Consider the following 288,358-nt stretch of genomic DNA (forward strand, 5'->3'; position numbering starts at 1 on the left):
AATCTGTTTGGACTGGGAGGCATGGCAGATGCCAACGCCTCCCAGTCCAAATGGATTAGACGTCTATATTCAATCGCAGTAAAACATGATTATTCATTGCCAGCTAACCCAACCAAAGTACATTTGATCAATGAGTTAAATGGAACAAAGTAGGAAAAGACAAACTCCCACGTCCAGTTTTTGTAAAATGTAATTGCACGTATGACTTTTTTCGTTACATCTGAAAATTTTCGGGTGACTGACAAATCTGTGTTGCTAAGCAACCACGTTGTTAGGTCATTTCTAGCCTGGCAATATTTACATTTGGAGCTAAATTAGGTAGCTAGCGGAAAGCTACGGCGCTAGCCATACCAAAATGTTTGCATTTCTCGTCAAGTTGTTTATTATTGTTGAATTTACAAACCACGCTAAACGTTTACGGAGCTCTAAAAAGTCATTGTGCGATAAACCGTCGCTATATCATTTCAAATTCAAAGCCCTTATGCCTTTACGTACAGGGAGTGCTTTTATTTGGTATAAATCAACTTCCGGCGCTGCGTTCGCTATCACTTCAACTTGACGCTGCGCCTCTTCAAAAGCCTTTCCCTCTCTCTCTCCTCCTGTGTACGCGCACACGCGCACGCCCTCATTCTCGCTCCCTCGGGCATACACACACACACACATACACGCATTCACTATTACTCACTCCTTTCTCTTTTCAAAAGGCCCTTGTGAGGCAGATTGACAGGCTAGAATGAAAATGAGGCGGACGCTCGCTCACGACTCCAGTGCGTCCGCGTCCTTTTGAGCAGACCTCTAAACTTGGATCGTATCACCATGGGAGCTATTTGGGCTACAAGAGACTTTTGTTTGTTTTTGCTCTTGTTAAATAGTCGCCAAAGCGCTGCGCTTCCAGAGATTCGAGGTGGGACTATGCCGTGCATGTGCGTGCGTGCATGTGTGTGTGCGCGCGCGTGTGTTTGCGACGGCGACTTTACGCACGCTTACAAGAGTGCGCTCTTCCTCTTTGCCCACGTTTACATCATGATTGTGAAGCTACATGTAAAATCTCAGTGTATTTTAGTACTTGATTACTTTGGCAACACTTTCTTTTTGGGGGTGGGGGGTGTATTTGCGCCCAGTGGTTGGCACCCATGTTGACTCCCATGTTGACTGTGCTGTATGGTATTCCCTGCAGACCCATGTGCGGACGGCAGTGATGGCTGTCACATAGATGCGATTTGTCAGACGACCCAGGGCTCATACAAGTGCACATGCAAAGCAGGCTTTAAAGGAGACGGCAAACACTGTGAAGGTAATATAGCAGCATCACGTTTTGTATGATGGGGTCGTCAGGGAAGGAATTCTCAATTAGCTCTCTCACAAAATGAGTGAAACGAGTGTGTAAAAGTGTGTCTGTAGAATGTTGTGTAGTTTTAACTCATTAACTGTCATTGATGGTGATGGAAGTCCAATCCTTTAGAACTGGGAGGGCTGACAACGATCATTCGATGCCATCCTCTCCCAATTCAAATGGATTGGACATCCATCGCTGTCAATGGCAGTCAGTAGTAAAATTGTGTGCGATAATTGTAAGACATTGTGTATGAGTGTTTGTAAAAAGCATTTCAGTCTTTGTGTGTGTGAAAGCGTTTCGGTAGTGTCTATGAAAGCTTTTTTAGTTTGCATGACACTTTCACTTGTGTCCATCAGAGCATTTCAGTTGTGTGTATGGCAGTCTTTTGGTGGCCTGTGTTAAAGCATTTCATGGAACATTAGTGAGAACTTTATAATACTGCTTGTTATTGAGTTTTAGTAATTTGCATAAGAGTCATTCAGTAGTGTGTGACAGTGTTTCAGTAGTTTGTGTACAACTATTTAAGTTGTGTGTATGGAAGAGCTTTAGCAATGTGCGTCAGAGTATTTCCCTAATGTTTATGAAAGCATTCGTAATTAGAATGTGAGTTTTACTACTGTCTGTCAGATATTTCAGTTTTGTGTGACAGTCTTTCAGTGGCTTGTGTGAAAGCATTTTATAGAGTGTTTCATTTCATTTTGTCTATGAAGTTCTGGTACTTTGTATAAGAGTGGTCCAGTACTGTGTGAGAATGTTTCATAAGTTTATGTGACAAGCATTTAAGTTGTGTGCATTCACAACACACGAGTTTTAGTAGTGTGTGTGATAGCATTTCTGTAGTGTCTAAAGCCCCCTTCACATACACTAAAACACAGTCTAAATCCCAGGATTTAAATGGGCACGCCTTGTATGTGAAAGCAATTACCCGAGTCAACTGACACGGAGATTACGCGGAAATTTAACGGGTCGCGTCTTAGTATAATGTCCGGGACTTTCCCGGGACGAGGCGTATGTGAAACCAAGCGTTAAATTCCCGGGTCACAGCACGATGGCTGATGACAAATATCATAGTGGACCGATCGTCACTTCCTCTTTCTTCGCAGAAAGACAAAAAGGGGTAAACAAATATCGCAATTATCAACATAGTAAGCTGGAAATAGCTAAATTAAACTGAAAAAATAACGAAATTAAACTGCTACTGGATCGTAGAGCCGAGGAAGAGAGTCCATTGTCAATTTTTCGAAATGTGTGGTTTATTTTGTTACCGATGTTCGGGTCTGGAACTGCGGAAACAAGGTTGTACCTTAAAGCAGAAAACAAAGGAGTGATACGTTCAAGATTTTATTAAATACAAACAAAAATATACACGATCACGGAAAAGGGGGAATAACACAATGGGTCTGTGACAGTAGGTTGACGTGAATCTATATAACCAAAGCGGTAGGCAGAGAGCCAAAAAGACAACAAAACAAATCCACTCAAATTCCAGCACAACGTAGAGGATTTCAAAACAAGGGCGGCTGACAAACAAGCTAGAAAATGCACAAGATTTGAGAGTACAAGGTGCCAAATGGCGACCAGCAAGTTAATATCTCGGCACCCTTCTTTTGGATCGCCTGGGATTAAATACAGTCTTGATGAGCTTGAATTGCCTGCAGATGAAACTTCAAGAACGCTCCCACAACCGGCTCTGTGACAAAACACAATATGACCAACACTGCGGGTGCGGATTATAAAATCGCGCCAGCAGCCCTCCCTGCACAGAGAGCGCCAGAGGGCAACATGGGACAAGTCTGTGAAAGTGTCCAACCCGTGTCATTCCCGGGATATCTCTACATGCGTGAGAGCAATGACGCGAGTAAAGCCCATGTCACCTTACACGGGAATTTACCGCGGTATGTTTGTGAAAGGGGCTTAAGATAGCATTAGTAATATGCATGAGAGTTTTACTAGTGTCTATCAGATATTTCAGCAGTTTGTGTGACATTCTTTCAGTGCTCTGTGAGCAATATTTATTCAGTGGCTGCATGTAAGAGTGTTCCGGTAATGTGTGTAAAACTCATTTAAATTATATGTATGTAAGTGTTAAATAGTGTGTGTGAAATTTCAGTGGCACCTATGAACCTATGTCTATCGGAGCATTGTAGTTGTGTGTGTGAGACGGTCTTTAAAAGTTATGAGAGCAAAATGTATTCACTAACCCATGTGAAAGCGTTTCAGATAGTTTCATTTAGTATGAGGGTGTTTTAATAGTGTCTGTGATGGAGTTCTAGTACAGTGTTTCAGTAGTGTGTAAAATGCATTAACTGTAAGTTGTGTATGTAAGAGTATCAGTCTTGTCTAGTAGTTTGGAAGAGCATTTCACTAGTCTATCAGAGAAGTTTTTAATTTGTGACAGTTTTTCCATAGTGTGCATTCAAAATGTATTCAGTGGTCTGTGTGAAAGCATTTCAGAAAGTGTTTCATATCGTATGTATGAGAACATGTCAATAGTGTCTACAATGGAGTTTTAGTAGTTTGTATAAGAGTGTCAGTAGTATGTGAGAACATTTCAGTGGAATGTGAAAGCGTTTCAGTAGTTTGTGTGTGTGATAAATTCATTTGCAGTGTATGTGGGAGGCACTCATGGATAATGTCCCCAACGGCCCCCTCATATCACTGGCTAATTAACTCCCTAATGCACTCCTGTTGCTCAACCCTGGAGATTTACACGTTGTTTACTCGGCAGACATTGACGAATGCGACGTGGAGTACAATGGCGGGTGTGTACACGAATGCAACAATATACCAGGAAATTATCGCTGCACTTGCTACGACGGCTTCAACCTGGACCACGATGGTCACAACTGCTTAGGTAAGATCAGACGGGGTGAGGGGGGTCGATGGCACACATCACATTTGTGTTGGCTCTGTGCGAACTTTCTCACACCGACTCGGGAGTTCTTTTCTTGCTTTCAAACTCACACACAGAGAAAATGTAACCCAATACAAATAGTTTTGGTTTTGTTCATGCACTGTCTCAAAAGCTAGATAAATATTTATGTCTGAAATGAAATGAGTGCCGGGGGGGGGGGTTGGGCATGTGGGCTGACTGTACTCATCAACGAAACCATCATGTGATGGATCGTCATTTGCTGATTGAGTTGAAGCAATGACATGCTCTCCTCTGCCCAGATGTGGATGAGTGCAAGTTCAACAATGGAGGCTGCCAACACACTTGTGTCAACACCATGGGCAGCTACGAGTGCCGCTGCAAGGACGGCTTCTTCCTCAGTGACAACCAGCACACTTGCATCCACCGTTCTGTTGGTGAGTGGCTGGATCGTCGCTTGTAATGAGTTTTCGTGCACTCACGTCTCTCCCAACAGTCTTGAGTCAGATATTGGAGTCTCCTTGTGTGTAACAAATTCTCATACAAATTCAAGACTTGATGGGGCACAATGAAGCCTGACAGCTTCAAGCTAGCTTCCATCTCCTTTGCTTTTCATCCACAGTGGCAACACGCTGTGGGAAAAAGGATGTCTGCATCCCCGAGAACAAAACGAGTTAATAAGTGCAACACTCGCCCTTGTGTGCTCTGTGTCACACATCACACTAGAGCGCCTTTGTGCTCTCCACTCCGTCGGGTCCTGACAGGCCTTTTAAATCTCGAGGACCCAGCCACTGAGCTGTGACCCATCTTTACAAATGCACCATAGCTCATGTTTCATTTCGTTATATAAACAAGGTAAAACAAAACTTAGGAATGGGTTTTAATAGCAAAATAATCATGTATTTGGTAAAGCAGACATGTAGTGAGTAGCATGTTAATAATCCTGCAGATGAAGATATTAGTTTTATATGGGCATATTTATGAAAAAACACATTTGTACTAACTATAAAATCACATAATTTGTGAATGCTTCACAAACACATTGTCTTGCTGGTTGAAAAAGGCCGACACAGGTCTGAGCGCCTGCATTGCTGTCATCAATGGTTGTTGTGCCAGTTTAACATTGTTTCCCAGTTTGAAAATCATTGTATAGCAGTATGAACATTGTTTAAATAAAAAAAAAAAACCTTCAAAAAGTCATTTTAATTCAACCTTGGCACTGAATTTTCGGAATCTAATTAAAGAGTAGCGACTAATATTTGTGCTGCAAAGTTGAACTGAGAGAGGATTTGAAATGTCTTATTCTAATTGTAATCATGAATTGCACTACACAAGGAACAAGTCACTCAACAGTGTATTATTGAGTGCGATTTTTCTTCATTAATATAAACATTAAAACATTTTTTTCTTTTGTATTTCTTGAGCTAAAACGATCACACTTGTTGAAGTTTTTGGCTTGTCCCAATGGGTGCGAACAATCAGCCCTCACGCTAATCTCTCAGTATGAGCGCCTTTTGTTTGGAACCGCTCGCTCACTGTAGGAGAGCCTTATTGTGTTCCTCCGTGCATCCCAGAGGGCCTCAACTGTATGAATAAAGAGCATGGCTGCGCCCACATCTGCAGAGAAACACCCAAGGGGGGCGGGGCCTGTGAATGCCGCCCGGGGTTCGAGCTGGCGCATAACCAGAGAGGCTGCATCTGTAAGTGTGAGGCTTTTCCCTCCGCACGCACATTCGAGGGCTCCAAATCGCTGACTGCGCGGCTCATAGCTGTGTGTTGTTGACCCCCGTAGTGACGTGTAACCATGGCAACGGGGGATGCCAACACACCTGTGAGGACACTGATAACGGCCCCATATGCAAGTGTCACGTCAGGTACGCCCTGCAGCCTGACAGGAGGTCGTGTGTTGGTAAGTTTTTCAGTCTTACGTCTGTATTGTGTGTCATGTATTAAAAAACATTAACAAAACATGAAAAAATAACAAAACCATAAAAAAAACCAAATAAATCATCACTCATGACAGTGGAAATCATCTAAATATATTTTGATAAACGGTGTTAAACTCTCACAGTATGCTTACTAACTCATTAGCTGCCATTGACGGCGATAGACGTGCAATCCATTTGAACTGAGAGGGGCTGTCAAAACTAATTTGACGTCTATTGCCGTCAATGGCAGTGAATGGGGCTAACTGAACAGATAATACTGAAGATTGGGGAACAATTAAAAAACATTCTGTTGAGTTTTTATGCTGATCAAAACTTGAATTGGTATGCTGATTCCAAAATTGATTTTTTCCCTTGCACATCTAGTTTTTTCATCCACAGCTTTACAGCTTACTGTTTTATTATCTACTTACACAGAATTATAATTACGATAGTCTTATCCTTTGTGAAAACATAATAGTGTTAAATAAACACTGCAGTTAGGCCTGTTTCTTTTATATTTCTCTTATATTAATATTCGAATAATTTTTCATAAAACAAGCATGTACGTTAAGTAGATTTTTATTTTTCATTTTAACAAAACCGGGTTCCAATAGTCAAAAAACTTCACATGGTAGAGAAAAACTGCAATCATTTTTGGATTTTGCACCCTAATATGAGTTAAAACAGCAGTACAGTCCAAGTTTTGTCCCATTCTCAATAGATTCTTGCAAGAATATAAAACATTCAATATTATTAAAACATGAAATAAAATCCACAACACAGATACCATGTAATTTTCCAAATATAATTATCCTACTTTCACACATTATTATTTTAGTAGCCATATCTTTTGTAAACATAAAAGTGTTAAATAAACATTGCAGTCGTGCCTTTATTTCATTACCTATTGGATGCCAATATTTGTTTTTTTTTAATTACATACTGATTTCAGTACAGTATTTTTCATATTTTTTAAGAAAACTGATATCCTGTAGTTATTTAAAAAAAAAAAACAGAAAAAAAACAAAAAAACAACAACATGACATGATAGAGATTCTGCACCTAAAAAGTATTTAAAAACCGCTGTCAGACCGAACTCAACAACCACTGAGTTACCCTGTGTATTATTTATTTATTTTTTTGTCTTTATTATTAATATCATTTATAAGTTTTGCAACATTCTTATTGCATTCAAGCAAGCACTGGAATCAGTCAATATGAGTAAAACATAAAATAAAATCCACAATATCCTGTATAGACAAGGGCGTAGGTTTGCATAACGACGGTCGGGACATAACACTACCAACTTTTAGGATGCTCAAATTGTCCCTACCAACTTTTAAGCAACCTAATTTGCATGATATAATGACTTCAGTTATATAGGTCATTTAGATTGTCTTCCCATATGTTGTAAGGATAGAATAGACCCTACAGTACTTTTATTATGTGCAGACTTACATTTATCCCTTTTCACTTGGTGAACGTGGCAGTCCATTTTTCCCCCTCAAATACACATTTGGTAGGCTGATGGCTTGACCCCAACACACACAAGCATTCACAGTTCCCACAGAAATACAACATGCCGCCTCTTCTGCCCCCTACGAAGATGAGGGATATTAGAAGTTTTTTTCAGCCAGGAGCCACTGTAAGTAATGTAACAAGACGTCAGTGTTGTGGAGGTGGGGGAAACACCACTCATTTTGCTACTGAAAGTCGAACCTGCATCAAGAGTTAGCATAACATTAAACTTAATATCCTGCAAAACTACTGCAGTCAGGCCAGCCTCCACAAGGAACAAAGAAGTGAAGCTAGCCGTCCCTAATTTGGATCATTGTTTGCATTATGTGCATTACGGTAACGCAAGGCGGTGGCTTCTGAGTGCAAGTCCCTAAGCTTTCCAAGAATGGGTCCGTTTTAGGGGGACACTGACATGAACATGAACTGATATGAAAAAAAATCTGTGAAATGAAATCACACATCAGAATTTCACGAGAGTACTTTTGTTCGAGTCTTTGGGTAGTTTAGTATGCCTCAGATGTAGCCCGGTCGTTGGATATCTCAGATCTTTTTTTCATTATATTTTTTCCCCATATCACTTTTATATTGCAGTACTTTAGTTTGAGTCTAGGGGTGCTCTAGTGTCACCCAGAAGTGGGCTCATTCTTGGATTGCGCTCTGTTTTTTAATAAGGGGACTTGCACTTCAACATGTTTTAGTAGTTTTTGAAAACAAAGGTTTGAATCGAACGTTGTATCACCTGAACCAATACACAGGAAAATTAGTATCAGTCAATACAGATTTATTTTGCATTGATAATTTAGCCTATCAACTGATTGGGTTCATATTTGTGACAAATGTAGCCCTGACCTCCTTTCATCCAATATGTTTGGTCTTATTAATGTCCCGTCCCTAGCAAAAAGTGCACATGCAGGTTGTGCTGTTATATCTTCCTTACCAATGTTGAGACCAAACCTACGCCCCTTGTGTATGGATCAGGTAATTTTTCCAAATATAGTATTGCTTTTTCTAACTTTTATACAAATGAAAACCCACCTAAACGTATTATAACACACTTTTTAAGTACTCTTTATTTTCACTCTCTCGCCATCAAGAACTGGGGGACTTGATTCAAAAGGACTTTGAGAAAAGCAAAAAAGAACTTGCTTGCACAATACAGACTTTAAGCTGTTTATTTCCAACTCCCAGTTGAGGTTTACTGTCAAACTGACAAACAAAACAAAAAGGAAGAAAAAACATCGAGAATGTCCAAGTTGTCGGAGCATTTGCTCGAATCGAATAAATTGTCGTTGTAGTAGGCCAAAAGTAGCTCTAGAAGTCTTAAAACGTTGTTTGTAAGCCACAGTGAAATCATTCTATTTCTGAGGACAAAGAGTGTACTAGTACACGGACCTTAAACTGCATAAATGCTCAAACAGGTTTTCCACAGAAAAGTAAACTTTTGGGGGTTTAAGATTTTCGTTTCCAAGTATTATACTGAATTAAACCTCACAAAGAGCTGGCGGAGCTTCAAAGTTGTAATTGCCAAACAATCCCTAAAGATTAATATGCCATTAAAGCACCCGTTGAAGCTATAAAAAGCACACAGACCTCCTAGTAGGTCAGTCGGTGTGAAATCGTGCTATGCGGAATATGCAGACGCAAACGTGCAGAGTTTCATTGGATATCACGTACAGTCGTTTCCAAAGACACCAAATATGTCAAGATTCATTTTGGGTGAATGTGTATGAAGTTCAACAAAAGGCATTCAGAATATTTCCATTTGGTGGAATGGCACAGCTATAAAAACAGATTTTGTGAGTGGGGCTAAGGATCTTTTCCAACCTCAAACCTACACAGGGGAGAAGGAACAGGGCAAAAGTGCTTGTTAAAATAGTTTTTCAGTGTGTTTTGTCATATTTCCTGTCAAAATAGAACGAAAACTCCACCGCAAACCGACGAGGGCACCGGCCGGCGGCCAGCTAAGTTTCAAACTTTGTTGCTTTAGTCAAGCTGAGCTTATTTTGATGAATGAATGAAAACACGGTAGCGAGGGAAAAGCTCGACGAGCGGACCGTGAAGGATAGGGATCTGGCTTCAGATATCAGGTGATATCTCTGCTACACCATGGCAGATTTTGTAAGCGTGTGGGTATGTGTGGGCGCGTGAGGTCCAGGCGTACTTTATTGGCTCGACCTTGTTCTCAGGTTGTTGTTTTGTGATCTGCTGAGATACCCGCGCACACACGGCCAAAAAATGTAGCTATAAGTGCTGGATGACGAGCATTGACATTGTTGTTATTTTGGATGCCGCAGTAAAAATATTAACACATCCCTAAATGCACAATATGACAGACTGAGCGCAAGAATGGGACAACGCCATTTTTCTCAGATTTGTACAATTTACCTAAAGGCATGAATGTTGGTTGTAATCAAGATTTACTTTCTATTTGAAGCACTTTTTCCTGATTCCTAAGTGCAACACTGAGCCATCTCCCATTTCTCAGAGATGTTAAGAGAAATCTGGCACATTTTTCGCAGCAATCAAACTTGAATTCCCTCCCATGTGAAAAGACAAATTGGATTTAGCCTGCTTTGACTGGCTGTCGACCAATCTAGCGTGTTCTCGCACCCTAACTCTCAGGATGGGCTCCACTTCAGCTTTGAGTGAGGTTATAAAGACGTAAGCCTACTGTACTTCACAGTTATAGTATATACATTATACAGTCACATTACAGCAAAGCACAGCATAGGCAGGTAACATTCTTAGAAATAAAAAACAAAAACAGAATCATTAAATTATTCAAAATGAAGACAAAATCAATTAGTAATGGAAGGAAATGTGGATAAGTTTAATAGTGACGTGATCATTTTCAGGTGGCACCCTTGTTTCTGCATATCTTGTTACTTTACCTTTCTAAACGCAACCTCTTTCAACATATTTTCATTGCTCCGGTGATCTACTCTCTCTGGTTTGGTGTCTGTACAGCAGTTCGGTTATCCATGATTATCTTCTTTCTGAATAGTGACAAGCAGTGTTGTCACAGATATATTGAAAAGTAATTTAATTCCTGATTAAGCCTCAAAAAAGTAATCTAGTTACTTTACCATTTACTTCATTATCAAAGTAGCTAAGTTACTTTAAAAGTAATTTATCAGTTACATTTTACCCATTTTTCTCCTTTTGCAACCTCAAAATAAGAATGACAACAGAAAAATGTCATCGCTTGTAATTGACTTTCCGATAATTGAATTTAAAGGGGAAGATTAGAATTTTTCACATAGGGCTTAATCTTTGAGTTAGCGGAGGTTTAATTAGTCGATAGAGTTGACTTCAACCACCATTGACTCGCACTAGCGAAGCCACTCCAGAGTGCTGAAACTAAAAAAATAACTGAAAAACGGCATGGAATTTGTTGAAGTTAACTCCACCGACAAATAAACTTCGCTAACTCGAAGATTAAGCCTAATGTAAAAAATTCTGAATTTCGGGTAAGGGTTAAAAGCGTATCAGTGCCAATGTAAAACAATGCAAATTGACTCCACAACAATCAACAACACACAAATGAATTGTACAGTGCAATGAACACAGAGGTGGGGGCGGGCGCTGATGCGAGCGCACAACCCGGAAGTATGCCATACACACGCGCGGTCAATTTGGCGACAAAAGGTGGCAGCAACTAAGCACTTTACACTCACAACACACTTACAACACACCCCAAAGATGCTAAATGAACACATCACCTCACGACATAAATGTGCAACACGAATATGATGTAAATAATAGAGGTGGGAATCTTTGAGCACCTAACGATTCAATTAAAATTACGATTCAGAGGCTATGATTCAATTATAAATCGATTATTGAAACAACCCCCTGCCCCCCTCAACCCGATTTTAAGGTTTCGTACATTAGTTCCAAAATTGTTCAAAAATCCTCTCAGGCTAAACCGAACTACATTTCAGTATCGAGTTAACAGTTAAAAACAGTAAATAAAATACTCAAGTCCCCATTCTGTATCAGCAGCTTTAAGCTACATTCAATTAATATAAAGTTGCGAATCAGCCATTAAAGTTGTTAAAATTGCTCCCGTTATTCCATAATTTCCCTTTTTTTAAGTTTTTAAAACTGTTTCATCTTTTAAAGATAGACTCATGTCAAGATTTGGCGATTTAGGAGTATTTTAGATAAGAAGTTTATTAGGTTTGCCACAACAGAGCCTTCCAGTGAAGTCTACTGCTTTAAGATGGCGGCTGTTTACTAACGCCGGCAAGTCTGTCATTTTGCATCTAGTTCTCTATACATGTTCTAACGCCACCATCATTTGTCATTTCGCATCTTGTTCTACATATATGTGATATCTACCTTAGCGTTATGTTGCAGTATGTTTGTAGCAACTAGCAATTGGGCGTTATTTGTAGCGGCAGTCAGGTATTATTGTGTTTTTATCTAGTGGCATCAGTTGAACATGATATTTACTTTCGGCCCGTTCCTCATTGCGTCCCGAAGTCCACAATGTCCCGCGGACAATGTGTTTTAAGTCCGCTATACCTGGTATAATTCAATATTTGGAATTTGGATGTTTGTGAATCGTTCTCGAATCTTCCACGCCCGAATCGCAAAAAATCTAAGAATCAAAAATTTCGCACATCTCCAGTATATAATGCTTGCAGACTTGGAGCGATGACTGCCCATCATTGCAATGGCAAACGTACGAAACGGCCCCGCATGAAGGGGGTCCAACCTAACGCTGCCTGATACCCTCCAGAATGAATGAAAAATACTCACGTTCATTCATGGATGTCGACAGATCAACATTACCTCGCACATCTCAACACTCGGCGCAAATGTGCACCCGCCTAGCCCACGCCTTTCTCATCAGTCCCACAAAAGAAAATTTTCAGCATTTCTTATTAGAAAATGCTCTTCGTACATGCCTACAATCTTCTTAATTCTACATACATTATGAGGCAATAACAAAATAGTAAAGCACAGACACTAAGGAAACCAACTTTAATCAGATTACTTGTTTTGAAAAATGAACACGTTAGATTACTCGTTACTGAAAGAAAGTAATCAGATTACAGTAATGTGCATTACTGACAACACTGGTTACAAGAAAACAAAGATATTTTTACTCTTTCAATATAGAACTCCCCCAAAAGTCTACAACCCCTGTGCAAATGCATGGTTTTTGTGGTCAGCTGACGTCAATATAATTTATTTCACCGTTTTTCACCCTTAATTGTCTATTGTTTAGAACTGTTTATACTGTCATTCCTTTTTCATTTAAAATGAGAGGACTGGCTGTGAATGGTCATGTGTCAGTGCCGTGAATGGCAGCCAATAAGTTAAATGAGTGTCCCAGAAATGCTTAAGTCAATTGTTCATTTTTCCCTCTTTTATCATTTTTTTTAAGCTATATATTTCTTTAATTCAATTGAGTCATGCATGCTTTCTGTTACATTAGTGGAGGAAAAAAAACCTTGCATTTGAACAAGGATGTGTAGACTTTTTACATCGAGAGTCCATGATTGGAATGGCTATTAGTGCTCATCATGACTTGCTTTGTTATGCCCAAGCAGTGTGTGTGAATAGTGACTTTGTGCTCTAAGCTCTAAGCTTTGTGTCGCAGAGCGAGACGAGGCCACCGCCGAGTCGTCGGACCACAACGCCACGTCCTTCGCCGAGGTGGACAAACGTGTCAAGCGGAGGCTTCTGATGGGTAATATAGCAGTCTGAACGTCAGTCCATTGGCTTATGTGATGGCATGCGGAGCTGCCAGGAAGCGCTGGGCGTTGAGGAGGCCAAACGTCTAGTAAACCGGAGCATTCCTCAGCCTTTAGAGCAAACTGTGAAATGACTGCACACTCGCCGTCTCGCCCACTGCTTCTCCCCAGAAAAATATGCACTTGTGACAGTGTGGTACATTTCACATTTTCCTTCCATTTGGGAAGGCAGGAGTGTGAAAGCCTTGTCTCGGCACTTTGGATTTGACAGATTTTCAGGTCACTCCCTGCTTGTTAGTCATAAAATTTTGCTAAGTGTGTGGCAAACACAAGAGCTCTTTCATGTTCACCAGAAACTGTAAATCAAACAGTGGCAACGCTTAATTAAATCCCCCTTAAGTGAGAGGGCATTGCCTAATAATCAGTTAATTAGTAGCTCCAGATCGGCGGTGTTACAGGCCACATTGTAGTTATGGTTCTCTCAGAGGGTTGTTATGACGCCTAATTATAATTACGTAGACATAACAAATTGATGCATGACTTGTTTAAGAAAAACAGAAGTCAAGGTTGCAATAGTTCAGTGTTATTAGAATTAATAATTAGCTGTTTTGCGACGGATTTGAGCAAGCAACAGGATGTAGTTGCACATGATGTGACATGAAATGAGGTGACGGGCGAGTTTGACACTTCTTTATTAAAAATAAAGCAGAACCTTGATTTTGGTGATTGATCCATTCCAGATAGTCTGACGTAAAGCTATTTTTCAAAGACAAAGCAATATTTCTGAAACCCAAAATATGATTAGTTTTCCAATATTATTATTATCTTGCAATCAAAAAATGCCACAAATATAGAACTTGGAATTTTCTGTGCTGTTATTTAAGAAGGGTTGAGGAAAAATCAGGCCATCAAGATGAAAGCACACCTGTATAATAACTTTTATTATAATGGTGTTTTTATGTTGAAGGGTTCACTTTAACAGGAAGTGTTATACAGCCGCATTGTTGTTACTTGTTCAAAAATAACTTACATTCTGTAATATTTATAAAGCATTGTTTCAGTTTTTTTTTTTTTTGTAAGAAACCCAGTGGAAGAGAAAATGTACCAAATATTGAATGGTATATCAATTGTAAATGTGAAAATTTGGGTACCAACGTACAGTGATTTCTCGCTACTTCGTGCCCTCTGTCCATGGTGAATTTTTTTTCAATTAAAAAAAAAAAAAATACAGATGAGCTGTCCCGAGCCGATCATGTAGTCTCACTCACCCTCCCTCCCTCCCTCCCTCTCCCTGCTCTTTGTTGGTCAGGCTGTGCACTGGAGTTGCTTATTAAAGTTAACGATGATTGACAGAGGTTTAATGTTTGATCTTGCCACAGATGCCTGGAAGCCTAGGCTTCAAAGCGCCACATGTGTCAATCATCGTTTAACTTGTTAAACAGTTGCTGTGGCAAGCCATTGTGTGTAAGTGAACAGCTGGAGCAGATTGGAGTGGACTCACTCAATGAAGCATTTAATAAAAACCAAGCATTTTTCCACTTTATTTTTGTTTAAAAATAATCCTGTGGGACAGTAACATGTTTAAAACTTATCATATTTATTACATTTGAATATGTTTTTTTTAATTTTATTTTTTTAATTATACTTTTAGGGAAAATAAAGTGAAAAACATGCCATCAATGTAACTCTTTCCAATGCTGAATCTAAATAAATACATTGAACACACAAAAAAATAAATAAATAAATTGGGGGGGGGGGGACGCTACTTCGCAGTTTTCACTTATTGCTGTGCGTTCTGGTTTCTTAACTGCGAAAAACGGGGGATCACTATATATAATATTCATCTTTGATTCATGAGCAGCAATTGTTGCTTTATAGTGGTTGAGTAGCTCAGTCAATTTAAAACTTCACCTAATTCGAGTAGTGATTTTCAAAGTACAGTATCACATGGAATGATTGAATAATTGATATATTATGCTTAATGTTGAAGTGCTTATGTTAATGTTACATAAACAGCATCATAAACTCTTCGAGAATGTTTGGATGGATTTAGTTGTCTTTGTGAAAGAGGACCTGGTTTTCATATGGCTCATTGAAACTTATTTGAGCTTAAAGGTGTGCCTAATATTGTGTCCACTGAATAAAATGTGTTCATTGCGAGGTCTACATCAAGTGGTTCCAAAGATCGTTGACACTTACTGTGTACCATGACCTGGTCACAGTGTTGTTTAACCATAGCTTCAGTTTGAGCTTTTTATTCCATTTCTTTGATTTGCAGCTTAACTCATTGGCTTCCATTAATGGTGATAGTCCAACCACACCTGCTATAAAAAAGGAACTTTTTTTTAAAAAAAAATGTGTAAACAGTGTAAATTTAGCACATTAGCACTTACAACATTGAAACTAAGGAAACAAATCAGCAACCTTCGTAGCATTGTAACTGCTTTTGACGTCATTAAAAAAAAAATAACTACCTGCTATTGACAGTGATAGACGTCCAATCCATTTTGACCAGGAGGCCCCTTCTAAAACATGACCAATCAATACCAGTCATCTCACTTCAAATGGATTTAACATCCATCGGGGTCAAATGAGTTAAGGTCTGTGTACTAGTAAACTCTTTTTCCTCCTATTAAGATAATTGCTGGGATAAAGAAATGCAAGCTGTTTGAGCGTTTAATAGCCACATCCTTGTTTTTCATCTTAAGGTCAATATGTGAACACAGGATCACTACTTCACAACATTAAAATGTAGCTGTCCTATTCGTGTGCCGAAGTTGTGCTATTTTTATGCAGAAATGTCACAATAGTGAAAGGCATGGTAAAAAAACTACTTGTTTGACCACTGTGCCATTTTTTCTCACTAGTGACGACAAAGAGTATTCTAGTACATAGACCTTTAGTTGGATATCAAGGATGTCAAATAAATGCTCAAACATCATTCCTTACATAACAACACCAAACAAAATACAGAAAATTAAGTATTAATTATTATGTAAACATTACAATTTTAAAAAATGAGCAGGAAGATGGAGGCTCTGTTCATGACTGTGGATAGAAAGATAACTTTCTAACATGGTTTTAGACACTGACATCTTTTGTCCTGAATTGACTCATTGAGTACTTTCATTTCATTTTTACCTTTGCTGTTTGCTTTGTGCGCTGCCCTCGCAGAGACCTGCGCGGTCAACAACGGAGGGTGCGACTGTACTTGTAAAGACACATCAACAGGCGTGCGCTGCACCTGCCCTGTCGGCTTCACACTGCAGCCCGATGCCAAAACGTGCAAAGGTGCGTCTGATGCTTGTCCAATGTACAAATATAATTTCAGAATTGGTGGACATCTTGGCTTCAAAACTCTTGAAAATCAAGCCTGTACATCTCAGGTTTTCATCATCATTTACATAGTAGTAGATGTCATATAAGCCTACTATCAGAAGCTAGATTTGGTTAGTTTACAGATCAATGGTAAACTGGCATAATTACAGTAACAGGGTTCCAAATTTGTAGCTACTAATGATAGCTTTTTTCTTCAGGTTTAGGAGCTAGCTATTCCTGATGATAAAAACTTACAAAATAAGTAAACTTAGTACCGTATTTTTCGGACTATAAGTCACAGTTTTTTTTTTCATATTTTGGCTGGGGGTGCGACTTATACTCTGGAGCGACTTATGTGTGAAATTATTGACACATTATTATATAATTTCACATGTTATTTTGGTGTTTTTGAGTGACACTGATGGTTCGGTAAACTTGTTAGCATGTTCTTTATGCTAAAGTTATCTGAATAACTCTTAATAGCTATGTTACGTGAACATAGCGGCCACGTTTGCATTTTGTTATTCATGCATCATGTAACATTGTCATACTGTCCACTTATTCAGCATGTTGTTCTCTATTGTATTTTTATTTTAAATTGCCTTTCAATATGACATCTGTTCTATGTGTTGGATTTTATCAAGTAAATTCCCCCCCAAAATGCGACATATACTCCGGTGCCACTTATATGTTTTTTTCCTCTTCATTGGGCATTTTATGGCCGGTGTGACTTATACTCAGGTGCGACTTATAGTGCAAAAAATTTGGTAAATACTAAGTAAGTAAGTTATTAAGTTTAAAAAAAAAAGTCTTATTCTGATCATATGCTAACATTTTAGTGTGAGGTACTGTCAGACATTCAATCAAATCTAACTATTGTATAAAATTATGAAACAGAAGCAAGGACGTATTTTTTTTTTCGCTATTCTTTTGGAAAACTGTCAGCCCATGTCAAGTCTAGTGTTTCATATTATTCCCTGCTTCTTCTACAACGCAAAAACGCTGACGTTAACAGGTTTGCAGGCATGTCTTCCACAAATAGTAATTCATTATGGAAATATAATAATTTGCCAAGAATTATAATTTGTGTGAAATGTTATACTGTATATTCATCAAAACCCACAGTGACAAGATAGAGGAATGAAACAAAAAATTACCCGCAAAAGTTTGAATTTACTTGAACTGTTTTGGGATTCAATTTGGTCAGTGTGGACAAGAGAAAAATGGGATTTTATGTTTTTCTACTCAAGACTTTGGTATTTAAAAATATATATTCAAGCAGCCATTTCTCTTATTTTTTTAAGATTTGGATTCAGAGAGTAGATTTACTCAGAAACTGCATGTTTCAGTATTTTGCATCTGGATTATTTAAAAAAAAAAAAATCCCCTCAACATTTTTTTGCTTTTAATCTGTGCTTTAGGCAACTTTAAATTGTATTTCTTGTACAGTGTCGAGTATTCTGAAATGCGCTTTGAAATAAGATGTATCATTATAATTGTCAGTGGTGGGTCATTCCTGAAACGAAGGGCTCCATTTTATACACCACACTTTAAATTTTAGATAATCCACATACACAATACTGAAACATGCAGTTTCTAAGTGAAGTTACTACATTAGACATTCTTTGTTTTTACCAGTTGGATATACGAGCAGCCACTACTGCTACTGGTGCCACAACTGACTTTCCGGCTTTTATCTTCTCTTACCCGCAGACATTGATGAATGCGAGCTTCAAAACGGCGGCTGCGATCACTTCTGCAGGAACACCATCGGCAGCTTCGAGTGCAACTGCAGGAAAGGCTTCAAGCTGCTAACCGATGAACGCTCCTGTCAAGGTACAACCTGCATGAAAACTATTTCATAAATTCGGCAGCCAAACCTTTTACATCTGGGCACGTATACTAAATCTAATGCGAAACTGATAGCTACTTCACAAGTTCTCAGTGACTTGCATCTCCCTTGTAATCATTGTCAAAGCCAGAGCCATCTATGTGGATCAAATGCACCTGTTGGTCTGTGGATGGGAAATTCCTGCTCATGAAGAATTCCTTGCTTTTATGTCAAGTAATGGCTTTTGATTACAGATATAGACGAGTGCTACTTTGAGCGGACGTGTGATCACACGTGTGTCAACTCCCCCGGTAGCTTTCAGTGTCTGTGCAACAAAGGCTACACCATGTACGGACTGGCCCACTGTGGAGGTGAGAGCGGGCTGGGTGGAGGAGGAAGAAGTGCAGAACACATAGATAAATACACAAAATGTTGGGGATAATCTAGGTGAAATTTCAGGACAAACCTTAACCTGTTATCGGGTGCTCATTGGCTTGGAAAGGCTGGCAGTGAATGATTGTTTACAATCCTCCCAGTAAAAATAGACTGGATGTCTATGAGGCCAATGAGTTATATGACTGCCCAATTAAGGGTTAAAGGGAACCACAGACAGAAAGACTTGTAGTTATTAAAAGATAAATGTTAGTATGAGTTATAATAATTTGATATTCAACCCCATCTTAATGTTTTAGTTTTTGTAAAATTTGAAAAAATTGTTTAACTAGTAGGTCGCCATTGTTGTTGACGACGCAATGCACTTTGGGCGGTGACGTCACTCGGCAGCGATGCTGTAATTCCACAGTGTCACTTGTTAGCTACATAAACATGTCGTCAGTTCTGCTCTTCCAATTTGAACCTGAGCGGAAAAGTGATAATCAGGACAGCACTGTCGATATTTAACAAAATGAGTAGCAAAAGCAATTAAATGAAAGTCTCCAGTGGAATTCGAACCCACGTTTCCCATGAGACAGACAAGCTCGTAGACCACAGGACTATACTTCCGCGTGACGTTGTGAGTCATTATTTTCCCTATAAAGCAATCGCAACCCACGTGTGTTATCTGTCTATGCGGTAAAACCTGAAAGGGAAACGCAACTGAAAAGAAAGTGCGGCTGGCTTGACCACGGAATTAAAAAACACAGCTCACTTCAGACAGCAAGCAGACAAAAATAACAAAGGGATTGGGTAGAAGGATTTATTGAACACACAAAAAAAACACGTGATCGCGAAAAGGGAGACACAAAAGGGGTCGTGAAAGTAGGTCAGGAAAAAAAAAAACGAGTGAAAACCGTGATGAGAGGCAGACAAATAAAAAAAACAAGGCAATGATGCAACGAACAGCGAAGGGATAAACAATCTGTTAAATGGCAGCAAGTCAATACAAGCCGCCTAGGATCGGTTTAAAGATGTTGCTGATGAGCTGGAATCGGATGCAGGTATGACGTTGGGAACTCATCCCACATCTCTGTAACAAAACAATCTGAACAGCAGCAGAATGTGACAAAATCATGCCAGTCGCCATACTAGCTTCGCTTTCTAATTAGCACAGCTATTCACCCAGTCCAGGCCAACCGCATCATCACCCCCAGTGTGCATTGCGCGGGCAAAACACTGCGCCCTCCGTAGGTCAAAACATGTACTAAATATTATAGATTTTTAAATCAGTGGCAATATTATGCATGTGTTTCTAATAACATATTTTAGTAAAAGAGAACGATTATGGCTTATTAGAGCCTACTAATCTTTAAGTCCGAGGATCCCTTTAAGAATATGTTTTGTTTGTTACGTCTTTCAAATCTACTTTTTCTTCTTAGATATAAATGAATGCAGCGTAAACAATGGCGGTTGTGAGCAGGGTTGTGAGAACACCCAGGGTGGGTTTGAGTGCTCCTGCAACCCTGGCTACAAGCTCCACTGGAACAAAAAGGACTGTATTGGTAAGTCAATGCCTCCTCTGCACGATAAGACACCAGTTGAAACAAAAATGGAAGTATGTATGACATTTTTGGATGTCAGAGGGAGTGTGGGACAAAAACAGGAGATACTTTGAATTCTATTCTCTTTTCTCTTGTATTCTCACTCACTCAGTTTCACGCGTGCGGCCATAAAACAATCAAAGCTGTGCCGTCGTGGCTGTCCAAATAGCGGGTTCCTCTTTCTCCTTGCTCCTGTCCAACGCGTTCCTCTTTTACCTTGGAGTTTTATTGTGGTTTCTATCTAGAGGCAGAGGGTTCACCACCTGTGAAAGCCGCTTCCAAGCCAACGTTGAACTGTAGCAAGCAGGAGGGGGGCGACCGCTGCTTCCTGACCTGCCAGTCCCAAGTTCATATCAGCAGTGGTGAGTTGGAGCCAATGTACAGTATCTACCAATTCAGGTTCAATGTTACACTTTTCAGGAGATTTTTTTTTTTTTTGTGTGCCGCATATTTGACTGGAAATTAGGGCTGCCACAATTAATTAACTTATTATGAACAATAGTTCATTAGTCAAATTAGTCAAAAACTATTTTGATAGCCGATTAATCGTTCAGAGACATTTTTGACCTCAAAAATTGTCCAAATCCTCCTTTTTGAGCCTCTTAACTCATTGGCTGTCATTGTCGATAGACGTCCAATCCATGTGGACTGGGAGGGGTTGGCACCAAATTGCAGCGATTTGATTTGGATGCCTATCGCACCCTTGGCAGTGAATAAGTTAAAAACAAAAAAGGAATATAACGGAATTGTTAACATTAAAAAAAAAAAAAAAAGTTTTTTCTTACATGTGTAGATTTTGTTTACATTTCTTAAAAAATAAAAAAAAAAGTAACAATCAGTGAGCATTTAACACAAACTTTGAAAACATTTTTAAATTTTATTTCAAAATACATATTTCAAATTTATAAATAGTGTACGAATTGATTAGTCGTACAAATTCATTAGTCGGCTAAATGTGAAAATAATTGGTGATTCTACAATTAAAATGATTGTTTTATGGCAGCCCAGTGGGAAATGTCCACTAAACTGTGACCAATTTCTTACAACATAAACCACGTCTGCTCTTAAATGTCAGTCCTCGACTTGGGTGCCGCCCTTGACGTTTGTAGCCACGCAACACTTCCTGCATCTGTTTCATATTGTACGTCGTTCAAAAGGATTTGCTGCCGCCTTTAATGATGCCGCAGTTTTAAGATCACACACACAAATCCACATCCTTTGCTTATGACTGAGTCATTCAAGTTAACTCAAAGGCTAAGCTGCTCTCTAGAAAAACATTCACGCGCACTATCTGGACAAAGGAAGCGGGACACCTGGCATGTGCAAGAGGTGGGAAAGCTCCACCTGTAACCACAACTTTCTATAAGACGATGGAGTGTTGTGGCAACCCGTCTGAGCATTTAGTACGCTGAATTAGGGTCATTCACTTTTCAATCACAACCGGTCTATGGTGATATGGTGATAGGGACTGTGAGTTCATTATTTTATTTTATTTCATTTCATTTCATTTCATTTCATTCATTTTCTTTCATTTGTTTATTTCAAGCCATGATTTTCCTTGTCAAGACAGCAAGTATATACAGCTCATATAAACATATAACAAAAAGAGCAGCAAAACTAAGTAACATAGCAACATCAACTACATGCCTAAAAAGGAGTGGGAAGAAGAAAATTTATTCAATCCCACCCCTATTCTCATCTAATTAGGAGCAAAAAAATCTTGCTACCTTCCAAAAATATAGGCAACCAAAAATCAGTTCAAACAGTTATGTACAATTACATTTTTGTAACAAATGTTGTCCCTTGACATGATAACATTTGACTTTTGTCTAAGAAACATAACGACATTAGCATATACTGTACGTGAGAACACAGGAAGGGGAACCTGCTGGGTCACTGTCAGTTTTTACTTTTAGCGCCCCAATTTTTTTAGACTGAAAAGGAAAAACAAGACAGCGGATTTGGAAGAAAAAAACAACTCCCACACTCTGCTCTTATGGGTAGGGCAACAGTATAAAACACTACACCACAATTCAGAGGGGATTTGGTGGGCACATAGACACAGGGGTGCACATGAATGAAAACGAGGGTGCTTTTTTACTTCACTTGCAAAGCAGGCAATTCAGCTCACTTGTAGAGTGTGACTACAAGATTTTAATAGTTTTTTCTGCTTCTCTATGAGCAGAGGAGTTAAGCCACATTGTCATAAAGTGTTATGTACTCGTGCAAGGGCATCAAACTTAATGCCCGGGGGCCAGATCTGTCCCAGTACATCATTGTGTCTGGCCCATGGAAGGAAATAATTTGATTCTTTGTTTCTCACAACAGAAATCGTAGAATATGTAGTTGTTGTTTTTTTACACAAATTTGAAAAATAAAACGCTAATATTTGCCTGATGTCATTTTTGTTGTTGTATTAATTAAAAAGAAATTAAGACAATATCCACTGTTTTCCCCTATTTTGTTCTTTCTATCTTTTCTTTTTTTCAATACTGTAAATCAATAAAACAAAATATACAATGTTAAAAAGAGAGAACATTTCCTTTTTTCCATTTAAAAAAAAAACATTTTATTTTTTAATAATCATTAGTTTTTTTGGAATGGGCTGTTTGGTTCCTATACGACGGGTGTCAGAGTCTGGTCCGCATTACCGGAAGTAATTTGGATTCATTCCCAGTGAGGGTTGGACTCCACTAAGGTTGGCCTTTGTCACCAATTCTGTTCATAACAGAATTTCTAGGCTCAGCCGAAGCGTTGAGGGGGTCCGGTTTGGTAGCCTCAGCATTGAATCTCTGCTTTTTGCAGATTATGATGTGCTGTTGGCTTCATCAAGCCGTGACCTCCAACACATACTGGTGGGATGCAGATACGCCCCTCCAAATCCAAGACCGTGGTCTTCAGTTGGAATAGGGTGGCGTGCCCTCTCCAGGATGATGTCCTGCCCCAAGTGGAGGAGTTCAAGTGTCTTGGGGTCTTGTTCACGAGTGAGGGAAGGAGGGAGCGGGAGATCGACAGGCAGATCGGTGCAGCGTCTGCAGTGATCACCTTGTCAAGAGTCAAGAAACTGCATTGGACAAGGTGTCAAGAGTCAAGAATCTGCATTGGACAAGGTGATGATGCTGGAACTTTTGTTTGGTGCTGTTCCAGTGAGATTTACAAAGATGACTGCCTGAAGAAGACATCAAAATTCCCTCAGTCCTTGATGATATGGGGCTGCATGTCAGGCAAAGGCACTGGGAAGATGGCTGTGGTTAAATCTTCAATAAATAAGTTTACATTGAAATTTTAGACAGCTTTCTTATCCCTTCAATTGAAAATATGTTTGTCATTTTCCAAGATGACAATGCATCATGCCACAGAGCCAAAACTGTTTACATTTCTTGGAGAAAGACTCATCCGGTCAATGTAATGGCCTGCAAATAGCCCAGATCTCAACCCCATTGATAACCTGTGGTGGAAATGGAAAGAAATGGTCCACAGCAAGGCTCTGACCTGCAAGGATGATCTGGCAACTGCGAACAAATTTCTTTGTTTCTCATGATTCCGTATTTTTTTTCCTCAGAATGGAGTGATTCCTTATATATTTCCCTGCATTTGCTGTATAAAACTAACATTTACTGACCACCACAATGTTTTTTATTCAATTCTTTTAGTGTTTCTGAATGCTAAAGAGTTGCACTTTTGAACTAATTCATTATTTTTTCAAACTTTTTATCTGAGTTTGTTCTACATGATAAAATGTCTGAGTGAGTGCTCGTCCAAGACTAGTGATTCCATACTTTTTGCTAGGGGTTGTAGTAAGAACAAATTGTGTACTAGTATCATTCACGACTTTCATGACAGCGAATGAGTTAATCCCCATTTTAATGAGACGTTGGTGCAGTCAAGATTGTGAACAATACCTCAATGGTGCAGTGTTGAGATAAAACCCACTCAATTAAAACATCAACCCGCTAAGGGACGAGCTGTGCAAATAGTCGTCAACATCCTTCCGCCGACAGACGCGTCGTGTCCCTACATGCTGCCAGTTCACCTTTGCGGCCCTAACTTTTCTCCGCCGCGGCCTCTTGTGTGTGCTTTCAGGTACGGAAGATTCCTACACTGTGACCTGTGGAATGCCCCTGCCCTGCTTGGCTGACGCACAAAAGAACAACAGCGGCTCGCAATGCTTCGGCAAGTACAAAACACACGCGATTTTTAACCCAGATTGCTGCCGCTGAGCCTTTGAATGTTTGCTCTGATGTTTACTTTGATCAAGATGACAAGATTTTCTTGTTTCCTCCTCCCCGTTTAGCTCCGGAGACGTCCGGCGTGCCTCGCATTAAGACCACTGCCACGTTCAAGTCGGGCACGACCAAGTGCAATTTAAAAAAAAGCCAGGAGCGGCTCAGGGATAGTTTGAACTCAGCACGTTCAGGTACACAAATTGCAACAATACAACACAAGTGTTCTCGACCCTAATGGGCTCTTCAAAAGGAGGTACTTCCATAGGGGGGAAGTCATCCTAGTCAAGTAGTGCAGAAAAACTGATCATAATAGCACATATAATGCTGTGTAAAAGTCTAAGGCTGTGACCTTAAGTGTAGTTTTAATGACCCCTTTATAGAAGACGTAATTAGTAGTTTTGGAAATGACAATGTAGTCACTGTAAAGCTTGCGAGTATACTGCAGCCTATTCTGAAAAATAATATCTAGAATCCAATCCCGAGTGAAAACATTAACATTTTGTAGTTGTAGTTGTTAACAAAGCTTCATGGAACTGTTGTTACAAATACATCCGGTTGTACCAAGAAGTGAAAACATTTGTGAGCCACCATCTAAAGAAGATCAATCATACTCCATGGGAGCTTCAAAACAAAGCCAAAAAGCAGATGTAAATGTGAAAGAAATTTGCGGGCCGCTTGATGTGGTTCGGTTTGTCTCAACGGTTTCAGGGCAACGCTTTGTTTGCCAGTAACAAGCGAGGGTGGACTTAGTCCGACTTTTTTTACGGGCTGCTTTGGGCCCTGGCTGTAATTCACCACGATTTGGTTAAAGGGCTTCTGTGCACCACTGAATCTATGACAGCGTTATGAAATAATGGTGACGATAACATCCTGCACTATCTCTATTTGCGTCCCTCGGCAATGGCGCTTATTGATGTTCTGATGATTGGTGATGCTCTCCCGCCATCCACAGACAGCAGGTTTCCCTTCACCGAGAACGTCCAGTTCAGCTACGTCAGCCTGCGCTGCACCTCGTCTGCGCAGCGGGGCCGCAGCCGCCACGGCAGGAAGGCGGCCGATGAGGACGGCTCATCTATCGCTGCAGAGTTCGAACTGGATGTGAACCTAGAGGAGGTAACAGGTTGGTCTCCGCCTGCCTACCTGCGGCCTTCGCTTCCTCGTCTCCTCGTTTCGCTGGCTGTCTGTTAAAGTATCTCCTGTTTTGACTGTGCGCCGATGGTGGAGGGCTGTCGTTTTGGGGACTCGAAGATCTCATGTTGAGGTTTCAATGCCATGACTTTGTCTGCATCTTGGGTATTTGTCTCTTCGCATGTCCACATTTGCATGCCAGCCTACTAGGAAATACACGGGTGATATCTTTCCTCCAATCCTGGAGACAGTTGTGGTATTTAGCTCTTCTCTTAGCAGGGGGCTGTGACCTGAACTGCGTAAGACGACGCTCCGAGAAGAGGCTGAGGAAGACCATCCGCACCCTGAGGAAGTCCATCAACCGGGAGCAGTTCCACCTCCACTTTGCTGGGTCCGACTACGAGCTAGCCAAGAACCTGGCGCAGCCGGCGGAAGCGCCTGGGCGATGTGTGGCGGGACAGGTGCTGGTGGGCAGGAGGTGTGGTGAGTTACATTTGGACTTGATTTTCCCCCTTGAGCTTAGTTTATATTGTTTCCATCAAAATGGTGGAAGGGTGACCCCTGTAGAATGTCTGTTAACAATAACCACCGTGTCACCAATCATGTACAGATTACCCCCCCCCCCCCCCTCCAAAACTAGGGCAGCCATTTTGTGACATTAGTTGTACCCAGGCACATACAAACTGATATACTTGTACACAGGTGCATATAATAATGAGTATTAATGCCATCATGAGGAAGGGAGAAAAGTATAGAGTACTCAAACTTCAAATAATATAAAATACAATAGTACCGTCCGTCCGTCTGTCCATCCATCCATCATCTCTAGCTTAATGCGGGGTTGGTTCGCGGGACCAGCAGCTTTAGCAAGGAAGCCCAGACTTCTCTCTCCCCAGTCACTTCAACCAGCTCTTCCAGCAGGATCCCAGGCCAGCCGAGCGACGTAGTCTCTCCAGGATGTCCTGGAGGCATGCGAACAAGATGCCCGAGCCATTTCAACTGGCTCCTCTCAACACGGACGAGTAGCGGTTCGACACAGAGTCCCTCCCGGATGACCGAGGTTCTCACCCTATTTCTAAGGGAGAGCCCGGACACCCTGCAGAGGAAACCCATTTCGGCAGCTTGTATCCGTGATCTTGTTATTTCGGTCACAATCCACAGCTCGTGACCATAGGTGAATCGAGAGCTTCACCTTTTGGCTCAGCTCCTTCTTTACCACTACGGATCGGTGCAGAGTCCACATCACTGCTGACGCTGCACCGATCTGCCTGTCGATCTCCCGCTCCCTCCTACCCTCACTCGTGAACAAGACCCCGAGATACTTGAACTCCTCCACTTGGGGCAGGATCTCATCTCCGATTCGGAGTGGGCACGCCACCCTTTTCCGACTGAGGACCATGGTCGCTGATTTGGAGGTGCTGATCTTCATCCCACCACTTCACACTCGGTTGTGAGTTGGAAGGTTGGAGGTCACGGCTTAATGAAGCCAACAGCACTACATTATATGCAAAAATCAGAGATGCAATGCTGAGGCCACCAAACCGGACACCCTCAACGCATATGCTAGGCTTAGAAATTCTGTCCATAAAAGTTGAACAGAATGAAAAGACTCAGTGACAAAGGGCGACCTTGGTGGAGTCCAACCCTCACTGGGAACGAATCCGACTTACTGCCGGCAATGTGGACCAAACTCCGACACTGGTCGTAAAGGGACCGAACAGCCCTTACCAAGGGGCTCGGGACCCCGTTCTCCTGAAACACCACCCACAGGACTCCCCGAGAGATACGGTCAAACGCCTTCTCTAAATCCACAAAACACATGTAAACTGGTTGGGCGAACGCCCATGCACCACTGGTCCACTGTTCCACGGCCGGGACGAAAACCACGCTCCTCCTCCTGAATCTGAGATTGGACTTCCAGGCGGACCCTCCTTTCCAGCACCCCTGAATAGACTTTACTGGGGAGGCTGAGGAGTGCGATCCTGCTCTGCCAATCCAGAGGCACTGTCCCCGATGTCCACGCATGTTGTAGAGGCGTGTCAGCAACGAAAGCCCCACAACATTCAGAGCCTTTAGGAACTCCGGGTGGATCTTATCCACCCTGTGGCCTTCCATTGCCACCAAGGAGTTTTCCAACCACCTCAGTGAGTTCAGCCCCCAGAGATAGGAGAGCCCACCTCGGAGTCCCCAGACGCTGCTTCCTGAAAGGAAGTCGTGACCGTGGAATTGAGGAGGTCTTCGAAGTATTCGCCCCACCGAGTCACGACGTCCTGAGTCAAGGTCAATAAAATACGGTACAATAATACCGGCCTTGATAAATTGTATGCCCCCATGTTGGGCAGCCACTTACTGGAAATACTGGCTTTTAGTTTGTTTGTTTTTCTCCACTATCATATACTAGAATATTGAAATTGTGTGCTTTCTCAATTTATTCAGTAAGCTTCTTTCCGATGAAATGCACATGATAAAGATGTTGTTTGTCCATTTAATATGACCCTTTCAGGTACAGTTATCACTACAGTTGAAAGCTAGTAAGTAAGTTAGCAAGTGACTATTTCTTTATTACAAAAAATATATATATATACTGTATGTATATATGTATTATAAATATATATATATATTATCAAACATTAATCACTATTGTATTCATTCATATTATTTTTATATATTTATAAATATATTTATGAATTAATACAATATTTAATAAAAGCTGAATTACTGAAATGGATTTTAAAAAATGCTATTGTCCCAAGTAACACTCTAAAGTTGGATTTTAAGTATTTCTAAAGTAGATTTTTCTTTTTATAGTATTTAACTCATTGCATGCCATTGACAGCAATGGACGTCCAATTCATTTAAACTGGCAGGACTGGCCATGAATGCTCATCTTACAGTGCCATTGATGGCGCTAGGCTAGGCGTCCAGTCCATTTTGACTCGCGAATTGCCCCTCTCAGTCAAAATGGACTGGGCGCCTAGTGCTGTCAAATACAGCCAATGAATTCATGTGTGCCCTGTAACTGTAAAAAAAAAAGAAAAAGTCAAAATTCATGCAATTGATCTATTGTTACTGGTAATAGTGGTAAAGGTTAAAAAAACAAACAAACAAACAAAAAAAAGAAGAAAATTAATCTCAAAGTCTGCATTTGAATGGAGGGGTGGAGGGTTAAACTTTTAATATTCACTCTACTCGGGGCTTGAAGTTATGTAAGGATGGATAGAATGTTAATAATCTACATTTTTCATCATATGTGCCTTCTTTCAAATAAACGGCTTTTAATCAATGCAGCTGTGTAAACAAACACCCCCTGCCAATCTGGGAGGAAATACTAGTATCACTTGCATATCAGTATACTGTATCTTAGAACGGTGGTTCTCAAACAATATTATTGTAAGCCACTGGAACATTATGGGCCGTTTCAACATTAACGCTCTGCTTGAAGATTCCTTTATATGGCATTCGTTCGAATACTATCGTACAAAAAAAAAAAAAAAAACTTTAGGGGGGTTATTGGAGCCATAACCAATTTATCTGTTGTTATTTCATTGTCTGTTTTATGGTATTTGTATTAATTTAAATTTAAAAAATAAATAAATCTATTTACTTATATACAATGAAATACAGTAATAATTTATAATCAAAATTAAAAATAATATAATAATTATTAATATTATTATTGAGATGTTGAGAAAGGAATAGAAGATATTTGAAGCAAATTTATAACGGGACAAAAGAAAATTTTAAAATAAAATTATAATCAAATAGTGATTCAATTGAAATGTATTGCACAAGTCGAATAAAATTGTAGTTTTTGACAACAAACATTTATGAAAGATTTCTTTGCACAATGTATTTATTGTACTTTAAGATGCTATAGGTGGCTGAGCTACTTGCAAGAGCCTCCTTATTGCTCATGAGTGTGTGCAGGTCACGCAGTGAACGCAGAAGAGCGAGGAAAGGGGAAATTTGTAGCTTGTGGCTGTCTTGCAGTACTTTGAGTTAACGGTTAATCTATTAAGGCCACACAGAAAAACACTATAACATACCTTCTCTTCAAGAAAAATTGATACTTGTAACTTTTTATTGGACGTCACTGATTTGTGCTGTTCCCTAGAAGTGTGTTGATGAAAACATTAAGATTTTTAACCCTTTATAGGGCACTCTTTTTGGCTGCCTTTGACGGCACGAGACGTCCAATCCATTTAAACTGAGAGGCCCGAGTGACCGTGGGATGTGTCGGACCGTTAATGGCACTGAAACATGAGAATTCACAGCCAGTCCTTTTTTAAATTTTAAATCAATTGGGTGTCTTATCATCGTCAGTGACAGGCAATGAGTTAAATCAAGGCAAGGCAAGGCAAATTTATTTATATAGCACAATTCAACACAAGGCAATTCAAAGTGCTTTACATCACATGACGATCATAAAAATCACATTTAAATCAATACAACGTAAAAACCAAGACAAAAGATCGCATTTAATCACAAATAGAATAAAAATAAATAAATAAAAACAAAACAGAAATAAAAAGAAAACAAAAACTACTACTACTAATAATAATTGAAATCAGCAATGGAGATAAGCACAAGAGGAATAGAAAGCAGGTAGATTGAAATATATAGCCAGTTATGGATATGCAGTGCTAAACAAAAGCGTTTTTAGCCCTAATTTAAAAGAGCTAACGGTTTGAGCATACTTCAGACGTTCAGGTAACTTGTTCCAGAGGTGAGGAGCATAATAACTAAATGCTGCCTCACCCTGCTTGGTTCTTGTTCTTGGAACATGCAGAAGACCGGTTCCAGACGACCTTAGGGGTCTAGATGTCTCATAGGAATCTAACAAGTCAAGCATGTATTTTGGTCCAAGGCCATTAAGTGTTTTCTAGACGAGCAGTAGTATTTTATAGTCTATCCTTTGACTCACTGGAAGCAGGTGTAGCGATTTCAAAACCGGTGTAATGTGGTCCAGCTTCCTTGTATTTGTGAGGACTCTGGCTGCAGCATTCTGTACTAGCTGTAGCTTCCTGACTGATTTTTTATCAAGACCTGTAAATATACCGTTGCAATAGTCCAATCTGCTGAAAATGAATGCATGCATAAGTTTTTCCATGTCTTGTTGAGTCAGAAGCCCCTTAATTCTGGTTATATTTTTTAGGTGGTAATAAGCGGATTTAGTGACGGACTTTTGATGGCTATCAAATTTTAGGTCTGAGTCAATAATTACGCCAAGGTTTCTGACTTGATTTGTAGCTGTAAGTGACATTGTGCTAAGTTGCCTGCTTATCTTTGACCTTTCCTTTTTTGACCCAAAAATGATCACCTCTGTCTTCTCCACATTTAACTGGAGAAATTCTGGCACATCCATTCATTGAATGCATTTACTCAGGGAGACTAAGGGACGATAATCATGTGGGGACACAGAAATGTACAGTTGTGTGTCATCTGCATAGGCGTGATTGGAGATGTCATACTGTTCCATTATCTGAGCTAACGGAAGCATATAGATGTTAAATAAGAGTGGTCCAAGAATTGACCCTTGAGGGATTCCACACGTGAATTTGGTTCGTTCTGACTGATAGTTTCCGATTGACACAAAGAAATCCCTATGTGAACCACTGAAGAATAGTGTCAGTAAGCCCTACCCACTGTTCCAATCTGCTGAGTAGTATGTTGTGATCAACCGTGTCAAATGCGGCGCTGAGATCCAATAGTAACAGAACAGATGATTTGCCTGCATCGGTATTCCGACGAATATCTTTAGGACTTTGATAAGCACGGTCTCGGAGCTGTGTTGCGGCCGAAATCCAGACTGAAATGAGTTAAAAAGATTGTTATGCATCATAAAAGTCTGGATCTGTTCGAACACAACCCTTCAAGGGTCTCCAAAGCGATTTTAGTGACGCCGGTGGACAAAAGCAATAGTTTTTTGCCTTAAGGAAGACTGCGTTTCCCATGAGGATCAGCGCTTAGTTTCCTATGAGGACCGGCACACACCCGCAGAGTGTCGAAAAATCATTAATCAATCGAAAATCAATCTCCAGGTCGCCAGCAGATGGATTAAACAATATTTCTGTTTCCAGCGACTGTGTGAAGGATGAATAGTAATAAGGTAATGAATCTAGTTGTGACAAAACAATAGCAAATGACGGTTAGCAACTGTGTGGCTTAGTGTGGCTAATCCCCCCACCCCACATGAACTCGTCAGCACTGACGAGTGAAAGCCGGGCCAATTCTGTATTCTGTATATCCTGGTTGCCTCCCTTATTCCCTCCTCAGATAAAACTTTTTGTCCCTTTTGTTGCGCTGCCATCTTTGCAGAATTCGCACAAAAGCGTTCGCATTGACTTTACAATATATGGGGAAAGAAGGGTTGGGCATCGTTTGAAATTGAACGATTCCGGTTCCGATTCCGATTGCACGTTTCGATTCTGGTTCTGAATGATTCTCGATTCCGATTCTTTTAAGAGGCAGGGTAAAAAAAAAAATGCAGGGTCAAAAAAATTACATAGTTTATATTAAAGTCTTCTCTGTGATTTTTTTTTTTTAATTAAATGAACTTCTCACAGGGTTAATTTTAACTTGTATATAAATATCAGTCTTTGAACTCGAGCAATTTTTTTCCACTCGGCAGTCAGGGCATTGAAACAAGGAATTGAAATTTAAAAATTCGAACGATTCCGGCAGCATCGGAGTGTTAGAACCGGTTCCCATCGATGCTCGATGCCCAACCCCAGGGGAAAGGGGGAAGTGACATATGCCGTAAAGCAGTCAGCACGTTTGTATTTTTTTTGTGTGTGGCAGGGTTCCTGCTACCCGCCTCAAAGTTAATTAGCTCCGATGAAACCGACATAGACCCCCTCAAGATATAAAAAAGGTGTCATTCAAGTAGTTGTCACAAATGTTATGAAAATATTTTATAAAGGTTGAAAAGTTACCTAGTGTTGCTTTAAATGTATTATTTTTATATTATAATTTTACTTAATTAAATTTTTTTCAAATTATAAAAATATATTTAAAATAAAAATTAAATAATTATTTTTCGTTAAAAAAGAATATAATTACAATTGAGACCGAGCGTCCACATACGTATGTAGACATGAAATTTTGTAGGCCACACTTATATACCAAATGTTAATATATTCACACAAAATGTGATGTCCACATTTGCGGACACCAGGTCTTCATGAGGTCAATTTATATTTATATTTTTTAAATCAGAAAGAATATTCAACTGCCCTATAAAGGGATAAATCGCATTAATGATTCATCAGCAAAATTTAGGCCTTGATATGTAATAACGTTTTCTTAATTGGGGTGAGTAACGTAGGTCCTTCAGTGATGTGTTTTCAGGTCAACGGGAAGGAGTCTATTGGCTGTGGCAGGGGTGGACATGTAATTTAGGAGAAAAGAGGTAGTGGAGGTGGAGTGGGGGCCGAGTGAAAGGCATTCTTAACCTCCAGCTCTTTAAAGGAGCCATATTTTCCCCTCCTCCTCTTCCTCCTCCAGCTCCGGCTTAGCTCTGCAGTTTGCTGGCCTTTCATTGAAAAGCGACGAGGTGCGCTTTCTGTGGCGTGCTCGCCTTCATTTGTATTCATGGGCCGCCGCTATCTTTTGAGCCGCTTCACTCGGGATCACTGCCACGTCATCAGAAACCTTCAGGTTAACTTTTAATATAAAAAGTGAGTCAAAGGAAGTGCACCTCCCAGTGTTTGTTTTAAGTTGTTTAGGAAGTACTGTTGATTGAAGCTGGCAGTTTGAGTGTCGCCCCGTCGTCCCCCGCTCTCCTCCCGCATCCAAAGCGCCCCCCAGCTGGGGCCACTTTGCATGACCCCCAGCCACTAAACTGTTGAAGAGAATTGACTTCAGCCACACCATGGGAATCAATTAGCATCAGCTGTTCGGGTCCCGGCCCGACAGGCGCGAGCAGCGATTGGGCCGAGCAGAATGGGGGATTCAGAAAGCTGACCCCTTTTATTGGGTTCAGCTTCTTACCACTGTGATACCCGAGTGTTTTCCTATGTCATCAAGTAGGCAAAGACTGAGGGCTTGAATAGAGGTGAAAGGTCTTTTAAAGCTCTTTGGGGCCATCAATTGGAGGACTCTATGGAAGAGCTCTTTGCATTTGAAAGGCTTCAAGGTTTTTTTCTTTCTTTCCCTCTCACTCTGTCTCTTCTCTCACTGCTTTCCTCTGTCAAATAAAAGCTGTTAGGACAATACGACGATGGCTCCTCATGCTCTTTCACCGTCAACAAAGGGCCTCCAAAAAATTGAAGCATTCTCCAGAGAATGATATTTTCCCCATTTGATGGAGAGAAAAATTGAACAAATTGCTGAGTGCACATCATTGACCCTTTCATGCGCATTTTTCTAAAATTAAATGTTTTCATTACATTCGTACAGGACAGGCGTGTCAAAATTGCGGCCCGGGGACCAATAGTGACCCGTGGGACAATATTTTGCGGCCCACATTTGAAATCCAATTGTAGTATTAGTGTTGTCTGCACATATTTTACATATTTTGCGAAAATGTTTACATAACTTCAAATAAAATCCAATTAAATAAAATGAATTTTTCAAAAGATACATTTTTGAAATAAACAAATAGTAGTTAAAGAATTTGATAGTTTTTTGAAAAACAAATACTAACTAGGCCTGCAAGCAGGACAGAACGGGCCCTCGCAATCTAGCGCAACTCGGACGTCACGCAACTCGGACAGTGTGCAGGTGAGGGTGGTGGCAGATCGTCCTCTCTAATCATCTCATTAGAACCTAACATGCTTGAAAGTCGCCTCTTTACATTCACACACCTAAGAGATAAAAACCCCTATTGGAGAGAGTACTACAAAAAAGGAGCGAATAAAGGGTCGTCACGGCAACAGACAGAGACATGTGGACATGGGCCGTAAAATAAGTATTTCAAAAGGTCTTGAAACTACAATGATCAACCTGAAAAGACCTGGACATATATTAGAAAAATGAGTGACTTTCTATTGCCACTAGTTGGCGCTGTAGGGTTGATGCAAATGACCCCTACAGGACCCTTCAGAGTATGACTCAACAAGCACGAGATGTTTGGCGCAGATATGTTGTAGAAGTTATGACCGTTCAAAACTTGTGGTGAGATGAAATGGCTTTTCATTTTCACTTCTCCTGTTGGACTCTTCTGCTTCAACCAAACCTCAGTATTTTTCATCAGGCACCTGAACACATGTCTTATGGCTCCCCTGATGCAGGTTTCAGGTGAATATATTTTTTTCCTTGGAGGAGGAGCCTGTTTAGTAAAAAAAGGTATTTCCTGTTCCCACTAGGGGGCGCTAGGCCTAATGGGTAATGTTTCAATGCACTCATGTTAAGGGCGGGATCCAGCACATACATGCCAGATATGAAAAGGATTGAACGTTGGGTCAAGGAGCTATTAGTCTTTTACTGAATTTGTCATTTTGCCGAAAAATGGCCGACTTTGGCACCACGCCCAGGTCAGACCCATGAATGAAAACGCACCATTTTGAAAATTGTAGATCTCCTATGTCTCCTGAATAGTCTCACCAATTTTGAAGATGATCCAACTAACTCCCTCTGTGACAAGGTCTCAAATGTGCACCCTGTTAATTGATAAAAATTTCACATTCGATCCAAAATACCCGATTTCCTGTTGGGTTTGGAATATGGGTTCAAGAGACTTTTTGGAGCAGTTTTGCACAAGGTATCAACTCCCCAAATTTCATTGCTCTACGTTAAAAAAACCTAATAGGAAACGCCGTTTTGAAAAATTAAAGGGGGCGCCACTGAGCCATTTTGTTAAATTTTTTTGTAACGTCGCCAGATTATCAAAATCCACGCAAAGCCACATGTATGTGCAAAATTTGGTGAGTTTTCGTGAATGTTCAGGCCTCCAAATGTAAACTATACTACAAATGGATAAAAATTTCACATTCGATCCAAAATACCGATTTTCTGTAGGATTTGGAAAGTGGGTGCAAGAGACTTTTTGGAACAGTTTTGCATAAGGTATAGACTCCCCAAATTTCATTGCTCTACGTTGAAAAAACACAATAGGAAAGGCCTGTTTTAAAACTCCTTTCTGTCGCCACTAGTTGGCACTGTAGAGTTGATGCAAATGACCCTTAAAAGACCCTTCAGGGTATGACTCTCAACAAGCACGGGAAGTTTGGCGCAGATATGTTGTATATCTGCTGAGTTATGATTGTTCAAAGTTTTTTGCGAGACAAATTGTTGATGGTCATTTTCACTTTCCTGTTTGGACCCCTCCGCTTCAACAAAACCTCAATATTTTTCATCAGGCACCTGATCACAGGTCTTAAGGCTCCCCTGACGCAGGTTTGAGGTCAACAGATTTTTTTCCCTTGGAGGAGGAACCTGTCTCGTAAAAAAAGGCATTTCGTGTTCTCACTAGGGGGCGCTAGGCCTAATGGGTAATATTTCAATGCACTCGTGTTAAGGGTGGGATACCGCACATACACGGCAGATATGAAAATGATTGAATGTTGTGTCAAGGAACTATTGTCATTTACTGAATTTGTCATTTTGCCGAAAAAATGGCCGACTTTGGCAGCACGCCCAGTTCAGACCCGTGAATGAAAACGCACCATTTTAAAAACTTAAGATCTCATATGTCTCCTGAACAGTCTCACCAATTTTGAAGATGATCCAACTAACTTCCTCGGCAAAAAGGTCTCAAATGTGCACCCTGTAAGTCGATAAAAATTTCATATTCGATCCAAAATAACCGATTTCCTGTTGGGTTTGGAATATGGGTGCCAATGCTTTTTTGGAGCGGTTTTGGACAAGGTATAGACTCCCCAAATTTCATCGCTCTACGCTGACAGACCCAAATGTTATAGGCCAATTTTAAAATTTCAAGGGGGCGCCACTTAGCCATTTGTTACATTTTTTTGCAACGTTGCAAAAATATCGAAATTTACAATTTTCCGCACGTATTTGCAAATTTTGGTGACTTTTCGTGCATGTTTAGGCCTCCAAATTGGCCGTTTTCATTTGCCCTGGGAAAAAAAAAAAAAAAATCCTTTGCAAAACAATAGGGCCTTCGCACGCTTAGTGCTCGGGCCCTAATTAAAAAAAAAACAAAACAAAAAACGCATTAGTAATAGCAAAAAAAGTCATATATCTCTTGTGACCTCACATAGCTTAACTTTTCAGCTGCCATTGACAGGAATAGAATGGAATCCATTTTAACTGGGAGGGGCTGAAAGCAATTGATCGTTTCCGGCCCCTCCCAGTTGAAATGGATTGGACGTCTGTTACTGTCAATAGAGCCCTTTTCACACACATATCCAAGGAAATTCCCACGTAAGGTGACGCGGGATTTACTCGCGTCATTGCTCTCACGCATGTAAAGATCACCCGAGAATGACGCGGGTTGGACACTTTCACACACTTGTCCCATGTTACCCACTGCCGCTATCTGTGCGGGGAGGGCTGCTGCCGCGATTTTATAACCCGGACATTACGTCATTTTTGGTTGGCATCGGCTGTCACAATGTTGGTCAAATCGTGTTTTGTTCCGGAGGGAGCGTTCCCGACGTCGTAACTGCTGCCAATTCAAGCTCATCAAGACTGTATTTAAGCCCAGGCGATCCAAGAGAAAGGTGGGAGGAAGAATCCCGCTGGCTTAGAAAAGAAGAATCCCGCTGGCTTTGTTTTGTTGTTTTATCGGCTCGCTGCCTACCGCTTAGGTTAGTATTGTATTGATCCCTGTCGACCTACTGTCAGGGGCCCATTGCGTTTTCCCCCTTTTCAGCCAGCCATTGCGTGTATTTTTGTATTTAATAAACCATTGAACGCATCCCTCCGTTGTTTTGTGCTTTGAAGTAACGTGTTGGCCCGAATATAAGATGGTGTTTTTTGCATTGAAATAAGACTCAAAAAGTGGAAGTCGTCTTATATTCGGGGTCTAGACATTATACCCATTCACGACGCTAGATGGCGCCAGATATCATTGAAGCGAATGCTGAACTTGAGGAGTAATGTTCTGTCATGATAGATCTCAGCTACTCTCAAGTTTAACCAGTTTGCATTATTTTATTGCAATGTTTTTCCTTATTCAGATTTGTTTCAAGACTACAGTTACAGTTAGACCTCACTTTGATGGTTAATGCAGTTATTGCAATTTTTTTTTAATCACAATAGATTGGTTTATTTACATTTAAAAAACACTAGAAGCCATTCATTTACAAATGTGATTACACTTTAGTTTACCTACTTAAATGTTCAGATATTAAGATTTGGATGAGGCAAAATAACATGCTTTTTCTCTCAAATATATTGTTATAGTAATTTGTTTCAGATGTACTGTAATTATTTTCTGTATAAAATTAATTTGGTGGTCAAAAGGTCTTTTTTCAAACTTGAGTCTTGAAAAAGATGGGGTCGTCTCATAATCAGGGCCTTTTTATATTCGGGCCAATACGGTACAAGCCTGTTTCCGCAGTAGCGAAAGTAGAGTAGTAGAGAAAGTGACGATCGGCTTGCCATGATATTTACGTCATCAGCCATCGTGCTGTGACCCGGGAATTTAACGCCTGCTTTTACGCGCACCGCTTCCCGGGAAAGTCCTGGACATGAGACTAAGACGTGACCCGTGAAATGTCCACGTAATTTCTGTGTCAGTCGACCCGGGAAATTGTTTTCACATACAACAGCTGCACGGTTAAATCCCACGATATTCCCGGTGTTTTGGAGTGTGTGAAAGGGGCTTAGGGTTTTCAATATCAATTTCCGTCTTTACTAGCCACCTCTTGCCTGGGCTTTTGAATAGATGTCCACTGTAGTGGCCAGTCCTTGAAAGAGTTAATGAATGCCTTTCTTGATTTATCCTCCCCAGTCAGGTTCTGAGGAATATCAGACGCTGGTTACCAAATTAATTACAGGCTTCCATCTGAATGGGTGGAACCCGGCTTGGGCAAAGGGTCCCTTTAATTAAACATTTAGGAGATAAGAGGGGAAATGCGCTCTTTTGATTTGTGTGTGTGTTTGTGGTGGTATTGAAATTCATTTGGAGACTGGCAGCAGCCGTGCTCCATCAAGGAGGAGGAGGCAGCTTTTGTCTCTGGGCTTTTTACACAAACACATTAGGCAGCAGGTTTGCTTAGGCTCTTAGCGGCTCGCCAGCGCTCTTTTGTACATTTTTATGTGGCCCTGATTCTTGTTTACTGCATGCGCTCAAGTTTCTCACATCACTCGTTGCCAAATATGAGGGTGGGCATGCATAACGTCACTTGTGTGTATGTGGAGGCTCGTGCAGGTGGCATTCCGAGTTTAGTCAATGTTGCTTTAGTAAATTAAATCTGGTAGGTGTCAAATGCTCGCTGTGACTTAGTATTTTCTTGTACTGCATGTGAACGCAAGTATAACACAATATTTGTGGGTTTATAATTGTGTAAACCTGCATCTACTCGAGTAACTCATGGCATAAATTCTACTTCTCAGAGTGATTTTAAAGTATTTTATCTCTCACTTGAGTGTTGTTCATTCTTTGGCTGCCACTGACGGCGATAGACGTCTAAAGGCATTTGCGGTACTGATCCGCCAAGCTCTGTGTTGACAGCGCAGTACGTCAAAAATAGGACAAACTGTACCGGCTGTGCACAACTTCGGTCCAGGAGCTCCGTCCCATCGTGAGCTCTCGCGTGATTGCGCACGATAATGTGGCATTAAAAACAAAGAAAAACACACGGAGCCTGTACTCAACAGAGAAGCAGAGAGAGAGAGATGGACTTGATTTGACTGAACATTTTTTCCTGAATTTTTTTTTTGCTTTTACCATGGCTTTGTGACACCCCGACCACGTCAACAACCTGTTCTCTATTATTTAATTACTGTTTTAAATTACCTAACTTGCATAACTCAGCGTCCATCCTCATAGCCCCTGCTACAGCGTTCTGTGCAGATTCTTGTCAGGCTCTCCCAAGCAAAATGGATATGACATCTTTTGCCATTAATGGGTGTCTTTTTTTTCTGTTATTATTATTATTATTTTTTTTTTTAATAAATCGTACTAACTAGTACAGCACATATTCTGTAAAACTATAGATATACATGAGTTGGCACTGAATGAGTTAAGAAGAAACTTCTTTGTGCTCACTACTTCTACTGATGTTTGTTAAAGACAATTTCCTTGCAGCTGAATTTGCCACAAAATGTTATTTAAAATTCATTTATTTTATTTGAGCATCTTGTTGCACAGCAGCACAAGTAAACAGAAACGTAAATAGGCATTTATTAATATTATTGTGAACAGAGATGATGTCCTGTACGTATACATACACATATACATAGCATATACTGTATATATTTGTTTTAATTGTAGAAAATATCAACATTTTCACATTTCGTTTTTTTTATTGTCTATTTTATTTTCATGCTGATTTGAAAAAAAAATGAAGTTACTCTCCAGATACTTTTAAAAAAATATATATAAAAATTATTTACACTAACTCTAAACCAGTGGTTCTTAACCTTGCTAAAGGTACCGAACCCTACGAGTTTCACAGTTGCTTCCACCGAACACTTCGGAATTAGATTCCAAATTCAATACTGCTATATATAAGCTAGCAAGCTAATATCTAAAGCAAATTCCTGTTCAAATTTCTTCACATTTTGACATCTTTTTTGAAACAGATCAAAATTTGAGTCCACGCTGCCCATTGGTCTGTTATACGTCTACCTTACGCTGAGCAAACGAGTTTCTGCTACAGTCAGATCGAAAACTGGCAATTGAAAGAAATGGAATTAAGCAAGGGTGTCAAACTCATTTTGTTTTGCAGGTCACATTTTGGCATTTAGAGCTCATGTGGGCTGGGCCAGTGTATTTTGGACCAATCAAGTTAACTCACTGGATGTCATTGCCGGTACTAGATATCCACTATCCGAATGATTCGCCACTCCCAGTCAAAATGGATTGAACGTTTCGTGCCATTTCTGGGACTAGAATATGAGCATTCATAGCCAGGCTTTCCTGTTGAAGTGAATTGGACGTCTAAAGTTATTTACTATTTATCGTTACTTTTCGGGATACTTATTGATCAATTCCTGTACATTTTGGGGCATTTCCAGGTTATTTCCTGTTGATTTTAGGTAATTTCCTGTTGGTTTTGGTGCATGTTTGGGTCACTTCCTTGTTACCACATTAGCAGCCACTGACTGGCAGGGAGCGAGTGAACGTATGTAACTGCAGACACAAAAGTTACCCAAGTACAGTAATGCATTCGATCATTAAAAAAATTACAAATCTCCAGTTTTACAGTGCAAGTGTCAAAATAAAAGCATGTGATTCACTATGTGAGCCGTACGTTTAACACGAATAGAATAAATGTAAATTGGGGGCAAACCTGTTCAAAATTTGGTCTAAAATGTCAGTTTGAATAGATTTAGTCAGTGTATTAAAATGGGGTCCTGCGGGTCTTACTTGGGGAAGACCTTTGTCACCGAAACCCTGGGGTTCAATCGAACCCAGGTTAAGAACAATTGTTCTAAGCCAGACACGTCCAAAGTCCGGCCCGGGGGCCAAATGCGGCCCGTGGTCAAATTTCATCTGGCCCCCAGCCTCTGTCATAAAATCAATAACGTCTGGCCCGCACACAGACTAAATAAATTGATCAGCAGTACTGCTACCAGCATATGAAGTAGTTTACACACTAAATGCTGCTCCTCATTTACCCACTAAAAGGCAGCAGCACTCTAAGCAACATCAATATACCCCGTGTGACCCTACCCTCCCAATTTTCTAAAATGGCGACAATCAGCAAAAAAAATAAAGTTGACTGCGACGGCCGACGCTTCAAGGATAGGTGGAAATTGGACTATTTCTTCACTAAAATACTCAACAACTGTGCCTCATTTGCAAAGAGACCGTCGCTGTTTTTAAAGAGTTCAGTGTGAGGCGATATTACCAAACAACAAGACACGCTGACATGTACGACAAGATTGAATTGAAGCAACTTGAAGGTAGTTTAATTTTACAGCAGCAGTATTTCACAAGAGCCCGAGAGTCGAAAGAAAACGCCACAAAGGCTAATTGTGAGATTGTTGGAATTATTAATTTAAAAAAATAATAATTAAGCAAATGTGACACACAGAGTGGCTTGCTAAAATATATTGTTATACGTAAAGGAAGTCAGCCAAGGTTGGCCCCCCACATTTTTACCACACCAAATCTGGCCCCCTTTGCAAAAAGTTTGGACACCCCTGCTCTAAACTCAATCACTTATTTGTATAGGACAACATTGACAGTAGTAGTCACAACTCACAATACACTAAAGTAATTTTACTTCTGTACATTTTTGGCTATGGGACCCACCTCCAGTTTCACTCAAAGTTGTTTTTTGTTGTTTTTAATGTTGATAAATAAAAAAAAATGTTCTTACTATCAGCCTAGGTTGTTTGCCCAATAAGATAATTGCCCATGTCATTTTCAACTTCACAGTATAAATAAAACATACCAGATGCATGCTTAAAAAACATTTTCTTTCTCGCAGCTATTCCATTAGGCTGATGTATCTATTATTCTTTTATTCAAATTTGAAGAGAATCTCTACTTTAATTTGCTCACATTAAATAAAGCGACAGGTTTCAAGAAAAATCACTTCACCAAGTTATACACAATGTACTTGTTGCGAGGGTAAAAAGAGGTTGTGAACGCTTTTAATTAAACTGCACTTATCATACCGTACGTTCTTTTTGTCAAGATGTGAAATGTGAAAATCTGTTGGGAATTAGAGTGTGATTTTAAAACAGCAGGCTTTGTCACCTGTGCGTCAGGTCCCGTTTAAGGCAGCTTCTGTGCTGATGAAGTCTGGCTCGCTTTCATTTTATGTTCTTTTTACACACTTGAAGTGCTGTGTTTATGGTGTAAATCTGCAGTGTTGTCAGGCCCATTTGATTTGTGTGGCCGCAGGGCAAACGGGTTTATTTGTTGTCTGGCTTCCCTTCTCATGGCTTTTGCGGTGGGGGCGCTCTAATGACACGCCACATACTGATCTGTCTTTTAAATGGATGTTAATTACTAGTGCAGACACTATTTAGCCTCAGCTCCTCTAATTCTTTGTTTTTGCTTTGCAATGACACAGACTCGGTTACATACTGTATAAGCACTGAGATGCCACATGACAGGGCTATTTTTCTTCAGTGCTTGAGTCATTACCCCCACACGAGACAAAACATTCACCTTTGTCCAATAAACACAAGCATAGCAAAGCAAGTTGTATTTTTTTAGCAAGGTTTTTCCACTTATGTGTTACATACCATACCAACCTGTCTAATAGTGAGCTGCGGTGTTGGCACATACTACGACAGTGACCAGGGGAGGTGCGCGACGTGTCCAGCTGGTACCTATCAGGACGAGGAGGGCCAGATGTCCTGCGAGGTGTGCCCCGCACCTGAAGGAAGGGATGTGGCCAAAGTGGCCGGAGCGCGAAACGTCTCAGAGTGTGGAGGTAAAACAGTAGGCGTTTTACATTGACCATCATGAACCAGTCTTTTCAAAATAGGAATAATTCGCTGCCAATGACGCAGATGGATGTCCAATCCATTTGAAGACTTCATACAGATTGGACGTCGTCATATATTGCACCTAAAAGTTAAAAACTAGGCTTAAATCAATGTTTAAAAACAACCAGTTAGGGTCAAACAACGTCTTGTATAAATTGCCCTAATGTGAAAAATGGTTGCTCAAAGTATTTTAAGGACACATACCGTATTTTTCGGACTATAAGTCGCAGTTTTTTTCATAGTTTGACTGGGGGTGTGACTTATACTCTGGAGCGACTTATGTGTGAAATTATTGACACATTATTATATCATTTTACATGTTATTTTGGTGTTTGGAGTGACACTGATGTTTGGTAAACTTGTTAGCATGTTCTTTATGCTATAGTTATCTGAATAACTCTTAATAGCTATGTTACGTTAACATACCGGCCATGTACACATTTCGTTGTTCATGCATCATGTAACATTATCATACTGTACACTTATTCAGCATGTTGTTCTCTATTGTATTTTTATTTTAAATTGCCTTTCAAGATGACATATCTGTTCTATGTGTTGGAATTTATCAAGTAAATTTCCCCCCAAAATGCGACTTGTACTCCGGTGGGACTTATATATGTTTTTTTTCCTCTTCGTTGGGCATTTTATGGCTGGTGTGACTTATACTCAGGTATAGTCCGAAAAATACGGTACATCTTTTTAACACAAGTATTTTTTCTGCCAGATGATGTCTGTCCCTTTAAAAGTTAAATACAACAGAACTGCATTTTAGTTGTCATTATTCTAAATCCAGCAAGGAGTGTGCCGTCTGTTTACATTTTAAAGGTAAAATCTGACCCATCACATCATTTTCAGCAGAAAATCTGTTCTGAATCTTTTTGGAAAGACTTTAGTTATAGAAGAAGAATGTTATAAAGGGATTGTAAATAGTGAAAAATTAGCAAATAGAGGTGTTCTACAAAAAGACAAAGAAAAATACTTAAACATAAAAAAAACACACAGACACTTTGGTTTAATGTGAATAAAAAGAACACCGCAAAAAAAACGCAAATCAGCATTTTATTGTTTTTTCCCCTGAGAGTCTACAAAATACCAGGCAATAGGTGAATTTACAATTGTGACCTGGGTGACCAAGGTAATCTTGTAATTTATATGCTTTTCTGTCATAACCATAACTATGTCCAAAAAAAGAGTTTGACACCATTTGTAGAACCCTTGCACTCTTTAAATCATTGTATCGTGTGTACAAAAGTCACAATCTTGGAAACTAACAGCTATTTAATATTATGAGAAATTTCAATTTGCTATAAAGCAGGGGTCTTCAAACCGGTCCTCAAAGCCACTCTGGGTCCTGGTTTTTGTTCCTACCGATCAAGCACAGACAATTTAACCAATAATGTTTCTGCTAAAACAAGTAGCACCTGATTGTAACCAACTGATTACACTTGTAAGACACCAGATTGGTGAAAAGGTTTCGTCCTGTTTTTGTTGGAATGAAATCCTGCACCCACTGCGGCCCTTTGTGATCTAGTTTGGAGACCCTCGCAGTTTAAAGCCTTCATGATGACCCTCGCAAGGCACCAAACATGATCCTATAAGAATGCTTGCCTGGAGGTGGTTTCAAGATCGTTACAATTTGATAATGTGAATAAATGGAAGTTTACGGTAAAAAGATAAAACTGGACAATACAAAAGCCAGCTTGTATCTCCCTTATTCACGATGAGCAGCCACACAAGATGAGATGTTACTGGGATAAGGAAGCTCTGGCAGAAGCGCTCTGCTTTGTGTGAGACTGACGAGGCCCAGCTTTGGAGGCGAACGCTGAGGGAGAGCCACCATGTTTTGGTCTCCCCGCCTGTCGTTATCGCGCTCAGCGTGTGGCGTGATGCCATAGCTTAACTCTTCATCTCGCCTGACAGACTAAACAAGAAGATTTATCTGCACACTCCCACAGGCGCCTACTTTGTATTAGTCATCCAGCAGCTACTATGTGTGATGTGATTGGAGATTTAAAAAAAACATTATTATTCCATCCAACATCTGTGCACTTGTCTGCATGGAAGCAGTTGTAATATCTTAGTCCAAACAGGAATCTTACTTTCTAACCCTATGACATGTGTGTACGTGTGCTTGTTTAGGTCAGTGCCCGCCGGGTCATTACTCTCACGACGGCTTCACCCCATGCCAGCCGTGTCCGCTGGGTTCGTACCAGCCAGAGGTGGGACGTACCACCTGCTTTCCATGTGGCGGTAACCTGGTCACCAAGCGCAATGGGGCTGTCACCTTTCAAGAGTGTGAGACCAAAGGTGTGCTTTTTTTGTTATTTCGTGCTTGTAATGTATTATCCAAAGTCATTCATTGCCATTAAAAGGTTACAGGGAGGGAGTTGGGAGTGTAGATATCATATATAAGGCAAGATGTCTCAAGGCTGAGTCGGCACTGTAACTAACCAGCGGCCGAACAGGAAACTTCCCTTGTAAGCTCTATTGTAGTGGATGTAAGGTTAGTGATTTACGCCACTAAAGTACTTCTAACTTGCTGAATGCTAATATCCTAATATGAATCCTAATTTACTTTGTTTGATTTATAAGAATCCGTATTAACCCTTTCAGGGACAGTAGTCACTACAGTGTACAGCTATTACAAAAGTGTCACTCGGGACCTTTAACCCTTGAAAATAGCTTTTCAGTATTTGTATTTTTTAAATTATTATTATGAGTTATTTTTATTTTTTTTGGTGGGGGGGGTCACATAAGATCAGTAGCCCTTAGTTTTGACCTATAAAAAATATATTAGCAATTTGTTTCAAAACTATTAATCAGTGCTGTATTTTTCATGTTATATATATTTTATATCATTTTAAGTAAATTTATAAATCAATTTTAAGTAAATTTATAAATCAATGCAATGTTAATTAAAATGGAATTAATTCAATTAAATTAAAATGAATTAAACTACAAATACACACTGGTTAGAGTCAGATTTTTTTTCCAATTAAAAAAAAAAAAAAATACAGATGCGCTGTCCTGAGCCGATTGCGTAGTCTCACTCTCGCTCTCTTTCCTTCCTCCCTCTCCCTGCTCTCTCTTGGTCAGGCAGTGAGGGCACTGGAGTTGCTTATTAAAGTTAACGATGCATGACGGACGTTTAATGTTTGATCTCGCCAGAAAAGCGAACTTCAAAGTACCACATGCATCAATCATCGTTTAACTTGTTAAACAGTTGCTGTGGCAACTAATTGTGTGTAAGTGAGTAGCTGGCGTGGACTCACTCAACGAAGCATTTAATAAAGACAAGCATTTTTCTGCTTAAAAAGTGCTTAAAAACATTTATTAAAATATATATGTACATGAAAGTTTTTTAAAATTATACTTGTACTAAAAGTGAAAAAAACATGTCATATATATGTATATATATATATATATATATATATATATCTTTATCTTTCCAATGCTAAATCTGAATAAATACACTGAACACACACACACACACAAAAATATTTTTTCTACTGCTACTACTACCGCTAGTTCGCGGTTTTTCACTTATCGCGGCGGGATCTGGTCCTCGTTAACCGCGAAAAATGAGGGATAACTGTATTACACATATTAATGTGTGAAAGATCCAATCGAGACCTGTTTCATGGGGGGAACCTTCTAAAAAATATACGGCTGCTGATTGGACGATGGCTGTTCTCGTCACACTCGCGAAAAATTGTTCCTCGTCAAAAAAGCTTTAAGTGAAATCTTTGCTCATCTTTTAAAGAAGAAATAGGACAAAACTTGGGAAATTGACCTATTATATTCAAGGTTCCTGGTGATGTCTGAATCTTCCATCTTTGTCCCCTGATTGGCTCGCCACCAGAAGGCGATCAATTCACATTAAGCCACAGTATGATGTAATGGTTCGTGGAAGAGCAAAAACATTGTTTCCCTTCAAAAAAAGCTTTTCGTGACGTTCTTTTAATGAGGAAATTAAGTGCATTTCCGAAAAAAAAAACTTCAGAAATTGACTTATCTACTAGAACCGCTTTGCACTCCAGCATTGCATTCAAGCAAATTGTTGCTTCCTGGTTACGACTGCAGCTCCTGCCTCTTTCTCCTGATTGACTCGAAAATCAGATAACCGGGGAAGTGGTTGGACAGTTGACGTTTGCAAGACGGTACTGCATGATGAATCAATGAATCGGGAAGTACCATCTTGCTTGCAAGTCTACCATTGATAGCTATAGATGGCCGATTCATTTAAACTGGGAAGACAGGCTGTGAGTGTGAATGATCAGGTTTCAGTGCTATTGACGATGCTAGAACATTCATTTTCCCCTCCTAATCAAAATGGATTGGACGTCTCGTGACGTCAGTAGTAGCCAATAAGTTAAATGAGGGCTCTGTAAGGGTTAAAACAAACAAACAAACAAAAAACAAGAAAAAAAATCTTTATTTGTGCATGGAAGAGTTAGCGTGGCGATGATTCAAACCGGTGTTCTGTCAAAATTTGCACCCTAATAAAATTTTGCTCCCAAAGCTTTTGTGTTGGTGAAAAAAGCCCTCTTTTATATTCAGTTGGACTCTCAATGTTATTCAACGGTGCTACAAAAAAAATGATTTACATCATAAACATAGATGTGCAACACGAAAATGGCGTAAATTAATGCTTAATGACATGGCAAAGTTGTTGAGTGAGACAGCTGCGTGCAGTTGTTGTGTGCAGCTAACATGGCAAACGTAAGTTAATATTCCTTTCTCTAACCCTTAAAGACCTGCAACATGAAGCAATTATCAGAGAATCCCAAAATTTGAAAAATAAGGTCGTAATGAAACCTTTTTTTCAAATTTGTAAAAATGTCAAAATGAATATGTGTAATAATAATTATAGCTAAATCCTGTTTTTTTTCCCTCATGGAACCTGCAGATGTGTTGACTTGCATCCATCATTTTTTTTCCCAAAAAGAAATGTCAAAATTCTGAATTATTTTCAAAATCATGAAATTTTAGGTGTATCAAATGTGATACATTTGAGAATAAAGGGTTAAAGAAAGTTTGTAGTGCGTACTTTGGAATCGCTGCTTTCGCGGTCATTTTTAATGTTGCGCCCATGCCAAATTTGTCAGAACACCGGCAATGTGTGGCAGAAAAATACAGCAAATATAAAATAACATTTGTTTTTAATCCCGTCTTTTTAAGTGCAGGGAAAATACAACTCACCCGCTTAATCAGTGGGAGGCCTGAGCTTGTTTCGTTGAGACGAGATGGTCCCGAGATAGGAGAGTGAGAGAAGCCCGCTTCACAAAGATACGATGTTGGAAATTGTAGCACACTTTTCAGTGCCCTCCTAGCGATGTCGAGATATTCCGAAATGACATGTATGTTTAAGGTCGCTGTGATTTGCGATCTCTATAAGCTGATATTCCTGTTGCACACTCGGTTTATTCACATATGGGTCACGAATCCACTCCTTCGCAGTGTGTGGGTCTTTAGTGATTGGGAAGTAGCATAGATTTTGTTTTCTTCGAGGTTGTAGGCTCATCTTCTGGCTCGTCAGATGCCCTTTTCCCCGTAAAAAATCTGTCCAAAGACGTCTGTTTTTCAGTCATTCTAGTGTGGGGGCTAATTATTTCCGGGATCAAATATGATGCGCCCGCGCTACGTCATACATCATTATTGAGGACAAGCGCACATAGATATACAAAACAAGATTTGAAGACTCCTAGCAGTCCAATCAATGGATTTCTATGACGACATTCTATCCTGTAGTATTAAATCTATAGTGGACAGGGATATTGGTGTGTTAAGAGGCACACACCAAAGTTAATTTGGCCAGAATGCAGTCATTAATAAGTTATTTCTGTGCGGCACGGTAGCAAATGTGCCACGGACCGATACCACTCTGCGGCCCAGTGGTTGGGGACCCCTGATTTAGAGTATTCTATCAGCCGCATGTTTTTGGGATGTCGGAGGAAACAATTTAAAACAATTGGACCTCCTCAAGACCTGGCATCCACATATGCGGACATCACATTTTAGGTCACATAGGCCACAATATTATCATTTAGTATACAACTGTGGCCTACATGTGATGTCCATGTAGGTGGATGAATTTGAACTCATTGACTGACGTTGATGCCGATGAATGGCCAATCTATTTGAACCATGAGTGGCTGTCAGCTACTCCCAGTTCAAATGAATTGGACATCCATCGCAGTCAACTGCACTTAAACATGATCGTTCTCTTGCTGGACTAACATTTGCGTTGTGTTTCTTTAGTTCAATGTTCTCCAGGCCATTATTACAACACAACAACACACCGCTGCATCCGCTGCCCCACCGGCACATTCCAGGTGGAGTTCGGCCAGAACTACTGCACCGCCTGCCCCGGAAACACCTCCACCGATTTTGATGGTTCCACTAGCATTATGCAGTGCAAAAGTAAGCAAATAAAGCATTTCGATGGTTTGAAGTATTCAAAACAGTTGACTAAACAGTTTCGTTGCACAGACAGACAGTGCGGGGGCGAGCTGGGAGACTATACCGGCTATATCGAGTCGCCCAACTATCCCGGGAATTATCCGGCCAACGTGGAGTGCACGTGGACCATCAACCCGCCGCCCAAACGCAGGATTCTTATCGTGGTGCCGGAAATATTTCTTCCTATTGAGGACGAGTGTGGAGACTACTTAGTCATGAGGAAAAGCGGTAAATCTAACCTGGTCTCATGAGGAAACATTTTCAAAAGCAAGTTGTATTTTTTGGGGTTAGGTTTAATGTTGTTTTATATGGTTGAATCTGCAGCTCTGTTAAACTCTGTGACCACCTACGAAACGTGTCAGACATACGAGCGTCCCATCGCCTTCACCTCTCGCTCCAAGAGACTCTGGATTCAATTCCGATCCAACGAAGGGAACAGCGGGAAAGGCTTCCAGGTCCCGTATGTTACATATGACGGTAAGAGAAGAAAAATTGTTCCGTTAAGTCTACATGCAAATTTTTCTCATTACATTAAGATGTTATGACTTTATTGATGGACTTTTATTTTAGAGGACTACCAAGAATTGATAGAGGACATCGTAAGGGATGGAAGGTTATATGCGTCGGAGAATCATCAAGAGATTCTCAAGGTATATATATTATATATGTACAGTATGTCTTTTTTTTTTTTTTTTTTTTTACACATAACATTTGATGAGTACAACACAATCATTCAACTACTGTACAGTTGTATTTAACTTTCAAGTGCAACACATGAACATTTTCATGAAGTGGTTGTTTTTATTAATTTATTTTATTTAAGGGTTATTCCAGAACTGGACGATGTTTGGAGTTTAAAATTATTCTGATAGAAACGCTCACTTTTCTGATTGTCGACTCAAGGCTTAATTAGTGCAGCTTACAGATCAATGGTCAAATTTTTATGACATGATTTTTTATATATTTAAAATATTGAGCATAATAGCAATAACAGGGTTGCTGGTCACGGTTTACAAATCTGTTCTAGTGTTTCTGCTGATCAAGAGGGCAAACTTTCTTATGTAAATAGATAAGGCGGGAAACACTCAGGTGACTTGAAGTTCAGCTCTGAGACCCCCAATTTGGTCAAATTTCAAAATTGTCCGATATGCATGTGTGATACATCATTGGAAAGCTTAAAATCTCAATTTTCCGGGGGAAGAAAAATTTTGAACAGGAGGGCATTTAAAAAAAAAAAGGAAAATTTTTAACACCTAAACCCTAACTCGAGGTGAAAGCATTAGAGAGCATTATTAAAGACACTATGGTTTTTAACGAGACATTATTGCGTACTTACCTTTTTTCGATCCAAAAACTCCATGCAGCATGTCTCACCGAGTGTTATGACACAGCTGTGAATGGCCACAGCCGGACTTTTTGGGGATTTTATGGGTGAAACACGATAATATTAAAAGGGTCGCAATGCAGAAATCGCACACATGAAGGAGTGGTGGAGATTTTTGTTTTCAAACATTTGAATTTTTCAATGTTTTTTTTGTTTTTTTTCAATTTTTCTTTCTTTGGAACGATTATTTATCATCTAAAATATCGGGGGAAATGAGACGGTAACAAAAAAAAAAAAATACAATTAAGCAATGATTATGAGGTAAATATTTGTGACCTATTTAACAGACACTATTTTTTTTCCATTTTGACGTACGGTAATTTGTTTCAAAGTTTGAAACATGCGAGTGAATAATTTTTCAAATAGTTTTTTTTTTTAAACGAAATACTAGACATCAAGGATTCCAAGCTAAAAATAGACATTTCGAATAATAAATATAACTACGTACCTTCTTTTTATGGCTGGGTTGAAACAAAAGTGGTTGTGCTGTGTCTGTAAACGGGGGTCTGCCGGGTAAAATGGACGGATTAAAAATAATTCGGGGGCTTAATGTGCCATGAAACTGCTATGGCAGCATATTGACATATTATTCAATCAAACACAACAGTTCTTTTGGCTTAAAATACAGCAGTTTTTTTTAAAGAGGGGTGCAAGAGCAGAAACTAATTTTTCAGCCTTGTCTTTGTTTTCCACCATAAATAAATGTATCTGATCATATGTAGAACATGGTTAAATGAGGTAAAGTGAGATATGCTATTAAGGCAAATATTTTCAAGCATCTTTTATCTTATTTATTTTGTAAGATTCGGTCTCATGACAGGTAAATCTACTCAGAAACGGCAAGTTTTTGCATTTTGTAAGAGGAATATTAGTGGGACGTACAATGTCCTTCAATTCTGGAATGACCCTTACATTTAATATACACTGCATCTGATTGACTCAGGATCATGTTTGAAAATGCACATGTTACAAAAATATACTAGTCCTTCTAAAAAAATAGCATTTTGTGATAAAGTTCATTATTTTCTGTAATGTACTGATAAACATTACATTTTCATATATTTTAGATTCATTACACACAACTGGGGTAGTTCAAGCCTTTTATTGTTTTAATATTGATGATTTTGGCAAAAAAAAGTCCAGAAAAAACAAAAATCCCTATCTAAAAAAATTATCACATTTCATCCAACCAATACAAAAAAGTGTTTTTTACTAATAAAAAAGTCAACCTTCAATTAATTATATCAGCTATGCACTCAATACTTGGTCGGGAATCCTTTTGCAGAAATGACTGCTTCAATGCGGCATGGCATGGAGGCAATCAGCCTGTGGCACTGGTGTTATGGAGGCCCAGGATTCTTCGATAGCGGCCTTAACCTCATCCACAGTGTTGGGTCTGGTGTCTCTCAACTTCCTATTCACAATATCCCACAGATTCTCTATGGGGTTCAGCTCAATGGCCTGCCAACTCAGAGTTGGCAGGCCATTTGAGCACAGTAATGCCATAGTCAGTAAACCATTTACCAGTGGTTTTTGCACTGTGAGCAGGTGTCAGGTCGTGCTGAAAAATGAAATCTTCATCTCCATAAAGCTTTTCAGCAGATGAAAGCATGAAGTGCGACACAATCTGCTGATAGCTAGCTGCATTGACCCTGCCCTTGATAAAACACAGTAGACCAACACCAGCAGCTGACATGGCACCCCAGACCATCACTGACTGTGGGTACTTGACAACTGACTTCAGGCATTTTGGCATTTCCTTCTGTCCAGTCTTCCTCCAAACTCTGGCACCTGGATTTCCGAATGACATGCAAATTTTGCTTTCATCTGAAAAAAGTACTTTTGACCACTGAGCAACAGTCCGGTGCTGCTTCTCTGTAGCCCAGGTCAGGCGCTTCTGCCGCTGTTTCAGGTTCAAAAGTGGCTTGACCTGGGGAATGGGGCACCCGTAGCCCATTTCCAGCACACGCCTGTGCACGGTGGCTCTGGATGTTTCTACTCCAGACTCAGTGCACTGTTTCTGCAGGTCCCCCAAGGTCTGGAATCGGCCCTTCTCCACAATCTATCTCAGGGTGCGTTCACCTCTTCTGGTTGTGCAGCGTTTCCTGCCACACTTTTTCCTTTCCACAGACTTCCCACTGAGGTGCCTTGATACAGCACTCTGGGAACAGCCTATTCGCTCAGAAATTTCTTTCTGTGTCTTAGCCTCTTGCTTGAGGGTGTCAATGATGGCCTTCTGGACAGCAGTCAGGTCGACAGTCTTACCCGTGATTGCGCTTTCGAGTTATGAAACAGGCTGGGAGTTTTTAAAAGCCTCAGGAATCTTTCACAGGGGTTTTGAGGTAATTTGTTGACTGAGATGATTAGGTTAGTAGCTTCTTTAGTTTACCTTTTCATGATATGCTAATTTTTTGGGATACGGATTTTTGGGTTTTCTAGACTTTTTTTTCCCCCCGCCAAAATCATCAATTTTAAAACAATAAAAGGCTTGAACTACTTCAGTTGTGTGTAATGAATCTAAAATATATTAAAGTCTAATGTTTATCAGTACATTACAGAAAATAATGAACTTTATCACAATATGCTAAATTTTTTAGAAGGACCAGTACAGTACTCTTTAGGTGATTATTTTCATTGCATGTCATTTTGTGTTTTGTTTGTACAAGTGTGCACTGTCCTCTCTTGGCTAAAGGGTGGAACTACAAGTAGCATCTGCGTATAAATCGTTATGTTTTGTTAGTTATGTAAGTTTTTACATTTATGGGTTAGCGCCAAAAACAACTATAAAGTCATGTTTTTGTATGGCTTTTACAATTGTTGAGCTGTTGGTTCTCATGAGGATGAAGACATTCATGCAAATGGTAGCTGTCCGGGCGTACAAGCCACAAGAACAAATATGTTTGGGTTTGGAGCAGCACCGGACCGCCAGCTTCCCCTGAGGCCCACCACAAATTCAAGATGAACTAGCCTCTTGTTCTCCCACCAAGCTGAAATATTACCTTGGCCTGTAACCTTAAGAACATGTGATGACTTAAAAAATATAAGGTTTCCTTGAGAGCTTTTTTTTTTTTTTAAATTCCAGTTACTTTGCATCTTATTGTATGTGTTTCCCCAATTTTCTGCAGGACAAGAAGCTCATGAAGGCCTTGTTCGATGTTCTGGCTCACCCCCAAAACTTCTTCAACTACACGGCCCAAGAATCCCGAGAAATGTTCCCCAAATCTTTCATCCGCTTCCTGCGTTCCAAAGTCCTAAGATTCCTCCGTCCGTAAGCTGATGAATAGTTCCAGCAGACTGATTCAGTGTTTTCTCTTAGTTATATGCTTAGTAATGAAGCTGATCCCAAAAAAAGAAAAAAAAAAAACCTGACGCGGGCAAACGTGAGGAGCAATGAAAGGACTCACTTGAGCATCAGGATCACTTCTCCCACTTTATGTTGGTATTAAAAAACAGAGCAACTACATTAACTGTATAACCTCATTTAGATGTATACGTCTCAGTATGTTCATCTTATCTGTATTCATCGCATTGAATATCGCTCCAACTTCTCATTATAACACTAGGAGACTTTTTGCTGGTGAGTAGCAAACTCATCATATACTGAAACTCAGTGATATTGTATATAGAGTGTGTATGTAGTTTTAACATAGGCTACTTTTACAAATGATACACAATGAGAGAAACAATGATAGCACAAATGTTGTTCTTGGGAACTAAAGCACTACGAAGAAAGTAGTGGATCCACAAAAGCAATTATCCCGATGAATGTTTTGTATATGATGTAAAAAGTTTAGTGAAATGTATGGTAGCAATGATGTGTTTGTCTAAGTATAGTATGGCAACTCTTATTTTAGAGGTTGCCATTTGGAAAAATCACTTTTAAAAAAACTACGGTAAATTCCAAAAAGATGAAACTAGGGCACCTCGCCTACTCCATTAAACGACATCCATTGCTCGTTATTTTATTGTTTTATTGTGCACCAACAACCAAAGACAGCTGACAATTGAGGGCATGTACTGGATGACATGTTTCTGAGTAACAAATGCGGTAAATGAAAAGTCTTGTAAAATAGAAGTGAGCAACTCACCTGTACTAGACAATTTGCGCGTGTGTGTGTGTATATTTTTATGATTTTGTACATCAACTATGCTGTAAATAAAGATAGAAACATTACATTAGTTTTGATTTGTTAATTGTATTCTTCTTTGTTTGAAATACATTATAGAGGATTTTTCGCCAAATAACCATTTACAAGACCTAGGTAACCTAACCCTAGGTAATATACATTAATGATTAATTTATTGTAATTTTCCACTGTAACAGTATGTGCTACTTGCACTTTTTTAAAAACCTGCCCCTTATTATTTACAGAAAAACTCACCTATTCACAGTTTGATGTATCGTCTTATCTAACATAAAAGTATAGAACTTGAAATAACTGACATAATTTGTTCAATTTAGGCTCCAAGTTTACCATTTTGACCAGCAGTTTATGTATCATATCAAACAATACTATATAACACATTTTAAAGCGTTTGTGATGCAGTACTGATGTCGCGCGGGCTTCATCCTGGAGTACACGATAGAATTTACCCGTATGTGTGGTTCAAAGCTTTAATTATGGTTTCTTTTTAAATATTTATGAAATAATCATTTATTCAGCTTTTATGTGCAATGCATTTTGAATAATTAAGGGGTTTTTTTTGTGTGTAGTGATGATGAAACTGCATAATGTTGCAGTGTCTCACGATCAAATGTGGGTAGAGGAGCCAAAAATTTTACTCGAGTAGCATTACTTCTAAATAATATTACTTGAATATTAACATTGTAACTGCTTACAATGTCTGTTTTTTTTAAGGTATATATATATTTTTCTCAGCACAACTTCATCCATGTGAACTGTTATTATTATACTGTACAATAGCCCAGTGGTATGGGCCTTTTTTTTCACGGACTGGCAATGTGTGGCAGAATATTACAGTAAATATACTGTAAAATAACACGACGGGGCCAAAAACGAACATCAAGTGCAGGGAAAATGTAACTCACCATATGCTATGCACTGAATCAACTATTTATTTATTTTTTTTCGTAACCAGCGGCGTCTCCTAAAACGACGGTAAATATCCTTGGCTTTAGCAATTATGTTCCCAAAGAGGTATCATGCTCTCAGTGCATTCACTTTTATTGCCTCGTTTGCCGGCTTTTAGCCACATATTATGCAGAATGGACTTGGTTGTAGGCTCCTCTTCTGGCTCAAGACGTCGCCGCACACAGCTAACAGCAGATAACTTTACTGTTTACACTGAATGACCATAGGTGTGCAAACACCACAGTAATGGCGGCCAACTACTAGAGGGCGACGTACGCAAATCTCCACTGCGGTTAGTTAAAAGGCACAGACCAGATTGCGGTCGTTAACAAATTATTTATTATTTCTCTGCGGCCCAGTAGCAAATGCGCCACGGACTGGTACCGGTCCCCGGCCCGGTGGTTGGGGATCCCTGCCGAGTTGCTGAGCCTTTTACATGACCGTATTACGCCAAAAAGAAAGAAACAAATATCATCACATTCAGACCAGAACACTATGACCCATTAGCTGTCCAAAGAGCATGAGTGCCCTCTAGTGGGGGAAAAAAAACATTGTTACCTTGTCATGTGTTTATTGTTGTGCCATCTCATTGGTGAAACTGGCAGTGAAATTTATGGTAAAAATAAAATCAATACGTAAAATAAAGAGAAAAATGTAACGACTCTCGTGTAACCATAAGTAACAGAGTAAGAGTAGTGTTTCATCTTCACAAATCTACTCAGGTAAAAGTAAAAAGTATTTTGTGGTTAAACTACTCTAAGAATTTTTCTCAAGAAGTTACTCAAGTAAACATAGTGGAGTAAATGTAACGCCTTACTACCCACCTCTTACGATATAAAATATGCTTTGTAGCAACAATGTTCATGATGTTGGTAAGTTTGAGGTGGGTAGACCTACTTTGTGTAATATTTTCTGAAATAACTTGTGATATCTTGGAAAACAAAATAATAATGGAATGCATTAAAATTGACTAAAATATAAAGAAAAAGTACAGCATTGTTCAGCAAGGGCGATTTCAAAGAGATCGCATATATCGAACAAGATGCGAAATGTTGGTGTTCAGTGAGTGAAAGGGTTAACGTTATTTACAGTGGGAGTTGAAAGAAATGTGTAGTATATTTTCTTAAAGTCGACAGTTAATTTACTGAATCTCTGAAGTTTATGAAAAACCAAGCCGTTTGAAAATCGGTTGAACATTTCAAAGCATACGCTCCATTAACTATAATAGGGAATGGGACGTACTACGTCATTGTTTGGACGCGCCTCCATGCTGATAATATGCTTTACTTCCGGTCCGCCAAACTCAACGGGGATTGTAACGTGTGGTAGTGCTAAACTAATTCCTTCGGTGTATTAGAAAGAAATTATGGGTGTGTATTGTTGTGTTACCGGGTGCAACAGCTTCTCCTACGACAAAAAAAAAAAGGGGGAGGAAAACTGGACTCACTTTTCACCGTTTTCCTGCATGGAGGACCAAATATCATCATGAAGGCACGACGGATGGCTGGGGCGCAGCGGTTCGTCGGAAAAGCATTTCTCTTGATCATTTTTCTGCTGGAATGAGAGTGTGTTCCCGTCATCTCTACTCTTGTAAATTGAACGATTTATCCGTTTTGGTTTCAATACGTTTTTTTTTACCATTGTGTAAATCTGCCTCGGTAGCAATGCTACTACTCCTCCTCACCTACCTGTTGTGTTCCTAGGAAAACCTGCATATGAAATGCTGACAACACATCCCGATTGGTCACCATATCTCTTCTTGGGTTATTCTGAGGTCAAGTGCACCACATCGGAGCGTTATGAGAGGTTGGAAAGGCGAAGAGTGCACGCTGAAACTTCTGTTTGCTGTGCTCTTACAAACACGAGCCCAAGTGTTGTTGTGAAAAGTCAATAAAATATGAATACCTTAACTTAATTTTGTTATTCTATTTGGAATATGCATTGACAATTTTTGGACAGTGTTGTAGACAAGAACTGGGACTGATAAGTTGCAAGAGATTTGTTTCAAGTAATGCAATTTCTCCAATACGATATTTGAATTGACAGTTTAAAATCTTTAAATTAGTGCAAACAAGGCCCACCCTCTGACGGGGGCAGCAAATATTATATAATAAATTATAAGTAATACACAAATACAAGATTACAATAAACGTGTCTTTGTCAAAGCAGTTTAAAACACTATTTACTGGCCTTGGGTAAATTGCCAAACAGAATAAATATGTGCTTTAAAGTTCTTGCATTTCCATTTTAAGTATTGCAAGTACTAGTCTCCAACACAGTATTTGAACTGACAGTTTGAAATCCTTTTAGTACAAAATGGCCCACACTCTGGCAGGGGGCAGCAAATATTATAATACATAATACATTATACATTATAAAAAGCTATATACTATATAAATACAAGATCACAACAAAACCTATATTTTTCAAAGCAGTTAAAAAACATCCAGTGGCCTTAGGTAAATAAAGGTGTATAAATATGTACTTTACAGTTCTTGCATTTCTATTTTAGGTATTGCAACTTTTCCAACACTATATGAATTGGCAGTCTAAAGTCTACATTAGTGCAAACAAGATTATAAATTAAAAATAATAATAGAATATATAAATTCAACATTACAATAAAACGTGTCTTTGTCAAAGTGGTTAAAAAAAAAACACTTCACTGGCCTTAGTTAAATAGCCAGGCAGAATAAATATGTGCATTAAAGTTCTTGCATTTTCGCAGGTTAAAAGCCTGCAGTTTATCGACAAGAAGGGCAGACCCAGATGGCGTCTGCTGCAGGGGCTTGTTTGAGTCTGACACAGGACAAATGGAACCACTCCATTGAACAAATTTTCTTTGTCAAATGATCCAAGAAGAGAGATGGTGACCAATAGGGATGTGTTGTCAGCAGGTTGACCTAGGAACACAACAGGTACGTGAGTCGTAGTAGGCGAGCATTGCTACCGAGGCAGATTTACACAACGGTGTAAAAAAACAAAAACGTATTGAAACCAAAAGTGGATAAATCGTTCAACTTACAAGAGTAGAGATGACAGGAACACACTCTCATTCCAGCAGAAATATGATCAAGAGAAATGCTTTTCCGACGAACCGCTGCAATCCAGCCATCCGTCGTACCTTCGTGATCTGATATTTGGTCCTCCATGCAGGAAAACGGTGAAAAGTGAGTCCAGTTTTCCTCGCCCTTTTTTTTTTGTCGTAGGAGAAGCTGTTGCACCCGGTAACACAACAATACACACCCATAATTTCTTTCTAATACACCGAAGGAATTAGCTTAGCACTGCCACACGTTACAATCCCTGTTGAGTTCATCCCCCTCTCGTTGAGTTTGGCGGACCGGAAGTAAAGCATATTATCAGCATGGAGGCGCGTCCAAACAATGACGTAGTACGTCCCATTCCCTATAGCAGGGGTGTCCAAACTTTTTGCAAAGGGGGCCAGATTTGGTTTGGTAAAAATGTGGAGGGCCGACCTTGGCTGATGTCCTTCACGTGGAACAATATATTTAAGAAAATTTTAGCAAGCCATTCTGTGTGTCACATTTGCTTTATTATTATTTTTTAAATTAATTTAGGGCTGTCAAAATTATCGCGTTAACGGGCGGTAATTAATTTTTTAAATTAATCACGTTAAAATATTTGACGCAATTAACGCACATGCCTCGCTCAAACAGATTAAAATGACAGCACAGTGTCATGTCCACTTGTTACTTGTGTTTTTTGGTGTTTTGTCGCCCTCTGCTGGCGCTTGGGTGCGACTGATTTTATGGGTTTCAACACCATGAGCATTGTGTAATTATTGACATCAACAATGGCGAGCTACTAGTTTAATTTTTTGATTGAAAATTTTACAAATGTTATTAATACGAAAACATTAAGAGGGGTTTTAATATAAAATTTCTATAACTTGTACTAACATTTATCTTTTAAGAACCACAAGTCTTTCTATCCATGGATCGCTTGAACAGAATGTTAATGTTAATGCCATCTTGTTGATTTATTGTAATAATAAACAAACACAGTACTTATGTACAGTATGTTGAATGTATATATCCGTCTTGCGTCTTATCTTTCCATTCTAACAATAATTTACAGAAAAATATGGCATATTTTATAGATGGTTTGAATTGCGATTAATTCCGATTAATTAATTTTACTGCTGTGATTAACTCGATAAAAAATTTTAATCGTTTGACAGCCCTAAATTATTTCATCAATCTCGCAACTAGCCTTTGTGGCGTTCTCTTTCGACTCTCGGGCTCTTGCGAAATACTGCTGCTGTAAAATTAAACTAGCTTCAAGTTGCTTCAATTTCTTGCTACGTATCTTCCCTGTAATCTTGTCATACATGTCAGCGTGTCTTGTTTGGTAATATCGCCTCACAACTCTTTCAAAAAGGGCGACTGTCTCCTTGCAAATGACGCAGACACAGTTGTTGCGTATTTTAGAGAAGAAATAGTCCAATTTCCACCTATCCATTTTTTTTTTGTTGATTGTCGCCATTTTAGAAATGGGGAATAAAGGGTAACACGGGGTAATGTTGCTTAGAGTGCTGCTTCCTTTTAGTGGGTAAATGAGGAGCAGCATTTAGTGTGTAAGCTACTTCATATGCTGGTAGCAGTAGTGCTGACCAATTTATTAAGTCTGTGTGCGGGCCAGACGTTATTGATTTTATGACAGAGGCTGGGGGCCGGACGAAATTCGACCACGGGCCGCATTTGGCCCCCGGGCCAGACTTTGGACATGTCTGCCCTATAGCAAATGGCTCTGACACAAAATGGCCAACAACTTATAACGGCCGTCCCGCTTGACTCACAGCGCAAATTTCGCATCTAGTTCTCTATAAATGTGATATTTATGTTTTAGCCACCTGATGTTCACCTTGACAACAAATGACTTCAGTTTTACATTACGAATCAAGAAAAGAGGATTTTAACGCCACCTGTCCATACTCATAAAAGAAATTTAAAAAAAAAATAAGTGTGAGAAACTACTTTTCTATCAATATTTACCAAGGTGATTTGTTGCCTTGTTGAAAAAAAAAAAAATGCTGTCCTTTTTAGAAATATCGAAGCACTACCGACCGCCAACGTAGTTTTAAATTGAGCGGTAGGGCGGATATCCGCAAAAAAAAAAAAAAAAAAAAAAAGGGGCGGAAGTCCGCCGCCATCTTCCGGAAGTCGTAGGTCAGCTGCCGAAACGAAAGCTGTTTATATTAGCTATGTGGTCACACCATGGCTAACCAAGTCGTTCATTAGGAGATATCCAATTTCCCGTTTTGCTTCTTTGGAAACCGTTCACCTCCTCGTCTTGTGCACTGCGCACGTTTTAAAAATGAAGGCCGTGGTTTTCCTCCACACTTTTTTCTGTTGGAGTTTTTTGCTTTTAGACCAAGTGACAGCGAAGGTAAAGCTAACTCTAGCTCGCCTTTTAAATGGTGATGGAAAATATGACGTATATTTAAATGACGAAATTTCTATTGATGTATGAAATGATAGTTGTGTTTTGGATCAATAATGCATAATGCCAGCCAATCGTCCATCATAGTTCGAAAACCGAATATTGAGCATTTTATTGGATATTTTGATTGGCTATGCAAAGTTGCATTAAATGTGCTAATGTTTTCTTCTCAGTAGTTTGACAAATGTGCCTGTCAGTGACAACTATAGACGGCTCTAGACGTCCATTTAATATTTTTTCAGATAGAGTTGGCCGCAATCAATCGCTGCTACTCTCTCCAGGTTAAATTGGATTAATCGTCTCGTGCCGTTGCTGTGCCGAAAAAAGTACCCCCCGCGTGAAATGTGACTTTGTATATTGTGACTAAATATTGCCATCTAGTGTATTTGTTGAGCTTTCAGTAAATAATACTGTAGACATTTAACTATTCTGCCCAAATGCATGATGGGAAGTGCAACCATGACTGTGCATATTGTTACCAATTGCTATATCTTCTCTGCGTTGTGAAATAACACAGGGTGTTAAGAAAAAGATCAATTACTACCATTCTTCCCCACATTGCTTTCCACGATATTTCTAATTGTATGGAGAGGGTTTGTGTGGCTTTAGCCAATTAAAAAAAGGCTCCAAAGGCTGCCAAAATTCACTGTACACATTTTACACAGTCTTTTAGCTCTATATATAGGTAAAACGGCGCCTTTACAGATTGAATGCGACAATGCGTGAGTGGGTCGTGCAGCGCATGCGTTATTTGCGTTAAAAATTTAACGTGATAAATTTTTTAAAAAATTAATTACGGCCGTTAACGGGATAAATTTGATAACCTTACCTTAAGCCCAAACTGAAGACTCTGGATGAGTGTAACATATTATGTCTGTAACGTTAAATACAATTAGAAAACGATTTAATAAAAAAAATATATATATATATATAAAAAGGCATGTCCGATATTTTTTTGCCGATTCCGATACTTTGAAAATGACGTGATCGGACCCGGACATCTCTACTTTTAAATAAGTAAATTACACAAAATACTAGTAATTAGAGCTGGGAATCTTTGGGCACCTAACGATTCGATTACGATTCAGAGGCTCCGATTCGATTATAAAACGATTATTGATGCACCCACCTCCTTTTTTTTTCTTTTTTTTTTTTTTTTTTAAATGTTTTTTACAGTAGTTCCAAAATTGTTCAAAAATCCTCTCAGGCTAAACCAAACTACTATTTCAGTATCAAGTTAACATATAACAGTAAACAAATATACAAAAATAACAGTAAATAAAATATTCCAGTCCCCATTCTGTATCAGCAGCTTTAAACTACATTCAATTAATTTAATGTTGTGAATCAACCGTTGCAGTTGTTAAAATTGCTCCCGTTATTCCATAATTTGCCTTCTGTCTACTTTTGACATGTCAAAGTTTTAAAACTGTTTCATCATTTAAAGATGGATTCAAGACAAGATTTTGCCGATTTAGGAGTATTTTAGATAAAAAGTTAATTAGATTCGCTACAACAGAGCCTTATAGAGAAGTCTACTGCTTTAGGATGGCGGCTGTTTACTAACGCCGGCAAGTCCGTCATTTCGCATCTCTGTTCAATAATACATGTTCTAACACCGCCGTCGTCTGTCATTTTGCATCTAGTTCTACATATATATGATATCTACTGTAGCCGTTTGTTTGTAGCAACTAGCAACCGGGCGTTGTTTGTAGCGGCTGTCGGCCGCAGTCAGGTATGATTGTTTTTTTTTTATCTAGCGGCATGAGTTGAACATGATATTTACTCTTGGTCCGTTCCTTATTGCGTCCCAAAGACCGCGCTGACTGTGTTTTACTTCCGCTTTACCTGGTATAATTCAATAATCGGAGTTTGTGAATCGTTCTCGAATCTTCTACGGCCGAATCGCGAATAATCTAAGAATCGGAAATTTCGCACGCCTCTACTAATACTATGTATTTTGGTAACAAATCGTGGACTGGGCCACATAACCATCTTTGAACAGAAATGTATTAGTCTACAGGTTATCACAACCATATCCCGATGACAATCACACAGGTATGACATTTATTAGTTCAAGCAGAGCAAAAATAATACATATTCACAGTACGAGATTCATTAGTTCAAGCAGAGTAAAATAATACATATTCACAATACAATATTTATTAGTTCAAGCAGAGTAAAATAATATATATTCACGGTAAAAGAAAGTCGTTTCCGTGTCCATCGTTTGGTAAGAAAAAGCTGTTTGTACGAGTGACGTGTGGGCGCTTCCGTCAGTGGGGACATTTCACGCGGGGCGGCTATTTTTCGGCACAACACCGTCAATGGCAGGCAATGAGTTAAGGAATGGTGTGAAATCGAAATCTCTTACAGAATTCCGAAGACATCCGTTGCAAATGTATCTGTCCGCCATACAGAGATATCCAGGGACAGATTTACAAGCAGAACGTGTCCCTCAAAGACTGGTATGCTCAGTGTTTTCCCCCACCCCGGATTTCCCTTCCTGATGTTGATGATTTTTAAAAAATGTTTTTCCAGTAACTGTCTGCATGTTGTGGAACCAATGCCAGTGGATGGAAATGACGTGGAGGCTTACTGTTTACGTTGTGAGTGTAAATATGAGGAGAGAAGCTCAGGCACTATTAAGGTAAGTTGGACACAAATTGGAATACTATACTAGTATGTACGTTTGAGACACTGTAAGATAGTGATGTCCTAATCCGATACTCTGTATCTGTTTCGGCGCCCGATACGGCTATTTTTGCAAGTGTCGGATGTAGTCAAAAGATCGGCTCCAATCCAGCAGTCGTGTGTGCTTTTAGTACCATAGTGTTTTTTGGCTGCTGTAAATCAAACCACTAGTCTGAGGGTCAGCAACCCGCGGCTCTAGTGCTGCATGCGGCTCCTTGGTGCTGCCCTAGTGGCTCAGTGGAACTTTTTCAAAAATGTTTGAAAATGGAAAAAGATGGGGTGGGAGGATATATTTTTATTTTAATATGGTTTCTGTAGGAGGACAAACATGACACAAACATTCTAAATCATTAATATTGTAATGAAGCTAAACTTGAGACTGCCTCGTACAATAAAGTAGTCACCTGGTGCGTCATTCTCTATAGGATGCGCTGCAGGGAAAGTAAACATTTAATAATATAGGCTCATGATGTATTTGTAGCCAACTTGTCATTTTGAGTGTAGGCTAATATAGCTAATATAGATTTTCAAAAAATATATAAATGTTTTAATTAAATCAGACACTGTTTTTACATCTGTGTGATTTTGACAAAGATCAGATCACATTTGATTGTGATTTTATGCAGAAATGTGAGAAATTCCAAAAGATTAAGATACTTTTTCATACCACTGTATCCATGATATACAATATATATATAATATAGCATATATTGAAAAAGCCACAGTATTGAATTAGTTTTAACAAGCAAACAAAAGTATAAATATAATAGCCTATAATTGTAAAAGAAAAGTGTACAAAAGATGTGAATTCAAAGAGCCTAAAAACATTACTTGTAATAATAAATACATTTATGTTCAGGGCGTGCACAGAAAAGCTTTCGCAAGTGTATTCCTTTACACTGAAATGACTTTTATGACCAATGAGTAACTGTTTTTCAACATTACGTGTGCCAACGCTAACTGTGCTCTTCATATTAGCAACATTCTTAATTCCGGTGCAGCACAGCAAAGAGAGGACTTTGCCCCAGCAATGATTTAGGCATTAGGTTGTGTTAAAAAATGTAGGACTCTTTTAAAAATATAGAACAAACTGGCTCGATTAGCGATCACGTGATCGGATTGGGGACATCCTTATTCAAGTGGTCTGCATTTTATATTTTATGTGTGCACGTGTACCACTTTTGTGCACCTCTAGATATATGGAAAACAAAAACATATTCTTTCAAAGATTTTTTGAATTGCTTATTGCATCTCAAGTATTTGATTTGATTCCTTCTATACTCTTCTTCCCCATGTAAGGTCACCATCATAATTTACCTGTCCATTTTGGGCCTGCTGCTTCTTTACATGGTCTACCTGACGCTATTGGAGCCCATCTTAAAGAGACGCCTGTTTGGACACTCGCAACTCATCCAAAGTGACGATGATGTCGGGGTAAGTGATATGACCTCTTTAAAAGTTCACAGTCAAGAAGAAATTAATCCCGCACTAACTCTCCCCAACTTGTGGTTGACTCAAGGGAATACTGTGTTTATATTTTTCAAATGTAAACAATGACTGAACTCATAAATGTCTAACCGTGAGGCCTTGAGTGTCTATTTTTAAGAACACTATGCATCACACTTCTTGATCTATTTGACAAAATTGCAAGACTGTCAGCCATCCCAGTGAAAATGGATTGGACGTCTAGTGCCATGAAAGGCACTGAAACATGAGTATTCACAGCCAGTCCTTGTACACCCAAGGTGAAAAGGTTTGAGACACTTCACCATTCATTAGAGTAGGAAAGTGTCTCAAAACATTCGACCACAGGTGTAGTTTAAATGTAACCCCAATTCCAATCAAGTTGGAACATTGTGTTAAACATAAATAAAAACAATTCAATGATTTGTGATTTATGCACTTTTCTTTGACTACGTCAATTTATAATCCAGAGCGATTTACAGTCCGTAAAACACAGTAGATTGAAGGCGTTTTGCTGATCGTATTATGTTTTTTTTATTTTTTATTTTTCATTATTATCATAACACAATGTCTCAACCGTCTTGGAATTTGGGTTGCAAATTTGAAGTCAATTGTTGTTAAAGGGTATGACAACACCTGGGGAAATGCTAATATTCCATCATTTATCCATCAACGCATGCCTTTTGAATTCATATCATGCCACTTCGTGTAATTACACACATCGCAACACCAAGAAAATGATAGTAATTAGGTCGATTGTCAAGCTAAAAGGACCCGCCCCCGAGATGCCGGAAATCTAGCATATTGTGTGCGTGACGTCACTTTCGGGAAACAGCCGGCTCAGTGCTTAGTACTGAATGGCGGCGATGATGGCGGACAATTTTGTTTCTATTTGCAGCGCCGAATCCGACGTAACGAACATTCTTCTAATGGTGACGAGGAGAGTTATGAACCTTTCTTTGGTGTTTTGGGTTATCAATTTGAGACCAAACGAAAGCCAATGCAGCCTAATGAAAGGATCATTGAGGGGAGCAATCACACTGATGAAACACCGGCGGCAACAGAATCACCGAATGGTTTGTTTTGCAATTCTTTTTGTGAAGCTGATACACCGTGACCGCAAAATAAAGTAATGTATAGAATAATTATCATTTAATATGCTATCATCGGTTTCGCTCTGCCAACCGACACAAATATGAATGGGATTAGAGGATTTGTTCTATATATTTTACGAGCGATAATTTATACATGTGTCCAGTCCTATATCCAATGCGTGATATGTTTTTTATTATAAAAGAGTACTCACTCTGGCCATTTCCCTCCTTTGCTTTGCCTGGGGTGGTGAGGTGGTCTCATCAGAACCAGTCATCGTCCTCTTTCACCGGGCACCGCATCTGCTTTCAGCAGCAATTTTTTAGCAAAACCTGATTTCATTTGCCCATAGTTCGTATAGCTTTCAGGTGTAAAATGCGCACCACACAAAACCCTGCAGGAGGCTGGGTCTGCAAAATTAGCCCTCTTAGCACTGACGAACTTTACTCATTGTCTGCGTAGTCCAGCTCTTTTTCTCGCGTTCGGGAACTCATGGGTACTACATTGCCACAAATGGCTATTTGTAAACCACATAGCAGGACAGGTTTGAACCATTTTAGCGATTTTTTGATAAAACACGAACGCAACTCTCTCGTCGATAAACAACGGTGGCACCTGCCTCAACCTTTTGTTTCCTTGTTATGACGTCTCCGCCCCATTCGGCTGTTTCCGTAACACTTTCGGAAATGTTCGTCATTTTCGATCTATTTTCGATAATTGCTCATTAATGTGATTGATTTTTTTGTTAACTTTATCAATATTTGTTATCTTGGCACGTAACGGTTCTATTGATGTCTCACACCCCCTTGGCGTTTTCATACCCTTTAAAGTAGAAATACAAGTAGATTTTGTAGCATTTTTTTCTATCACAAAAATGTTACCAATGGTGCCATCAGGCTGAATGAGTGGGAGAGCTGACTGGAGGATCTATTTGAAAGTATAATCGCATGCACTCTTCCTGAGAGTTGTAGTCCTCTTTGCCTCATGACATTCATTATTTAGAGAAAGATTGTCAATATTCATAGAAAATCAGTCAAAAAGAATGTTGTGGAACTTTTGTGGAACTGAATGGAAAAAGAAGGCTTGAACATCATACTCAAAGGCCCACATACAGTGCTGGCCAAAAGTATTGGCCACCCAGCAATTCTGTCCGATAATGCTCAAATGCTCCCAGAAAATGCTTGCAATTACAAATGCTTTGGTAGTAATAGCTTCATATATTTTGCTTGCAATGAAAAAACACAAAAGAGAATAGATAAAACAAAAACAAAAAAATCATGATCATTTTATACAAAACTCCAATAATGGATGGATAAAAGTATTGGCACCCTCAGCCTAATACTTGGTAGCACAACCTTTAGAAAAAAATAACTACGAACAACGGCTTCCGGTATCCATCAATTAGTTTATTACAGTGCTCTGCTGGAATTTTAGACCATTTTTCTTTGGCCAACTGCTCCAGGTCTAAGATTTGAAGGGTGCCTTCTCCAAACTGCCATTTTCAGATCCTCCACAGGTGTTCCATGGGATTCAGGTCTGGACTCATTGCTGGCCACTTTGGAAGTCTCCAGTGCTTTCTCTCAAACAATTTTCTAGTGCTTTTTGAAGTGCGTTTTAGTTCATTGTCCTGCTGGAAGACCCATGACCTCTGAGGGAGACGCAGCTTTCTCACACTGGGCCCTACGTTATGCTGCAAAATTTGTTGGTAGTCTTTAGACTTCATAATGCCATGCTCATGGTCAAGCAGTCTAGTGCCAGAGTTAGCAAAGCAACCCCAAAACATCAGGGAACCTCCGCCATGTTTGACTGCGGGGACTGTGTTCTTTTCTTTGAAGGCCTCGTTTTTTCCCTGTAAACTCTATGTTGATACATTTTCCCATAAAGCTCTACTTTTGTCTCATCTGACCAGAGAACATTCTGCCAAAACGTTTTTGGCTTTCTCAGGTAGGTTTTGGGAAACTCCAGCCTGGCTTTTTTATGTCTCTGGTTCAGAAGTGGGGTCTTCCTGGGTATCTTACCTTAGAATCCATTTTCACTCAGACGCTGTCGGATAGTACTGATTGACACTGTTGTACCCTCGGACTCCGGGACAGCTTGAACTTGTTTAGATGTTAGTCGAGGTTCTTCATCCACCATCTGCACAATCTTTCGTTGAAATCTCTCGTCAATTTTTCTTTTCCGTCCACCTCTAGGGAGGTTAGCCACAGTGCCATGGGCTTTACACTCATTGATGACATTGCGCACGGTAGACACAAGAACATTCAGGTCTCTGGAGATGGACTTGTAGCCTTGAGATTGCCCATGCTTCCTCACAATTTTGCTTCTGAAGTCCTCAGACATTTCTTTGGTCTTCTTTCTTTTCTCCATGCTCAATGTGGTACACACAAGGACACAGGACAGAATTTGAGTCAACTTTAATCCATTTTAACTGGCTGCGAGTGTGCTTTAGTCATTGCCACCACCTGTTATGTGCCACAGGTAAGTAACAGTTGCTGTTAATTACACAAATTAGAGAAGCATCACGTGATTTTTCAAAGTGTCTGCTAAGCCTGAACGATATATCGTTTAAACATCGCCATCGCAATGTGCGTGATAGTCCCATCGCAAGCACGTGCGATAGTTTTTCTTTTTTTTTGATCCACATACGCCTCACTTTCTGGTCTGCGCACAGCCTCCTACCCTCCCTCTCCCAGCCTTTTGATCCTCTCAGTCACTGCGGCACAACGATGGCTTTGATCTGGCCAAAGAAGCAGACTTCACACGGGCATCTGTCAATCATCGTTTAACTTGTTAAACAGTTGCAAGGAAGATGCACTGGAATGAATGTGTGTACTGTGGGGACGTTGGAGACATTTAAATGCCAGAAGTGATCATGAGGAGTTTGAAATTTCTACATGTTACTTCAACGGTCACAGCTAAAGTAGATAAACAGAAGCATTTAATAAAGCCAAGCATTTATCTGCTACAGTACTTTATTCTTGTTCAAAAATGATTTGGTTGGACAGTTATGTTTAAAACTTATCATAATTATGACATTTGAAGTGCTTAAAAACCATTTATTTATATACATTTTTTAAATCACTTTGGGGGGGGGGAAACATGTCTTATATGTGTCTCTTTCCAATGCTAAATCTGAATTAATACATTGGGCACAAAAAACACACACACAAAAAAAAAAGGGGGGGGGGGTTGCACTACTTCGCGGTTTTTCACTTATCGCGGCGGGTTCTGGTCCCCATTAACCGCGAAAAACAAGGGATGACTGTACACTGTGGTGATGGTGAGTCATCTAAAGTCTTTCCAAACAGCTATTTAAGTCATCTTGGGAAAATTTCTTGAAAAAAAATATATATACATTTTTTTTTTAATATCGCAATATAATATCGCAATACATTGCAAACCCCAAAAAAATCGCAGCAATAGTTTTTTCCAATAGTGTTCAGGCCTAGTGTCTGCTCCATTTTTGGAGTTTTGTGTAAAATGATAATCATTTTTTTTCATTCTCTTTTCTGTTTTTTCATTGCAAGCAAAATAAATAATGATATTACTACCAAAGCATTTGTAATTGCAATCATTTTCTGGGAGAAATTGAGGATTATCTGACAGAATTGCAGGTCTGTCAATACTTTTGGCCAGCACTGTATGTCCTTTAAAGAAGAAATGTGACTGATAGAGCCTCAAACTTGTGCATGAATACAAACTGTCCTCTGGAGTTTTTGACCCTGGAGGAATTTGCAAATTAGCAATGTGGAAAAAATGCTGACAGTAAACACGGAGCAAGCTAATCTTTGACCTCAACTTCCTTTTCTAATTTGGTTTTAATGTCCTTTTGAAAGTGACATTAAGTTTACACCCCCCTATTCATATGCTTGTTTTTGTGACATAAAAAGAATGACATCAAGATGAATCAACAGTCTGCCAATCATGTGACCTATACTTCTATAACTGAAATGTTCAAGTTGAGTTCATGGAATTTCCAGTAACTCGGGTGATTTTTTCTTTCTTTCTTGTTTTCTAAAAATGATTTAGGCAATCATGCCATTAACTCATTTACTGCCGAAAACGGTTTCATACATCTTTTAGAATTCAAATGTTTCTTACCGAAGACATGTTTTTTATATTTAGAACAGATCTACTGTGAATTTCAAGTTGCTAGCCAAGGGCAATGACAAAACAATCACAGTCATAGGACAGCGATACACCATTTGTGATTTACATCAAATAATTGTTGTCCCGCGACACATTAACATCAATAAAGAGACGGTGGAACACCCACGGTAGAAGCTGAAGAATCTTAAAACATAAGCAGATAACATATTTCTATATTTTTTTGGTGGTTATGTGTTGTGCAAGTTAGCTTAGCGATTAAGCCATTAGACTTAACGATTGTGAACTGCTCATTATTTATTGCATTAGAACAGAATAGTTGACATTGACGAACCTCATAAATTTTGGTGGAATATCAGACATCCTTCCAAATAATACATCGGAATTTTTCTTCCCTTTTTTCAGGACCAGCAACCTTTTGCGAACGCTCACAACGTCCTGTCGCGCTCACACTCGCGTCCCAACATGCTGAACAAAGTGGAGCACGCCCAGCAGCGCTGGCGGAGGCAGGTCCAGGAACAGAGAAAGTCTGTGTTCGACCGCCATGTTGTCCTCAGTTAAAGGTGGAGATGACAAAAACGCAAAAACCACAACAACGACACACTGTGACAAAGTCCGTGACTTGTATCTCTTCCCTTTTCTCATTTTGTGGTTTATATGTCCGTATGTGTCGAGCTCAAGTACAAAATAGATCAAAAGTGACAGCACAAGAGATTGCATACATTTTTCCCGGTGTTATTATTGTTGCACTATGTTGAGCACAGACTCGCCATGTCCCTGGGGAATATATCATGAAAATGTGACCAATAAATGCCAGATAAAAACCTTACAAGACAATGATTTGTTATATCTGCTGGCCCTGTGCCACATTGGATCAAAGCTGGTTCACCCTCATATATTCAACACACTAAACTGCCTCTTGTAATACAATATTCAGTCTTTGCTCGTCTTCAAATGAAGGCGTTTACTTGTTGATCGATCTTAACAGTCGTGTAATATATTTGGCAATTTCATTGAACTTAGTTGCTGGTGCAGGTGATCTCTGACAGAAAGTGTGCTTTTTATCTGTAAATCTATTTTTACTGTTTGGACCTCAAGTGGATTCTACATTGGAGCAGGAAGTCGATCTCTGACGCCAAATGTGAACTTAATGACAGAGACGGAAAAGAGATGTATAAGCGTTTTTTGGATTGAGTTCCTTTTACCGAGCTCCTAAATACCATGTGTAGTTGGACGGCGGCCACTGAAGCGTCACACTGGAGTTATTGTAGTAACTGATCCTGGGAGGCCTCAGAAAGTGTTCTTAACCATTGTACGTGTGTTACCTTTTAACTTTGAAATAAATTGATGTGAATATTTGTGATTCTTGCAAGTGTGTCGTTGCCATTTTGTGAATTGCCGCCACAAAATTTCCCTCCAGGTGCACTCAGTACACAAGTCAATGTGTCTAGTCACATCTGTTAGTGATCTCTAAAAGACACACTCAGGCTATTTTGAGAATTTTCCTCTGGGCCACCACAATAGATTGGAAACCAAATCGTATGCTTTTGATTGAAGTGGAGATCAGAATTTAAAGCCACGTTTCCATGTGCAACTTTGTGAATCAAATGTTAGTTATTCACAGATTTTTTTTTAAGTCAGAGCCCGACGGACGTCACCAAATGCTGCGTGGCCTCCCTCCTGGTGCGCCGCCAGACCTCGACTGCAATTTTGTGGGACTCATTTGGGTTGAGGTCAGGTGACTTGCTTGGCCAAGAATATTCCATTTGTTTGCCTTGAAAAAAATGTTAGTTTTCTTCGGCTGTTTGTTTTGTTTTGGGGCATTCTACTTCCTGTGCTGTGAAACACTGTTTGTCCCTCCCTGTCAAAATGAATTGGACATCTATCGCCATCAATGGGAGTTAAACATGGAAAAGTCTTCATTCTTTGGCTACCATTGAATGTGCTAGATGTCCAATCCATTTTGACTGGGAGGTTTAGCAGCGATTTTTCGGGGCTTGCCCTTCGAGTCAAAATTGATTGGCCAGCTAGAGGCGTCAGTGCCATCTGATGACTGAAAATTTGGTATAAAGCATTGGCGGAGATTTGGGGGGGGGGCACTGCCCTCCCGGTGGCTGTAAAATGTCATTGCATATATTGAATTTCCTATTAGTTAATTTAAAGAAGTTCAGATTTTTTTACATAAGGCTTAATATTCGAGTTAACCAGTCTGGGGAGTTGATTTCAACAAATCCCGTGCAGTTTCTTAGTTATTTGTTAGGTTCAGGGCTCCAGAGTATCTAAGCTAGCGTGAGTCAATGGTGCCTTGACCATTAGGTTTCATAATTTTTGACATTAATGAATGGCATTTAACATTAATTAATGACATTTCATAATGGATCAAAATTATTTTTGAACAGATCGTGTGACTAGCACCTAAAAGCTGGTCCTTTGCTTAGCCAAAACTACACGAGGAGGCAAGGTAGATATTCGGAAGTTCTTTACACCTAATCTTTCAAAAGCTACAGCAACTGAGCTTGATATGAGGATTGAACACGAACAGTGTCAAGATGTGTGTGTACAGGTCCTTCTAAAAAAATTTGCATATTGTGATAAAGTTTATTACTTTCAGTAATGTACAGATAAACATTAGATTTTCATATATTTTAGATTCGTTACACACAACTGAAGTAGTTCAAGCCTTTTATTGTTGATGATTTTAGGAAAAATGTCAACAACAAAAAAAAATCCCTATCAAAAAATTAGCATATCATGAAAAGGTACTCTAAAGAAGCTACTAACCTAATCATCTAAATCAACGAATTAACTCAAAACACCTGCGAAAGATTCCAGAGGCTTTTGAAAACTCCCAGCCTGGTTCATTACTCAAAAGCGCAATCATGGGCAAGACTGCTGACCTGACTGCTGTCCAGAAGGCAATCATTGACACCCTCAGGCAACAGGCTAAGACACAGAAATTTTTTTCTGAGCGAATAGGCTGTTCCCAGATTGCTGTATCAAGGCACCTCAGTGGGAAGGGAAAAAGTGTGGCAGGAAACGCTGCACAACCAGAAGAGTTGACCGGACCCTGAGAAAGATTGTGGAGAAGGGCAAATTCCAGACCTTGGGGGACCTGCAGAAACAGTGGACTAAATCTGGAGTAGAAACATCCAGAGCCACCGTGCACAGGCGTGTGCTGGAAATGGGCTACGGGTGCCGCATTCCCCAGGTAAAGCCACTTTTGAACCTGAAACAGCGGCAGAAGCGCCTGACCTGGGCTACAGAGAAGCAGCACTGGACTGTTGCTCAGTGGTCAAAAGTACTTTTTTCAGATGAAAGCAAATTTTACATGTCATTCGGAATTTTCGGAAATCAAGGTGCCAGAGTTTGGCGGAAGACTGGGGAGAAGGAAATGCCAAAATACCTAAAGTCATGTGTCAAGTACCCACAGTCAGTGATGGTCTGGGGTGCCATGTCAGCTGCTGGTTTTGGTCTACTGTGTTTTCTCAAGGGCAGGGCCAATGCAGCTAGCTATCATGAGATTTTGGAACACTTCATGCTGCTGAAAAGCTTTATGGAGATGAAGATTTCATTTTTCAGCATGACCTGGCACCTGCTCACAGTGCCAAAACCACTGGTAAATAGTTTACTGACCATGGCATTACTGTGCTCAATTGGCCTGCCAAGTCTCCTGACCTGAACTCCATAGAGAATCTGGGATATTTTGAAGAGGAAGTTGAGAGACACCAGACCCAACACTGTGGATGAGCTTAAGGCCACTATCGAAGCATCCTGGGCCTCCATAACACCTCAGCAGTTCCACAGGCTGATTGCCTCCATGCCATGCCACATTGAAGCAGTCATTTCTGCAAAAAGATTCCCAATAGCAGAATAGCTGATATAATTGAAGGTTGACTTTTTTTGTATTAAAAACACTTTTTTTGTATTGGTCGGATGAAATATGCAAATTTTTTTAGATGGGGATTTTTGGGTTTTCTTGACTTTTTTGCCAAAATCATCAATATTAAAACAATAAAAGGCTTGAACTACTTCAGTTGTGTGTAATGAATCTAAAATATATGAAAGTATAATGTTTATCAGTACATTACAGAAATTAATTAACTTTATCACAGTATGGTATTTTTTTTTAGAAGGACCTGTATATATATATATATATATATATATATATATATATATATATATATTGTAAGTTAATTTTATTGCTGACACTGCGTTTCGGGGTCATCAACATATTTAGCCTCCCAAACCCCCCCCCCTCCCGAAAAGTAAAATCCGCCTATGGTATAAAGTAGTGGATTTTGATTAATAATAACACTATTCATTTGCACATGTCGCCACAACTCATTTGGCTTTGACTTCCAGGAAAACCTCGCTAAAATTTCATGTGCATATTGACTTATGCATATGCACCAAAATATAATCAAAGCCTTCTAGTTGCAAGAAAGTTAACCCTTTATATGCCAAGTGACTGTTTTTGGTAATTAAAAAAAAAAGGCCCATTATGACTATTATGTGGACACTGCATCCTGGTTCGTGTAGGCAACAATATCAGCATTTGATATAGTACGCGCAAGTCTGTGGTACATGTGTGGCCTAAAATGTGATGTGCACGCATTTTAATGAATAAATAACATGAGAAATTAACAAAATGTTAACGGAAACAATAATTTTTTTTTTTTATTTAATTTTTTAAAAGGAATAAAGAAGAAGAAACAAAGTTTAACTATGTTAGAAATAAGACTATATGTACCATTAAAGCAACACTTGGTAACTTTTCAGTTTTGGTTGATTTTAGCGACGCCGGTGGACAAAAGCTTCCCATGAGGACCAGCGCACAGCCGCAGAGTGTCGTTAAATCATCAATCAATCAATCAAAAATCGATCTCCTGGTCCCCTGCAAATTGATTAAACAGCATTTCTGTTACCAGCGGCTGTGTGAAGGATGAATAGTAATAAATTAATGAATTCAGTTGTGGCTAAAAAAAAAAAAGCATATGACGGTTAGCAACCGTGTGGCTGAGTGTGGCTGTGGCTATCCCCCCAACCCCCCCCCCAACTTGTCAGCGCTGAAGAGCTCAGTTGGGGGGGGGGGGGGCCGTGGCGTCATGCCAGCGAGTGAAAGCCGGGCCATTGTTTATTCTGCGTATCCTGGTAGCCTCGCTTTTTTTCCTCCTCAGACAAAACTTTTTGTCTCTTTTGTTGCTCTGCCATCTTTGAAGAATTCGCGCATAAGCGTTCGCATCGACATCTGTCTTTATAATGAATGGGGAAAAGGGGGAAGTGACGTACAATGGGGCAAATAAGTATTTAGTCAACCACCAATTGTGCAAGTTCTCCTACTTGAAAAGATTAGAGAGGCCTGTAAACTCAACATGGGTAAACCTCAACCATGAGAGACAGAATGTGGGGGAAAAAAAAAACAGAACATCAGATTGTTTGATTTTTAAAGAATTTATTTCCAAATTAGAGTGGAAAATAAGTATTAGGTCACCTACAAACAAGCAAGATTTCTGGCTGTCAAAGAGGTCAAACGTCTTCTAACGAGGTCTTACAAGGTCTAACGAGGCTCCACTCGTTACCTGTATTAATGGCACCTGTTTTAACTCATTGTCGGTATAAAAGACACCTGTCCACAACTTCAGTCAGTCACATTCCAAACTTCACTATGGCCAAGACCAAAGAGTCGTATAAGGACACCAGAGACAAAATTGTAGACCTGCACCAGGCTTGGAAGACTGAATCTGCAATAGGTAAAACGCTTGGTGTAAAGAAATCAACTGTGGGAGCAATTATTAGAAAATGGAAAACATATAAGACCACTGATAATCTCCCTCGATCTGGGGCTCCATGCAAGAGCTCATCCCGTGGCGTCAAAATGATAAGAACAGTGAGCAAAAATCCCAGAACCACACAAGGGGACCTAGTGAATGAACTACAGAGAGCTGGGATCACAGTAACACAATGCGCCGACAGGGACTCAAATCCTGCACTGCCAGACTTGTCCCCCTGCTGAAGAAAGTACACGTCCAGGCCCGTCTGCGGTTTGCTAGAGAGCATTTGGATGATCCAGAAGAGGACTGGGAGAATGTGTTATGATCAGATGAAACCAAAATAGAACTTTTTGGTAGAAACACAGGTTCTCGTGTTTGGAGGAGAAACAATACTGAATTGCATCTGAAGAACACCATAACCACTGTGAAGCATGGGGGTGGAAACATCATGCTTTGGGGCTGTTTTTCTGCAAAGGGACCAGGACGACTCATCTGTGTAAAGGAAAGAATGAATGGGGCCTTGTATCGAGAGATTTTGAGTGAAAATCTCCTTCCATTAGCAAGGGCATTGAAGATGAGACGTGGCTGGGTCTTTCAGCATGACAATGATCCCAAACACACAGCCAGGGCAACAAAGGAGTGGCTTCGTAAGAAGCATTTCAAGGTCCTGGAGTGGCCTAACCAGTCTCCAGATCTCAACCCCATGGAAAATCTGTGAAGGGAGTTGAAAGTCTGTGTTGCCCAATGACAGCCCCAAAACGTCACTGCTCTAGAGGAGATCTGCATGGAGGAATGGGCCAAAATACCAGTAACAGTGTGTGAAAAACTTGTGAAGAGTTACAGAAAACGTTTGGCCTCCGTCATTGCCAACAAAGGGTACATAACAAAGTACTGAGATGAGCTTTTGGTATTGACCAAATACTTATTTTCCACCATGATTTGCAAATAAATTCTTTAAAAATCAAACAATGTGATTTTCTGCCCCCCCCCCCCGACACACACACATTCTGTCTCTCATGGTTGAGGTTTACCAATGTTGACAATTACAGGCATCTCTAATATTTTCAAGTTTGAGAACTTGCACAATTAGTGGTTGACTAAATACTTATTTGCCCCACTGTATGCCGTAAAGCAGTCAGCACTTTTTTGTGTGTGGCAGTGTTCCTGCCTGCCACCCTTCTCAAAGTTAATTAGTGTCGATGAAAGCGATACAGACCCCCTCAAGATATAAAAGAAGTGTCATTGAACTAATTGTCAATCGACATATTATCACAAGTTTTAAAAAAGTTAAGGTTGCTTTAACTCATTGCCTAACTGCCACTGACAACGACAGACGTCCAATTCAATAAAGTTGTGAAGGTTCATGTTCCATCTTGACTGAGCGCTCATTCGCTGCCAGCCTCTCCCAGTCAAAATGGATCGGACGTCTACCGCCGTCAATGGCAATCAATTAGTTAAATGCGTCCCCTGTTAGGATTAGTTAAGTCAACAATAATGAAAAAAGAATCTCAAGTAGGCGAAAGTCCAATTATCTTATCCTTGAGTAAATGTGTAATCACCAGTCGCATCTCTTCATCCAGAGAAATGATCCACACAAAGTTGCGTCACCGTTTCCCGTCCATTTCACTTTTTTTTTCTCACACGTCTTTGCAGTTCCACGGAGGAGACGGATTTTTTTTTTCCAGAGGAGGGAAAAAAAGTTGGAGCTGCACATTCGAAGAAGAAGGACAGTGTGCTGGAGAATGGAACTCTGAGTAAACACGTCAACCGCGCAAACAAGCAGGTAGGTCTTTTTAATTCCTTCACTTGATGCTGTAAATGTCAACACCAACCGGAAAAAGGCGACACATTCCCCCCCTAACTTTGTTAGCCATCCGTAATTGCAGTTTTGAAAGCAAAGGACGTTCAGTTGCCCGTATTCATGCAATATTTGTCATGAGTAAAATAATTAAAGTTTTAGCTTTAAATACTATCAACGCATTTGCAGGGTTTGCTGAAAAGCCACATTTAACGCAAAAGGAAAACTTTCAGACGATGGCTGCATTTACAATGAGTCGCCTACAGGTGGCGCCTCAGTCTATGGAATGGCTCAATCCAAACCATACTTGTTATTACTTTTCGCTTTTCCGATTTCACACTCCATGTTGACTGTTGCTTTACATTTGTTGACACGAATAATCGCTGCCAGACCTTCTAGTCAAAATTGATTGGACGTACATCACCATCAATGGCAGAAATTAATAAGTGACATTGACAGAAATGAATGTTTTGCTCAGCTCCTTTGAGTGATACATACACTATTTCGTCAAATGTAATTACAATATATATATAAGCAATATATATATAAGCCTATGCTTTTACAGGTTTTTATGCCAGTACAATGAGCTAACCAGGAGAAGTATGTATGTATGTATGTATGTATGTATGTATGTATGTATGTATGTATGTACGTACGTAATATGTGTGTGTATATATATATACTAGTATATATAATATATATTTGTTTATATATATGTGTATATATATGTATATGTATATCTGTATGTATGTATGTATGTATGTATATACAGTATATGTGTGTGTGTGTGTATAGCTTATAATACAACATTTCTTACCAAAATATAATTTTGCTAAAATACGAACTTTAATTGAATATAATTTTGAGTATCATCATATGTACATATTATTCAAAGGTACCAAATGATACATCAATTCACTTCGAATCAGTTCACTTTATTTATCTGTTATTTATCTGTAACTTCTTTTGCAGAGAGAATCACAGTAACCTAAGACAAGGCCAATCCTACATGATTCAGCATAGCAGACAATTAATTGGTAAATAAATGGATTAAAAAAACAATAAAACAAGACAATAGGGCAACTATATTCAATCGAAGCTACAGTCTGCAGCAGCACTCAGCCATGTTGAAGGTGGATTTTTAAGGTTAATAATATGGTCCATACAACAGTGGTCCTCAACCTTTTTTTGCACCATGGACCGGTGTAATGTGGGCCTTTCTTTTCACGGACCAGCATTTACAGTAAATATAACACGATGAAGCTAAAAACGAATGTTAAGTGCAGGGAAAATGTAACTCACCATACGCTGAATAGACCTTTTTTAACAGCGGCGTCTCCTAAAACTTGACGGCAAATATCCTTGGCCACAGGCATCATGACTTCTTATCTAATCATGAAAGGTTTCTTTGCTTTAGCAATACAGTTCGCTAAGAGGTATGATGCTCTCAGTGCGTTCGCTTTTGTTGCCTCGCTTGCTATTTTAGCAACATATTATGCAGAATGGACTTGGTTGTAGACTGTTCTGTCTCAGCAGGTGGCCTTTTCCCGGTAAAATAGCTGTTCAAAGACGTCGCCACCTGCAGCACACAGCCAACAGCAGCTAACGTTACAGTTTACATTGACCGACGCTGGGCTGCTATAGGTGTGCAAACACCCCATTAATGCCGGCCAACCACTAGATGGTGACGTACACAAATCTCTACTCGGATTGGTCAATATAGTAGACGGGCATATTAATGTCTAAAAAGGCACAAACCAGATTGCGGTCATTAACAAATGATTTATTATTTTTTCTGCGGCCCGGTAGCAAATGCGCCAGGGACCGGTATCGGTCCCTGGCCCAGTGGTTGGGGATCACTGGTCTAGAACAGTGTTTCTCCAACTTTTTACGCCACCTAAAAAATACTTGGCTCTCCAAATATCAGCATTATGGCCAGCAATGAAATTCAGTGACATAAAAGGTTTAAATGTTAATCCAAAATTAAGGAACGTAACAGTAATAGTAAAACATGAGGCAGATTTTTAATTTTATATTATTGTTCTTAAATATGGTAACAGATTCATTCATTACACATAAACGTTAAATAGAAATTGTAACAAGGTAAATGTTTGATGAAACACCGATCTAGTAGTAAATCTCAGCAGTACTAAAGAAATGCACAAAAATGAAGTTCAGGTAGTTTGAAAATGCAATTGATTCTTTGACATGCCACGAAATGTAGCCCTCATACCACCAGTAAGTAGTACACGTACCACAATTTCAGGATCAGTTATGAATGAAACATCATACTTTTACTGTTTTACAATAGAACAGTTTTGTATTTGAGCTGTAATGAATTTGTAACATCTTATCGTGTCCAACGAATCCATATAGTATCTTATCGACTTGAAATTGGTGATTTTAACCCCTAATTTGTATGCGGACAAGAGCAAGATAAATGGAATGCTTCTCTTTCATCACAAGAAAATCTAGAATTCAAATCCATGACTCTTAAAATTTTGCACATGAAAAATGGGTTGGATAAAACCAATTTTCTCCCAGTTAATATCGCCTACTTTGAAAGACTATCTCAATTTTTGGAAGATGACTTGTATTGCATTTGTGACATGCAGTGTATCATAAAAGTAAACCTCTCACATTTTCTGCAGATATTTAAGTACTAGGATATCTTTTCATGGGACAACGCTGACAAAATGACACTTTGTCACAATGAAAAGTAGTCTGTGTGCAGCTTATATAATAGAATTAATTTATTCTCCCCTCAAAATAACTCAAAATATAGCCATTAATATCTAAATCCTTGGCAACAAAAGTGAGTACACCCCTTAGAAACGACATCCCTAAATGTCCAAATTGAGTACTGCTTGTCATTTTCCCTCCAAAATGTCATGTGACTCGTTAGTGTTACTAGGTCCAGGTGTGCATAGGGAACAGGTGTGTTCAAATTTGTAATGCAGCTCTCACACTCACCCATACTGGTTACTGAAAGTTCCAACATGGCACCACATGGCAAAGAACTCTCTGAGGATCTTAAAATATGTATTGTTGCACTACATGAAGATGGCCAAGGCTACAAGAAGATTACCAACACTCTAAAACTGAGCTGCAGCACAGTGGCTAAGATCATCCAGCGTTTTAAAAGAGCAGGGTCCATTCAGAATAGGCCTCCGCTTGGTCGTCCAAAGAAGCTGAGCGCACGTGCTGAACGTCACATCCAAATGCTTTCTTTGAGAGATCGAAGAGGTGGGGGATCAGCCTGTTAGTGCACAGACCATATGCCACACTCTACATCAAATTGGTGTGCGTGGCCTCTTCTGAAGACGGTACATAAGAAGGCCCGCAAACAGTTTGCTGAAGACATGTCAACAAAGCACATGGACTACTGGAACCATGTCCCATGGTCTGATGAGACAAAGATTAATTTCTTTGGTTCCGATGGTCTCAAGCATGTGTGGCGGCGACCAGGTGAGGAGTACAAAGATAGGTGTGTCATGCCTGCAGTCAAGCATGGTGGTGGGAATGTCATGGTCTGGGGCTGCATGAGTGCTGCAGGTGTTGGAGAGTTACATTCCATTGAGGGAAACATGAACTCCAACATGCACTGGAAAATACTGCAGCAGAGCATGATCCCCTCCCTCCAGAAACTGGGTGGCAGGGCAGTGTTCCAGCATGACAATGACCCCAAACACACCTCCAAGATGACCACTGCTTTACTGAAGAGGCTGAGGGTAAAGGTGATGGACTGGCCAATCATGTCTCCAGACTTGAACTCAATAGAACATCTTTGGGGGATCCTCAAGTGGAAGGTGGAGATGCGCAAAGTCTCAAATATCTGGCAGCTCCACAACGTCATCATGGAGGAGTGGAAGAGCATTCCAGTGGCAACCTGTGAAGCTCTGGTCAACTCCATGCCCAGGAGAGGAAAGGCAGTTATGGATAATAGTGGTGGCCACACAAAATATTGACAGTTGACATGTTGTATGTTAATATTGACAACTTTCACTAAGGGGTGTACTCACTTTTGTTGCCAATATAGATATTAATGGCTATATTTTGAGTTATTTTGAGGGGAAAATAAATTAACTCTATTATATAAGCTATACACATACTACTTGTCATTGTGTCTAAGTGTCATTTTGTCAGTGTTGTCCCATGCAAAGGTATACTTAAATATCTGCAGAAATGCGAGGGGTGTGCTCACTTTTGTGATACACTGTATAAGATTGTCGCCTTCCCCCTAAACTAGCAATGCTTCCACATTTTCGAGACAATATGAGACTAATTTTTGGAGTGTATGTGGCAAAAGCCTCGCAGGCGTGTGGAATAATCCCTCCTCAGAAGTTTGAGGATTTAGGCTTCGTGCTGAATCCTAAGCAAACACACCTAGAGCTCAGCGGTTTTATTTGACATAATAAATGTGATGTCGGTTCCAGCAGGTGTGCTAGCAAGCGCTGTCTGTTAACTTAGCTCGCTTTTGGAAATCGAGTATGTTAAGTTTGGAATTTTACCGAGTTGCACGTGTTAAAGTTGAAAGTTTTGCTTGGGTTGGATCGTGAGATACTCCTGTATTATGCTCAGCTCACAAGGGAAGTTTGGGGGAGGGAGACTGATCAAGTTCAATTGAGTTCTTAGGTGAAAAGCAGCTGCCGTTTATCCTTTATATCCATCTTAAGATCCCTGTACTGGTACATATACTGTATTTTATAATAGGACTAGTAGCATGCGCACAGTTTTGCATCACCTGTCCTCTATTTGTGCCATGTTTCTCCTAATACACAATTATAAGTTACTTGTAAACCTAAAAAAATGTCAATCTATTCATTCTACTAGTGCATCAAATTGTTGTAAGTGTAAGGACAGGGGTTGTACTAGGACATTGGGCCTTGAACTGGCATTTAAGGATACTGAATATATGCTGAAACAGCTTCCCACGGCAGTGTCTCCGTCTTTTTTGTAGCAACATTCCGAGGTTTTGGTATTCTCATTTGTTACGAGAGCAAACTGTGAGGTTTCCTGCTGACTTGCCATGTCACGTAGTGCTGTGACGGATGTCTGTCACTTCCTCTCCTCCCGACAACGTCGTGATAAAAACTCCATTTATGGGTGAGCAGTGCTACAACAGATGAGGCAAATCAGAATACTACAAGAAAGTTGGATTTATTATCAACAGGAACTCTTCTACGTGACATTTGGAGTGCGGTCATGTAGGCCTACTTCATCGTCGCCTTTGAGCCAACGTGATGTCCAGTCTCACTACAGTTAAAAAAAAAAAAATCCAACAAGAGTTGTGTAGGAGCTGTCATCTCTCTTACTAGTAACCCACAGTCTTACGAGTGAGGACAAAGATCAGACTAGCACATAGATCTTAACTCATTCACTCCCATTGATGAATAGAATACGTATACTCGTCATTTTCGTAACCATTTTTCATGGCTATGGGTTAGAGGGTTTGACGTAAAGCTGTCATCAGTTGGCAACAATTTATAGTTATAGCTTAGAATTAATTCTTATTTATGATTGATCGATATCAGGTTGAAAGTTCAATAATATTGCGGCAAAGAGTATTTATATACAGTATAGTATTCGCAGAGTATGTGTTGTGGTTAGGGAGCTGATCCACATTTCTTCATTTCCGATGCGATCTCGATACCTAAATCAGGATATCCCAGAAATCGTTTTTCTTTAGTGTTATGTAGGCCTTGCTGTTTAAAAAATCCAGGAGAGCCATCGGCAACTCTCCTGAATATGGACAACCTGGACATATTCCTAAATTGTTTTTCCGCCTATAAAACTTTTGTTTGAAGGGGGGCACGAAATGTATTGAAATATCATTGAAAAGGGCCTATATAAATCGATTTTTTGTGGTATTTAAGGGCATTTTTGAAAGAAAATTCTTTTCGGGACATACCTTTGTACTGCTCTTGTGGGTGCCGAGGTCGCCCTAATTTGGGCTTAGCACCAAGTGTTGATGTCAAATCATGGTTCTATGTTCAAGCTAACTTTTTGAGCCAAAAATGCCCCCAAATGGAAGGCTCAACCCTGTTTTGAACTGAAAGTTGTGATGGACTTGTAAAAAATCTAAATGGGCGTCGCTCACAAAAGTGGACCCGAAATCAAATACCGTAATTTTTGGACTATAAGGCGCACCAGACAATAAGCCGCAACCCACCAAATTTGACCCGAAAACAGCATTTGTTCATAGATAAGCCACACTGGACTATAAGCCACAGCTGTCCTCACTGTATTATGGGATATTTACACCAAAAGATATTAAACGGTAACACTTTATTTGACAGCAGCATCATAATACTGTCATAAGACAACCACCATGAAGCTTGGAACCAATTGGTTGTAAAGCTTCATTGCTTCAAGAAGCTTCATTTGTACATCACTGCTCCCTTGGGGGAGACAGACAACCTCTGCTGCCACCTGCTGTCAACATTGTTGTCATCCAAACTTTCTCCTGGCATGCATTGTAGCACTACAGATGTCAATAACAATCAAAATTGATGTTCTGTGCTAATTATTTCTTCAGTTACTGTTCTAATTGTTTTATTAATTGCTAGTTATGGTATTTGGTAACACTTTATTTGACAGTGGTACCGTAAGAGTGTCATTATACAATCATGACTATGACATGACACTTTCATGAGCATTTATGAATGCTTATAACAGATGTCATTTAGTGTCATCCTGTAAAAGATCTCACTTCCGAATGGATGTAAAAATCCGAGCTGGACATTAATGGAGTTAGTGCCATAATTTGCCGGATGACACTTAATGACATCTATCATAAGCATTCAGTAATGCTCAGCATAGTGTCATGTCATAATTATGACATTCTTATAACGCCGCTGTCAAATAAAGTCTTACCTATTAAGCCAAATAGATAAAAAAATAAGCCGCACTGGACTATAAGCCGCAGGAGTCAAAATGAAGGAAAAAAGTAGCGGCTTGTAGTCCAAAAATTACGGTATTATCATTGTACAAGTTCAAGTACAACCGATGTCTTTGATATATCTGAATTGTGTTTGTCAGAGTGAGTGCAAATTGCATAATAGTAGTGTTTCATCAATACAATCTTCTGGTGTAGTACCGGCTAATGCTGATACTGCACCGTTACCACGTTTAAAAAAATATATATATATACAATATTTTTTCCTTTTAAATGCTAAATGAATTCATACTAGGTGGACAGAAAAGCTATCATGGATCGGTCATACACTGCTTTACTAATTGTCTGCCATTGACGGCGCTAGATTTCAAATTCATTTGAAGTGAAGGGTGGCAACAAATTCGCTGCCACACTCTAGCTTCAAATGGATTGGACGTCTACTGATAATAAACTAATTAGTGGGAGGGTGCATCTTGGCCAAAGCAAGAAACACATTTTATTTTTGAACTTATTGGCTGCCATTAACGCCACTGTATGTCCACGTTCATTCTCTGCCACCCTCCCTCTTCAAATGGATTGTACGTCAGTTAGTGATAAACTCATTGAAATTCACAGTTGGAGGATGGATGCCATCATATTGTCATCAAGTGATCCTTTTTTTATGGTGATGTGTGAAACTAGTGGCCATTTTGGGTAGGTCGACTGCAAAGTAGATCTCAAAAAGTACATTAGCTTCGGCACTTCATTTCTTAGTACATACTCCCCGACAATGTTTTAGTGCCGTATCAGTACCGATATGCAACATTACTAAATACATGATATTCTCATCAAAAGTCATAGTTGTGTCATAAGCAGTTAAAATGCTCTCTAGGCATAGGCAGAGTTTGACTTTTGGGGCAGGGAGGGCACAACGTGTTGATGACCCCGAAACGCAGTGTCAGCAATAAAATTAACTTACAAGACTATTTATAATGATAAGTTGAAAATGAGCGTTGTTTTGTTTCCCATCATTCTTGAGGGATATCTAAATCAGGCTTATGTCAGGACAGCTATACTTTTCACCAAGATCATCATCCATTGAATATGGTACGCCTGCTGGTGTCGTGCCAATGTAGTTACCTCAGTTAAAAATTGTATCCCATGGGCGGACCCATATGGAGGTAGATTTGTGTCTTCATTATTCGATCAAAAAAAAAGTTGCTTCAATCAAAAAAAAAGTTGCTACAATCAAAATATACTGTATATTTTCAATAAAAAAAGTCACTTCAATCAAAAAAATGTGTTTAAATTTGAAAACTCAAAAAATGCATTTGGAAGCTATTTTTATTTTTTTATTTTTTTTTTTGATTGAAGTATTTTTTATTTTTTTTTGATTGAGGCAAATTTTTTTGATTGCAGTAATGTTGTTTTGTGTTTGGGCCACATTTTGGCTAGGACATTTGTGTCTTTATTATTCAACCAAAAATTAATTTGCTTCATACAAAAAAAAAAAAAAATTTTTTTTCTGTTTTTATTATTCAACCAAAAATTAATTTGCTTCATACAAAAAAATATATATTTTCCCTTGTGTCTTTATTATTTAACCAAAATTAATTTGCTTCATACAAAAAATTATATATTTTCCAAAGAAAAATCACTTCAATCAAAAAAAAAAAAAAGAAAAAATGTAATCACAGAAAAAATGATAGATTGCGAAAAAATATTTGAGACTCAATAATGCGCATTTGAACACTTAATTTTTAATTTAAAAAGTTTTCTTTGATTTAAGCAATCCTTTTTAAGTTTGGGCCATATTATGGGTAGGATGTTTGTGTCTAAATCATTCAATCCCCCAAAATGTTGCTTCAATCAAAAAAAAAAATTTTTTTTTTCAATTAAAAAAAAAAAACACTTGAAAAATAAAGTTGCCCTCCCCTATTTTTTTTTAATAATATGCAAAGCAAATGGCCATCTAAAGTGCTAGTCACATGATCTGTTCGAAAAATAATATTGACCCAATATAAAGATATATTTTTTTGTTCATTTGATTAGTTTTTGTTGTTTGTTGTCTTGCTTTACAACTTTTATGTATATAAGAAAGTCAGTTACATGCAATGACACTTTTTGGCCACCAAGGGGGGCTTGCCCCCCCCTAAACTCCGCTTATGTCTCTAGGGTTGACTGAGTTTAAAAAGTTGGTAGTGAATGAGTTAAATGTAAAAATTATTAAAATCCTCAGCTGTATGTGTGTATACTAGTATGTAGAGACTTGTTTGTGAGTGGACGTGGAGAAGCCAATGTGACATTTTCTCAGCGGAGCCGTCCACTCGGTGAATATTCATCCCAAATCTGCCATTCATCCACCGTGACAATAAACAAGGCGAGAGAGCGAATGTGAATGCCTGGAGGAGGAAGAGGAGGAGGAAGACGCCGGCCGGGGCCAAATCACGACAAAAAGTGGGGGCAAACAGCCCGTTTCCATGGTAACAAGTCCAGCCTTCCAAAGAAGAGGTTGGAGAGCTTCATTCCTCGTTCTCCTTTTTTCTTTTTTTTTTCCCTGTCGGTTTTGCTCCGAAAGACATGATTGGGACATTATTGCGAAGGACAGGTATCCGACCAACTTGAATGGAATAACATCTAAAAATGTCAGCAGCCATGTGCTCGAGGAGCCACTCGGAGGTAAAAACAAAAACAACAAAAACAAAACGTGCAGACTTTTTAAAGCCGAAGTTCTAATGGACCCGCGAGGCAGGCTAAACGTTAGCGAATAACATGTTTTAGCGGCATCAAAACGGAGTATCATTCGAGTAGAGTTGTGAGAAGTTTCAAGGTGACTTTGTGAAAAGTGGTCTTCACGTGACCATATTTGGTCATTGTCCTGTTTAACGATGGAGTGGAGCTTAATGTCTAAACACCGCATCTCTCTGCTCATTAGAAGTGAATGAGTATTTAAGTTTGAAAAAGTCCTCTGTGACTTTAAGCAACTTTCACTTTATGGGAATCTCATTTTGCAATGTTTGTTTTTCCCTAAACCTTCAATGCAAGATAGAGTGGAGTCAAGATCACTGTTATGTCTGCAGTGATCAGAGTTCATTGAGATTGTCATTTGCTTATTTTCCTTTGACTACCCCTTATGAATGTTTTAAATGTAAAAAAATAAAGTTGTGGCGCTTTTGTGAGTTTAGTGTGGTGACTTCTTGTGGGGAAATGATTAATTTATTGTTTTAATAGTGCAGATTATTCACTCTTGTGTTCTTACACCATTGATTTAGGAAATTCTTTCCTGGTCACTTGTTAGTCATTGAGAGGAAAACTGAGCCTTTACTCCCATTTTACACTGAAGGAATTCTTGTTCATTCAGAATCACAGTAACAGATCTCTTTTCAATAAAGCAGTTTGACGTTAGACTAGGTGATTACCACATGTTTGAATTCGCTTCCGCTCAATAAAAGAAACCGTATATAGGTCATTATCAATACAAGATGCCTTTGAGGATTCCCAACCCTCCCCCCACCCCAAATTGTGATTTTCCATCTAACGTCACATTTTTCACTATTAAGTAGCTGTTAAACTGTTAGGCATATTGGTCAAGCATGTCAGCTCTGTCATGGACAAATTTAAAGCAAAATAAATACATTGTAAATACATAGTGATTATTTGGATAGTAATTAAATTAGGCGAAATTATTTGATCAAAATCGGACAAAAATTTTACTTTATGTTCTTAATAAAATCTGACAACAAAGATATATGATACTATAAGGCCCTTACTTGTTCATGTAGAAATCACACAAAGAATTTGCTAACCCTTGAAAATAAAATGTTTATTTTCTTAGAATATGAAAATAACAGAGTGGACACTGGACAGTAACCTGACAGGGTGGACCTATAGCACGACAGAGTGGACAAATTGTGAAGGATCGTTAAATGAAATTACATTAATATACTGTATATATATAAGAATTATATATGATGCTTTTCTGCTGGGTTGAAGTACCTTTTATTTTTAACACAATCAGTTCCGGGTTGCTGGTAATCCCCAGCATGTGATTTATAGATGATGGAAAACTGAAATAGTCACTATTGGGGATTGTGACCTACAAGAGATCTTAATTGGTATTTTGACGATGATACAATGGAATATTGATTCCTTTGGATAAATATGCGACGTTTGTGGATATTAAAAAGAAAAAAAAAAACTATCAGCACAATATTTTGCATACGATTTACATAAATTTCACCTAAACCAATTAAAATACAGAGCAATTTTATAATTTTTAACCATTTCGTTCCTGAAACATTTCAGACATTTGAATGAAAACCATTCTGGTTAACAAAACGGCATATGTCTAAAAGATGACGATGTTGTTGTTTGGTGTTTTAATCTACTCGATTCAATAGTTGCTTAACCAATGTCCATTCAGATCGATATATCGTCACACCCCTATATGTACATGATGGGGTAAATTGTATACTTTTTGACAGTGTTTGTCAATGATATAACTATTGTGTGCTAAAATTCAGAGTCTGATCATGCAAATAAACTGCGGTATTGGTTAATATCAGCCAAGACTAATAAGGGTTAACTTTCCGTAACAAGGTGAGAATGTAGTTTCCAGTACAGTAGCTACTGTATTCATACATGATTGAAATAGTTGATGAGCTTGTGAAATTTGTGGTTGCTTGTTGATGGAAGATTTTAGGTGAGTGTTTGAATGTTTGTAATTTTTTATATTGTAATTGGCTTCTGTGGTAATGAGTTGAATACAGTATTGTTTTGAGAAGATATAAGAACATCTTTTGTTTTGGGTGTCAAAGATTCTCTCATTTTTTGGTTGGCCAAACGCAAACATGTCAACAACTAGGGACAGCTAAATATGACATTTTATGCTAAAAAATATTGTCCTGAAAGATAGCCCTTTGAATTTTTCACAGGCACTAGTTGCCATCGGTGGCTTTTGAGGGGAAGCTTTGGAAGGAAGACTATGGCTTCTGGCACAAGTCTATTCTTCATGTTCACAGGGATGGCAAAGGATCGTGAATTCCACATTCCATTTACTGCGCAAACGGCAAGTCTGAAACACGAGTGTAATGGCATTAAAGCCGAAAAGCAAAAGTAAAGGAAGAAAGTGGTGAATATTTTGATCCCGGCTGAACATTTTTGGAATGCTCCGCTTGCCGCTCTAACCGAGAAGGTTAACTTTGTTAATGTTATAACATTAGCACCGTGTAAGAAGGCATCCCAATGAGGTGCCCAAACCACCCTCGGTAATCCTTTGGATGGAAACACAAGTAGCTAGTCTCCAATCCTGCCTCCAGATGTCTAAACGCAAGCCCACCCACCTCACGGAGGAAACTCCTGTCAGCTGCTTGGATCCACAATCTCATTTTTTTGGTCACTTCCCAAAGGTTTTGACCACAGGTGAGATTAGAACCCATAATGACTGGTGTGAGTGTTGCAGTATAGCGCCGCTTCTAGTGAAATGCCCACATTAATGCCAAAGAAACATCCTCTTAGAGACAAAACATTCTCCAATGTGTCACTTTAAAAATGACAGAAAAAGGTAAAAAAGACAGTTAATCATTTGAGCGTCTGAATTGAGGAAACCCCTCACCCAAGTTTTTGGTTTACAGCTCTGTGACTTCTGAGATACTGAAATATTGGAACTTTTCTAGTCCAAGATCTAAGGCTGGTAATAGACAGAAAAGCCTTGATGCGGCAGATAAGTCAGGGCATGGCACCAAACCCGTCTTCTAGTCAAATTGCTTTGATGTCATTATTCACTTACTTTAGACTGCCTATTTATTTGCATGGCGTCCAGGGTCTGTGATGCTAGTCTTTGATGCCTTGTAGTCTTTAGTTAATTTGTTTATTTGTTTAGCCTGATTGTATAATTTTTAACATTCTTTCTGATCTTCTCACACATTCTTATAATCAGATATTATAACCTCTTGAGGCAATGTGTGTATTTTACCTAACTAAAAGGAAACATAGCTCATATGTTTTAATGAACTCTTACTTTAGAAACTTTTACTTTATTAACTACATCCTTAACTTGTGTTCAAGTGAGCTTTTGTAAGCAGACCCATTCAAAGCTTTGAGAAAATTTCAAAAAAATACCTCATACTAACACTGTTTGGTGCTTTTTAAACGGAGCAGAGTTATTTTTCTCAAATAGCCCGCTTCGTTTCGTAAACGTGAACGCGCATCCAAACTCTAGTTCAGATCAATCAAACAAACTCTTGTCCGCTCAAAAATCGTTGGTCCATTACCACGCTGTGACGCTCCACGCTCCTTTTCCTCCCAGGAGGGAGAAATGTCCTCTTTCTAAATATGTCCAATCATTGAGTACGCCTTTTGTCCACATGATGCTACTCGGTAAGTTCGGTTGGCGCAGTGTGAATACTGAACTTTTTCAATAAGTCATTTGCAAGGGGTGTTGCGAGGTAGCTCTCCAACCAGACCCTGGTCCTCATGGTTTAATGTGAAAGTGTCCAAAATTTTTGAGAAGCTTTCATTACATTACAGATATCAGCTGCAAAATGCAATTTCTGGGTGAGGGGGCCAATTTTCCATTAATAACCAAAATGAGGCTTAGAAGAGCTTTGTTTGAATAAAGAATATGTACAAAGGAATTTTGAAAATCAAGCCTGATGACTTCTTCGACCATTTTTTCATATTGTATGATTTTGAATTCTTTCAAATTCGAAGGAGAAAAAATGCAAGTACTTGGCCAGCTGTTCATGGATTTCAGATATATTTGTAGTTTTGGAAAGCTCAGAAAAATGGAGGTCAAACCTGTAAGTTTTCTATTTATAACGTCAGTGTGTGGTTTCGGTGGAAGGGCTCACTACTTCTTCAGAAAACAACAACCCCGCCCCCATCCTGCAACAAATTCTTTGAACAAAATGAGCCTGTTTGTCTTGATTCATAGTTCACGATTAAAATGACTTAAATGAGTGACAACAACTGTTGACTAAAGAAAAAAAATAGTATTTTGCAAGCATACTGATTTACAGTGACCCCTTGCTACTTTGCGCTTCAGAATTCACGCCCTCAGTCCATCGCATTTTTTTTTCCAATTAAAAGATAAATTAATAAATACAGATGAGCTGTCACGATCCAATCACGTAGTCTCACTCTCCCTCCTGCTCCATTTCTTGGTTAGGCAGTGCACTGGAGTTGCTTATTGAAATTAACGATGATTGACAGACGTTAAAGTTTATTCTTGCCAGAGATGCCTGGAAGCCAAAACTTCAAAGCGCCGCATTCGTCAGTCATCGTTTAACTTGTTAAAAAGTTGCTGTGGCAACTCATTGTGTTTAAGTGTACAGCTGGAGCGAATTTGAGTGGATTCACTCAATGAAGCATTTAATAAAGACATGCATTTTTTACTTTATTTTTGTTTAAAAATAATTCAGTGGGACAGTACCATGCTTACAATTTGTCATAACTATTACTTTTGAAGTGCTTAAAAACTATTATATATGACTTAAATGACATATATGTTTTTAATTGTTTTAATGAATTATTATTATTTTTTTAAATTAATTATGTCTCGTATGTACAGTATCCCTTTACAATGCTGAATCTGAAAAAATACATTGAACACACACAACAACAAAAAACTTCACGGTTTTTCACTTAACGCGGCGGGTTCTGGTTCCCATTAACCACGAAAAATGAGGAATCACTGTATTTTATTAATAATTTTGAAATAAGTCAAAAATGATGTGTTGATAGGTTGACAATGAATTATTCTAGAGCAGTAATAGCTCTCTTGGCCCCAAAGAAGTTAATTGATTTAACCCATAATAATGGCAAACAAAACAGGCCATTGACATAAATCTTACTGTTGTAAGAACATCTGCAGTTTTATGATAGTGTGCATATGTATGGAAAAATGTCAGCCACAAAACCTTTTCAGTTGATCAGATGATATTAGCTTCCAGACAGCAAGAAAATTCATCTTATCCACTTAATGTCCTTGGAAAAGTCAAAAACTGTGTTTCCGAGGTCAGATGACACACAGTCTTTGACCCCCCCTGCAGCACAGATGGATAAAAACCCGTTTTCCACATGCCTGCCTCTGCAGCTGTGCATGCTCATATCTAGGTTACTTCGAGGGTTTTTCCCTCCCTGTCTCAATTACAAAAATATACCATGACTACACGGTTAAGGCTAAAATGGAGATAAAAGGGGAAGCATATGTTTGACGTGCGTAATTACAGTACATAGGTATTATTATATGCAACCGCGGTTGTTTTCCCTTTGACATGTAGGCAGTATAGTAGCTGTTAGAGCTTTAAAATGCCCTGTTGAGACAGTGGCTATGTACAGAATAACCCTTTTGTCATAAGTCTGTCATGCCAAATTGAGGCATATGGTAAATGCTTTAACACCATTTCTGGTAGGTGTTCAACTAATGACCCTGCATTTACACTGTCAAGTACCGCTACCGTTTCCTATTTAATTATGAAATCATTCATTGCTCTATGGGTTTAAAATACTCCATACTTATTAGTGTTGCCTATCACATCCATTTCGGTGTTAAAGGGAAAACATTAGAATGAAATATCACTGTAAATAGTCCAAATTAGGCAATTCTTGTTTATTTTTAAGGTACTTTGAACACTCAGATTGAGGTGCTGATGGCTGGCCAATATATGGTTATGTCTGAGAATAGCTGAAGATTTTTATTCTTCCTTTCCCCACTGACTCTTGGCCTCATTCACACAGCAATGTGGTGGTTTTTAAAAAGCTTGAGGACAGGTTACTGATCAGCAGGAAGTAAGGACCAGATTAGTCTGAAGCGTTGAATAGCAAGTGAGGGGAGTTTTAAGGTATTTTAAGCCTTTTAGTGGGCTGTTTTGTCCGTGTGTTTGCCTTTCAAGACGGAAATAAAAATCTTTGATTAATGAAATGTTGACGTATCATATCGTTATAAGATTGTTGAAAAGTCGTACCGCCTTTTCATGGAGTTTGTTTGTGCAGTTGATAATGTTTTCATCCCTCTCATTTCTTCCTGTCTATGAAAACAGCCTTTGATACAGACCAGTAAAGCAGCAGCAGCCTGATGGATTGGGCAAATATTAGTACATTCTTGCATGTTGGGCGGTGAACTGCATATCAGATGATCTGTCAAACATGACAGGGTCAAGGACGCGTCACCCTCTTTTGAAAGTCATTCAACTTAATTAAGGCTCGGTCTTATACACGCTTATATACGCACATAAGCTAAGCTGATAAGACATTTTTTCCCAACCATGCCTCCCTTTCAAAGACATAAACTTTGAACACAAAGGGCTCTTCTATGCAATATCTGTTTGTTTCATAAAGACACCCTTGTTCTCTTCTTTCCCAAATAAGGTAGTTGCTGAGGGAAAACTCATTAGCTTCTCCAGCACTTGTAGACATGAGTGTGGCAAGACCTGGGAAAAAACCTGGAATGGTTTTGCTAGGTCATTGTGTTGATCACTGGGGGATTTTTCTAAGATGTCCAATGAGACATTTTGTTTTTCTCAAGACTGAAATGTTTCCCATTGCTGTTCCATGCGCATGCAATTTTGCTCTCAGGATTTTTACTGATAGTAGGCGTGTTGTGTTTGACGTTTTTGATGACATCGGGCTCATATTTAGAGGCTACTGGATAGCCAGTACAGTGATCCCTAGATAAGTAAAAAACCTTAAAGTAGCGCCCCCCCCAAAAAAACCCATTTTATTTGTATTATTTGTACAATATATTTATTCAGATCTATCATTGGAAAGAGATAAATAAAAGACATTATTTTTTCCTTCGTTTTTCCCCAAAGTAGTATAATTAAAAAAAAAAAAAACTATATTGTACGAGCATATAAATGTATATATGTATTTTAATGTTTTTTAAAGCACTTTAAATGTAAAAATTATGTTAAGTTCTAAACACGTTACTGTCCCACATAATTACTTTTAAACAAGAAAAAAAGTAGACCCCCAATCCATTTAAAAAAAGTAAAAAAAAAAAAAATGTCTTTATTAAATGCTTCATTGAGCATCCACTCAAATCCGCTCCAGCTGCTCACTTACGCACAATGAGTTGCCACAGAAACTGTTTCACAAGTTAAACGATGAGTGACGCATGCGGCGCTTTGAAGTTCGAGTCTCTGGCAAGATCAAAGCTTTACCGTCTGTCAATCATTGTTTACTTTAACAAGCAACTCCAGTTCACTCTCTGACGAACAAAGAGCATGCAGAGGGAGGGAACGTGAGACTGCGCAATCGGCTTGGGACAGCTCATCTGTATTTATTTATTTATTTTTAAATTGAAAAAAAATCAGCGATGGACTGAGGGCGCGAAATTTGAAGCCCGAAGTAGCGAGGGATCACTGTATATGCTACAGTCACATTTGAAGAGGTCTGACACCAAGTTCTGTCAAAGCAGTTGCCAAGCACGCCTTTGTCTATTGTCTGTAAGTGACATAAGTTTAGAAAGAAAATGGAAGTGAAAAAAAATTGAATTAAATGAAGACGGTTCCTCCCTCTGAAATCTTACATATATAACGTAAAATTCATTGTAGTGGCTACTGGACTTTTTTGGGAAGGAGAACACTGGGGAGACGGCACTCATAGATGGCAGTGTCAACTCAGGGGATCTGTATTACCAGTCAAGTAAGAAAGTGAGTGTGACTTAGTTAAGGTGATGTCTGGTTATTAAGTACGAGAACTTTACACCTTACGAACAATACGCATGCTTTACGCACCACGAACAGGCCAATATAACGCATGACGCAAAAGTTTAGTTTTAGGAAAAAAGATGTGAGGTGGCTGGACAGGTTGATAATTTACAGTCAGCCCTCCCAGTCAAAATGGATTGTATGTCTATTTAATTTGATAATAATTATTAACAATATAACAATTAGGCATGTGCCGGTATGAGATTCTAACAGTATGATAACCTTAAACCAAAATACCACGGCTTCATGGTATCACGGAATTGCAATTACAGCTCTAAAATGTGTTACTTTAAGATATCTGGGTTAAAAATAAATAGGAAAAATAAAAACTTTTTTCCATCGAACAGGATTTTTATTTTCCAAAACATTGACAAAGTGGAACATAAGTATAATGTTCAGTTAAATAAAAAAATAACAAAAAATAACAAATATTCTTAATAAAATTAAAATAAATGCAGTCCTTTAGGTGAGCCTAAACCCACAGCCACAGCTCAACATTATTACCATCAGAACAAAAATAATTGAATTATTTTCCATAAAAAAACGTGTGTATGACTCGTATCATGTTTACATTATACACACACTCTTTCTCAACACAGACAGTTGTCAGAGCGAAAAAAGCACCATGCTTTACCACCACTAGTCACACTAAACACGCTGGAGTTAACTCTTGTAGCTGGTAGGAAACGTTTATGACGGTGTTTACTAACGTTTAATTTTGTATAAATGCGAAATGGAGGTATTGCCTCCTCGGCAGCCACCCTCCGCAAACATGTTTTGCATGTTGGTTGGCCCTCCTCCTCTAAGCCACGGCTGTCTTAAACTTTTCTGTAGCAGAACTATTCCCATACCAGCGATTTTGTTTTCTTCAATGGGGGAAAAAGTTCAGGAGTTTCATCTCCTCCAGCCATCGTGTAGCACAGCTGACTCACTGACACTGAGCAAAAAACGGTGGGGGAGGGTTGAGCCTTGCAGCTGCAAGTGAGGGATTTATCCTTGTATTTTTAGGGTATAAAAATGCCAATACCAAATACCAAATTTTTTTGCGGTTTTGAAACCATGATATTTTCATACCACAGTATACCTTGAAACCGGTAATCGGCACATGTCTAATAACAATGTAGCAATGATTTGAGTTAATTAGCTCCTATAGAAATATAAACAATAAGGTTAATATTCAAATAATATATCAGCTCTTTGGTGGTATATCAGAGGTTTGTTGTTGACTCACTAGGAGTTTTCGAGGGGAGATCCTATCAGAGCTCAGGAAGTCAGTCAGCTAACGCCTTGTTGTTTACTCTCAAAGGTCCATCCTGGGCCCCTGTGACCCACTGATTGTAGCTTTTTGTGTGTGTAAAATAACAAAGTCATTTAAACAATGTTCGAAGCTTTAAATAACAAAGATGTAAGAGCTCCCATAATTGAAATGATTACAGACTTATTGGAACTCTATGCATTTTGCCATCCTAAAGTATTTGTTCAAATAAGTAAATTCAAGCCCCGTTTCAGGACATTAATAATACATTTTTAAATTTCTTGTTCCTGATAGCACCGACATCTATGGATCCATTGTACAATATTATACTTGCCTGTGTCAAACTTGTTTGTCTCACGCAACTAATCATGATGCATGCGCCGTCTATGCAGCACGGTCCGCAGTCACAGGAAGTAGCTGATGGCAGGAATGCCCCCCATCTGTGTCTTTTGGACTCAGCCGCACTTCTGCTTGGCTGGCTTCTTCATACAACAACTTCCTGTAAACATGATACGCTACCAAGTGCCTTCCCATCCTACAGCTCTGATCTCTAAGGATCTCCGTTTGACCTCATTGTGTTGGACAGCAATTGCTATGAGTTTTTTGTCTGGGGTCTCTTGTTCATTAAGAAATATGATTTTATACAAGCAAGGAAAAAAAATTAATTGGCTTTTAACTCATTATTGTCTTATTTGAAAACTGATCATGTATTAGGTATTAATATTTTATTATAATCAAGATGCTGAACATACTTGTATTTGTGCACTAGGTGAGTGGGAGCTTTGCGGGCAAGCATGACTGCCAACAAAAGTCCAAAGGCTGTGCCTCATGCAGGAGGGGGTAAAGCTCCACGGAACCCCCCTGACAGGTGGGTAACCCTCTTACAGTCTTGGCTCATGATTTCCAAACTGTGTAATTTCTTCTTGAGATTTAGTGGGAATTTGTTTTTATTCCTGGGAAACAGCATTTGTCACTCATGAGAAAGACTTCTAAAACCTTTGCTAGTACTGTTCGTGCCTGGATCCGGGGCCAGAGCCCCATCCAACTATTAAGAGTAGCGAGCTGCAGCTTGTGGTAGCATGTTGCAAGCTGACAAGCTCCAGGAATGATATGGGATATCTCGCTTCGCTTGTCCGTCACTCTGTCATACATTTTTTCTCTGCTATGAAAATTTCAAACGGAAAGATAAAGTTACCGCAGTGGCTGAAACTGTTATATGGAATATGTCAACAATCACATCAAAATGAGCACTGGCTGAGTTTTGGTATGCAAAAAACAGTGGTGGTACTAGACTTGACAGTGTGAGCAGTTGGTCTATGTTGTGGCTATTAATGCCCGTAGCTGTAACTCACACTTGATTGGTTGGCATTGACAGTGATAGACGTCTAAAACATTTTTCACTGAGGAGGTCAGAGGATCTCTCCATAGCCCACACCTGTATAATATACAGTAGGGCTGTCCTAAACGACTATTTTTCTCACGATTAGTCAGTCATATATATGTATTTATTTTTACTAATCTAGAAATTACATTTTTGTTGACACTTATTACCGTATTGGCCCGAATATTAGACTGTGTTTTTTGCATTGAAATAAGACTGAAAAAGTGGGGGTCGTTCTATATTTGCGGTCTAGATGTTATACCCATTCACGACGCTAGATGGCGCCAGATATCATTGAAGCGATGTTTTGTCATGACTAAGGTGTAACGGTACATGTATTTGTATTGAACCGTTTCGGTACGTGGTGCTCGGTTCGGAACGGAGGCGTACCGAATGAGTTTCTGACGTAATGTAACCCTTACATTTCGAGGCTGTGAGTCGATCGGGTTACAGTTTCTTTGTGTAGATTATATTTACTCCGTCTTCTCTACTATAATGAGGACCAACACGGTAGGAGAGTATAACCCAGAAACGTCAACGGTGCGACAATGTGGCCGCCGCGAGAACGCAGTGAAACGTGGGCGTTAAAGTCAATCAGCCATTGCACACTAGTCGCAGTGCGTGTTAGACGCGTCCCAGAAGCGGCTCAGCACGACGCACGCGAAAAGAACGGCAGAGTTTATTATTTGACGCGACCCTCCTGCATCAATACTACTACCGGTAGCTAGGATCGAGCAGACCGGAAGTCACTCGTGTAAAAATACGGTGGATCCGGTCGATTTTCAAACTAATATGCAATCGTAACCCACTTTTTGAGTCCATCAGATCTCTTGAGTGGTAGATCGGGGCACAGTTTACTTGTCTTTGTAGATTTACTGCTGTCTCTTCAGCTAAGTGTCCTTGAGCAAGATACTGAACCCCACGTTGCTCCTGGTGCTGCGTCACCAGTAGGTAGATGGCGAGATAGTGTAAAGCTCTTTGAGCGCCTTGAAAGGTGGAAAAGCGCTATATAAGTATAACACCATTTACCATTTACCATATAATAATAACCAACACGGCCCCGTGTTCAATACAAAACCCTGCTACCACAACAAAACAAGTAGGAACTAATATTCACATAGGAACTAAAGTTATACAACATAAAATATACAATATAAATGAATACTACATTCCTTTTGTAAAATATAAACACATAATAAAATAAATAATAGCCCATTTAAATAAAATAAATTGAAATAAGCTAAAACACCTGTAATTAAATAATAAGAATAATACACAGATCCTGCTTACACAATTAAATTTATTAATTTCTGTTTGGCGCTTTAACTTGAGAAAATCCACCAACAAAGCTTTTGAAAACCGTTCATAAGAAAAAAAAAAGATTCATTGAGGCATTTCATTTGTAAAATACATGTTAAAATCTTTGTCATTGGGATTGCTTTTCTCTTTAGCACAGTACTTCTTTTTTCTTCCTTCAGAAAGAAAACTGACCAATACGTGGGGTCTGAAAGGCAAATTGTTGTTGGATTATTTTTAAATACCCGCTACTTTTTGAGCAGAATTCTAGCTTTGTATAGGCTAATGTTCCTTTTTTTGAAAGCACAAAGGTGTGTAATAAACAACTAGCACATTTATATTTTGCATTTAATTTTCTTACTGTACCGAAAATGAACCGAACCGTGACCTCAAAACCGAGGTACGTACCGAACCGAGATTTTTGTGTACCGTTACACCCCTAGTCATGACAGATCTCAGCTACTCTCAAGTTTAACCAGTTTTCATTATTTTATTGCAATGTTTTTCCTTATTCAGATTTGTATCAAGACTACAATTACAGTTAGACTTCACTTTGATGGTTAATGCAGTTATTGCAATTTTGTTATTTTATCACAATACAGTGGTGTATTTACATTTCATAAACCAGAAGCCATTCATTTACGAATGTGATTGCACTTTAGTTTACATATTTAAATGTTCAGATATTAAAGATTTGAATCAGGCAAAATAACATGCTTTTTCTCTCAAATATGTTGTTATAATCACTTGTTTCAGATGTATTGTAATTATTTTCTGTATAAAAATAATTTGGTGTTCAAAAAGTCTGTTTTCAAACTTGAGTCTTGAAAAAGAGGGGGTCGTCTTAAAATCAGGGCTGTCTTATATTCGGGCCAATACGGTAATTCACAAAAACATTTTGGAACACTTAAATTCTTTATTAATGTACAAATAAATACGTAAATAACAATAATAAATCACAAATAAACAATGAGGTCAAATGCTGATAGCATTAACTAGTGCAAAAGAATTGAATGTAAACAGATTCAGAACACTGACTTTGCCTTTCCAACATTCTTCAAAAAAAAAAATCTGCCATTAATATTATAATATACTACTATATATAATTGTATTATAATAATTATAATAGTTATTCATTGTCAAACAGCTTTTTCATAAAGGGTGTCATTTTAAAGCTATTCTTAGTGTCGAATCTGAATTCTGAATTATATGAGAATAACTCCAGAAATCGTTATTTATATGTTGAACATGACATGATTTTATTTTGAAATCTTCACCGGAAGTACCTTCGCTAAACCGCTAACCATAAGCTTTACACTCCGCAAAAAAGTGCACTTTCGTCATTGCATGTGGTATCAGTAATAGATTTTTTTTTTTTTTTTCTCATTTGCAAATGCTGTTAACCAGTGACTTTTTATGTTTGAAGTGTCACCTTTTCACCACAAGTTTGCATTTTGGAGAGACTGCCATTGTTGTATAAAGTTGTTAGTGGGTTGTCTTTGGCATGTTGATGACCAATAAACATCTGTGAAAGGAACTGGAGTCTCATATGCCATCAACACGCATATGTACATGTATGCACAAATGTATGCACGCCAAAAGCGGTGATAAAACGCAGCCGTGAAAATTACCACCCTCATTTTTATTTACCGTGCAATAAATGGACTTATTGCATATCACGACAGGCTTAGTCGAGACTTCAATAAAAAATATCGTTAGTTAGTTAGTTGGATGGACTCACGATCTGCCAGCTTGATGTGTCCTGTCGTCTTCCAAAATTACAACTGGGTGACGGCGCTTTAGGTGTTCATTCCCGGCCAACGTGCAGCCTGGTATGCAAGCTTGGCATTGAAGAGACAGGACACAACAATGTATCTATCCTCCTTTGTTTTGTTGAAATAAGTTTGTTTTGGCTACTCTGGTGCGCTTTTTTGGCTATATGCTGCTTTCCCTGCTTGCATACCAAGCGTCCACCATTCTCAACTTTCCATGCATATATTTTTTTAACCCTTTATTAACCGTTGATGGGATGTTGTGCTCATCGAGGCATTTACGACATTGATGACGGCGACTACAGTATACAGTATGTACTGATTATACATACTGTATATAATTGCTTTTTTGAAAACAAATGTGCGTAGAATTGAACTTTTTATTCATGGTTATTTGTGTTATAGTGATGTTTATTGGAACCTCTCACATGATGTTATGAATTACATAGTATTTTTGCATCTTCCAAGGCATCTGTTTCCTAAGGATTTATGGTTTGGTATGACCTCACTTGACCTGAGAGTTTCCACTGTGCATGCATTATAAATTTGGCCCACTTGAGCTGGCAAACCACACTCAATGTAATTATGTGAGACTGTATAGGATGTGGTTGGTTAATGTTTACGTAGTATTATTTCGCTGAGTCATGTTAGATTTTAGGTTTACTTTGCAACGTTGGACTTCAGCAATATGATTTGCAAGGGCATATAGACTATATGCTCCAGAAAGCACATTAGGTGCAAATCTCATGATCAAAATTTTAAATTTATTTACACATTAGTCGCAGTGCCCTATTCAACTATTCAATTCAGCTAATGTGTTAGTGTTTTTCCTCATACGCAATAAGTAGTTTGTGTCTTGAATTATGTCGAAGTGAATTATACTAAGCAATACGTTAGCCATTTTAAGGGATATAAGGATCATGGAAAACATGAACATATATTTTGATTTTATTAACTTACTGGCTGCAATTGGTAGCGATGGGCATCCATTTTGAATGATGACTGATCGCAATTGTCCCCTTTCCTGATAGGTAAACTTATATAAAAATTAGAGATGTGACCGAAAATTCGGCTCCGAAAACTTTCGCCCGAAAATAGCTAAAAGGGCATTTTCGGTATTCGGTTAAAAGGCTAAAAGTTACCACCGAATAGCGTGAAGAACCGTAGTCCTCTTGTGATGATGTGATCAAAACACGGCGAAACACTACTGGCTCATAGCCAACATGTCCGCGGTTTGAAAGTATTATAGTAGTATAAGGTATCAAAGAAATATATAAATTAGTTCATGAAGGAAAATAAAATAAATTTGCTTCATCGCGGCTACACGGACGTTCTGAAGTTGCTTTCCGTTGATGTCCTGCATCGCATCGAGTACAGTGCATTTGAGCCCGTGCGTGATTAGTTTGGAGTTTAGTCAAACAAATAAAATACAAATAATGCATACATGTGCACACAAGCGTATAACGAGATCTCATTTATCTTAACAACTGGAGGCGTGATACATTTTCCGAGAGTCCTAAACTTCCAAGAAAGCGCATTTATCAAAGTTTCATCGGCCGTCATGTGTGTTGCTATGACGACGCCAGCACTGTTCAGAGTTTGTCACAAAATGCTCACTGCCACCGGGAACTCACCCTACCACGGGGTTTCAGAACCGGCACCTTTCAAATTAAATGTCTCGAGCCTCTGGGGTTGTAGAACCAATGCCAAGGAAAAGGAAATTTAACAGAAAATAATAAAATAAAAAAAAGAATAAAAATGAAATTAAAAAATGAATTATATGCATGTGTATTTTTCTGGCTTTCAGTTTTTCGGCCAAGTATTTTCAATATTCGGTTATCGGTTTGGTGAAGAATTTTGCTTTCGGTACATCCCTAATAAATATCTCAAACTATAACAACTGAAAGGTTTAATTTTGATTAAGTTAATAATTAACATTACAGATGTTATTGAGTGGCCATATCTCGTTACTTCTTAAACATTCCCATTAATATTTAGCCTCACTGTTGTTTCCCATGGTAGCCACATTATTTGCTCGTTTGGTTTGGAACCTATCCAGGAACTCTGTCCTACTTACTTAAGAATACATACTTTTATCCCCCCCTTTGACTCTAATGCAACATGTCTTCTTTTAGTGGTCTTCATCAAATGGATTCATCATACATATTTTTTACCACGATAATAAACAATCAAGATAAGGCTAAATTGTAGATTTGAGATGAATATGGTCTGACAAGGCATGTTCAGATATTTATTGTGACAACTAATTTCTTAAAGGGCTCATTCTAGCAGCAAGCAGGTTTCAATGTGTCGGAAAAGTCTCCCACCCTGGAGCATGAGGATCGAAACCAGGGTAGGGCAGACAGGTGTGTAGAGAGATTTGTCCCAACCTGCATTGTTGGATCGCAGTCCCCCAGCTCCCAGCTTCCTCCTCCCATGTTGCCTGTTATTCTAACCAAAGCTGTGACATCAGATCTCATAACGCTTGTTTTGCAACACTAACCCAGCTCCCAAGCCATTGTAAGTTTACTCAACATGTATGAGTTATAAGGTGCGTGAGGTAAGACTTTTGTCTACAGGGAAAGTTTGTCTCTCTGACAAAACCTGTGAGGAACTAACTGGTCCAGGCAGCATTGGGATTAGCATATAGTCTTACTTAACAGCAAAGATCACACACAGCTTCGCACAGGAGAGGATTTAAGACACTCAAGGTAAAACACATCATGCAGCTGATTAAATCTTTACATTGTTTGCGATGTGAGGTCTATTGAGATATTGAGAGCTGGTTAAATCACTCCTGGCATTGTATTGCAGGCTAGGTTTATTTTGGCCAGAACTGCTCTCTCATGATGCCGGATACTGACTAATTTCCTGTGATTAGTTTAAAAACTTTGCTAATAATATTGGAAAAGAAAATAACCTGAAAATATTACTTTCACTGATTTTGTAGATCAACGTCTATGTCTGTGCTTCATTACCTGCCTCCTTTTGCATGGATTGCTGTTACCAGCATAGCTCAAACTACAAAACCGATTCACAAAACACTCTGGGGGGGTGTGGCATTGGTTATGGGGGAAGCCATTAAATTTGGTTGTGATTGACGATAACAGTAGTAGTTTCAGGTAGTTTTATGCGTCACTAGCTCCCCCCATTTGCCATTCTGCCTACGCAATTGTGGAAACACAACTGAAAACTGTGTCATCCCTAAACGGAAGGATCCAATTTGGAAGATATTCCGATATTGTGAATCCACCAAAAACAAACAAACAAACTTTACCGATAATCCTCATGAGGTTTGCAAGAGTGATGGATCCTACTCAAACTTTAAACCTCTTGACTGTTGAAATGTTTTGTGTAATTGTGTAAAGGTCTATCGATGACATTAGCACTCTACTGATATCTCTTGTGAACAAATATTTAAATATTTGAATTGCTCATTATGTCTTTTAGGTGCCAGTCTGCATCTCCTTGTCCGGTTCTGTCTGGTGGCCAGGGTCCCAGCGCACCACCACTCCTTGGTGACGGAAATAACTATCAAAGACAAAGCAGGTACCTCAGGACAGACGGACGGTTTTTGGTACGTGCTGGCTGGAACAGCAAGACCGCAAGCTTTGTCAGTGGATCATCCCTCACAAACGATATTGAGTCACAATGCCGTCTCACAAAGTCTAAAAGCATCAGCTGTCTGGACAACCGTCTTTCGATCTATAAGCCTCAAACCAAGGAGTATAGCGAAGGTGAGGACGCCCAGGACCAAAAGGAGAATCAAGGGAGTGTTCCTCCAGCGGAGGGACTTAATGGTAGACCCCTGAGTTGGAGTACACTTTCACTTGGGTCTCTCTCGAACCAAAGTCACAAGCGGACCCTTGCTATCAACAGGCCAGTAACTGGTGTTTTTCCTAGCACAGTTCGCAAAAAGATCTCAGAATGGGAGTGCAGGAGGGTCTCTCTGCCTAGGATGAGCTTGTGTCTGGATAAAAGGCCAGGACGAGAGCGCATCGGAGGCAGTGAGGGCTGCCCGAGCTTGCTCTCTTCCCCTTGTAGCGAGAAGACATTTGACTTCAAGGGGATTCGCAGGATGAGCACAGCTTTCTCAGAATGCTCCTACACCGAGACGGAGGAAGAGGAAGGAGCTTCCGAGAAAGATGGCTTAGGCCGCTTCCAAAAACGGATAAGCAAGACCGAGTCATCTGGCGCATTTGTACGCTCTCTCTCTGCTCGTAAGGAGACCTCGGCGGTCCTCAACAGGATACAAAAGATAGAGCAGGCCTTAAAGGAGAATCCTAGCCCACCTTCTTCACGTTATCTGAATAACTGCTATGCTTCAGACAAGACGAGACAAAAATCTTTTGTGATTGGTGACGACTTTGACAACACATGCACCAGCAAGCGCAGCAGTGTTTGCTCTGTGGCCACGGAACCAGACACTCTTTTAATGCCTGATAAGTTGGCAAAACATAGGCAAAGGTTCAGTGTGGCTTCAGTCAGATCTGTGAGTCCGGATCCGGCCAGCCAACAAACATCTGCCGGACCTCCTATCAACCCCTTACCTAAACCCAGGCGAACTTTTGAATATGAGGCCAAACGGGAGCAGAAGGTCACATTGTCAGTGAATGGACTACCTCTTGCATGTGATTCTCCCCCACCCTTGCCCTCGACCCCTGCGCCCATCAAAATGCGGACGGTGAAGCTGGTGGGCAGCACCTCCAACCCAGCACAGGACAGGTGAGATGAGTTTTAGTATTTGCTAATTGTTTCCTACCTATTTAAATGTGACTCTTGTGGACAATATACCCTAATTTTCGGACTATAAGGCGCACCTGAGTATAAGCCGCCACCCACCAAATTTGGCACGTAAACGGTATTTATTCATAGATAAGCCGCACTTGACTATAATCCGCAGCTGTCCACATTGTATTATGGGATATTCACGATAAGAGATAAATATTATAAATATAAATAAATACATAAATAAATATATAAATCTAAATATAAAAAGATAATTATGACACTTTATTTGACAGCGGCATCACACGACTGTCATGAGACTAAATGAACCACTATGAAGCTTTGAAACAATTGGCTGCGAAGCTTCATTGCTTCAAAAAGCTTCATTGGTCATCACTGCTACCTTGGGGGAGACAGTTAACATCTGCTGCAAAACTCATGTTCTGTGCTAAATATTTCTTCAGTTACTGTTCCATTTGTTTCATTAATTGCCAGTATTTGGTAACACTTTGTCAGTGGCGCCATAAGACTGTCATTAGACAATCATAATTATGACATGACACTGTCATGAGCATTAATGAAGGCTTGTAACAGATGTCATTTAGTGTTATCCGGCAAATTATCTCACTTTTGAATGGATGTCAAAGATTCAAGCTGATCATACAGTAAACGGAGTTAGTGACATAATTTGCCGGATGACACTTAATGACATAAGGATTCAGTACTGCCTATGATAATACGTCATAATTATGATAATAAAGTGTTACCCATTAATCCAAATCAACAAATAAGCCGCAATGGACTAAAAGCCACAGGTATTAAAATGAAGGAAAAAAGTAGCGGCTTATAGTGCGAAAATTACCTTATGTTTTTTTCCCCAAGAATGTGTTGATGTGCGGCCACCAGTGTTGTTAATCTTACTGAAAAAAAGTAATTAATTATAGTTACAAATTACTTCTCCCAAAAAGTAATTGCGTTACTAACTCAATTACCTGAATGTAAGAGTAATTAGTTACTTGGCAAAGTAATTGGTGATAATTACTTTTTTTTTTTTTTTCCTCAAAAAAAAAAAAAAAAAAAAAAAAAACATTGGCCATACTATGTGAAGTTTTTTGTGGAGGTTTTTGGTACAATTGGCCCGAGCCCAATTCTTTACCCTAATTTACCCTTTACCCTGAATCAACTGTTAAAAGTTGTTAAAATTGCTCCCATTATTGCATTAGTTCCCTTCTCTCTACTTTCGACATATGAAAGTTTTAAAACTGTTTCATCATTTAAAGATAGATTCAAATCAAGATTTTGCCGATTTAGAAGTCTTTTAGATAAAAAGTTACTTAGGTTCGCGAGGAAGGTTCTCTACATCAGAGCCGTCCTAAAAAGCCTACTGCTTTAAGATGGCGGCTGTCATTTTGCATCTAGTTATATCTATATACAGTACATGTGATATCTACCATGTCTACCATATCTACCATAAGATGCGGGCGTAGTTTGTCGGCTATCGGCTACAACAAACATGAATTATTGGAGCTACCTAGCATCGCGTTTGCTCGGCGTCACAACTTTCTTGCCTCCTCCCCGCTCCTGCTCTGCTCTTTCGTCTCGGTGAGTCCGTCTCCCTCAGACTTTTCGACCAATATAGTAACGCATAGTAACGCATGCCTTTCCGTCCTCAGTAACGGTAACGGCGTTGCCAAGATGAGAAAAGTAATTAATTAGATTACCCACTACTGAAAAAAATAACGCCGTTAGTAACGCCGTTATATTGTAACGCCGTTATTAACAACACTGGCGGCCACAGGTCAAAACATTTGTGGACTATTGCGGCGGGATCGTTGACGCGACGTTCACGTTTCTGGTGTGTTACCGGGGTAACAATGAGCTACAATTTTTTTTGTTTTATACCGTCCTCTGCTGTCACAACAGCTGTAAAGCTGAGGCATGACTTGTCAGGTTTAGCTTTACTGTGCATCTGTGACGACAAGCATAATTTATGTGTTGAAGACATGATGGTTTGACAGTTTTGACATTGTACAAAAAGTGTTTTTCTTTTCTGGAACTGCAAACTCGTTGACACTTGAGCTCTCTCCACCACAAAAATGTTATGCCATTCATTTTTACTTTGCTTTTTGGCATGGGTGACAGACTTTTTGGCCATATCCAGTAATATAGAGCTTACCTTTGGTAACTTGTGGTTTTGTCTGGAATTTGCAGACTGTTTGGATTGGTTCCTTCAATACAAGTTGTTAATTGCACTTTTCTCACTTACACTGTATTTTAAAATTGCAAACATTTGTTTGGTTAATTAAAACATGCACGGCAGTTTGTCGAGGAAAAACCTATGAAATCTGACACTGGACTTTTGTGATTTTTTCCCCCCTTTTCTTTTACCTCCAACAACAGATTTCCTCATTTAAAAGGGTGTGGCTTTTTCAAATTGTCCCTAATTCAAATAACGATGAAAATTGTTCAACCCTTGGACTATGTTTAACATTCCAGTGGTTTGAGCAATTTCAGACCAAGCTTAAAAGCCACCAGCTTTGAGCAGTGCCAATATGTTCTGTCGATCCTCGCGTTAATGCACCAAACACATAGCCAGGGTGTATGAGCCTAATGCTTATCAATGTGCAATTTAAAAATATCCACATGACACCAATGAAGGATTTCGAGTGGCATCTTTGTCTCATATTTTTATTAGTGTTTGCTGGTTACTGTATGTCTTTGTAGGAGTTTGGAAGCACTAAAGAAAAGCAGCCTTTGTATGTCTTTTTTGTGATCACTCTTAACTGTTTTTCTTCTACTGTATATGCATTCATACAAAATACAGCCTTGTAATCAATCTAATTGTACTGTCCTCTTCTTTAGAGAGCCAAGTGAATCGGAGGATGCTACAAGTCTGCTGTCGTCACACCCCTCTTCGCCCGCAGAGAATGGCACACTAACCACAGAGATGCAGAGCCAACCCAATTCCAAATGCACTTTAGAGGAAAATGCCTATGAGGATATTATAGGTAAGCATGTTTGAATGGGGAAAGCAGCCATTTCTTATCAAAAAGCAAAGGCGTAGGTTTGCATAGGGATGGAAGGGACATAACACTACCAACTTTTCAGGATGCTTGTCCCCACCAACTTTTAAGCAACCTTATTTGCATTACATAATGAGTTCAGATAAGGTCATTTATATTGTCTTCCCATATGTTGTAGGGATAGAATTGGCCCTACTGTTATTAGGTGAATTATTTTCATTATGCTCAGACTTACATTTACCCCCTTTCACTTTCTGAATGTACTGGTCCAATTTTTTTCCCTCAAACGGACGTTTGATTGGCTGATGATTTGCCCCCCCAACACACACGCAGGCTGCCCCGACACAGAAATACAACATGTCGAAAACATGCCGCCTGCTCCGCTCCCTTTGAAGAGGGGGGGATATTAGAAGTTTGTTTTCGGCCAGCTGCATCCACTATAAGTAATGTAAAATGACGTCAATGTTGTGGAGGTGGGAAACACATCACTAATTTTCCTACTGAAAGTCTGACCTGCATCAGAGTTAGCATTACATTAAACTGTGTGAACTTGTGAACCTGCAAAACTCGAGTAGGAAGCTACTTACAGACAAGTGTCCTCTTGTATGTGTTTATGACTGTTAACGCTAATTAAACTATGAGAAATGTAGTGAATCTGCCGGAAACTATAGAACCAGAAAAACGTGAGCAAGAAGATGCTTAGACAGTCTGTGTTTCATAGGAAAGTGTTGACAGTCACAAAAAAAAAAAAAACACATGCTAATGCTTTTCTTCTTGTAAACAGCCTGGATTAGAAGGAAAGAAGATTAGTGCATGTTGTGACTTTACTCTTTTGAAACTAAATATGTATTAGTGCATTTCATTTAGTAATTGAAATTTATGCATTTACTTCTAAATTATTTATTTAAAATTATTTTTATTTGCAGCCAATGCAAACATTTTGCAGATAATTATACACTGAACATAATCGAGGTAAAAAGTTTAATTCATCGCGATTTAGATTTTTTCCATAATTACTCAACCCACTGATGCACTTTAGAGATGCTTATAGACAAAAGCAGTCGTGTTTCACCTGAAGGAAGGCTCCATTTTTATTTGTTTTTGCTAATCCCTGACTTTTTCAGTTATATTTGATATATTTATTTAGACAGACAATGTTGAGTGGTCTTAAGACAAATATTTATTTCTTTGCATTCCTGAATAGTTAATAGATTATTAACAAGTTTGTATTTATTGTGTATTTAATATAATTGGTATTATGTTCAAATATTGCAATTTAAATTTGCTAAAATCCAGACATTTATTCTGGAGGTTTTAAAAATGTTTCTTGAATACTTTTTGAAAACAAAGGCTGGAAAAGAACGGTTTATCACTTGAACCAGTACACATGAAAGATCCCAGTTCACCCAATCTGTTTGGTCTTATTAATGCCCCCTCTCCAGCATAAAGTGTGCATGCAGGTTATGCTGTTATATCGTCCCTACCAATGTTGAGACCAAACCTTCGCCTTTGCCAGAAAGTGTTCTGTGAAGCTCTCTAAGATGAACAGTTCAAGCAATTTTGGCTACTGGACAAAATTATTTGATTTTATTTTCTTTGAAAACCAAGCTAGAACTGTACAGCACTTTGCAATCAGTAATCTTGATTTTCCCCTTGCCTAGAAAAACAGAAGCAAAAATGAAAGAGCTCTTGCATGGATCTTGTAGTTTACAGTAAATTGCATTGAGTCATTACTTGTGAGATCATGTGTGCATGAAATGCTGGACATGTTGAAGCCAAATTCCTTTCCACAAGCAAATGCCCCCAGGCTTGCTGCCCATTCCCATTGTCAGCTCCCATAGGCATACTTAATGTGCTGGAAATGAGTGTCAGCGTGAGTAAAGCTTGGCGTGGAATAGCATAAATACTGTGTCTCATGATGAAACTGTAATGTGAGGTGCACTGTAAAAAATTTGCTCGCATGATAAATTCACATTAAAAATCTAAATAGGAATGAAATCTTTCCACACGCTAATTGTATCACGTGATTATTTGGTCACGTTGTTTTGGAATTACTGATCAGTCCTGTGCTCATCTGCAGTTCACTCAGGCTGAGAATGGTTTGTAATCTTCTATAGAAGGGGTCTCAAACTTGCAGCTGGCAGCCAACTGAAGCCCACAGGACTATATTTTGCAGCCCCTATTTGACGTCAATATGTAGTATTAGCAGGGGTGAAAGTGGTTAAAATTTCTTGCCGGACCTTCCCGACCTGAAGGTCGCCACGGGACCTGAAATTTTATTTTATTTTATTTTATTTTATTCTATTTTATTTTATTTTGGGAGGGGGGGGGGGGGGGGTCAAACCTACTGAAATACAAAGAAAACTGTTTTGGTCAATCATTTCTATAACACACACAAAAACTGATTTTCATTCAAAATTGTTTTTTTTTTTCAATGATTTGCAAAATAAAACATAACAAATACAGCAATAACCCCAAACTCCATCTCCTAATTTTTATTTCCCTCATTTATTCACATACTTAATGCCAAATTTTAATTACTTAAGAACATAAGATGTATATTAAAATTGAAGTTTATGTAAACATTTACTTTTTGTTGTGTTTTTTTAAATAATAAAGATATAAGTAACATAAATTAAAAAATATAAGTACAAATGACTTATTATGCAGAGTGAAATGGAATAATATATTTTGAAAATCGCATAAACATTGACTTTTTTAAATCATAAGGAAATGAATAACTTGCCTAACATAAATGAACAAATATAAATCCAAAGTGCACAATGACAGCTAAGATGTTCTGAACCTCCCCATTAGAGCAAATAAAACTAAATATGATAAATAAGCCTCCTTACCTCTTGCCTTGCTCTTAAAAATTTGATCAATTTTCTTTTTTATGCCCTTTTTTATTGCATCAATTCAACAAACTTTTTTTTGTTGCTGTTTCAGAAAACATTCACATTTAAACCAATCAGACCTAACTATCTCTGGTGATCACATTTCAGTATGTCAGTCAATTGAACGGATAAATGAGTCCAGGCGTTTTGCTTTGCTGTGTGCATTCACACATTGACGTGACTCATCATCGACATACTCAGATAACTGCAGCAGCTGGCGAAATGCTGTCCGTGGAATAAAATAAATAATAAATATCGGTAGAAACGAATTACGCTACACAAGTCCTTTATTATGCTTGTTGTGAACACTTGTCGGATGTTGGTAGATTGTTTTCTTCTTGGAGATAAAATGCATGTGTGGCAGCTTTGTATTATCATTTTTTTTTTTTATATAGCGTTTTGACAATTGCCGTCATATTTTCGGAATCAAAGCACCGTATTCCGGAACAGCGTTCCGTCCCGGAATCTTATACCGGAACTGTGTTCCAGTCCGGAATTTTATACCGGAACTGCGTTCCTGACTGTTCTGGCCCACTTTCACCCCTGAGTATTAGTGTGGCCAGCATTTATTTTGCTATGGGCAATTTCAAGAAAAAATTTAGATAAAAAGATTATAATTGATTTTAAAATGAAACAAATTGTAATAAATAGCATAAAAATACAGAAATTAAAAAAAAAAAGTGTGGCATGTTTTTTTTCCTTCTCAGCATTCTTTATATGTTTGTCAAGAAGTCAGTGAAACACCAACATTTGCCCCTTATTTGGGGGATTCCTTTATGCAGCCCAGTCTCAACCAGAGTGTTTCCGATAAATTGAATTTGAGACCCCTGTTCGAGTTCAAATCCTAAGAAAGCGCCTTTTGTTTTTCAATGTTGCGGCACAATGTGGACATTTGCTAATGTCTCTTTTCCGCCAAATAACAAAAATGGACCACATATGATTTTAATGATCCATCTTTGAAGCACCTCTTTCTTAGAGACACCAGAGAGAAAAGTGTGTAAACAACTCTTTAAACGTGAATGATGAAATTTGAAGATTGAAACCACTATCCGATTTTAGGGACTTACCAGACAATAATGGCCTTTGTCTACCCTTGATGTATATTGAAAGCCAGTTTTTCAGCTTTGTTACAGTTGCATCTCTGAGATGAAAGAGCCAGACAAGTGTAACAGATTAAGGATGTGTCAATAAAGGAATCATTGAAGCACAGGATGAATCACAAATTTTACAAGACCAGTGCTATGATTCAGCCGTCTGTGTTGTTGAGTTCAGTGACACTCTAATGCGTTACCGTCATTGATGTATTTTCCGCTTAAATTCTTGTAAATACGTCTGGCTGAAGAGTTCTGAATGCATGGAATTGGGTTGCGTGAGCATTATTGAGCAAAATGTTGTAACCTTTTCGAAGCTATTGTCTGTTACTCACTGTGGTTTGTCTGAGATTCCAGGCAGAATGGTTTCAGGAAGGACAAACTAAATAATGCGCATGCTACTGCCAAATATGCTATTTTATGATGCACAATTGGGCTTCTATACTGTTGCGTGTCCATTTCATGGGGTAAGCTGATACAGACATCCCATTTTGTTCAGTGCCTTACAATGGCTGGAGATTCCATTGTGTACACAGAGATGTTCAATCACAGAGTGAAGTTGAGGTGTGTCCACCCTCTGCATTATACTGCGTGTTGGAGTCGAGTAAGTAGTACTCTGCAGTACATTAGCTGCCTCACAGATGTATAATTTTCCCAGCAGGCTCTCATTACAGCACTGCTTCAGTTTAATGGAATTGCTCCACAGCATGGGGTCATTCAAGTATTTCTCATTCTCTTCAACTGTGATGAAAAAAACAATAAGTCATGCATGGAAGCGAATTTTTGGTGTCACATTGTATTTTGTCTCTGCCCTCAACCTTAAGGTTCAAAAATTAACTTTAAAATAACAGAACAAAGATCTGGTGGCAGGTTAATGGTAAACACACTTGACACAAACTCATAGTTGACATCCTGTCTTTGTATTTGGTGTATCTAATGCAGGGCACCGCTATACATTCTTGTTGCTGCTGTTGTTTTTGTATATATTTACATGTTGTTCTGTTGACTGTGACCTGCTGCTAAAAAATAGCTCTATAATGGATATCTAATAAAGTGAAATGAACTGATCCTTAGAATATGTGTTTCCCCGGAGGAACAAACTAAAACATATATTTAATAGCTGAATCACTTGCTTTTCCGTTGTTAACCTCGCGCTTTTTTCTTTTTACCAATCTTGTTTTGCTGCGTCATCACCCAAAATTCCACGACTAAGAAAAAAACTTTCTCCCAAACTGCTAAATAGATAATCAACTAAAGCAGTACTTCTCAAAATGTGGTATGCGTATGCGCACCAGTGGTACGCCGGCTCCCTCTAGTAGTACGAGGACATTGAATTAAATATTCAAACGACCTTTTTTTGATCCACTACATTACTACTACACTGCATTCATCAAGTACAGTTCCGTTAGAATCAGTTTAAACTACAAAAAAATCACATTTAATGTTCAAAAAAAGTTTCTTTTCAAATATTTAGGATCAACTTCTAGGTGTAATAGTATTGATTACTCAATAGTTAAGTACATTACCATTTCATTCATTTTTTCTAAAATCTAAATGCAGTGTTAGTGCTCAAACTGTCACTTATAAAAATAAAATCTCTGCCTTTTTAAAAAACATTGTAGCTTGCTACACCAACATATTTTATTTAGTTAGACGTCTAAACCATTTCAACTGGGAGGGCTGCAAGGGATTTGTTGGCGCTATGATTCGCTGTCAGTCCTCACAGTCAAAATGGACTAGAATAGAATATAGAAACTTTATTGTCTGCAACTTTTAAGCTGATTTTGCTTTGATAGCTGTTCCAAGTCAGCTGATGTGTCTGAACTGACCTACATGAAAAAAGACAACTGCTTATGTTTTCAGAGTAATGTTGCATTGTAAAACATACGTATCACATTTAGGACCACATGTTGAAGCATTCCAAATTTGATCTGGAAAAGATGGGATTCTTGCCACACTGCCAAGAAAAATGTCGCGCATGACACAACTTAAAAAAACAAGCTTGTCAATTTTAACCACTGTATCGGTAACTCCTTTTTTTTGGGTGAAATAGTATTAGTATCATGCTTCTCTATATCTTGTGGAGCGTGAAGTACAGGCTCTAACTTATTTTAACTCCTGCTGTAACCCATAATGTTTGATTGGACTCTTACTTTCTCACAGTTGTCAGAGCCAGCCAAAAGCCTATTCTCAGAGTAGCTATCTCAGTTGCTTTGGACTCATGACAAATGCTCCCTTTATTTAAGTTGGCCCTCAGTCAGGCTGCATTTCTCTATAATGTGCATATTATTTCCAGTTTTATTATTTATTTTCTGAGAACTATGCAAAGAGTATACATTACCACATTATTAGTTGCAATCCAGTGCAATGTTCCACATGTTAGTCAGAAATCTGCACTTTTTGGTCACTTGAGGTCACAGACACAAGCTGACATTTTGAAGTCAACCTGGGAATTCACTGGCTCCTGGCAGAGTATAAGAGGTGTAACAGGCAGAAAGCCAGAGCATGAGGTTTAACACCCAAGACTGATGATCTGTCGTAGCACTTTTTATGTGAAGGCATTGGAGCAACCAACATTGACTATATCCAGTTCTGTCTAAAAGGCACGGGCGACAAAATCCAGGCTGCTGTCTGATCGTTCATATTTACTCATCTTCACATGTTTTACCTCAACCCCTAAGAGAAATAGCTACTCTATAACTGTGTCATGTTATGAATTTGGTGTTAGAAGGCAGGGGTGAAAGTGGGCCAGAACGGTCAGGAACGCAGTTCCAGTATAAGATTCAGGGCCGGAACGCAGTGCCGGTATAAGATTCAGGGCCAGAACGCTGTTCCGGTATACGGTGCTTTGATTCCGAAAATATGACGTCAACTGTCAAAACGCTATGTAAAAAAAAAATAAAAAAAAAATACAAAGCTGCCACACATGCATTTCATCTCCAAGAAGAAAACAGTCTACCAACATCCGATTTACATACACAAGTGTTAACAACAAGCATAATAAATGGCTTGTGTAGCGTAATCCATTTCCACCGATATTTATTATTTATTTAATTCCACGGACAGCATGGAGGTTTCCCCAGCTGCTGCAGTTATCTGAGTCTGACGATGACGAGTCACGTCAATGTGTGAATGCACACAGCAGAGCAAAACGCTTGGACTCATTTATCCGTTCAATTGACTTACATACTGACATGTGATCACCAGAGATAGTTAGCTCTGATTGGTTGAAATGTGCATGTTTAAAAAAAAAAAAAAAAGTTTGTTAATTTAATGCGACAAAAAAAGGGCAATGCAACAGAAAATGGATCAAATTTTTAAGAGCAAGGCAAGAGTTAAGGAGGCATATTTATCATATTTAGTTTTATCTGCTCTGATGGGGAGGTTCAGAACATCTTAGCTGTCAATGTGCACTTTGGACTTATATATGTTCATTTATGTTAGGCTACTTATTCATTTCCTTATGATTTAAAAAAGTCAATGTTTGCGCGATCTTCAAAATATATTCCATTTCACGCTTCATAATGTATGTAATTTGTACTTATTTTTCTGAATTTATGTTACTTATATCTTTATTATTAAAAAAACACAACAAAAAGTAAATGTTTACATTAACTTCAAGTAGTATGTATGTGAGGAAATGAGGGAAAAAATTAGGAGATGGAGGTTGGCGTTATTGCTGTTTTTGTTAACTTTTATTATGCAAATCATTTAAAAAATACAATTTTGAATGAAAATCAGTTTTTGTACGTGTTATAGAAATAACTGACCAAAACGTTTTTCTTTGATTTCAGTAGTTTTCCCTCCCCCCCAAAAAAGAGAAAAATAAATTAAAAAAATAAAATTTCTGGCTCCGTGGCGACCTTCACGTCGGGGAGTTCCGGCAAGAAATTCTAACCACTTTCACCCCTGTTAGAAGGTAATGTACACTGAGGTTTTAATGTTGTCCTTTTCCTCTAAAAAGATCTGCCTGCTGAAGCCACATTGAGCGCAATGAGTGTAAACCCAAACAATAGCAGTTGCGGCTTGGTAAAATAAACAATGAGCATAAACGGCTAAAATAGAACTGTACAATACTAAACATCCCGTGCAGTGAAAATGCAATTATTGTCACTGTGTACATGTCCTCGTGTGCAATTTCTTCAATTGCACTTGTAACATTATATTGTGTAGAAGCTTGTTTCATCTTTTGTATAATGAATATTGGAGGATTTACTATCTGACAAGAAAGGGAATTACTTATCCATAAGTTTTATCTAACAAAGAAATCTCGAAGATGAGTCTCCTCTTCCTTAGAGGAGCAGACAGCTTGCATGCCTGGACAGTGACTCATGAGCTTCAGCTCAGCTCACTGGGTTCTGTGGGGCCCAGTGCCAACAGCAACTGTTTTGAAAAAGCGAGATCCAGCTGAGAATGACCTTTGACTTACCGTTCCTAACTCCATGCCTTTCACAAAAACCAGAATAAAATTGTCTGGCGCTCCAGACAACCTTTGCTTCTCTACATCCCTATGTATATTGCTTGTAATTTAAGATATGTGAACATCCCGTCCACAGAGAAGGAGAACCCATATGAGGATGTTGACCTGAAGAGGAGGAGTTTGGTTCGGAAAACTTGTCATTTGGAGAGCAGCAGATCTTGGACTGCCATAGACCGGAAAGAAAATTCTCCACCTCAGGTAAACCAAATGCTTTATGGGATTGTAAATGCATTTAATGCATATTTCCATGCTCTGTGTTTAGTTGCCGTCCAAACCCAGCAGTCAGTCCCTTCGCCTCATGAGCACCAACGACCGGAACAGTCACCGGGTGTCACAGTTGTCCAAACGCCACAGTCATGATGAAACTCTGTTCCTGCCCCAAATGGGTGTATCAACTTCCTCTTGTGGCCTGCTGGATGATAGCCTTTGCGGCACTGGCGATAACCTGACCTCACACAGGCACTGGCGGATCCCCAAGGTACACATGGCCGGAGCCAACACCAACATCTCCGCTGAGCCCTTGCGGAGCTCTACTTGTGTTCTCCTTCCAGGCTTTTCTAGGATTCTAGTGCTGCTTTGCTTTAGAGCAGCGGTTTCCAAAGCGTGACCTCAGGGGAAAGCACAGCAACATGACAAAAATGAAAACCAAATACTAAAGATGACTCATTCACTTCCATTGATAGAAAAACGTCAAAAACTCATTGATAGACGTCTTATCTACAGTTGTATGAAAAATTATCCGAACCTTTTGGAATTTCTCATATTTCTGCATAAAATCACCATCAAATTTGATCTGATCTTTGTCAAAATCACACAGATGTAAAAACTGTGTCTGCTTTAACTAACCCACCCTAACATTGAGGTTTTCATATTTTAATGAGGCTAGCATGCAAACAATGTCAGAAGGGGGAAAAATAAGTAAGTGAACCCTCTGCCTAAGGAGACTTAAAGTGCAATTGAAACCAATTTTTACCAAACAATTTAAGTCAGGTGTGTCCTCAATCACTGATGAGTTGTTTAAAGCTGCCCTGCCCACTATAAAACACACACCTGGTAAGAATCGTCTTGATGAGGAGCATTGTCTGATGTGCATCATGGCTCGGTCAAAAGAGCTGTCTGAAGACCTGCAAACAAGGATTGTTGATTTTTATAAATCTGGGAAAGGATACGAAACTATCTCTAAAGGTCTGGATGTTCATCAATTGACAGTCAGAGAAGTTACCTACAAATGGAAAGAGTTTGGCACTGTTGCTTCTCTCCCAAGGAGTGGCCGTCCACCAAAGATGACCCCGAGAGTTCAGCGCAGAATACTCAGAGAGTTAAAAAAGAACAGTAGAGTGTCTGCTAAAGACTTACAGAAATCACTCACACAGTCCAATATCTCTGTGCACACATCAAATACATGTAAAACTATGGCCAAGAATGGTCTTCATGGGAGGACTCCACGGTGTAAGCCACTGCTGTAAAAAAAAAACCCATTGTTGCTTGTTTAATATTCGCAAAAGTGCACTTGGACACTCCGCAGAAGTTTTGGCAAAATATTGTGTGGACTGATGAAACCAAAGTTGAATTATTTGGGAGTAACACACAAAGTCATGTGTTGAGGAAAAATGGAACAGCTCACCAACATCAACACCTCATCCCCACCGTGAAGCATGGTGGAGGGAGCATCATGATTTAAGGCTGTTTTGCTGCATCAGGGCCTGGACTTGCAATCATTAATGGAAGAATTAATTCAAAAGTTTATCAGGATGTTTTGCAGGAAAACCTGATGCTGTCTGTCAGATAGTTGAAGCTAAAAAAAGATGGATGCTGCAACAAGACAATGATCCAAAACACAGAAGTAAAGTTCAGAACGGTTTCGTTTTGGAAGAACAAAATACATGTTCTAGAGTGGTCAAGTCACAGTCCAGACTTGAACCCCATTGAGATGCTGTGGCATGTGCTAAAGACAGCGATTCATGCCAGTCGTCCCAGGAATCTGAATGAACTACTGCAGTTTTATAGAGAAGAATGGACCAAGATTAGTCCTGATCGATGTGCCAGACTGATCTGCAGCTACAGGAAGCGTCTAGTTGAAGCTATTGCTGTCAAAGGGGTGGGGGGCACCAAATATTAAATGTGATGGTTCACTTGTTTATTTTCTCCCTTCTGTCATTGTTTTTGGATACTATCCTCATTAAAATATGAAAACCTATAAATGTTTAGGTGGTTTTAGTTAAAGCAGACACTGTTTTTTCATCCGTGTGATTTTGACAAAGATCTGATCAAATTTGATCGTGATTTTATGCAGAAATGCGAAAAATTCCAAAAGGTTCAGATACTTTTTCATACCACTATATTTTGACTTGGAGAGGCTGGAAACGAATGACGTCCAATCTAAAGAATTAAGATTTGTTCAATTTCCGGAAAGACTGCAGTGTTATTAAATCAAAAGTAAAACAGATATGTTGAGCTATTTCTTCTTAGTAGGCTATCTTTTTTGGGATTTGCTGCGATGAAACCACAGATACTGGGTTCTGTTTACAGTTGGTCCAGAGAATCAACTCCATCTACTGCAGTAAACGTGGAAAGAAGAGACTTAAAAAGCTGTCCATGACCAATCTTGACGCCTCATCTTTGAGAGGTAGGCGCTGCTGTGAGAATTTTTGCCTCCAAACTACTTCAAATAGAACAGAGTCCTTCCCAATGCCCAAACACATGTTTCTGAAATTGCCCTTTGCTCATTTGAAAAGCTTCTTGTCTGTCACATGTCTGCCCCATATAGATGACAACAGCGAGAGTGAGAGCGACTCTGATGACAGGTTCAAAGGTGAGTGACCGCATTGCCAGTTTCCAGGGCTGAGGTGCTGTACTTGTGTGCGAGTGGAACAATTTCCCATGTCAGTTCTGTTTTTATCATGTCAGTTCTGTTTTTATGTGGTGACGTGTCTTTACCTAACAAATTCTGACTGCAATTTTGGCTAAATGCATGTGATGTTAGCTCTTAATGAAACTTTGATAGCAAATATATCTGGATGTTTACAGTATGTAAGCGACAATAAAAGTACATTTGAAAAGAGATTGCACCTATTACATGATCTGAGATTCAATTTTGGAAATTCTCTCTTTAGCTCACACTCAGAGGTTGTTGAAACTGCAATCCATCCTTCGACGGGCCCCCAGTTACCGCACGCTGGAGCTGCAGCTAATTGAATGGCAGGAGAGAGAACTTTTTGAGTATTTCGTCGTTGTGTCTTTGAAAAAGAAACAGAGCAAGAACTCCTACTCACCGGAGGTCACTTACCAGTTCCCCAAGGTGAGAGCATCATCATTTCCCCATCATAACTTAAAAACCTGCTGTCAGTTCTTGTATTTTACACAAGGAATGACTGCGCCTTATGACTGGCTCCAAGTCAGCCCTCAAACTCAAGGCCCAGGGCAAGATCCAGCCCGCCACATCATTTTTTGAGGGCCGCGAAAGTAAATTATGTGCGCCACATCCTCATATTGATTTTTTTCCCTTTAAAACAACAATGAAAAAAGATGAGAAACATGTTTTAAATGTAGAAAAAAAAAGGGACAGTATTTACTGTAATTTATAAATAAAGAAAAATATTAACTGTTTTCCACTAGTTTTTTCAAATTAAAAAATAAGTATTAAAAATGACATACATATGACTAAATAAAAAGGGAACATTCACAAACAACATCAACAAAATAAAGAATATTTCTGTTTTTCGCTTTTTTTATATTGAATCAAAATATATAACTTAATAAAAAAAATACAAGAGAATACTTGCTATCAATAGTAACAAAAAGAGGATTTGGATACTTTTTAGGTCTACAATATCTCTAAACTATTAACTCATTTGCTCCCAAAAACGTATGAATACTTTCTATTTTTAATTGCTACAGTATCCCAAAAACGTATTTATACGTCTTTTGCGTTTACATTTTTTAAAATTTTTTATAAAAGGCATCTATAGGTTCCGAGGCATCTAAGATACAATGCACAAAGCTCAAAACCCATTTTAAAGCAATAAAACTAGCCACTGGAGGTCAGTAGCACATTTGGTAAGAACTCCTCTCGGGCCAAGAAAGAAAGTGAATAAAATAAGTCAGGAAACGGAAGTTGGAGGGATCTTGTGAAGACGCGTGAGAATTTGAGAAAAATGTGGATAACGATCGGGAAAAAAAAGGCAAACGACACTGGAGGAGTGTTTTGAAAAGAAAACAAAACCAATGCCAAAGAAGGATTAAAAAATAATCTATCTTGATGAGACAGACGGTGACGTCCACAACAGCATCAGGTTCCACACGTGTTCTGCGGCGCTCACGTTTCGTTACTCCTAAGCACGAGGTTGAAACCAACGATGAAGATGATGAAAAAAGTGAGACCGACCTTGATCCGGACTCATCAGATTACCATACTGGGAGCCACCTCATTCAACCGGGAGCAGCCAGGAGCCTTCCCCGTTGTTATGTGTGCAAACAGTTCAATAGTTTAGTTATGTGTAAATAAATTGTTACTTTGCTATCAAAAGCTCCATTTGTCTTGTTGTTTGTTATTTTGTAAAACGAAAACATTATTCAGATGTTTGGGATGTCACATAAGTGAAAAATAGCTGTGTTAAAGTCAAAGTTATGTTTAAAATGTATGCTTTCACAAAAGCTCAATTTCTCTGTTTTTTCATCAGAAATTAGAAAATTGCTCAAACTAAGCTATTTTCTAATGCTGAGTTCTAAAGAATGGAAAAAGATATGAACTAACTTTTTAGTCTGCTGAAAGAAGAGAGTCTAATCTTTCTTTTGGGTGGTTCCATGTTTATATAGGAATAGAACAGAAATTTCAGTGGGCCTTGATAAATCGGTCAAAATCCAGTAAAACAGCCGGGAGGGAAGGGCCTTGCTCCGGTGAAAATGGCTGGGAGAGAATGAGTTAATTAACGATCAAAATAGGTGTCAATTCATTTGCTAATCCATTAGTTGTTGATTAGTCTTTTAAAAGTGGAAGCCCATGTTGGCAGACATAATGGCCTTACAAATGAAACCATAACTACGATGTGGCCCACGACAAAGATGAGTTTGACACCCCTGCCTTAGATCCTTTAGAAACTTCAGTATTGCATTGCTGACTAGGCAATATGTTGCAATAATTTTTGTTTCTAGGATTTAAAAAATGTTAACACGAGTGGAAAACTTCTCCCAGCCGCTAACCTGGCACCACTTTTCAGACACACTGAATTCAGCCAAAGAAATTCTTCTTAGGTTTGATAAATCACTGTTTGTACGGTAACTTAGCGCATTTGGCAGATGCAATATTTAACATGCAAACCATTTAGTAGATAAAGCATCCATATCTGTTTGTGTGAACAGTTCCAAACCAACAAGCAGTGCCTTGCTAGTCAACGGGATATAGCTTTATCACAATAGCGCTACGTGGTATTATTAAAAGAAGATGTCACACTTCGATCTTTGGAGACAGAATTATCTGAATGACTTTTCCTACTTGTCCTGTAGCTGGAGAGGCTCACCAAGCAGATGCGAGAAGCAGAACAGAGGCTCAAAGCTATTCCTCAGTTCTGTTTCCCCGATGCAAAAGACTGGAATCCTGTGTCGGAGTATTCCAGGTATGAACATCCTAGCTTTAGATGTTTAAACCTGTTCTAAGGAATTTTGATGTGATACATAATGCTATGATTGACTTTTTTATGAAACCCTTTTACATTCTTTGCCATGTGTCAACTGTTATTCTATGCAACAGTGAGACCTTCTCCTTCATGTTGACCGGAGAAGATGGCAGCAGGAGGTTCGGCTACTGCAGACGCTTGCTGGTCAGTTACCGTTCACCTCCCTAGTCTCTCTTGGCTACTGTGCACACCCTGCTGAGCCTTCATTGTTGTGACAGACCTTTTCATTTGCGCCTGAGATAAGGTTTTCCAGTGACACCATCATGGATGTTGAGAAAAGAAAACAAACAGCACTGTTTTATCATATGTTGGTCGGTATTTGCGGAGGGATTCACATTTGTGATCAGTCACTGCCATTTTTTGGAGTTCAAATGGATTTTTACATTTTTAGGCCTCAATGACAGCAAATTAATAAACGAATCTGCTGTTTTTTAGAGGACACTTGTTGCTTGACACATTACAGGGGTGACACATATTGGTGTCAACACATATTATTCCTGGTGAAACGGTACAACACTCAATACCTTTCATGTTGTTATTGCCTTTGACAGTCACTCACTTCCTCTGGATCTGTGGCAGAACTGTCTTCTTTCCCTCCAACTCTTGATTGTTTCCTGAAACTTAACACTGGCTTTTATTTACATGATACAAGCCGTATTCAATGCCATCACACTAGAAATGTTCAATAGATACTCAAATGGCTTTGATGATAACTTAATGGTAGTGAGGCAAAACTGTGGACTAGTTAACTATTGTGTTGGATTCTACGAATAAACATCTACCGTCACATTAGTAGTGTGCAGAGGTAAACTACAACGCAGTCTCTTGTAAGGTAGTTGTCCTACAGGTGTACAGAAATGTGTTTGCGACAAAGCAAGAAAATTGTTATACGGAAATCCCATAAAAGATGCCTTAAAGTACCACCAAAATTTCAATCATAGATGCATTTCCACTTATGATATAAAAAAAAAATCCGAAACACGCATCGTATTATTTTTCAATAATTTATTTGTAATTTACTGAGGTTCATAAGTATTTGTACCCCTGAGAAAATCAGTGCTAATATTTAGTGCAGAAGCCTTTGTTTGCAATTACAGAGGTCAGACACTTTCTGTAGTTCTTCACCAGGTTTTCACATGTAGAAACAGGGATTTTGACCCATTCCGCCACACAATTCTTCTCTAGATCTGTCAGGATTTTGGGCTGTCATTGAGAAAAACAAAGTTTCAGGTCCATTCAAAGATTTTCTATTGGACTGAGGTCTGGAGACTGGCTAGGCCACACCAGAACCTTGATATGCTTTTTACGCAGCCAATCCTTGATCAGCTTGGCTGTGTGCTTCGGATCATTGTCATGTTGTAAGCTCTAGCCACGACTCATCTTCAATCTGACGATACATTTCACAATTAATCCTCTGCTCTATACAGTACAGTCGTCCTGTCCCCTTTGCCAAAAAGCAGCCCCAAAGCATGAGGTTTCCACCCCCATACTTCACAGTGGGGATGGTGTTCTTGGGATTGCACTCATTTTTCTTTTTGCACCAAAAAGTTCTACTTAGGTCTCATCTGACCACAAGACTTTCTCCCATGACCCCTCTGCATCATTCAGATGGTCCCTGGCAAACTTCAGACGGGTGGGTTGCTACTCATGGGGTAAGGGTGGACTTTTTTGAACGTAGACTGACAATTCTTTGTCATAATTATTGCTGATTCCCAGGGGTACAAATACTTATGAATCTCAGTAAATTACAAATAAGTTATTTTAAAAAACCATACAACGTGGGTTACAGATTTTTAAAAATAGATTATATATCCATAAGTGGATATGTATATATGATTGAAATTTCAGACTTCTACCTATTTTCTAAGTGGGTGAACTTGCAAAATCATAAGGGGTGCAAATACCTCTGCTCCATATGTATGTGTGTATATATATATATACAGTATATATATATGTGTGTGTATGTATATATATATATATGTTTGTGTATGTATATATATATATTAAAGATACACGATAATATCGGTCACCGATAATTATCGGCCGATAATGGCAATTATGACGTCACACAGATAATCCAGATAATAAAAAAATTCAACCGATAATGCAATCCGATAATTATATACTTGATTTTGCCTCCAAATCTGCTCAACCGAAGAATTCAGCACGCCGCCTCCTCAACCCCTCCCCTCTCTGAAGCCCCTGAGGGAGGAGGGGTTGAGGAGGCGGAGTTACAAGACAAGAAGTAGTTGAATATTATGGCGGCTGTTACTAAAAAAACGACGCTCTCGCCATCTGCGAAACATGTACCGTACAAGTTCCACGAGGCAGAAAGAACGCGTCCTCATTCAAAACCACTAACCCAGCAGCCATTTAAAACTGCATCACAAAGAATTTTGGAACATATACCAGGCTGCTGCTAGCAGGAATGCTAAAGCTATTGTAAACACTAAGCTAAACTACAGGGCTTGTGACGATACAGAGTCGGGCTGTTTGGGAATGCAGCCCAAGGCGGGTGGTAAATTCCGATGGAGCCCGCCGCTTTGGCCAGTCCGGCAGGCCGCCGCCGCCTCGCCATAGGCGGGGCGGGCCGAGCCCGGTTCCCCGGCCTCTGGACCTCCGGCGAACACCCCGGTTTCTCGAGCGTTCCCCCACGGCGTGCGAGCTGAGCCAGGACCCGAATACGCCGCGGCGAACCGGCCGGGGTGGGCGGGCGGATTATCCGGTACGAATGTAGCTGCCGCCGAGACGAGACAGTTTTTTTTTTACCTTAATGACACGAGAACCAAAGCCCTGGATAAAAGAAATAATGCAGTTTATACGACCACCATTCTTCATGAAAAAGTGATGTCCGGTAAGCAAGCTTATCATGACGGCACAGTGGTTATAAGATAATTTAAACATGGAGAAAACGAAGTCAGCCAGTCAATAATGCATTCAGAATGTGAAATGACGAGCGGTCAGATGACTTTGTAACGCTGCCTTTATTTTCGGCTTAATAAAACTCAGGCACAAAACAACACGCACACGGATGTGAGCGCCAACTCCGTCCAAATAGTACTGCCGTGTAGCAGTTTAGCTGCTGTAACGCAAATGTCGAGAAAGCCGCAAATCTAAACAAAGCGCTGCAGAATGGGTACATGACATCTCGCTCTTTTGAGGTAATCATTTTCACAGTGTGCAACAAAGCATATAACATTAGCAATCACTTTTCAAATTATTTAACTTATTTCTTTGCTCAATTACAGTCACGGTAGATAATCAAATTCTTAAATCAATATTCTGTAGCCACAAATATTATTCAAAATCTTTCCTTCTTCAAGTTTTTTTTTTTTTTTTTAGGATTAAGTATAATAATGTATTGCTTAAAACAAGGCTGTTAAGATTATTTTCAGCTAGCTATTTTTCTTCCAAGAAATCTGAGAGAAATACACTTGAAGCGATGGCAGATAATTTCACTTATTGCCAATAGATTTACACTTAAAACTGACTAGTTTTAAGGAGGTGTGTTTTGCAGCGGATTAATGTTATATATGTTAGGAATGGCTTACTTTTAAACGCATTTTTGTGCAACTTAGGTATTTACTCTGTAAGTAATTGTTGCCAAAGGTTTACCATTACACAATGTCAGACAATCTGTCATTATTTAGATGTTTGAATTTACGACTTGTTCATACATTGTGTTGAAAAAAAGAGCAATAAATTATATTTTTGCACAGTAATATTTTCTTTTGTGTATACTTCAAAATTTTACATAAATCTTTTAATAGAATTATCGGCTTGACATTATCGGTTATCGGTTGGAATGAGGAGGAAATTATCGGTTATCGGTATCGGTTGAAAAATGCATTATCGTGCATCACAAATATATATATATATATATATATATATATATATATATATATATATATATATATATATATATATATATATATATATATATTAGGGCTGTCAAACGATTAAAAATTTTAATCAGTTAATTACAGCTTAAAAATTAATCAATCGTAATTAATCGCAATTAATCGCAATTCAAACCATCTATAAAATATGCCATATTTTTCTGTAAATTATTGTTGCAATGGAAAGATAAGACAAGATGGATATATACATTCAACATACGGTACATAAGGACTGTATTTGTCTATTATAACAATAAATCAACAAGATGGCATTAACATTATTAACATTCTGTTAAAGTGATCCATGGATAGAAAGACTTGTAGTTCTTAAAAGATGAATATTAGTACAAGTTATAGAAATGTTATATTAAAACGCCTCTTAATGTTTTCGTTTTAATAAAATTTGTAAAATTTTCAATCAAAAAATAAACTAGTATCCCTATTCTGTCCTCAATGTGTGTGAGTACACAAATTGACAGATAGCGAACATAAGTTCCAAAAAGAAATCAGACGGTGTGGCAAAGTTGCATGGGCTTTACTGAAGTCATCTCTTTTTGACAGGAGCACGTTTCTTGTATTTTTGTAAAACTGAAAATAACAAGGCAATGTGTCAATAACTTGCATAAATCACAAAATAACATAAAATGTACACACACGTGTCCATTTGAGCAGTAGCACTAGCCAATTAGCTCACAAGCATCTAACAATGTAACTGCATTTCACCATATATGTGAACAAATTCAAATACACATCATCAATAACTATCTAATTCTCATGAATATAAACAAAGGAGGAATATAACTCACAAGCAATGCATGTATTAGACACAAACAGTGTGATGGGGCTATGAGAACTGCCACTGAATACTGGATGCGGACGTTAGCTGGTCTGAATAGCACTGTCTATTAGTGTGAGTTCGCGTCGACATATAATCACGTCAGAAAAGCGCGCCGAAACCCAAATAATCAGCTGCACTGAATCGCCAGCAGAGGACGACATTAAGCCACATAACTTATGCAAGTCACACCCAAGCGCCAGCAGAGGGCGGAAAAACTCCATAAAACACAATTAACAAGTTGGCCTTTCACTGTACTGACATTTAAATCTGTCTGAGCGGGCCTAGTGCGTTAATTGCGTCAAATATTTTAACATGATTCATTTAAAAAATTAATTAACGCCCTTTAACGCGATAATTTTGACAGCCCTAATATATATATGTATATATATATGTATATATATATATATATATATATATGTATATATATGTATATATATATATGTATGTATATATATATATATATATATATATATATATATATATATATATATATATATATATATATATATATATATATATATATATATATAGATTAGGGTTGTTCCGATCATGTTTTTTTGCTTCCGATCCCGATCGTTTTAGTTTGAGTATCTGCCGATCCCGATATTTCCCGATCCGATTGCTTTTTTTTGCTCTCGATTCTATTCCAATCATTCCCGATAATTTCTCCTGATCATATACATTTTGGCAATGCATTAAGAAAAAAATGAATTAAACTCGGACGAATATATACATTACAGTACATAAGTACTGTATTTGTTTATTGTGACAATAAATCCTCAAGATGGCATTTACATTATTAACATTCTTTCTGTGAGAGGGATCCACGGATAGAAAGACTTGTGACTTTGTACATTGTGACTAAATATTGCCATCTAGTGTATTTGTTGAGCTCTCAGTAAATGATACTGTAGCCATGCCCAAATGCATGATGGGAAGTGGAACCATGACTGTGCGTAGTGCTACCACTTGATATATCTTCTCTGCGTTGGGAAATAACATAAGGTGTTAAGAAAAGGTGCCTTGCTTCCCCACATTCCCTACATTGCTTCCCATGATATTTCTAATCATAGGGAGAGAGATTGTAAGGCTTTAGCCAATTAAAAAAAGGCTCCAAAGGCTGCCGAAAGTCACTCTACTCATTTTACGCTGCCTTTTATCTCTCTATACAGGTAAAACGCCATTACAGATTGAGCGTGACAATGCGCGGGTGGGTCGTGCAACGCATGCATTAGTTGCGTTAAATATTTTAAGTTAACGTGATACATTTAAAAAAAAATTTATTACCGCCGTTATCGGGATAACTTTGATAACCCCTACCTTAAGCCTAAACTAAAGACTCTGGATGAGTATAACATATTATGTCTGTAACGTTAAATACAATTATAAAACGATTTAATTAAAAAAATTATATAGATTAAAAAAAGGCATGTCCGATATTTTTTTGCAGATTCTGACGTGATCGGACCCGATCGATATATATATATATATATATATATATATATATATATATATATATATACAGTGGGGAGAACAAATATTTGATACATAAAAAAATATAGTACACAGTACTGTGCAAAAGTTCTAGGCAGGACACCTGCCTAAAACTTTTGCACAGTACTGTATATATATATATATATATATATATATATATATATATATATATATATATATATATATATATATATACACATACACATACACAGTAAATTGATTTATAATTTTAATGTAATTTCATTATTATTATTTAATTGTCACCCATTGACAACGATAGACGTCCGATTTATTTAAACTGAAAGGACTGGCTGTGAATCATTTGCTCCAAGCCTCTCCATGTCAAAATGAATTGGACATCTTGCACTGTCCACGGCAGCCTTTAAGTTAAACCTTGTTTTCTGTAGAAATCTGCCCACATTTTTGCTAGTGGATTAAATTTGGTCTGTGATATAATTTAGCCACTAAACCTTTGTATTACTTTGTTTTCAGCTCAAGACTGACCCGTTTTCAAGTTTGGATATGTAAAAAGTACTATGGATTTTTGCATACACAAACTTGAAAACAAATCAATTTTACCCCCCAAAAATTAAAGGGGTAAATGAGTGCTCTATAAAGGGTTAAAGACATGTTTGGACAGACTGTGTATATACGGTCTCCTTCTTCATCAAAGTGTTTGAAACAAATATAAATAATGAATTAGCAATACTGTAGTAGCATTTGTCAAATAGCCAAGTGGAAGGTGCTGCTCAAATTGGCCTTTGGTTCACCCGTCTGATCCTGTCTGCAGCTTCTTAATGCTTCAGTTTGCTTGTTGATGCATTACTTGCTCACACTCATGACATATTTGCTGAGTCTTTTATACTCATGAGCATAGAAGGGGCAAAGGCACAACCAAAACAAACCATGAAAAATTTCAACATTGTGATTTTCGTTCATTTCCTATTTATAACGAGGCCACAAAGATCTTTGAACTTTGTGTATTGAGCCGCTCAGTTTTTATTGTTAATTGTGGGTACCGAACTTATGTGAGATGTTTGTATACATATTTCAAAAGGTCTCCAGGACGGCCAATGTAGTGAACCCCTCCATTCTGATTATTGACTGAACACTTAAATGAAGGTAAAACCAGAGGTGAACCACTCTTGGCTTTTTCTTCCTCCCTGCTGTTGGTCCAGCATATTGGCAGCAAGCAAGCATTCCTGAGCCCTTGAATCAAGCTCCACACAGTTGATTTAATCATCCATTTAGAAAGGCGAAGGAGAAACAAGAGAAAATGGTATACCTAATATGGACAATAGGTTTGGCCTTGGTGAGTTTTGAGGAACAACTCATTCCGCAAGTGTACGCTAAGAAAGCAGATAGCATCAGCAAAAAGAGATTAAAAAAAAAAAAAAAAGCACCTGCGTTTAGGAAGTGAATAGATTTGAGATTTCAGCAACAATCTATAAACAGCATGATCAGTCAGGATTCTATTTTTAGAGTTACACACCTTTTAACCATAGGCTTCTCCTGTTTCCTTTCGGGTCATACAACCACGTGCAGCATTTAAAGCCGATAAGTCTGACACCACCGGTGCTCATTTTAATCTTTTCTCTTTCAGCCGAGTGGGAAAGGGCCTCGCCTTCCTGAAGTCTACTGTGTCATCAGCAGGCTCGGCTGTTTTGACTTGTTCTCTACTGTGAGTTCATGCACATACACTGAAGCGCATGTATCCTAGATAAGCAGTGAGTGTATGTTGTTCTGGCTAAATTGTGTCCTTGAACAGTACATCTGTATATTAAAACTTGTGTTTGTATTGTTGTTGGTTCCTAAGTTCAACATTTTTTGCAGTTGATCAGAACACTTAAAAGTTCAGCTGAGCAAAAGTAATTCAGCCCTTTTTGCTGCAAAATGTAGAATATGAATGGTAAACCGTATTGTGCTGGGAATGAGGCTCACTGTATAGTAAGATTACAAAAACAATGTAAAAAAAAAAAAAAAAAGCATATTTTAATGTGTTGTTCAAAATACAGTAGGCCTAAAGTATTATTTAGGAAAAACACATCTTAGTATTTGATTTTATTTGATTTCTTTTCCTTACTGTTGTCTAGATCTTGGATGAGGTTGAGCGGCGGCGAGGTGTATCAGCAGCGCTGGTCTATCCCTTCATGAGGAGCCTGATGGAGTCACCCTTTCCTGCACCCGGAAAGCTAATTAAAGTCAAGACCTTTCTGCCTGGCGCAGGAAATGAGGTCAGAGAAGAACCCATTAGCCGTTAGGGCTTTCATCACTGCAATTACATGCTCTTAACTTTTCATTTGAAAGGAAATGTTTTCAATGCCTTTTCTAGCCTCTTGTGTGATGTTGACGGGATCCACAATTTCATTTTTAACCCTATGGTCATTCAGGTCATTGAGCTGAGGCGGCCCACCGACTCCAGACTGGAGCATGTGGACTTTGATAGTCTGTTTGGGTGCCTCGGTGTTCGCCAGGTTATTCGGGTCTTTGCCTCATTGCTGCTGGAGCGCAGGGTCATCTTTGTGGCTGATAAACTCAGGTGAGAATCTCCATTGTAGTTCACAAACACAAAAAAACAATTTCTGAGACACAATACACATAAAAGCCTAATTTGACTACAAGCCGCAGGTGTCCACGTTTACACAGTAAGTTTTTATTGATCAAAAATGTTTTTATTAACCAAGTTAACATCATCAACACGCCAAGTTGCATCATCGCTATTCATACGCAGTTGTCTCTCAGGCCAGCCAAACAGTGCCCCACTGGTTTGTTTACAGCTAATCTGAAACCATGACATTTAAAAATCAGGGTGCTAGAATATTGAAGAGCAAAAATTAAAATACACTTTACCTTTACTTTTTAGATTGCAGCAGACATTTTCATCTTAAAACTCTTTTGATGAACCTGAGCGCTATAGGCTGTCAACAGTAGGCCAGGCAAGGCATTTTTTGTATAGCACAATTCGATACAAGGTAATTCAATGTACTTTACATCACATTAAAATCTCCAAGAAACAATGGGGAAAAAATTAAGACATGGAAATGAAGACAGGAATAAAAGGGCATATGAAAGTGATATTCAAATCAGCAACAGTAAAAAACAAAAGTACCTGTAATTAAAATGAAAAACAACACAAGTCATACATTGCAGATTTGAACAGTAAGGACAGTTAGGGATGTGCTGTTGTAAACAATAGTGTATTTTACCCTTGATATAAAGGAACTAACCCTTTGAGAACAACTCATATCTTCAGGTAATTTGTTCCACAGTGCATAATAACTAAGGGCACTTTCACATTAGACCAAGACGACCAAGGTCCGATCGGTGAGATACCTTGCAAAAACACTTGCAAATTACTTGTTAAAAAGCTTCAGTACTCACACTGTGCCAACCGGACCAACCTACTCTCCATTCGTGCTGGAACAAGGAAAAAAAAAAAAAACGGAAAATGGAGCTTATGGTGTAGGCATTTGTTTCATTAATACTGAAACAACAACAACAAGGCTTTGTCAGGTTTTTAAACCTTTATTTTAGAAGTTGTGCAAAACAACACAACACAGATACTGTCAGCCGTAAGCGACGCTAAGAACAACAAAATGTAGAAAGTGAAAGTGTCCCGCCCCACTCTTCCACATCTCACACATGGTGTGTTCAGGAACAGCATGCAAAAGCACAACCGCCACATTGGAACCTGATTCTGTGTATCAAATGCAACTGCTTAGCGCAGCACAAACACATTTGAGAATGGTTAATCATCTGTCCTCTTGCCATTGATGATTTTGATTAGCTTGTGCACTGCACTTCCCCTTCCAAGGATGCACTGCGTGTAGCGTCACAGCCTCGAGCGTCACAGTAGAGTAAAGCAGCAAAAGCGCACCCTGCTCCGGTTGCATTCACCAGCAAAGCAGGGTGCGCTTAAAGCGGAACGAGACCCACGATTTTTGAGTGGACCAGAGTTCGTTTGTTTGGTCGGAACTAGAGTTCGGATGCACGTTCAGATTCACAAAACGAAGTGGACTATCTGAGAAAGAGAACTGTGGTCCATTTAAAACGGACCAAACAGTGCTAGTGTGAAAGTGCCCTAAATGCATAGGCTTTTGACTTTTGGGGCAGGGGGGGCACAATATGTTGATGACCCCAAAACTCAGTGTCAGCAATAAAATTAACTTACAAGAATATTTATAATAATAAGTAGAAAATGAGCGTTTTTTTGTTTCCCATCATTCTTGAAGGGGAATTCTAAAATCAGGCTGCTTAGGTTATACTTTTCGCCAAGATCGTCATCCATTGAATATGGTACGCCCACCAGTGTCGTGCCAATGTAGTTACCATTGTCTGGGTGGAGCCACAGCACTGCACTGATTTGCTTTATTTCTGTTTTTTGGTGATGTAGTTATCGACGAGGTTTTAAAACATGGCACATCTATCAAAAAAAAACAACAACCTTTTTTTTCTGTAGTATACCGTAACATACGTACTGAACGTTAAAAAAGGCAATGTTTCACTGTTTTACTCGTAGGATGACCAATGACTGTTCTTACTGTAATTCAAGTCGTGTATGGAGTTTCTCCAGGTTAGTAAATCCAAAATATATGACTGTGGTTCTTTTCTAGCTTCAATTAATTGTTTAAGTCGACAACCCTCATAACTAATGTGTGTGTGCGCGCTCCCGCGACCAGGAGAAACAATTTTTGACGGTGGTAACTACATTGGCAAGACACTGGTGGTGGCTTTGTTGTACAGTTAGCGTCTTTAGTGGGGCAAATTGATACTCCGCTCACCATTTTGAGGTTGGTCACTTGTGTTTCATGGTCCACATTTTCAATCCATGGTTCTTGCTCAGTAGTAAAATTACGTATGGATATATCCATCTTACCTTTTCGGTCCTCGGGTGGTTTGGCGAAGCAAAGCAAATGAACTTCTAAGGTGCTAGTCACATAATCTGTTCGAAAAATAATTTTGACCCGATATAAAAACAGTAACAACAAACAACAAACTTTTTTTGTTCATTTCATTCATATTTGTTTTTTGTTTCATTGCATTACAAGTTTTATAGACAATGTTTTACCAGAAAATTCTAATTCTAAATTTTAAAATCATATACTGTATAGGAAAGTCAATTACATGCAATGACAATTTTAGGCCACCAGGGCCCCCCTGAAAATCCGCTTATGCCTAAATGTTGCCTCACGCAGCTTGGTTCTCTTTCTTGGAACACAAAACAAACCAGTTCCAGATGATCTAAGGTGTCTCTGTCTGGATGTTAGCTAAGAGCTAGAGTCTCACTCATAGAGGACGCATATAGGTTTTGAATAGAAGTGGTCCAAGAACAGACCATTGACAAAACCTACATGTGATTCTGGTTCGTTCAGACGTACGGTTTCCAATTGACACAAACAAATCTCTATCTTGGAAATAAGATTTCAACCATTGAAGGACAGTTTCAGTGAGCCCTACACACTGTTCCATTCTGCTGAGTATTAAGTTATGATCAACCATGTCAACTGTGGCACTGAGATCTAGTAAGACAATGACAGATGATTTGCCTGTGTCATTCTTCGGACAAATATTATTTAAGACTTTGATAAGCAATGTCAAAGTGCCATGTTGTGACTGAAATGAGTTGTAAAAATTGCTTTGCATCATAAAAGCTTTGTTCTAACACAGAGTGCATGTCCGTTCTTTTTAAATCAGGCAAACCATTCATGGCTAGCCTTAACATGGCTCTTTTGAAATAGCACCAAGTGTTGGACGGAGCCTTCTTTGGCAATAAAATCCTTATAGTGCCTTATGAACTCAGCGAGCAGCATGCTAGCATAACAGCTTCGTCGTTGCAAACTGTGGTTATCATTTTCTTTTTTAGTGTTAGCACTTTTATTGATTTTAGTTTTTTTAAAAAATGCTGTAAAACGAGTAAAACAGTCGGACTTAATTTCTTTCTCAATGAATCTCCTCTATCTCTCTAATTGCCTACCTAGTTTCATTCATAAATAGCCTATGCACGAATGCCAGCAAGCTTGAACTTCTGATCATTTCTCTAAGTCTATGCATCAAAATTAAATAGTTCAGAAAAACATATCTGATTGTTACAAAACTTTCTCGAGGGCTTTCCATTGGCCAGGGAAAAGACCATTATACCTACAATAGATGGAAATCAGGATGACACAGTGTATTCTGTGTGCGTCATAATGACATGACCACAGTATTCAAATCCATTTAGACGTCCTACGTCATCCTCCAAGATCAAGGAAGGAGTCTGCCAACTAACAAATACATGGCCCAAGATAAATACGTCAACCGTATTCTCTAAGCAGTTAAGCACAATGAGTCACCAGGGACCCGTTGTGTCGACTTGTCGCCGGCATTTTGATAACGCCAGGGGCAAGGGCGGGGCTAGGGTTTCCAACAGTACCGGGTTGCGCGGCACCTCCTGGAATTTATGAAGTCTGGGACCTGATTGGTACTGATGGCGGCCGGTGGCAGTACCAGTCAGAACTTCCTGAATTCCGGGTTGTCCCGTGCAATCCGGGACTGTTGGCAAACCTGGGCGGGGCGGGAGGAGATTTGAGTCCCCATGCGAAAGAGGCCAGTTTAAACAAACATCGGTGAGGGCAGTGACTGCGCAGAGGACGGAATGCACTTCCTGTGTGCTGCTCCGCCGTCACTATTTGTCTTCTGATGGCGTGCCCAGCATCCCGCATGCACTAGTGTTGAAAAGAAAACACAAAGCCAAACAGCCGTGATCCGAAGAGATAACATGTTTAGTCACCCAACATGTTTCGTACAATTACAGGCTGTCTCTTAGTTGTGAAATCTACTAGTTTTAACGTTACAGTCAGTTGAATTGCAGAATAATAGGTCTCTGTTTGGATTACTAAGTGTGCTTAAGTTCAGAGCTTTTATTTTCTCTCCATCAATGCTGTTATAAGGTTTGCCATGATAAAGGGGCTGCTCCCTCTGGAGTTGTACGTTTTTCATTCCCAAAAAAGCTCCTCAGAACGTGATGTATGCATCTTGCCCTAGAAGTTTACATCACCAGAAAAAAAAAGAAAAACTGTAAGAGGAAAAGCTGTTAGACAATACTTCTTTGTTTTGTAGCCACTCTGTCTGCATGTAACGATTGTGCCAGAATTCTATGTACTCTGCAGGACATTGCTATCCTACATTCTTTTAAGGGCAATTTCTTTTCAACAGATCGTTTGTTCTTACATGTCCAATGTTTAATCGGATGACATCACCATTAGTTATGCCACCTTCGACCCGCTAAACTCAATCAACCTGCAGATGCTGGTTGCTTATTGTTGGACGTTATATAAGCTAAGTCGAGCGGTTGTCAGGTTTTGAGAATGCTGACCAAATATAGCGGAGGCAGCAGCTTTAGCAGGGATGCCCAGACTTCCCTTTCCCCAGCTTCTCCGGTGGGATCCCAAGGCGTTACCAGGCCAGCCGAGAGACATAGTCTCTCCAGTGTGTCCTGGATCGTCCCCGGGGCCTTCCGCTGTTGGGACATGCCCGGAACACCTCTGCAGGGACGCGCCCAGGAGGCATCTGAACCAAATGCCTGTGCCACCTCAACTGGCACCTCTCAACGCGGAGGAACAGCGGCTCGACACCGAGTCCCTCCCGGATAACCGAGCTTCTCACCCTATCTCTAAGCGAGAGCCTTGACACCCTGCGGAGGAAAGTCATTTCAGCCACAGCTCCTATCGGCCACCTTAACAATGGAGGTGGGAAACATGGCCTACTCGGACTCAATGTCTCCCACCTGCCCCAGGACAGGGGAGAAGTTCAGGGGATTATGCCAGAGGTTCCCAGCAGACCATCGCAATACGTGTGGATCTGCCAGACCTAGCCAGCATTTCCCCCCGCTATCGGAGCCAACACACCACCAGGTGGTGATCATTTGACAGCTACGCCCCTCTCATCACCGGAGTGTCCAAAACATGCGGCCACAAATCCAATGACACGACTACAAAGTCGATCATCGAATTGCGGTCCAGGGTGCCCTGGTGCCAAGTGCACATATGGACACCCCTATGTTCGGACATGGTGTTCGTTACAGACAAACCGTGACGAGCACAGAAGTCCAATAGCAGAACACCGCTCGGGTTCTGATCGGGGGGCCGTTCCTCCCAATCACGCCCCTCCAAGTCATACTATCTTATTCTATCATATTACTTTATATGGTACACATCAGCTACTACATCTTTCTGTTAAAATTGTCTGAAAATATCTGTTAGAACAGCTGAACATTGTTTTGGGTCAATTTAAATGGTGGCAGTTTTGCAGTGATTCACATTTTACATTCATTTCATTGTGATGAGTTAATTTCGAAGACACAGCTACCTTTTAGGGTATTCACACATGTGCAACAACCGTATTGTTTAAACTGTTTTTTCCCTCCATCCTTTCATTAATTAATTAATTTTTTTTTCAAATTGAGCTCTACCGTTTGATTAACGTTTTTTCTTTATTAGAGAAACCTAGCATTTGAATGGGATTGTGTAGAGCCTTACAGGCACGTAAATCAAGAAAAATTTGTAGAGGTATACTTGACTTTGTGTTTATGAGTAAGTACTAGGGCTGTCAAACGGTTAAAATTTTTAATCGAGTTAATTACAGCTTAAAAATTAATTAATCGTAATTAATCGCAATTCAAACCATCTATAAAATATGCCATATTTTTCTGTAAATTATGGTTGGACTGGAAAGATAAGACACAAGATGGATATGTACATTCAACATACGGTACATTAGTACTGTATTTGTTTATTAAAACAATAAATCAACAAGATGGCATTAACAATATTAACATTCTGTTAAAGCGATCCATGGATAGAAAGACTTGTAGTTCTTAAAAGATAAATGTTAGTACAAGTTATAGAAATTATATATTAAAACCCCTCTTAATGTTTTCGTTTTAATAAAATTTGTAAAATTTTCAATCAAAAAATAAACTAGTAGCTTGCCATTGTTGATGTGAATAATTACACAGTGCTCATGTGGTGCTGAAACCCATAAAATCAGTCGCACCCAAGCGCAAGCAGAGGGTGACAAAACACAAGTAACAAGTGTACATTACACTGTGCTGTCATTTTAATCTGTTTGAGCGGGGCATGTGCGTTAAATGCGTCAAATATTTTAACGTGATTAATTTAAAAAATTAATTACCGCCCGTTAACGCGCTAATTTTGACAGCCCTAGTAAGTACAAATTTAAATCGCTCTTTTCTAAAAATACATTTGTTTAGCCATATCTCACATTTGACAAACATTCACTTTATTATTTTTAAAACAAATCAATGGCTCAATTTTAACACGTTAAATAAAAGGCAACATTGTGAAAGGATTAAGGACCAGTAATTTTTCGATTATGTCTTTTATTTATGTACCAAAAAATAAAAACACTGTTTACCATTATAATGCCAATGGAGTTGCAAGGCTTTGTCATAAAATTACTACACAGGTGTCAAACTCATGCCCTGCCACGTCATTATGTGTGGCCCGCCAATCTAACTCATAGTCATCAACATAATGTTTCTCACTAATGTTTAATTTGTATGAAACAATGTAGTATGCGACAAAGTTGAGTGTGACGCCTCTGCATTGCTGCTTGGTTTGCTGAGCTTTTGAACTTCAGCAGTAAGCAGATGTGTTGCAGTAGCAAAACAGAACAGTAAAAACAAGGATCGTTGGTATGTTATTAAGCTGACATGTCTTCTTTTTTCTTGGTGTAAAGTGCCAGCGCATTAACACAGATGGCAAGAAAAGGAAATATGATGAAGGGAAATGAGAGGAGGAAGAGCAAAAAGGAGGAGGGTGGAGAGGTAAAGTAAACAGTGGCTTTCTCATGGCCATGCTGAACTCATCAAGAATTGGACATCTTTAGTTTCTCCATCTTTTTTGCCAATAATAAAAAAACACAGTAGCAGATCACTTTAGTGATAGTGAGTCATCTGGTGTTTTGCATACTGAGTGTGATCACTGCTGCTGGGTTGTTTCAGTGAAATGTTGTCAAAAGACAAACACAGAAAAAGGACGAGGAGGTGGACCAGCTGATTTAACTCAGTAGTGCCCATCACAATTGATGCCCCCACACTTAGCCTATTCCACCCCTTTGCATATTCATTACCCACTCATAGAATCCTCCATCATTCCCTTATTGTTTTCATATAGGTGCGCACTGGGAAGCATATTGAATGTACTGTAAATAAAGGATTTAGATGTGAGAGAAACATGAAAACTAAAAGGCCAACTCTCAACTCATTGACAATAATTGGCGGGAAAAGACATCCAATCCACTTCAACCCTTTTATGGGCATGTGACTTTTTTTGCTTATTAATTCAAAAAAATACCCCACAAACTCCTGGTGTCATATGAACATCACATTTTGAGTCATGTAGGCCACAATATTAACATTTGGTATACAAGTGTGGCACACATGACTCAAAATGTGATGTCCACATTTCTGGACACCAGGTCTGAATTCTAATTATTAAAGACACATCGATCAATTGGTTGGCCAATCAATCGACATCCATTTCATACATTTTCGGGGACAGGTCGATCACTAAAAATAAACCTGATCTTGTCTATCAATCCTGTCAAGAGTCAAGCAGCCACATTAGCCCTCGAGCATTTGGTCGCAGACATTTGCACTAGTTGGTTATTTTTACTCTTTCAAGACCTCAACATAATGTTTACGATTGTAAGGTCTGTTTCACTTTGCTACCTTAATGTAGCAAGGAATAATAATTGTATTGGCATTCCATATAGTAACTATGTGGTAATTGTTTTGCGACCGCTAGATGGGCTCACTATACAGTCAGATAATACCTGTTTTGTGAAAGCCCACATTTGGATCATATTCAAACTGTTCCAGCATTAAAAGGTATTAAGATGCGAAAAAAAGAGCTGCTGTAATTTGTAGTTTCACCAATTCATTTAACCTTATTATTATTTTCTTTCTGTAAGGCAAAATACTGCTGCATTCTAATCTTTAGTGAAGGAAATTAGAATGTAGTTGTTTTAGAAAACTTTTAAACGTTTAAATTTTGTTTTTTAGAGAACTACTGCTCGAGTGGAATTGTAAACGTGTATGCTGTTGTTTATTTATATATATATATTAGGGCTGTCAAAATTATCGCGTTAACGGGCGTTAATTATTTTTTTAAATTAATCACGTTAAAATATTTGACGCAATTAACGCACTAGGCCCGCTCAGACAAATTTAAATGTCAGTACAGTGAAAGGCCAACTTGTTAATTGTGTTTTATGGAGTTTTTCCGCCCTCTGCTGGCGCTTGGGTGTGACTTGCATATGTTATGTGGCGTAATGTCGCCCTCTGCTGGCGATTCAGTGCAGCTGATTATTTGGGTTTCGGCGCGCTTTTCTGACGTGATTATATGTCGACGCGAACTCACACTAATAGACAGTGCTATAGACCCTACCCACGTGATGTCACAACTCTGCTCTCCTGACTGGTGCCGCCCATTTGTCCGTCAACACATCGTGTTGACCTGTTACGGCTACGTACATTCCTCCTATTTACGGCGTGTTTTTCTGCTCGTTAACATTAATAATCAAAATGGTGAAGGCGTGTGTGGCGGTCGGTTGCAATAACAGAGAAGATAGACGGAGAGACTTGAAGTTCTACCGGATTCCGAGAGACACGGAGAGGAGAGAGCGAGATGGGCTGCTGCAATTCGACGAGAAAACTGGGCTCCAAACGATTACCACAGATTATGTAGTAGTCATTTTATATCTGGTAAGATGCATTTAATATATATTTAGAGGGTTTTGGGCTGACAACCACAATTAAGATCATTGCTAGGCTAATCGCCGACAACATACACGTATGTATGTAGTGAGAGTGCTATCGCTAATCCATATAAACATTAAAAGCCCTAGCTCCATTGACAAATGACATGAAATACATTAGACTTGACAGTGGATGTTAGCAAGAACAAAAGATTTTGAATTGAAAAATTCGTAACTCACCTTCCGAGCACAAGATTCCTGCTGAATTTTCGTGTACGAGGACCTGTTTCACCCAACCAGCAACGTAGCATTTATAAGCCTCCAAGCTCTTAAAGTTTTTCAAACTTTCGTGAGAATAGGCTGATTTTGTGTGGACAAGATAGTTGTACAGTTCAGGGTCTGGCAGAGACAGCGAAGGCAGCCGGTCAAAAATCATCGATTTAGGCATCAAATATGGATCTGGCGACTGTATAGAACGAAGCTTTTCCACATAACGCCTTTGATGCAACACATCCAGTGAGTTTACGGCATCAGAAAGCACCGGGTCTTCCATGAAATGCATTTTAAATTCCTCGATCAATTGAAACCAATGCTAATACAGAGACAAAATGACGGACAAGTGGGCGGAACCATACAGCGAGCACGTGGTTTTGTGACGTCGGTGGGTAGGGTATATTCAGACCAGCTAACGTCCGCATCCAGTATTCAGTGGCAGTTCTCATAGCCCCATCACACTGTTTGTGTCTAATACATGCATCGCTTGTGAGTTATATTCCTCCTTTGTTTATATTCATGAGCATTAGATAGTTATTGATGATGTGTATTTGAGTTTGTTCACATATATGGTGAAATGCAGTTACATTGTTAGATGCTTGTGAGCTAATTGGCTAGTGCTACTGCTCAAATGGACACGTGTGTGTACATTTTATGTTATTTTGTGATTTATGCAAGTTATTGACACATTGCCTTGTTATTTTCAGTTTTACAAAAATACAAGAAACGTGCTCCTGTCAAAAAGAGATGACTTCAGTAAAGCCCATGCAACTTTGCCACACCGTCTAATTTCTTTTTGGAACTTATGTTCGCTATCTGTCAATTTGTGTACTCACACACATTGAGGACAGAATAGGTCTAGTTTATTTTTTGATTGAAAATTTTACAAATTTTATTAAAACGAAAACATTAAGAGGCGTTTTAATATAACATTTCTATAAGTCCTCATGTACCGTATGTTGAATGTATATATCCATCTTGTCTTATCTTTCCATTCCAACAATAATTTACAGAAAAATATGGCATATTTTATAGATGGTTTGAATTGCGATTAATTGCGATTAATTACGATTAATTTTTAAGCTGTAATTAACTCGATTAAAAATTTTAATCGTTTGACAGCCCTAATATATATATATATATATATATATATATATATATATATATATATATATATATATATATATATATATATATATATATATATATGTATGTGTGTGTGTGTGTGTGTCTGTACGTGTGTGTGTATATATACTGGACTGTCTCAGGAAATTAGAATACACAATATTCTAATTTTTTGAGACAGTCCTGTGTATATATACAGGACTGTCTCAGGAAATTAGAATACACAATATTCTAATTTCCTGACTCAGGAAATTAGAATATTGTGTATTCTAATTTCCTGAGACAGTCCTGTATATATACACAGGACTGTCTCAAAAAATTAGAATATTGTGTATTCTAATTTCCTGAGACAGTCCAGTATATGTGTATATGTGTACAGGATCGGCAGAAATTGAGATTGTCAGGTCAGGCTTTTCAAGAATCAGTGATTGGGCAAAAGAATTGTGATCGGTTCACCCCTGCTAATTATATACTGTGTGTATATACTGTATATAATTATAGTTATTATTAATCATTATAATATTTATTCGATTTTTATGCATACTGTAAATACAAATATAAACTATTAAAGTATTGATAAAACAAATTAAAATGAATAGAAACACTCTAAAGTTGATTTATTTTTATTTTTTATTTTAGCAGCATTTAGCTAATTGCCTGCCATTGAATGGAATCCAGTAAATTCATAAAGGCGTGCCCTATAAAGGGTTAAAAATGAATGATCACTGCAAGCCCCTCACACATAAAATGCACTGCATCCATTTTGCTGTCGATAGCACTGAAACATTCACTGTGAGAGCAACTTTTGTTTATTTGTTGATGATATTGAGCAAAAAAAAAAAAATCTCATTAAAAGTGTATCTCAAGTGGAGTGTGTTTGCATACCATGTTTGATCCAGGGTCTTGTTCTTGATCCATACTGATTTGTTGGTGCTGTTCTACGTGCCTGCGTGAGTGTGTGTGAGTGATCGGGCCCGCAGTTTATTTTCACTCTCTTGTGAAACACAGACTGAACGGTATGTAGCGGACGGGAGGAGGGGGGTAAGGAGTGTGTGTGTGGAGGGGGGTCAGCCACTGTCAACAAGTGACGGATCGTGAGAAAGACAGGCTGCTATTTGGGATCTGGATGTTATACCACAGCTGTCAAAGGGGAACAGAACTGCTGCATTTTTGGGGCTATTTGCGTCAACAGAGCACTGATTTAACTGATGCAACATGTCCACTGGTTGGGACTCAATAATTCATCTTGCTTACTACTCTGTAGCTATGTTTTTGACATGGATACACACACAAAATGTGTATAGAAGTCAATACATGGATCAAGTGGGTTGCAATATGTGTGGTGTGTTTTAGAAAAAGTCCAAATGTTAACATACTTTTTAGTCATAGACCAATCATAGGGGCCAATATTTGCACTGATTCTTTAATCTGTCAGCCCGATATCAAGAAATCTGTTTAAAACTGGGCTATTTCAAATGCAGGTGTTCGTCTTCCTTTTTCTGCTGCCACTTTGATCTCCAGTCATTCAGTTATTGTCAGTTGTTTACCATTTTCACTGTGAAAAATTTCAGGGTGCTTTCGCCGTAATTTCCAGACTGTAAGCCGCTAATTTTTTCTCTCATTTTGAATCCTGTGGTTTATAGTCCAGTGCGGCTTATTTGTTGATTTATTCGGGTTAATAGGTAACACTTTATTTGACTGTGGCATCATAAGACTTTCATAAGACCATCATAATTATGACATGACACAGTCATGCGCATTAATGAATGCTTATGACCGATGTCATTTAGTGTCATCTGGCAAATTATCTCACTTTTGATTGGAGTTAGTGACATAATTTGCCAGATGATACTTAATGACATCGGTTGAGTTGCTGCTGATCTTGTTAACTCATACATCATACATGTTTTGTTGTCTTTAAACTAAAGCCAGTTTTTTTTTTTTTTTTTTTTTAAATTAAATCAGTTTTTGTATTTTATTTTGAATTAATCATCTGTTTGGATAAGTGTATTATTTTATGTTTTTACCACAATTTTTTAACTTTTACTTCCAATTAATATTGCTTCCAGTTATTGGTCATCAGCCTCCTGAACCATTAATAATCAGTATTAGTCCTGAAAAACCCATATTGGTCGATCTATAACACTTTTTTTTCTAATCAAAGTTTGGTAAAAATTGTTGAAAAAGTCATATTCAAATATGTAGAAAAAAATATTTGTCTTAAAAATAATTATGGTACTGTATATCAAAAAATGTGCGAAAAATGACAATGTATCATGAAAATTTTTCCAAAATTCACTCAAAACTACCACTTTCTTTTTCTGGCTGTCCCAATTTTATTCATCACAAAGCCTTTCTAAGGAACAAAACATCATCAATATCGCAAAATCTTCATTATTGTTTTGTTTGTTGCATTGATGAAATGGATTGTTTGTTTTCCGCCTTCAGTATGCTGTCCAGCTGCATGCATGCCGTGGTCGCACTGCTCTACCCTTTCTCCTGGCAACACACCTTCATCCCTGTGCTGCCTGGGTCCATGCTGGACATTGTCTGCTGTCCCACTCCCTTCCTGGTGGGGCTGCTGTCTAGTTCCTTGCCAAAGCTCAAAGAGTTGCCTGTAGAAGAAGTAAGTATAATGAGTTTGACAATGACATCCTTAAAACCATAAAAATGTTATCTTTTACAAAGCAGCACCGCGGTCAATTTTATTGAAAGTGGTGATCAAGAGCTACTTTCGAAAAAAAAAAAAAAAAGTCAGAGGTGGGTAGGGTGGCCAAAACTTTACTCAAATAAGAGTGGTGTTACTTCAAAATAATATTACTCAAGTGGAAGTAAAAATAGTCATCCAAAAAATGTACTCAAGTACAGGTAAAAAAGTATTTGGTGAAAAGAATACTCAAGTAATGTATGAATTTGTGAGTAACTGCTTATGATGTGTTGATTTTGTATTTAAACACTGGTATTTTTTTCTCAGCACCAAGTTATCTATGTCAACTATTATTATTATACTGTATATATATGTGTTATATATGTGTATATAACCTATTACGTAACCACATTAAGCCAAAGAAATACAAGAAAAAAATCATTGGATTCTGGGGAGAAAGAAAAATCTTCAGAAATGAAGCATAATTCGTCCAAAGAGCAGGAGTGCCCCCTAGTGGAGAAAATAGTTCCTAGTTTGAATAGTTGAATATTGAATAGTTCTGTTCCTAGTTCTGAAATTAAAAAAAAAAAAATCTCCGGTTTTCCGTGGTCAATCGGTGCCAAATAAAAACTGCGAGAGAGATTAGAATCCCTGCTTTTGAGTCATGTTGAGGGCATCGCTCTATGTCAAATAATTTTTTTTTAATGGTGCTTTAAAGACGCCACGTGATTGAACAGGTCGGAGTGATCGTAGAACGGCAAGCTTAAGTCTGATTGGTGTAATTGTGTCATCATTGGTGAAACTGGTAGCGCTACTGTTAGCACCACTTGCAAAAAGAAAAAATAAAATTTAATATGTAGAATAAGAAGAAAAATGTAACAACTAGTGTTGTAACAGTGGAGTAAGAGTAGCATTTCCTCTTCACAAATCTACTCGAGTAAAAGTAAAAAGTATGGCTTAGTAAAACTACTCTTAGAAGTACATTTTTCTCAAAAAGTTACTCAAGTAAATGTAACGGATATATACCGGTATATACGTATATATTTAAAGTGTACTGGCCAAAATGATGCATTTCCTTGTGCACTGCCCAACAGCCAGGTAACATTGAATGTTCTCCAATAAAACACTAGGCTTGGCCTTTTCCTGTTTTTATAGGAAGTAATTCATTTAAGTTTGTGAAACTGTTACAAAGAAACATGCATGCATTCAACACAACTGCACAATACACGCTGGTATACAAATACCATACACACCACACTTCACTTGAGCTACAAGCTATAGGTATAGGTTAGCTTCCATACAGCAGGGCTTATTAACAAATTTTGTTCATATAGTTTTCCACATAAACACACTTGTACTGCATATTAACAAGTTGACATAGATGTAAAATACATAGTTTCCAAGGCAGAGAAACGTAACAGAAAGCACTCAACAGCGTCAATGCGACCGACAGGCTGTGTATGAGCCTGTATACCAAACTGCGTCACACGATGGATGCAATTAATTATTATAACCACAAAGTGGCAGTAAGGTACTGTCAACTGGCTCTTAACACTGGTGACTCTAGCTAGCACAATAAGTTTCTTTTAATTTAAAAACCCAATCCTTTTTACCTGATTCCGATCCTCAAAAAAATTGCCCGATAAGCCCGATTTCCGATCGCGTGATCGGATAAGGGACATCCTTAATTGGAACTCTTACATTACAGTCTAATTTTAGGTTGTGACAAAAAAATCTTTGCAGTGGCGATTTGAAATGAAACTTGACCCCAAGCTAAAATGGATTTACGTGACTGTAAAGTAACTCAGTTCAGGGACTTGAAACATTCTACTCACTGTGTTTCAAGTATATGTACAGTGGGGCAAATAAGAATTTGGTCAACCACTAATTGTGCAAGTTCTCCCACTTGAAAATATTAGAGAGGCCTGTAATTGTCAACATGGGTAAACCTCAACCATGAGAGACAGAATGTAGAAAAAAAACAGAAAATGACATTGTTTGATTTTTAAAGAATTTATTTGCAAATCATGGTGGAGAATAAGTATTTGGTCAATACCAAAAGATCATCTCAATACTTTGTTATGTACCCTTTGTTGGCAATAACAGAGGCCAAACGTTTTCTGTAACTCTTCACAAGCTTTTCACACACTGTTGCTGGTATTTTGGCCCATTCCTACATGCAGATCTCCTCTAGAGCAGTGAAGTTTTGGGGCTGTTGTTGGGCAACACGGACTTTCAACTCCCTCCACAGATTTTCTATGGGTTTGAGATCTGGAGACTGGCTAAGCCACTCCAGGACCTTGAAATGCTTCTTACGAAGCCACTCCTATGTTGCCCTGGCTGTGTGTTTGGGATCATTGTCATGCTGAAAGACCCAGCCACGTCTCATCTTCAATGCCCTTGCTGATGGAAGGAGATTTTCACTCAAAATCTCTCAATACATGGCCCCATTAGTTCTTTCCTTTGCACAGATCAGTCGTCCGGGTCCCTTTGCAGAAAAATAGCCTCAAAACATGATGTTTCCACCCCCATGCTTCACAGTGGGTATGGTGTTCTTCGGATGCAATTCAGTATTCTTTCTCCTCCAAACACGAGAACCTGTGTTTCTACCAAAAAGTTCTATTTTGGTTTCATCTGACCATAACACATTTTCCCAGTCCTCTTCTGGATCATCCAAATTCTCTCTAGCGAACCGCAGACAGGCCTGGATGTGTACTTTCTTCAGCAGTGGGACACGTCTGGCAGTGCAGGATTTGAGTCCCTGGTGGCGCATTGTGTTACTGATAGTAGCCTTTGTTACTGTGGTCCAAGCTCTCTGTAGGTCATTCCCTAGGTCCCCCCGTGTGGTTCTGGGATTTTTGCTCACCGTTCTTGTTATCATTTTGACGCCACGGGGTGAAATCTTGCATGGAGCCCCAGATCGAGGGAGATTATCAGTGGTCTTACAGGGTGACCCAAAAAAAGTTTACACTGCCATAATACAACTTAAATGCCATTGTACTGTCCTCGCCAGGACGCTAGGCTCGGTCCTGGCTATTACAGCGAGCTAAACTCTTAAATGACGATGCTAGGCGTCCGTGTGATTTGTTGACTTTATTTGGCCGTCTTTATAACACCATCACTTGAAGAGTGAAACTAAAAAATAGAAATAATACAATCAACTTCGTCCCCAATAACAAACATGCCCGCATCATAATAATAAATGATAATTAGCTTCCAATACAACAATAACACAAATAGTTAGCATGCGTCCGCTAGCATTAGCATCCTTCAAACAACTGCACAACTGTCCGACTGCGAGTGGAAAATACATAACAACAACAGAAAAAATTATACATACAGGCGTTGCTTCTGTGGAGGTATTTTACAAGCACCAACAATGAACGTAGGTTCACGGCTGTATTTTCCTCTTTCTCTAACTTGCCCACTCGCTGGTTGCTTCGCAGCAGTCTGTCTTCTTCTGGCGTGAGCGCTCTTCTTCATGTGCAAGCGCCCTTCTTGGCGTAAACAAGCACGAGTGCGCCCCCACTTGGCCGCGAAAGCGCCATCAACTAAAAGGCATGCATTTCAATACAAAATGTCAATAATAGAATATAACACAGATCGCAAAAGGCAGAACACTCCCCGCCTGACCTTATCAGGTCACTAATCAACATCTTAACCCCAACTAATCAACAGGCAAAAGAAGAACAGTTTCAGAAATGGGTCTTTGAAAAGTCTTAGAAGAACCTTGTGATGACACTTTGAGTTGAACCTCTCGAACTCTGCCATCCCTTCCTGGGAAGACAGCTGTCACCATCGCCATAGGCCATTCGTTCCGAGCAGTTTGAGAGTCCTTCAGGATCACGATGTCTCCTACTTTTGCATCTCTTTTTTTCTCAGTCCATCTCCTCCGACTCTGCAAGGTAGGAAGGTAGTCCTGGCGCCAACATCGCCAGAATTGGTTCGCGAGCGACTGGACTTGTCTCCACTGTTTGAGGTAGAGGTCTTTGTCCGTAAATTCTCCTGGCGGTGCAGGAACTCCTACTTTTTGTGTAAGAATCATGGCGGGGGAGAGAATGAAAGGTGACTCGGAATCATTGGAGACTGGAACAAGCGGTCGAGCGTTAATGATAGCAGTCACTTCCATCAATAAAGTCCACAGAACATCGTGTGTGAGTTGAATGTTGTTTTTGAGCAGAATGGCGTTCAAGATGCGTCTTGAGAGTCCAATTAGTCGCTCCCATGACCCTCCTCTGTGTGAGGCATGAGGTGGATTGAACACCCAAGCACAATTTTGGTCGGTCAAGAATTTTTGCACTGTTGCATCTGGATTTTTGGAATTCAGTCCGAGTTCTTTAGCAGCTGCCACGAAATTTGTGCCACAGTCTGAACGGATCTGCTTTGCGGGTCCTCTTATCGCGAAGAATCTTCTCAATGCATTGATACAGCTGGATGTATCTAATGAGGCAATGATTTCAATATGCACAGCCCTTGAACTCATGCAGCAAAAAAGCATAGCCCATCGTTTGCTTTGAGCTTCGCCACCTCTTGTGCGCTTGGAGATAACCGGCCAGGGACCAAACACGTCTACACCAACGTACGTGAAAGGTGGAGAAGTCTGCAGACGTTCTGGGGGCAGGTCTGCCATCAGCTGTCCTTCCACTTTGCGACGTAACTGGCGGCACATGACGCACTTGTGGATAACTGATGCAATAAGCTGTTTCCCACCTATCAGCCAATAGCCTGCTGCTCTCAGGGCTCCTTCAGTAAAATGGCGGCCTTGGTGTTGCACCTTGTCATGATATTGTCTCACGAGCAGTAAAGAAACATGACTTTTCTTCGGCAGGATGATCGGGTGCTTTTCTGTAGTGTTTATGTTTGCATGTTTTAATCTGCCACCCACGCAGATCAAACCGTCTTTTAAGGTGGGGTTAAGCTTTTGAAGTGCACTGTTTTTCGGCACTGACTGTGTGCGTTCAAGTGCAGCAATGTCACTTGAGAAATGTTCTTCCTGAGTTGCTTTTATGATGACAAATACAGCTTGTGACAATTCTTCTGGGCTACTTGGAATTTTGCAAAAGTGCCATCCTTTGCACCCGTTAGACGTATTTTGTTTATACGACCTGACGATGTGCATCAATCTTGCAATTGCTCTGGTCAATGAGCGCATGGATGAAAAACGTTGGAATCGTGTGGCAGAGAGACCTTTGCTCCCAACAAGCGTCAGATAGCTAGCAATTTCAGAATGTATCTCAGTGTCCGTTTCAGGGCTTACAAGTTCATACTTTTCTTGTATATTGTCATGACCATGGTTGAGCTTGTACAAAAAGGCTGGCCCAGTGAACCATGTTGTCTGTGTGAGTTTGGATGCAAGGACTGACCTGGATGCATGGTCCGCTGGGTTGTCGTCCGTGCTGATGTAGAACCACTGTTCTGGTGTCGTTGACTGAAGAATGCGACGAACTCTGTTGTGGACGTAGATGTGAAAACGTTTGGTCTGATTGTGGATATATCCCAGCACAACTTTACTGTCGCAGTAGAATTTAATTGAGTCCAGTTTTAAATCTAGCTCATCTTGAATGAGGTCCGCGACTTGTACTGCTAGCACTGCACCACACAACTCTAGTCGAGGAATAGTAGGCTGAGAGAGTGGAGCCAATTTAGCTTTTCCAAGGACAAATCCTATATTCACTTCACCGTCCATTTGAATGGTCCTGAGATATGCCACCACTCCAATGGCTTTTTTGGACGCATCGGAAAACAAGCATAACTCACTGTGTTTAGCGTTGGTGAGCGCGTTCGGACTGTATGCACGTGGAATGTGCAGCTTGTTCAGTTCATCCAAGGATTCTCTCCATGTCTCCCATTCTTTCAATTTTGCTTCTGGCAAAGGATCGTCCCAATCACATTTATCCACACAGAATTCTCTCAACAAGCTTTTACCTTCAATGGTGACCGGAGCGAGGATGCCCAGAGGATCGAAGATGCTGTTGACTGTAGAGAGAACACCTCTGCGTGTGAATTCTTTTTTGTTGTCCGCAACTTTGAACGTGAAGGTGTCCGTAGTGGTTACCCACAGCATGCCCAAACTACGTTGAACAGGCATAGTTTCCCCGCTTAAGTCCAAGTCTTTCAGGACTGCACGATCTTCTGGTGCGAACGCTTGCAAGACATTGTCAGAATTTGAAGCGAATTTGTGCAATCTCAAATTAGACTCACCGAGGGATGCTTGGGTTCTTTGTAGCAGACTAATAGCTTCATTGTCTGTGGGAACACTGATCAGGCCATCGTCAACATAAAAATGACGTTCAACATACCTGACTGTGTCAGCTCCATATTTGTGCGCATTCTCCTGTATGGCTCTCCTGAGCCCGTAGATGGCTACAGATGGAGAAGGACTATTGCCGAAGACGTGCACTCTCATTCTGTAGTCGATGATTTCTTTTGAGGTGTCATTGTCCTTATGCCATAAAAATCGGAGATAATTCCTATGGTCTGCACGAACAAGAAAGCAGTGGAACATCTGCTGAATATCGGCAAGCACAGCGACTTGTTCCTTTCGAAAGCGGATCAACACTCCTACAAGGGAGTTGTTGAGATCGGGGCCTTTGAGGAGTGTGTCGTTGAGTGACGTTCCTAAATGTTTTGCGCTGGAGTCGAACACGACGCGTATGTTTTCGGGCTTCTGTGGATGAAAAACACCAAAGGTGGGCAGATACCAACACTCTTCGTTTTCTGTCAATGGTGGGGCCACTTCTGCATGCTTGTTTTGAAAGATTTTGTTCATGAATTCAACAAATTGATCTCTCACCTTTGGCTTTCTCTTTAAAGTCTTTTGCAGCGAGTTGAGACGAGACAATGCATACTCACGGTTGTTGGAGAGCAGTTTACGTTGCAGCTTGAATGGCAGGGGTGCAACCCAGTGATTCGACTTATCTTTGAACATTTCTTTTTCCATCAGCTCCAAGAAGATTGTGTCTTCCATGGAAGGGCCGGTTCTGTTGTCGACGCTCGTTTCATTGAAGACGTTGTGTCGAAGACCTTCTAATGCTTGTTGCTCCCCGCCTTGACATGCATTCTCTTTCAGCCTCAGAGAACTGTTGCAGGGTGTGCAGATTGATGGACGACCATTTTCCAACACATTTGTTTTGTATGCGTTTACAGCGGGTTTGTGTGCATTTCCCAGACATACATCCCCAATTAGAACCCATCCCAAATCTAATTTCTGCGCAAAAGGTGCGTTGTGCGGTCCATTAATTTGCTGGCGGACTTTGTGAACTCTAAGTATGTCTCTGCCCAGTAACATTAGAATTTCTGCATTGTGGTCAAGCTCTGGGATGTATCGGGCGATCTTTGTGAGATGAGGCTGGGCTCGTGCTGCGTTCGGAGTGGGGATTTCGGAGCGGTCGTTCAATATATCGTCGCACTCGATGAGAGGTGGAAGTGAGAGGACAATCTTTTCATCAAGGGATTCCATTTGGAAACCCTCAGCTTTGCGGCCAGATGTTTCGACGGGCCCGGCACAAGTTCTCAATCGATATGGAAAACGTTGGCTCTTTATTTGAAACAATTCAAAAAAGTCTGAACGGACTAGTGAGCGATTACTTTGGTCGTCGAGAATCGCGTACATTCTTGCTGCTTTATCGCGCTGACCTTGATGGTAGACTCGGACTAGACAGATTTTAGAGCAGGATCTGCCTGTCTGCGCTGCGCCACACACTTGGGTGCATTGTGAGCTAACCGCGTCGTCAGTAGTGGTTTCTTCCTCCTCCCCGCCGTCGTTTGCTGGGGGAGCAGGCCTAGTGTAAGTGGTGACCTGAGGCGGTCCAAGGTGCATCGCAGTATCATGTCGGTCGCTGTCACACTCGATACATTTTACTTTAGCTTTACAGTCTTTTGCAAGATGGCTGCTTGGGGTGACACATTTGAAGCAGAATCCATTTTCTTTCAAGATGGTTCTCCTCTCTTCAATGGTTTTTGCTCTGAACGCTCTGCACTTCTTTAAAGGGTGCGCTTTGTTGTGAATTGGGCAATTCTTCTCTGAAATGTCAATTTTCTTTTCTGTGTGGGTTGTGCGTGAATTCGTCGGCATTTTTATTTCTGTTGCTACTTCTGTTTTGTGAACGGATATTTTTGCTTTGTAATTCCTTGTAGGTGGCTCATAATTAAGCATGAAACTTGGGTCGTTTCGCCTGCGTGCCTCGGTAACAATGAAGTGGGTGAAAAAATCAAATGGAGGAAAGAGCCCTTCATTTTCTTCTTTGAATTTTGAGCCGACTGAGAGCCATTTGTCTTGCAGCCCATAAGGCAGTTTTTCTATTATAGGCCCAATGCCTCTCGCTGTGTCGAGATACGACAAGCCTGTCAAATAGCCCTCTTCTTTAGCACCTTCAAGCTCCATGAGTAAGTCACCCAAGTCTCTCAGTTTTGCGTGATCTTTTGCGGCTATTTTAGGAAAATCATCAAGTCTTTTGAATAGTGACCTCTCTGTCACTTCAGGTGCAGCATAACATTCTTGTAGGCGTGTCCAAGCCTTTTCTAAAGCAACATTGGGATAACTAGCATGTACTGAGCGTATTCTTAAAACGTGCTTTTTGGATTCTGGCCCGAGCCACTTCACCAATAAATCTAGCATTTCAGTAGCAGTTAGTCCAATGTTTGAAGTAGCGTTGTCAAATGATGACCTCCAGGCTCTATAACTTTCGGGCTTATCATCAAATTGATAGAGACTCGTACTCACCAATTCGCGGCGAGCTAGGTAGCGAGCAAAATATTCTGTTTCTTGGGCAGCGTTATTGGGCGTGGCAGGTACTTGAGGAACAAACGATTGTGCTGAGGCATTCAAAAATCTTTGCGATGGGGCCTGCCATGTTACAAAACTCTCATTTGGTAATTTCGGATCAGGTGCTGTAGTATTTACTGCTTCTTGTCGCAAACTTTGTGGAGATTTAAGCTCCGCTTGAGTTTGTACATAGTTTTCAGTTCTTTTTGCAACATCCTGTTGGAATATTCCTTGAGTGGTTGCGTCCGTCCGTCTTGCTTGCAGCTCCTCAGCGGCCTCCAACGCTTCAGCTTCGGCGGTGGCTGCAGCAGCTTCTCTTTGAAATGCTAAGGCTTCTAGTTTAGCCTCCAACTTAGCTTTCCCCAATTCAAGCTCTGCACTTTCGACTTTAAGCTTTGCTTCGGTTTCGGCGAACGATGCTCTGGCCTTCGCTGCTTCCGCTGCAGCACGAGCTCGGATTGCTGCGCTGGACGTGGATGAGCAAGAGCTTCTTGTTGTAGTTCTTGAGTGCACTGATGCGTTGTCAGGTGTTCCCATTTTCTTTTAGCTCTGCGTGCGCTTGTAGAACTCCAGATAATTCCCGCCTTTTCACTGTACTGTCCTCGCCAGGACGCTAGGCTCGGTCCTGGCTATTACAGCGAGCTAAACTCTTAAATGACGATGCTAGGCGTCCGTGTGATTTGTTGACTTTATTTGGCCGTCTTTATAACACCATCACTTGAAGAGTGAAACTAAAAAATAGAAATAATACAATCAACTTCGTCCCCAATAACAAACATGCCCGCATCATAATAATAAATGATAATTAGCTTCCAATACAACAATAACACAAATAGTTAGCATGCGTCCGCTAGCATTAGCATCCTTCAAACAACTGCACAACTGTCCGACTGCGAGTGGAAAATACATAACAACAACAGAAAAAATTATACATACAGGCGTTGCTTCTGTGGAGGTATTTTACAAGCACCAACAATGAACGTAGGTTCACGGCTGTATTTTCCTCTTTCTCTAACTTGCCCACTCGCTGGTTGCTTCGCAGCAGTCTGTCTTCTTCTGGCGTGAGCGCTCTTCTTCATGTGCAAGCGCCCTTCTTGGCGTAAACAAGCACGAGTGCGCCCCCACTTGGCCGCGAAAGCGCCATCAACTAAAAGGCATGCATTTCAATACAAAATGTCAATAATAGAATATAACACAGATCGCAAAAGGCAGAACAGCCATGTTTATTCATCTTAGAATTAGAATTGAATCACAAATTATACATTATTGTAAAGAACATGTACAGTACACTCTATTTTTCAATGTGTCCTCCCTTAAGTGTCACAACAGCCTCCAGGCGCCTGCGGATTGCTTGACAGGTCTTCTTTATGTAGGATGCTGTCATCTTTTCCCAAGATCTAACAATGGACCTCTCCAAGGCTGCCACAGTTTGTGGCTTCTTACAGGCACTGTCCTCCACAGTTGCCCATATGCTATAATCCAGGGGATTGAGATCTGGACTCTGGGTGGCCACATATCACCTTGTCAATCAAGTTTTTGGTCCCCACAGATCGGGCACTTCCAGACCCAGGTTTTCATGAGGCTGTTTCAGTATCTTTCAGCTTCTTTTTAACTTTGTAGATTGCACATCTGGATATTCTCAGATTTGCTGCAATCTCAGTAGGTGTCAGACCGGCACGCAGCAATTCAGGTACAGCTAAAATTTTCTTCATTTTCAGCAGAAGCACAGGAATTGTAGAGACGAGAGATTACCAGCTGCATTGAGTGACCTTAATGAATCACTTAAGCATGACAACCTATTTAGATATGTTTCAATGGCTTTTAAAAAAGCAGTCAACTGTGTGTAAACTTTTTTTGGGTCACCCTGTATATGTCTTCAATTTTCTAATAATTGCTCCCACAGTTGATTTCTTTACACCAAGCATTTTACCTATTGCAGATCAGTCTTCCCAGCCTGGTGCAGGTCTACAACTTTGTCTCTGGTGTCCTTCGACAGCTCTTTGGTCTTGGCCATAGTGAAGTCTGGAGTGTGACTGATTGAGGTTGTGGACAGGTGTCTTTTTTACTGATAATGAGTTAAAACAGGTGCCATTAATGCAGGTAACGAGTGGAGCCTCGTTAGACCTCGTTAGAAGAAGTTAGACCTCTTTGACAGCCAGAAATCTTGCTTGTTTGTAGTTGACCAAATACTTATTTTCCACTCTAATGGGGAAATAAATTATTTAAAAATCAAACAATGTGATTTTCTGTATTTTTTCCACATTCTGTCTCTCATGGTTGAGGTTTACCCATGTTGACAATTACAGACCTCTCTAATCTTTTCAAGTAGGAGAACTTGCACAATTGGTGGTTGACTAAAAACTTATTTGCTCCGCTGTATAAACAGGTGGTGCGTGTTAAAGTGTTGGCTGCCACTTTCTGACTGTGTAGGTTTGTCTGTTAATGTCAGCAGCATCTGGTAAACATCTACGTTGCTCCACATCACCATTGACATTTTGAAAAGAGCTCCACATCACCATTGACATTTTGAAAAGAAAGATATTTGAAAACACTGAGGAGACTGACTGTTTTCTTCTCGTCAGGCGTTAATGGTGGACCTCGGAACTGACCGTTTCATCAGACAGGTTCGTCTTTTAATGTGCTTAAATGAAAGACTTTAACAAGGCTTTAAAACACATTGAAAGTCATCCTGTAAAATGTTGTTTATCTCCAGTGATTGTGGTGTTTGTCTTTTTATACGTTTGTTTATAGATGGATGACGAGGCCTCGCTGTTGCCGCGGAAACTTCAAGCGGCTCTGGAACAAGCGTTGGAACAGAGGAATGACATCATCAATCAAGACTCAGACAGCGAGTCGGATGAAGGTAAATACGTGACAAAACATCTAACAGTGAAAAGGCTGACACATTCTTTGATAAGTGGAACACCTACACGATGACAGGACGAATAGTTAAAAGAAAATAATGGAGTGATAGTATACTGTAGCCTCTGGAGAACAAAGTTTGACCATCTGCGTGGTAATGTGAGCTTTATGAAAAACATCAGGTCTCAAGCATACATCATCCATTAATTAAGATCATTTGTTCATTAATTTCAGGCTCAGTGAACAGCGACTTTACGAGCTCTGTCCCTGAGTCTGTACTTTGCTGTCAAGAGCAGCGTGTGCATTTTATTGCCCACTTCAGCCAAACTTCTGTTTCTCCTTAAAAAGAAGCTACTCTCAAACTTCTAAAAGACTCATTCTTTCCTTTCAAACGTGTCAACCTGCCGGCCAAAGTTATTTTCCCCTTTTGTGTGTTTGCAGAGTATAACTCTTTAAACAGTTTGGTGTCAGAGGCCTTTATTCGCTTCTTCTTGGAAACCATCGGCCACTACTCGCTGTTCATCACCCAAAACGAACGTGGCGAGCGCCTCTTTCAAAGGGAAGCTTTCCGCAAGTCGGTGGCGTCCAAGAGTATTCGACGCTTCCTGGGAGTTTTTATGGAGTCGCAGATGTTTGCGGGCTTCGTTCAAGATCGAGAGCTGAGGAAGACCCGTGCCAAAGGTAGGCTCAGTTTGTCTCACATGGAAAGCCGTTTAAGCTGTTATTCTATATCCTTGCTATGCAGTTTAAGGTCGATGTATTAGTATGATCCTTGTACTTATTTTTTAGGTAGCTCATTTAACTCACTGGCTGTATTGACGGTGCTAGACATCCAATTTATTTTGACTGGGAGGGCTGGCGGTGAATGATCGCCACCAACCCTCCCAGTGAAAATGGATTGGATGTCTAGTGCCATTAGTAGCACTGAAAGATGTACATTCATAGCCTCTCCTCCCAGTTTGAATGAATTGGACATCTATCGTTGTCAATGGCAGGCAATGAGTTAAATACTTTGAAATTGGGGGGGGGGGGGTAAGAAAATCAAATCTAGATTGATGGTTATTTCTGGTTTTGATATTTTATTCATTTATAAATATAATTATCAAAGGTTTAAGAGTGGTTAAAATTTTACTAAAAGCCAGTATTTCTAGGAAGTGGCCACTCAACATGTGGGTAGACATTATACCAATGGTAGCACTATTTTAGCTAATCAAATCTGAGTATCCCAGATTGCCCGCCCTTCTTGGTGACCTCATTAATACCCATGCACCTGTACTAATCTATCAGCGTGTATGTGTGTGTATAACTGACGTATAAGGTATCGTAAGCAGTGTCTTTTTTTTTTTTTTTTTTTTTTTTTACATTTTCTCTATTATTAAAGGTCTAAGAAATTCACAATTTGCATAATGTAATACTTTGAGCAACCGTATTTCACATGAAGGTCATTTGGACTAGGTGTTGTCTGTCCCTTTAAGTTCACAAACAGATCATGACTATAAAAAAATATTTTGAATATATATTTCTTCACTAATGGTATTAGTTGCACACATAAGTCAACTAGTGCACTGGTTTGACTCATTGTTAATATTTTGTTGCCCTAATGGTGTCAACAAATGTCAAATAGTTGTGGAAAAATACCCTTGTGTGACTGTCATTCTACCAGCGCACCCCAGTCCGACTCCTTTCATAGTGTGACCTCATGTGTGTGCAATGCTTAGCTCTGTACATGTACTGACCTCTAGTGGCTGTTCCGATAACTTTGGCAGGTCTGTTTGAGCAGAGGGTGGAACAGTATCTGGAAGAGTTGCCAGACACGGAGCAGAGTGGCGTTAACAAGTTCCTCAAAGGCCTTGGTGAGATGTCTGAAGGGCTTTTTAAAACAATTACTTCTAAAACCATGTTAAATAATAATCAGCAAATTACTATGATTTGTTTGAACATTTCTAGGAAGCAAAATGAAGTTTCTCCACAAGAAGAACTGAGCTGACATTTTCCTGATGTCCTGCATCTTCATCTTCGTTATTTTGTGTGGACTTGTAAATATTTCACTGTGAGCTGGTCTTGATCCTGGCCACTCTATGAACTATAGCCACGGCAGGATGATACACAGCAGGTTGTCCTCTTAAAAGCCACTGGTGTTCTTGTGTAGAGTGCACGAGACATGACAAGGGCATAAAATGTACAGTTTGTATGCTTCCGTGCCTCCTCAGTTCAAGAGTTGGAATCTATTCTCAAGTGTACATGCGTCAAGATGGTGAACTGTAAACACATTTTGCAATCTTTCAATAAATAAATAACAAAAACAAACCATCATTAAATGTTTTCAGAAATGCATCCTATGCACATTTAAATTCAATTTCTTCTCCAAGTCATCATTCACATGTCACAAAGGAAGAGAAGCAAGTTACACTTAGCATCCACTAAGGACACTGGAGAGATCCCGTAAGGCCTGGTAAGTCTAACAACAGCTACGTTAACCTAATTATGTCTGCTCTCATAACTGTTGGCTGTCACTGCCATGCTCCCATTATTTCCCCATTGACTCAAGTTGACATGTTTCTTTTTCTGCGCTTGTCTGCAATTAACTCTAAGCACATGCACCGTGTAATCACTGTGTGCTACTACAGTTGAATTACCATCAAACCACCACCAATTGACTTTACCGTCAAGCAAACATCCAAAGACTTTTGGTTACCCCAAAATTCTCATAAGAACTCATACATTACAGTTTTCTTTGATTTAAGGCTTCAGTTTCAGTCTTAATTTTAATCTTAATCAAAACCCTGGCTAAAATGTTTCAACCATTTACATTATGATATTGACACAAGTGTGGACATATCAAAGCGGTCGAAAAGGTCAAATGTTTTTCGAAATTCAATTCAACACACAAAATTTGGTTTAGGAGATTTTAGAAGAATATTTTACAAATACTGCAATTGGCTGGCAACCAGTTCAGGGTGTAACCTGCCTTCTGCCTGTTGTTGGCTGTGATAGGCTACAATACCCCCGCGACCCTCTTGAAAATAGGTGATTTAGAAAATGAATGAACAATAGACAGTTATCAAAACAATAATATGACATACCTGTCAAGTTGTACAGTTTCGATGTAATTTGTACAAGTGAGCTTTGATTTTTAAATGTGTACGCTGTACGTTCAAAATCTGTATGTTTTTCGTGCATTACGTTGTTTTCTCCATTCGGATTTTGTCACCGTTTCGGCAACGAGACAATGTGCATTACTATGCGTTACTACGTTGGTTGAATGACGCGAGAAAAGTCAGAGACACGGAGCGAGAAGAGTGTTGTGACGCTGTAGAAAACGCAATGCTAGGCTAGGTGGCTCCAATATTTCCTGACTGTAGCTGACAGCCTACAATCTACGCCTAGATATCACATGCATATAGAACTACATGCGAAATGACAGACTCGGCGGCTTTTGTAAACAGCCGCCATTTTAAAGCAGTAGACTTCTCAGAAAGGCTCTGTTGTAGTGAACCTTCCTAGCGAACCTAAGTAACTTTTTATCTAAAATACTCCTAAATCGGCAAAATCTTCACTTGAATCTATCTATAAATGATGAAATGGTTTTAAAACTTTCACATGTCGAAACTAGACAGAAAGGAACTAATGCAAAAACGGGAGTAATTTTAACAACTTCAACAGTTGATTCACAACATTAAATGCCTTCCAAACATAGCAAAGGCTAAAAAAAAAAGTAACACCAGTTACTTTGCCATGTAACTAATTACTCTTACATTCAGGTAACTGAATTACTAACTCAATTACTTTTTGGGAGAAGCAATTTGTAACTGTAATTAATTACTTTTTGAAAGTAAGATTAACAACACTGGTCATAAAGATGAAGTCTGCAGAATGAAAATTGACGAAAGCGAAGATTTCATTCTGCTAATTTGTTGCCGAACACAATTTGCCCGCAACTATAGCTGATCACTTCTCAGAATTAGCAAAAGAAATGTTCCCTGACTCAAAGATTGCATCGGTAAGTTAATTTTATCAATTGACCTTTTTAATTTATAATTGGACACACTAACGAACTACCTTCAAGTCAAATTGAATTGCGAGCTGAAGTGCCATGAAGTGCAGCCATCAAGACATGATAGAAATTGCCAAAAGTGCTACATACAATTATAACAAAAGTCACTGTTAAATTTTAGTAATCATGATGTAGCTGATTGTTCTTTGATTGCACCAGGTTATATTTTACAATATGACCAATAAATTCATATTATTTTAAAAATTGAGTTTTATTTTTGTTTCATATTGCACGCTATATACATCGTTGTAAGATTAGTCACCAATTTGTATCGGCATACGTCACTATTTGTAAGATTGCCAACGGCCTCGGGTTGACAGGTATGCAGTTTAACATGTAAAAAAGGATATACGCATTTTAACCATAGGCTTAAGGGTAAAAAACATTATATATTATCATCAATTTACCACTCCCCCCCCCCCTTTTTAATTATTGATAATTAGTTTGATTGTTTTTAGTGTATAATCTAGTATTTCTGATTGAAAAAAAATGTGTATGATTGAAAGATTTGTTTAAAATTACATGATAAAAGACAAATATGAACAATCAACAATACAAACCAAAATCAAAACAAAACAAACACAAGTATGCTAGGGTGTACAAACATTCCAAACATTGCCCCTCAGAGAGAGAAAAAAAAGAATAATGCTGTCATTCAATTATTCACAAAAACGTTTTTTTATACAAACATTGAGTGTTTTATTCCGCTTTCATTCTTTTGATTTTTAATTTTTTTTATTTTTTATTTTTTTTAACGGATTTATTTAGCACAGTCTCGTTATGAAAGTGATTAAAAAAAAAAAAGGTAACAGCTTGCTAAATTTACATTTGTGGAGGTAGAATTTCGATAACAAAATGAGTAGTAGTATTAGTTTGTTTTTTTTTTTTTAAGAAACAAAAAAAAAAAAAAGAAGAAGAAGACATTTTAATGATTTAAAGATTTTTTTTGTCTTTGTTTTTTGATGATTTAAAAAATTGCCATACTTTTAGGCAAGGGCAAGACGTCAGAAGTAATCAACGAGAACTGCTGAATCTCGCGCTAAAATGCGAGACTAAAGCTCCCGAATTTGGTGGGCCAAAGAGCGACATCCCATGGTGATAGCGGACACTCGGGACCAAGGTGCACCTTCACTGGTACTCATTCGGATTATTTGTGACAACACTACTTTTGTCATTTTAAATGATTAACTCAGGTTTTGTGTTCGTGTAATGTTGTTTTTTGGACTGCGTCATGCTGCCATGATAGGTGCGTCATCTCCCAAAATATACTCCGATGCTATGATTGACAGGCTAGATGTTGGTTTAGAGACATTTTTGTGAACAGGTCAGGAACTTTAACGAGACGAGATCACAATGTATTTCTTGTGATTTATTTCATTTGTCATTTGAGCATTTAGCCACCACCCTTCATGACAAACTCTGTGCTAACTAGTAAGACTACTAACTAGTTGTTTTAGTTGTCCTATTAGTATGCCAAAGTTATTAGTGAAGACAAATAGCGTACAATATAGGCATCAAATATATGGAACACATGTTCAAATTGCTTTCCAAATAGCTGTTTGAGCATTAATTCAATATTTTCTATTTTAACTCTTTGGCTGTCACTGATGCCAATAGACGTCCAATTCATTTAGATTTTTTTTTTTTTTTTTTTAACCATTTTAATCTAAATATCTTGGACGTCTATTGTCGTTAATGAGTGTTTCTAATGTTCTTTTACTAACTACCACAGCACATACGATGTAATTATACACGGGTCAACAGGGAATTAATTCAGATCGTATGTGCGTACTAATATTATGGCTTCTGTCCTCATTACAAGACAGTTCAGGCCACCAGTAAAACAACTGTTTTATTTGGAAGACCCCCCCCCCGCTTATTTGATATTTCTGCTGACACTGTAAAGCCTAACCTTATAACTTAGTCCAGAAAAAATAAATAAACAGAAAAAAATATTAATTAATGATTAATATTAAATATTTCCTCATTATTAAATCAAACCTGGCTCAAAATTATGTTTCCGATCATAGTAGCTCAGTTGTGATGAGTACAAATCAAAATTTTTGAATGGATTTGAGTAGGTCTACTAATTATTAGTTTTGAATAACTTACTCTAAATGATTTTTCACATTTTAGATTGAATTCTATGTAGAGTTGTGCATCGGTTGAATTAGAATGATTCAAGTTTCGATTCAGATTCCGAACGATTCTCAATTCCGATTCTTGTCATTGTCATAAGTCAGCTTTAGTCTCATCTTCTTCATATCAGGTCCTACAAGAAAACGAAATTGTGTTTCTCTCTCTATCCTTATGAAAGATATCTAACCAAAAGCGTAGGTTTGGTCTCAACGTTAGTAGGGACGATATAACAGCATAACCTGCTTGTTAACTTTTTGCTGGGGACGGAACATTTATAAGACAAAACAGACTGGTTGAACGGGGGTCAGCGCTACATTTCTCACCAATATGAACCTAATTAATTGATAGGCTAAATAATCATTGCAAAATAAATCTGTAATGACTTATACTAACTTTGAAGTATTGGTTCAGGTGATACAACGTTGGATTCAAACCTTTGTTTTCAAAAACTACTAAAGAAACATTTTGAAAACTTCAAGAATAAAAGTCTGGATTCTTTAGCAAATTTAAATTGCAATATTTGAACACAAATCATATTATTGTACACAACAAATACAAACTTGTTAATCATCAATTACCAAATTGGCCCGAATATAAGACGGCCCTGATTATAAGATGACCCCCTCTTTTTCAAGACTCAAGTTTGAAAAAAGACTTTTTGAACACCAAATTATTTTTTATACAGAAAATAATTACAGTACATCTGTAACAAATGATTATAACAATATATTTGAAAGAAAAAGCATGTTATTTTGCCTCATTCAAATCTTAATATTTGAACATATAAATATGTAAACTAAAGTGCAATCACATTCGTAAATGAATGGCTTCTAGTTTTTGAAATGTAAATAAACCATTCATTGTGATAAAACAACAAAATTGTAATAACTGCATTAACCATCAAAGTGAGGTCTAACTGTAACTGTAGTCTTGAAACAAATCTGAATAAGGAAAATCATTGTAATAAAATAATGCAAACTGGTTAAACTTGAGAGTAGCTGAGATCTGTCATGACAGAACATTACTCCTCAAGTTCAGCATTCGCTTCAATGATATCTGGCGCCATCTAGCGTCGTGAATGGGTATAATGTCTAGACCCCGAATATAAGACGACTCCCACTTTTTCAGTCTTATTTCAATGCAAAAAAACACCGTCTTATATTCGGGCCAATACGGTAACTACCAAAAAAGGAGTGATCCTTAGTTCACTACATTTCTTAGTTTCATTAATGTTAACAGTAGAAAACATACAGGAGGATGTTTCTGTCAACGCAGCTTCCTCCTCGAGTTTGAGAAATTCACACAGATTAATGTTATGCTAACTCTGATGCAATTCAGACTTTCAGTAGCAAAATTGGTGGTGTGTTCCCCACTTCCACAACATTGATGTCTTTTTACATTACTTACAGTGGCTGCTGATGGTGGAAAAAAATTCTACTATCCCATGTCTTCGTAGGGGGCGGAGGAGGCAGCATTTTGTTTTTCTGTCGGGCTGTGAATGCGTGTGTGTGTGTTGGGGGGTCGAGTCATCAGCCAATCAAATGTGCGTTTGAGGGGAAAAAAATGGACTGGCACATTCAGCAAGTGAAAAGAGATCAATGTAAGTGTGAACATAATGAAAGTACTGTAATTCACTCAATAATGGTCAGGTCAATTCTATCCTTACAAAATATGGGAAGACAATGTAAATGAGCTATATAACTGAAGTCATCATATATTGCACATAACGTTGATTAAAAGTTGGTGGGGACAGTTTCAGCATCCTGAATAGTTAGTAGTGATATGTCCCTACTGTCCCAATGCAAACCTACGCCCTTGCATATAACACACGACTAACGTAAATTGCATAGTTTACATTGTCTTAACTTCTCGATGATTTTTCTAAATTATATGAACTTTCAATCAACTTTGTTATAGATTCTCAAAGGGCTATTTTTAACTTGTATATAAAGTCAGTCTTTGAACTCTTCTTTCCACTGGAGTGCACTTTCACAAAGATGTTTATTTTTCAAAAGCTCACGAAGAAAACATTTACACCTATTCTTTTGCCTATGTTTTATTGTGTCTTATGCTGCAGGCACTTTTACATGTTCTTGAGCCCCCACTAATGGGCTAACCTGTTACAGAATATCAGACAAACAAAAAACAACTTGTAAAACCCAGACCAGTTTAGGAACGGGTACAGTATAAAACCAGAAACAGTTTTTGTTGAGGAAAATGATCATATCTGCCTTCTCAGGCAGTATGCATGACCGTTCTGGACAGATAGTGTCTCCTGCGGTCGAGAACATACGTTCTGGGAGAATCGGAGTGCTAGTCCCAGATTCCATCGATGCTCGATGCCCAACGCTAATTCTATGACATGTGGATATTGTTTGAGCTACTGAATTAAACTTTCCTCATCATTTAAATTCAACTAATTTACCAGGTTTTGGGCATGGAATTTAATATTTTACATTTTTTTCCAATGACTATTACTTTCAATTTTGCACAGATTACAGTTTCCTGCCACATTTCCCTCAAGTCATCTCTCTCAAGTAGTCAGTCGCTCATTTGAGGCTTAGTGATTATTCATTGACAGCCCTCCTAGTGAAAATGGATTGGACGACTATCCCTGTCAGTGGCAGCCAATTGGTTAAAAGCATCGGAATGACGAGCGACTAATTGTATTATCAAATTAGGTCTACGTGTGCACTGCGGGGAACAGGATTGCTCTGAGCCCCCCACCGAAGCATCTGAGGATGTGAAATTTGCCACATTTGTAGGTCAGGTTGTCGTCAGGCAGACTAATAACACCTTCAGAGGGCAAGTCATATTTTTTCCAGTCTAAATTGGTGACTAAATTGGGTCTTCATCTCTCCTTCAGTCTGCGAGAGAATCTTAATTGATTTAATAATTTTAGCAGGGGTTACATGCGTGTAATCTGGTCCCATCTGGGCTTTATCTGAGGTTGACCTGCTTTTGAGGAGCCATAATGGCTCCTGTGGGCAACTCGCATTGGTGCTGACACAGGACTGCGCAAGAAGGCCACATCTCATCCCAAACTTCCTTCTCCTGGACTAACCTGCCTGCTGGGAAACAAATGTTCCTCCTCCGTTGCTTGGGTTACACACAAAAAAGCTTGCGGGGATATTTTGCCCTATAAAAAAAATAATTATCTCGGCTCCCTAATTCCCAATTATTATGCACGGGATTATTGAGAAGATAAAAAAAGATTTTCCAAATTTGCACGGTGCAAGCAGCGGATGAATTTGAGTGTGACACTCTCTCGCTGTTTCTCTCTCCTCCGCCGCAGCGAGGAGGGGGGGTCCTCCACTCGGATGAGGTGGGAAGCGTGCCCGTGAGGCTGACATGTAAGCGGTCTCCTCCGGGGTACGGCGACTCCCGCCTCAGGTTGAAGCGTTGCCAGTGTTCCCGCTGCCAGGCGGCACACGCTCCTCTCTGCCGAAGCGACACCGCCACTCTGCAAAGGCACAAAAATGGAGAAGGTAAGCTTGTTCATGGCGTTGATGATTTGTTTTGCTGTGGTAGGGCACATTCAGGCTTTTCTCGTGTGTATGTGACAACATAGTGCATGAATTTGCATAATTTGTTTCAGGTCCGATATTAAGGTCAGCTAAGACAAAACTATTTTGAATGATAACGACTGTGAGTGGGGAAATTTTTGGAATAAGCACTGCCCTGCCATTTATTGACGAATGAATAAACAGTAATGATTATGGCCCATCCTGAGTGCTGTGATATACAACATATTTGAGTGTGAGCCAAATATAAACCTGTAAGTAGAGGATGATCAGCAATCTATAATAGAGTGACAAAATGATCACAGCTTTTTGTTTTGTTCTGGTCTATCCGCTGAATGTGTTCTTTTTTTTTTTTTTGTCTTCTTGATCAGAGTTGCTCAGAATGCTCAGAGACGACGCATGCACAGAGCTTGTGCACACTCTGCAACAAGTGGTTGTGTTACCAGTGCACAGATGTGCATCAGCATCCGAGAGCCACAATGTCATCTCATTACACGGACGTAAATGATCAGAGAAGCTCCGGATCCCTTCCTGATAATGGACCGGGTAAGCATGCTTTTTTTGAGTCTTTAATTTGCTGGCTACTTTGTAGTCGAAATTGAAAAGACTACGGATTAGAAATTAATAAATTATGGATTTCTGTTTTCAAATGTAGGGTATGAAAGTAAAAGGGAAAAAAATAGAAATGTCAAAATCAACCTCAAGAGTACTGTTAGCTTACAAAATTGTAACTCGAGAAAAAGTAAAAAGTAGTATCCCAAATAAGTGTACCTGAGTACAAAAGCGATTGACTGAATTGAAACTGTTCAAATCAATGTATTTCCGTGATTAAAATAAAATATTTAAAAAGTGCGGTTCAATTGTACTCAGGGGTGAAGGTGGTTAGAATTTCTTGCTGGAACTTCCTGACATAAAGGTTGCCGCGGAGCCAGAATTTTTTTTGGGGGTGGGGTTATACAGTAAATCCTCCTAAAATCACCGAAATGCAAAGAAAACTTTGGCCTAGTTATATCTATAGCTCACATTACAACACAACAGGTCTTACACTTGCGTTAGGCTACTGCATTACACTTAATGTAAGGCATACATAAGAAACTGATTTTTATCCATAATTGTATTTTTTCAATGATGTGCAAAATAACAGTTGACAAAAATAACAGTAACCCCAACCCTCATCTCCTAATGTTGTTTTCTTTCATTTCCTCACATCTTAAATGCAAACCTTAATTTTAACTACTTTAAAAGTTAACTTAAGAACATAAGAGGTACTTTAAATTGAAGATAATAAAGATATAAATACGTAACATAAATTTACAAAAATAAGTCCAAATGACACATTGAAATGAAATAATTTTGAAAATATATTTAATTTATTAGGTACGCAAATGTTGACTTTTTTAAATTATAAGAAAATAAATGAGTACCGTATTTTTCGGACAACAAGGCACACTTGACTATAAGCCGTCACCCACCTAATTTGACACAAAAACAGCATTTGCTCATAGATAAGCCGCACCGGACTATAAACCGCAGCTGCCCTCACTGTATTATGGGATATTTTCACCAAAAGACATTAACTGGTAACACTTTGTTTGAGAGCGGTGTCAAAAGACTACCATAAGACTGTCATAATTATGACATGACACTGTCATGAGCATTAATGAATGCTTATGACAGATGTCATTTAGTGTCATCTGGCATGATCTCACTTTTAAATGGATATAAAAGATCCAAGCCGGGCATAAAAGGAGTTAGTGACAAAATTGGCCGTTCTTTTCCAACATTTAAGAAAATTCGGACTTTGAAATGCAATACAATTCAATTGAATCCATAATAAAGTACAGTTTTTGTTTAACTCTTTGAAGGGCAAGCGTTTATTTTAGGTAATTATAAAAAACCTAGCCCTATAAAGTCCTGGTATCCACATATACATATACTTACGTATACATCCACGTACATATGTGACACATACATATGACATCACATTTTCGGTCATGTAGGCCCCACTTGAACATCACTGTAGGTAGGTTTCAAAAACTTGCTTCCTTTGTTGTTGTTCTTATTCCTCTGTGTGAAAACACTTACTAAATTGCACTCTTTCGTTATCAGTTGACGAATCAGAATGAAATTTGTTAGGTTTATTCTAGGGATGTATACACACTGATCCTCGGAGCCCAACTTTTATTGTTTTGTCTCCGGGCTGATTAATTACTTTAATTTATTGTATATTTATTGTTGGCAGTAAGTTAGCCAGTATAAGGCATGCGCCCTCTTCAGTTGTAGTTATCATGTCTCTGATCTAATTAAACATTTCGGGAGTGAGCCTGGAGGTCGTTGTACATTTTAAAGTTGTTTTTAATTCTAATCAATATTTTTATATAATTTTTTAAAATGAAAAAATAAAATAAAATGGAACAAAAAAATAAATAAAATAAAAAAAAATAAACAAAAAACAGAAAATCCATCCATCCATCCATCCATCCATCCATCCATCCATCCATCCATCCATCCATCCATCCATCCATCCATCCATCCATCCATTATCTTCCGCTTAGTCCGGGGTCGGGTCGCGGGGGCAGCAGCTTTAGCAGGGAAGCCCAGACTTCCCTCTCCCCAGCCACTTCAGCCAGCTCCTCCGGCGGGATTCCAAGGTGTTCCCAGGCCAGCCGAGCGACATAGTCTCTCCAGCGTGTCCTGGGTCAACCCCGGGGCCTCCCGCCGGTGGGACATGCCTCTCCAGGGAGGCGTCCAGGAGGCATTCGAACCAGATGCCCGAGCCACCTCAACTGGCTCCTCTCAACGCGGAGGAGTAGCGGCTCGACACCAAGCCCCTCCCGGATGACCAAGCTTCTCACCCTCTCTCTAAGGGAGAGCCCGGACACCCTGCGGAGGAAACTCATTTCGGCCGCTTGTCTTGTCTTGATCTTGTTCTTTCGGTCACGACCCACAGCTCGTGACCATAGGGGAGGGTAGGAACGTAGATCGACCGGTAAATCGAGAGCTTCGTCTTTTGGCTCAGCTCCTTCTTCACCACAACGGACCGGTGCAGAGTCCGCATCACTGCAGACGCTGCACCGATCCACCTGTCAATCTCCTGCTCCCTCCTACCGTCACTCGTGAACAAGACCCCAAGATACTTGAACTCCTCCACTTGGGGCAGGATCTCCTCCCCGACCCGGAGAGGGCATGCCACCCTTTTCCGGCTGAGGACCATTGTCTCGGATATGGAGGTGCTGATCTTCATCCCAACTGCTTCACACTCGGCTGCGAACTGCCCCAATGAGAGTTGGAGGTCATGGCTTGATGAAGCCAACAGCACCACATCATCTGCAAAAAGCAGAGATGAAATGCTGAGGCCACCAAACCAGACACCCTCAACGCTTCGGCTGCGCCTAGAAATTCTGTCCATAAAAATTATGAACAGAATCGGTGACAAAGGGCAGCCTTGGCAGAGTCCAATCCTCACTGGGAACGAATTCGACTTACTGCCGGCAATGCCGACCAGACTGTGACACCGGTCGTACAGGGACCGAACAGTCCTTACTAAGGGGTTCGGTACCCCGTACTCCCGGAGCACCCTCCACAGGACTCCCCTAGGCACTCGGTCGATGCACGGCCATGCACCCTCAAGGACCCTGCCGAAGGTGTAGAGCTGGTCCACTGTTCCACGGCCGGGACGAAAACCACACTGCTCCTCCTGAATCCGAGATTCGACTTCCCGACGGACCCTCCTCTCCAGCACCCCTGAATAGACTTTACCGGGGAGGCTGAGGAGTGTGATCCCTCTATAATTGGAACACACCCTCCGGTCCCCCTTTTTGAAAAGAGGGACCACCACCCCGGTCTGCCAATCCAGAGGCACTGTCCCCGATGTCCACGCGATGTTGTAGAGGCGTGTCAGCCCTGACAGCCCTACAACATCCAGAGCCTTTAGGAACTCCGGGCGGATCTCATCTACCCCCGGGGCCTTGCCACCGAGGAGCTTACCAACAGCCTCAGTGACTTCAACCCCAGAGATCGAAGAGCCCACCTCAGAGTCCCCAGACCCTGCTTCCTCAAAGGAAGGTGTGTCGGTGGAATTGAGGAGGGCTTCGAAGTATTCTCCCCACCGACTCACGACGTCCTGAGTCGAGGTCAGCAGTACACCATCTTCACTATACACAGTGTTAATGGTGCACTGCTTTCCTCTCCTCAGACGCCGGATGGTGGACCAGAATTTCCTCGAAGCCGTCCGGAAGTCGTTTTCCATGGCCTCGCCGAACTCCTCCCATGTCCGAGTTTTTGCCTCAGTGACCGCCGAAGCTGCAGTCCGCTTGGCCAGCCGGTACCTGTCAGCTGCCTCCGGACTCCCACAGGCCAAAAAGGCCTGATAGTTTCCCTTGCCCGGACGCGGGTTACCGGGGCCCCCCTCTGGAGCCAGGCCTGGAGGTGGGGCTCGAAGGCAAGCGTCTGGTGGCCGGGCCTGTCCCCATGGGGCCCGGCCGGGCACAGCCCGAAAAGGCAACATGGGTTCCCCTTCCCATGGCCTCACCACCTGTGGGAGGGGCCAAAGGGGTCGGGTGCGCAGAGAGTTGGGCGGCAGCCAAAGGCGGGGGCCTTGGCGGTCCAACCCCCAGCTGCAGAAGCTAACTCTTGGGACATGGAATGTCACCTCTCTGTCAGGGAAGGAGCCTGAGCTGGTGGGTGAGGCAGAGAAATTCCGACTAGATATAGTCGGACTCTCCTCCACACACAGCTTGGGTTCTGGTACCAATCCTCTCGAGAGGGGTTGGACTCTCTTCCACTCTGGAGTTGCCCATGGTGAGAGATACGGATGGGAATCGAAATCCGATTCCAATTCGGAACCGGTTCCGAGTGTTTCGAGGCCTCGACATCACAATGAAAAAGCCTTAACGATCCCTTTAACGATTCCTAAAGACGCGTATTGCGTCGTGAGGTGTCTTGTTGTCCAGACGCATCAAACTAGCATGGCGCCAAGAACCACTCGCTCCAAAGTTTGACTACACTTCACCAGGAAAGAGTGTGAAAATGAAAGGTTACGACAGGTAAGCACGAGCATTGCAGCCATAAACATAACAATGACAGCACGTAGGTTCAAACGCTCGAAAGTGTGTCTTCACTTCACGAGGAAAAATTACAACAAAGCGACTTGCAGTCATTGTAAGGTGGAGGTAACTGCATCGGGAGGGAATACGACTGCGCTGTCCTCACAGAGAGGCTAAAGCTCAGTTCTGGCTATACAGCTAGCTAAACTCCCAAATGACGATGTAGAAGACGTTGGTATAATTTGCTGACTTTATTCAAACATCACTTGAAGAGTGAAACTAAGAATAGAAATGAAACAAATCAATTTCGTCCCCAATAACAAACAGGTTTGCATCAACGTAAATCAGCGATGATTAGCTGCTAATAACAGTATGGTTAGCATTCGTTCGCTAGCATTAGCACATCGTTCAAACCACTACACAACTGGATTTAAGTGTCCGATCGCGAGTGGAAACACAACAACAACAACACAAAAGATGATACATACAGGCGTTGCCTCTGTAGATATTAACATTAACAAAGAACGTAGGCTCGTAGAAGTGTTTCTCTCTCTCACTTCGCTCGCTCACTCGCTTGGATGCGGCATTTCTTCGGGTGCCCAAACTGCGGCCCGCGGCCCAAATACGGCCCGCCTCCACATTTGGTCCGGCCATTTTGATTTTTTTTTTTTTTTCTCAATCGTGTTATTTATTTCCTGGCCTTTTTCCTTGAAGAATTCAGAGAGGGTTATTTGGTTATTATCTATTTAATTAATAGTGTTTTTATTATTAATTATTATTATTATTATATTATTATTTTTATTTTATTTACTTTCATTCCGTGAAGAATCCAGAAAGGGTTATTTGATTGTGGCTTTCTGAAAAACAATAATTTTTTACATTTATGCATTTCTGCAATCGTCACACTTTTTCTGTTACAAACTGACCCCGGCCCCTCATCAGAGAAGGGAAAAGTTATGTGGCCCTCACAGGAAAAAGTTTGGGGACCCCTGCTTTAACACATATTGCCAAAGGCAGAACAACAACCTATCTGCCAATATATACCAATATTTTTTATTTCTATTAGATAAATGTTTCAGTAAAATGTTACACATTCTTGTGTATTTGCCACTTATTGCCACAGTTAACATTGAGGCTTTGGGCCTCTTTTGATTTCGTTGTGAGTTTGTAAGGTTGTGAGTTCTGATTAAACAAACTCGATGCCAATCAAAACGTGTTCTTTTTCCCCAAATAAGAATCGATAAGAGAATCGATAAAGAATCGAATCGTTAAGCAATATCGATAATGGAATCGGAATCGTAAAAATCCTATCAATTCCCATCCCTAGTGAGAGGCGCCTAGCAGGTGTGGGCATACTTATTGCCCCCCGGCTTGGTGCCTGTACGTTGGGGTTTACCCCGGTAGACGAGAGGGTAGCCTCCCTCCGCCTTCGGGTGGGGGGACGGGTTTTGATTGTTGTTTGCGCTTATGCACCGAACAGCAGCTCAGAATACCCACCCTTTTTGGAGTCCTGGGAGGGTGTGCTGGAGAGCGCCCCCTTTGGGGACTCCCTCGTTCTACTGGGGGACTTCAACGCTCACGTGGGCAATGACAGTGAGACCTGGAGGGGCGTGATTGGGAGGAACGGCCCCCCCGATCAGAACCCGAGTGGTGTTCTGTTATTGGACTTCTGTGCTCGTCACGGTTTGTCCATAACGAACACCATGTTCAAACATAGGGGTGTCCATATGTGCACTTGGCACCAGGACACCCTAGGCCGCAGTTCAATGATCGACTTTGTAATCGTGTCATCGGACTTGCGGCCACATGTTTTGGACACTCGGGCGAAGAGAGGGGCGGAGCTGTCAACTGATCATCACCTGGTGGTGTGTTGGCTCCGATGGCGGGGGAAGTTGCTGGCCAGACCTGGCAGGCCCAAACGTATTGTGAGGGTCTGCTGGGAACGTCTGGCAGAATCCCCTGTCAGAAAGAGTTTCAACACCCACCTCCGGCAGAACTTCTCCCTTGTCCAGGGGGAGGTGGGGGACATTGAGTCCGAGAGGGCCATGTTCCGCACCTCCATTGTTGAGGCGGCCGAGCAGAGCTGTGGCCGTAAGGTGGTTGGTGCCTGTCGTGGCGGCAATCCCCGAACCCGCTGGTGGACACCAGCGGTAAGGGATGCCGTCAAGCTGAAGAAAACAGAAAATGCTCTCCGTTTATAGCCCTCCCAAAACACTCTAATTTGCCATAATTTTCGGACTATAAGCCGCTAGTTTTTTCCTTCATTTTGAATCCTTGGGCTTATAGTCCAATGCTGCTTATTTGTTGATTTATTTGGGTTAATATGTAACACTATATTTCACAGCAGCGTCATAAGACTGTCATAAAACCATCATAAATATGACATGACACTGTCATGGTCATTACTGATTGCTTATGACAGATGTCATTAAGTGTCATCTGGCAAATTATGTCACTAAGTCCATTTATGTCCAGCTCGGATCTTTCACAGGCATTCCAAAGTGACATAATTTGCCGAATAACACTAAATGACATCTGTCATAAGCATTCATTAATACTCATGACAATGACATGTCATAATTGTCTAATGACAGTCTTTTGGCACCACTTTCAAGTAAAGTGTTACCAAATACCATAACTAGCAATTAATGAAACAACTGGAACAGTAATTGAAGAAATAACTAGCAGAAAATATGAATTTTGATTGCTATTTACATCTGTAGCGCTGCAATGCATGCTAGGAGGCATGTTGGATAACAACAGTATTGACAGCAGGTGGCAGCAGAGGTTGTCTCCCCCAAGGGAGCAGGTATGGCCAAATGAAGTTTCTTGAAGCGATTTTGTTTTGCAGCCAATTGGTTCAAAGCTTCATGGAGGGTAATTTTGTCTTATGACAGACTTTTATAATACAGTGAGGACAGCTGAGGCTTATAGTCCAGAGCGGCTTATCTATGAAAAAATGCCATTTTCGTGTCAAATTTGGTGGGTGGCGGCTTATTGTCAGGTGCGCCTTATAGTGCGAAAATTATGGTTTTTATTTTTTAAATGTCATAGTATTTAATTGCCTGCCTTTGTCAACGATAAACCTCCAATTAACTTAAACTAGGAGGATAGGCTGTAAATGCTGTTTCAGTCCCACTGACAATGTTAGGAAAAATAAGTTGGGTGGTAAAATAAGTTTGGTTTGGTGTCACCGTGCATTTTGCATTTAACTTTTCGGACTGTATATTAAACATATTGGACTATAGAGTGTTCGCTCACAGACACGTCAGAATTTAATTTATTTTTTACTTATTATATCTCTAGTTTTGTCTTAGCGTTCTATGTCTGTTTTAAGTAAAACAGAAATTGTCCTTTGGTCACAGCTGTAAATGAGGGTTAAAAAAATGTGACAAAGTGCTACATTTTGGCATTGCAACTGTGTAATGGAAATTGATCCTCTTTTTCACTAGGTTTTAAGTGTATGCAGTCGAATTAATATTAGCATAGCAATAAATAGCTTGCAGTTATACAAACATGAAATTGAAAACAATCAATACATTTTTTTTCAGTGTTGGTTACGAGTTGATGAAGAACAGTGAAACACTTGGAACTAAACAAACCCAACTTAATTTATTGCAAAACCTCCGGCACCTGACTTTGCAGGCGCACGTGGCCAAATCAAACTTTTTTTACGCGATAACGGTGCCAGACGTCCAATCCATTTTGACAGGGATCGTTGCAACCTGTCCCAGTCTAAATGAGTGCCCTGTAAAGGAGTAATGAACATAAAATTGTCTCCACCACAATCATTTGTAGGAATAAAGCCTTCTCACAAATGAATTACTTCAAACACACTATTTAAGGAAATATGGTATCCCGTTTAGTAATAGTTTGCTATTTTAATCCAACTTTTATTTAAAGAAGTGTCCTAGATTTCTAAAGAGGCTGTAAGGTTCAATTATTTTCTAATATTAGTGTGTCGCTATTTAAAGAGCCTCAAGTAGAGTTGAAGCTTTTATAGATTGCCACTTCAGCCTCCATGCTTAACTACTTGACTGTTAGTTCGTGCAGACAAGCATATGCTCAGTCACATTGAGTTCGTGAATCATTATTCTGTAATGCACTTTATTTACAAAAAAAAAAAAAAAAATCTGTTTTCATGGACAGTCCATCTATCTATACTAGGAGAAGACAGTTGATATCAGAAAAATCGAATCCATAAGCTGTAGTTTCATTATTTTTGACACATCCTATAATGTGACTCAATAATGTCTGTAGTCAGTTAGTTTTGGTCCATGTATATTGTGTAATCTGCTAATTCTACTAGCTAAGACTGATTACCTCGCTGACGTCGGTATGACATGATCATCGTTTTCTGGCAGGATTTCATGACAGTGTATTTCACTGATGCATGACAGCAATTGTTTGCTATGTTAAGCTGGCTCCAAGATAAGTGGTAGAAAATGGATGGATATCATGTTCAATTAGTTGTTGATCACATGTGCTGGTCATAAAATTAAGTAGACCTGCACTAGCTCGTCAATGACAGTTATGGCCAGTGTTGTTAATCTTCCTTTAAAAAAGTAATTAGTTAAAGATACAAATTAGGGTTACAGCTATCAAATATTTTAGTAATCGATTAATCGATGGACTAGTTAGTTCGAATAATCAAGTAATCGGATAAGAAACATGAAAAATTAAAATACCTGAGCTGAGCCTCAAACGGTAGAATTTTTTTTTTTTTTTTGAATTTACAACACAAGAAAAATTGGCTAACTTACATAGAAAAAGTCTGCTTGCTTAAACGCTATAAAATGCTAAAAATTTATTAACAATGCTCTTAACAAATGGTTCAGACAGATACTCCCACAAAAATTGGCTAAATATACCTATAAACTAAATTATGAATGCATTAAAAAACATAAGCTTAAACAAAAACTTAGCTTACAGGGAGCAGCTGGATTCAGCCATGTGAAAAGAGGTGGACCAGAGGGCAGAGTATCCACCCTAATCAATAAAACTAAATGCAAACACTTTAAAAATAAACCATTACAACGCCACTTTAAGTAAATGAATACTCGAAGCAATTAATTTAATTTGAATATTTTTTTCTAATCGAATACTCGAGTTAATCGATTAATCGTTGCAGCACTAATACAAATTACTGCTTCCAAAAAGTAATTGAGTTAGTAACTCAGTTACCTCAATGTAAGAGTAATTTGTTACTTGGCAAAGAAACTGGTTTTACTTTTCATGTTTTACACGTTATTACATGATCCATTCTATAACATCTTTCTCATCAAATATGTTTATATTAATTTAATTTTTTTTTCCCATTCCTAAACATAATTCGTACAATGTGCAGTTCGTTGTGAATCAACTGTTTAAGTTGTTAAAATTGCTCCCGTTATTGCATTAGGTCCCTTCTGTCTACTTTCGACATGTGAAAGTTTTACAACTGTTTCGTATTTTAAAGATAGATTCAAGTTAAGATTTTGCCGAATTAGGAGTATTTTAGATAAAAAGTTACTTAGGTTCGCTAGGAAGATTCACTACAACACAGCCTTCCTGAGAAGTCTACTGCTTTAAGATGGCGGCTGTTTACTAACGCCGCCGAGTCAGTCATTTCACTTCTAGTTCTATATACATGTGATATCTACCGTAGCATCATATGGGCGTAGTTTATAGGCTGTCGGTGTCGGCTGCAGTCAGGTATTATGGGAGCCACCTAGCATCGCGTTTGCAACGACGTCACAACTCCCTTTCCTCCTTCCCACTCCTCCTCTGCTTTCTCCTTGTCTCTCAGACATTTCTCGCGTCATTCAACCAAAGTAGTAAAGCATAGTAACGCAAGCCTTTACATCCCCTTTAACGGGAATGGCGTTGCAAAGATGAGAAAAGTAATTAATTAGATTAGTCACTACTGAAAAAAATAACGCCATTAGTAACCCCGTTATACACTTACGCCGTTATTAACAACACTGGTAATGCCATATAAAAAATAATGGCTCATGTATTAACCCTCTATAGGGCACTCATTGGATGCCACTGACAGCACTAGACGTCCAATCCGTTTTGATCCCAGTCGAAATGGATCGAACGTCTACCACCGTCAAGGTCACTGAAAGCTGAACATTCACAGCCAGTCCTCCCTGTTTAAATGAACATGGTATCTATTTTTGTCATGACAGTTAAATATTGTGAAAGTAAAAAAAAAGAAAAATGACTGTTTAGTGTTGTTGGGGCCCATAACCAGTGTGTATTTCTGTTTTTGTTCTTTTACATTTTTTATACGAACATTGAATTAATTTATTATTTAATTTGTTAAGGGTTAAGAACAGAGTACTCCTCCATCAATATTACCAGTCTAATAGTATAGTTGCCAAAATCAGCTAGTCAGGGTCATCCACACCTGTTGCTCGTTGCACGTTTTTGCTAATTGTCGCCTTCTTCATTCCTCGTTCTTCCTCGTACTGCCTGTTTTTCCTTTTTTTAGGTACAGGGTCATATCCTTGTCCCCTCCTCATGTGCCACTCTCATAGACAGCAGCCCCTGGAGCTGCTTTGTGAGACATGTGACCTCCTGTGCTGCAGCAGCTGTCACCTGTCCTCCCACAAAAGCCACAGGTGATTGCTCTCACACCTACAAGGACACGGTAAAGAACGTCTGAGCACAAATTATAAAGTTTTTAACTTTTAGGATTAGTATCTGCATAAGCACTACCCTTGGCGCCCCTCATATCTATTCAGTACACATCGGCTTTTGTTTTGGTGATGTTACAGCTCTAAGGTCACCCGCATCCCGGGAGAAACACATTTCCTTCTGGCGTTGTTTATTCATGAACTTCCGCTGTGGTGACTGCTGTGAATGCAACACCTAATATGTGCAGGGTGGCGCAGATTGGGAAGGCTCTCCAGGATCAGCGCTGGCTCTTTGAAAGTTTGATGGTACAGGTGGAAGAGAGGAGGTCTGCGGTGGAAAACAACGCAAAGCAGATAGAGGACAGGTTGGTGAGAGGCAAAAAAAATCAGGGATGTGAAAGTGGAAAATGTTTGGAAATTTATTTAACTTGGTGTCATGTATGTACATCATGCAACCTGGCATTTAAACAGGTGTGTGTAGACTTTTTAAAATCCACTTTATGCTGAATATTATGCCCTGTTAATTTATCTTACGATCTCATGCAAGTGGGATTTTTTTCCCTTCTGCGAGATGAGATTTATTTCCTATTTTCTGTCTTTTTGTAGAGTTCACGGAGTCAAGATTGCGCACAGGAAGGCTGAGAACCAGATTAAGATGGCAAAAATGATTATGATGAATGAGCTTAACAAACGAGCTAACCTATTAATAGAGCAACTGGAGGTAATTACTTTCTCCTTTTCTTTACTTATCTCTGAGCCAGTTAGAAAATGTACGTGTAAAGAATTAGTTATCAGTCCTAGAAGAAAGCCATCGAAAGCCCCAAGTGATCAATCAAAGCAGCTTTAGACAACATGTATGGAAATACAGTGGATGAGCTATTGATTGGCGATTGCTTTCTTTGCAGAAAATCTCCGAGGACTTTCAGCAGCATCTGGAGGACCAACTGCAGGGGGCAATAGAAAGGTGTGCACAGCTGGACCAAGTGCAGAAGTTCATCAGTTGGGCAACAACACACCATTGCCGTGGCCCGGTTCTCTTCAGCAGAAGAATGGTACACCAACAGAATTATTTACTGACATTCAATGGAAGTGGAGAAATGTGGAAGGGAAAATGCTAAATTAAAATAAAAAGTCAAATCCATTTTTGCTGAGAGGAGCGGCAGTTAATGAGCCACAGAGGAAAGCATACAGTACTTGAAAGTAAGAATCCTCCATCAGTACAAGGTGAAACAGGTGCACATTGACTATGACATGCAGCCAACAGGAAACTCTATTCTGATTGGAGTTGTTGAAAAGTGGATAATTTCCAGTCCATTTCCTACTTCTGGAAAATTCCCATCAGACCTCAAAGCTGGGTAATTATGGTATTATTCCAAATTGTATATTTTCAACATGTCAGTGACAGGAAGGTAACATACTCAACCATAAAACATCAAAAAATGTTCCACCATAAGAAGACTTTACCTTCACTCCCTTGCTCACATTGCAAAGAAAATAGCTTGTAACTTTTTAATCTCCTGGTACTAATACCGTAAATCAATGTATTAATGCAGGTGTATCCGGCCCGCCTCCACATTTGGTCCGGCCCCCTGAACAATTATTATTATTATTATTTTTTTCAATAGTGTTATTTATTTCCCGGCTTTTTTCTGAACCCAGAGAGGGTTATTTGGTTATTATGTATTTGATTAATAGTGTAATTATTATATTATATTATATTATATTATATTATATTATATTATATTTTGGGCTGTCAAACGATTAAAATTTTGAATCAAATTAATCACAGCTTAAAAATTAATTAAGAAATAATTAATCGTAATTAATCGCAATTCAAACCATCCATAAAATATGCCATATTTTTCTGTAAATTATTGTTGGAATGGAAAGATAAGACACATGACGGATATATACATTCAACATACGGTACATAAGTACTGTATTTGTTTATTATAACAATGAATCAACAAGATGCCATAACATTATTAACATTCTGTTAAAGCGAACCATGGATAGAAAGACTTTTAGTTCTTAAAAGATAAATGTTAGTACAAATTATAGAAATTTTGTATTAAAACCCCTCTTAATGTTTTCGTTTTAATACAATTTGTAACATTTTCAATCAAAAAATAAACTTAAAAATAATTACACAAACCCATAAAAGCAGTCGCACCCAAGCGCCAGCAGAGGGCGACAAAACACCAAAAAACACAAGTAACAAATGGACATGACACTGGGCTGTCATTTTAATCTGTTTGAGCGGGGCATGTGCGTTAAATGCATCAAATATTTTAACGTGAATAATTTAAAAAAATAACTACCGCCAGTTAACGCGATAATTTTGACAGCCCTAATTATATTATATTATTATTTTTTTTATTTTATTTACTTTTGTTCCGAGAAGAATCCAGAAAGGGTTATTTGATTGTGGCTTTCTGAAAAACAATACATTTTTACATTTAGGCACTCCTGCAATCGTCACACTTTTTCTGTTACAAACTGACCCGGCCCCTCATCAGAGAAGAGAAAAGTTATGTGGCCCTCACAGGAAAAAGTTTGGGGACCCCTGTATTAATGTATTACTACATTGGATAAAAATCTGCATGTAAAGTGGTTGGTGCCTGTCGTAGCTGCAATCCCCAAACATTCTGGTGTACACCATAGATAAGGAATCCCGTCAACCTGAAGACGGAGTCCTTCACAAGCTTTCAAGGTCTGTGGGACTCTGGAGTTATCTGATAGATACGGGCTGGCCAAGTGGAACGCAGCTATGTTGAGGGTGCGTCGGGATGTCGAACCTCAGATTCGGGAGAAACTTTGTGGTTTTCTTCCTAGCTGTAGAAGAGTGAACCAGCTCTACACCCTCAGCAGTGTAGTTGAAGGGACAAGGGAGTTTGCCCAACCAGTCTACATATGTTTTGTGGACTCAGAGAAGGCGTTCGAGAGGATGGGGTAGCATATCCCCTTATACAGGTGGTTTTATTTCTTTATGACCATTGTCATAATTTGGTCTGCATTGCTGGCAGCAGTTCCTTTTCAGTGAGGGTGAGGCTGCCCTTTGTCACCGATTCTGTTCATAACTTTATGGACACCTCCAAGGGGAGGTTGTCCGGGCACTTGCCACTGGGAAGAGTCTCCGGGATCAGAACACCCTGGGGAGACTATGTTTTACGGCTGGCCTGGGAACATTTTAAAGGAGAAGGATGAAGTTGCTGGGGAGAGGGAAGTCTTGCCTTTCCTTTCCTTTCCTTCTGAAGTCGCTGCCCCCGTGACCCAACCCCGGATAAGCGTGGGAAGATGGATGGATCAAAACCTGGATTGTTCCATTTTTTCCATTTTATACCTAGCTGGTGTTGGTTGGATTAACGTTATTCTGATTGATTCCCACAGAAAGTTTTCCAATTTGGAAGATTCCAAGAATTATGCAATTTTAAGTAAGGAAACAACACCAAGTCAATTCATAGCTCAACAACAGTTAATCACATGTTTGCATTTTGTACCCAAGCTTCTATTACAGGTGGAATATTTCTTTTACCAAGAAGGAAACGATGAACACAGGTGTACCACGTTATTTGTTTACAAAGTGATGTGAAGTTACCTAAATCATATTTATCCTTCTTTTAGATTTCTCAGCAAATCCAACAATTGCTTGACTCATCTCTGCGGTCTGAAACTTGGAGTCCTGTGAAAATCAAGTTCAATTGGGATGCAAGCTACTGGACCAAACAGATGGCCTCTTTAGGTAAGAAAAATAAATGCGAACAAGATATTAATGATATTTCCTGATGATACCAATTCCTCATCAACATATATGATAACACTTCATTAATAATTTGCATGTATACATTAAGTCTTTCTGTCACTGTGTGATATGCAGGCCAATTGACTGTGGAAGGTGGAAACTGCCCCTTCCCTCAGGGCTTGGCCTGCACCAGCGTTCTAAGGCCTCAACCAATCACATGCTTGGCTTTGCCGCCCGTTTGTCACCGAGAGTCAGCCTGCGGGTACCAGATGTGTTATGAGCCCCAGGTGTGTTGCCTGCATGGCATCCCTTCTCAGTCAGATCTGGACAAGAGCCAGCTGGGAGGCCCGCTCTACAACCAGAGCTACGTTCCAACTAGTCTCGGATCTCGGGTGCAGAGCCAGCAGCTGCTGAGGTGCTGTGACCCGAGCGACTCGTCTGACTTGCAAACGTCTTCCCGATGCCCTTTGCCTCCATCACATGTCCCTGCTGGGGGACCCAGCCAAATTAATTGCACTCGTGTACTTACATCCCAAAAGCAAACCTCTGAGCCCCAGTCCTTGCCCGAATCTCATCCACATCACCATCAGGAAATAGGGTCCCTTTCAGTAAGTAACATTCAGCAAAGCGCAAACCAACATCGGTTGCATCAACGCCACGTTCCGTGTGAGGAAGCACTCAGCGATACGTTTGAGGACCAAGACGTCAACACTGAGCGATGCAGGGTGGAGGAGATTCATGAAAAAACTGTCACAGCAGAACACGAGGAACCGCAGACAGACACAACCGAGCAGAGTCCTGTCCAACAACAACAACAACAGTTTCAGGTTTCTACAACAGCAGAAAAGCAGAGGAAAGACCAGCAGAGAAACAGTCCTGCAGTAATGCAGATCTGTAATGGAAATCAAACAAATGGCCGGGTGAGACCAAAGCTTTTCCAACTATCAAATACTTTTCTTTTAAATTTTGCAGGCGATGCCTGTTGTAAATTTACAGTATATAAACCATTACGGGTACATGCTGAGCATTTAAACATTTGCTGGCACAAAGGAAATGCTATCACGCTAATACCTCTATAATAAAATAAATATAATGATAGTAGCCAAGTGTTCAATAATATACTTGGCTGACATAAGAGCAAGATTATTCTATTTTAATTAAAATCTGCAAAGTCCTTTAACTAAAAACACACTGTTTAATTTATTGCCAGAATGATCACTTCCCGCAGCTGACAGCTTGCCTGAAGAACAGATGGTACAACAAAATGTAGCATCCGCTTTAATGAAGAAAGGATGATGGGCAAACAGTTTCATATTTCACACCAAAGCATCCAAGAATCTAGGAGAAAACACAATGGTGTTCCAGACAGTGGTTTTAGGAACCGTGTAATTATCCCTCTAAAATTCCTGAGGATGCTTGATCACAAACACAGACATGCATTGTTTCTGCGTCACAGCCTGTGAATATGACATTAAACCACTTAAGCGTAATCATTTATGTACTTAACTTGCCATTAATGAGCCACTCAGGGAATAGTGGGAAGTATCATTTCAGCTTTGGTTAGCACGTAGACTTACATTCCTAAAATGTGCCACCGTTTCTGACAGAAGGACGCGGTCAGAATCCTTTATGTTTCCTCAAGAGATACAGATCAGGTAAGTGTTTGAATCTCATGATACTCAGGAGTGTATGCTCTTTGTGGCCCAATGGCCTCATTATGGAAAGGAGGACATATATAAAAAGAAGATGATTTTTCAAGCTTCCTGCTCACCACAGTTGAAGACACAGCTCAATTTTGAATTCTTAGTATTTACAATTGTCAGGTTTATTATACCATGTACAACAACGAAAACCCAATATGATAATAATGAGACAAGGATGCATTGAAATAGTTTTCCTTTTAAACAAGTATTGAAAAAACTACAACCCTCAAAACCTAGTATGCTTGGCTTTTATGTACTTTAATGCAAGGAGCAGACACTTCTCTACGAAATTTACATCTGGTAATTGATGCTGTAACCAATCCTTTCATTGCGTAAACAATCAGAGTAATATATGCAGTTGCGTTTCTGAAGAACCACTTGCTTTGAATTACCGCCAGAATAGGCTTAGAGTAATGTTTTTGGTTGTATGCAAATCCAGCCGTCTTCTGTTTGTAACACAAACAGGTGCACCACCACATGGGGCACAGCTTGAAACACTGTTCAGTTACGCTGGTTTGTGTTTTGCACAGAGATCTATGTCCCTAGAGGTGTCGCTGGCAGCCAACAACTGCAGCTCTGATGCACAGCAGTGCAGAATCAACCCAGGTTTGGGATCCACTACTGGGAGGAGATGTACCCAAAGTATCCCTGTCGCGCTAGCATCCACATCTGGTGACTCTTATTCTGAAAGGCCAATGGGATCTACTCACAGCCCTGATGCGGGAACTGCAAATATAGCAACAGGGAAGGTAAGAATAGAAAAATAGATACAACCTGTAGTTTGGTTGGATTACTGCTCAGTGCAACAACATGGGACATAGGAAGAAAACAGTCCATTATTAAAACTTAAGGGCACTCACATGGTTTGTTGTACAGATTCCAGTTGAAGTGTCTATAGAACTCTTGAAACTCTCTTTGAAATGGTCATTGCTTTGGGTTTAGTATGCCAGTGCAGACTCCAGACAGAGGAGAGCTTCAGATGGTGTTCTTTGCAATGTCAAAGAATCCTCAGCCAACATAATCCTCACCAGAAGCCGACGGACTCCACTACTCTCCAGTAAAGCTGGGCCAGGTGATATGAAAGTGGCAAAGTTTTGTGAATATTGTCTCCAATGAATAAGCTTATACGACATATTTCTGTCTTCCTGACAGATCAGTCTACCTTAAATGATGAGGTTTGTCATGTTGCCAAAGAAAAGTGCAGTGCATCAAGAAATGGTCACAACAGGTGTGTACAATCAAGCATGGTGTATTTGTAAAATTAGCGGTTTTCATTTTTTACAATTTTCTGTTCACCTTTATTTGAAGCAGCAGAGATTCTGAAAGAGACTCTGGAAGAACTGGAAGAGTTCCAGTGGTTTGCCTCGAGCGCCTGAAAATTCTTATCTCTCAACTTCCTCCACATGGACGAAGGCAGAGTGACCCTTTACCTGTGAGTGCGGTAGAGAATGATAGAACTTTGCTTCAGCCGAAAACCTGTCTGAATGTAACACAAAAGGTATGTATAGGCTCAATCCCTGCTCAATGCTCCAAAATGCATCAGGCATAAACAACAATATTCACAACAAACATGTTAATTGTAGGAGGTGTCTGGAGTCCCTGCGATGAAAAAGACCCAATCAGTCAGTGTGACTCGGTCTCCAGACAAACGTCAGTGGCTCACAGTTAACACTGAGTGGAATACCTGCCCAAAGGCCAGCTTTCCCAAAGCATCTGAATTGCCACCTGATGACCCGCAGGATAGTATCTCTGCACTTGATTTCGACTCTGTCTCTGACCCAAAGTCAGTCCCAGAAGAGGCGATCATCTCTCAAGCTGACTCGCAACTTGACTCGGATACATTGCCACCGTTTCTATCCGAGGCGGATCCGGAAGATTGTGGCAAGGACAATGAAGTTCAAAAGATGTGCAACATAAATGGATCAATGGATGATTCTGATGGAAGCGTCGAATGTGACCCGGACACAGCTTCAGGAGCAGGATCCGATGATGGACAAGCAGAATTTGATGCTTACTCAGGTGCTGCAGAAACAGAGTCAGATGTTCAACCAGAAACTGATGCTGTGCTCCAGACAGAAACCGATTCTGACCATTTGTTTGATCAGCATTCGGATTCTCAGGGGTCTGTAGAGTCGGAACTCGATGTTGAATCTGAGCAGGAAAGAACAGATGACCCGCAGCCTCTTCGTTCTGATCTAGAAGAAGACTACCCAATTGGACCTAGTCAGAGACCACTTCTAATTGCAAACCCTGGCGTTTTGAGGAGGACAGAAATCCAGGAGGACAATGCGGAAATTGAAAGTGAGGATTTTTGTGCAGTATGTCTGATCGGCGGGGACCTTTTATGCTGCGATCACTGTCCTAAAGTTTACCATTTGTCGTGTCACGTCCCGCCTCTTCTAAACTTCCCTTCGTAAGTCTCCAGTTGTCCTGATCGGAATACATTTTGCAAATGATTGAACGATGTGAATGCTAACCTATTGTTGATTTGTCACCTTTAGAGGTGACTGGCTGTGCAGTCTGTGCCGAGATTTTGTGCGGCCAGAAGTTAAGTACGACTGTGAAAATAGAAGATCTTCTGAGGAACGCACATCTGGACATGGCTTGTCCCCGTCTGATCAGAGAGTAAGCCGGAAATATTTTAACAAACTGTCACAGATGTTGCATGTTCTCACTTTCTAAGTCTTTTGTTGCATTTCTAACTTTTTCAGAAATGCGAGCGGTTGACTCTTCTGATCCTCAATAACATCCTAAGTGCTCCCTTTCACGAGCCCGTCAGTCCACTTGTCAGTGCTTTTACTACTTTCCCTTGCAATAAACTAAATATTTTTCCTGTGTTGTATGTAACCCTAACTAAGTTAGTGACTGGACTATTTGGAGATTTTAAATACTTAATACTTTCAATACTTAACATTTGGTTGGTAACTGTAGCTTAGTGCTTGTGATGACATTTTGTTGAATGGTTGTGTAGGCTCGTCATTACTATCAGATCATTAAGCGACCCATTGACCTGTCTGTGATCCGTGCAAGACTGAACAAGAGGAGCAAACAACATTACAACTCACCTGAGCACTTTGTGGCTGACGTCTATCTCATGTTCCACAACTGTGCAAAGTTCAACTATGTAAGCCAAGACTTACTGCACTATGAACCTCTGTATTTTTTCATTTTATGATAATATTAAATGACTGTTTAACTGTCTGAACCTAGCCCGATTCAGAGGTGGCGCAAGCGGGCCGCAGCCTGGAGGCCTTTTTCACCACCAAATTGGAAGAAGTCTTCCCGGGCAGAGTTTTCCCACCGACCGAGGTGGACAGCGACAGTGACGAGTACGACGAGGCCTTCCGGGTGAGTGAGGGGGGGTTCCCCTGGCCAGAGCGGAGGGAGCAGTGTCACAGGAAGAGGAAGAGGAGACAATCGCTTAAGTCAAAGAGACATTACATGTAAACAGGAATGCACTACTTTTGGGGGACTCTGGTATTTTTCTTCAAGCAGCTGACGGAATGTTTGTGAAATGAGATTAAATGATTATGAGTCAGTCTGGAGTGTTAGTTTCCCAGTAATAAAAAATTGATCGATGTAACAAGAGCACTCTGAGAGCAGTGAAGGCGAAAACATTTGACAGCAGTGAAACTACGATGTGGCTTTGAGTGTTGTATTGTTTTGTTTCTTTAGAGGTAGAAGGAATTCTGGATCCAGGTCCAACTATCTAAAAAAAAATCCTATTTTAGGTACAGTACACAAAATCAGAACCGGATTCGATTTATAACCAACAACTTTGTCTTTATGTGACACTGACAAGTCGAGAAGAATTTAGAAACAGGGTTTATAGGTTGATTTTTGGAACCTAGTTTGCACAGAATTATAATGATGAAATCAAACAGTATTTTGCTCATAATCTGCCCTTGATGCACTAACAATTATATATGATATCATTTGAATTATGATGTAATATACAACGAGATTGCTGCTGTCGTATAAATGGCGATTGTGCTTTTGGAGAGTAAGCAGCTCTACAATTACCGGTAGTTCATAACAGCACTTTGATATATTGTAATTACTGCCTGAGGAAATGTCCTGTGTACATGTAAAACTATATACAACTTTGTTCCATTCAGATTTCACAATAGGTTCTAAAGCATTGTATGCAATTTCTGTACATACAGTAATATTTATTAATAGCGGTGTCTGTCTGACTTTCTGATTAAAATTTAGCATATTATGTGGTCTATTCACAGGGCACTCATTGTCAATAATACCATATTTCATGTCATAGCATCTGCTCTGCTTTATGTACTCTCTGTAACTGAGTAACTTGCACCTCTGGACACTACAGTATGTAAAAATGCAGTGGGTTTTAATCAGATCAAGATCAAATGAAAATTGCCACTTGACTTACATTATCAATTTAACTGCTGCATGTCAGTACAATGGAATCATTAGGTTTCTGCCTCTATATGAATGTTTTCCTTTGAAAGAGTTATTGAAAGTGGTTTACCCTTAACCAAAAGTATCTCAGACCCAATAATAAACAATAATCAATAGTTCAGTCTTGATAACTACAACTTTTATTATGTCATGCCAAACCAATTTCTAATTGTAGCAATTTCCTTAATTTTTTTTTTTTTTTTTTTTTTTTTATAATACAGCTTAATTTACTACCGTCTGCTATGACTTTTATATGTATGCACTAGTACAGCACTTTGTTACTTGTTTTGAAAAGTGCTGAATAAAGTTATATTGGCAGTGTGTTACTAATAGCCTGATTGTATTCCTCTTCTCAACCATTCCAACTTCAAACTGTTTTGCTTGTTTTGCCCCTCATGAAAAAAAATGGGGAGAATTCCACTCAAAAAAATTTGCATTAGATCCATTGGAGTAATTTGACTCCATGATTGGACCAACAAAAAACTCCTCATTGGTTTCAATTTACAGTGAACTTCAACCCCCAAAAGAAATCCAGTGACTGCTGTATTTGTCAGTTCCAATGACAGACATATTGTCAGGTTTGCAGGTAGGCAGGTCGTGTGTGGACCCAAATGCAAGGAACGGGAGGCAAGGCAGATAGACGGTGCAGAAATGATTTAATTAAGGCAAGCAAAAAACAAAGTACCAACAAATAATGTGGAGATCCCAAAAACACCACAGCAAACAAAAACACAGGTTGCTAACAAAAGGCTGGGTATAAAAAACTTACTGAGGGGAACTCGAGGGATTTGGAGAAAACTGACGAGAACAGGTTCGGACGTGCACATGAAGCTTGACAATGACGCAACAACGAGTGAAAAGAAACTGGGAGCTTATATACACACGCAGACAAGGGGTAACGAGGAACAGATGGGTGACACAGGAGGACGCTTGCCTGATATACCAGACTCACCGCTGTTCCAGCGATTGAGTCTGGCGACCGTCCAGCGGATCAAATTCCGAGGGCGGGGCAAGCCACAGCAAACAGACAGCGGAGTGGACCAATCAGCGACGGGCAGACATGACGTTGTTAAAGCGACAAGTAATTCGCGTGAGCGGAGAATGGAGAAGTTTATTCAACATGGCTAGCGCGAGCCATGTTGACTGTTGTCAATGACTTGTTTCGATGTGTTTTGGTCATGTAAAACTAGTTTTACCGCGGATTGGAACATATTCTTGGCTCTCCCGTTGCTCATCTGTGTTGTTGTAGACACGACTTTCGGCGCGCATAAGTGACGTTACTCGTTAAGAACACGTCATGCAAATAAACGAATCTGATTGGACGATTGAGTTTGTACCTTGTTCGAGAGGTCGTTAATGGGCTGGGTCCCAGACTATTTCTCACAGTGTTTGAAAAATACAGGGAGAATAGTCTGGCTGTGCCAGGCAAGGAGGACCCAGGTTGGAGGATACATTAGGAGCAGGTACAACAGGTGAAATCAATGGGCAATCACAGGGACACACTAGGAGGGAACCAACACAAAACCTAACACATGTCTTTCAATTCCAAACAAGGATGTCTGTTAATTCCAGTGGCGGCTAAATCAAGTAATTCCAATCATGGCAATATCAGTTTTGAAGTAAGTTACTAAGTTAGTGACTTGACTATTTGGAAATTCCCTACATTAAAGATTTCATGCAACATATATTAAAAATTAGTTGGTAACTGTAGCTTCATTGAAATTGACGGATAGGCTATAGCCCTTTTTTTTAGAATTGACGAATATCACCATCTTTAAATTGACTGATATGGCCATCAAATTCCAAAGAGGGCTATATCAGTCAATTCCAAAGATAGATATATCAGACAATTCCAGTGGGAATTGGGAACAAGTTACTGACCAGAAGAGTAAAACATCCCAAAACTTTCTCCAAAAATGGCATTTTCAAGGATTGAACTGTTTCTTTGACAAAGGGAACCATATCTTGACATTTAAATAATAATGATGTTGCAAAATTGTGATTTTTGGAAGGTGAAATAAAAGGTTTGCACGTCTATTTCCAGGCATGTATAAATATTTGATACTATCGCTTCCTTTTGAACTTTTATGTTAAAGGACTCACATCCTGTTACTCTGCTCTTGGAGTAAATTTGATGTGTTAGCACACTCATAATGAGTCTGTTAGCCTACCGGAAAAGAAAAGATTTAAGACTATTTATCTTCTTGCAAGCACTCTAGGCAGACAATGAGTTTTCACTGTTATTCCTTCTAAGAAAAATTTGGCGGTCTTGAAGTCGAGCCTTTGCTATAATCAGCAGCATGCAATTTAAAGTTTCCTTGTCCAACAAGGTTAGTGCCCTTTCAATCAGTAGGGCCAAATACTACAGAATGGTAATTAGACATAGACCTTTGGTAAACAATGAAAAGGACAGACACAAAGCCACTAAGAGAGAAAAATGATTACTGGCAAGTGCAGCAGTCTGTGAAATTTGGTTTTGGAAGCTGCAATGTTGTATGTCAGCGTTTATTCTAATCAATTTGCTGACCTTATTGTGCTATTAGTTCAGCTGGCCTGTTAACCTTTTAATTCATGACCTAGGGCGAGTGTGCCAGTATCTGTATTGACACAAAACAACCTTTTTGGCGTTTTTATGATAGCAAACCACTGACACAAAATGAAAATATGTACTCTAAAAATAAAATTAACTCTAAAATTTTTAACTACTTCAATGTTTATTTGGCATGTCATATCTACAGAATTCCAATAGCACAAAACATTCATACTAGAGATGTGACCGAAAATTTGGCGACGAAACTATCAGCGGAAAATAGCGCAAAATGCATTATCAGTTTTCGGTTTTGAAGACCGAAAGTTTAGCACCGAATAGTGTGAAGAACTTTAGTCTTCTTGCAATGACGTAATCAAAACACGGCGGGAAGCAATACGCTGGCTAACGCTGTCTTGTTAACACTACTGGCTCACAGCCAACATGTCCACAGTTTGGAAGTATTTTGAGGTATCTTAGAAATATATAAATGAATAAATGAAGGAAGATAAAATCATTTTCTTCATAGCTGCACACGCTCGACCTGAAGTTGCTTTCCATTGATGTCCCGCATCACATCGAGAACAGTGCATTTGAGCCTGTGCGTGAGTAGCTTGGAGTTGAATCAAGCGAACAGTATAAAAAAAAGTATTTAAATGCATACATGTACATTTGCTGTGGTTGAGTACAATACTTTTATGGCACAACCACTTCTTGTTTTTCCCCGTGACTTACACACTACCTTTGTCAGTTGCTAATTAATCTGGCTGAGAGCAACTTTGCACGGCTTCGTCGCGCGCTACGACCCGGCCCACCCGCCTGACTCTCAATCGATTACACTTGTTGTACATGAAAACAGTTTTATTTTAAGGAGTAGGGGAGATTGTACTAGTGAAAGTGTGGAACAAACAGTATTAAGGTAAAGGGATAATACTTGTAAATCACCACCCATTGGAATTTTCTTTATTCTTGTTGTATGTACAATAGCGTACCGCAAGTAACACATCACCTTGTAAAACACAACCCATTGGAATTTTCTTTATTCTTGTTGTATGTACAATAGCGTACCGCAAGTAACGCGTCACATTTGCTCGTAAATATTTATGACGTTAGCAACTGTTGCTAGGGGGTCAAACTTGCGTTTGTCCCTCATGCTATATTCATATAAATAGTGTACAAACGAGATGTTTACTGAGCTAAACCTACCAATTCTGTCTGAAAATGATGTCCTTGGTGCCAAATTCACTGGTAAAGATGTGGAAATACATACAAAATGTTCAGTTAAAGAGATGGCTTGAGTGTCGAGGGCTGAAAAAAAAACAGGAAAAAGAGCCGACCTGATCCAGTGGTAGCTTTTTTATTGACACCTTTTTCTTGTGTGCATTGCCTTACGCCACTGACTCCTATCTCCGTCAAAGCTGACTGTGTGGAAACACAAAGCCCTTTTTCCGTTGTAAATTCTTGTGAATAAATGATTAAATCCCTGAATTCTTTATAGATATGGACGTGAAACAATCTCGATTCTTGGTTAAAGCAAAAAAAAACAAAAAACGTGCAGTTAGCATTTATTTTACGTACTGTAAATATTGCGAACTATGAGGCTAGTCAGTAAGGAAATTAGCGGCCGCTTTATGTAAGCAAAGAGCTTTTTCCGTTGAAAATTCTTGTGAATAAATGCTTAAATCCCTGAATTCTTTATAGATATGGACGTAAGACAGTCTCGGTTCTTGGCTAAAAGCAAAAAAAAAAAGGGGAAGGTAGCATTTGTTTTACGTAAATATTGCGAATTATGGGGATAGTCAGTAAGAAAATTAGCTGCCGCCATGTGTAAACAAAGAGCTTTTTCCATTGAAAATTCATGTGAATAAATGCCTGGTTAAAACCAAAAAAAAAAAAAAAAACGTGCAGGTAGCATTTATTTAGGAAACATTGTGAAGTATAATGCCAATGCTGTACCAGCAAATTTCTCCCATTGATTTTTTTCACGTTTCCAAATGCATGCATGGTACGAAAAATATAACTACCACCTTGAATCCTCAAACAAATCAATCCTGAGACAATCCTTCCTGTTTGTGTGCAGTACAGCTTTCGTACATTTTCAACCTAAATCCTGCGTTAGATCGCAGCATGTGACTGACTGCTAATAAATGAAGCCGAGTGTTGGACGGCCCCCTTCAGGAAGGAGTGATGCAGTGAAAGGGGAATGTGTCATGTCAATACATTATGAAGTCTATGACCAAGCATTGTGTTTTATTAGAGGACATTCAATGTTTGCTGACTCTCGGGAAGTGCACAAGGAAGCGCACTGTTTTGGGCTGTATATGTATATATATATATATATATATATATATATATATATATATATATATATATATAAGGCTAAAAAGACAAACAAAATAATCCAGAAATACAATGGCCTTGCAAAAAGAAACAAAAAATACATAACTTTTACAGTCCGTAACACTCCAGGAAAAAGAGGAAGTACTGTGAACAGTACAGTAGTGTAAAATGTTTGGAACTTTTGTTAAAAAAAATAGTGACTCAGTATCAGCAGATTCTCAAAATCAGGGGACTCTTACGCACTTGATTGCAAAAATATGCGATTGCTAAATCTAAAAATTTTATTTATGTATTTTTCTTCCTTTCGGTTAGGTTTTCGGTTTCGGCCAAGAATTTTACTTTGGTTTCATCCCTAATTCATACCTACAGACATGTGTTTGGTAGCATAATGCCAAGGATAGCCATATTTATGTGACTCTAATACATTTTTTGTAAAATAATGGCAAAGTAGGTGATGGCTAACTTTCTTCACCTGTGCCTGTTAAAAGTACCTTCATGCTGTACCTTGTGAACCTTAATAGGCATGTACTTGATAACAAAACATCTAAAATTTTCCTTATATTTGTATTAATTACTATATATTGCCGAATATCAATACCTTTGGTGTTATAAAAGAGAAAAAGAACATTTTAGTTTTGTTTGTGTATTGTAGGGCCACCATCCTGATATTTTGTACAGCATGCAGAATTTTTGGAAAAAACAATCGTCTCCATGGAAGCGCTCTAAAATGCAGTTGAAGTACATTTTAAAGAAGTTTCAATGAGTGACTAATTACTTAACTACTGTATTGGCCTGAATATAAGATGGTGTTTTTTTGCATTTAAATTAGACTGACAAAGAGGGGGTCGTCTTATAATCGCGGTCTAGACGTTATCCCCATTCATGACACTAGATGGCGCCAGATATCATTAAAGCGATGTTCTGTCACGACAGATCTCAGCTACTCTCAAGTTGAACTAGTTTGCATTATTTTATTGCAATGTTTTTCCTTATTCAGATTTATTCCAAGACTACAGTTACAGTTAGACTTCACTTTGATGGTTAATGCAGTTAATGCAATTTTGTTGTTTTATCACAATAGATTGGTTTATTTACATTTCAAAAACCAGAAGACTTTCATTTACGAATGTGATTGCACTTTAGTTTACATATTTAAATGTTCTGATATTAAGATTTAAATGAGGCAAAATAACATGCTTTTTCTCTCAAATATATTGTTATAATCATTTGTTTCGGATGTACTGTAATTATTTTCTGTATAAAAAATAATTTGGTGTTCAAAAAGTCTTCTTTCAAACTTGAGTCTTGAAAAAGAGGGGGTCGTCTTATAATCAGGGCCGTCTTCTATTTGGGCCAAGACGGTAATATTGTCTCAATGGAATTTGATTCAAATGGCGTAAAAGTACATATAACAAATCAAGGCTTGAATAACGGTTGACCTTGAAATTCAACTGCATTTCAAGTCAATGTTGCAATTCTGTCTCAAGGAAAAGTAACTCTAAACTGAAGTGAACATGTGCAGTCAAGTTTTTGCTTTTTCATCTCATCTTTTGAATCGTTTTTTGCCACACTTATTTTCTTTGTCGTAGCTTTCTCTGGCCTTTTCATTTGTGTATGTTAGTAGCGTGTCCTCTGCTGTTTCTTGAAAGTTTCCCATTTTGGCGGGAGAGCTCCCCTCATTGGCTTTTTTGGTGCTGTGAGCGTGATGGCCGCTCATTGTCATGTGGGACAGGTCGCCCTGTAGTCTTAAATTGCCATCCACGTCATCGTGCAACCTTTTCTTTGTTGCGCTCGGGGCCGGGTCTTGTTCGTCGTTATCCAAGTCGGTGCTGCCGTCGGAGCTGTTGTCAAACTCGTGCCACCAGCGAAAATATTTGCTGCTGCTCCTCATTTCGTCCTCGTCCTCATCGCCTTCTCCACACCTGTTCTTCGACGGTCCCGGCAGAGGGTCTTCCTCGACCCCTGACTCGGCCTCGGACTGGACGACGACATCAGACTCCTCTTGGCAGTCGGCGATATCGTCAGCGTTGCTTTCCCTCTCATAGTTTTCGTTGTCGTTTTTGGGTGGTGGTAGTTGCGCTCTCGGGTTAACGAAGAATTTCATGTAATGATTGACAAACAAATGCATGAGGAAAACAGATTCAATGTCCTCTTCCTCATCGCCGACGTCGTCCCGGCCGTCGTCATCCTCGTCTACATCCTCATCACTATCATCAGTCGGTGGAAGATCTCCGACTGGGATGGACGTACGGTAGCCTGCAAGAAAATTATTCAGACAGGATTGTCTTTATCTCACTTTCAAAACCCAAAATACTGATAAACACTAAAGAATGCTCATTTAACCCTTTCAGGGACAGATATTCAAGAAATGACACGTAAGACCTTTAACCCTTTATAGAGCAAATGACTATTTTTGGTCATTCAGAAAAAAAAAAAAAAATACAGTATTAGCAATAATTATTATGAATATATTTTTGAAAATATTAAACAATATAGTTTGTAAAAAATAATTCTAGATCAATTTACAAATTAATTCAATATTAATAAAAACTAATGAAATTAAAATTGATAAACCAAATACACACCTATTTAAGAATATAAATATAAAGGTTTCTTTAAAATTTCAAGAATAAATTGTATAATATTTCATCTAAACATTTTTTTTCTTAATTTAGTATTTTAATTGTAATTTTAAATGCTTTTTATTATTGTTTTTTTTACATGTTTTTTTACAAACGTATACAGTGCAGGCCAAAAGGTTGGACACGCCTCATTCAATGCACCAGAAATAAAGGTCCCAACCCCATTGATAAAGCAATAAATTTCACTAATCAACCCTGAAAAGGCATACCTGTGAAGTCAAAAACAATTTTAGGTGACTCCTTCTTGAATCTCATCGAGAGAATGGCAAGAGCGTGTAAAAAAGTAATCAGAGCAAAGGCTGGCTACTTTAAAGATACTAGAATATTATACATATTTTTAGTTATTTCCAGAGTTGGGTAGTAACGAGTTACATTTACTCCATTACATTTACTTGAGTAACGTTTTGAGAAACTTTTACTTCTAAGAGTAGTTTTACTAAGCCAGACTTTTTACTTTTACATTTGTAGGTTTGTGAAGAATAAACACTACTCTTACTCCGCTACTTTGGGCTACACTAGTCGTTACAATTTTCCTCTTCATTCTACATATAACAGTTAATTTTTTTTAGGCCTGTCAAAATTATCGCGTTAACGGGCGGTAATTAATTTTTAAAATTAATCACGTTAAAATATTTGACGCATTTCACGCACATGCCCTGCTCAAACAGATTAAAATGACAGCACAGTGTCATGTTTTTTGGTGTTTTGTCGCCCTCTGCTGGCGCTTGGGTGCGACTGATTTTATGGGTTTCAGCACCATGAGCATTGTGTAAATATTGACATCAACAATGGCGAGCTACTAGTTTATTTTTTGTTGAAAATGTTACAAATTTTATTAATACGAAAACATTAAGAGGGGTTTTAATATAAAATTTCAGTAACTTGTACTAACATTTATCTTTTAAGCACTACAAGTCTTTCTATCCATGGATCGCTTATACAGAAAGTTAATAATGTTAATGCCATGTTGTTGATTTATTGTTATAATAAACAAATACAGTACTTATGTACAGAATGTTGAATGTATACCGCATTTTTGGACTATAAGTTGCACCTGAGTATAAATCGCACCAGCCATAAAATGCCCAAGGAATAAGAAAAAACATATATAGGTCGCACCGGCGTATAAGTCGCATTTTTGGGGGAAATTTACTTGATAAAATCCAACACATAGAACAGATATATCACCTTGAAAGGCAATTTAAAATAAAAATACAATAGAGAACAACATGCTGAATAAGTGTACAGTATGATAATGTCACATGATGCGTTAACAACGAAATGGGAATGTGGCCAGTATGATAACATAACATTGGTATTAAAAGTTATTAAGATAACTATAGCATAAAGAATATGCTAACAAGTTTACCAAACCATCAGTGTCACTCAATAACACCAAAATAACATGTGAAATGATATCATAATGTGTTAATAATTTCACACATAAGTCGCTCCTGAGATAAGTCGCACCCCCAACCAAACTATGAAAAAAACTGTGACTTATAGTCCGAAAAATACGGTATATCCGTCTTGTGTCTTATCTTTCCATTGCAACAATAATTTACAGAAAAATATAGAATATTTTATAGATGGTTTGAATTGCGTTTAATTACGATTAATAATTTTTAAGCTGTGATTAACTCGATTAAAAATTTTAATCGTTTGACAGCCCTACTTTTTTTTTTTTTTTTTACCAGTGACGTCACCAGTAGCGTTACCAGTTCCACAATGAGGCAACAAAAATCACATGACTCCATTATACCAATCAGACTCAAGCTTTCTGTTCTATGATCACACCAGTTTGTTCTATCAGGAGGCGTCTTTAAAGCATCTCCAAAAATTAAGTATTTGACATACAGCTCTTCCCTTAACAACACTCGAAAGCGCGGCGTTTGAACTCCCTCCTAATTTTTAATTGGTACAGATTGACCACGGAAAACCGGAGATATATATATGATCCTTTTAATTTCAAAATAGGACCTATAAAGGAACTATTAATTACTATTCAATTTTTAAAACTAGGAACCATTTTCTCCACTACAGGGCACTCATGTTCTTTGGAAGAATGATGCTTAAGTTCTGTTGATTCGTTTTTTCTCTCAACGGAATTTATTTATTTATTTTTGTATTTCTTTGGTTTAATGTGGTTATTTATATAGTTCATATAAAAAACATGGTGCTACGAAAAAAAATATCATTGTTTAAGAAAAATTCAAAACATTGTAAACAGTTACTCAAAATGTTACTCATTACTTGAGTATTTTTTTCACCAAATACTTTTTTACTCTTACTTGAGTACATTTTTTTGGATGATTACTGTTACTTGAGTAATATTATTTTGAAGTAACGCTACTCTTTATTGAGTACCATTTTTGGCTACTCTACCCACCTCTGGTTACTTCATCTTTTTTGCTAACTACATAATTCCACACCTGTTCATTCATAGTTTTATTACATTCAGTGAGAATTTACAATGTAAATAGTCATGAAAATAAAGAAAACGCATTAATGAGAAGGTGTCCAAACTTTTGGCCTGTACCCGAGATATGATTTTTTTTCAATGTACTTGTGCATTCCCCGAAAGCTTTTTAATGTATATTTGTTGAATGTAAATTCAGGCATCAAGGTGTTAAACAAGTAAGACTGACTGTGATTACTCATGTTTCATTGCCTTTGACAGCGCTAGATGCCCAAAGCATTTTGACTGGGAGAGGTGACTCAAAATAGATTGGATGGCAGCCAGTGAGTTAAATGAGTTCCCTGTTAGGGTTAAAAAAAAAATCGTGCATCAAAGAAATAAAGCACTTACGGTTTGGACCGTTGTGGTCTCCGTCACCTTGGCCATCCATTTTATCTAAAGGAAACAAATATGTAGCTCGCTAACAAATCAGTGTTGGGAAGATTGGCTTGAAATATCACCTGCATTAATGGCCATGATTTAGACAGGGTAACAACATCTAATTTTCTTTTTAGGTGGCACTTGGAGATCATATTTAACTAATTGGCTGCCATTGACAGCGATATCTGGGAATGACCCATTTGATCAGGGAATGACCCAGTTCAAATGGACTGGACGTCTATCGCCGTCAATGGAAGTGAATATTTATTTATTTAGCCCCCCCCCCCCCCCCCCCCCCCCCCCCCATATAGACCTTACCTAACAACTTGGGAAACTTCTTTATCAAATGACTTCACAATCTGCAGTCAGGTAAAATGGCGAATTTCCAGATTCTGACATTTTAACAAAAAACATTTTTAACTAGCGCCCACACACTCAACCAATACATGTGACAGTATATCCTAATACAGTGGAGACATAAATGCTCAGTGACATCATGCAATCTTTGTCAATATAATCAAAATGCTTTGATTAAAGCAATTTTGGACCACCCACATGATGTCATCATTATGATATTACATTCAAATGTTTTTATGCAAGAGATGTCCAGTTGCCAACTTGCTGTGCTGCTCACAGAGGATGCTGTAGCCTACCCTAGCTGACTATGGACAGGAAATGGACAATCGCAGGGCATATTAGACAAGCAACATTTCACACTCAAAGTCACACCTACGAACAGTTTGTAGTGTTCAATCAACCTACCTTAAGTGTTTTTGGTACGCGGAAGGAAACCACAGTACAGCGTTTATTTTAATGATAGAATATAAATTAATCCAAAAGTTGTACGTATTATTTCTAATGTGCTCCATGGGTCATAATTTGCTCTCTTGAGTCTTAAGTTTTAGTTGGACCTAATGAATTATTTTTGAAATGTGGATTATTTTATTTCATACATAAAACTTCTGACAAACAGAATTATGATCAATGAGATGTAATACTTTTTAAAAAAGTCTCGTTGAAGGTCAACATTACAACAACGTAATTTGAATATTTTCTTTTCCATAGAAAAATAAAACTTCGATGTGGGGATTTTTTTTTCATATCCTTCATACTTTTATTGAGAATTGTTCAACCCAAGCCAATTCATTGTTATGGCGTGAAACTAAAGATGACATAAATCCTCTTAAAGCTTTTGCCTCATACTTATTCATGTAGACCTAGTAAAATATGGATTTACCTGTTTTAATCGTGTTCTCAGACTTAGGAAAATACATATTCACACATTTTGCAATAATATACGAACAAACTAATTGGTAAACGTTACTCAGAGCAGTGTATGTTTAAAATCCATGAGTGACAGAACAATCCTATTCAACCAAGGAATGTTGTGTTAAAATTAGACTGTGATTGTAATCTTTAAATACAATATTTGTTTTTATTTATTTATTTAAAGCACATATACTACCCAGCTAAAAATCCAGCATGTTTGTTTTTGTGCTAGAAAGATTACCGTAGTACCAAAAGACAACAAATCCAGTAAGGTTCTGCTGTATTTTTGGTACTGGCCTTGCTAGAACAGAAACCAGCGAAAAATGTAACCCCATAAAGACCTGGAATCCACATACTTAGACATCTAATTTTGAGCGGAATAGGCTACACTATTAACATTTCTTATACAATTGCAACCTAAATGACCCATAAATGTCCTCCTTTCCTTCATATGTCCATATGTGTGGATGCCAGGTCTTAATTATAATTACATATTTTTTGTACTAATCATTATTGGACTGTATTGTATTTAATTACAGTATATATATTTATACTTATTTCCCTCTGTTAAAAGGCCTTTTCACACAGGCGTTAGCCCAGTGTGAAGAGCGATCAATGGCAAGCGCAAAATGGGAGGAGCTACGCAGGTTGACGTAGATGCTGTCAGGAAGTGAAAAGCAGCAAGCATATTTACTATAGTCCCAAGCACCAATGCGTTTATTTTTAATTGTTGCACAAGAAAACAGCAACTTTTCATATTTCAGGCAGGGAGCATTTTAATAGCCATGTAAAGGGTTTTACTAGTTTCGGTGAGAAGGTAAAGTTTTTATTGTTGCTGGTGAACTACATTTCCACACAGACACACATCGAGGTACCGTGTAGCTAAGCAAGGAGAGGTATGAGAGTCATATTTCGGGTGTCCCAGCCTCGCGTAACTTTACAAAAGCGCATTTATCAAGGTTTCATCGGCTGTGGTTTGCGTATATCCATCCATTCAAACAGCCTGATAGAACAGATATAAGTACGCCTGCCTTTCTGTTATTAGATGCGTTGTTGACGTTAGCGTGAACTGTATGAACATAGAGTGGTGCAAATAAGTATTTAGTCAACCACTAATTGTGCAAGTTCTCCCACTTGAAAATATTAGAGAGGCCTGTAATTGTCAACATGGGTAAACCTCAACCATGAGAGACAGAATGTGGGGGGGAAAAAAAACAGAAAATTACATTGTTTGATTTTTAAAGAATTTATTTGCAAATCGTGGTGGAAAATAAGTATTTGGTCAATACCAAAAGTTCATCTCAATACTTTGTCATGCCCTCCACAGATTTTATATGGGGTTGAGATCTGGAGACTGGAGAGGGTTTGAGTGGGTATTTTCATTTAATTCCATTTAATTCCATTCTTGGTGAATGTGGGTCCACAACACAAATGCATCATATGCAGGACACATTTTTGATGTTGCAAAAAACAGCACTTGGCCATCTCTTGGTATTTCCGAGACTGGTGTAGGTGGCAGTCAGTTCGTCCAGGTTGTCTACTCCTTTTTTTGTTTTTATTGTAGTCAAATGTGAATTTGGGTGTTCCAACATCTTGATGACACAGCTGCGCCTCTATGATGAGTGGACATCAGTATGGCATTTCGGCGTTTTTTGGGACAATATGAAGCAGCAAAAGCGTAGCTGTAAAAACAAACTTTGAGCTGTTCTTTACCTGCAACAATTTACTGAGCCCACCTTGGTAAGTTTCCTTCTGAGTAGTAATTGTGCAAATTCATAACAAAATAAAAAATGGTAGAAGTGATAGTTTGACTAGGAGTGGGAACCTCTTGTTACCTCACGATACGATACGCGATACGAAGCTCACGATAAGGATTTGACGATATGGCGATACAACGATTATCGATACGTTGGTCAGGAAATCATTCTAGGATATTCTACAAACATCTAATAAACAGAAAAACAAGCTGCTGTGAATTGGAATGACTTTATCACTAGTAGACGTCCAATCCATTTGAACTGGGAGAGAACATTTGTTCATTCGCTGCCAATCCTCCCACTTCAAACGGAATGAACGTCTGGCCATTCGTGGCAGCCAATGACAGGCAATTAGGTAATTTTGGGCCATTTAAGGTCATTTATCTATTGATTTTCAGTTACTTCCTGTTGATTTTGGGGTATTTCATGGGTCACTTCCTGTTTATTTTGAGTTACAGAACAGGAATTGACCTGGGAATCATCCAAATGAATGGGCAGTGACTGAAACTCAACAGGAAATGACATGTAAATGCCCTAAAATGAAACGCAAGTGACCTGTAAATGCCCTGAAAATCGGACAGAATGACTGAATGCTTTGGTTTCGAATGAACAAACATTCCCAGTCTAAATGGATTGGGCGTCTAGCTCCTACGATGCAGCCTTAGAGTTAATTGAGACACTATTATGGTGGAAGATTTTGGTAGCAACTTCTTGGTTCCTTTTTTTTCTCTTTTAAAGATTGACACCTTTTTAAAATGATATCTCGATTCTTGGCAGGAGGATATCGATAACCTTATGGGATACAAAGTATCACGATATTTCACCATTTCGATATTTTGCCACACCCCTAGTTTTGACGTCATATCAAGAACAACGTATTTTCCTTGTTTTTTTGTTTTTGTTTGTTTGTTAATTATTTAATGGAGAATGCCATTAGCAGATTTGACAGTGTAAATCTGAAGATTCCAGGCGTAGCTAGTTTTTGTGTCACCGGCTGCCCATATTTTGATGCCATATTTTCCTGTCTTACTGGGCATGTATTGCCAGAAGGGGCATCTTCTTTGGGAAGGGAGAAATTGTTCATTTACCTTCACCTCTGGCCCTGGGTCAGGGGCGGACTGGGACTATAAGCAGCCCTGGACTTTGACTCAGCCCAGCCCACAAGAATCGCTGTACAATGGGAAACATAGACCCAGTAAAGGGGTCGGGGGGGCATGCCCCCCCGGGAGAATTTTTGTTTACATTTTATTGTAAAATGCATCAATTTCGTGCACTTTGACAGAAAAATGAAGCGGCTCTGAAGAACTACACATTGCAGTTTTATACATTTTAACCTGCTTTTACAGATAAATATTTTTTCCTCGGAGAGGGATAGTAGGACTATCATTACTATCATTAGGGTTGTTCCGATCATGTTTTTTTGCTCCCGATCCGATCCTGATCGTTTTAGTTTGAGTATCTGCCGATCCCGATATTTCCTGATCCGATTGCTTTTTTTGCTCCCGATTCAATTCCAGTCATTCCCGATAATTTTTCCCGATCATATACATTTTGGCAATGCATTAAGAAAAAAATGAATGAAACTCGGACGAATATATACATTCAACATACAGTACATAAGTACTGTATTTCTTTATTATGACAATAAATCCTCAAGATAGCATTTACATTATTAACATTCTTTCTGTGAGAGGGATCCACGGCTAGAAAGACTTGTGACTTTGTATATTTAGACTAAATATTGCCATCTAGTGTATTTGTTGAGCTTTCAGTAAATGATACCGTGGCCATCCCAAATGCATGATGGGAAGTGGAACCATGACTGTGCAACGTGCTACCAATTGCTATATCTTCTCTGCGTTGGGAAATAACATAAGGTGTTAAGACAATCATCAATTGCCACCTTGCTTCCCCACATTGCTTCCCATGATATTTCTAATCATAGGGATAGGGATTGCAAAGCTATAGCCAATTAATAAAAAGCTCAAAGGGCTGCCAAAGTTCACTCTACTCATTTTGCACTGCCTTTTATATCTCTGTATAGGTAAAATGGCGTCATTACAGATCGAGCACGACAATGAGTGAGAGGGCCATGCAGCGCATGCATTAATTGCATTAAATATTTTCATGTGACACCTTTTAAAAAAAATTAATTGCCGCCTATCAGGATAAATTTGATAACCCTACCTTAACCCTAAATTAAACACTCTGGATGAGTGTAACATATTATGTCTGTGACGTTAAATACAATTAGAAAACGATTTAATTTAAAGAAATATATATATATTAAAAAAAGGCATGGCCGATATTTTTTTGCCGTTTCCGATACTTTGAAAATGACGTGATCAGACCCGATCGATGCCGATCGATCGGGACATCTCTAACTATCGTTACTATCATAAGTTACATAGTGTAACTTGACACGATTGCAAACGGGGACATGGACTAGCTGGCACTAACCCTTTAATTGCCATTTATTTCATTTAAAATGTAGCTACCTGGTGGATAACAATTGCCAATATACCTAGCAAGTAACCCTCTTCATCCCTACTTACTTGCCCTGCGCTTGTCTGGGGAACTTCTACCAGCTCATCATTACCCTCTCCCTCGTGTGTTACCCTCTCCCTGCACCGGCTGCATGTGAGAGCGGCTGCCGCTCCTACTCTCACCACCATCGGGGGCTGGGCTGTTGCTAGTCGGCGTGGCCGTTGCAGCCAGACTGCTGCTTGCGGTCATGTGTGTCAACTTGTGACATTTTGATGTTTCGCTCTCGAGTTTCTTTAATTTTTTTCTCTCTAACCTTCTCCGAGCCACCCTTCTCTCTTCTTTTTTTTTTTTTTGCCACAACCATCCATATTGTTTATCCACGCTTGTCACTATTTTGCTACCACAAGGAGTAATGCTTTACCAAAGTAGGCTACTCTGTGCTTTCCTCATTCTTCTCCTATCAGATTGGCGGTTAACAGACAGTCGCATTGCTTTCAACTGCCGGATTGGATGTGAACTGTAGATAATCATAGAGGATAGGAGGGATAAAAACAGTGATGTACTGTATGTATGGCTTCCGCTGGCCGTCCAGAGCCATTCTGTGATCCTCCAGAAGCTACAGATTACCACTCTGCCCCTGCCATGGGTTCAGCATCAGGAAGGAGTTTTACCCATCTCTACCGGACATCCTAAACAGTCAGTAGGAACAGAGCTCCGACAGATATTGCCACTTTTGGATTTATATGTTTGAGCAGGTGCAGCACCTCATGAGTGACTTCCTCCTCAGATGATATGTCTGTGTCTTCCGATTGATACTCCACAATGTCTACCTCCTCAGAACTCTCGCTTTCTGTATCCCACTGCTGGTCTGGGTCCCCAGCTTCATCATTAACAAAGATGTGATCATAAGCTTGGCTTGCAGTGAAAGTTCGCCTCATTGTTGCGCTATGTAATCTGAAGTGCTTACTCTGTTAATCACAAACTCCAAACTGACCTTGCCTGACATGCCCAGTAGGGATGGGCGGATCGATACCAAAATATCGATATTTCGATCCAGCGTGTTAAGTTTTAGGTATCGATCCCCGAGCAAAAATATCGATATTTTTTTGGGTATATTTTTGTGCTCACTTTTTGTACTACTTTCCCCTTTCGCGTTCTACACGCACGTAAGCAGTGCACCGGCACCTGCTCCCGCCCCCATTTACGCCCCTATCCTGTGTCGATCAGCATGCTCTTCCTCCGCCCCTCTCACGAGGCACCAACACAGTCACAACAAACAAACATTTGGAAGCATATTGTTTTTTGTTACAAACAACTAAATGCTTGATTTCTTATGTTTTGTTGCTATTTATTTTTATTTTGTTAAAGGTCTGTTTCAATTATTTCAAAATCTGTTTGAAAATTGTGTTACTAAAATAAAATTAAAGAACGGCAAGTGACTATTGTTTATTGGATTTGTTCTTAATGATCTACCATTAGAGGGCGGTAACATGCTACTATTAATTCGTTCTTTAATTAGATAAAAAATATTTAACTTAGGTAGATTAAAATTTGTTCAAATACAACGTGTAGCTGGGAAATGTTCTGTGCATCTTAATTTAAGGGTCATGGTTAAAGAGTGAGACTGACTAATCAGATTTTGTTGTTGATGAATTATATACAACGTGGATATATCTATATATGTATATATAATATTTTCGGTATCGATATCGGATCGGGATCGCATTTTTTTGGCCTTGGTATTACTTGGTATCGGATCGAATCCAAAATCACTGGTATCGCCCATCCATAATGCCTAGGGAAGTATTGAAAAAGTTCTAGTTGTTGGGGTAGATGTTTCTTGTGGATCGTTAGCTCAAGTGTAGCACATATTATGGGTTTTTTAGTCTTACATTTTAACCGGGTCAAAACTGACCCTAACACCACAAATGTCATAATTTTCACCAGATCATTTTAAAAAGGAAAAAAAAAATGAATTCCAAAATTTAAAAAAATTAACTGATGTCCCTGATAAAGTCATTGAGTCTCAATGTGTTACCCCAAAATTCTGTAGTGCTCACAATTATTTATAACTGCAAACGGGTCGGTACCGACCACAACACAAGACAAAGGTTAAGCGGCAAAGAAAAAAGTAGAACGTCATAATACTACTTGCAGTACAATTAATTCCGCGAGATGGCGACTAGTGACCAGTACAAAATTGAAGATTTTTTGCTCGTCGTTACAATGAATGACACTTGTAGTACACTGACTCGCCATTTGAGAACGCTGTAGGACAGCCTTTAGAGGCCCGCTTGACATGACGACTTTTTGTCCCTCTTGCCTTTCCGTCGCCACTCACTTTCGCATTTGAAGTCTTTCAAAGATGAAAAATTTCACAAGGTAAGTCACGTTTATAACATTCTATAAAACAAGTTCTGTCGACTTTGGCACGTTTGGCAGTGGTATTTGTGGACAAATGAGCATTCTTTTCAACTTGATACCACCCGGAACATGCAATTGTTCTGCTTCGGGACTCGTTGCCATGACGACGTGCCCCAGCGAAAGCACCCGTTAGTATCTTGAACTGAGTTCCAAAGGGGGATATTATGTTATATATTCTCTGTAGGTTGACTTAAAATGTGAAAGAACATGTATGCTAACTGGTTTATTAAAGTGTTTGACAGATTGAGGCTCAACAATTTAAATGATTTAAAATAACAAACTGCTGCTGCGGATTGACTTGATACAAATGTGCTGACTTCTTTAGTTTGTCACTGCAACAGTATTGGACTTGTTTCTGACACTGCCCACATTCCTCCAGACGTCTGCCCTCGTCGCGTCCCAAAGGCTGAGGGCACAGATTGGCTTTAACCGGGATTAAACCAATGAGAAAAAAAAGAAGAATTTGAATTTGTTGGCCCTTATCTCCCAGCAACATGTGGAGGGCTCAGAGCAAATGGCACAAGTTGATCTTTCGCTTCCCTTTTGGCAAAAGCATGTTTTCATGCCAGATGACACTTAGCAAACATGGCCACTAGAACAGGGAGTTCTTTAAGTGAGTGAGTTTGAATCAGGGAGCTTCAATTCATTTTTTAAAGCACTGTAGTGTGTAAAAGTCAAGTAAAAAAACAATCAGGGTTCAAGACTCACTCACTGAGGTTCGAGGTTAATTACTCTGTTTTGATTTACATCCAAGCTTTACAGTTTTTATGACACCTGAAATTAAATCTTAAACAGCATTCTTATTGGAATTAAAATCATATTTTGAGGCAATTCAACTACATAAAAAAATTGGGCACAACGCAGATGATGATAAGTCTGCTGTTTAGCCCCACCTGTCATCATAACGCTCCGGCGCCTCCATCTTGGTCAGTGGCGTCCAAACTATTCCACATAGGGCCGCAGTGGGTGCTGGATTTCATTCCAATCTGGTGTCTCACAAATGTAATCGGTTGATTGCAGTCAGGTGCTGTTTGTTTTAGCACAAACTTCATTGGTTAAACTGTCTGTGCTCGATTGGTAAGAACAAAAACCAGGACCCACAGCGGCCCTTGAGGACAGGTTTGGACACCCATGATCTTGTTGATGATGTCACTGGAGTAACTCAGTGGATTTAACATTAAGCTAGCACAATGGAGGAGGAAGTGTTTTTAAGTGATTCTGGTTCAAGTGTTGATCTTTCGAACGATATTGTCGATCGAAAATCCACAGAGCTTCAACCAAAACAAATGTAACTGCTAGATGAAGCGGGATGTGCACACTATGGCAACAGCAGTGTGACATAAATGTTACATCTCCTCCCCCTTTACCTAACATGTCCCAGAAATAAACACAAAAATACCTCCTGTTTTCCCCATCTTACTTATTACCGTATTGGCCTGAATATAAGATGGCCCTGATTATAAGACGACCCCCTCTTTTTCAAGACTCAAGTTTGAAAAAAGACTTTTTGAACACCAAATTAATTTTTATACAGAAAATATTTTCAGTACATCTGATTATAACAATGTATTTGAGAGAAAAAGCATGTTATTTTGCCTCATTCAAATCTTAATATCTGAACATTTAAATATGTAAACTAAAGTGCAATCACATTTGTAAATGAATGGCTTCTGGTTTTTTAAATGTAAATAAACCAATCTATTGTGATAAAACAACAAAATTGCAATAACTGCATTAACCATCAAAATGAAGTCTAACTGTAACTGTAGTCTTGAAACAAATCTGAATAAGGAAAAACACTGCAATAAAATAATGCAAACTGGTTAAACTTGAGAGTAGCTGAGATCTGTCATGACGGAACACAGCTTCAATGATATCTGGCGCCATCTAGCGTCATAAATGTGTATAATGTCTAGACCGCGAATATATGACAACCCCCACTTTTTCAGTCTTATTTCAATGCAAAAAACACCATGTTATATTCGGGCCAAGACGGTACTTACAGTATAAATCCAATCTAGCAAGCGGTCGCCTGTCCCGTGCAGGATAACGACGTTCAACAGTCACTTCAGATTTTCCGCTTGTGGAAACAGGTTCCGATACCGTTTCAGGTTCTGTTTGTTTATTGGTTGAATTAGACACAATTACAGCAGGATTGTTTGGGTTTGACAAATCCGGTAAGCTAGACATTTCTTGTATTTTTGGCACATCCGGTAAGATAGACATTCCTGGTATAATTGCACTGCTAGCATCATCACAATCAATAGACAGTTCTGGAGTAGTGTCTGCTGTTCCCAACAATTGATCCACATGGCGACGCCAAACACCATCAGCTGTCTGAACTGTGTAGGAAACAGGCCCAGTTTGAGCAATGATGGTGGCAGGGGCCCATTTTTCCTAACTCTGATAACTCCGGGCCATAACAGAGTCACCAGGTGCAAAAACTCGGTTCTTGGAATGCAGGTCTCTGTACTTGACTTGTTTCCGTTGATCCATTTGAACAATGTTTCTCAGGGTTGGTGGTTTCAGCAGGTCTATTCCAGTACGTAGCTCCCGAGAAAACATTAGGCTCGCTGGCGATACCTTGGTAGTTGCATGCACAGATGTTCGGTATTTGAGGAGAAATTCGTGTAGTCTCTTATGGAGTGTACTTTGCCCTTGTGATGCTTTGAGAGCATGTTTGAGGGTCTGCACAAACCTCTCTGTCAAGCCGTTGGTTGCCGGGTGATAGGGAGCCGACTTGATGTGTTGAAAGTTGAAATCCATTGGCTTGCAGGTATTCAACCATTTCTTTTGATACAAATTGGGGCATGACACGAGTTGTGCAGGGGCTCGAAGAGACTAAACATCTCTCCTAACTTCTCAATTGTCTTTTCCGATGTGGTTGATTTCATGATAGCTACCTCTGGCCACTTACTATCGGCATTGATAGCAACCAGAAACATTCGATTTTTGAAAGGGCCTGCAAAGTCAATATAAACGCGGTGCCAAGGGTCCTGAGGAAAATCCCAAGGATGAAGTGGGGCTGCAGGGGGATTGTTGCCAATCTTCTGGCATGATGAACAATTTTTTACCGTCTCTTCGATCTGTTTATCTAATCCTGGCCACCAAAAAATAACTTCTCACCATTTCTTTCATTTTAACAATACCACTGTGACCTGCATGCAATTGCGCAAGCATTTTAGCACGCAGTGGCTGTGGCACAATCACTCTCCTTCCCCACAGCAAACACATAAATACTGCATGTAATATGAAATAAAAATGATTTTTCATGTCTTTTACCCTTTAAGTCATTGGTTCCCATTGATTGTGATAGATAATCATTTTTTTATTCATCGTGGGGATGCTTTGCAAAGCAAACCAACGCATCACCATAATTATGTTAAATGGCAGCTTCGTGCTATTTAAACTTCCATCAGAGTGGAGGGATTTATGAACATTGCCAATTAGAATTGGATAGAATACAGTACAATACTTTATTTTTCGTTGTAACAAAGACAATAAAATTAAAATGCAAAACTGTCATTGAATGAGGAATAAAAGTAAAGTAACAAATAAATAAATCGCACAGTTTTACCCTTCGTGTAATATGTGTAATTAACTGAACGATAAAGATGTTCACCTCATAGAATGTGTACATCCAAACCAACAAGTTTTTTTTTTAAACTGGTGCGACGAATCCAATTGAAAATCATGGGACATTTAAGAAAGGTTGACTGATATATCTGGCCGATATATGGACTTTTGAAAGCTGCAAAATATAGCCGATATAAAATAAGGATTATATGTTCACTGATCGGGTGATGATCTTTCACAATATATCGGACCGATACATGGATTTTTCAAGATCGATTCAAGATCGGCTATATCATCCGATATAAAGGGTAACTGTTCTGTAACGGTAACTAACGATAACTATAACCTAACGGGAACTGTGTTCACTGTTATGTACCATCTGACAAAATCGGCTTTAGACATCGACAGTCAGCTGAATTTTGTTTTAAAAATCACATCGGCCTTTGAAAATCCCATATCAGTCGAACTCTAGCATTTAGAGTACCTTTTTAAGACACAGTTTATGAAAATGTCTGCCAAGTCAAGATGACTACCCAAAAACTGAAAGGTTGCACCTAGCTCTATGCACATTTGCCCTGGTTTTATTTCTGTTGTTTTGTATTGTAATAGAGCGCTGTACCTAATGAAGTGCCCACTGCATTTTCCACAGTGACGCATCTAGCGCTTGGGCGTTCCGTCCTCTCCGTATCAGATTTAGCCGAGGAGCTTTGATAATCTACCCGTGTGATATTAGGTTTCACCTCATCACTCGGTGACGAAGATGAGTGCTATATTTGCATTCTAAACATGCAATTTCTTGCCTCATCAGGTAATGTAATTCCACGCTTCATTAGGACTGTGAAGTTTATCATTTGTCATCAAAGCCGAGCTGTCAATAAATGATTAAGTTCCACATTTGGAAAATGTAACTTTTGGACGCCAGGAAAATTGATTGAGCTTACACGTTAATTGCAGCTAGGACTTTGTTTGATGTCGCTGCTGTATTTTAGTGGCTGCTGCTTCACAGCCCAAGTGCCGCTCGAACCAAATGCGTTCAACTATTAAAGAAAACAAACCTCAAGAGAGTCTGTACAATAATTAAAGTGTTAGCTCGATAATGTGACTGAGATTGAAATGCAGTTGCTGTGGCTGGTTTAAGATTACACTTTCATTTCCATATGCCAGATGGGATCAGTGCTGAATTTTGGTATGGCAAGATTGATCAATTACAGTGAGGATAAAAAGTTACCCCCCCCCCCCCCCCCCCCATTAATGAAATACCAGGTTTTTGTAATCAACAAAATGAATCATTTAAAATCTTTTCCCAGCATAATTCCAAAATAAATAATTACAACAAACATTACACTGCTCATCACAAATGAACTTTTAGGTATTTCATTGTATGTGTAAATGGTATTTTTTCCACTATGATGTGCCTAGCAACATTCTGAATCATAGTCAAAAAGTAAATATGAATAATCTGGAGTTGATGGGGACAGAAAGTCAGACAATCAAGGCTAACCTTTGTAAATTCACGGTCTATTGTTCCAAAGTGACACTGTGTGCTCTGACAATAATGTCCCGCGCTCACCAACCGTAACCCAGCACAACGCTTTTTTCCAAACTGCTTCTAGTGTAAATAAGCAGACTTTGCTGTTTGACGGGATGATGGAGAGAGTATGGACTCGACTTGAATGAAGCATTGGCTCTAATTACTTCCTGCCGGAACTGGAGATGAGACAGCACTCAGTTGGAGTTGTCTTGGCAAGCCACAAATTCTTCACTGTTTTTATTTTTTTATTCTTCACTGTTTTTATTTTTTTATTTTTTACCCCACCAGGGAACCCATACCATTAGTAGACACATTTTTTTCATCTTGAGCTACTTGTATCCCCAATTTCTTTTTCATTTGAAAGTAATAGCATTTAGCTGGATGTAAAAATTAGCCTAAACAGATTTGGACACAAATGTGACCTAGCATAGCAAAATGAGTTGGAAGCTGTGCAGAGTCGGTTCACCATAGAGGTCGACCAAAACCAAGTCTGATGCTGGTACTTTTTTTTTTTTTTTAATTCAGCTGATTGCCAATGTCTCAAGCAAATTTTATAAACTGATATTTGAGGCCTATAACCAATTCAGGGTGTACCCTGCCTACTGACCATAATTAGCTAGGATAGGCTCCAGCACTCCAGCGACCCACAAATAACATGAAATACAATCGAAAACACTCATTACATGAATGTATATACACTCACCGGCCACTTTATTAGTTACACCATGTTAGTAACGGGTTGGACCCCCTCTTGCCTTCAGAACTGCCTCAATTCTTCGAGGCATAGATTCAACAAGGTGCTGGAAGCATTCCTCAGAGAGTTTGGTCCATATTGACATGATGGCATCACACAGTTGGTGCAGATTTGTCGGCTGCACATCCATGATGCTAATCTCCTGTTCCACCACATCCCAAAGATGCTCTATTGGATTGAGATCTGGTGACTATGGAGGCCATTTGAGTACAGTGAACTCATTGTCATGTTCAAGAAACCAGTCTGAGATGATTCCAGCTTTATGACATGGCACATTATTCTGCTGAAAGTAGCCATCAGAAGTTGGGTACATTGTGGTCATAAAGGGATGGACATGGTCAGCAACAATACTCAGGTAGGCTGTGGCGTTCAAACGATGCTCAATTGGTACCAAGGGGCCCAAAGAGTACCAAGAAAATATTCCCCACACGATTACACCACTAGCCTGAACCGGTGATACAAGGCAGGATGGATCGATGGTTTCATGTTGTTGAGGCCAAATTCTGACCATACCATCCGAATGTCGCAGCAGAAATCGAGACTCATCAGACCAGTCAACGTTTTTCCAATCTTCTATTGTCCAATTTTGATGAGCTTGTGCAAATTATAGCCTCTGTTTCCTGTTCTTAGCTGAAAGGAGTGGCACCCTGCGTGGTCTTCTACTGCTGTAGCCCATCTCCCTCAAAGTTCGACGTACTGTGCGTTCAGAGATGCTCTTCTGCCTACCTTGGTGGTAACAGGTGGTCATTTGAGTCACTGTTGCCTTTCTATCAGCTCGAACCAGTCTGGCCATTCTCCTCTGACCTCTGGCCTCCACAAGGCATTCCCGCCCTCAGAACTGCCGCTCACTGGATATTTTTTCTTTTTCGTACCATTCTCTGTAAACCCTAGAGATGGTTGTGTGTGAAAATCCCAGTAGATCAGCAGTTTCTGAAATACTAAGACCAGCCCTTCTGGCACCAACAACCATGCCACGTTCAAAGTCACTCAAATCACCTTTCTTCCCCATACTGATGCTCGGTTTGAACTGCAGGAGATTGTCTTAAACCATGTCTACATGCCTAAATGCACTGAGTTGCTGCCGTGTGATTGGCTGATTAGAAATTAAGTGTTAACGAGCAGTTGGACAAGTGTACCTAATAAAGTGGCCTGTGAGTGTATATAGACAAGTTTCAGAGGTACTTCCGCTTTACTTCCGCATTTCTGTTTGACACTTTTTATAACCAAAATAACAGTGGAGCTGGAGTGGCATTACTCATCAAAATCCCTCTTAAAAGACAATTTAGAAATGCCACATCCATCTGCCATCATCACGACATGGGAGGACAAGATGAAGAAATGGCTAAGAGTCGTCACAACCAAAATAGTTTTGTATTTTATTGATTTAATGTCAGAGGATGGAAACGCAATCAGGGACCTGAAAAGCTCCGAAGCATCCAGTTGAATGTGTCCTAATGCATGAATATGGGAATTTTGTGTTAATGAAGGCAGATGTGGAACCAAGACAGTGCCACCACAAAGCTATAACAGGTACAATTATGTTCAATTTGACAACAATTCTGTGTTGCGTCATTGAGACATCATTAGCTTTGCATTAGCGTCAACGAATGGAAGAATAGAGAACACTCATCTACTACAAGTCATACACTGGCTTTTTACCCTAAATGCATAAATTCAAGTGTTACACGTTTTTTGTTCGGTTGTTTACTGGTGAAAGATGCTGTTAGGCAAGGGAAGACACCTTGATGTGCCTCACAACAACACTTGTACGAGACTACATGCATCCTACCTTGATGATGGAAGGCTCGATTTATGCTCCACCTTTGTTAATATTTTTCTAATAATTTTATAAACTGTGATTTATCGAACTGTCTTGCACATGCGCCAATTGCTTTAAAAAAAAAAAAAGAAAGAAATGGAATCATGTTGTCCAAAAGTTTTATTGCGATCAATATCTGCAATAAAGAAAGAATGACATACTATTTGTGTTTATATGTATATTTGCGATGAGCTCATAATACCATGACTATAACCTAACTCGATGAAAATTACAAAATCCGTGTCCGCCCTTCTGCATTCAGCAAGTGCAATATTTGTAATTTCTCCTCATTTTGGTCACTCAAGTGGCCGGCGTATAAATCTGCACCTAGAATTTTGTCCACGAACGATCAACGAAGTGATAAGATCACACGTGCAATCTTTTAGGTGGACCGTTTAGGGTTACCGCTGCGAGCCAAATCCTTAATCTGCTGCTGGTTTCGATTTAATGCGTATGGCGAGTTAGATCCACACTAGCGCTTTGAAGCTGGACGCTGTTCATAACATTCCACTTCCAAGCATATATATTGGTGATTCCAAGAGTTCACACAACCAAGCACAGCACAGAAAGTCGCGGAGTCTCATCTACGTCGTGCTGAATCCATTTTTGGAGATTCGGTGGGTTCCTCTGGTTTGATTTGATTTTTAAAAACGTTGTCTACCTCAGCCGCAATTCATGGTGTTCTGTCTAAACCGGAAGTCCGCAGCAGAAAATGACAAAAATGGTGCCGCTAATGTTTCGCTCAGGAAACTTGTCTATTAGAAGTAAAAACTTTTCTTCTGCTACTTCGTTTTGTAACACTGGCCACTCAGTGGTGTAAAGTCAAAATTAACAAAGATCCTCGCCCAAACAGTGAAGATAAAAGTTATCCTAATATATCAGCTATATTTTGGCCGAGCTGGAAAAAGTCCATATTTTGGCCCGATATATCGGTTGGCCAATATATCATCCGATCTTGAAAAAAGACCATGTAACGGCTCAATATATTAGCCGGCCGATATATTGGTTGAACTTAACAAGAAAGACCCTCACCCAAACAGTGAACATCAGCGTTAGCGTTATATTTTTAGTTATATTGGTTATATGTCGGCTGATGCCCGATCAAGAAAAAAGTATATCGGCCTGATGTATCACCCAGCAGATATATCGGTTGACCTTTAGTTCACTAGGTCAAAATTTTCCAAATTAACATTCCTTCCTTAACTCATTGGCTACCATTGACGGTGCTAGAGGTCCAACCCATTTTGACTAGGTGGGGTCAAATGAAAGAATGTTCAGGCCAACAAACCTCTGCAAGTAGTAGATCATCTGCTTTGTTTTTCTGTATGGAAACGTCATTGTGGTTTAAAATTTTCAGTAGGTTCGCGGTGCGGAAATTTGATGCATTTGGGCACCGTACGGATAGGTATGGTTGCTGAAACTATGCTTCAGAGTCTTTAGGTGGATACTGACAAAATTTGACCTAACCCTAACCCATTTGATCTGATCAGCGCACAAGACAGTAGGAAAAACAACCAGTATGAACTAAGAAATGACCTGCATGTTTAAGAAGATGCACAAGACACATTATTGGCCAAATCTGTCCGTCAAAATCCATTAGCCTATCATTAAACAAACAATTCAGGAGAAATTTTCAGTGGGAAATTCTGAATGATTATAGCCGACTTCCTTCTGATGGCGGATCTGGGTTATGAGGGCCCTCCCATCATCGGAAGTACCCAGAACCTACCTGCTCTCGACTTCACCTCCCCACTGATACACTCGTCACACGCATCTACCTTCCGCAAATGAGATATGATTGTGGTGATTGGAATTTCCAGAGGCTGTCACAATCATTTTGATGTGAAAATAGACAGGAGATAATGGGAAAGACAAGCCTGTTATTAGAGCCCTGTCAGGGCCAAAATGATGCACCAGAGTGAAGAGGTTAAAGACACAGCTTCCTTGTTAATAATTAATTGCTGTGCGTGTGGCGGATCCACTTCATTGCGCCTAGTCATCACTTGATAATTGCTTTACATTTAATTTGGCTACAGAGACTGTTTTTCAAGGTGGTTAAATTGCGCTTCAAGTTAATACGGGCTCGACCGGAGACAGCAGTTCGGTCATAGACGAGTGATTAAAAAATGACAAGCTACACCAAAGGTATGGAGTCTGCGATTGAGTCAGACGTACCCATTTAATTAACACGGCTATCTCAAGAATGCTGCATGGGTCGATTATTAAAAATAATCTATAGAAGTTGACCTACATTATAATGTACAGTGTTAACTCCTTGGCCGCCACTGACTGTGGTGAATCCATTTCAACTGCTGTGATTATTCACTGCCAGCCCTCCCAGTGCACATATATTTAAACTAGAGCTGGGCTCAGGGGCGCTGGAAGTCACTCACAGCAGGGAGTGGTGAGGATCTTATTTTGTTTTTCTCCATACAAGACGTGTACAATGGCAGTACACGTGCATGCTGGATAGTTTATGTACTACTACTAGGCTACTAAAAAGACAGCTTTCTATTTCACCTACAGTCTGTGTTGGAGTTTTTTTTTTTATTGGAAATAAAAACGTCCGTGTATTAAAATGAAAATCCCCACAGCTAGACAATGCAATGACACACAAACACATTTGGAAACTAAAGGTACAATAAGCCTCGGTTTAACACCCACTTTTCACAACACTCAAATAAATTGCACACAAACAATCATATGGCTACAATGCAAGCTATTTGAAGTTCTCCACTGTCTAAATCTACAGCTAACTCATTATTATAAGCTATCATAATCGTCTTCATTTTCGACCTTGATTTGAATTTTAGAAAATGTTGCTGTTTTTGTAAAAAAAAAAAAAAATTAAAAATCACAAAATCACTATTTCGTTTTTGTCAGGTGGTGACAATATTAGTAACAAAAAAAACTTTTTCAATATACAGTGGGGCAAATAAGTATTTAGTCAATCACCAATTGTGCAAGTTCTCCTACTTGAAAAGATTAGACAGGCCTGTAATTGTCAACATGGGTAAACCTCAAACATGAGAGACAGAATGTGAAAAAAAAACAGACAATCACATTGTTTGATTTTTAAAGAATTTATTTCCAAATTAGAGTGGAAAATAAGTATTAGGTCACCTACAAACAAGCAAGATTTCTGGCTGTCAAATAGGCCTAACTTCTTCTAACGAGGCTACACTTGTTACCTGTATTATTGGCACCTGTTTTAACTCATTATCGGTATAAAAGACACCTGTCCACAACCTCAGTCAGTCACACTCCAAACTCCACAATGGCCAAGACCAAAGAGCTGCCGAAGGACACCAGAGACAAAATTGTACACCTGCACCAGGCTGGGAAGACTGAATCTCAATAGGTAAAACGATTGGTGTAAAGAAATCAACTGTGGGAGCAATTATTAGAAAATGGAAGACATACAAGACCACTGATAATCTCCCTCGATCTGGGGCTCCATGCAAGATCTCACCCCGTGGCGTCAAAATGATAACAGGAACGCTGAGCAAAAATCCCAGAACCACACGGGGGGACGTAGTGAATGACCTACAGATAGCTGGGACCACAGTAACGAAGGCTACTATCAGTAACACAATGCCCCGCCAGGGACTCAAATCCTGCACTGCCAGACATGTCCCCCTGCTGAAGCCAGTACACGTCCAGGCCCGTCTGCGGTTCGCTAGAGAGCATTTGGATGATTCAGAAGAGGACTGGGAGAATGAGTTATGGTCAGATGAAACCAAAATAGAACTTTTTGGTAGAAACACAGGTTCTCGTGTTTGGAGGAGAAAGAATACTGAATTCTCTCCTAAGAATTCAATTCAATTCAATTTTATTTGTATAGCCCTAGATCACAACAACGTTGTCTCAAAGGGCTTTGCAGAGGCAATATGATACACAATCAGAGACAGCAAATGGAGCAACAAAGATGAATAAATAAATTCAAGTCCTGGGTTTCCCCCATCCTTAGACCCTCCATGTCGGCAAGGAAAAACTCCAAAAACTCCAGTCTTCGGGAGAAAAATGAGAAACCTTGGGGAGTACCACAGTCAGGAGAGATCCACTCCCAGGACGGATAGACAGGAAGCCCCAGGACCGCTAATAGGAATTAGCAGGCGAAGTTACAGTCCGTAAAGATGCAGTGGAGTAAAGGAAGAAGAAGCGGTCCATCTAGCCAGATGAGACGGGGGGTAGTAACGAGGACGTCCATCCAGCGTGGGGTCCGTAAAGTCAGGAGGCTGCAGCTGAAAAATAGCCCCTCCCCAATGGGGAAGAACACCATACCCACTTTGAAGCATGGGGGTGGAAACATAATGCTTTGGGGCTGTTTTTCTGGATAGGGACCAGGACGACTGATCTGTGAAAAGGAAAGAATGAATGGGGAATATCGAGAGATTTTGAGTGAAAATCTCCTTCCATTAGCAAGGGCATTGAGGATGAGACGTGGCTGGGTCTTTCAGCATGACAATGATCCCAAACACACAGCCAGGGCAACAAAGGAGTGGCTTTGTAAGAAGCATTTCAAGGTTCTGGAGTGGCCTAGCCAGTCTCCAGATCTCAACCCCATAGAAAATCTGTGGAGGGAGTTGAAAGTCCGTGTTTCCCAACGATAGCCCCAAAACATCACTGCTCTAGAGATCTGCATGTAGGAATAGGCCAAAATACCAGCAACAGTGTGTGAAAAGCTTGTGAAGAGTTACAGAAAAAGTTTTGCCTACGTTATTGCCAACAAAGGGTACATAACAAAGTATTGAGATGAACTTTTGGTATTGACCAAATACTTATTTTCCACCATGATTTGCAAATAAATTTTTTAAAAAATCAAACAATGTGATTTTCTGTTTTTTTTTCTGTTTCCCCACATTCTGTCTCTCATGGTTGAGGTTTACCCATGTTGACAAGTACAGGCCTCTGTAATATTTTCAAGTGGGAGAACTTGCACAGTTAGTGGTTTACTAAATACTTATTTGCCCCACTGTATATATTTGATTTATAGTTAAATACGCTATTGTTTCAATATGTTTTGTTGATTTATTTACAACATAAAAAAATCTACCAAAACACTTTTTTCCCCTCCCCAACACCAGGGGGTGCAGCAGCACTCTAAGCACCCCACTTCCCGCGCCACTGGCTGGGCTCCAATTACAAATTCTAATTGCAGTTAATTGCAATAAATCTTTGCAATTAATCGTAAATAAACAAAATGTTATACCCAAAATCCAATAAAACATTCAAACGTGTTTAAAAGCATAGGTCTAGTTTTATGTACTGTCATGTAAATGAAAATGTGTGATCCTCCCTAAGAAATGTTTTCTTTTATAACAGTTTTACACCTCTGCACTTAGTCAGTTACTAGGATTTACAAGATTATTAGCATTTTTACATGATAAAGAAGCTCTCTTCTTCTGCAAGAGATAAGGACCTTTTGCAGGCCTGCATGTTTGTTCCAGCACTCTGAACTGATGCTGAGTTCTGCTCTGTATTAAGAACACTTCTCATTTGACTAGAATCAGATGGAACAGAGAGCTTTTTTCTTTGTTGGCTCTGTTGCTAATGCACAATTAAAAATAATTATAAGCATTAATTGATTTGTGAGTTAACTTGGAATTAACCCGCTAACCTGCTCAGCCTTAAATTGCCTGTGACACAAAAAAGCATGTTTATTTCATAATACACGGAGTATTTTATGCTCCTGAAGGATTTTGACCGCTTGGATGTGTGTGGAAGCGATCGCTATATTTATCTAGTTTTTTGAATCCCGCACCATGAAAATGAGTGACTTCCAGCAACAGTCTCGAGTTGAGAAAGAGGGCGCTGTGACATGTACGGAGGAAGGAGTCCTCTTCACTATACAGCTGTACTGTTGTATGAGAAGGACTAAGGATTCAGCTGATTTTGCGGAATAATATGTTTATTTTTCGCATCACGCCAGCCAAATGGCTGCAGAAAAATGTTGCTGGAGGAGGGAGAGGCATGTGCGCCTTTTTGGGGGTTTCAAAAGGTTCCCATTCACCGGTGGATATTGGCCAAAACAAGCGCTACTACTGTGGGACCATGGGACTTACGAGGAAGTGAGTAAACATCGTGTTTTGTATTATATCAAATACTGGGATCATTTTAATACGGCGGTGGCTTGCATTTTGTGGCTGACATGCCCTTGGTCGACAACCGGTGGCTTGTTGCACATCCCCCCCGCCGGGCAAGCACTATACTCCGCTTTTGCACTCTTGGTGTGCCCGGTGTTCTGTCAAATTTTCCACCGGATCAGAAATTGCAACTTTGTGTTAAAAATAGCCGCGAATGCAGTGATTACAAAGTAAACACTACAAACTTTCTTTAAATAAAGGACTACTTACGTTTGATCATTGATAGGCATGTAAAAAGCTCTCCTCATGCTCATTAACTGCACGTTAGCTGCACAACAACTGCAGCCGCCCTCCTCTGGGGAACGAGCTGTAAATTTCTCTCCGCCGGGCGGTTTGCCGATCGGCGAAGACAATCGACAACCCAGTCGTCATGCCAAATGATCCGGGCTTGTTATGTGTGCTTTTCCGCTTCGAAGACTGAAACATCACTCAGTTCGGGTTAGCATGTCGGCTAGCTGTCACACCTCTTGGTTTGTTTACATTCTCCGAAGCCGGTGAAGGGAAATGACATAAGCCTGATTTAGGTGTCATAAAATATCGTTCAGGAGGTGCGACAGTAAAGGTGAAGTCGACAGTTTTGACCATTATGGAGTAATTTTGCCATGTCGTCCTGAATAAGTGCATTTTTATTATTTCATATTCCATTTAGCACAAGACTGTTATTTGTCATGACCATGCCATTTATTTAGCAATTGGGGAAAAATACTTGGATAAAAAGAATATCCTGTAAAAATATCGAAGTAGGGAAACAGAAACAATGACATTTTGCAGCTCTCTTCGTCGCGTTTTCCTCGTTGTGAATGATTCCCCCTCGACGGGCTCACTGGTCCTTCTCAAGCCATTTATTTAGCTATTGGGGAAAAATACTTGGATAAAAAGAGTATCCTGTAAAAATATTGGAGTAGAGCGACTGAAACAATGACATTTTGCGGCTCTCTTCGTCGCGTTTTCCTCGTTGTGAATCATTCCCCCTGAATGGGCTGCATACTAAATCAGATGAAATCGTGACTCTGCTGACGTCATCCACCTGTTGGGGACGCTAGAGCCCTATAATAGTAGGCGTGGCTAACCGGCAGATTAAAAGACTAATTTTTCGTCATCTGCGCTTTGCTAAATTGTTGTATATAGTTGAATCGTCTCAAAATATGATTCTAATTCACATAATAATCCTATTTAAGACTTTTTTTCTCCTATCGTATGCACTTTAATTGTAATGCATTGTGTTTTGCAACATTTTACATTGTATATTTCATACGCTATGATGATCACTTTTACACCTGTTTATTGCCACATGCCACTATATTCATAATTGCATTCAATCAACACAACAATACAAACTCGACATGGCACTGCATGAAAAAAACAGTCTCACTGTTTTTTACCATTGTTTTTCTCAAGCAAACAGCCATTATCGGTCAATTAAGGCATGACAAATAAAAATAACAGCTCTTTTTTGCTCCCGTCTTTAGATGGCAGAGGCAGCAATCAGTGGCCTAGGAAAAAGCACAGGGGCCAAGAGCACCTCAGAGAGGGATGTGCCTCACATTCGACTGATCGGCGACGGCGACATGGAGGTGACGGAAGATGTCGCACATAAATCTGTCACGCTCACACACTTGTTACACCCGCATTATAAAACTATACGTATGGAAAGTTCATTTTGGTGCTTTGTACAACAGCTCACTTGTATTCGACACACACAAAGTACTTTTGGTTAGCCTTGCATGCACACAGATAATGAGTGAGTTAATTAGACCTGAGATTAAAAGTGACTGCAGACGAAACTCATCGTTTGTAATTTGAATAGCAATGACTGTATTCTCTAGTTCCAGAGATTATAAAAAACGAGATGACACATTCAGAATATGCAAAGCGGTTTCATGATATTCAATTCAGAGTGGCGTGTTTGAGTTAAAACGGACAGAAAGAATCTTTCTTGATAAATTGAAAAACACTCAAAATTAGATTTTTATAACGCATTATGGCGGTGGAAAATTTTAAAACAGTATTTCCTGGAAGTGGTCACCCGACATGGGGACAGACATTTTATCAATGCGGTACTATTTTAGCCAATCCAATCTGAGTAGTATTAATTTCTCACCCTTCCTTGTGATGTCGTTAAAACCCATTATTACATGCACCTACACTGCTGGCCAAAAGTATTGGCACGCCTGCAATTCTGTCAGATAATGCTCTATTTCTCCAAGAAAATGATTGTAATTACAAATGCTTTGGTAGTAATATCTTAATGTATTTTGCTTACAGTGAAAAAACATAAAAAAGAATGAAAAAGAAAAAATAAATCATGATCATGTTACACAAAACTTCAAAAATGGGCCTGACAAAAGTATTGGCACTCTCAGCCTAGTACTTGGTAGCACAACCTTTGGACAAAATAACTGCAACAACCGCTTCCGGTATCCGGTATCAATGAGTTTCTTACAGTGCTCTGCTGGAATTTTAGACCATTCTTCTTTGGCCAACTGCTCCAGGTCTCTGAGATTTGAAGGGTGCCTTCTCCAAACTGCCATTTTCAGATCCTCCACAGGTGTTCATTTAGAAGTCTCCAGTGCTTTCTCTCAAACCATTTTCTAGTGCTTTTTGAAGTGTGTTTTGGGTCATTGTCCTGCTGGAAGGCCCATGATCTCTAAAGGAAGACCCAGCTTTCTCACACTGGGCCCTACATTATGCTGCAAAAATGTTTTGGTTGTCTTCAGACTTCATAATGCCGTGCACACGGTCAAGCAGTCCAGTGCCAGAGGGAGCAAAGCAACCCCAAAACATCAGGGAACCCCAGCCATGTTTGACTGTGGGAACGGTGTTCTTTAGGGCATTTTTTGGAGAAATTGAGCATTATCTTGTAGGATTGCAGGGGTGCCAATACTTTTGGCCAGCAGTGTAGGCTCAAGTCTAACAGTGTTTATATTTCACAAAATGGCTGTGCTCATCAGTGGTGTCATTGAAGGGGCATTTTGCAAACCACACCTCATATTTTCTGGACTATATGTTGCACTTTTTTCATTGTTTTGGTAGGCCTGCGACTTATCCTGAGATGCGACCTTATGTTTTTTTCACTCTGACGGCCCATTATGTTGTGTTGTTTAGGATATACTAGTTACTAGTAGCTACTATTTACTACTAGGGCTGTTAAACGATAAAATTTTTTAATTGAGTTAATCACAGCTTAAAAAATAATTAATCATAATTAATCCCAATTCAAACCATCTATAAAATATGCCATATTTTTCTGTAAATTATTGTTGGAATGGAAAGATAAGACACAAGACGGATATATACATTCAACATACTGTACATAAGTACTGTATTCTTTTATTATAACAATAAATCAACAAGATGGCATTAACATTAACATTCTGTTAAAGCGATCCATGGATAGAAAGACTTGTTGTTCTTAAAAGATAAATGTTATTACAAGTTATAGAAATTTTATATTAAAACCCTTCTTAATGTTTTCGTTTTAATAAAATTTTTAAATTTTCAATCAAAAAATAAACTAGTCGCTCGCCATTGTTGATGTCAACCCATAAAATCAGTCGCACCAAAGCACCAGCAGAGGGGGACAAAAAAACACAAGTAACAAGTGACATGACACTGCTGTCATTTTAATCTGTTTGAGCGGGGCATGTGCGTTAATTGCGTCAAATATTTTAACGTGATTAATTTAAAAAATGAATTAACGCCCGTTAACGCGATAATTTTGACAGCCCTAGTTACTACTAGTGAAAAAGTTAAAGTTACATTAACAGATGTCTAGCCTGTCGTTATGCATTTTACTATTATTATTTTAATGTATGTCCTTGGTTTCTGATAAATTAAACAATTGCTCTGCTAAAATGTGACTTACACTAGTGTGACTTTTTGTTGTTGTTTTTTTCATCTTCATGGTGCATTCTTTGGCTGGTGCGACTTATACTCGGGTGCCAATTAATTGTCCCAAAAAAAAACAGTACGTCTCTTAAAGCCAGTGGAGCTGATACATTTGAATTTTTTTCTCCCTAAAGGACTTCTACATATTTGGAAAGAAGTTGGGCCACGGAAGTTACGGGGTGGTGTATGAAGCCACGCACATTAGAACGCAGACCCAATGGGCCATCAAGACGGTTTGCAAAGCAGAAGTGAGTGTTTGTAATATGATAAAATGGGTTAAACCAATTCAGAAGTTGCTTTTGGATCAAAACTCTAGGAAGATTTCACAGTGACATTACTGTGTGTCTTTTCAGCCGGGGAGTAATAAAATCAAGATGCTGGAGCAAGAAATTAAAATACTCAAACAAGTGGATCACCCACACATTCTGCGTCTGGAGGAGATCTACGAAACAGCTCAGGTAAGCCTAGCCGTTCTGCTTATGTGGTTCATCTCCATTTTTTAGGAGTAAGGTACATCTATGCTCCGTCCTAGATGACATATTTGATCACTGAGCTGTGCGTTGGAGGTGAATTGAAGCAGGTGTTAAAGCAGAAACGCTTCTTTCCAGAAGAGGAGGCGAGACACATCATCGGATGCTTAGCAGACGCCATCACCTACCTTCACAAAAAAAGTAACACATCACTGTCCCATAAGAGTCGTTTACCTCAATGATCCCCCACTATTGTTAATTAAGTCCAGAATGCATGTTGGTATTTAATATTACATTTGTCTGTGTCATAATTTGATTTAAACTAACAGAAATAATGCATCGGGATTTGAAACTCGAAAATATTTTGGTGAAAAATTCTCTTGATGACTACAATGGCAAGCTTGACATTAAGGTAAGGTGACAATTATTTTACAAGTTTTTCTGCAGTTTACGTCTCCTCCTGTGTTGGTGTATGTTTCACCCACCATTCGGACTATATCTAGCGATAACTATATCTCATTAGGACATGCTCCCTTTGGTCTGAAACACCTGTAAAGCAGCAGTATCTTAAAACAAAATGCCAGCTGAGCTCAGCATGCTGTGCATTCATAACAAGCCAGCTATGCAATATGTGTCGTGCAGCTTGAAAGGAAGCTCAGTTACGTTATAGCTAAACATACCAATTTGGGGGGAAAGACTTGTGTTCTCTGTGTACTTCAATTACATGATCTGAGTTGCAAATGCCTTGGTTTTGTTAAGGTAACGTTTTCTTTTATTTTTGTTTGTGTAGGCATTTCTTTTATTTTTATGAAACCTTTTATAAGGCAAGTGACTATTTTAGGTAATTAAAAAAAAAAAAAAAAAAAAAAACATGAATTAACCCCATAAAGATATGGCATCAACACACATGGACATCCCATTTTGCGTTGTGTATGCCTGCCTACATGACCCAAATGGAAAATATGGATGCCAGGCTTAACTTATTATATTTGGCGGAAAACACAGACAAAACTGAAAAAGCAGTTTCTGCTCTTGCACTCCTCTTTAAAAGAAACTGCGGTATTTTAAGCCAAAACAACTGTTGTGTTTGATAGAACAATATGTCTATATGCTGCAATAGCAGATTCATGGCGCATTAAGCCCCCAAACTATTTTCAATTTGTCCGTTTTACCCTTGAAACCCCCTTTTAAAAACGTTGCGCAACCGCTTTTGTTTCAACCCAGCCATTAAACAAAGGTGATTACTTATATTTAGTATTCAAAATGTTTGTCATTTTTAGCTAAGAATCATGAATTCATGTCTAATATTTCACTTAAAAAAAAAAAAGACTTTAAAAAAATTATTCACTCGCATATTTTAAACTTTTAAACAAATTACCTCACAATGAAAAAAATTGTGTCTGTAAAAAAGTCACGGATACCTACCTCATAACTATCGCTTAATTGTATTTTTTTTGTTACTGTCAGTTTTCTCTGATATGTTAGATGATAAATAAACAATCCAAATGAAAAAAAAAAAAAAAAAAAAGTTTAAAAGTGTGAATATATGAAAAAGAACATCTCGACCACTCCTTGATGTCTGTGATTTCTGCATTGCGACCCTTGCTATATTACCATGTTTCACCCATAAAATCCCCAAAAAACCCAGCCATTCACAGCTGTGTCTTGACACTCAGTGATACATGCTACATGGAGTTTTTAAGATCGAAACAAGGTAAGTACGCGATAATATCTCGCTAATGTCATGGCGTCTTTAATTCTGCTCTCGCGTGCTCTCATCTCCAGATAGGGTTTCGCTGTTTACATTTTTTTTTTTTAATGCTCTGCTGTTAAAAAATGTTCTTCCCCCAGAAAATTGAGATTTTAAGCTTTCCAATGATGCATCACACATGCATATCGGACAGTTTTGAAATTGGGCCAAATTGCGGGTCTAAGAGCGGAACTTCAAGTCACCTGAGTGTTTTCCGCCATATATATTTTTAAAATTAATAATAAATGCTGTATTTCTCAATATAATATTTGTATTTTTTTTCCTCTCTGCTTTTTCGGTGGATCGCACAGCCCACATGCTTTGTCCGAATGATGCCATTTTAACTTTACATATATTTTGACAGTCAAGGCCTGTCTCCCTTTGAAAATGCGTGGTGCAATATGAAGTGTAAAATACAACAGAGACCCCTGACGTTTGACCAGCTAAAGCAGTACATCAAGCCAGAATGGGAAAGAATTCCACTTACAAAGCTAAAACAATTAGTGTTCCCAATTCCCAAATGTTTTATTGAATGTTGTGAAACGAAAAGGTGAGATAACACTGTGGTAAACATCACCCTGTTCCAGCCTTTTCTGAATGTGTTGCCGCCATAACATTAATTAATGATTATTTGCTAAAAACAATAAAGTGTACCAGATTAAACATTAAACTCGTCTTTGTAGTGTATTCAATCAAATATAGGTTGAACATGATTTGCAAATCGCTGTTTTATCATAAACAGTGTTGTCACTACTGTAATCTGATTACTTTCTTTCAGTAACGAGTAATCTTATGCATTCATTTTTCCAAACTAGTAATCTGATTAAAGTTAGTTTCCTTAGTGTCTGTGCGTTACTATTTTGTTATTGCCTCATAATGTATGTAGAATGAAGAATATTGTAGTCATGTACGAAGAGCATTTTAAATAGAAAATGTTTGAAAGGTTCCCATTACGTGTTCTTTTCCATGGTAACTGCTCACAGTGACTTCCTGTTTTGGTCTCGAGTCACACGCGCAAAATTTTTTGGGATTGGGCAAGGCGTGTGCCAGCGCGAGTGCACATTCGAGCCGAGTGCAGCCAGCTGTTGAGATATGTGAGGGAATGTTCATCTGTGTGCGTCCATTAATGAACGTGAGGAATTTTCCTTCATTCTGGAGGGTTCCAGCGATAAGGTGGAGCTGCTACACGCGCTGCTGTTCCGTAGCTTTGCCATTACAATGGCACGTAGTCATCGCTCCAAAGTGGCAAGCATTGTTTACATCTTATTTGTGTTGCACATTTATGCCATGAAGTGACGTGTTTGTTTGGCATCTTTGGGATGTGTGGTAAATCGGATTGAGTGGAAAGTGCTAAGTTGCCGCTAAGTTTTGTGGCCAAATTGACAGCGTGTGTGTACGGCGTACTTCCTTTGTGTTTACGTATTGCACGGTGCAATTAATTTCTGTATTGGTAAATGGACTGTACTTATATAGCGCATTTATCTGCATGTTTACCATGCCCAAAGTGCTTTACATTAGCACACATTTACCCGTTCGCGCACACATTCACACACTAATGGGGCTGCTGCCATGCAAGGCGCTGTCAACCCATTGGAGGCAAATCAGGGTTCATAACGTCCCACATTCATTGGAATTGTGATTGTACACTAGTGCCATATAAATGGTTAACTATACCTTATTTGAATGATATTTTAAATCCTTATTGAACAATGAGATGATGTGATTTTCTTTCCTCCAACCAGGTTGCAGACTTTGGTTTATCAGTGAAGACATATGGTGTCGGCAGTGAAAGCATTCTGTCGGACGTTTGCGGGACTCCAATCTATATGGGTATGACAGCAGTATCGTCTCATAGTGATGATGATTGCAAGCGTGGTACCATGCGCAGTGTGGGCGCCTGCTGTCGGCCCTCTTTGATTCCCCCGCTGGGGGGCCTGAAGCTGGGACTTAATTAGCTGGGGTTGTAAATGTGATCTTGTCATTTTAAAAATCATTCCATGTTCCTAATTATAGCTCCTGAAATGATGAGCCAACGTGGTTACACACACTGGTGTGATATGTGGAGCGTAGGCGTCATTATGTATATTTTGTAAGTATACACTGAAAGTTAAGTTTGAGTTCAAATTCCTGTTAAGTGAAAATATTTCTAAATTTAACACACCACAATTGGAATTTAACTCATTTAAATTATTGTCTGCCATTGACTGATGGCATTAGACGTCCAATCCATTTTAACTGTGAGAGTTTGGCTGGCAGATGTCTAACGTCATCAATGATACTGAAACATGAGCATTCACAGCCAGTCCTTCCAGTTTAAATGAATTTGATGCCTCCCATTGACAGACGAGTTAAATACTATGAAAAACAAATCTACTTTAGGGTGTTATATTATTAAAATGTCATTAATTTATAATTTTACTTATTCTTAAAAAACAAAAACAAAAAAAAAATTATTTTACTGTATAAACATACACAGTGGTACCTTGACATACGTTTGCTCCGACACACGATCTTTTCCACATTCAACGTAAAATTTGACTCGCCATTTGTTTCTACATCCGACGACATGCTCGAAATATGACGATTTATAACAGCACTGTAATTTCTGTGTTTACCTGCAAGACGGATGCACGGCGGATTTTCTGGTGAGAGAAATCAACATGGGTTCCATGAATATTAGTGCAGGTGGTGAAAAAGGGGAAAAGTTGAAATGAAATGAAGGCGGAAATGAATACGGCCGTAGAATGTCTACGATCACGACGGTCCTCCTCCGACCTCCGTTCGTCAGTCTTTATAGCTTAAGGTGTCAGTTATTATTATTGAAACATCGCCTAAAAAATAACCCAGCTTCGTCATGTTTTTAATCATTTATTTCAGAACTTGTGCAACACAACATGCCTGCTGTCTGCCGCAGCTGAACATGAAAAGCGAAAGTAAAAATTCCTCTCTCGCTCTCTCATGTCAGCCACGCGCTGCGTTTAGGTACACCACGCAAAACACATCCGCCACATTAGAACCCTATTGGTTATGTTATTATAGGTACTATTATTATTATTACTACTATATTATTATTCAGATTTTTATCCATAATTTATTTCTTTTACTCTGTATAATTGCTATTTGCAATAATACCACCAGTATTTATTAAGGATTTAGTGGGTTTTCGGGGTGTGGAAGGAATTATCATGTATTCTTATGGGAAAATCCTGCTTGACATACGATCATTTCGACTTACAAACAAGGTCCTAAAAAGAATTAACTTTGTATTTAGAGGTACCACCGTATATGTGTATATATAATTATAATTTAGACCTAGCGTCCACATATGCGATCATTACCTTTTGGGTCATGAAGGTCACACCGCTATGCCAAATGTCAATATTGTGGCCTACATGACCCATAATGTGATGTCCTCGTATGTGGATGCCAGGTCTTTATGGGGTTACGTTTTTTTTTCTAAATTAACTAGGGCTGTCAAATTTATGTCGTTAACTGGCGGTAATTAATTTTTTAAATTAATCACGTTAAAATATTTCACTCATTTAATGCACGCGCTTTACGACCCACTCATGTATCCTCGCATACAGACTACAATGGCGCCATTTGAGAGCTAAGAGGCAGAGGAGTGGACATTCATTGGGGCCGTGTTACTTATTGGCATAAGCTTTGGCGTCTCTTCTACAACAATTATAACTATTGTGGGAACGGGGAAGAATGACAGGAGATCTTTTTCTTAACCCCCTGTATTGACTACAACGCAGAGAAGATATACCATTTGCAGCCACCACTGACAGTCATGGTTGCCCAACTTCCCATCATGCATTTGGGCGGAACAGTTAAGCCGCTACAGTATCGTTTACTGAAAGCACAACAAAAATAATATTCCTATCAAAAAAAAAATGTTAACAAAAAGAAAAGCGCTCAATGCAAAGAGAACTGGCATTCCCAATCAAAATAGCTATGCAAAATAAAACTCAGACTTCTGTCAAACTCTATTCAAACATTTCGTTTAGCTCAACAAATACACTAGATGGCAATATTTAGTCACAATATACAAACTATCAGAGGTCTCGTACATTGTGAAGTCAACACTCAAATGAACGTAAGGTACAATGAACCCGGAGGCTACAGCGTCAGTCGAAGGGCAAAACGCACGAGAAAAACTTGGCTAGATCTCTAATTAATTTAAAACTCGCCTTTGACACCTTGTGGTGTCTTTCAATCACTAACTTCCACAATGGCGAGCTATTTATTTTTTGACTGAAAATTTTACAAATTTTATTAAAACAAAAACATACAGAGGGGTTTTAATATAAAATTACTATAACTTGTACTCACATTTATCTTTTAAGAATTACAAGTCTTTCTTTCCATGGATCCCTTTCACAGAAAGAATGTTAATAATAATGCCATCTTGTGGATTTATTGGTATAATAAACAAGTACAGTACTTATGTACAGTATGTTGAATGTATATGTCCGTCTTGTGCCTTATCTTTCCATTCCAACAATAATTACAGAAAAATGTGGCATATTTTAGAGATGGTTTGAATTGCGATTAATTACGATTAATTTTTAAGCTGTGATTAACTCGATTAAAAATTTTAATTGTTTGACAGCCCTAAAATTAACAAAAAGTCTCTTGCCCTCAAGGGTTAAGGTTAAAAATGTAGTTTATCACATTTGGCCTGAGTTTTAAAAATTATAGGCTTTACTGTAACTCGCATACACACAGTTTGTTCTAACATAGACTATGAATACATAATTTCCTTCTGCATCCTCCAACAGGCTGTGTGGGGAGCCTCCGTTTGTGTCCAAATCAAAAGAAAACCGACTTAAGGAGATTAGAACAATAGGAGTTCAATTTTCTTCACCCATCTGGGACACCGTCAGTGATGCAGGTGACAGTTTATATCACATTGCCTTTTCTAAACACCCACAAGTTAAATGTAATGCACCAGGCTTCCAGTAAGAGGAAAGCATTTGCGTCACAGAAAAAAATGCTTGACATGCCTCGAATGACTTGACTTTGTCAACAGCCAAAACGGTAGTGACGTGCCTCCTAAAAGAGAACCCCGCTTACCGCATGTCAGCTAATCAGTTACGGGACAACCCGTGGATTACAGTAAGACACCTGAGCCTTCTCACCACATTCACAAAGCACCCACATAAAAGCCATGAGGAGCGCTTACGGGTGGCTCTGTTTAACAGGGTGATACCAGCACGCCTGCATTGCCTCTCAACGCACTGGAAATGATGCACAACTTCCACCGACAGGAGAAAAGTAAGACCAATCTAATTCAAATCACACTGTGCTTCCCCACCCATAGAAGAATAGTTAGGACTAATTTTTCCCCTTTTCCAACCTTTTTTCTCTATTCCAATGTAAGAATTTGGGGTGCCTCACAGTGACATGTGAGTCTGTTTATTATATTTTTTGGGCAGGTTGAAACCAAGAAATGAATACCATGTGTATTGCCAACATACTTGGCCAGTAGGACTATTCTCATTATCTTCTATCACAATCACATAATCACAAATTATTCTGGTCATGACTGAATACAAACTCATTTATGACCTGTTTTGTTTCCCCACCCCCAATTGAATTTTGTAATCAACCGCTAAAATAAGTAAAAAGTAAGTCTCGGCAAGCACAGTTAAGTATTTTAATCACGTATTAACATCAGTGCCACCAGAAAAACAGTGAGGCTTTTTGTCTGCATTCTGAACAGGTTCAATTGAGACTGTAATGCCTCAATACAAAGCAGAACCCAGCATTTATTCAGAGTGCTGTCCATTAGAGTGGTGGCGTTATTATGGTTTTGACGAACCACTCTCTTTTGATTGACCTGAAAGCAGAAGGCAGTTTAGAGGGATTTTTTTGCAAGGAATTAGTCCTGGTTTTGAGTCCAAACGAAGGGAGTTTGGCCTGCATGGGGGTTGTTGGCCTGCTGCAGGTCAACAAGGAAGGACTGGGAGGAAAGCAGGAGATGAGAAAAAGGACAGCACAAAGGGCATGAGCTCAAAAATAATGTTTCAAAACTACAGATATACTTTGTACATCATATCAATAATATTTATATTGCATAATAAAATTTACATGTATATATTAACAGTGGTATGAAAATGTATCTGAACCTTTTGGAGTTTCTCACATTTATGCATAAAATCACCATCAAATGTGATCTGATCTTTGTCAAAATCACACAGATGTAAAAACAGAGTCTGCTTTAACTCTAACCACCCAAACATTTATAGTTTTTCATATTTTAATGAGGATAGCATGCAAACAATGACAGAAGGGGGAAAATAAGTAAGTGAACTCTCTGCCTAAGGAGACTTAAGAGCAATTGAAACCAATTTTTACCAAACATTTTAAGTCAGGTGTGTGCCCAATCACTGATGAGTGGTTTAAAGCTGCCAGCCCACTATACAACACATACCAGTTAAGAATTGTCTTGATGAGAAGCATTGTCTGATGTGCAACATGGCTCGGTCAAAAGAGCTCTCTGAAGACCTGCGATCAAGGATTTTTGATTTTTATAAAGCTGGGAAAGGATACAAAACCATCTCTAAAAGTCTGGATGTTCATCAAACGACAGTCAGAGAAGTTGTCTACAGCTTGGGCGTCCACCAAAGATGACGCCGACAGTTCAGCGCAGAATACTCAGAGAGGTAAAAAATAACCCTTGAGTGTCTGTTAAAGACTTACAGAAATCAGTGGCACAGTCCAATGTCTCTGTATCTAAAACTATGACCAAGAATGGTGTTTATGGGAGGACTCCACGTAGGAAGCCACTGCTGTCTAAAAAAAACATTGTTGCTCATTTAATGTTTGCAAAAAGGCACTTGGACACTCCACAGAAAGTTTGGCAAAATATTTTGTGGACGGGTGAAACCAAAGTTGAATTGTTTGGGAGTAACACACGACGTCATATATGGAGGAAAAATGGAACAGCTCACCAACATCAACACTTCATCCCCACCGTGAATCATAGTGGAGGGAGCATCATGATTTGGGGCTGTTTTGCTGCCTCAGGGCCTGGACAACTTGCAATCATTAATGGAAGAATGAATTCAAAAGTTTATCAGGATGTTTTGCAGGAAAACCTGAGGGCGTCTGTCAGACAGTTGAAGCTAAAAAGAGGATGGATGCTGCAACAACACAGTGATCCAAAACACAGAAGTAAATCAACTCAAGAATAGTTTCAGGAGTACAAAATACACTTTCTCGAGTGGCCAAGTCAAAGTCCGGACTTGAACCCCATTGAGATGCTGTGGCATGACCTCAAGACAGCGATTCATCCTAGACACCGCATGAATCTGACTGAACTACAGCAGTTTTGTAGAGAAGAATAGGCCAAGATTAGTCCGATCGATGTGCCAGACAGATCTGCAGCTAAGGTGTGTGTGTGGGGGGGGTGTTCTATGAAAACCTTGAAATGTTTGGGTGGTTTTGGTTAAATCACACACTGTTTTTTCATCTGTTTGATTTTGACAAAGATCAGATCACATTTGATGGTGATTTTATGCATACATGTGAGAAATTCCAAAAGGTTGAGACCACTGTATAATATATACAAATATACATTTAATATGTATTTGCTTAATTTAATTTCTGCCCCTGCTGCTGAAAAATACTAGGAGATTTAGGTATGACTGTTACTCAGTGTTTTTAATCTTATTTTAAAAAGTAGTTATATTTACAAATTCCTTCTCCCTAAAAGTGAATGAGTTAGTAACTCAGTCACCTCAATGTAAGAGTAATTAGTTACCCAGCAAAGTAACTGATGTTTTTTTTCCCCGTTACTTTTCATGTTTTACACGTTAATACATTATATATTCTATCACATCTTTCACGTCAGAGATGTTTATATTAACTGACTGAAGAATAAAAACACTAAATACATTATTTTAGAACAGTTGGTATTTATTTGGATCAAATACAGTGCCTTGCAAATGTATTCGGCCCCTTTGAACCTTGCAACCTTTCGCCACATTTCAGGCTTCAAACATAAAGATATAAAATTTTAATGGTTTGTCAAGAATCAACAACAAGTGGGACACAATCGTGAAGTGGAACAAAATTTATTGGATAATGTAAACATTTTTAACAAATAAAAAACTGAAAAGTGGGGCGTGCAATATTATTCGGCCCCCTTGCGTTAATACTTACCTTTTGCTCCAATTACAGCTGCAAGTCGCTTGGGGTATGTTTCTATCAGTTTTGCACATCGAGAGACTGACATTCTTGCCCATTCTTCCTTGCAAAACAGCTCGAGCTCAGTGAGGTTGGATGGAGAGTGTTTGTGAACAGCAGTCTTCAGCTCTTTCCACAGATTCTCGGTTGGATTCAGGTCTGGACTTTGACTTGGCCATTCTAACACCTGGATACGTTTATTTTTGAACCATTCCATTGTAGATTTGGCTTTATGTTTTGGATCATTGTCCTGTTGGAAGAAAAATCTCCGTCCCAGTCTCAGGTCTTGTGCAGATACCAACAGGTTTTCTTCCAGAATGTTCCTGTATTTGGCTGCATCCATCTTCCCGTCAATTTTAACCATCTTCCCTGTCCCTGCTGAAGAAAAGCAGGCCCAAACCATGATGCTGCCACCACCATGTTTGACAGTGGGGATGGTGTGTTCAGGGTGATGAGCTGTGTTGCTTTTACGCCAAACATATCGTTTTGCATTGTGGCCAAAAAGTTCAAATTTGGTTTCATCTGACCAGAGCACCTTCTTCCACATGTTTGGTGTGTCTCCCAGGTGGCTTGTGGCAAACTTTAAACGAGACTTTTTATGGATATCTTTGAGAAATGGCTATTTTCTTCTTGCCACTCTTCCATAAAGGCCAGATTTGTGCAGTGTACGACTGATTGTTGTCCTATGGACAGACTCTCCCACCTCAGCTGTAGATCTCTGCAGTTCATCCAGAGTGATCATGGGCCTCTTGGCTGCATCTCTGATCAGTTTTCTCCTTGTTTGAGAAGAAAGTTTGGAAGGACGGCCGGGTCTTGGTAGATTTGCAGTGGTCTGATGCTCCTTCCATTTCAATATGATGGCTTGCACAGTGCTCCTTGAGATGTTTAAAGCTTGGGAAATCTTTTTGTATCCAAATCCAGCTTTAAACTTCTCCACAACAGTATCTCGGACCTGCCTGGTGTGTTCCTTGGTTTTCATAATGCTCTCTGCACTTTAAACAGAACCCTGAGACTATCACAGAGCAGGTGCATTTATACGGAGACTTGACTACACACAGGTGGATTCTATTTATCATCATCGGTCATTTAGGACAACATTGGATCATTCAGAGATCCTCACTGAACTTCTGGAGTGAGTTTGCTGCACTGAAAGTAAAGGGGCCGAATAATATTGCACGCCCCACTTTTCAGTTTTTTATTTGTTAAAAAAGTTTAAATAATCCAATAAATGTTGTTCCACTTCACGATTGTGTCCCACTTGTTGTTGATTCTTGACAAAAAAATTAAATTTCATATCTTTATGTTTGAAGCCTGAAATGTGGCGAAAGGTTGCAAGATTCAAGGGGGCCGAATACTTTTGCAAGGCACTGTATATTACAGTCTGTTAAGAAAACACACATGTAAACTGACCATTAACCAGTGCAAATCTCTGAATCTGTATGTTTGGCCTACTGCACAATAAGCAGACACTATCCATAAATATCCTGTGAAATAACAATATTAAATATTGAAAATAATTCAAGTTTGAGAACGCTACCTTTGAAATTCCCTGGCTCGTCACCATTATCGCTGTCTTGTTATGTTTGCCAGAGCGTGTAGTGAATCAGGCGTAGGTTTGGTGGTGCGTCCCCTCTTCCCATCCCTGAGGGCCGGTTGATGGGAGCGCGGGTGGCCCGGGGGACCACCCTGGATCCCGGGGGGTGACGTTGGCTCCTCTGCTGGATGGATGGGCTGTACTGCAAGCCCATTACATTAAACAGCAAACAACAAACATTAAAACTGTTCAGACCAACCGGACACTTAAACTTCCATTCTCCGTGTCAAACAGCTGAAACACTGCTGTTACTACTCCTTATAACTTTTGAATTCATTAATGATTTGTGAGACAATACAATGAATCGCAAAAATGTCATGCTACTAATTGTGATTGAATATTTTAGCAATATTTTAATCGTTGCCCAGTCCTACTAAAAAATTAATATTTTTTTGTTCGCAGAGTGAAAATAGGAGGGTAACTCTCTCATTATAGAAAAGAAAACAATGAAAGACACTTAACACACATTGGGAAAGTTATCCTAAACAAAGCAAAGAGTTTCAAGGCCGTGTTATCATGCGTCGATGACAGGTACGCAGGATTCAGGCTTCCCCGAGGACCCTTCCCATGTTTCCTGCGAGTATTTGTCAGCGTCGCCAGAAGTCAAAAGCAACGGCTTGAACCACGACGAGCTCTGCGACTCTTACTGCGCACCGTCCACGTCCAACCAAGCGGTACTTTGCATTTATTCATTTCTTTACTGAGGATCTGTATTGCCCTCATGTAAACATGATATCAAATTTCTATTAAAAAGGGATTTGCGTTTTAGTCGGCAGCGTACACATTTTACATTCTGATGATAAAGGACCCTGTGCTTAGCAGTTCCTATTCGTAAACATAATTTGTCACTTTCCGGCTGGCGACAGGTACATAAGCAGATAAAACGAAAATTTCCTTTCAAAGTGGAAAAACTACACGAGAGGACAAACTTTATGCGGCTGTATTTAAAGCGTGCATTCGTCTGCGCGCAGGATTATACACTAAACTAAACTCATTTTCACAACAGTTTGCGGAGTGCCGAAATTGGATCAATCCGATAAACGTGAAACAGGATTTTTTAAATGAAAATGTTTTGACCTTGACACCACAACAACAATATTAATAGAACATGAAACACCTCTTGATAAAAGTTACACAGCTATATAAGTGCTTTATTTGTACTGTGGAATTATTGATTGCCATTTTGTTGTTTTTGATTCATGTTTTTGCTTAACTTCAGACTAAAGATGACAACGACCAACAACAGGACAAAGGCAAAATCACTTCTGGGGCTCCGGTACAACCCACCACACCACAAGTATGTTGACTACTTCCACTTTATTTATTTATTTATTTATATTCATCATGATTTCACTGATTTTATTTCATTATCTTCTGATTAATGCCCTTTGCCTTGGCATTGGTTCTACAACCAATAAATTTAGTTGGAAATGTGCCGATTCCAAAACCCCGTGGGAGGGTGTGTTCCTGGCAGCATTGGGTGTTTTGTGGCAAACTCTGAACGCGTCATATCCCAGATGTGCTGGCATTGTTATAGCATTCTCTTCGGTGGTCGGTGACACACACGTCACGGCCGATGAAACCTTGATAAATGCGCTTTCCTGGAAGTCTGGGACACTTGAAAAATAGGTCTCACGCCTCCAATTAGTAAGCTAAATGAGATCTGGGTGTACGTTACTGTGGAACTGTAATTCACAACTACAACAAAAAACTATTGCGTCCTCGGCAAAACTAAAGCTTTTTACAAGGCTATTCTAATCTCTCCTACTCCTTGAAATACGACTCGCTGTGCAACAAGTGGAATCGATTGAGAGCCAGGCGAGTGGGTCGAGTCCTAGCAGCGACGAAGCCGAGTGAAGTCGCTCCCAGACGGATTAAATGGCGACTGGAAGCTGGGGGTGTGGAAGTCGCGGAAAAAGGAATTGGTCAACTTTCGGTCTTCAAAACCGAAAACATTTTGAGCTATTTTCGTCCGATAGTTTTCGGTGCCGAATTTTTGGTCAAATCTCTACTTTTTTGTCTTTTTCAGATCACATCAACGCTGCATTATTTAGCGTTTGCTTGATTAGATAGTTTATTTCATCCTACTTTGTGTATAGTGAGTTTGACATTTGACATCTCTAAAGATATGAATGCCTTTGAATGTATTTTTTGGCTCACAATTAAAGGGAAAGACAATAGCTAATATAAATGACGTTCATAAGAAAGATGGTTGCTCAAAGTATTTAAGTATGGTAATGACAAACTTCCTAGCCCTCAGTTAATGGCAAAAATACTGTTTAAACTAAAAATAATAAGTGTTTATGAGTACAGCCATTTTGTGTCGTGAGTTATTCCCACATACATACACACTGAAAGACTCAAGCACAGTTTCATGTGTTAATGGGTGTTAACCATGTCACAAAGGAGGGCGGACAGTCTGGGATGCTCACATTTGATTGGCTGTAATAGAACCAGCATTGATAAAATATTATGACATATACAGGTATGTTATAAATTATTATATGACACGAGGGGTCACTTCCTGAAAATGCAGGCTGTATTTACATTTTCCTCCACTATATACACATCAGAAGGTAAAATTCTGTATATTTTCAATTTATTAGACTCCCTGTCTTGGGATGTACATGATAAAGGTGTTTTCTTTCCACCAATACCTTTCTAGTTAATTATATATCATTTTCTTTTAAAAATAAATCAGAATAAATAAATTATTTATTTAAAAATGAATATGTAAAAATAAATGAAATCCATGTTTTTGAGGTTATTTTAACCAAAAACCCACTTAACTGTAACAATTTATACACATTTGTTGTTGTTTTGGATGAAATTAATCACACTGACACCCACACCCCCTCCATAAGTTCTTGGCTGCAACTGACACCGACAGACGTCCATTCCATTTGAAATGGATTGGACGTCTATCATCGTCAATGGCAGTGAATGGGTTAAGGGCAATTTAGGTTGTCAAAAAATACCTGAACATCTGTGTTTGTACAATGATCAAGTGTACATTGTAACATGTACAACATACCAGACACGTAATCTTTGGGAACACGTTGAAATCTAATAATTTTATTGTGTATTGTGTTTATTGTGTTTTGTGAGACTTAACATGACTCCCAGGAAAAAAGACCCAATTCATACCCATATTGGTGAGTATTGTTTTCACCACTAGATGGTGGCAAAGTAACCTTTCACCGAAGCTGCAAACACATGCCTGTGCTCATTTTTTTATATTAATGAATGTGATTGACAGTTGTGTTATGTAATCTGATTATGATGCCCACAGACTGGCGTGAAACCGCGCTCACAGCCTCTGATCCCGCTCAAGTCCCAGCGCAAGACCTCGGTGAAGAAAGCGGCACCAGTCCCCCATCAAAACGGACAGAGATCTCCTCCGCCTCCTCTCAAAGTATGACTGACTGTAAGAGACTGTGAAAACAGGACTAAAGGCGCAGCTGCGCCTGGTGGGACAAAAAAGAAACTTAAAAAAAAAACATAGATTTAGTGTTTCCTCTATTTAATGATAAATGGTTTAAGCAGGGAAGTGGAAAAAATAGTGCAATATGATAGGAATGAGTAGGGATAAACTGGTGGTGGCCGTGCCAAAAAACAGTACTGTGCTCTTATTGGCCACTTTGTTGGGGTACACCTATACAAATTCTCCGTTCTGAGAGCTATTTAACAATGTACTGTACAATGCAGATGACACATCTGTCTCATACTGAGAGCTGTTTCTAATGTTTTGGTCACAAAATAAATACATTACAGGTGTACCTGTTGCCACACTTGATATCTACTATGTGAATCCAGAATGTCTACTCTCCCATCCTATTTTTGCCAAAGGGCCTTGTCGGTCTGTGCGGGACAGAGCAGAATCGACTACGCAAATGTTGACTTTTCCACCACCAGCCGTTGCCAGGCTGCCCAAACAATACAGACACTCTTTTAGGTATTCAAATACACTTTGCACATACAGAAATTATACAACAACTGTCAGTGGTGGCGTCTAAAAATACACCTCTAAGTGCGCAATCTAACTCTTTTACTTGCCATTGACGGTGATAGACGTCCAATTCATTTCAACATTGAGGGTTGCCAGTGACTGATCCCAAAGTTGACAAGACTTCATATTCTTTGGATTAAGTACAGTAGATGATATACCGTGAAAAAACACATATCGATGAAGCTCCCACACTTTTCCAGTTCATCACTCTAGGAAACGCCCCCAAATTACATAAATCTTAATGAAATAAAAATGTGTCAAGTGAAGTAAAAACATTTTAAGAGGCTTATTATTAAAAATTGTATTATTTTGCTTTATAACAGGGTTTTTGCAAGTTTTAACCACTGAATTTTAACACCCACTTAGAACCAAATTTAATGCCAATTCTGGGCCAAATTTCACAATCAAGCAATGAATCAGGGTTGTAAATCACCAATCTAATGACGATACAATATAGATTCTTTGGACAACGATAGAATATTTGCCAATAATACAGTGCCTGCTGTGGTTCCACTAATGGCCTTTGATCGATCTAATACGATGACATTTTTGACAAATTTGCTGCCAGTAAATTTCATACAGTGCCTTGCAAAAGTATTCGGCCCCCTTGAATCTTGCAACCTTTCGCCACATTTCAGGCTTCAAACATAAAGATATGAAATGTAATTTTTTTGTCAAGAATCAACAACAAGTGGGACACAATCGTGAAGTGGAACAACATTTATTGGATAAATGCCTGGTGCGTTCCTTGGTTTTCATAATGCTCTCTGCACTTTAAACAGAACCCTGAGACTATCACAGAGCAGGTGCATTTATACGGAGACTTGATTACACACAGGTGGATTCTATTTATCATCATCGGTCATTTAGGACAACATTGGATCATTCAGAGATCCTCACTGAACTTCTGGCGTGAGTTTGCTGCACTGAAAGTAAAGGGGCCGAATAATATTGCACGCGCCACTTTTCAGTTTTTTATTTGTTAAAAAAGTTTAAATTATCCAATAAATGTTGTTCCACTTCACGATTGTGTCCCACTTGTTGTTGATTCTTGACAAAAAATTAAAATTTTATATCTTTATGTTTGAAGCCTGAAATATGGCGAAAGGTTGCAAGATTCAAGGGGGCCGAATACTTTTGCAAGGCACTGTATATTTGAATGACAAAACGGTTTATCTGAAAGATGGCAATGTTTATCAATATTTCGCATTTTTATCTATTTTGATTTGATTATGCATAACCAATCGAATTATCGACGCAGATCGATATTTTTAAACAGCTAGTTTTTGTTACATTGACCCTGTATTTTAGCTGGGTGTGCATCTCTGATTAAGGCCATGTCTACACGTAGCAGGGTATTTGGCATGAAGAAGAACTTTTTCTACGGTTTGGCCTATCATCCACACGCACATTTAAACCAGTGTTCTTAAAAACGCTGTCCAAAGAGAAGATGTGCGAATTCTGCGTTTGTGGCGCCATCGTGTGGACACTGACAACTGAAGATTACTGTAGAACGTCACTGACTGCGACAAATTTTGTCCAAACGTCACACCAATGTGTAAATTAGACAGATGCTTTTTTTTCCTTCCATTTATTTACAAGCACTTGCAGTGCTTCATATTGAAGAACACATGCGAAGGATGGGGGTAGTATGGACAATTTTTTTTCGTGCATTGTTATTAATGTACTTGAAAATGAATGAATGCGGTTGGCTGTGGAAGCTTTTTTTCTACAAATGTGCAGGTGTCGACGTAATTATTTTTTCCCGACATATTAGGGCAGGATCCTCGGTTTAAAAAAAAAAAAAAAACCCTGCTATGTGTCGACATGGCCTTAGTTTTAATGCACCACATTGTGTTTCTATTGGGGAGTAGCTTTTTATTTTCAACTTTACTTCTAAACACCTATTTCAAAAAGACCTAGAATACACAACTGCAATCATAAAATATCCCGCTCAAATTAGTCACAGTCTGAAGTTCAATGTCTCAACCTCTACCTATCTTTCAGAGTACGTTTTTGTTCAGCAGGTATCTTTGTGTGCGCGTGTATCTCATAGTAAATCATGATGAACAATTTCACTTTTATGACATGAAAAGACCAAATACTTGGATGTTGAATGAAGACGAGATTCCAAAGACTGCAGCGAGCGATGCTGTGACCTCTCAATTTCAAATCGCCTATAAAGCAGCAGCCGTTCCCGCTCGATGTCAAAACAGAAAGACTGTCACACAGGCTGGTTCTGCTCTGTGTGAATGCAGAGGATTGGGACTGAGGGCACCGCGGCTCTAATCTTGTTTGGAGGCCATTGAAAACAGCTAGAGCTACTTTGAGGGCGCTTCTATTCAAGCACAGGTTTTTTCCACTGTAGAGAGAATAATCCCTCGCATAGATACAACATTAAAGTAGCCAAGCAGAACACACAGAGGCTGAATTTCAAATCCACCCATTTGCATCTTGGAAGTGTGTGAGTGCCAGCAATGGGGCCGTTTTCTCTTGTGTTCAAAAGCAACCGTCTTGTTAAATACTCAGCTAATTTCTCACACAAGGAACTCCGAAATATGCAAAGTTTCTTTTCCTCTCACTAAATTTGAAATGATTCTCATGACAGGTTTTGAGAATGAAAACCATAAAATATTAAGTTTCTCATCATTGCATTCTAATGATAAAGTTAGGGTAACGTTATTGTTTCATGCAAATCTTGTTGACGTTTACAACTTGTGATTTTGTTTGCATTGTACAATTACAACTTGATTGTTCATTAACTCTGATGCTGCACATTGTCTTAAATAAAAATAAAAAAAAGCTTTTGTTGTTGTCTTTGAACTGAATAAATGATCATTAGAAACAATGCAGTAGTTTTGTTTTACTTATTAATACATCCCAATATATTCATTGAAATCCAGTTATAGTGTATATCACTTCTGCACAATGATAATCATGTAACCTCCATATTTTGTGAGTTAATAATCAAATAATCTCTGGAATGGACACTGGCTGTCTCGATTGTGACAGGTGACTGAGATAGTTTGAATTTGGGGACCTCATTACTTCATAACTGCGCTAACAAATGTAAAATTTCTGGGTCGTGGTCATGGTTTGTGTCCGTTTTTGCAGTTGAGTTACTGAGAAATCTATTTTGTTTGATCATTAAGGAGCAAGCTAGGAAGAGAGGTCTTCTGAAATGTGGGAACACTATAATCTAATCGCTCCTGTTACGCTCTGTCTACAAATAAGTAACATAGGAAATGTAATTCGCTAACTGTTGCATAGCAAGCAAAAGTAAAGTTCAGTAGAGATACTTTTAATGCCAGGAGGTTAAAGAATGCCTCAGCAGATGCAACATTGGAGGTTCAGCGATACTTGACTGAACCACTACTGGAAAGAGCAGAAAACCCACTCATTTACTGGCAGAACCATCAAAATGTGTAACCTCATCTTTTCCAGTTAACAAAACATTGTTATGCACACGAGCATCATCTATGCTTTGTGAGCGAGTATTTTCCAAATGTGGAGAAGTTGTGAACAAAAGCAGAAATTGACTCAGTCCAAAAAGTGTTCAAATAATAATGCACGTACCTCAATAAAAACCTTTGAGTATTCCCCATCCCACATAATGGCCGTAGTTGCACAAGCATACCGTCATCCCACGCCTCCACATGGCTTTTATCAGTAGCACAAAACAAACATTTCTAAATTTTTATTTGTAATTTTTTATTCTTTATTTGTAAATAGTCACCCTCTTTAAATATTCGTGTAAGCCAGGGGTGTCCACACTTTTTGCAAAGGGGGCCAGATTTGGTGTGGTAAAACTGTGGAGGGCCGACCTTGGCTGACGTCCTTTACGTAGAACAATATATTTAAGAAAATTTTAGCAAGCTATTCTGTGTGTCACATTTGCTTTATTATTATTTTTTAGTTAATTTAGGGCTGTCAAAATGATCGCGTTAACGGGAGGTAAATAATTTTTAAAAATTAATCACGTTAAAATATTTGACGCAATTAACCCACATGCCCCGCTCAAACAGATTAAAATGACAGCACAGTGTCATGTCCACTTGTTACTTGTTTTTTGGTGTTTTGTCGCTCATTGCTGGCGCATGGGTGCGACTGATTTTATGGGTTTCAGCACCAGTAGCATTGTGTAATTATTGACATCAACAATGGAGAGCTACTAGTTTATTTTTTGATTGAAAATTTTACAAATTTTTAGGGCTGTCAAACGATTAAAATTTTTAATCGAGTTAATTACAGCTTAAAAATTAATTAATCGTAATTAATCGCAATTAATCGCAATTCAAACCATCTATAAAATATGCCATATTTTTCTGTAAATTATTGTTGGAATGGAAAGATAAGACAAGATGGATATATACATTCAACATACGGTACATAAGGACTGTATTTGTTTATTATAACAATAAATCAACAAGATGGCATTAACATTATTAACATTCTGTTAAAGTGATCCATGGATAGAAAGACTTGTAGTTCTTAAAAGATGAATAATAGTACAAGTTATAGAAATGTTATATTAAAACGCCTCTTAAAGTTTTCGTTTTAATAAAATTTGTAAAATTTTCAATCAAAAAATAAACTAGTAGCCCTATTCTGTTCTCAATGTGTGTGAGTACACAAATTGACAGATAGCGAACATAAGTTCCAAAAAGAAATCAGACGGTGTGGCAAAGTTGCATGGGCTTTACTGAAGTCATCCCTTTTTGACAGGAGCACGTTTCTTGTTTTTTTGTAAAACTGAAAATAACAAGGCAATGTGTCAATAACTTGCATATATCACAAAATAACATAAAATGTACACACACGTGTCCATTTGAGCAGTAGCACTAGCCAATTAGCTCATAAGCATCTAACAATGTAACTGCATTTCACCATATATGTGAACAAATTCAAATACACATCATCAATAACTATCTAATGCTCATGAATATAAACAAAGGAGGAATATAACTCACAAGCGATGCATGTATTAGACACAAACAGTGAGATGGGGCTATGAGAACTTCCACTGAATACTGGATGCGGACGTTAGCTGGTCTGAATAGCACTGTCTATTAGTGATGTGCCCTACTGTGCCGAGGCGCCGATGCGTGTGCCGAGTAAACCGGAAAAAAAATCTGCAAAGCGCGCATCGAGGCATGTGTTGATTACGCTTGTGGCCACGCCCAAAGCCTCGGAAGGCACGTTGCTACGTCCGAAGCCTCACGAGACGGGCTTCCTACGTCATCGCCAACACATAGTTTCGCCGGTGATTCGAAATGAAATGGCGCACCGAGACGACAATGAGCTGACAGGTGACACTGACACACCCAACTCGCATCTTCAAACCTAAATTCACTGCGATTTGTTTTGCAATGGACGCACTGTCCAACATCGAAAAAGAAGAGAACATCCCCTGCCTGGGATCATTTTGAGCAGTTCTCTCCTAAAAAGGTACAAGTTATAATAACCAGTGTGAATATATATTGTAAATAATGGTGACAACACCGTGTATCCCTCGTTTTAATGTTTTCTACTTGCTGATTGTATTGTATTGTATTTGTATTGTTATATTATATTATATTATATTATATTTACTTGTGTTCTGTGAAGAATGAAAAGTTATGTGGCCCTCACAGGAAAAAGTTTGGGTACCCCTGCGATTAGATTAATTTGCAATTGCACATAGTATAGGCATTTGACACACTATACACTGATTTATATAATACACACACGCACCCCCCCCCCCCCCCACACACACACACACACACACAAGTTAGTTTTTGTGTTTGCTTGTTTTTGTATCTGTCTGTCTGTTTGTCTGTCGGTTTTTGTATTTGTTAGTTTTTGTGTCTGTCAGTTTTTGTGTTTGTTTGAGGAACTGGCTGAAACCAAATCCTGCTGAGATGATGTTTTTAGATAAAAATGTGTGAAACACCCAGATCCCCATCCCAGTGTCACTAGCATTCTAATAAACACCTACCATCAAGAGTTCCCTATTGCATAAGCATGTCTGTTTTTCATTTAAAAGTAACACAGCTGCTTTTTTTTTTTCCCGTTATTATTATTTATTTTTTTTAATTCATTTGGGGGCAGAACAAAACATATCATTAGGGCCAGGAGTCGAACCCACTTCGGCTTGTTTATCAGGTAAATTTGTGACCACCACGCTACCCACTGGTTTAGAAAATCAAAGGACACTTTGTTTTGTTATATTAAAGTTCAGTATATTTTTGTCCAGCAGATGCCACCACACTGAATAGTGTCAAATGCCTCGTAGCACTGAACCATTTCAACCCTTTGATTGATATTGATTTACTGCTTTAGAAAGCTTCAGTTTCTCCATCACTACTGAAAGTTAAGTTAATTGCTCGGGCCGGGTCGGGCTGGATTTCTTAGGCCCAATCTAGGCTCTACTTGTAGTGATGTGCCCTACTGTGCGGAGGCGCCGATGCGTAATCCGAGTAAACCGGAAAGAAACTCTGCAAAGCGAGCATCGGGGCATGAGTTGATTACGCTTGCGGCCACGCCCGAAGCCTCGGAACGCGTGTGGCTACGTCCGGAGCCTCGCGAGACGGGCTTCCTACGTCATCGCCAACACAAAGTTTCGCGGGTGATTCGAAATAAAATGGCTCACCGAGGCGACAATGAGCTGACAGGTGGCACTGACACACCCAACTGGCATCTCCTTCGGATTCGTTTAGCAATGGACGCGCCGTCAACAACGAAAAAAAAGAGAACATCCCCTGTCTGGGATCATTTTGAGCAGATCTCCCCTAAAAAGGTACAAATTATAATAATCAGTGTGAATATATATTGTAAATTATTGTGACAACACAGTGTATCCCTCGTTTTAATGTATTTCTCCTACTTGCTGATATTTCAAAAGGTGAAGTGTAAACTTTGTTCCAAAGAACTTGGGTATCAAGACAACACATCATCTATGTTGAGGCATTATAGGGCCCTGCATGAAAATAAGGAGACAACTCAAACAGAACCACGCCCAGGTAAACAATTTTAACATGCAATGGAAAAACAGCATAGCCCACTATGTACATTTTAAATGTGACAAATGAAATGAAAGACATCTATTATTAATAGATGTCGTAATAAATAAAATAAATAAAAAAATAAACTAAAATTAATAAAAATACAAATATAAATAAACGTCATAATAAACTCTGTTTCTGTTAAACTGCAGTGGATAAGAAAGCAGTGGAAGAGGCATTGATCAACATGATAATAGTAGATTGCCAGCCCTTCAGTTTTGTGGAGGACACAGGGTTCAGGAAGCTTATCCAAGCTTTTGACCCTACATATGTTCTCCCCACCAGGCAGGTCTGTATGAGAGCACATGAATAATTATTCTCCATTCCCCCATAACTGCTCTTCCAATAGTGTTCTTTCTCCTTTCCTTTAGACTTTGAAAGCCATGGTGGAGGAGAGGTACCAGCAGGCAAAGGAGAAGGCCCAAGAACTTGTGGCAAAGTCCTCTGCAGTGAGCATAACCGCAGATATGTGGACCAGCATCAACACGGATGCATATCTGGCAGTCACTGGTCATTTCATTGATGAGCACACCTCTCTGCACTCAGCTGTGTTAGGTGTGCTCCATTTCCCTGACCGCCATACAGCTGAGAACATGGCTGCCGTTAAATCGGCACTCATGGCACAATGGGGCATTTCCACCAAAGTCACTTGCCTTGTGACAGATGGTGCAGCCAACATGGCTGCATGTGCCAAAGACCTTCATCTGCGCCACACAATTTGTGTGGCACACACATTAAATCTGATAGTGAAGAAGGCTCTGGCGGAAAACACTGAGCTGTCTGAGATCTGTCTTCAGTGTAGGAGGATAGTTGGCTACTTCAAAAGCAGTACCACTGCAAAGGTGAATTCCTTTATTACACAGCAGTATTCAAATCAATGCTGATCACTTGAATAATTTTTTGTTTCCCATTTCGTTTATTATAGACAAGGCTGACTCAGGTGCAGGAGCAAATGAAGCCTACAGAGCATGTGCTGAAGCTCATTCAAGAGGTAAGTTGACATCCATAACTGCTTCCACTCCCCTTTCAAACAACAATGACCTGTTATTTTCAGGTGGAGACACGCTGGAACAGCACCTTCCACATGCTGCAACGCATGTACTACCTCAAGGAAGCCGTAGGAGCAGCCTTAGCAGGCCTACACACTGACATTACCCCACTCACGTCCCACCAGTTGAGGCTCATTTCTGAGAGTCTGCAGGTGCTGTCCCCATTTAATGATGCCACCGTAGAGCTCTCAGAGGAGAAGAGAGTGTCTGGGTCCAAGGTCATTCCACTTTTGGCCATGCTGCACCACACCTTGGAGGATGACATGGGAGCCATACAAATGGAGGAGAGCAAAGCAATGGCTGAGGGTCTTAAAAAACAACTGAGGGACAAGCTCTACAACCTCCAAGCCATGAGCGTCATGTCACTGGCAACACTGCTGGATCCCAGGTTTGTATCAGTTGTCTGTTTTTCCTCATCTGTCTATACCAACAAATGAACAACTGCCTCTTGTTGAACAGTTCACAACTGCAATAAGTCTCATTGTCATTTGCAGGTTCAAGAAGATAGGGTTCTTTAGCCCCAATAAAGCACAAGAGGCTGAGAGGAGGCTCACAGCTGAATGTGCGGCAGTGATCCGGCACAGGGCATCTTCCTCCTTCTCCTCCTCAAACCCATCTTCATCAACACAACCGGACACATCAGAAGGTTCCCAGCCTGTGGAGCAAGGTAATATTGGATACATTCTAATGGTGTTAATTAAGCAAAAGGGAAATGAGCGGCAGTGCATTATTGTGGGATACGGCATTCTTTTGCTCTCATCTCTACGATGGGCAGCCAGAACTGCCTGTTGGCTGTTAGTCTGTTTGTTGTGTCTTAGGTGACAAACTGTGGCGGCGATTAGACCACACAGTCATGCAGAGGAGGACCCAGAGCAGGACCCAGAGTGAGAGCGCAGATGCAACTGTGGAGGTGCACACTTACCTGGGGGAGCCCAACACTAGCAGGAAGTCAAATCCCCTGGACTACTGGGAGCAGCATAAACATATCTACCCAAACCTCTACAAACTGGCAATAACCCTTCTATGTACCCCGGCCTCATCCGTCCCATGTGAAAGAGTATTTTCAAAAGCAGGAGAAATCCTATCAAAAAAAAGGAACCGTCTAAAGCCCAAAACTTTGGAAATGCTAATTTTCCTAAATAAAAATGAATGAAAGGTGTATCTTGTTACTTGTTAATATGTCAATGTCTAAAATAAAGCAATCATGCTTTCAAGTAACGCATGCACATTCATTCACATCACAACTCCCTGCACTTTTGACCCCATCAAATCCATGGTATTATTTTAATCACTCTGTCATACCATTTATTTTCCACATGAAGGCGCAATAGAACAAATGAAGCCTCATGATGCTTTGGCCCAGAAGTGAACCAGTTGGATGGAAAGCCTCATTGCTTCATGATGCTTCAGTTTACCATCACTACTGTCTATTAGTGTGAGTTCACGTCGACATATAATCACGTCAGAAAAGCGCGCCGAAACACAAATAATCAGCTGCACTGAATCGCCAGCAGAGGGCGACATTACGCCACATAACATGTGCAAGTCACACCCAAGCGCCAGCAGAGGGCGGAAAAACTCCATAAAACACAACAAGTTGGCCTTTCACTATACTGACATTTAAATCTGTCTGAGCGGGCCTAGTGCGTTAATTGCATCAAATATTTTAACGTGATTAATTTAAAAAATTAATTAACGCCCGTTAACGCGATAATTTTGACAGCCCTACAAATTTTATTTAAAACGAAAACATGAAGAGGGGTTTTAATATAAAATTCCTAAGAACTACAAGTCTTTCTATGCATGGATCCCTTTAACAGAAAGAATGTTAATAATGTTAATGCCATCTTGTGAATTTATTGTTACAGCACTTATGAACAGTATGTTGAATGTATATATCCATCTTGTATCTTATCTTTCCATTCCAACAATAATTTACAGAAAAATATGGCATATTTTATAGATGGTTTGAATTGTGATTAATTACGATTAATTAATTTTTAAGCTGTGATTAACTTGATTAAAATTTTTAATCTTTTGACAGCCCTAAATTAATTATTTCAACAATCTCACAACTAGCCTTTGTGGCGTTCTCTTTTGACTCTCGGGCTCTTGCGAAATACTGCTGCTGTAAAATTAAACTAGCTTCAGGTTGCTTCAATTTCTCGCTACGTATCTTCCCTGAAATCTTGTCGTACATGTCAGCGTGTCTTGTTTGGTAATATCGCCTCACATTGAACTCTTTGAAAACAGCGACTGTCTTTTTGCAAAAGATGCAAACACAGTTGTTGCGTATTTTAGAGAATAGTCCAATTTCCACCTATACTTTAAGTGTCGGCCGTCGCAGTCAACTTTCTTTTTTTTGTTGATTTTCGCCATTTTAGGATTAGAGAATAAAGGGTAACACGGGGTAATGTTGCTTAGAGTGCTGCTGCCTTTTAGTGGGTAAATGAGGAGCAGCATTTAGTGTGTAAGCGACTTCATATGCTGGTAGCAGTACTGCTGACCAATTTATTAAGTCTGTGTGCGGGCCAGACGTTATTGATTTTATGACAGGGGCTGGGGGCCGGATGAAATTTGACCACGGGCCGCATTTGGCCCCCGGGCTGGACTTTGGACATGTCTGGTGTAAGCCATTTTTTGAAAAAAAAAAAAAAAAGAAAGAAAAAAAAATGCTAATTTCCTCAGGATGCTGGCCACCTCTGCTAAAACTGGCTGCATCCTTAGTTAAATGTCAGTTCTGCCCCTCAAATGAAATTATTAATCACGATAATCAGTGTTTTTACTAACATGTGTTCAACTTGGAGTCTTGTCAGTCGTGTTATCAGTTGGATATTGGGTGTTCTCCTGTGTTCCTCGTGTTAGGATAGACCATCCTGCCATTTGTTGTGGACAGTCCGGGAGAATTGGTTGTGAGACTTGGTGGTGCAGACGTGGGCTTGTCAGTGTCAATCTTGCTCAGTTAGTTGTATGACGCACGCGCTGGGCTTCCGTGATAAGAAGGCGTTATCTCTTATGCCCTATATTCCTATATTCTGCTTGTTTTTATTAAACCTAGGTATAAGTGCTATTCATTTTATATTGGGTGTGTTAGAGTAATACAAACAGTCATACATTAAATACGAGAAACTATACTATTTCCTGATAGATTATATTAAGTGTGTTAGAGTAATGCGAACAGTTAGACGGTGCCTACGAGAAACGGTACTATCTCCTTCACTCAGAACCATGATCCTGCTCTCCTATTGGCCTATAGTTTTGATCACTTGCACTTTTGGACATCGCCTCACTTGAAAGGTAAGTTTTCTACATATTCATTTGTTTCCATTATGTTGTATTATCTACTTCATTACAGGTATTAATGGCTAGGTAAGGGTATATTGAATAATTCATATGTAGTTGCTTCTTAATACATTCTGTATTTACCCTTAATATAAAATTTAATGTGGTGTTGTAGTAGATCTTGAATTAGGTGATTTACATGTCAAATACGATTTATTATACGAAAAAAGCATATTACAAAACCCACTCCAGAACGAATTAATCGCGTATCTTGAGGTACCACAGAATTTAATTCATAGTTTTATTCAGTAGTGCCTGGATTCATGAATTTAATTTCTTCCTTCAACATGCTCATATTTGAAAACATTATTTTCCTATTCAAATGAATAGAAATGTAATCAATTCCAATGTCCCCCACCAAATAACAAGGTTGCAATGTTTAGAAATGAAAAAAAAAAAAGACAACTTTAGGACAATCATGAAACTTTTTTGGGGGTTTACAATAATTTGCACCAAAAAAGGACAATTTTAAGAATACATTTGTACTTAAAGCAACTTATGGAAGTTTAATCGTGAATTTGGAATACTTGAGAATATTTCTTTTTCCCTATGGCAAATGAAAAACTTTGGGGAGAAAGGTATCAAGCGAAACTGCAAGATGTGCACACTTTCATGTGGTGTCCAACCGATGCTTCCGTGTAGTGTTTGGTCAAACAACAAAAGGGTTAGTGTGTGCGACTTTAGGCTACGGCAGCTAGTTTAGGGGTGTGAATTTTGGCTAAAGCGCGGAGGCCAAGAAAATTACAAAATCCGCCGGGATGGAACGAGACTTTCCCCCACCCCCATAGACTGACAGATGGATGTGTGGGTGGGTGGCTTGATGGGCTGTAGGGATTAAAACACCGTGGGCCCCATTTGAGACCCTGAAGACTGTCACTCCTGCCAAGGTGGGGTGCTCTACTACTCAGGCATCAGCCTGTGTGTGTGTGGCGGGTTAATGTCAAAAGAAGCAAGGATGCTTCCCTTCCCTTGAACCCCCCTCTGCTCCATCCACCTTTATCCAATGAGCAGAGCAAGGGGTGGGGAGGGGATCAGCTCGCTAACCTTAATTGAGCTCCTTTTAATTAATCAGCTCATCTGCAGAGGCCCGATACCTGCAGCGGACCCCCGACCCCCTCGTAGGCCGCCTTTATTATGCCCCGTTCCCCCCCTACTCCACTTCCCCAAACACAACATCCCCGCGCAGCTGCTGTGACATTGCGGTAATGAGGTAACACAGCTACAATGTCATGGAAGTGTTGCGGAGACGTTATCTGTATGAGCTCATCACACATGCTGATGATCCCGATCCCCCTTCTGTGTTTGGGTTGCCTTCTGAGCGGAGACCAGCATATTGGCATGCTTGTGTACCCCTTCTGTAAATGATTTGGATGATTTGAAATTTACAACTTTTTAAGGCGATGCACGATGATGGAAAGGGAGGCAGAGTGGTCACGAAAACCTGCAGATTTCCTCGCAGTGTTTCTGAGAATTGTATGATTACCAAGTCATACAAGGAAGAGAAAATGATTTTCTCTGAAATGTGAACTTCAGTAGCATGCGGCCATTGAACCATGAGACTGAAGTGGTGAGTTCAAAACTTGCATCTTTGTTAAAAGAATAAACAGTCATGCATATGTTCTTGTCAAGTTACATTATATATCAGTACAAGAAAAGTAACATGATACCTGACCTTTAATGATAAAGCTTTTAACAATTCAGTGCCTCACAAACATTCATTTATTTCGCATCTTCTATGCCGCCAATCCTCACGAGGGCCGAGGGGGTGCTGGAGCATATCCCAGCCAACTGCTTATAGTAGGCTTGTACACCCAGAATTTCATGCACACTCTCATACCTACCCCAACAGCAGGTGACTGTGTACCGGATCTGGCCTCAGCTCGCCAGATTCACATACCAATCACACTCACTGAACGTCAGCTTAGCAGATGCGCCAAATCATCCATCTGACAGTCCAGATGATAGTTTACGCGCTGTTCCGGGGCGGACCGTGCAGACCGGACGCACTAAAAATCTGTATTTGACAGTCGACGTGTGATGTCACGGCAGCGCACTCTGAAAGCGGTCCGCATTGCGACACTAAACAGGAGAACATGCAGGAGTGGCGGATGGCAAATGTTATGGTAAGTGCTTTATTCAAAGTTATAACCGTGTTTTGAAGACACTACTTGACTGTTAAACAAGCTATTTAATCGAGTGTTAACGTTACCCAGGTATCAAAATATTACTGGAGTGGGCATGGGCTAGATGCACTGCAAATTTCGCCCAATTTCGTTAAAGAGATCCACCCCAGTGTCTTTTTGAACAATGGGCCAAACTCAGATTGGATTTACTTGCCGGATCAGCAAACAGTTTAGGCCAGAACTAATCCAATGTAGCAGAAACCACGTTAATGTATGGCCCGGATATGGCAAACATGTTCCCCAATCTGGGCCAGCACTGGGCCAGATTTGTATCAAAACCGTTTACAGTATTAAATATGGGGTCCATTTTGTTCGACGTATCATACTGTAATATATTTATAAACTATAATACAAATGTTTGTCATCCCAAGTCTACATCTTAGAACCTACTGCTGCTAGGTAACTTGTGAAACCCTTAAGCTCCTCAGTGTCCGGTGTATTCAAGTGTTTTGCCATGTCTACAAGTTAAGTAATTCAAAATTTGTTGCAGAACAACATATTGAGGGAGAAAACATTTACGCTCTACCGCTGTAAATGTATTAAATTTTGAATACTCTTATGGGCCCTGCACCCTGAGCCCGCCTCCTCCTCCTTCTGTGTGTGTATGTGTCTCACTGCGTTGATTGCAGGATTGGACAGGTGGGTGAGCCTGGGACCATGTGCCGGTGATCATCATCATCAGCTTACTTAAACTGGTCCTATGCCTCACATCAGCACCAGATCAACAACTCAACTCAAGTTTGTGACTCCAGCTTTCAATTTACAAAGAATCTTGTAATCCTGATACTGAGCTCAATTTGTTTTTTTCCCCCCTCGATTCTGTTCCTGCCGGAACACCTGCCTGCTTCTATCACCAAATTGCCCAGGTGGGGATTAGGGAAATTTCTGTAATTTTAATGGGGAAAGATGATTTGGAGTTACTGAGTTATGAGCATGCTCAAACAAAATTAAATTCTTACGGTATAGCCAGGCAACCGTGAATAATACTGTAAAGTGAATTCTAAGTACACTGTTGGGACGATAACTGCAGAAAATGAGCAAAAACTGAGTTCTTAAAGTATTCAATCATGCAGACGACCGGATTAAATTGTTTGACTGCCTTTGACAGCGATAAACGTCAAATACTGTACATTTTAACTGCGTGAAGGGAGGGAAATGACTACAGATTAAGGGGTGTGTTAACAGCCGAATCATGGAGGCCACCACTAGAGAGAGACGTCCACAAATCTCCCCTCGGATTAGTCTTTACTGTATATCTATATCTTTGTCCATTTTGTTGCACTTGATCATCTTGCATTTCTTCAAATTTGAAGATGATTTTTTTTTTTTTTTGCCAGTTACAGTCAGATATGTTGCACTTGATCATCTTGCATTTCTTCAAATTTGATGATGATTTTTTTTTGCCAGTTACAGTCAGATCTACCTATCTAAAGCATAACAAGGACATCTGAACATATCTTTCTCCCATTTTTGACCCAATTGTCTGGTTCTTGGTGGAATGGTTCACATTTCTTAGGCTCCAACATTAGGTATATGAAAGTGGCTAAAGAAGAGCAGGCGAGATTTTGAAGTATTTTGCACACTTTGTGGCGTTATCGTTGAAATTTGATAGGGATGTAAAATAGATTTTTCTCAGTGCTGTGCCAAATATACATTTATTTTCAATTTACAGGCACATTAATTACTGAAGCCAGTGCTGAAAATGAAAAGTTCTTAACTGTAGTTAGGTGGCATGCTAATTTGCAGTGATATCTAATCCCAGGTTACTTCACATAAAAGGCATTATACATATTTTAATGGCGGGGTGGTTGTTTTCCAAGCAATTTTCTGCCAGAGTACATTTTTAATTTATTCATATTTAATTTATTGGTCTCTGCATAGCCACTCAGTAAAAAGCAATCAACAGCAGCATGTATGGGCCTGGTGAAGCCAGCGCTGCTCTCCTTGCCAAGCAGCCTCTGCATGTGGATAAGCTCTCCTCGGCCTCAGCCTCTTGTGTGTGCATTCAGTCAGGCGGGCAGGAGGAGATCTCCTCCAAGGAGACTGTTCACTTCTCATAAACAGCCTTTTAATCATCGAGAAAAATGGCGCCAAATGAAAAATGTGGCCAGCCTTGAATGGTACAAAACATTTCAATTTCTGCCCTCGCCGCCGTCAGAATATTGTCGGCGAGGGGCATTGCCCTCACACCGGCGCCCCCTCCTTTGCTCTCTTACTTCCTGCCCTCAAACGCCTCTGCACTCCAATTGGTTTCGTCGAGCTCGGCCAGTTGTGCGACTGCAGTACTTATCACCTGACTCCCCCGTACACGCAAAAATATCTATCGACCCGCTGACACACCTTGAGAAGGGATCCGCGCAACCTTACACATGGAAATGATTTCAATTAATTACCACTCCCCTTTGACAAAGGGGGAGAAGAGGACGAGGGAAACAAAGGAGAGCCGACAACAGGAGCGTTTCTCCGGTGTAATGTGCGCCATGTGTAATGAGCAGCAGAAAGGTCATTTGACACATTTCTGCCAGAATGAATTCATTTATTCCGAGCACTTAATTTTGCAGTCACCTCATTGGTGCGCAGCTTGGCAGCGCACCGAGTGGGTGCATTACCACAAGTGGAGGCTTAGTTTCCTCCTGACTGAAAGTGCTGACCACAGGTCTGTGGGAATGCCAGAAGAGCAGAGCGATAGTGAAATGGAGTGTGGGGGGATCCAATCGCCCCGTCTCTCATATCCAAATCACCTCCATCACCTTCAGCATAATTGGAGCGTTCATTACAGTTCAGTACAAAATGCAGGTTGCCATTAGGTGGGTAATTTAAAAGTAGACTTGTGGAGAGTGAGAGACTCTGGGGGTCATGATACGGGGTCGCAGTCAAGTAAATAATGGCGATTGGACCCATGAGGCTGGGAAAAGCACAAAGGCGGGTGTCGTGCACCAAAATGCAACTTTCCGTACAAGAAGGGCAGAAATTCAATCATTGGACAGAAAATAAAGTGCCCCCTGCGCCCTTTCAACTTTGCAATAATTACAAGGCGACTGCAATTTACTCCGAGCTGATGAATTTAGAAACGCTTGCGCGGGGACTGCAAACGTTCTTAAAGGGGCTGTAAATGCTGCACCTGCTGAGGCCCAGCGCTCACATGCAATATATAACCTCATTTAACAATCACCCCTAAACTAGCTGCTTTGCTCAGAGTAATAAGGGAGGATTTCAAACTCTTAAACCACAGGTGTCAAACTCGCTGCCCAGGACCCAGATCCAGCCCACTATGTCATTTTGTGTGGCTCGCCAAAATAAATCATGTGCATCGACTTCAGGTTTCTGTTAAAAACAAATAAAAGTCCTTGACATACATAAACGTTTTTGACAGACGTTAAGCTTGGATCTTGCTAGAGATGCCTGGAAGCCAAAGCTTCAAAGCGCCGCATGCGTCAAACATCATTTGAATTGTTAAACAGTTGCTGTGGCAACTCATTGTGTGAGTGAGCAGCTTGAGTGGATTTGAGTGGACTCACTCAATGAAACATTTAATAAAGACAAGCATTTTTCTACTTTATTCTTATATAAAATAATTCGGTGGGACAGTAATATGTTTGAAACATTATAATTATTACCTTTGAAATGCTTAAAAACCATTTATGAAAATATTTATATTGATAAAAGCTTTTTTTTTTATTGTACTTTGGGGGGGGGAAGTCTTATATGTATTTCTTTATGTATTTCTTTCCTATGCTTAATCTGAATAAATACATCGACACCCCCCCCCCCCCCACACACACACAAAATACACAGGGGGCGCTACTTCGCGGTTTTTCACTTATTGCTGCGGGTTCAGGTCCCCATTAACTGCGAAAAACGAGGGATCACTGTATATAAAATTTTTGTATTCCTCGATGAAACACCAAGGACTCAAATCAGATAAATTTTGCCATTTTTAAAAAAAACCATTTTCAACATTTAAAATGAATGAACACAAAAATAATGAACAAAAACTGAATATTTACTTTTTTCTTTTTTTAAAATTCATGAACAAAAGATCTTAAAATAACTGAAAAAATGAAAATGTTTACTGTTTCCCTTTTTGTTTTTTTGTGGAAATACAAATAAAAACAACAATAAAATGAAAACTAAGTAAAAAAATAAATGTCAAGAGTTGTTTTCATCAACGATGACGACAACGAAAATATTTCGTCGACAAACAATTTTTTCATGACAATATGACGATAACGAGCTAAAATGTGGCTTTTGAGACTAGAATATAAGGAGACAAATGCCAGTTTTCGTCTGATGAGACGACAACAAGACGAAAATGCGAAATAGTTTATGTCATATGTTCACAATGCGTGACATTTTCATATTGAGCGTAGAGCTTACGTCAGCTTGCATCGTAGTAGTGTTTGGGTCGTGTCACTCATGTGAGAGAGGTACTGCGCGTTTCCCTTACTCTTCTCACCGGAGTTTCGGATGTGTTTCAAGCTAGGCCGCGCTCTATTGTGCTTGTTTGGAAACATATGGTAAGATTTGGTTTCTTATCTTGGCAAGAGAGAATGTGCAATGTTGCTTTCGCCTTCAAAGAGGGTACTAAACTAAACTCACACTTTCGTTAGCATAGCATTCATGTTAACATTAGCATCAACTCTGGCGAGCATCCTCTTGAACGCTCGGACAACTTTTTTTTTTTACGTACAGTTTGTGGCTTCTAGGTGGGTTTAATTGAAAAGAATGTAATGCTTTTCCTGCTAAGTGTGTATTATCATTATGAAGTTGGCGTACTTGTAGATGCTACAATGAGTGCTTGTTTGTTCATTTGAAATTGTTTGAAACCTTATTTTTGGACTAAAACTTTTGAATTTTACTGACGACAACATCTTGAGTAACTGTCGACTAAAACTACATGAAATTTGTATGAGATTTTGTGAACTAAAACTAAATGCAGATGAATACATTTTGAAATTACTAAAATATGACTGAGACTAATAAATATTTCCATCCAAAGGACTAAGACAAAAATTAAAAGGGGTGCCAAAAACAACACCAACCAAGAGGTCTGGCACAAACAATGTCTCGAAATGATTCACCAAAATATATCAAATAATACTATCAAAATAGTACCGTATTTTTCGGACTATAAGTCGCAATTTTTTCATAGTTTGGCTGGAGGTGCGACTTATACTCAGGAGCGACTTATGTGTGAAATTATTAACACATTATGATATCATTTCACATGTTATTTTGGTGTTTTGGAGTGACACTGATGGTTTGGTAAACTTGTTACCATGTTCTATATGCTATAGTTATCTGAATAACTCTTAATAGCTATGGCCACATTTGCGTTCTGCCTTTGGCAATGTGTGTTGAATTGTATTATTGACTTTTTTATATTGAAATGCATGCTTTTAGTTTGTGGCGCTTTCACGCCCACGTGAGGGCGCACTCACACTTGTTTACGTGAAGAAGAGCGCTCACACGCCAGAAGAAGACTGACAGCTATGCAGCTCTGAGTGAGTGGGCGAGTTAGCGAGAGAGAAACATGGCTGAAAACCTACGTTCATTGTTTATGCTTGTAAAATATCTCTACAGAGGTAACGCCTGTGTGTATCATCTTTTCTGTTGTTGTTGTGTGTTTTCCACCCGCGATCGGACACTTAGAGCCAGTTGTGTGGTTGTTTGAACGATGTGCTAATGCTAGCAAACGCATGGTAACCGTTTGTGTCATTGCTGTATAGCATCTATTTATCATTTATTTACGTTGATGCGAACCTGTTTGGTATCGAGGACGAAATTGATTCAGCAAATCATACGGACGTCCAGCATCGTCATTTGGGAGTTTAGCTTGCTGTATAAACCCTACCCACCGACGTCACAAAACCACGTGCTCGCTGTATGGTTCCGCCCACTTGTCCGTCATCTTGTCTCTGTATTAGCATTGGTTTCAATTGATCGAGGAATTTAAAACGCATTTCATGGAAGACCCGGTGCTTTCTGATGCCGTAAACTCACTGGATGTGTTGCATAAAAGGCGTTATGTGGAAAAGCTTCGTTCTATACAGTCGCCAGATCCATATTTGATGCCCAAATCGATGTTTTTCGACCCACTGTCTTCGCCCTGTCTGCCTGACATCTGTTACGCTGATATTTACAATTATCTTGTCCACACAAAATCAGCCTATTCTCACGAAAATTTGAAAAACTTCAAGAGCTTGGAGGCTTATAAATACTTCGTTGCTGGTTGGGTGAAACAGGTCCTCGTCCACGAAAATTCAGCAGGAATCTATCTTGTGCTTGGAAAGGTGAGTTATGAAATTTTCAATTCTCAAGTCTTTTGTCATTGCTAACATCCACTGTCAAGTCTAATGTATTTCATGTCGTTTGTCAATGGAGTTAAGGCTTTTAATGTTTATATGGTTTAGCGATAGCACTCTCACTACATACATACGTGTATGTTGTCGGCGATTAGCCTAGCAATGATCTTAATTGTGGTTATTTGTCAGCCCAAAACCCTCTAAGTATATCTTAAATGCATCTTACTGGATATAAAATGACTACTACATAGTCTGTGGTGATTTTTTTGGTGCCCAGTTTTCACGTCGAATTGCAGCCGTCCATTTCGCTCTCCTCTTTGGATCCCTCGGAATACGGTAAAACTTCAAGTCTCTCCTTCCATCTTCTCTGTTAGTGCAACCAACAGCCACACATGCCTTCACCATTTTGATTATTAATGTTAAGGAGCAGAAAAACACGCCGTAAATAGGAGGAATGTACGTAGCCATAACAGGTTAACACTATGTTTTGACGGACAATTGGGCGGTACCATTCAGGAGAGCGGAGTTGTGACGTCACGTGGGTAGGGTCTATAGCCAGGACCGAGCCGTAGCGTCCTGGTGAGGACTACATTCGTATTTTGTTGTTCATGCACTGTACACTTATTCAGCATGTTGTTCTCTATTGTATTTTTATTAGGGCTGTCAAACGATTAAAATTTTTAATCGAGTTAATTACAGCTTTAAAATTAATTAATCGTAATTAATCGCAACTCAAACCATCTATAAAATATGCCATATTTTTCTGTAAATTATTTTTGGAATGGAAAGATAAGACACAAGACGGATGTATACAGTCAACATACTGTAAACAGGTACTGTATTTGTTTATTATAACAATAAACCAACAAGATAGCACTAACATTATTAACGTTCTGTTAAAGCGATCCATGGATAGAAAGACTTGTAGTTCTTAAAAGATAAATAAATTTATAGAAATTATATCTTAAAACCCCTCTTAATGTTTTCGTTTTAATAAAATTTGTAAAATTTTCAAACAAATAATAAACTAGTAGCTCGCCATTGTTGATGTCAATAATTACACAGTGCTCATGGTGCTGAAACCCATAAAATCAGTCGCACCCAAGCGCCAGCAGATGGCGACAAAACACCAAAAAAAAAAACAAGTCCCAAATGGACATGACACTGTGCTGTCATTTTAATCTGTTTGAGCGGGGCATGTGTGTTAAATGCGTCAAATATTTGAACGTGATTGATTAAAAAAAATTAATTACCGCCCGTTAACGCGATTCTTTTGACAGCCCTTTTTATATTAAATTGCCTTTCAAGATGGCACATCTGTTCTGTGTTACATTTTATCAAGTAAATTTCCCGCAAAAATGCGACTTATATGTTTTTTTTTCTCTTCGTTGAGCATTTTATGGCTGGTGCGACTTGTACTCAGGTGTGACTTGTTGTCCGAAAAATAGGGTATTATAATAATAATAATAATAATGATAATAAAACCAATTAATTTGATAAATAATTCATTGTCGATTAATCACAGCAGCCCTAGTTTCACTGCGATTGTTTTATAGCTACCATCCCATCCGGTCAAAATGTATTGGACGTCTAGATCTGTCAATGGCAGACAATGAGTTAAATATATATATATATGGGTTGGTTGATATAATAGCCCTCGAAAGGAAACCATATTAACGATGTTGTGAGTTTGACACTCATGTCCCCTGCAAAGCTTTAACTTAAGAGTTGGACTAGTTAAAATGATTTGACGCCTGTAACAGTCAGTGGCATAAGAACAATGATATAAAGTGAGCCAAATGACTGCATGAACAATGACTAAAAATTCAATTACTGCATTGAAAGAATGTTGTGTAGTCCTGAGGTTTCTTTTTGTAGGTCATATCCCGTTAACATCGCATTGTTGTTTTGTTTTGTTGTCCATGTTGCTCAAAGGAAGCTGATTTACCATGTTTATGTTTAAAAACAGAGTTTTTATTCATTCTCCGGAGTTATTTTTATTTCTTTTTAACTTCCCAACCATTGTAGAACAATGTATCCACAGTGCGTATGTGTTAACGCCTGCAGTCGCTGCTCATAACGTCATTTGAAATTCTCTTTGAGAGACTTTAACTCTATTGCTACAAATCATTTGTGTTTATACCCTTTGCAAAGCTCCAGCTAATGACTGTTTTTTTCCGGGTAGAAAATGCATCTACATTAAATATGAATAAACTCATGATGAAACAATTGTCCAGTGGTTTTGAGTGCAGCTACTATATGGAGGCCTAAAACTGTAATAATAACAAAATAAAGCACCATAATACGCTTCCATGCGACAACAAAGGGTAATTAGGAGTTTTAGATGGGGAATAGACCTACACAGAAAATTCCTGATTTATAGAATAAGACGACAATGAAAAGTATTCTTACAGATTGGAGTGGATGTCCAGTGGAATGTGTTAGGATGACATACGGCGTGCTCTCACACAGCAGAGGGCTGTACTTTCTGTCAACCCTTTTACCACTCAGGAGGCAGATTGGACTTCTCACTCTCAGCTATACTCGGCATTATTGTCCATTATCACACCATGGTCCATGTGCAAAGTGACAGTGGTGCTGATGGAGAGGCGATAGTGGGACCTGGACTGCAATAACATATTATTAGCTGTTTTTCACAGCTCTACTGGGCTGGATTACACTGGATATCCAGAGCCCTCAGAGGGCGGCCCGCTGTCACCGCGGTGTTCACCGGCAAATCGACGTCCACTGATGTCCAAATGTGCGGCCACCAAAAACACTAGCACAAATGCAAAGCACACAGCAGGGATGTGCCTGTGTGGTCATTGCTATTTCACTAGCACAGGGGTGGGCAAACTATTCCACAAAGGGCCGCAGTGGGTGCGGGTTTTTGTTCATACCCATCATGAGGAGAGCCTTTCACCAATCTGGTTTCTTACAAGTGCAATCAGTTGATTGCCGTCAGGTGCTTCTTGTTTCCACTGAAACCTCATTGGTTAAACTGTCTGTGCTGAATCAGTTGGAACAAAGACCAGGACCCACTGCGGCCCTCGAGGACCGGTTTGCCCAACCCTGCATTAGCATGATCTAATGTATTATACAAAGATTCTGCCTTTACATTAATTTGCTCTTACTATAAATAAACAGTGCAGCCCTCGGCCAAGGTGGAAAGAGTGGTCTGTGCTTTAGTACTTTCTACATGAAAAGGAAGCAATATTGTAAAAGGCCACAACTGAATAGCACTGTTAAGCATGGGGTTCCACAGGGGTCTATGTTGGAACCACTTCTCATTTTAGTTAGTCCCTTGAAAAAGTTGTAGATTTTTCCAACTAACTCTCCAAATTTCTGCAAAAACAAATATCATGATCAAATGAACCTTTTAGTACTGTGTCAAACATCATTTGTTTGGAAAGGAAATCATGTTCATCGACTTCCTGATTTTCAAATAAACACATTTATTTTTTGTAGTCTTCTATAAAAGATCATTGACGAGAGAAAGCAGAGAATATTCATTTTTGTCCCCCCCCCTTTTTTTAAAGGTGTTTTTTTTTTTTTTTAACCTGCGATTCTCACCTCCGTAAAGCATAACTATAGCCTCTCTTAAGCTTGTGAATGGCGTGCATGCTTGTACAAGCACGAACATAAAGCAACGAGTGTTTGGCCCATAAAATCATCACCAGAAATGTAAAAATAGTAAACATGATTGTGTACAGTTAGTAGCAAGTGGGCTTGAAAAGTGCTTGGGCCAAGCAGAGACTAAATAAAACAGCGCTGCTGCCAAAAAGGGCTATTTGGGGCAGTCTCCCTCAGTTCAAATGTCATGGCTCTGTGTACTCATCAGGGCATTGGTGGAGCATGCATGGAGTATATACACTATATATATATATATATATATATATATATATATATATATATATATATATATATTTATATTAACACAAATTAGCTGTAAAGTACTTTTAAATGAGATAAAAACCTAATGAATAAGACTGACAATATTTACTGTTTTCCACTTTCGTTTTTATTATTAAAAAAGGAAAAGAATATACAAATGAAAAATAAATACATGTTTTTACAACAAATTGTCTGTTTCCCCATTCTTTAATTAAATAAAAAATACACTAAAAACAGTTTTAAAAAAAGATTTTTTTTTTACTGTTTTGCTTTTATATGAAAATGTAAATAAGTAAAAAAAAAAAAAAAAAGAAAATAATAATGTAAAATGATAAAAGAATATGTGCTATGAAGCAGCTCAAAAAAAGAGGATTTGGAACATTTTTGGGTCAACTATGTCTCAAAACAACTATTACTGATTAACTGATAATCGTGGTTGCCCTAGTTGGCAAATTTAATGGCCTTATGGAGGAAACACAAATCCTATTTCATGTTGCGCATGTTTAAATGTCAGTACTAAATAAATATTATCGAATAAATATGTTCTTAACTCTAGGCATTAAGAATGCATATTAAAAAAAAGTAAGAAAATTACAAATCTTAATAAAAAATGGGTTAATTGTGTGTATTTAAAAAATATCTAAATATATATATATAATTTGCATTTTGGTGCATGCCTAAAACTAACTCAATAGCCACGTTTACATGCTGACTTTTATTCATACCGATTCAAATCATTCCGAATGGAAATTTCACATCAGCTGTTTACATGTCACTTCATCTATTCCGATCCAGCGTTTACATGTGACTGCCTTTATTCCGAAAGGACGTTTGACAACTGCCGTCTGACATGCGCAGATTAATCAAAACAAAGCGTCACGTTGCAAAACATGGAGATCGATTGTCAGATCAGCTGCTGTTTTAACTTTTCGAGAGGAAACAAAACTTCAGAATGATACGCCGTTCGTTTAAAAAGTTGTGTGGGTGCGCTGTGCATGTGCTTGGAAGCCATGTTGCAAGTGACGTTACTTACGTCACCAAGTGACGTCACCACGTCAGTACGGATCATGCGCAGAAAGAACGCAACCAGACACCATTCCGCTTCCCTGTTTACATGATATAATTTTACTTCTAATCGGTTTGGCAAAAGGAATATTCCACCCCTGTGAATCGGAATGAAATTCCATTCGGTTTGGGCCTGTTCATTCCGAATGAGGTGTTTATATGGAACACATTTATTCGGTTTGAACAAATATTCTGATTGTAATTGGAATATTTGGCTCCATGTAAACGTGGCAAATGACTGCCAGTCCATCTTGATTCATAGACTATGTGTAATGGTAGTTAGTCCCAAAAAAAAAAATTAAAACACATTGCTGGCAATGCTGCCGACTTACCTTCCCTCCTCTTTAAAAAAAAAAAAAAAAAAAAAGGAAAAGGAAAAACACCCACAGATGGGATAGACGTCCAATCCATTTGGACTGGAAGGAGCTGATTGCTGCCAACCCTCCTGGTCCAAATGGATTGAATGTCTATCACTGGTAATGGCAGCCAATAAGTTAATTTAGGAGTTTATTTTACCACGGTGGCAAAACTCAAGGGCCGCATTTGATGTTTAAAATGTACAGTAATAATCTAGTAGTACTCTCTCTACTGAATTGCTGAAGAATCACTGAATGTAAATAAACTGTATATTCATTCATTCATCTTCTTCTCCCTTTTTCTCGACCTACTTCTGTCAATAGATTTGGCCTCACCTACTTTTGTATTAGGGCAAAATATTCCTCACATTGGTGCACAAGTGTACTATGTGATGTGCGCGCATGCACACACCGTGTTGTTATCATCACGAACGTGCAAGCTCACACATGAGCATTAAAATTCCATATGAGAGCTGAGTGTGGCACATGTGCGCCTTGCTGCTTAATTCAACATGTTCCTGTCCTTGGTAATGTTAACAGGCTCCCTGGTGACTGATGTCTCCTGTCCCAAGCCTGTTTATAAAACAGTCAGAACTTCGTTAGGGGACAATAACATCAGCCGGCCTCAATTATGGTGACATTTTGCTGACATGCAGATTGCCTTGCCTACCATCTTTTATTTATGTAAAATACTGATGCGGCTGTATTGAGCGTTTTGGATGAACTTTGGGAAAATCGATGGTATTGATGAATCATAGATCATACGAGTCAACAAGACTGACACCAGGGGAGAGAATTCCTTTCACGCAGAACGTCGATTTTAAATTGTAATCATAATAAGACAAAGTGAGTTATGTGTAATCAATAGCGCAATTATGATGGTGAGAGGACGCCGTCCTTTCCAGACAGACAATAAATGCATTCAAGAGATGCATTGTGAGTATGAAAACATTTTTTAATAGTCATTTTCTATAATTATTTTAAGCGACTCAGAAAATCATCAACTAAAGGCCTAACTCTTCACCATATGATTGGTTACAGAAAAAAAAAACTATGGAAGTCATTTTTATTCAGAGCAACAAAGAGAGCAGAAAAAGGTCAAATCCAGTGTGACGGTGGCATTTGAGTTTTTCTTTGCTGTCCACTACCTGGAAATCCAGGACTGTGAAAGTCCTTCTTTTCACTCTATTGAAAGTGTGCAATGAAATAACTCAATATATTTGAAATCGAGGACCACTATTGTTTTTCTTTCCATACCTGTCAGGAGTGGGCAGTGATAAACTTTTTAATAAACATTTACGCCACTACTTTTATTCAAGGTAAAGTGTATAGCTTTTCACAGTGGTTTAAATGGAACACACTTTTTACTTGTGAATTTCTGTCAAGAAATGTGTTGTATTGAACTGCATTCCTCTGGCTACTTTTTCATCTACATACAGTTACTTAATATGTCAGTGTTTTTCAACCACTGTGCCGTGGCCTGAAGTGTGTAGTAACGTGTTATATTTACCCGGTTACATTTACTTAAGTAACTTTTGAGATACTTTTTACTTTTACTTGAGTAGATTTCTGAAAAAGTAAAACGACTCTTACTCTGCTACTTTGGGCTACACTAGAGTCGTTCCATTTTTCCTCTTTCTTCTACATATTGACTTCATTTTTGCCAGAGATGCCGACAGTGGCTGTCTTGATTTCACCAATAAAACGTCGCAACAATAAACACGTGACTCCATTATACCGATCAAAGGTAACAATGATTTTTCTCCACTAGAGGGCACTCATGCTCTTTGGATGGGTGATGTCCCATAGTGTTGTTGTGATCTGAATCTTTTTGTCCTAATATGGTCATGTAATAGGTTATAGAGAAGTATAATAATAGTTCATATAAATGGAAGTTGTGCTGAGAAAACAAATACAGTATACCGTTATTAGAAAAAAATCAGGCATTGTAAGCAGTTACTCACAATGTAACGCATTACTTGAGTATTCTTTTCAACGATTACTTTTTTACTTGTGCTTGTGTAATTTTTTTCAATTACTACTTTAACTTGAGCAATATTATTTAGAAGTAACACTACTCTTACTTTAGTAAAATATCTGTCTACTCTACCCACCTCTGGTCGTAGTATCTGATGTGCCGTGGAGAATTATCCACTTTCAACTAATTGATGTCAGAAATGTTGATTGACAGGTGGTGCTGAGGATCTTTTTTTTTTAGTTTTTTTTTTCCCATCCAAAAACAGCCGTTTCGGTCCAAATTTGTCATGCTTGGGCGTTTTCTCCTTACAAAGTATGCACAATGGTAGTGCACACGCATGCTGGATCGTTTACGTATTCGAGTACTACTATAAAGACAGTGTTCAATTTCACCAACAGTGTGTGTTGGAGTTTTTGTATTGGAAACAAAAACGCCTGTGTATTAAAATGCAAATCCCGCAGCTAGACGGAGCAATGATACACAAACACATGTGAAAACTAAAAGGTCCAAAAAGCCTTGGTTTAACCCCCCCTTTTCACAACACTAAAATAAATTGCACACCAATATCCAACAACGCTCCACACAGCGGCAGCTCAACAGCAACAACAAACAATAATATGGCTACAATGCAAGCATGTCCTACATGTCCTATTTGAAGACACCAAAGGTATATTTCCTGTCTGGACCCCACAGTCTAAATCTGCAGCAAACTTTTCCTCATAGAAATATTATGGGAATTATCTTCATTTTCGACCTCGACTGAATTTTAGACAATTTTGCTGATTTTGTAAAGAAAAAAATCGCTAATTTGTTTTTGCGCCATGTTAACGTCTCCTCTGTCAACAGTTAACGTTTCCGTCCCAATGGCGCCTTATTCAACGTGACCCGGTAGCCGGCAAAGTGTCAGGTAGTGACCATGTTATTAATAAAAAAAAAAAAAAAAAAGACTTTTCAACATATATATTTAAACCCCAAAGTCAAATACGCTATTGTTTCAATATGTTTTATTTATATTTAACAACAACAAAAAGTCTACCAAAACACCCCCCAACACCAGGGGTGCTGCAGCATCCACAGCATCCCACTTTCCGCGCCACTGTTGACAATGAATCCACAATTGTGCCTTTGCTGACTGGTCGGTAATCATGCAACACTCTTTCATATTAGTAGGTGTCAATAGGTGGCTAATTACTTTGTTTAGTGATGCGTGAGAGATAAGAGTGGCATTGGGGCTAGCAGTAGCGGCTTGCTAACGAAATTATAACGGTGACTTCGAGGGAGAGTTGGGACTGGGCCATACAGTCCTGGCCCGGCTCCCCCCTGATTTTAATGCATCACATACTAAGGTTGTGGGATGGATGGGACTTGTTGGGGTGTGTGTGTGGGGGGTGCTCACGGTTACCCCTCACTGCAGGCCCCGCCATTCCTGCACCTTTTTTAACGCACCACACACATCATACTCTGAGAGAGCTCTGGCAAAGCGCGGTGGGACTGGTGGGTCACTGGCTGAACGCCGGCGTATCGGACGGACGTCACCTGCTGCGGCGGGGGACCCTGCTCTGCCCTGGGCTTACTGGGCCGCTGGGGGTCCCGCATCGCGCTGTGCTGGTTGGGGGGCTGTGGCTCGTGGGCCGGGTGGGCGGACTGGGGTGGGGGCAGGCGTGGGGTTGGTGGTGCGTCCCCTCTTCCCATCACTGAGGGGCGGTTGATGGGAGCGGGGGTGGCCCGGGGGACCACCCTGGATCCCGGGGGGTGACGATGGCCCCTTTGCTGGGCTGCGGGAGGAGGGATGGGCTGCCCCCCTCCCCCCCCGCACGCCATCCCTCCCTGTGCTGGCTGGGTGGGGGCCGTGACCCTGGGTTGGCAGCTGCGTAGTGTCTCCGCTTATCGCTGTCGCATGTTTGGTGGTGGCTCGCATGCGGCTGGATGTGACTGGGCGAGCTCAGGTGGAGGGTCCCGGTGCCGGGACTGGTGGTGGGGCGGCGTACGTTTGGTTGCCAACGGGCTTACTAGTACACTCACAAGGGATTCACATGATTACTGGGTTCTAGATAACAGAGCTGATTTGTGTACACTCTACCCCTCCCAATCACTTGGCTTAGAGACTTCCCCACCCCTCTCCCCTTCTTTCCCTGGTCAACAGGCCCCCCAAATGGTGTCAACCGGAAATATATCTAGCTGACGATAGCACCAACATATCAATTGTGCAGGCGTTCAATGTATTCCCTGTTGTTGTTTGTGTTTTTTCTTCTGTCCCCCCATAACCCTTTCCTGTTTGCTGCTTTGTCATAATAAACGAGATATGTTGAATGAAAACAATGGGAGTAAGTCATATTCTCAATGTGAAACATTAAAACTGTTCAGACCAACCGGACACTTAGACTTCTATTGTCTGTGTCAAACAGCTGAACAGGACAGGTAAAAAAAAAAAAAGGAAGATGCTTGGATATGACTCAAATATGACTAAGACTACGATGACACGATTACAAAATGCTACGTTATAGGGCTAATATAGGCAACAGAAATTCATTTTTACATTTTTTTGCTGTTGGTGTGCTTTGGGATTTATTAATGGAAAAAAGTGTGCCGTGTCTTAAAAAAAGGTTGAAAAACACTGCACTATGTCATGTGCAGTCATCCATGTCTGCCTAAACTTTTCAGTCTGTTTGTATCAGTCAGTGTTTGGAATAAAAAACAGCAGAACAACTAGTGGATGACAGTGGAGGAGTTGGTAGCTAAAGTCCTCCTGGAACTAAAGGGTCAGCCATTTGATTCATGGCTACAAATGCGAACTGTCGAAGTGTCCTTGGGCACTTTCGACATGGTAGAAAGATGTAGATAAATGTGCTATATGAGCGCTCTCCACTTAATATGCTAATGCAATTACAGTAAAAGTATAACAAATAAAATGAATGTATATTTTTAGGACAGAATTAGCAATTTTTGTTATTTAATATCGAAAACACTTTTTTAAAGTGATGATTTTTGTTGTATTAAGAATTTGTTTACGATTGCGGGCTCTTAGGTGGAGTTTTTTTTCTGCAAAAGCACTGAACACATGAAAAAAATACTACACTTACCGGTAGAGGGAATTTACTTGCGAATTAACTCATCGCGTCTCCATGTAACCACGGCCTTACTTGAGTCAGATTATTCCCAGTTAAACTTAGTGGAGTACAATTCTCTTGTCACCTTTGACTCCCACAAACAAGCTTTTGTCAATTAACTCCAATGACTACAGATTCAGAGCTGGCCCCTACATTTTTAGTAAACTGTCGCAGTCTAAAAGTCTTTCCCGTCAGTCTATATATGGGGTCAGCGCAAATCAGATGGCAGTGTGTTCTCGTGTCTAGCAACGCGACACTTTCAAATGTTAATGGATGAGTGGGGGGAGCGAACAAAGTTGAAGTGGGTCTGAAAATGCTAATTGTCCCTAATTCATGTAAATAGGTTTCATAATGGAAGAATTAAGCATTCTAAATATGCAATTTGAGGCAATCAGTCCTTTGATTTGGTAGGGCTGCACAGGTGTAGTGGATTGAAATTCATCTTTCACGCAGTGTGCCTCATTTGTCATTTCCTTCAGGCATGGATGACGGCCACTGGAAAGGTCCCTGTGCGCTCATATGTGAGGATGTTTGGTGTGTCGTGTAAAATCATCACGGTGCTATTGTTATTGGTGTATAAAAGTAGTTTAATCAGAACATAATACTTACATCTAATACAATAAATTATACATAAGATTGCAAAGCATATAAATGGAAAATAACAACAATTAAATAAATTACTCGATATAAATGTATCGTTTGATTCACAGACTAAAATACTGTATGTTTTCTCAGGACAAAACAATCATAATGCTTCTCCTTGTGAGAACACCATAGTAAACTGCAGCCACTACACAAAGTGCATTGACATGGCATCGACCTACACCGAGGCCAACTTGAACAAAGACACAACGACAATGCACATGTGTGTATGTGTGGATACATTTTTTTTCATTAAAAGTTGGCCTTGGCAGAGTTCAAACTTTCATCTGTTTTGACAGCACAAGTGACAAATATGGCGAAAATTCTTTAATGTATGCATGTCATTACTATTTGAATGTGATTTTTTTGGTGTTACTATTAATTCATTCAATTAATTATAATCCAAAGGTTCATTTACATTGTCTAGTATACATGTCAAATTCTAGTTATTTTTTTAAAACAGGAAGGGTCAGATACTGGCTTAGGGACCGTTTACATGGTGACGCTCCGACAAAAACAACAGAACACGACACATTTCATGTGTGCATTTACATGGTTCAGTCTCGGTTCGAACGACGTTGAAATTCCGCGTGAAAACGATGTAGTATTCATGCCAGGCCCTATGTGGTAGAACCTATTTTCATAGGCGGATCTACTATTAAGGCGAAGAAGACGATGACCTTAGGCCCCCAACCAGTAGGGGGCCCCCAACCAGCTGCTGCCCCAACGAGCAACGGCTTGGGCCGCCGGAGCCAGCAGCACCCACAACTATTCGTCATCTATAACTATGTCAGCATACCAAACAAAAAACAAAACAAAAAAGAAAGCCATTTAAATGCTGCATTTATATTATCCCCCCCCACACACACACACACACACACACGCACTACAATTGACTGTTCCACGACGACGGACTGAGTATCAGTCGCTTAGCTTCATTTAGCACCGTTTAGCATCGCTTAGCTCCGCTTAGCTGTTCGTTAGCTTCACTTAGCTCTCCTGTGGTTTTCACGCCACTAAGCTCGCTATTTTTAGAGCTCACTTGCTACTTTGCACGTCGGCTATCGTTTATTTCGAACACATGAGCGAACGTGCTCTCCATGAGAGCCAAAGTGCGGTGAGGGAGAAATTGAGAACAGGCCTCTAATGCTTCTTTTAACTTTCTTCTTCTTCTTCACACCGAACATAAAATACACGACAGCACACCCTGTGGCGAAACAATGTAGTACAGTTCCAATCAGTCATACAATAACACTCAACAGCTGGTTAACAGCAAAAGCACGTCATGTTCGTCATATTGATAATGATTTCTGGAGTTAATCCCACATACTTCAGAATTAATATTATAATATGTTGAGTAAATACTACATAATACAGATTCTACACTAAGAATAGCTTTCAAATGACACTCTTCATGACAAATATGATTGGCAATGAATATTTATTATAATTATTATACTACTATGATATATAGTAGTATAGGCTACTATAATAATATTGCTAGAATTGTTTTGAATAATGTTGGAAAGGCAAAGTCAGTGTTCTGAATCTGTTTACTTTCCATTCTTTTGCACTAGTAAATGCTATCAGCATTTAACCTCATTGTTTATTTGTGATTATTGTTATTTACATGATTATTTGTACTTTAATAAAGAATTTAAGTGTTCCAAAATAGTTTTGTGAATTCATAAGCGTCAACAAAAATTTCATTGCTAAATTAGTAAAAAAAAGAAAATTATTAGATTTGTCGATTAATCGTAAAACTAGTCGGCTGACTAATCAGGAGAAAATTTGTCGTTTATGACAGCCCTAGTGTACCATAACATATTTCCTCCACACCCTTCTCACCTTTTTAACCCCTGACCCATGAAGAGTGCCCCTGGATATGTTCGCCTTAGGCCCCAAAATTGCCAAGTCCGCCACTGCCTATTTTACAAAGCGACAGCCAATGATGCACTTCCTTGACAACAACCTCCTCAGACCTGAAGACAACATATACCCGCCCACTCGAAGCAATGGCGTCCACGTGTTTTTTCTTTTGCTTCAAAAGGCACACAAACGCAAATATGAAATTTATTTAAATTAAGAATGAAAAAAATAACAATCAATTAAAGCCACTGTTTCGCCGTGTTTGCTGTTTTGAATGTTTAATAGCAACGACTGCGCATGCCCAAAGTGACGTGTGCGAGTGTTGACGACATTGGAGCAAGAGCTTTCCAATTATATGGTTGCGGAGCAAGCCCTGCAATCGAATCGTTCTGCTTTGGAGCCCAGAATCAAAAGGTTGCGTCTTCCCCTTCCTTTTTTCGCCATTACAGAGTAAAGGCGAGGCCATTCAGCAACCGAGTCGTTGCGTCTTGGTGTCGCAGATCACCATGTAAACAACCTCTTAATGTTTTTAAGCAATTTTACTGCTGTACACTGACCACAAGGTAGCATCAACGCACCAGATAGCCTAGTTTGTGGATCCACATTTTCTTGGAATAATAGTGGCCTTTTGATGGACAAAAATAATAAATATTGGAAAAAGCAACTTTAGATGAAAGAAAATAGTTATCTTAGAACAATATACAGTACTACGGCTCTGGCAATACATGTAAAAATTCTAAACTTGCTGGCAACAAAATAAATAACATAGTACATAGTTCTTGGGTGCATGGAATCACAGCCACACGTTTTCTGCCTTTAAAAATGAATGTAAAATTTGGACGTGCATAGCTGTCAATGGTTGAGCTTACTTGGGTGCCAGTTGAATGTCAATGCGCTCGAATGTAAAGTGTATGGTGTAAAATCACAGGCACACGTTTTTCTGCCATTTCAAATGAATGTAAAATTTGGACATGCATAGCCGTCAATGGCAGAGCCTTACTTGGGTGCCAGTTGAATGTCGATAAGCTCTAATGTAAAGTGTATGGTGAAAAATCCTAACCACACGTTTTTCTGCCAAGAAAATGAATATAAAATTTGGACGTGCATAGCCGTCAATGGCAGAGCCTTACTTGGGTGCCTGTTGAATGTCAATGCGCTCTAATGTAAAGTGTATGGTAAAAAATCACAGCCACACATGTTTTTCTGTCATTTAAAATGAAAGTAAAATTTGGACGCGCAGAGCTGTCAAAGGCATGGACTTGAATGGCATGCAAAACAGCCATATACCCCATAAAATGCCACATACCCCCCCACAAACCAAAATGCATTTTGCTTCATACCATAAAAAATGCCACATCGTGAAAAAAAAAATGCCACATGGCAAAAAAAAAAATGCCACATGGCAAAAAAAAAAAAAAAAATGCTACATGGCAAAAAATTTTTGCCACTTGGCAAAAATTTTTTGCCACATGACCAAAAAATTTTGCCACACGGCAAAAAAACTTTTGCCACATGGCAAAAACATTTTGCCACTATGGCAAAAAAAATGCCACATGGCAAAAAAAATGCACTATGGCAAAAAAAAATTGCCACATGGCAAAAAAAATACCACATGGCAAAAAATTTTTGCCACATGGCAAAAACCACTTTTGGTTGTCGGCCCTGCTGACCAATTAATGGCATTTGTTTTCACTTCAATGTGGAATTATTTAAGTTAAGAGTGTTTTGAGTTCACAGAAGTGATTGTAACTCAAGCCAACACTTTATGATAAAATTGAGTTAAGAGCTTAATCATCCAATGAACTCAACTCCTAAGTCAAGGTCTCTCGGATTGTTTTTCACTTCACGCATTAAGCAGGTGTACCCATGTGTCATTTTACAATCATTACGGCAACGTAGTACCATCATTAAAAAGATGAGACTTGCAGTACCTTCCACTGTGTCACATGAGGAGCAGCCGAGCAGACAGTTCTGACCACTATTATTGTGATCATCTCAAAGAGACAATAAAGCAGGAGGTCATGTTTCCGCATGTAATAACATGGTGTAGCAGCAGCTACAGCAGCACCACGGGCAGTGCAGATCATGCGCTTTTGAGGTGTAAATCGGCACAGAAGAGGAGGCAGCCCTGCTTAATGAAGCAGACAAGAAAAACCTTGTTTAAAAAGGACAAATCAGATGAGAAGATTTCAAACCCATTAGCTGCTACTCACAGGGAATGATAATAACGATAAAGGATGGCCAGGCCTTTTGATCGGGGAGTAGCAAACTGTGTTGTCTTGGGAAAAAAATCTTTTCCTGGAGGAGAATCAAAGAGCAGTTCATTTTCACGCCGACCTTCAGGGCTCAAGGCGGCCAGACAAGGGCACAAACAGATTGAGAATTAATTGGTGCAATTAACATTTTGTGATTATAAGGACTCCAGATCAATATCCTATGCAAATGGCACTATTGATGTGCAGCAGAAACCTTGTTAATTGTGTTTGGCGAACAAACAGGCTGCCCGCTCTACTATTACCATAATGGGAGAGCTGCGAGCTGCTGTCCACTTGAGATGCATGAGGCCATGCAACCACCTCCAGACTCTTAAGAAAAGTTGCACACTTTGATTATCGCCGTCTTTGTCCGCCTTTATTGGCTCTTTGAAGAGGCTTTTAAAGGGTGGATGAAGAATCCGCAGCGTTGCTGTGATCACAACGCTGGTGTCAGATTACACAAGTGGCCCTCTGCCTCTTTTTTCGCACTGTTTGGAACACGCAAACCAGTGAGGGAGAATCCCAAACTCTCTCCGCTGACAGCCGTCGCAATGAATTCGTTTCAGCTTTATTGCAACCGACTGGATTTTCCACTCTCGTTATTAAACTGCGTTAAAAATGCACTTTCATTTCAGATAAGTACCCGTAATCCTGTTTGCAAAGCGCAGCAGATGAAGTTAAATATAATTTAAGCAGAAACGGAAACGGCTGGAACAATGTAATCACTGAAAGTGAGATTGAAGTGATGCTATTCCTAATCATCATTATTATTTTCATTCCGGCCGGTGCAAAGAAAAGGAGGCCGATGGCAGCGGCGACACTAAGCGAAAGGTGGGAAAAGCGGAGAATCATGTCGCATGTCATTACGATCACAGCTAACAAATCCCCACTCGTGAGTGACCAGCTCACGTTCTCGCTCGGCGGCAATTGGCTCGCAGATCCTCGCGCTGTTTATATCCTGTGGCCTTGTAATATAATAAAATGCAAAGCTGGAAAATATAAAATCTTAGTGAAATGAGCTAAGTTTGTGAGTCAAAAAGTGTACAAGGATCCGTCGCTACTTTGCGCTTCAAACATCCCTCAGTCCATCACGGACTTTTTTTTTCAATTAAAAAAAAAATAGAGGATTTTATATAGATATCCCATCCGATCACGTACAGCCTTTCACTCTCCCTCTTGATTCCTTGCTTTCTCACCAGGCAGCTGCAGCTTGTTAAAGTTAACGATGAGTTACAAGGGAGCTGCTTTGAACTTGCCAGAGAAACTTGGGAGTACTGCCTTTCAAAGACGCCGACTCGTTTAACTTGTTAAACATTGGCTGTAGTGTGCTATGGCAACTCATTTTGTTGTGTTGTGTGCTGTTCTAAGCAGCATGAGTTGATTTGAGAGGACTCACTCAATGTAGCATTTAAAGCCCCTTTCACATATACCTGAACAACGTTTAAATCCCGGGATTTAAACGGGCAGCCCTTTTATGTGAAAGCAATTTCCCAGGTTGGCTGACACGTAGATGACGAGTTGCGTCTTAGTATAATGTCCGGGACTTTCCTGGGAAGCGGTGTGTGTTAAAGCAGGCGTTAAATTCACGGGTCACTGCACGATGGCTGATGACGTAAATATTACGGCGGGCTGATCGTCACTTCCTCGGTCCCACAACCAAACAAAACACGATCTGACCAACAGAATGTGACAGCCGATGCCGACCAAAAATGATGTAATGTCCGGGTTATAAAATCGCGCCATCAGTCCTCCCCACACAGAGAGCGCCGAATGGATAACACGGGACAAGTCTGTGAAAGTGCCCAACCCTCGTCATTCCCGGGATATCTCTCTATGTGTGAAAGCAATGAGGCGAATAAATCCTGTGTCACCTTACATGGGAATTTAGGGCTTAAAGGGGTTTAATAAAGAATGATACTTTGGGGGAAAAAGGGAAAAATCATGTCTTATACTGTATGTATCTTTTTCCATTGCTAAATCTGATTAATACATTGAACACAGCCCCCCAATTTTTTTCTTTCTTTCTTTATTTTTTTATGTAAATAAGCTACACCTCCACTTTGTGGATTTCGATTATTGCCTTTGCCCCATTAACCGCGAAAAAAGAGGAATCACTGTAGTCTTTTATTTGCTGTGACTCCCATTGTCATGTGACAGAGTACAAATGTTTTCTTCCATCATCCTGCCTCCTGGAGCACCACCTCATCCATTGAATTGAAGCAAAAAAAAAAAAAAAAAAAAGCAAAAATAGTCTTTATACTCTACTATTTTGTGATTCTATTTATTTATCAAGGCAATGAAATGAGGAAACTTGTATGTCTTATAAGTGCTAAACTTTGTTATTGGTATTTTTGTCAACATTTACTTCACAAAATATCCTGAATTAAACGTACACTTTTACTCGATACATTGCCCCTGACTACTCTTGATACTACAACATTAGCGCCTGAAGATATTTGTTATGTAGGTACATGTTGCTCCCTCGCTGTATACTATGAGTAGACGGTGGTGTATAATGCAACAGTTTAGTCCTACCTGCCTGTTTAGCTGCGGGCAGGGTCACAAGATAAAGGGCGCCACATCATCAGGCATCATTTAAAAACGAGGTTCTCAAGAGTAAGATTACATGTTGTTTAATGAAATGCTACAATTGAAATCACATTAGCCATTTGGTAGCATGCTAATTACACTAATTCCTTTTAATTTGGGGCTGCGTTTCTTTCAGCTTTCGCCTTTATCCCCCTGGTAATGAAGTAGGCGTATTAACAAAGAAGCACTAGGGGAAGGAATTTGTTGAAATGGAAAACATGCCTGCAGTGCTAAGTGCACTGCATCAATATTTGTGCCTTTTTCTTGTGTAAAATGTGCTTACCATCGATTACAAACTTATTTTAGTATGTTGCTGTGCAGATGTACTACAGTACCTAATGCACACACAATGAGTATGTTAAAATAGTATCTATCTTCGTGAAGACAATTGACATCCTTACAGATGCACTTCCAGGCATTTGTTGAAGGGGCCGAGCAGACAATCATAAAATGAAAACACTCACAATGAGCAGAAAATGGCCAACCAGGCATTTGTGTATGTGTGTAACTTTAGCCTACTGCATTTGGACTTTAGTTAAAAATTCACATGTAAAGAAGGGCAGCACAGTTGAAGTAGTGTTGAGTCTGTCGCGAATGATTTGTTCAAAAAGAACAAATCATTTGGAGGAACGAGACCAAACTAATCACCTTCTGTACTGATTCATTTTTAAGGAAGACGGGACTTGCGTGGGATGGAGGGCGTTGAGCAAGCTGCAGCGTCTGACATCCCGCACAACCAATCAGACTCATCGCAGGCAGGGGAGGGAGCGGAAACAGAATAATAGCGTCTGTTACTCAGTGACACTCACTTCTGAATCTACAACGAGCGGCTAATGAAGATCCTGTGTGCAAGAGGGACGGGACCAAGCAATGTCAGTTCCCGTTCAGTTAAGTTGCTAAACAGGCTTTGGTGGTTCGTTCAGCAACGTCACTTCCTGTTCACTAACCGAAGGATTCATTTGGTGGGGTTTGGGTGGGCGAACGATTCGTCGAACGATTCAGTAGACGAATCTTTTTACTGAAGGATTTGTAATGGATTCGTCACCTCAAGTGAACTGTTTATCCTGTCACTAAGTGGAAGAGTGTTTGCTGAGATGTGGTGTGTGGAGTTTGAATGTTCTTCCTGTGTCTACGTGGGTTTTCTCCGATTACTCTGGTTTCCTCCCAAAACACATAAACATGCTAGGCTGATGAGGTGTGATTGTGAGTGCGAATGTTTGTTTGTCTATACAGTGTATCACAAAAGTGAGTACACCCCTTGCATTTCTGCAGATATTTAAGTACAGTATATCTTTTCATGGGGTAACATTGACAAAATGACACTTTGACACATTTGTCAGTTCCCTCCAAAATGTCATGTAACGCGTTACAGGAGTGCTGTCAGCATTGCTGCAGAGATCGAAGAGGAAGGGGGGTCAGGCTGTTAGTGCTCAGACCATACGCTGTACTGTACATCAAATTGGTGTGCATGGCTGTCACCCCAGGAGGAAGCCTCTTCTGAAGACGGTACACAAGAAAGCCCGCAAACAGTTTGCTGAAGAAATGTCAACAAAGCACATGGATTACTGGAACCATGTCCTATGGTCTGATGACACGGGGTGGCTGTTAGGCTTTGTGTTGGTTTCCTCCTAGTGTGTTCCTGTGATTGACCATTGATTTCACCTGTTTTGCCTGCTCCTAGGGTATCCGCCAATCTGCATCCTTCTGTGTCACCCATCTGTTCCTCGTTGTCTCATTACCCCTTGTCTCTGTGTGTATATAAGCTCCCAGTTTCTTTTCACTCCTTGTTGCGTCATTGTCATTGCCCGTGTGCTCGTCAGCGTTTGCTCTCCACAGTTTTTGCCGTCCAAGCCCTTGTGTTCCTCAGTAAGTTTTTGATACCCAGTCTTTTGTTAGTAACAGTTTGGTTTGCCTCTGTACTTTGGATCATCACAGCCTTTGTTTTGCACTTAGTTTTTTGTTTGCTTTAATTAAACCATTTTTGCATTGTTCATCTGTCTCTCCTCCCTTTCCTGCATTTGGGTCCACACTACCCGTGTATCCTGACACTGGCTTTCTTGTGTACCGTCTTCAAAAGAGGCTTCCTCCTGGGGTGACAGCCATGCCCACCAATTTGATGTAAAGTGCGGCGTATGGTCTGAGCACTAACAGGCCAACCCCCCACCTTTACAATCTCCACAGCAATGCTGACAGCACTCCTGTAACGAGTCACTTGACACTTTGGAGGGAAAATGACAAGCGGTACTCAATTTGGACATTTAGGGATGTACGTTTTATCAAAGGAGTGTACTCACTTTTGTTGCCAGGGGTTTAGATATTAATGGCTATGTTTTGAGTTATTTTGAGGGGAAAATATTATATAAACTGCACACAGACTACTTTTCATTGTGTCAAAGTGTCATTTTGTCAGTGTTGCCCCATGAAAAGATATACTTAAATGTCTGCAGAAATGCGAGGGGTGTACTCACTTTTGTGATACACTTTATAGACAAACAAACATTCGCACTCACAATCACACCTAATCAGCCTAGCATGTTTATGTGATTTGGGAGGAAACCAGAGTAACCGGAGAAAAACCTCTTGTCCATAGTTAGCTGGGATAGGCTCCAGTACCTCCGCGACCCTCGTGAGGACAAGCAGCTCAGAAGATGAATGAATGAACATGTAAAACAAATACAGTATTTTTTTAAACTGCTGATCGTTTGGAATGTCTAAAATAAAAACTAATTTAGAAGCAAAAAAATAACTATAACTTTAATTGAAAAGAATATTGATTTCATTTCATTGTAAAAACCTGACAACTCTGAAAAGTCTAGAATGTTCACATATCTATAAAACTACACTGAGTTGGTCAGTATTCTACTTTACAAATCAATATCGGCTAACAGGTGAATGTAACAGTACTGTAATATCTTTACTAAATCTAAACTACGGTAACCCTTCTTTTAATCAGAAAAGGCAAATACGAGTTACAAAACTTATTCAAGGAACATATTTAATTCACAATTCAAGGTAACACTGTATGACTTCATTTCAGTGTTGGGTCACATTTACATTGACATAACACTATGTGAATACGTCAGTACTGCCCATTGTGAGTGTGACCTTGGAGTTTTGCCGAAATCCATTCACTCATACAATAGCTTTCTTAGGGTCTTCTTTTTTCATTTGATCGATGGATGTTAGCAATCAAGGCAAGATTGAAAACAATCTTTAAAAAAAAAAAAAAAAAAAAAATCAGGTGAAGATCAATCCGAGAAGCCTAATGAAGCGGAACACTAGCACTAATATGATTGTGTATGGGGGTTATATCTGCCACAGAAATATTGCATGTAAATCTCCAGCCTGATCAAATAATGCAGATAGTTCATCATAAACCCAGCAGCAGAATTTCACATATATGGTCACGGTTGTGGCGAGCAGGTGAAAAACACACAGCGGTTTTAGACGTTGCGCAAAAAGACCTTGTCAAGATTGATGTGTCTCCTGTAGCGATGGTTAATAGTGAGGGAACACTGCTGAAATTAGAATCCACTTTTTCCTAAATGTGCCACCTGTGAATCGAGGACGTCTGAGGGAAAAAAAATGGAAAGGTACGTGTCATTTCTATAGGTGACCAACTCACCCCAGGAAATAGAACAGCCAATCTGCGAGCTGTAATAGATATGTCAAGAATTGCTAAATCATCGCTGTCCAAGACGGGGAGACACAAAGACCAAACAAAATGTCATTGTGGTGTATCAAGATCCAGAAGAAATAATATGTGGAGAAATCATTTAAAATGAATGACCTAAAAATGAGAATTTTCTTGATGTACTCCTCTTCCCTTATTATTTTTATCATTATTACCTTTTCGGGCATCTCTGTCCGTCTGCATTATGGAAATGAAGTTACGCTCCTACGCTTAACAATAACACACTGACTTTGAATCCGCTTACTTAAGGTTTGATTGCTTCTTGACGCTGCTTTTAAATGAATTGTGTTGAGGAGTGATAAAGAGCTTATTGCCAGGAATAAAAGCCCAGAGCAATGAAGAAAAGCTACACATGGAGTGGTTAGGCGATACAGGCTATTACGGTGAGGGAATGGTGTCCTTGACTGCCAGGACGGCTTAGAATTTTATTTCATCTTGTTTTGCTGGCTGGCTGACAATGATGCGTGACTCTGGCACCGGAGGAAGAGGGCAAGCACCAGCGTCGTTTCATATCTCATCCGCATACAGTAAAGTGTGTGCGGTGCGCTGTGAAAGTAAGTGAATTTATAGATTGGATGACTATGACAGTGCGTCCAGGTTAGTTCTTTGATTTCACTCGTTTATTTTCATGTTGTTTCCTTGTTGTCTTATTAGCTACTGAGCTCTACACGATGACTCCGGCCTGAGAGGGATACCCCTGATACCAATCCTTGATAATCTCGGGAAACCAGACACATGTTCCAAAAATTCAGTCGTCTGACATCAGCCAGGTCTGTGATCACGGAGGAGTGGAAGAGGATTCCACTGGCAAACTCCATGCTCAAGAGGGTTAAGGCAGTGCTGAAAAAAACAATAATAGTACCCACTAAAAATACAGACGCTTCGCCCTAATTTCGACATTTTCACTTAGAGGTGTACTTTCTTTTGATGCATCCAGTTTAGCCATGAATTACTAGAATAGAATAGAACTTTATTGTCATTTTCAGCAAAAAATGGACGTTGTCAACAACGAAATATGACATGGCACTCCAGTGTAAAAATATGTGTTTAATTAAATCAGATAAATAATAGGAAAATGTGTACTGTAGGGCTATAAATGAGTAATTGTAGCTTGCTTAGACTGAAATACTGTATGTACAACACAGAAATAGTGCAATATGGTCCTGAAGTTAGAGGCGCCATTTGTTCAAAGCAAAAAAAAATAAAAATATGAATAAAAAATGTCTGTAAATAGATTAGGGTAGTAATGCCCCTGGGAAAGAAGCTGTTTCTCAGCCTGTTAGTCCTTGTTTTATGGGACCTGTAGCGCCTGCCATAGGGCAGCAGGACAAAGACGTGGTGGCCGGGATGTGAAGGGTCCTAAATAATGTTATCAGCTCGTCTTTGGTAGTGAGAGCAGGTGATGTCCTCAAGAATGGGCAGAGGGCAGCCGATGATCTTCTGGGCTGTGTTGATGACTCTCTGAAGGTTCTCCTGTCTGCTGGTGGGCACCCAGCATACCACACTGTGATGCAGTCTGTCACTATGCTCTCCACCGCGGCTCTGTAGAAGGACACTGGCAGCTTCTGTTCCAGGGGTTTTTTCTTGAGCACTCTCAAGATGTGGAGTTGCTGCTGGACCCTTCCTACCATTGCTCTGGTTAGCAAACCAGGAGAGGTCGTCAGAATATGTACCCCCAGGAGCTTGAAGGAATTGACCCTCTCTACGCAGTCCCCATTGATGGTAAGTGGTGCTGGGTCTGTGCTTTTCTTTCTGAAGTCTAGTATGACTTCCTTGGTTTTAGTAGTGTTCAGAATGAGGTTATTCTCCAAACACCACACTGCCAGTCTCTCAACCTCCTCTCTGTACGCCGCCTCATCTCCCCAGAGATAAGGCCGATCAAGGTGGTGTCGTTGGCGTACTTAACGATATGTCAGTATGCTCTCCACCGCGGCTCTGTAGAAGGACACTAGCAGCTTCTGTTCCAGGTGTTTTTTTTTGAGCACGCTGAAGAAGTGGAGTCACTGCTGGGCCCTTCCTACCACTGCTCTGGTATTAGCAGACCAGAAGAGGTCGTCAGAAATATGCACCCCTAGGAGCTTGAAGGAATTGACCCTCTCTACGCAGTCCCCATTGATGGTATGTGGTGATGGGTCTGTGCTTTTCTTTCTGAAGTCAAGTATGACTTCCTTGGTTTTTGTAGTGTTCAGAATGAGGTTGTTCCCCGAACACCACACTGCCACTCTCTTAGCCTCCTCCCTGTACGCCACCTCGTCCCCCCCAGAGTTAAAGAGTCATCGGCGTGCTTAACGATTTTAGGTGAGCTGTCCGAAGTGTAGAGGGTGAAAAGCAGAGGACTCAGTACACATCTTTGAGGGGAGCCGGTGCTCAGTGTTAGAATGGAAGAAACGTGGTTTCACAAACTGTGGGCGGTTTGAGAGAAAGTCCATAATCCAGTGGCAGATGGCAGAGGAGAGCCCCAGGTGAAAGTTTCTCCACTAGAATTCCCGGGATAAGGGTATTAAAAGCTGAGCTGATGTCCAGAAAGCGCATCCTGACATAGCTCCCCCGGTGCTCAAGGTGGCCCAGCGGAGTGGAGTGCAATATTTTTTGACATCATCAGTGGAGCGCTTTGCCCTATAAGCAAACTGATGAACATCCAGTGTGGGGGACAGAAAGTCCTTGATGTGCTTGGACACCAACCTCAAAGCACTTCATAACCACAGGCATAAGTGCAACAGGCCTGTAGTTGTTGAGGCTATTCACTGCTGACTTCTTGGGGATTGGGATGATGGTAGAGGTTTTGAGGCAGGATGGAACAGTGGCCTGTGACAGGGACCGGTCAAAAAGTGTGGTGAAGACCCCTGTCAGCTGGTCGGCACAGTCTTTGAGCACCCTCCCTGGTACACCATCCGGACCAGCAGCACAGAAAACACCCCTCCTGCTCTCGCTCAATTTCTGCACACCTGTGCTGGCTCTATTCCGAGCGAGCAAGAATGGATTTTGAGCACTCCTCCTGCTCTGGCTAAATTTGTTTACTCCTGCGCTCGTCAGTTTTTTTTCCCTCTGCGCACTCAGTTGAGCACACGCTACTAACGTGACCAACCAATCAGAGAGCTAGCGGAGGGCAAACAGCCAACCAGTGTACTTCCGCTAGCTTCGTAAGTCCATCTAACTAACTAACGACATGTTTTACTGAAGTTGTTAAACCTGTCGCGATATGCAATGAGTCCATTTATTGCACGGTAAATAAAAAATGAGGGCGGTAATTTTCATGGTTGTGTTTTATAGCCACGCGCGCGTGCATACATTTGTGTGTGCGCGCTGATGGCATATGAGACAACAGTTCCTTTCACAGATGTTTATTTGTCATCAACATGCCGTAGAATTAAAGTTCAGACATACATAATAAGGAAACACATCTATATTAAACACTGTAAACGTTAGCATTTCTACATTGAGGCTAATGGGGAAAAAGACAACTTACTTTAGCCTGCTATAAAACATTGGCAGTCTTCTCCAAAACGCAAACTTGCGGTTAAAAGGTGGCACTTCAAAAATGAAAAATCGCTGGTTAACAGCATTTGCAAATGAAAAAAAATGGGGAAAAAAATTGATTTCTGACACCACATGCAATGACAAAAAGAGCTTTTTCACGGAGTGTAAAGCTTACGGTTAGTGTTTTAGTGAACTTACTTCTGGTAAATATTTCAAAATAAAAGCACGTCATGTTCGTCATATAAATAACGATTTTTGGAGTTACATACTTCAGAATTCAGATTTTACACTTAGAATAGCTTTAAAATGACACCGTTTATGAAAAATCTGATTGGCAATGAATAATTATTATACTACTATTATTTATAGTAGTATACTATAATATCAATGCTAGATATTTTTTTAAAGAATTGTTTATAATCATGTTGGAAAGGCGAAGTCAGTGTTCTGAATCTGTTTACATTCCATTCTTTTGCACTGGTTAATGCTATCAGCATTTGACCTAATTGTTTATTAGTGATTTATTGTTCTTATTTACGTGTTTATTTGTACTTTAACCCTTTAAGGTCTGGGCCTATTTTGTCTGATTTTGCATGCCTTTGAAGTTGCCTTTATATTTCAAAGAAAGAACTGTTTACGATGGCCTGGTTTGGTCCCTTTTTTGTGACACCTTGAACTTCATGTCCAAACTGTTGTTTCCTTCACTGACCAATTATAAATCATCATTTTGGGTCCAAAAAGACCAAAAATTCCAAAATCGTTTTGTCAAAATTTTTAATATTGATGTCCAATTGTCAACCAAACATGCGTAACGAACCGTTTTGAAACTTTGTAATATTTATTCAACATAAACAACAGGTATAGCCATAGGCGTTTTTTGCCTTAATACATGCTCTAGTCAAAACAGGTTATATACAACAGACCAAACAGTGAAGAACAGTGAAAAAATATATACCATCTAACACAAAAAGTGTTTAGAGGCCATCTCTTTATGAGTTTAGGTATTGCGGCCCATCACCTGATGAAAACTATGTACACACAATCAAGCTTCTTGAACACACATTTATATACACAAATTGAGAAGACTGATTGTGGGGGGGGGGGGGGATATATAACATTGGGAAAAAAAGTATTTTCAAAAAAGTTAAATTTTTTTCAGGCATGCCACTCCGAAAAGCAGTTTCGTCCTGGAATTAGACACAGGGCTACATCACACAGCCCACACTTCCATGGGGTGTCGGTTCTCTTTCCACCCTTCCATTTTCATTTCACTTTACTTTCATTGTCACTATAAATGTACATGAAAAAAAGTCAGTATTTATGAAAATAATAAAGTATAAAATAAAAATATATACAGCAATAAATAACATTGGAAATCTATATGTATGACAATAGAAAGAATACCATAGCTGAATATGTGCTACATCCCTAATCTTCATATAGAAAGAAGAACACCACAAATTATAAATTCCTGCCTGGGATACACACAGTGCACGTACGACTTTGATCTGATATGCACATTTTATTATTATATACACAAACACACACTTATATTGCATCAAAATTAACTTTGTCTTGCAATATCAAAAGAAACTTTCAAGAGAAACTTTTTCAGCATAAAAAAAAAAAGTGAGTTGGCTTACCTCTACTCGTCGATGGCGTCACCCACGTGTTCAAATCCGTCACTATCTTCACTCGAGGACTCTTCTGAAGAAGACGATGATGACGAATTTGGACCATCCTCTTCCTCAAGTTGATCAAAAAGCACAATTGCTTGCGCAAAATTTAGTTTTCCGTTCATTCTCAAAGTCACACAAAGTCGCTCGCTCGATCCAAACGGCCGTCGCTCGCCACCTCGCTGCTTCAGAACACTCCTCCCTCTCGTTCGGTGGAACCTCGCACGGCAGCTATATTTATAAAAAAAACACATTTTGTGCTTCCGCTGTGACTTCAAAAGGGTTCGTTTGATTTGTGTTTTTTTCATGGAGCTTCTGTTTTGAAAAAGGACAAGAAATGATGTAAATATAGACATAAACAAATGATCCATGCAGCGTTTGAATGTTTTTTTGAGAGGACAATAAAACTATAAAACTTAAATGACAATATCTCACGTTTTAGTTGGTCGATTGACTTGAAATAATAACGGGAGTAAACCGCAACATCCGCACTTTAAAACGAGACCAACCAACGGCATGTGGGTGACGTAATTAAAACGTGAGGGCGCTTCAAAGACGATGTGCGCTGAGGACGCGCCGGCACGTCCTTCGACTCTCAAGGGTTAATAAAGAATTTAAGTGTTCCTTAATGTTTTTGTGAATTAATAAGCTTCATCAAAAATTTCATTGCTAAATTAGTTTAAAAAAAAGGGGGGGGGGGGAGAATTATTAGATTAATCGACTAATCGTATAAATAGTCGGCTGACTAATCGGGATGCAATTAGTCGTTTGGGACAGCCCTAGTTGTACAGTGTACAGGAACATATTTCCTCCACACCCTTCTCACCTTTTTAACACCTGACCCATTTTCATGCCTGTTATTAGGCTTCCCATTTAATTTGAAGGAATTTGTTTTACTTTTAGGTGCGCCTTATGTTCGTAAAATACAGTACATAGAAAACAAAGCTGAATTTGATTGGACAAAAACAAATTTAAATACACACAAGTGAAAACTGGGCAGCCAAGACACAG

The 288,358-nt window shown here is 39.5% G+C and overlaps 8 protein-coding genes across 22 annotated transcripts; 6 read left to right on the forward strand and 2 right to left on the reverse strand.

Annotated features, from left to right (window-relative positions):
- Positions 1-628: 628 nt before the first annotated feature.
- Positions 629-55,392, forward strand: scube2 (signal peptide, CUB domain, EGF-like 2). Of its 4 annotated transcripts, none has more exons than XM_057847480.1 (23): positions 629-904; positions 1,178-1,294; positions 4,065-4,190; positions 4,511-4,645; positions 5,783-5,908; positions 6,001-6,117; positions 13,269-13,358; positions 16,537-16,653; positions 18,394-18,516; positions 18,766-18,882; positions 20,326-20,448; positions 20,733-20,849; positions 24,571-24,660; positions 24,782-24,904; positions 25,666-25,833; positions 26,118-26,324; positions 43,142-43,312; positions 45,507-45,674; positions 49,629-49,790; positions 49,860-50,057; positions 50,154-50,306; positions 50,400-50,479; positions 54,339-55,392. In XM_057847480.1, exons 1-23 carry the CDS (start codon positions 817-819, stop codon positions 54,483-54,485), a joined length of 3,063 nt encoding a protein of 1,020 aa, XP_057703463.1. In that variant the 5' UTR covers positions 629-816; the 3' UTR covers positions 54,486-55,392. The 4 variants fall into 4 exon arrangements, with proteins under 4 accessions (XP_057703463.1, XP_057703473.1, XP_057703477.1 ...); XM_057847490.1 differs by having other exon boundaries at positions 26,121-26,324; XM_057847494.1 differs by lacking the exon at positions 43,142-43,312.
- A 6,096-nt stretch (positions 55,393-61,488) lies between these two features.
- On the forward strand, positions 61,489-72,498 carry tmem9b (TMEM9 domain family, member B). Its single transcript, XM_057838029.1, has 5 exons — positions 61,489-61,718; positions 64,149-64,240; positions 64,314-64,422; positions 65,766-65,900; positions 71,535-72,498. The coding sequence occupies exons 1-5, from the start codon at positions 61,647-61,649 to the stop codon at positions 71,688-71,690; spliced, it is 564 nt and encodes a 187-aa protein (XP_057694012.1). The 5' UTR covers positions 61,489-61,646; the 3' UTR covers positions 71,691-72,498.
- Positions 72,499-78,526: 6,028 nt separating this feature from the next.
- On the forward strand, positions 78,527-160,154 carry dennd2b (DENN domain containing 2B). 5 transcript variants are annotated; one of them, XM_057832011.1, is made up of 20 exons: positions 78,527-78,683; positions 98,312-98,410; positions 105,442-106,716; positions 109,582-109,727; positions 118,287-118,408; positions 118,473-118,688; positions 120,740-120,836; positions 120,978-121,022; positions 121,324-121,508; positions 123,713-123,822; positions 123,957-124,026; positions 131,717-131,794; positions 132,207-132,347; positions 132,504-132,652; positions 145,720-145,897; positions 157,265-157,306; positions 157,434-157,545; positions 157,986-158,225; positions 159,311-159,397; positions 159,492-160,149. In XM_057832011.1, the coding sequence occupies exons 2-20, from the start codon at positions 98,337-98,339 to the stop codon at positions 159,524-159,526; spliced, it is 3,402 nt and encodes a 1,133-aa protein (XP_057687994.1). In that variant the 5' UTR covers positions 78,527-78,683; positions 98,312-98,336; the 3' UTR covers positions 159,527-160,149. The 5 variants fall into 5 exon arrangements, with proteins under 5 accessions (XP_057687994.1, XP_057687986.1, XP_057688010.1 ...); XM_057832003.1 differs by lacking the exon at positions 78,527-78,683 and adding an exon at positions 87,587-88,254 and having other exon boundaries at positions 159,492-160,148; XM_057832019.1 differs by lacking the exons at positions 78,527-78,683; positions 157,265-157,306 and adding an exon at positions 87,588-88,254 and having other exon boundaries at positions 159,492-160,150.
- Positions 147,830-151,275, reverse strand: LOC130913445 (uncharacterized). Its single transcript, XM_057832070.1, has 2 exons — positions 149,259-151,275; positions 147,830-149,053 (listed from the first exon to the last, which is right to left on the reverse strand). The coding sequence occupies exon 1, from the start codon at positions 151,068-151,070 to the stop codon at positions 149,586-149,588; it is 1,485 nt and encodes a 494-aa protein (XP_057688053.1). The 5' UTR covers positions 151,071-151,275; the 3' UTR covers positions 147,830-149,053; positions 149,259-149,585.
- Positions 151,334-154,634, reverse strand: LOC130913431 (uncharacterized). 3 transcript variants are annotated; one of them, XR_009062770.1, is made up of 4 exons: positions 151,978-154,634; positions 151,844-151,894; positions 151,676-151,783; positions 151,334-151,365 (listed from the first exon to the last, which is right to left on the reverse strand). XR_009062770.1 is itself a non-coding variant. In XM_057832058.1 (3 exons), exons 1-2 carry the CDS (start codon positions 154,533-154,535, stop codon positions 152,158-152,160), a joined length of 2,325 nt encoding a protein of 774 aa, XP_057688041.1. In that variant the 5' UTR covers positions 154,536-154,634; the 3' UTR covers positions 151,960-152,050; positions 152,120-152,157. The 3 variants fall into 3 exon arrangements, 2 of the variants coding, with proteins under 2 accessions (XP_057688029.1, XP_057688041.1); XM_057832058.1 differs by lacking the exons at positions 151,334-151,365; positions 151,676-151,783; positions 151,844-151,894 and having other exon boundaries at positions 151,960-152,050; positions 152,120-152,164; positions 152,218-154,634; XM_057832046.1 differs by lacking the exon at positions 151,334-151,365 and having other exon boundaries at positions 151,696-151,894.
- Positions 160,155-162,650: 2,496 nt separating the features above from the next.
- Positions 162,651-193,399, forward strand: trim66 (tripartite motif containing 66). Of its 6 annotated transcripts, none has more exons than XM_057848768.1 (18): positions 162,651-162,732; positions 167,033-167,225; positions 167,633-167,807; positions 178,785-178,914; positions 179,178-179,294; positions 179,536-179,650; positions 179,835-179,981; positions 182,554-182,671; positions 182,807-183,591; positions 184,905-185,123; positions 185,317-185,446; positions 185,527-185,602; positions 185,683-185,872; positions 185,958-186,675; positions 186,878-186,999; positions 187,086-187,160; positions 187,346-187,498; positions 187,585-193,399. In XM_057848768.1, the coding sequence occupies exons 2-18, from the start codon at positions 167,217-167,219 to the stop codon at positions 187,819-187,821; spliced, it is 3,516 nt and encodes a 1,171-aa protein (XP_057704751.1). In that variant the 5' UTR covers positions 162,651-162,732; positions 167,033-167,216; the 3' UTR covers positions 187,822-193,399. The 6 variants fall into 6 exon arrangements, with proteins under 6 accessions (XP_057704751.1, XP_057704723.1, XP_057704744.1 ...); XM_057848740.1 differs by having other exon boundaries at positions 185,958-186,787; positions 186,876-186,999; positions 187,585-193,398; XM_057848761.1 differs by having other exon boundaries at positions 185,686-185,872; positions 185,958-186,787; positions 186,876-186,999; positions 187,585-193,397.
- Positions 193,400-206,973: 13,574 nt separating this feature from the next.
- On the forward strand, positions 206,974-241,435 carry stk33 (serine/threonine kinase 33). Its single transcript, XM_057835626.1, has 14 exons — positions 206,974-207,045; positions 222,383-222,487; positions 224,936-225,049; positions 225,155-225,259; positions 225,334-225,472; positions 225,601-225,683; positions 228,764-228,851; positions 229,035-229,110; positions 231,809-231,921; positions 232,060-232,145; positions 232,232-232,304; positions 237,346-237,488; positions 238,034-238,111; positions 240,107-241,435. The coding sequence occupies exons 2-14, from the start codon at positions 222,383-222,385 to the stop codon at positions 240,233-240,235; spliced, it is 1,332 nt and encodes a 443-aa protein (XP_057691609.1). The 5' UTR covers positions 206,974-207,045; the 3' UTR covers positions 240,236-241,435.
- A 5,833-nt stretch (positions 241,436-247,268) lies between these two features.
- On the forward strand, positions 247,269-250,068 carry LOC130912248 (E3 SUMO-protein ligase ZBED1-like). Its single transcript, XM_057830183.1, has 7 exons — positions 247,269-247,476; positions 248,019-248,155; positions 248,238-248,708; positions 248,792-248,857; positions 248,921-249,303; positions 249,410-249,582; positions 249,734-250,068. The coding sequence occupies exons 1-7, from the start codon at positions 247,269-247,271 to the stop codon at positions 250,066-250,068; spliced, it is 1,773 nt and encodes a 590-aa protein (XP_057686166.1).
- Positions 250,069-288,358: the final 38,290 nt, after the last annotated feature.

The sequence above is a fragment of the Corythoichthys intestinalis genome, chromosome 1, assembly GCF_030265065.1.
Source record: "Corythoichthys intestinalis isolate RoL2023-P3 chromosome 1, ASM3026506v1, whole genome shotgun sequence".
Taxonomy (NCBI): domain Eukaryota; kingdom Metazoa; phylum Chordata; class Actinopteri; order Syngnathiformes; family Syngnathidae; genus Corythoichthys; species Corythoichthys intestinalis.

Bases quoted from the DNA above. Each gene is read 5' to 3' on its own strand.
- LOC130913431 (XM_057832046.1), bottom strand. From the start codon at position 154,535: ATGCTAGATTTATTGGTGAAGTGGCTCGGGCCAGAATCCAAAAAGCAC. The intron at 151,895-151,977 runs GTGGGTAACCAC...TTCTCTCTACAG, and splicing joins CAACGTAGTTTGGGCATGCT to TCAACAGCATCTTCGATCCT.
- stk33 (XM_057835626.1), top strand. From the start codon at position 222,383: ATGGCAGAGGCAGCAATCAGTGGCCTAGGAAAAAGCACAGGGGCCAAG. The intron at 225,473-225,600 runs GTAACACATCAC...TTAAACTAACAG, and splicing joins CACCTACCTTCACAAAAAAA to AAATAATGCATCGGGATTTG. The intron at 232,305-237,345 runs GTAAGACCAATC...CGTCGATGACAG, and splicing joins CTTCCACCGACAGGAGAAAA to GTACGCAGGATTCAGGCTTC.
- trim66 (XM_057848740.1), top strand. The intron at 167,808-178,784 runs GTAAGCATGCTT...TCCTTTTTTTAG, and splicing joins CCTTCCTGATAATGGACCGG to GTACAGGGTCATATCCTTGT. The intron at 183,592-184,904 runs GTGAGACCAAAG...TGTTTTGCACAG, and splicing joins GAAATCAAACAAATGGCCGG to AGATCTATGTCCCTAGAGGT.
- LOC130913445 (XM_057832070.1), bottom strand. From the start codon at position 151,070: ATGCGCTCATTGACCAGAGCAATTGCAAGATTGATGCACATCGTCAGG.
- dennd2b (XM_057832011.1), top strand. From the start codon at position 98,337: ATGACTGCCAACAAAAGTCCAAAGGCTGTGCCTCATGCAGGAGGGGGT. The intron at 106,717-109,581 runs GTGAGATGAGTT...CCTCTTCTTTAG, and splicing joins TCCAACCCAGCACAGGACAG to AGAGCCAAGTGAATCGGAGG. The intron at 132,348-132,503 runs GTCAGAGAAGAA...ATGGTCATTCAG, and splicing joins TGCCTGGCGCAGGAAATGAG to GTCATTGAGCTGAGGCGGCC.
- LOC130912248 (XM_057830183.1), top strand. From the start codon at position 247,269: ATGCGTAATCCGAGTAAACCGGAAAGAAACTCTGCAAAGCGAGCATCG. The intron at 247,477-248,018 runs GTGGCACTGACA...GTTAAACTGCAG, and splicing joins AGGCGACAATGAGCTGACAG to TGGATAAGAAAGCAGTGGAA. The intron at 248,156-248,237 runs GTCTGTATGAGA...CCTTTCCTTTAG, and splicing joins ATGTTCTCCCCACCAGGCAG to ACTTTGAAAGCCATGGTGGA.
- tmem9b (XM_057838029.1), top strand. From the start codon at position 61,647: ATGAAGGCCGTGGTTTTCCTCCACACTTTTTTCTGTTGGAGTTTTTTG. The intron at 64,241-64,313 runs GTATGCTCAGTG...ATGTTTTTCCAG, and splicing joins AACGTGTCCCTCAAAGACTG to TAACTGTCTGCATGTTGTGG. The intron at 64,423-65,765 runs GTAAGTTGGACA...TCCCCATGTAAG, and splicing joins GAAGCTCAGGCACTATTAAG to GTCACCATCATAATTTACCT.
- scube2 (XM_057847480.1), top strand. From the start codon at position 817: ATGGGAGCTATTTGGGCTACAAGAGACTTTTGTTTGTTTTTGCTCTTG. The intron at 905-1,177 runs GTGGGACTATGC...TATTCCCTGCAG, and splicing joins TGCGCTTCCAGAGATTCGAG to ACCCATGTGCGGACGGCAGT. The intron at 45,675-49,628 runs GTGTGCTTTTTT...GTGTTTCTTTAG, and splicing joins TCAAGAGTGTGAGACCAAAG to TTCAATGTTCTCCAGGCCAT.